The sequence below is a fragment of the Coregonus clupeaformis genome, chromosome 16 (assembly GCF_020615455.1).
Source record: "Coregonus clupeaformis isolate EN_2021a chromosome 16, ASM2061545v1, whole genome shotgun sequence".
Classification (NCBI taxonomy): domain Eukaryota; kingdom Metazoa; phylum Chordata; class Actinopteri; order Salmoniformes; family Salmonidae; genus Coregonus; species Coregonus clupeaformis.
Window position 1 is genome coordinate 48,850,883 of NC_059207.1, and position 231,350 is coordinate 49,082,232.

The 231,350-nt window shown below is 42.5% G+C and overlaps 2 protein-coding genes and 1 long non-coding RNA gene across 3 annotated transcripts; all 3 read right to left on the reverse strand.

Moving 5' to 3' along the window:
• Nucleotides 1-278: 278 nt before the first annotated feature.
• LOC121585045 (zinc finger matrin-type protein 4-like) lies at nt 279-136,079 on the reverse strand. The gene is made up of 7 exons (XM_041901384.2): nt 135,905-136,079; nt 113,059-113,160; nt 86,470-86,559; nt 71,382-71,538; nt 44,567-44,788; nt 25,477-25,573; nt 279-1,592 (listed from the first exon to the last, which is right to left on the reverse strand). Exons 1-7 carry the CDS (start codon nt 135,989-135,991, stop codon nt 1,565-1,567), a joined length of 783 nt encoding a protein of 260 aa, XP_041757318.1. The 5' UTR covers nt 135,992-136,079; the 3' UTR covers nt 279-1,564.
• Nucleotides 136,080-146,004: 9,925 nt separating this feature from the next.
• LOC121584212 lies at nt 146,005-148,846 on the reverse strand. Its single transcript, XR_006003682.1, has 3 exons — nt 148,343-148,846; nt 147,748-147,818; nt 146,005-146,193 (listed from the first exon to the last, which is right to left on the reverse strand). It is a non-coding gene; the product is annotated as an uncharacterized LOC121584212 (long non-coding RNA).
• Nucleotides 148,847-187,821: 38,975 nt separating this feature from the next.
• Nucleotides 187,822-212,626, reverse strand: sfrp1a (secreted frizzled-related protein 1a). Its single transcript, XM_041901385.1, has 3 exons — nt 211,847-212,626; nt 208,016-208,096; nt 187,822-189,267 (listed from the first exon to the last, which is right to left on the reverse strand). The coding sequence occupies exons 1-3, from the start codon at nt 212,370-212,372 to the stop codon at nt 188,942-188,944; spliced, it is 933 nt and encodes a 310-aa protein (XP_041757319.1). The 5' UTR covers nt 212,373-212,626; the 3' UTR covers nt 187,822-188,941.
• Between the last annotated feature and the right edge of the window lie 18,724 nt (nt 212,627-231,350).

Sequence of the window (231,350 nt, forward strand, 5' to 3'; positions counted from 1 at the left end):
AGTGAACATGAACGTAGTACATTTTCAAAAGAGTTTTGTTGAATCATGAATCTGAATCATGAATCTGGACAATAGTATTCAATGGGACCTCCCTGAGACGAAGACCACATTTTAACCTCAAAACCACATGGAGGAACAGAGAACACATGTTTACACCTGGAATACAAGACAACATACAGATAACTGCCAAAATAAAGGAAACACCAACATAGTGTCTTACTAGGCTTTGGACCACCATGAGCTGCCAGAACAGCTTTAATGTGCCTTGGCATAGATTCTACAAGTGTCTAGAACTCCATGAGAAATTCCATCATTTGGTGTTTTGTTGATGGTGGTGAAAACACTGTCTCAGGTGCCGCTCCATAATCTCCCATACATGTTCAATTGGGTTGAGATCTGGTGACTGACACACACACACACGCACGCACACACACACACACACACACACACACCTTTAAATACCCTATGCTCCTTTGAGACCCCTCTTTCAAAGTCACTGTGGTTCCTGGGTTAATTAACCAAAATAACGGGCAACTGTGCATTTTATACATGACCCTATGCATGATGGGATTTTAATTGCTTAATTAACCCAGGAACCACACCTGTTTGGAAGCACCTGCTTTGAATATACTTTATATCCCTCATTTACTCAAGTGCTTCCTTTATTTTGGCAGTTACCTGTAGATCCCCTGTCTACGGTCTCCTTCCAGGACTGCTAGAGCCGCAGATAAATCAGTTCAGGTTCAAATTGTAAACATTATGAAAACCGTTTACTGTATTATACATAAAGCAACTTGTGCACCATGCCATTATGTTCAATGACATTGTTCAAACTGTCATTATTATTGCCAACTTGTCCACCAGGGATATTATGTTACTGTAAGATTGGATGGGAATATATAGCATAGACCCAAACATTATACCATTATTATATTATTATACATTATTCTAAAGGAAAAAAACTGTCTAAGGGCAAAATACATTAAAAAAATAGAATAAATTACTCATAGATAAGATCAAAAACAATACATTACTTATATATCAGTTCTCTTATACATATTATATTTCAGGTAAATAAATTACTAAAAACCCTTTATTACTTTAATACCATTGAGAGTCTTCCTCTCTCTAACCACTTACAACTAAAGCAAAAGCATAGTTTGCATGAAGTTGCAGGTCGTTCATTTCATCATGCATTGAGGGGACTGTCGCTTTGCCAGATCCACTTTTATGCTCTTCGACCATTGTCTTTAAAAGTACTGAGAATCTGTTGGTGTGGAATGCAGAATCTGTGGAATGTTGATGATCACATGGCCAAAATGACAAGAGTTCTGCAGAAGCTTTAAGTTGACAGGTGAGACAGATGCTGTGGAGCTGAAGCATAAAAACATGTTCTCCTACTGTACGCTAGCAGGGCAACGGAGAGAGACAGAGATAGAGAGTGTGTCTGTGTGTGTATGTGCGTGTGGTAGAGAGAGAAAGCAGGGCAGAGGCAGAAACATTGGGGCAAGCTGAACACAGCTTGTCTGACATCAATCAAATGGTTTGTTTCGTTCTTCAAGATTCACTGGACACATATCTGATTCTTCAGGCTGCAAGAGAAAGAAAGAGAGAGAGAGCGAGATAGAAAGAGAGAGGGAAAGAGAGATAGAGGGGGGATAAGAGAGAGGGGAGAGAAAGAGAGGGGGAGGGAGAGAGAGAGAGGAGGGAGAGAGATGTTATTGTTATGCAAAGGTCAAAAGTCAAATATATCTCAACCAATAAAATAAACCAGCGGTGAAGATGAAATGATCCTGATAAGATCAGTAATAAAGTATCAACAATAAGGTGACCATCTACAACCATCAGAAAAGGGCAGTTAAAGTATAATGAGGTCTAAACAGCCTTGTGTTCTCTGGACTGAATATAAAACCCTCCTCGGTACGCTTTCTCATCTCTGTCTCCTATACTTCACGTACCGCTTGACTTTATGCTCTCGTTTGTCATGTGCTCAACAAAGCACCCGGAGCTCGATTATGACACTTAGAGTGGCCAACATCTAATGCGGAAAGCCAGGTTTTATAGCATGTCCAGGACATCGCCACATCGATTGAAGGCATTATCTAATGGCTTATCATCACAAAATCACTGTCGGAGACTTCTCTCCCGGTCTTGGATAAATTATACTGACGGGCCCCTCACTTAATACAGGGATGACTGTTCTCAAAACATGACAACCAATTCACATCTAATAGTTGGACATGCTATAGATAGTCTTACAGCAGAAAAAAATGAGGATTGTGTGTGTTGCAGAATGGCTGCGAGTGTGCCAAAACATGGCTATTTACTAACATAACGTAAGTGTAACCCATTGCTTATTCTGAGGCAATAGATTACTAAAGCAGTTTCTAAAACAGTTTTCTTAACCCTCATTGGCTCTTGCACTGTAAGTTAGACTGTAGTTAATGTGCAAGCATTATTTGTTCAATTAATCGATTCCCTGACTTGCATTTAGGGGTTTCTATGTTGACTGCTGAGCGATTCTCTAGAGGACGTGGCTAGAGCAGCAGCAGTAGAGCAGGCCCCATCCAGTTACATTAGTTCTGAATAATTCCACCATAAAAGGCTAATGTATCAGACCTGCATAGGCCTTAGTCCACACACGCACACAAAGAAGCACGCACACACATCTGCACACACACAAGTGCATGTACACAAACACCGGCATGCACGCAATGTAGACACAGGCACGCACACACACACACACACACACACACACACACACACACACACACACACACACACACACACACACACACACACACACACACACACACACACACACACACACAATACAAGCAGAGGGGAGGTGGGGGATTGAAAAGGATGAGTAAGATTAATGCAGCATTCACTGTGCTAAGGTGAGAAATAAAACAACATTGAAAGGTCTCTCTTTGGAGACAGCAAGCAGTTCCATCAAACAGAGGAAAATGAACACATTCTGAGCACGCCAGCAGATCGGAATTTATTCTACTCAAAAGCCAGGCGTATTTAGCATTTTGTTTTCATTAGAGGGGCTTTCTTGATCGACAGAGCCTTTCACTCGTATGAATGCGGCTCATCCACCTATTTTACATCACTATAACACCTGACTAACTACAACACATTCAGGATCAGTATTCATAATTCCTAAGTGAAAACATGCAGCTGTGATTTTGTAGGCTAAATGATGTCACATGAGAAATGTGAATTTACTGTTCAGTTCAAATGCAGTGTACACACATCAAGAGAGTTAAATGTGTTAGTTTTTGGTATAAAAACCAACCTTGCACTCAATAAACAATGTGTGCATCAAACACCATGCAGGTATGTATTTCTTTTTCAACCAATGTTCAGACATGATAGTTTCTCCCTGCTTTGGACTCAGTATTATTGTAATCTGATCACAGGTGGTTTAACACTGACTGGTATAACACACATTATCTTGTTCCAAAGGTCTGAGGAGCATAGTTCAATTGGTCTAATTAACTAAATAATTACAGAGTACAATAATGAGACAACTGATAGCCTACTGATAGCATGCATTTAAACCAGAGGGGTTGCAGAGATAGAGGTAAACAGTAGCCAGCTGAGTAAATCAAGAGAACACAATCCAACCAAGTCTCAATGTCAAACTATATAGTCCCCGCAGGTGAAAATCTTATAATATAATAATATGCCATTTAGCAGACGCTTTTATCCAAAGCGACTTACAGTCATGTGTGCATACATTTTTACGTATGGGTGGTCCTGGGGATCAAATCCACTACCCTGGCGTTACAAGCTCTACCAATTGAGCTACAGAGGACCACAGACCATTCTCACATTTTAGATTAAACATCTATTTCAGCTGATTTGATAATTTCCTCTCGAGCACAGCATGATTTTCAAAATGTCTGTAAGTCGTTGACAGAAGCTCAGCCAAGAAAGGCCACTCTGTGATGAGTCTGAAAAGGGTCCTATGTTGTTAGTGGCAACACCTACTATAGAGTCACCTGCCGCCCTCCAAAAAACACAGTGTGTCTTAGCCTCCTGCTGATGCAGCTGCTGCTGACTGCTGTCCTCTCCATCAAAATGACAGCTTTTAAAGACGCATCCTCCCAAAACTGACAGCAGGAAAAGCTTTTAGAACCGTTTTGAGACTGTCTGCACAGCTTCCAGCCCTCCATTCTCTCTCCCCTCACCCTACCGTCTCCTTCACCCTCTTCCCCCACCCTACCCTCTCCTTAACCCCCTCTCCACTACCACATCCTTCAAGTCAGTCAGAGACAGGAAAGTTACATTTTCCAGCAGCAATATCAAGCCTCCCCTATTTTCCCTCTCAAGGCAAACTGCCTCATAATTAATTTACTGTGAAGCGAGTGCAAGTTACATAGTTTCGCTTGGTGCAATGGCAAACAGAAACCACACCATCTGAGTGCAGTGACCTTAACCGCGTGATGATGTACATACAACTTATGTATTCATATAGTGTGTGACAAATTCTGTCAGCACATTACTCTGGTGGAGGCATTAACCATGCATTATTCATCTTCATGCCTGTATTTCACATGGACATTCTCAGTCCCTTTGAAGTTAATTCCCCCTCCGTGATAAAATGCCTCCCTTCTTCTTACTATGTTGCAGCTTATGATACTCCTGGTTTTGGTGCTATATAAGAACAATTTGCCTGTCCAAGACCATTTCAGTCTACAAAACTGCAGCAGTCCTCCAGATTTGCACAGTACACTGGCAAGTTAACATACTAAATGCTGTAAAATAAATATTCCATATCCTATCTTTTAGATGGTAGACCCATAAGATGTCTGCATAGGACATCACAGACAGGTTCTTAATGTGTTCCTGGTCATGTTTCCCCTCTGGTCTATTTATGGTAAAGCGTTGAGAGAAAGAATGTCCGCTTGGATTAGCAGGTGAGCTGGTACAGACCCATCTCATTTGGAATAGACCATGTGTCTATTCTGCAGCAATACTGTGCCCCTAGCTATCTCCTTCCCAGTGTACATTAATTAGGAAGTCAATGAGGAAAGGAGGCTGAATCATAAGAGTCGAGTGGCCGCCGTTTGGACTGTTGAATGTCTCGGTGGCTTTGCCTCTTTCATGCTTTGTGCTTCAATCTCTCCTGTTTGATGGTTTGCCCTCAAGTTGCCCCCGCCTGCTCGTTGATACCTAACTTTTACAGAGCTGTAAAGCGGTTTCTAAACCTCCCTCCACTGAGCTTCTAATCGGTGTATCTCACCAACGCCGGGCGGTGCCAAGCGAGAGGGCCTCAGCGGAGCCCCCAGTGAGCATGATTATAAATCATGAAGCCATCACACAGGGGATGATCACTGGAGAAAGATGGGCTCGGAAATAACCCCCCCCCTCCTCCTCCTCTTCCCACTGGCGCTCAAGCTGTTTTCTGCTCTGGCACACAATGCATTGTAGTCGGTCAATATTTTAGCATTCCAACACCTTCATAAAAAACAAGCCCAAAGTCACTACTCTACTTTCCAGTGCTGGAAGCAGCCAGCAGCCTCATTCTCAGACGGCCATCAATTGTCTCTGCCACCCCTCCAGGCATTTCTGCAGCCGCTAAGCAGCAGCTCGATACAGTTGCCACATTTATGTTGGTAAAGTGCTCTCTCCAGGACTGTCCATATGGTCGTTTATGCTGCCATTGAGACAGGGTCTGTTGTCTGCCCCGGTCCAAACAAATAGCCTACTGCTCACATTTTCTCCCACCCTATTTTATCAGTGCTGCAACTACACTGCAGTGGCACTGTCAGTCTAAAAATATTGCTGCAATGATACCTGATGCCTGTAACCAGCAGATTCATAATCCTAGCCTATAAACCTTTGAACAGACTGAAATGCTGTTGCATTTTAATGAGATGGCATGTCAAGCCCGATTAAGGAGCGTTTCTGCTTTGAAGACACATGCAAGCTTACACAGTGCCTTCAGAAAGTATTCATACCCCTTCACTCATTCCACCTGTTGTTGTGTTACAGCCTGCATTAAAAATACAAATTGTGTCATCTACACAAAATACCCTGTAACGACAAAGTTAAAACGTGTTTTTAGAAATGTTAGCAAATTTATTGAAAATTAAATACAGAAATATCTCATTTAGATAAGTATTCACACCCCTTTGCTATGACACTCCAAATTGAGCTCAGGTGCATCCAATTTCCATTGATCATGCTTGAGATGTCACTACAACTTGATTGGAGTCCACCTGTGGCCAATTCAATTGTTTGGACATGATTTATAAAGAAACACACCTGTCTATATAAGGACCCACAGTTGACAGTGTATGTCAGAGCAGAAACTATACCATGAAGTCCAAGGAACTGTCCGTAGATCTCAGAGATTGTGATGAACCATATATCTGGGGAAGGGTATAAACCAATTGTTTAAAGTTTCCAAGAACACAGTTGTCTCCATCATTGGGAAATTGAAGAAATATGGAACTACCCAGACTGGGCCTGGAGTTTTCAAAAAGGCACCTGAACGACTCTGAGAGCATAAGGCAAAATATTCTGTGGTTTGATGAGACAAACATTGAAACCTATGTCTGGAGAAAAAAACTGGCACAGCTCATTACCCATCTAACACCATCCCTACCGTGAAGCATGGTGGTGGCAGCATCATGCTATGGGGATGCTTTTCAGCGGCAAGGACTGGGAGACTGGTAAGAATAGAGGGAACAATGAATGGAGCCAAATACAGGCAAATAATTGATGAGAACCTGCTTCAGAGTGCAAATGAACTTAGAAAGGGGCAAATACTTACGTTCCAACAGGACAATGACCCCAAGCATACAGCCAAAGTAACGCTGGAATGGATTCAGAACAAGAATGTGAAAGTCCTTAAGTGGCCTAGCCAAAGCCCAGATTTGAATCCCATTGAAAATCTGTGGAAAGACTTGAAGATTGCTGTTCACCGCCGCTCCCCATCTAACTTAACAGAGCTTGAGAAAATCTGCAAGGAAATCCAGATGTGCAAAGCTGATACAGGTGTATACCCAAAACGACTCAAAGCTTTAATCGCCGCCAAAGGTGCTTCTACAAAGTATTGACTCAGGGGTGTGAATTGTTATGTAAATTAGATATTTCTGTATTTCATTTTCAATAAATTTGCAAACATTTCTAAAAACAATTTGTCATTATGGGGTATTGTGTGTAGATGGGTGAGAAAAAAATAGTAACTTAATCCATTTTGAATTCAGGCTGTAACACAACAAAATGTGGAATAAGTCAAGGGGTATGAATACTTTCTGAAGGCACTGTATGTATGCATGTGCTGCTGCTATACCTCTTTTGAATGGGGTTGTGTGCGTGAAGGATTTGAGGAGCAGGTCTCAGTCTGACAATGTGACTCTCTAAGTGTTCAGGGATTTGTGGCACGCAGCATTGTGTCTCATGGCGACGTGTTCCTCTCTGGGCAATCCTCTACTGACTGACTGTCATACAGGAGAGAGCGAGGGAGTAGAGAGAGAGAGAGAGGGAGAAGGGGTCGGGGTCGGCAGTAAGAGAGGGGGTAGAGAGAGAGACAGAATAAGGGTGCCTCTCAATCCATCAAGGGTGCCTCTTGATCCATCAGTCTATGATACTGTATTTTCATGTCGCCCCATCAATAGAAGGGGATGGAACGGTCAAAGCACCAGAGTGAAATTGAAGTTTCCTAGAGAAAAAATGTGACCTTTCATGTACAAACATACACTACTACATTTCACACAACATATACTTCTATTTGTCTGTGTGGCATTACCTTTATATTGAGAATGACTTGACTGATGTTAATAATGCCAAGCTGAGACTATAAAGAAGACAAATATTAGTATGTTTGTTCTCAGCGAAAGCAATTTTTCCCGTCATAGATCGGATTTAGGAAAAAATGCTAATATTCTGCCAAAGAGAATATAAGACCTCTATTGTTTGACTTGTGATATACAATTTTTTTTTAAGCATTTTCTTTTTTACACTGTTCTTGGGCGTGAATGAATCCTATTTATTTTCTAAGAAAAGGGAATAAAGGTTTCCTTTGGGAACAGAGGATCAGAAACGACAAAACAGTGATGATTGTGTTTGTGTGGAGAGAAGTGGGACATGATATTGGTGGTAAATTGGTTGTCACAGTGTAAAGAAAGAGGAGGAATGGAGGAGAGGTAGAATTCAAAGAGATGTCAGACAGGGTGGCCTGTCTCCAGGGGAGTGTGGGGTGTGTGAGTACGCTGAGTAGCAAGTGTGCTGGGGGGGCTGGATAAAAGCATACCTACCTACCCACCACCTCTATCTTTGTGACCATGGGGGACAAGGGAAATGGGGAAAGAGAGAGAGAGAAGGCAGCAGTATCAGTATGTGTGACTAGGGAGAAGCAGGTGGGAGAGGACACCCAAACACTGCCACTCTCATACTGTTCCATTCTGTTTCATGTCCCAGGCTCAGCACAAGGCACCAGGATAAACAGAATAAATAAATCAAGCTGCCTTTGTCTGACAGTTTTAACGGCTGGATTTGAGCTGTTGAATGAATTAGGTTTTATGGTCACGGTGCATAGCAGAGGACACACAGACTACACACAGTAAAGCCCTTTCCCCTGTCACGCAAACATACAGTTGCTTCAGTGAAATACCAACCCCAGCATAAAATCTACACCCAGTGAGTCTGCTATACTGTGTCAATAATCATCTCAAAGACATCTACATAGATCAAATGGAACTACGGCCGCAAAAGTCTAATCTAGTCTGTTTTATGCATGACATTACAAGCACAGGATGAAATCCCTAATGAAAACAAAAAAAGGTTAATAATATTTCAACCTCAATCTAAAAGGAGGTATATCTCATGAATTATTGAAACGTCATTATTTCCACAATCTGAATTCCCATTGTAAAAACACCATGCAGTGAGCATGGCTGCCACGGCTACAGTAGCAGGAAAACCAATTGTCTTGAATCTCAGAGATATACAGTAGGGTAAGTCCCAAAGGGCACCCTATTCCCTATATAGTGCACTACTTTTGACAAGAGCCCTGCGGGCCCTGGTCAAAAGTAGTGTACTACATAGGGAGTCAGGTGCCATTTGGGATGCACCTATAAAGTTAGATTCATGGATTATCGTTAGGCTGAATAATTGTTTTACTTCACATAATTGTCCGACTGGTGCCACATGTTGGAATGGCTGGTGTGTCAAACCTGAGAGGTGAGCCTCCATCACATCATATATTAATCAGCTTTCTTTCTTTCTGTGGATGGTCGGTTGAGTCCGCACGGGAAACGAGAGCAGCAATAACAAATCACTGCGCCAAAGTTCAAACTGCCAGACTCATCCTCCCACCCTCCCCAGACTCATTCATGAGTACTAGGTGTGAGAGAGCACAGCGGCTAATGCCTTTCTGCATACCATTAGTATGTGAGTGTGGGGGGGGTGGAGGTGGGTGGAGGGGGGGGAGAGACGATGGACGGTGGAGAGAGATGGGGGAGAGAACGGGGAAGAGTGCAAGTGAGCAGCGGGGAATGGGGATGGTTGGGCGTTGATGGATTATGTGCCATGGAATCGGTGATGGCATGGTAATGAGGCCGTCTGCTTGACATGACCTATTGATAGTGGAGCAGCGAAGGAGCACAGGAGCTGAGGGTCGGGTCTCGCTCCCACAACGTCCCCCCGCCTCGCCTCGTAACGCTCCCACCGCCATGTTGTGTTCCGGACTCGCGTTTCCCAGACTGGCCCCTCTGTGCCTCTATCTCTGGTGGTGGATGATAACATTACATAGCAAAGACCATTTCAGGCTCTGTTAACCCACAACTACAGGCTCTGACTGTGGCCCTAAGAAACAGCTACACAGCTCCCACAATCACAGGCGGCTGGTGGCACCTTAATTGGGGAGGACGGGCTCATAGTAATGGTTGGAACGGAATCAATGGAATGGTATCAAACACATCAAACACATGGTTTCCATGTGTTTGATACCATTCCATTCACTCCATTCCAGTCATTATTATGAGCCGTCCTCCACTAAGCAGCCTCCTGTGCCCACAATCTATAATGACATTCATATGTTGATATTGTTGTGACGGTGAACACAGCAACACATAAAAGCCTGTTTACAGCTTGTCTCCACATGGTCTAGGTTGGAACAATGTTAATGGTGGGTCATCGTCAAAGAGGCCTGTATCTTACTTAGCAGGAAATGTAACAATAAACTTAAGTCATGTGTAAGTATGAGAGCGGTTACTGTACTGTCCCATGGAACTTGGGCTCCAGTGATAGAAAAGAGAAAGAGAGAGCTGCAGTGCCTCCTCCTCCTCTTCTCCTGTCCTGTACTAGAGGTCAAATGGGTTCCTTCACAGTTTCCCCTTAGTTCACACTGACCAGCCAGCCAACAGCCACATGTACTGTAGTCAGCCATACCCTGGCTGGTCTGGGGAGGAGAGGGGACATCAGTCAGCTCATACAACCAGGCTGTCAGTAGGTTTTTTCTGTCTCAGCAGACCGGACCAGACTAAAATACTCCTTCTTATGCAATCACAAGGAAGGACAGATTATGTGAATAAACTACTTCTTCCACACAGGATGTCTGCTTCCCATATGGCACCCAATTCCTTATATGGTGCAATACTTTTGACTAGGGCCCATAGGGATCTGGTAAAAAGTAGTGCACTAGGGAATAGGGTGCCATTTGGGACAACCAGGTACAGTGCTGCTGCTTGGCTCAAATGAAGCGCAGGACAACTGAGGAAATACTTGGACAGAGAAAAGAGAAACATGTCAGACAGCCAAATTGAGTTAGTGAATCAAAGGAAGGAATTTGTGGCATACTTTCCGCTTTGGATGCCAGCAGGGGCTGTTGTCCTGTTGTAGCAGGCTTGTTAGTCTAGTATTGATCACACATCTCATGAGTAAGCACATCGTGAATGGGTCATGGCTTCAGCCAAAATGGAATATCCTCACTGAAGTTCTTGGATTTGGTTCAAGTCAGCTACGCTGAGTTCAGTCATCTTTGCTTGCTGGTATCAATCTGTGATGAGAGTGGGGAGGTCAATATGACCCTTACAGTGAGGGAAAAAAGTATTTGATCCCCTGCTAATTTTGTACGTTTGCCCACTGACAAAGAAATGATCAGTCTATAATTTTAATGGTAGGTGTATTTGAACAGTGAGAGACAGAATAACAACAAAAACATCCTGAAAAACGCATGTCAAAAATTTTATAAATTGATTTGAATTTTAATGAGGGAAATAAGTATTTGACCCCCTCTCAATCAGAAAGATTTCTGGCTCCCAGGTGTCTTTTATACAAGTAACGAGCTGAGTGTCACGCCCTGACCTTAGAGATCCTTTTTATTCTCTATTTGGTTAGGTCAGGGTGTGATTTGGGTGGCATTCTAGTTTTTCTATTTCTTTGTTGGCCAGGTATGGTTCCCAATCAGAGGCAGCTGTCTATCGTTGTCTCTGATTGGGGATCATACTTAGGCAGCCTTTTTCCCACCTTAGTTTGTGGGATCATGTTTTTGTATAGGTGCTGTGTAGCCTACAGAACTTTACGTTCGTTTGTATTTTGTTGTTTTGTCGGTGTTCATTTAATAAATTAATATGTTCACCTACCACGCTGCACCTTGGTCCGATCCTTCAATCAACGAGCGTGACACTGAGATTAGGAGCACACTCTTAAAGGGAGTGCTCCTAATCTCAGCTTGTTACCTGTATAAAAGACACCTGTCCACAGAAGCAATCAATCAATCAGATTCCAAACTTTCCACCATGGCCAAGACCAAAGAGCTCTCCAAGGATGTCAGGGACAAGATTGTAGACCTACACAAGGCTGGAATGGGCTACAAGACCATCGCCAAGCAGCTTGGTGAGAAGGTGACAACAGTTGGTGCGATTATTCGCAAATGGAAGAAACACAAAAGAACTGTCAATCTCCTTCGGCCTGGGGCTCCATGCAAGATCTCACCTCGTGGAGTTGCAATGATCATGAGAACGGTGAGGAATCAGCCCAGAACTACACAGGAGGATCTTGTCAATGATCTCAAGGCAGCTGGGACCATAGTCACCAAGAAAACAATTGGTAACACACTACGCCGTGAAGGACTGAAATCCTGCAGCGCCCGCATGAGTCCCCCTGCTCAAGAAAGCACATATACATGCCCGTCTGAAGTTTGCCAATGAACATCTGAATGATTCAGAGGAGAACTGGGTGAAAGTGTTGTGTCAGATGAGACCAAAATGGAGCTCTTTGGCATCAACTCAACTCGCCGTGTTTGGAGGAGGAGGAATGCTGCCTATGACCCCAAGAACACCATCCCCACCGTCAAACATGGAGGTGGAAACATTATGCTTTGGGGGTGTTTTTCTCCTAAGGGGACAGGACAACTTCACTGCATCAAAGGGACGATGGACGGGGCCATTTACCGTCAAATCTTGGGTGAGAACCTCCTTCCCTCAGCCAGGGCATTGAAAATGGGTCGTGGATGGGTATTCCAGCATGACAATGATCCAAAACACACGGCCAAGGCAAAGGAGTGGCTCAAGAAGAAGCACATTAAGGTCCTGGAGTGGCCTAGCCAGTCTCCAGACCTTAATCCCATAGAAAATCTGTGGAGGGAGCTGAAGGTTCGATTTGTCAAACGTAAGCCTCGAAACCTTAATGACTTGGAGAAGATCTGCAAAGAGGAGTGGGACAAAATCCCTCCTGAGATGTGTGCAAACCTGGTGGCCAACTACAAGAAACGTCTGACCTCTGTGATTGCCAACAAGGGTTTTGCCACCAAGTACTAAGTCATGTTTTGCAGAGGGGTCAAATACTTATTTCCCTCATTAAAATGCAAATCAATTTATAACATTTTTGACATGCGTTTTTCTGGATTTTTTGTTTTGTTATTCTGTCTCTCACTGTTCAAATAAACCTACCATTAAATAGACTGATCATTTCTTTGTCAGTGGGCAAACGTACAAAATCAGCAGGGGATCAAATACTTTTTTCCCTCACTGTACGTAACCTAACCTTACCCAATCTGACCTGACCCGACTTCATGCAATTCACTAGGAATTGCCGGGAACCTCACGATACCATATTATCACGATACTTACAGTAGGTGTCGATATGATATGTATTGTGATTCGATTTTGTGATTTTGTTGCGATTCGATGTTCCAAAAATATTGCTCAACACATGTCTGCTGCAGAGGGACAAGAGAGAGCCATAACAAAACAAGTTTTGATCAGTCATGGAAATAAAAGTGCTGAAAACAAATTTAAAAAGAAGATGGAGAACAAATAAATGGAAATGGTATTTAGATAAATGACTGTACAACTGTTGATGAGAGCGTTTACTGTACTCCCTTCTCTGTAAAGTCATACCATCAAAGGACAATTAAGTAACTATACCATCAAAATCATCAAATGCACCACTGCTTTCATATTAACTTCTTTTTTGTCGAGCTATGATGTAGGACACAAGAGATACACAACAATAACATCTCTGCCCTCTGGGCACAGAGAGAGAGAGAGAGAGAGAGAGAGAGAGAGAGAGAGAGAGAGAGAGAGAGAGAGAATTTCTAAGGAGATATGTCGTTATTCTATCTGGGTAAACTGGCATAAAGCAATGACCTAAATACACCCATCACACTGTTGGCAGTGTGAAGCCACCCGGGCTGACTGGAGGGTGTTGAAGTCTGGAGAGAGAGAGCGAGAGAGAGAGAGAGAGAGAGAGAGAGAGAGGAAAGAGAGAGAGGGAGAGAGAGAGAGAGAGAGAGAGAGAGAGAGAGAGAGAGAGAGAGAGAGAGAGAGAGAGAGAGAGAGAGAGAGAGAGAGAGAGAGAGAGAGAGAGAGAGAGAGAGAGAGAGAGAGAGAGAGAGAGAGAGAGAGAGAAAGAGAGAGGAAAGAGGTTGCTCTGGGCTGCTGGGGGTGGGTGGTTGGATCTGCCTGTGTGGAAAGCCACTAGCTAGCTCCAATGAGGCAGTGTGGTGAAGCATGACTAAAGTGCAGGGTTGTTAAACGGCATGTCACGTCTCCTGATGTCTGCATCCCTAAGGAGTGTGGACGTGTGCGGGCAGAGGGGCCAACAGGGGGAATTAATTCCAGGACACGCACCACAGAAAGCTCATCAATTCACACCTACGGGCCCACAACCAGCCCATCTTCTGACCTACCTAACTACCTACCTACTACTGTTTCAGGACAAAAACTGTGTGTTTAACTCTGAAAAACAGATGTTGGTTGTGTTTCAGCATGGCCTGCTTGAGTTAGAAGACTTGGGGTGTTTCTCAATATGCATACTACCGTGCTCAACACTCTCATGCTCCAAGTGCATTCTCAGAGGACGTTCTCTTGAGTACGTTCTTGTGAGGACGAGAGTGTGGAGAACGCATAAAACATTACATTTGAGAAGCACTTGCCCTCCCCCGACCGTATTACCTCACGCTGCATCTCCCTATTCACTGAACCTTCTTCCAGCCAGGACAATGGCAACAATAGACGAAACAAGATATACACAAAGCAAACTTTTTACTTCATGACTATCAGCTAGCTACAGTTGAAGTCGGAAGTTTACATACACCTTAGCCAAATACATTTAAACTCTGTTTTTCACAATTCCTGACATTTAATCCTAGTACAAATTCCCAGTATATATATATATATATATACAGTGGGGAAAAAAAGTATTTAGTCAGCCACCAATTGTGCAAGTTCTCCCACTTAAAAAGGTGAGAGAGGCCTGTAATTTTCATCATAGGTACACGTCAACTATGACAGACAAATTGAGGAAAAAAAATCCAGAAAATCACATTGTAGGATTTTTAATGAATTTATTTGCAAATTATGGTGGAAAATAAGTATTTGGTCACCTACAAACAAGCAAAATTTCTGGCTCTCACAGACCTGTAACTTCTTCTTTAAGAGGCTCCTCTGTCCTCCACTCGTTACCTGTATTAATGGCACCTGTTTGAACTTGTTATCAGCATAAAAGACACCTGTCCACAACCTCAAACAGTCACACTCCAAACTCCACTATGGCCAAGACCAAAGAGCTGTCAAAGGACACCAGAAACTAAATTGTAGACCTGCACCAGGCTGGGAAGACTGAATCTGCAATAGGTAAGCAGCTTGGTTTGAAGAAATCAACTGTGGGAGCAATTATTAGGAAATGGAAGACATACAAGACCACTGATAATCTCCCTCGATCTGGGGCTCCACGCAAGATCTCACCCCGTGGGGTCAAAATGATCACAAGAACGGTGAGCAAAAATCCAAGAACCACACGGGGGACCTAGTGAATGACCTGCAGAGAGCTGGGACCAAAGTAACAAAGCCTACCATCAGTAACACACCACGCCGCCAGGGACTCAAATCCTGCAGTGCCAGACGTGTCCCCCTGCTTAAGCCAGTACATGTCCAGGCCCGTCTGAAGTTTGCTAGAGTGCATTTGGATGATCCAGAAGAGGATTGGGAGAATGTCATATGGTCAGATGAAACCAAAATAGAACTTTTTGGTAAAAACTCAACTCGTCGTGTTTGGAGGACAAAGAATGCTGAGTTGCATCCAAAGAACACCATATCTACTGTGAAGCATGGGGGTGGAAACATCATGCTTTGGGGCTGTTTTTCTACAAAGGGACTAGGACGACTGATCCGTGTAAAGGAAAGAATGAATGGGGCCATGTATCGTGAGATTTTGAGTGAAAACCTCCTTCCATCAGCAAGGGCATTGAAGATGAAACGTGGCTGGGTCTTTCAGCATTACAATGATCCCAAACACACCGCCCAGGCAATGAAGGAGTGGCTTCGTAAGAAGCATTTCAAGGTCCTGGAGTGGCCTAGCCAGTCTCCAGATCTCAACCCCATAGAAAATCTTTGGAGGGAGTTGAAAGTCTGTGTTGCCCAGCGACAGCCCCAAAACATCACTGCTCTAGAGGAGATCTGCATGGAGGAATGGGCCAAAATACCAGCAACAGTGTGTGAAAACCTTGTGAAGACTTACAGAAAACGTTTGACCTGTGTCATTGCCAACAAAGGGTATATTACAAAGTATTGAGAAACTTTTGTTATTGACCAAATACTTATTTTCCACCATAATTTGCAAATAAATTCATTAAAAATCCTACAATGTGATTTTCTGGATTTTTTTTTCTCATTTTGTCTGTCATAGTTGACATGTACCTATGATGAAAATTACAGGCCTCTCTCATCTTTTTAAGTGGGAGAACTTGCAGAATTGGTGGCTGACTAAATACTTTTTTTCCCCACTGTATATATATATTTTTAAGGGGGTAGATCAGCTTAATATTGCAGATAGATTGTAACTTCCATCAATGTAATTGTCTGCATCACTTCCAATCCCCCATGTTGTACTCCTGAGTGGCGCAGTGGTCTAAGGCACTGCATCGCAGTGCTAACTGTGCCACTATAGATCCTGGTTTGAATCCAGGCTCTGTCGCAGCCGGCCACGACCAGGAGACTCATGGGCGGCGCACAATTGGCCCAGCGTCGTCCAGGGTAGGGGAGGGAATGGCCGGCAGGGATGTAGTTCAGTTGATAGAGCATGGCGTTTGCAATGCCAGGGTTGTGGGTTCGTTTCCCACGGGGGGCCAGTATAATAAAAAAAAATGTATTCACTAACTGTAAGTCGCTCTGGATAAGAGCGTCTGCTAAATGACTAAAATGTTAAATATATACATATATATACACACATACATATCCTTTAAAAATATATATATTCCCCTTTATTACTTTCCAACCCCGCCACCCTTTCCCTACTTAGAGTAAACTAGTGAACAACAATGCTTAGGCCTCTACTTCCAGCTTATACTTACTATCTATATTTTATGGACACAGTCAATATTACAATAATTAAATTTTGTTTGTTTTTTCTCCTGAACTTCTTCTACTCTCAACCTCTCCGATCATTTTCATGATGTCCATCCGGTTTGCTTCTATATGCCATATCTTTCTAACTGTGCTCTTTCACAAAAGCTCCCAACCTACAACCTATATACGTATTATGGACACAGTATACTTACATTATTAGTTATCTTGTTATTATTTGTTGTTAGTTGTTATTAGTCCCATCCTTCTGTCATGCCCTGACTCAGGGGACGTTTATTTGTAGAGTCAGGGTGTGTATATTCCTTGTTATGTTAAGTTTTCTATGTTAGTGTCTAGATCGTGTAGATCTATGTTGGCCAGGGTGGTTCCCAATCAGAGGCAGCTGTAGCTCGTTGTCTCTGATTGGGTACCATACTTAGGCAGCCGTTTGGCACCAGTCGGTGTGGGATCTTGTTCCGTATAAGTATGTTATTAGTCTACCTTGGACTTCACGTATCGTTTGTTTGTTGTTTTGTTCGTGTTCAGTACGTTAATAAATATGTACGCTTATCACGCTGCGCCTTGGTCCGTCTCATCCGTTAACGATCGTGACACCTTCAACTCCATTCAACACCACCCATCTATCTCTTAACACCTGTCACGGATTCTGCCGAGGCTGCTCCTCCTCCTTGCTCGGGCAGGCTTCGGCGTTCGTCGTCCCCGGAGTACTAGCTACTGCCGTTCGATGTTATCGGTGTTTGTTTAGTTTTGTCTGTATTGTTTACACCTGTTCGTCATTATGTTAATTGTTTCCCTTATAATTACCCCAGTCTCTCATCTGTACTTTGTGTGTGATTGTTTTCCCTTTCACGGTTGTCTATTTTGTGAGCGGGTTATTTCCTCCCTGCATGGAGTTATTTTCTGTGTCCTTTTGGATCCTTTTCGTATTAAAAGTACTTATCCGAGAGTTCTGTGTCCTGCGCCTGACTTCGTTTACCGCATCTCACAGACAGTCGTGACAGAATCACACACCTTACCATGGAGTCAGCAGGAGCGACGGCACCGACTGGATCACTCGAGGAGCGCGTCCTACAACAGGCAGCGATGCTCCAAAATCTTGGTGCCGCTATGGATAACGTTATGAACACTTTGGGACGATGGGAGAGAGGAGGTTTGCCCACACCTCCTCCAACGATACCACCACCATCGCCTACTCCTATCGTCTCACATCCGGAGTCCAGTGTCTTTGGGACGTTCGTCGAGAGCTGGCCTGCAGGGACACCAACCTAAGCTTCGATCAGCTAGTGGACATGTCGATTCGCTTGGATACCCTGTTGGCTACCCGCGGACGTCCAGCGCTGGGGCCGTCCATTCCATCCCCCAGCACCTCCGAGCCGAGCCCTATGGAGCTCGGGGGTGCTGGTAGTAGGGAGGCCAGGAAGGAGGCTGTCCCCTGCACCAACTGTGGCCGCCGAGGACACACAGCGGTTCGGTGCTGGGGAGGGTCTCCTCGGATTCGAGGCAGCAGGCAGCGCACTGATGAGTCATTCCCGGTGAGTAAGGTCCCAACTCACCCAGAGCTCTCTGCTGTTCATATGTGTATCCAAGTGATGTTTCCAGAAGTTTCTTCTTACTCCCAGCATAAGGCGCTAGTCGATTCAGGCGCAGCTGGGAATTTTATCGATCGCCATTTCTCATATGAGTTAGGGATCCCTTTATTACCAGTCGATGTGCCCTTCCCTATCCATGCCCTAGATAGCCGGCCTTTGGGGTCGGGATTGATTAGGGAGGTCACAGCGCCACTGAAGATGAAAACGCAGAAGGGTCATGAGGAGACTATACAGTTGTATTTAATTGACTCTCCTGCGTTTCCAGTGGTGTTGGGACTTCCCTGGTTAATATCTCATGACCCCAACATTTCATGGCAACAGAGGGCTCTCAAGGGATGGTCTGATCAGTGTGTGGGGCAGTGTGTAGGTGTTTCCGTAGGGGCAACGACGGTGGAGAGTCCGAACCAAATGCCCACAATGCACATTCCTCCTGAGTATGCCGATTTGGCAAGCGCCTTCTGTAAGAAGAAGGCGACTCAATTACCACCTCATCGACAGGGGATTGTGCGATAGACCTCCAGGTTGGCGCGCGGCGCTCCCTCGCAGCCATGTGTATCCTCTGTCTCAGGAGGAGACGGCTGCTATGGAGACATACGTCGCCGAATACTTGAGACAGGGATACATACGGCCTTCCACTTCTCCTGCGTCCTCAAGTTTCTTTTTTGTGAAGAAGAAGGATGGGGGTTTACGCCCGTGTATTGATTACCATGGTCTCAATCAGATCACTATTAAAATACAGCTATCCTCTCCCTCTGATTGCTAGTATGACGGAGTCATTACACGGGGCGCGCTTCTTCACAAAATTAGATCTCAGGAGCGCTTACAACCTGGTGCGCATTCGGGAGGGAGATGAGAGGAAAACAGCCTTCAGTACCACCTCGGGTCACTATGAGTACCTCGTCATGCCATACGGTCTAATGAATGTTCCTTCAGTCTTCCAATCATTTGTAGACGAGATTTTCCGGGATTTGCATGGACAGGGGGTAGTGGTGTATATTGATGACATTCTGATATACTCCGCTACACGTACCGAGCATGTGTCCCTGGTACGTCGGGTGCTGGGTAGACTGTTGGAGCATGATCTGTATGTGAAGGCAGAGAAATGTCTGTTTTTCCAGGAGTCCATCTCCTTCCTGGGACACCGGTTGTCTGCGTCAGGGGTGGAGATGGAGATTGACCGCGTTTCAGCCGTGCGTAATTGGCAGACTCCAACTACAGTAAAGGAGGTGCAGCGGTTTTTGGGTTTTGCCAATTACTACCGGAGGTTTATCCTGGGTTTTGGACAGGTAGCAGCTCCCATTACCTCCCTGCTAAAGGGGGGCCCAGTGCGTTTGCAGTGGTCGGCTGAGGCGGACAGGGCGTTTAGTCATTTGAAGGACCTGTTCACCTCAGCTCCGGTGCTGGCACATCCGGATCCCTCTTTGGCGTTCCAAGTCGAGGTGGATGCGTCCGAGGCGGGGATCGGTGCTATACTGTCTCAGCGCTCGGGCACGCCTCCAAAACTCCGCCCCTGTGCTTTCTATTCTAAGAAGCTCAGTCCGGCGGAGCGCAATTATGACGTGGGGGACAGGGAGCTGCTAGCTGTGGTCCAGGCCCTGAAGGTGTGGAGACATTGGCTTGAGGGGGCTAACCACCCTTTTCTCATTCTGACTGACCATCGTAACCTGGAGTACATCCGGGCAGCGAAGAGACTGAACCCTCGTCAGGCTAGGTGGGCCATGTTTCTGTCCCAGTTTGTCTTTAAGATCACGTATATCCCCGGGTCACAGAACGTTAAGGCAGACGCCCTGTCCCGACGATATGACACAGAGGAGAGGTCCATTGAGCCCACTCCCATACTACCGGAGTCTTGTCTCGTGGCACCGGTGGTGTGGGAGGTCGACACGGAAATCGAGCGGGCGTTACGTACCGACCCTTCTCCCCCAGAGTGTCCAGAGGGACGGAGGTACGTGCCGCTCGAGGTCCGTGACCGACTGATTTATTGGGCTCACACGTCACCCTCCTCTGGTCATCCTGGTATTGGTCGGACGGTGCACTGTCTTAGCGGGAAGTACTGGTGGCCCACCTTAGCTAAGGACGTGAGAGTTTACATTTCTTCCTGCTCGGTGTGCGCCCAGTGTAAGGCGCCTAGACACCTGCCCAGGGGGAAGTTACAACCTCTCCCCGTTCCACAACGGCCGTGGTCTCACCTGTCGGTGGATTTTGTCACGGACCTTCCCCCCTCCCAGGGGAATACCACGATCTTGGTCGTTGTGGATCGGTTTTCTAAGGCCTGCCGTCTCATCCCTATGCCAGGTCTTCCTACAGCACTACAAACGGCCGAAGCCCTGTTTACTCACGTTTTCCGGCACTACGGGGTGCCTGAGGATATAGTGTCTGATCGGGGTCCCCAGTTCACCTCTAGAGTGTGGAGGGCGTTTATGGAACGTTTGGGGGTCTCGATCAGCCTTACCTCGGGTTTTCACCCTGAGAGTAATGGGCAGGTGGAGAGAGTAAACCAAGATGTGGGTAGGTTTCTGAGGTCCTACTGCCAGGACCGGCAGGAGGAGTGGTCGGGGTATATTCCCTGGGCAGAGAGCCCAAAACTCACTCCGCCACTCCTCCACTAATCTCACTCCTTTCCAGTGTGTGTTGGGCTATCAGCCGGTTCTGGCACCCTGGCATCAGAGCCAGATCGAGGCTCCTGCGGTGGATGAATGGTTTCGGCGCTCGGAGGAGACATGGAACGCTGCGCACGTCCACCTGCAGCGGGCCATCAGACGGCAAAAGGGCGGCGCCGATCGCCACCGCAGTGAGGGTCCGGTTTATGCACCGGGAGATCGGGTCTGGCTCTCGACCAGAAACCTGCCCCTTCACCTGCCCTGCCGGAAGCTGGGCCGGCGGTTTGTGGGGCCATTTAAAGTCCTGAGGAGATTGAATGAGGTATGTTATAGGTTACAGCTGCCTGTTAATTATCGCATTAACCCCTCGTTCCATATGTCTCTCCTCAGGCCGGTGGTAGCTGGTCCACTCCAGGAGAATGAGGTACGAGAGGCCCCTCCGCCCCCACTAGACATCGAAGGGGCTCCGGCGTACTCAGTCCGTTCCATCGTGGATTCGAGGCGTCGGATGGGGGGTCTGCAGTATCTCGTGGAGTGGGAGGGGTACGGTCCGGAGGAACGGTGCTGGGTCCCTAGGAGGGACATCCTAGATTCCTCCCTGTTGACAGAGTTCCACCGGAGTCACCCAACTTGCCCTGCTCCGCGTCCTCCTGGCCGTCCCCGAGGCCAGGGTCGGCGCACGGCTCAAGGGGGGGGTACTGTCACGGATTCTGCCGAGGCTGCTCCTCCTCCTTGCTCGGGCAGGCTTCGGCGTTCGTCGTCCCCGGAGTACTAGCTACTGCCGTTCGATGTTATCGGTGTTTGTTTAGTTTTGTCTGTATTGTTTACACCTGTTCGTCATTATGTTAATTGTTTCCCTTATAATTACCCCTGTCTCTCATCTGTACTTTGTGTGTGATTGTTTTCCCCTTCACGGTTGTCTATTTTGTGAGTGGGTTATTTCCTCCCTGCGTGGAGTTATTTTCTGTGTCCTTTGGGATCCTTTTCATATTAAAAGTACGTATCCGAGAGTTCTGTGTCCTGCGCCTGACTTCGTTTACCGCATCTCACAGACAGTCGTGACAACACCATCCATATAGGATTTCTATTTGCCATATATTTTTCAACTGTACTGTGATGTTTTACAAAAGTTCTGAACCTTTCTATTCTCATTGTTTCTACAGATTGTGAATTGAAAATAAACATTTTTGCTAAAAGTATCATTATATTATTGATCGATTGACTATTACTTTTCAGATCACCCAGTAATGCTATCTGCAAGGTTAGCTCCAGGTAAATATTGCAATCCTTTAGCCATTCCTGGACCTGTGTCCAAAAACAAGCTACAAATGGACAGTACCAAAACAAATGATCTAATGATTCTGTCTCTTCGCAGCAGAATCTGCAGAGCTGGGAAGATTGTATCCCCCAAATAAATAACATTCTATTGGTAGCAATAATTTTATATAATAATTTCAATTGAAAGATTCTAAGTTTTGAATCCGGTGTCGTTTTGCGTATCAGTTCATAAACACTATGCCATGGGATCGGTACGTCAAAAATCTCTTCCCAACTATTTTGCAATCTATATGGCACGGCTGTCAATCCTTTGGTCCTTAAATGAAACTGGTATACTTTTTTATTTATCACAGTTTTCCTTAAACAATTATGTTCTTTAATGCAAATTAATGAAAATTCCCTGTCTTAGGTCAGTTAGGATCCCACATTATTTTAAGAATGTGAAATGTCAGAATAATAGTAGAGAGAATGATTTATTTCAGCTTTTATTTATTTCATCATATTCCCAGTGGGTCAGAAGTTTACATACACTACTCAATTTGTATTTGGTAGCATTGCCTTTAAATTGTTTAACTTGGGTCAAACGTTTCGGGTAGCCTTCCACAAGCTTCCCACAATAAGTTGGGTGAATTTTGGCCCATTCCTCCTGAAAGAGCTGGTATAACTGAGTCAGGTTTGTAGGCCTCCTTGCTCACACACGCCTTTTCAGTTCTGCCCACAAATGTTCTATAGGATTGAGGTCAGGGCTTTGTGATGGCCACTCCAAAACCTTGACTTTGTTGTCCTTAAGCCATTCTGCCACAACTTTGGAAGTATGCTTGGGGTCATTGTCCATTTGGAAGACCCATTTGCAACCAAGCTTTAACTTCCTGACTGATGTCTTGAGATGCTGCTTCAATATATCCACATAATATTCCTTCCTCATGATGCCATCTATTTTGTGAAGTGTACCAGTCCCTCCTGCAGCAAAGCACCCCCACAGCATGATGCTGCCACCCCCGTGCTTCACGGTTGGGATGGTGGTCTTCGGCTTGCAAGCAGACCCCTTTTTCCTCCAAACATAACAATGGTCATTATGGCCAAACAGTTCTATTTTTGTTTCATCAGACCAGAGGACATTTCTCCAAAAAGTACGATCTTTGTCCCCATATGCAGTTGCAAACCGTAGTCTGGCTTTTTTATGGCGGTTTTGGAGCAGTGGCTTCTTCCTTGCTGAGCGGCCTTTCAGGTTATGTCGATATAGGACTCGTTTTACTGTGGATATAGATACTTTTGTACCTGTTTCCTCTAGCATCTTCACAATGTCCTTTGCTGTAGTTCTGGGATTGATTTGCACTTTTTGCACCAAAGTACGTTCATCTATAGGAGACAGAACGCGTCTCCTTCCTGAGCGGTATGACGGCTGCGTGGTCCCATGGTGTTTATACTTGCGTACTATTGTTTGTACAGATGAACGTGGTACCTTCATGTGTTTGGAAATTGCTCCCAAGGATGAACCAGACTTGTGGAGGTCTACACATTTTTTTCTGGGGTCTTGGCTGATTTCTTTTGATTTTCCCATGATGTCAAGCAAAGAGGCACTGAGTTTGAAGGTAGGCCTTGAAATACATCCACAGGTACACCTCCAATTGACTCAAATGATGTCAATTAGCCTATCAGAAGCTTCTAAAGCCATGACATAATTTTTCTGGAATTTTTCAAGCTGTTTAAAGGCACAGTCAACTTAGTGTATGTAAACTTCTGACCCACTGGAATTGTGATACAGTGAATTATAAGTGAAATAATCTGTCTGTAAACAATTGTTGGAAAAATGACTTGTGTCATGCACTAAGTAGATGTCCTAACCGACTTGCCAAAACTATTGTTTTTTAACAATATATTTGTGGAGTGGTTGAAAAACTAGTTTTATTGACTCCAACCTAAGTGTATGTAAACTTCCGACTTCAACTGTATATGTGAATTGTAATAATGTAGCTAACCAAATAGTACAACAGGCAGAAATGAACTAAAACCAATGTTATCCAAGGTAGATGTCAATTCTTCGTGGGTAGCTAGCTAACAATTCTTCGTGGCTATCTGGCTAGCTAACAGTAGTAGCTAGCCTGTTAGCTCTATTGACTTACTATGGGCTTGCGACCTATGCACACTACAGTGGGTATTGTAGGCAGGTAACCATGCAAAAATTTACATATCAAGATAAAATATTGTAGTCAGGCAACATATGAGATGTGAATAGCCAACATTTCATTCTGAAGTCGGAGTGTATTTTCTCTCGCTTCAGCTCAAATAATGGCCGCCATTGATTTCAAGACATGTTTCGTCATTTCTTACGTGGTTGCGTCATATTTCTTTGCATACTTTTCATTGAAGCTTGCATCGATGCATGCTTCAAAATATGTACAAACGGAGAACTCATTCGAGAAGTGCCCTCCGTGCTCCGTTTCGCATACTTTGATTTGGACTAATACTCCGACCCTCCCATGCTCCAATTTGCGTGCTCGGAGCACGGTAGCATTGAGAAACACCCTTGGTGTTAGTTATGTGTGTTGGTTGTGTATAAGCACTAGTTGTCTGAGTTAGATGGTTGTTTGTGTGTGTATGTGTGTGTGTATGTGTGTGTGTGTGTGTGTGTGTGTGTGTGCGTGTGTGTGCATTTTAGTTGTTATTAGCGCTAGTTGTTTATTCTCTCTGATGATCACAGCCTGATGGAGCTAGCCTGGGCTGTGGGTGTTTGTTGTGTCTACAGTACAACAAGCGCTTGTTGAATCTGGGTGCCACTCCTGCAGGCACTGCAGCACGGCCACCACTTAGCAGCAGCAATGTGAAAGAAGTGAAAAAATGGCTCAATTAGACTAATTTTTCCTACTCAAAAACGAATTGCTTTCAATAAGACTGAACTTAAGTGGAAAAAGATCCAAAGATGCCTGAAGCCAGCAGAGGGACTCCCTCTCCCCCTCTCGCTAATATTCATCTATAGCTGCATACATTCTATCTATTCTATCTATGGCTGATGCAGAATGTAAAAAGCCTCCTTGAAAGTGCCAATTGATTTTCAATGTCATAACATGTATTCCTAAACCAAACACAGTCCCATTTACATTGCTGGCCACTTACCATCAGACAAGAACACACAGTGTGAAATTGTCTGTTTAGCTGCAGAACACAGAGTAGAAAACTCACTTGTTTTGGTGCTTTGAGCCCTGCAGATGTGCATGGTACTGTGCCACAGAGTTGAGTGTGACACTGCAGACTTCACAGGTATAGCTACGTTTCAGACCTGGAATTAAAAACACACAAACACAGACACACTGGATTAATAAACATTTATAAACATATTTCCCAAATGCTCTTCTGTTTTAGCAGGATTAGACAGGTGTCATGTATTAGCAAACGACTTGTTTCAATTACAATTATTGTACTTGGTAACGATGAAACTATGTATGTACAGTGCCTTGCAAAAAAATACCTTATTTCAAAAAAATTCTAAAGAATAAATAACGGAAAAGTGGGGCGTATTTATTCTTTAGAATTTTTTGAAATAAGTAATTTTTTTTCAAACTCAACAGTTTCTCGTGTGTATCAATAATGGTCCACCATCCAAATGACATCCAGCCAACTTGACACAACTGTGGGAAACATTGGAGTCAACATGGGCCAGCATCCCTGTGGAACACTTTTGACAACTTGTAGAGTCTATGCCCCGTCGAATTGAGGCTGTTCTGAGGGCAAAAGGGGGGGTGGGGGTGCAACTCAATATTAGGAAGGTGTTCATAATGTGTTGTACACTCAGTGAATACTTACAGTGGTAGCCTAAGCACTTCCATGCAAAAGGTACATTTTCTATTCACCTGTTAAATTCTACTGAATGTTTTAAACCTGTGCTCCCTTTCGGATGCATAGAGCAAAAACTTGAAATTATAATAGCCTATCTAATAGGCACAATTCAATTAAAGATGTGCATGGTTGTTGTATGGCTACTTGGGGAATATGAACTCATCATGGCCAGAAAAGGTGAGGAATTTATTCTGCAATGGTTATGACATTTGTATTATGTTCATGAACTCAATATTGTCTACTCGAGAAATTTGACATTACAGTATTCAGACGTAGCCTACAAACGTCAATGGAAAAGGTAAACCATCTGTTCTACCGTTAAACTGCACTTCGGATCGGATTGCATGGAGCAAAATACTTGAAATAGCTTATCTATTTACTAATGTGAAGTGGGCCCAATAAAATTAGAGATGGGACGAATGTTAGCCTATCCTAATTTGTTGAAGGCCTACAGGCTATTTTGCCAATATGAAACCATCACGGTCAGAAAAGGTGAGGAATTTATTCTGCAATGATCATGGAAATGAAATAAATAACAAGAAATAGATGCCTATTTCTAATTATTTTAGAATGCAAAGATAAAATGAATAGATTTTCACTCTTCTCACTACCGGCAAATGATTGCATCTTGTTATTATATTTAGCTACCAGTTATTTTGTTATGAATAAGAGTGTCATCATATATTCCCCTTTTGCAATACCTCACCCACTCAAAACTGAGCTTACACATGGTCTAAAGTTTGCGGGAGGATAAGCACTTTATCACGTCAAGTTCCATTTGTATAAATGGCAACTTTTGCGTGAAAACTGGCGCACGCATGTTTTGGGGGATATTTTGTGCGTACGCAACGTTTATAAATGAGAACCCTGGTCAGCATTCTTTCTCAGTGCTGTGAATAAAAATATTAGAGAGCTAGAAGGGATGAGATAACACTAACTAACAGCAGCTTCTATCTCCTCTATTCCAGGGGTTCCAAAACCTTTTCACTCTGGCCCCCCTTCCAGCATTGGGGAACATCCCACGAAATTGCACCTATTGCATTCTACTATTACAACTTTCAAGAGTAAGTTTGAAGCCGGACTGAGGGGGACCCCCGCGCCCACCCTGCCGACCCCTCGGGGGATGCGCCTCACAGTTTGGGAACCACTGCTCTATACAACTGCCTGTTGGAGACACTAGGAATGCGTCCCAAATGCCACCCTATTCATTACATACTGCCCTATGGTCAAAAGTAGTGCACTAAATAGGGAATAGGGTGCCATTTGAGACGCAGCCTAGGGTCAGTGCTCAGTGCTTGTCAAGCTACGCATGATCAACTTCACTGATGACTGTTCCTGGCGGGGGGAAGTGGAGAGAATCAATTAAAGACATGCCCACACTGAAATGTCACACATTCAGTATTGATCACAATTAAATTACATTGAAATTATAACATCCATTACTGAGGCTGGAGGTTTTTGAGGGATGGACACACCTTGGGTCTTATTAGACAGAGCTCTGATTTGAGTGAAATGTAAGCTGTTGATTGTATTTTGTTATTACATACCATTGCTTTGGGTATAAAACACGAAGCTAACTAGCTCACTCCAAGATTCAACTAAGATCTGAACGAGACGATCACTTTATTTCTCGCCCCTTTTGATGTCTTCGGCATCTGTGGATCACCAAATCAGCAACTAACAGAGTGACAAACGATTTCTCTGTGGATTCGTCATAAATGGTACGCTATTCTCTACATAGTTCTCTACTTTTGACCAGGGCCCATCAAAAGTAGTGCACTATAAAGGGAATCGGGTGCCATTTGGGACAAATTCTCTGTCTGTCTGTCTGTCTGTTCAAATCAAATCAAATTGTATTGGTCACATGCGCCGAATACAACAGGTGCAGACATTACAGTGAAATGCTTACTTACAGCCCTTAACCAACAGTGCATTTAGTTTTAACAAAAAAAGTAAAATTAAAACAACAACAAAAAAAGTGTTGAGAAAAAAAGAGCAGAAGTAAAATAAAATAACAGTAGGGAGGCTATATATACAGGGGGGTACCGGTGCAGAGTCAATGTGCGGGGGCACCGGCTAGTTGAGATAGTTGAAGTAATATGTACATGTGGGTAGAGTTAAAGTGACTATGCATAAATAATTAACAGAGTAGCAGCAGCGTAAAAAGGATGGGGTGGGGGGGCAGTGCAAATAGTCCGGGTAGCCATGATTAGCTGTTCAGGAGTCTTATGGCTTGGGGGTAGAAGCTGTTGAGAAGTCTTTTGGACCTAGACTTGGCACTCCGGTACCGCTTGCCGTGCGGTAGCAGGGAGAACAGTCTATGACTAGGGTGGCTGGAGTCTTTGACAATTTTGAGGGCCTTCCTCTGACACCGCCTGGTATAGAGGTCCTGGATGGCAGGAAGCTTGGCCCCAGTGATGTACTGGGCACGTACGCACTACCCTTTGTAGTGCCTTGCGGTCGGAGGCCAAGCAGTTGCCATACCAGGCGGTGATGCAACCAGTCAGGATGCTCTCGATGGTGCAGCTGTATAATTTTTTGAGGATCTGAGGACCCATGCCAAATCTTTTCAGTCTCCTGAGGGGGAATAGGCTTTGTCGTGCCCTCTTCACGACTGTCTTGGTGTGTTTGGACCATGATAGTTCGTTGGTGATGTGGACATCAAGGAACTTGAAGCTCTCAACCTGTTCCACTACAGCCCCGTCGATGAGAATGGGGGCGTGCTCAGTCCTCTTTTTTTCCCTGTAGTCCACAATCATCTCCTTTGTCTTGGTCACGTTGAGGGAGAGGTTGTTGTCCTGGCACCACACGGCCAGGTCTCTGACCTCCTCCCTATAGGCTGTCTCATCGTTGTCGGTGATCAGGCCTACCACTGTTGTGTCGTCGGCAAACTTAATGATGGTGTTGGAGTCGTGCCTGGACATGCAGTCATGGGTGAACAGAGAGTACAGGAGGGGACTGAGCATGCACCCCTGAGCGGCCCCCGTGTTGAGGATCAGTGTGGCAGATGTGTTGTTACCTACCCTTACCACCTGGGGGCGGCCTGTCAGGAAGTCCAGGATCCAGTTGCAGAGGGATGTGTTTAGTCCCAGGATCCTTAGCTTAGTGATGAGCTTAGAGGGCACTATGGTGTTGAATGCTGAGCTGTAGTCAATGAATAGCATTCTCACGTAGGTGTTCCTCTTGTCCAGGTGGGGAAAGGGCAGTGTGGAGTGCAATAGATATTGCATCATCTGTGGATCTGTTGGGGGCGGTATGCAAATTGGAGTGGGTCTAGGGTTTCTGGGATAATGCTGTTGATGTGAGCCATGACCAGCCTTTCAAAGCACTTCATGGCTACAGACGTCAGTTCTACGGGTCGGTAGTCATTTAGGCAGGTTATCTTAGAGTCCTTGGGCACGGGGACTATGGTGGTCTGCTTGAAACATGTTGGTATTACAGACTCAGTCAGGGACATGTTAAAAATGTCAGTGAAGACACTTGCCAGTTGGTCAGCACATGCTCGGAGTACACGTCCTGGTAATCCGTCTGGCCCTGCGGATTACCAATCCGTCTGGCCCCTTGTGAATGTTGACCTGCTTAAAAGTCTTACTCACATCGACTACGGAGAGCGTGATCACATAGTCATCCGGAACAGCTGGTGCTCTCATGCATGCTTCAGTGTTGCTTGCCTCGAAGCGAGTATAGAAGTGGTTTAGCTTGTCTGGTAGGCTTGTGTCACTGGGCAGCTCGCGGCTGTGCTTCCCTTTGTAGTCTGTAATAGTTTTCAAGCCCTGCCACATCCGACGAGCGTCAGAGCCAGTGTAGTACGATTCAATCTTAGCCCTGTATTGACTCTTTGATGGTTCGTTGGAGGGCATAGCGGGATTTCTTATAAGCGTCCGGGTTAGAGTCCCGTTCCTTGAAAGCGGCAGCTCTACCCTTTAGCTCAGTGCGGATGTTTCCTGTAATCCATGGCTTCTGGTTGGGGTATGTACGTACGGTCACTGTGGGGACGACATCATCGATGCACTTATTGATGAAGCCAGTGACTGATGTGGTGTACTCCTCAATGCTGTCTGAAGAATCCCGAACATGTTCCAGTCTGTGCTAGCAAAACAGTCCTGTAGCTTAGCATCTGTGTCATCTGACCACTTTTTTTATTAACCGAGTCACTGGTGCTTCCTGCTTTAGTTTTTGCTTATAAGCAGGAATCAGGAGGATAGAGTTATGGTCAGATTTGCCAAATGGAGGGCGCAGGGAGAGCTTTTGTATGCGTCTCTGTGTGTGGAGTAAAGGTGGTCTAGAGTTTTTTTCCTCTGGTTGCACATTTAACATGCTGGTAGAAATTAGGTAGAATGGATTTAAGTTTCCCTGCATTAAAGTCCCCGGCCACTAGGAGCGCTGCATCTGGATGAGCATTTTCCTGTTGATTTATGGCCTTGTACAACTCATTCAGTGCAATCTTAATGCCAGCATTGGTTTGTGGTGGTAAATAGACAGCTATGAAAAATATAGATGAAAACTCTCTTGGTAAATAGTGTGGTCTACAGCTTATCAAAAGATACTCTACCTCAGGCGAGCAAAACCTCGAGACTTCCTTGGTATTTGATTTTGTGCACCAGCTGTTGTTTACAAATATACACAGACCACCACCCCTTGTCTTACCGGAGTCAGCCGTTCTATCCTGCCGATGTAGCGTATAGGCCGCTAGCTGTATGTTATTATTGTCGTCGTTCAGCCACGACTTGGTGAAACATAGGATATTACAGTTTTTAATGTCCCGTTGGTAGGATAACCGTAATCTTAGGTCATCCAATTTGTTATCCAATGATTGAAGATTGGCTAATAGGATTGATGGAAGAGGCAGTTTACTCGCTCGCCGTCGGATCCTTACAAGGCACCCCGATCTACGTCCACGATATCTCCGTCTCTTCCTCACGCGAATTACGGGGATTTGGGCCTTGTCGGGTGTCTGTATGATATCCTTTCGCGTCGCCTCGTTGAAGAAAAAATCTTCGTCCAATACGAGGTGAGTAATCGCTGTCCTGATATCCAGAAGCTCTTTTTGGTTATAAGAGACGATGGCAGAAACATTATGTACAAAATAAATTACAAATAACGCGGAAAAACACACATAATAGTACAAATGGTTAGAGGGCTGTAAAACGGCAGCCATCTTCTCCGGCGCTGTTCAGTCTGTCTGTCTGTCTGTCTGTCTGTGATACAGTTGTTCAGCTGGCTCCCTGCTGTGACAGAGTGAGTGCTCAGTGTAATGGCTGTCATGTTAAAACTAATGAAACAGTGGCATGACAAATAGCCCAATCGCTTGCTTCCTCTTTCTAAATTGAGTTAAAGGGTTTGGAGGGTAAGAAAGGCCAAGGTAAGGATAAATGTCCCCACTTCTGTCCCATCATTGAATCTAATTATCCAGTCTCTCCTCCGTCTTAAGGTCATATCCCCCATGTTGATGAGCTTTACCTTTCTCTTTAGCTATGTCACAGCATTAAAACCTCACCTGCATGAGAGAGAGAGAGAGAGAGAGAGAGAAGAGAGAGAGAGAGAGAGAGAGAAGAGAGAGAAGAGAGAGAGAGAGAGAGAGAGAGAGAAGAGAGAGAGAGAGAGAGAGAGAGAGAGAGAGAGAGAGAGAGAGAGAGAGAGGCTCCCAGATTGTCTCATTATGAGGTTATGTCAGACTGAACAAAGATCAGCAACAGAAACAAAGTACCCAGATTATTTGTAACATCATCCAGTACTGTACCTAGATGGCACTGATGTTAAGTGCTTGTTGACTGTTAGCCCTGTCATAGCTAGATAGAAAAACTGCTGATCTGATCCATTTTAATGAAGTTCAGACAGACTGAGATGGGAGACAAGAATCTCTCTCTCTTTCTCTCTCTTTCCCTCTCTCTCTCTACAATTTCTCCATCTGTTGTCAGCCCCTCAGTAACCATGTGTCAGAGCGACGACTGCCTTGCCTAAAGCTCTGAGATTAAAATTTTGCGAGAGAGAGAGAGAGGCTCCCCTGAAACTCTCATGAGTCTGACATTAAAGCGCTGCAGTGATCGGCAGGGGTAGCACTCGGGCTCGGCGCCGCGTGGCCTTTTGACAGGCCGCATCTCAAACTATTTTTGAAAAGGTGAAAGAAATGTGCTTCCAGCCCCGGCCTCCATCAAGGCACTACAACCTGCAGCACCTCCCATGGCACCCGCCCTGCATGAGCAATGGGGTACCAGTCTACCGCTGCTGGAGCGCTGTGTCTCTTGCTGCTGATGCATTCACTCTCATCACTCTCATCCTTCCTGCATTCAGGGGCCTCTGCTCTGTGATGAGTCATGAGAGAGACATTTATTTCTGTTAAACTTGAAATTGACATTCCTAAAATGACAAGAGAGTAACAGGTAGAAGAGCCAATTGAAAATGTTGCGCTATCTTCATCTAAATCTCACCCATAGATCTTGGTTTAACATCTAGGACACTTATGGAAGAGGATTCGTCCAGAGCCCAACTAGGGATACAGTCAGATAACAACATGTCAGACACCTAGAAGTTGTCACCATATCCATACAGTATACTGTATCACAGTTAGTTTACAGTAAATTCAATTCAGTGTCGTGATCACATCTGCCATGTTGTCCAGTTCATCTCTCCCCTTCCCTAGTGCATTTCTAATGGGAATATTTTATGTAAATGCTCAATTGAGTCACTCTACTTCCTATTCCAGCCACAGCTTACGTTGTCTTAATTGTTAATTGAGAAATATTGTCCCGGCAAAAAGAGAGTGTGATTGATCAACAGTGTGATCGTCTGCGTGGATTGTTTATGAACATAGAAAGGTGGTGAAGGTCCTCGGTTCATGCTAAATTAACCACGAGCCATCTGCCCCACTCAGATGGTGTATCTCGTGCTCAGTGACAGCTACAGTACAGCTCTGACTGCAGCAAAGCACCCGAGAGCTGAAAAAGCATATGCTTCCTCTGAAATATAAAAAAGGCAAGGGACACCGCTTAGATCATGCCAAATGGTCCAATAGTCCAGAACTACAGCCAGTTTCTTGGCTGTATTACATTTTTGGGGTTTATAAAACAGAACTCGTAATGAAAAACATCCCTCACTTGGGTGATCGCAAGAAACCTTACCCTCCCGTTGTCCTAGGGTCAAAATGACCCGCCACTGTGTTGAACCAACTTTATTTAATTTTTATATTTTGGGGGATCATTTGTGAGAAGGAGGCAGTGAGACTTTAAAGAAAAATTTAATAAAGTTGGTTTAACACAGTGGCGGGTCATTTTGACCCTAGGACAACGGGAGGGTTAAGAAACCTCAAACTAGTTGGCAAGGATTATATTAATGGATACGGAAATGCTGAGAACAAAATACGTTCTGGGTTATATATAAAACTAAAACTGAAAGCCTGCAACAAAAGAATGCCTTTATTGGATTTGCATACCACCGACTTGTTTCAACAAACATGTCTTCAACAGGGAAATTCTAAATAATGTGTATAAAGTCTGCAGTGTAAACACACATCCCCCTGTAGCTCTAAAATCCCCATCTATCTATTTCACCCATCTTCAAGCAACACAAAGTGCTGAAATAAAACCCTTGTTAAAAGCAATCTTGTTCAGTGAATCATGTGGCAGATAAGATTGCAATCTCTCAAAAAACAGTACACCAAAACGATGGGAAATAAATTGAGTGTAAATGGGTGACATTGTTATACTGATGGCTTTGTGTAATCTCCCACTCTCCCGGTTCTCTGCATATTGAATTGCCTCTCTTCCTCTGATGAAATATACGACAACTAGAACAAAAAACAGAGCCTTCCTTCCCCCTGTGCCCTATTGGAAAGGAGCTTGACCATCTCTGTGTAATTTGCCAGTCTCTGAGCCTGCCATTAAGGCAGTAAATGGCAGTAATATATCTATTTTAGGGTCAGGAGGGAGTGGGGATGGAAGCACACAGACAAGAAGAATTGCTTGTGAATTGTGATTGTAGGGCCCCGGGAGGAAGCTGCTGAAGCTGGTTGAGAGGACGTGCCAATTTACATCTCCCGGATACATCCCTCCAATTAACGATGCTGGGATGGAGTCCAGAGAAACACAATTTGTCTTCTACCCTTGGCCTGATTGACAGGGCTGGCTAGGGTGTAAATTAAACACTTTGGAGGGATATAGTCATATTCACTGATGCAATCATATCTAGGGCTTAGGCGGTCATGACATTTTGTCAGCCCGTCTCACATAAACATAAAACATTTTAGCATCTCCTGGTTTCCACACATAGCCTACAAGCCACTGATGCAGACATTTGGAACATCTACATTAAAAAAAGTAAAATCAATAAATGTAATATAGCCTACACCATCACAATAAATCCATTATTTATTTTAGCCTATTTCAGAAGAACAGAATAGCATACTCTGACATTATGTTAGGCCCTGATCTGGCTATGCCATATGACTGTGGGATACACTAGTTAATTTAGCAGACAAGATTTGCTTAGAATTCCGTGGCATTATTTTATATTATTTTATAATATGAAGAATACAATTGAACATAGCTGAATAAAATAGAAAGGATATTTTCTCCAACTGATTTCCGAGGGAGGGCGCACATGCGGCTATTCTGTGTTGAGCGGTTCACAAAGAAACAGGTCGTTCCTATATGTTTAATTTACAGTTATTTATGCAACTTTAGTTGTGATACAAATGTTGGGCTATATGTTTAGATTTTTAATACATTCTAAGGCTGCATGATGCGACTCTCATGATGATTTGAAAAAAGTTGTATGAAAGGCATGAGATCTGCTTTGTTTCTTGCACAGCCTGTACACACTTCATCAGTCTCTCATTCACTATTTGACAATCACTTGATAATATTCTCACCAGGCCTTGAATTTCCCGGCGGTATCCCCCTTGTGTGGCTGTAGTGCCCTTGGGCTGAATATAATCATTATAATTCCCTTCTCCCGGCTGCCAATCGCCGTACTCCGAAGCACCTCTCACTCACATGGCTCTCTCAGATATCTCAATTCTTATTAGCCAATGCCCGTTACGTGATCGTGTCCTTCTCACAGGCATCTCAGCTCCGAAGTAGGATACAAGTGAAGACAGACACATCGGGGACACAACTGCGCGTGTCCTTCTTATTGAATTCTGAGGCACATATTGAAGATGTTAGAAGAAGTGTCCACATTTACTTTTCGTCAGCCAACAAGATGAGTAGGCCTAATGAACAGCAAAAGCACTAGCCTACGTCAATCCACTATCCCCCATTGTACAAAAGTTACACCTATTTTAAATAAATATTCCGAACATACTCTGGGACAGTTGTTGGATGCGATAGATCCCAAATGAATACAACCACTCAAAAATAATAATATCAGAACGTTTGGCTTAAAATGTTGATAAACTATTAGGCTATTTCTTCACATTTTAAGCGCAACAATGCGAACATGGCAGTAGGCTATCAGCACGGATGTTCCAAAATGCAATCAATTAGCAGGAAAACACTGTTATCAAAATTGACCGCAAATGCAATGATGCATGTAATGCTTTATTATAAAGGTGCATTTTTATGGTGAAAATTATCTTCCCCAAACGTGAAACTCACTCGCCACCTATGTATGTCAGTTAGGCTCTACACCGGTTGTAAAGCGGATTAATATGCTTAATTGTAAGACGTTATTTGGCTACATTAGTTGTGATACAAACCTTATTAAACCATATAGGCCTCTGGCCTAGGCTACATGAGGTGTGCGACTATGATTTGAAAAAGTCAAGAGAGAAAAAAGGCATGTGCTGTTTCTCGCCTTACTGCACAAGCTGGGCATCATTCACAAGTGATATTCCATCATTCACAAGTGATAATAGTGTCACCCATTAGACTATTCTTAATTTAATCTTGTCTTTACATATAGTAACTAATATATGTGTTTAATTCGTTTTGATTTAGAATGGACCATTATAATGCACCTGTCTCAGAATAGGGGAAAAATACATGTAATCTATGCACTTAAATAGCAAAAGGAGGACGCTTTTCCCGTGGTTCATTTTCATGCCAGCCAGGTAGGCTATACTCCTTTTGTAAAGCGAAGCAATGTGCTTAATATTAGGAAAGTAGAGAAATAAATATATTAGGCCTAGCCTATAGAAAGCTGATGGGATCCTCTCTTTTGAATAGAGCCCATCAAAACTCTTGTTTTCTCACGCAATTGCATAGCCTATAGAAATGTTGCGCAACATGAGCTCATGGGCTCTCATGAAGTGTTTGATTTGATTTTTGATTACATTTGCATTGATTAGAGAGACAATATAGTGCTGAGTACCAGGCAGTTAGCAAGTTTAGTAGGCTACTAATGACCATCAGCAGCATCAGATCTCGGAGAAGCCTAGTTACCATGACGTGGAATTTGGCAGTCATGACTCGTGACCGCCGGTGTGGCGGTAATATGGTCACCGTAACAGCCCTAATCATATCAGATTGCATTAGATCTGCATGCAGCTGCTTAGACATGGGATCAGGAGGGACTGATTGATAAGCATGATGATGAGAGGAAGAAAGATGGCAGTTGTTCTATCAGGATGATGGGAGAGAATGTGCTTTAGTCTTTATTCTTCATTTGGATCGCCATTAGCTGATGCCATGACGACAGCTAGTCTTCCTGGGGTCCAACTTGTTCTTACCTTAACGTGCTCAATGAAAGTTTGCTAGAAGCCATTTGCAGTGTGTGCTCTGTTAGGATATGTTGCGTGTTAAAGAACATTCAAAAAGGCACTCGCACATCTGAGCTATCTTTGTTCCAGGTGCATAATAACTATTGAATAACAAGAAATAAAAGAGAAACCTGCACACTGCTCTTGCTAGTTTCACTGTTCTTTATTAAGCTTTACGTATCGGCCTCAAGGCCTTCGTCAGAGCTTTGGTGTGAGTGTTTGTAATTTCTATACATATGTAGACATTGCTCCACCCACATCCATTCAGTGCATCGAATGGCGTTGGAGTCAAGGAAAATAAAAATGTGTTTCCAAATTTAACAATGTGCATTTCATAAATATTCAAATAAAGTATGTACATAAAACGTAAAACCACAATGAGGACATCAACCTAGCAAGTACATTTTCATAATTCATAGTTTGGTACAGTGCAGGATAAAAACGCCATAGAGTAGGCTGAAGTGGTAAACGACAAGACTTCAGTTCATGTTCACATTTACAACATAACATGCATGGGAATAATGTCTGGAGGGTGAAAATCCCAAAACATTCTCTTTTATTCAGAGTATTATGTATATGACCTCCCTTGTCTGATATCTAGACCTCTATGTCACAGAATCTAAAAGGTAGAAATGTCATGTTTCTGGTCGTTAAAATGTAATGCTACAGAATAATCCCTGTTGTTTCTCGTGATTAAACTTCTATGTTCACTAATTCTCATGGACATTTAATCATGTTGATAACATGGGTGGAGGAGCACGTAATAATGTCGTTTATTTGGAACCGTTTTCCTGTATGTGGGTGGCACACAGATTTTAATGATGAAATGCCCATGCATGTTATGCTGTAAATGTGAACATGAACTTAAGTCTTGTCGTTAACCACTTCAGCCTACTCTATGACGTTTTTATCCTGCACTGTACCAAACAATTTATGAAACTGTACTTGCTAGGTTGATGTCCTCATTGTGGTTTAACAGACGTGTTTAATACGTTTTATGTATACACTTAATTTGAATATTTATGAAATGCACATTGATATATTTGGTAACACATTTTTATTTTCCTTCAATGCACTAAATGGATGTGGGTAGAGCAATGTCAACATATGGGTGCAAATTACAAACACTCACACCAAAGCTCTGACGAAGGCCTTGAGGCCGATACGTAAAGCTTAATAAAGAACAGTGATACTAGCAAGAGCAGTGTGCAGGTTTCTATTTTCTTTCTTTTTAAAGAACATTAAAAACATAAAAAACTTCAAGTACAACTGAATCAAGTGAGTGCTGGCCCCTATTTTTATATTTTGATGAGGATTGGTTCTATGACAGACAAAGCTAAGGCTCACCATGATAAACCAGTCCAGTCCTCCTTTCTGCTCAGTAAGCAGTTCTGTTATAGACTAAGCAAACGAGACATAGAGAAGATTAAATCTCCTTACATAGTGTTAGTTACAACAAAATGGTCTGGGTTGCACTGCAGTCTGCAGTCTCAGGATGCGTCCGAAATAGTACCCCTATTCCCTATATAGGGCACTACTTTCATGGGCCCTGTTCAAAAGTAGTGCACTAAATAGGGAATAGGGTGCCATTTGGGCGCATACAGACTCAGTGACATGATGAGTGTGGATGGAGGGAGAAAAAAAAGATAGAAGATAAAAGCAAGAGCAATTGTATGTGTGTCATCAGTCCACAGCGCTAGCGAGCTTACAGTGAGGAAGCCCCCAGGAGAACTGCCATTATCTGCCTGTGCACTGGAAACAAGAAAATGGTACACTCTCCTCTTCTCGCTTTCTCTTGTTATAAATGACTGCAGTGCTCCAGTCTAGATAGAACAATGTCTCTTAGACTCAGTCAGTGGTCCAACACTTTGGCACAGAATCTCACAGCAACAGACAGTATTATATTCAAATTGAATGTAGCTAATGGACCTCCTCCATAACCCAAAGCTATATAAACATTTTAGATGATAATAGTAAGAATAATAAGAAATAAGTAATTATTTCTTAGAAGGAAAAGAAGAACTTAGAAGTAGAATCTATATTTATATTTTAGATTATAATAATAAGAATAAGAAAAGTTGTTGCTCTTTTACAAGGGACACTCGCACCATTTATCATCTTCTGTAACTTCCAAAAAAACGACTTCGTAAGAAAAAGAGCATCAATAGCATTCCCTGAAACAGACTGCAGCAATTCAGGGGGAAAGTTGCCTACTGTACATCATGAACTAACTGAGATAGGTTGGACTGTCTTGGATCTTGTTTACATGTTCCCTACATTACATTAATTGATGTATGGAGGTGAGGTGGACTTTGTCCCAAATGGCACCCTGTTCCTTATATAGTGCAATACTTTTGACCAGAGCCCTATGGGCCTTGGTCAAAAGTATTGCATTATATAAGAAATAGGGTGTCATTTGGGACTCAGCCCGTGGTGATGTGTTAAAGGGATTAACTATCCAATAAAATGTCCCTAATCCACATACCACTCTATCAGCTCCTCTGTTGTGACAGGATGTCTGCGTCTCAAATGACACCCTATTCCTAATATAGTGGACTACTTTTTACAATGGCCCATAGGTCTCTGGTCAAAAGTAGTACCCTATAGGGAATAGGGTGCCATTTGGGACGCACTCGATGAGTCAATAGGTTCTACCTTATCAAGTCCTCTAAAGGTAAAATCGTTGACGTTATACAATCAATACGCTGATGTACTATACAGTCTTAGTTTACACTCCATACTGTACAGCACCATCAGATTACATAAGCCCCTATGGTATAGACCACTTTGAGGTACTTTATGCAGGTATAGTTATTCCTTTCAGCTCCTAGTGGAGCAGAGTGCCTCATATGCAGGTATAGCTAGCTATGAAACATACAGATTACACAAACTCCTATGTTATAGCCTAGACCACTTTAAGGTGCTGTATAGTGTTTACAGGTAGCTAGCTATGAAACATTTACACACGTCCTTTAGAGCAGGGGTGGGCAACATTGATGGGTAAAACAATCAGTGACTTACATAAAAAGAGAATAACTGCTGATGCACAACCAATTTCTGAAATTGCACCTTGTTTATTCTACTATTCTAACTCACACCAGTATTTTTTTTTTGGGGGGATTGATCCGAGGGCATGCGGCCAGTTGCCCATCCCTGCTTTAGAGGCAGGCTCCATGAAGAGGCAGTACATTAGGTAGCCTAGCTCTACAAAGCTCCATGAAGTCTCAGCTCTGTGGGGAAATCTGAAACCCAGAGCACATGGCTGAACCCAGATGATCATAGAGTGAGGTTAGTAGGGTTTAGGATGGGTAACAAACAGAGGGTGAAATGGGAGCACAGATGGAGGAGTGTGGGGGGATGGTGGTGATAAAGCAAAACAATAAACAAAAGGTTGTATTGGCTGTTGGTAAATCAGAGCTGAGAGAGAGAGAGAGAGAGAGAGAGAGAGAGAGAGAGAGAGAGAGAGAGAGAGAGAGAGAGAGAGAGAGAGAGAGAGAGAGAGAGAGAGAGAGAGAGAGAGAGAGAGAGAGACAGAGAGAGAGAGAGAGAGAGAGAGAGAGAGAGAGAGAGAGAGACAGAGACAGAGAGACAGAGAGAGAGAGAGAGAGAGAGAGAGATAGAGACAGAGAGACAGAGACAGAGAGAGAAAGTGTGAGAGAGAGAGTGTGTGAGAGAGAGAGAGACAGAGAGAGAGAGAGAGAGAGAGAGAGAGAGAGAGAGAGAGAGAGAGAGAGAGAGAGAGAGAGAGAGAGAGAGAGAGAGAGAGAGAGAGAAGTGGGCAGGTCCTCCCCTGGAGGGTCTTCCTCTATAGTACACAGCGCAGATTACTAATGGGTTGGTCAAAAGTAGTGCACTATAGGGAATAAGGTGCCATTTGGGACACAGAATATACACGGCAGAGTGCTCTCACAAACTCCATTCTCAGAAACAACACCACTACCGTGCTGTATAACCACCGACCAATGTACAGGAATCTCTCAAAATTTTAAATCACCTCCCAATAGGTATTCAATGAATATTTCATCACCTGCTTGAAAACCTTCAGTCAGAACCACCAGATATCCATCTACAGCTGTTTGTTTAATAGCCATCCAACATCAGACAACACAGTGCGCAAGAACAGGACAAAAACAAAGAAAGACCAAGAAAAAAGACAACAACAAAAAATAGTGCTATTTCATTCGGCGGAGGGCCGTGGTCACAGAGAAGGAGAGAAAAGAGGAAATAGTAGAAGTGCTCTAGGTAGTAGCTCTTTGTGTGAAAGATGGGCCTGCCAGCATGGCTCTGCAGTCCTATGAATTAAGCAGCTCAGCCCATCCCTACCTGCTGTGCCCTGGCTGCCCCTGCTCCCCCTTCCCTCTCCATCCCCATCCACACAATGCTACTTCTGCCTGTTAGGATGATTTGCATCTTCATTACTAATTGATAATCGCCTGAGAAAAACGCTCATTAGGCTGTGAGTGCTGAATACTGCATCTCCATGCTGACATTTCCAGCCTCCTATAATGACTATAGTTATGTTGGCGAAACACTCTGGCTTTGAGTTATGGCTCATCTATTTCACAGAGAATAGGCAAGTCCTCAGTCCGTAAGCGGAGCCTGTATGGGAGGAAGCATTCAAGAGATATTCAGGGACCGTCTGAAAAAAGAGCACTGCTTTAGGAGAAGTACGAGGCATTACACTTAACTTGAAACGATCACGCAGTTCAAAGTGTCGAGTGGGCAAGGACTCAAGTTAATATCAATCGTGAATATTCATGAATCCCGATCAATAACTCCAAATAACCCCACACAGGGCATACTACATGATGACAAAGTACTATATTGGTGCTTTTCAATTGAGACTTACCCCGACACCAGTGGGCCGCCAGTGTTTTATGTTCATGTAAGCTCTAGTGTTATTGTGTTTCCATCAGGAGTGTGACACTAAAGACTTGTGGCGAGCAGAATCAACAACCTCTGCATCATTCAAGACTGTTGGTTTGTGAGAAGGTGTTCAAGTTCACACTTAGCCATTGTTATGTAAATGCTAGCTGATAAGTACCCAGAGCGTTGCCTTGGCTTCCAGTTAGAGCAGGTGCGCCGAAGCCATGGCCCAGTGAGACACGGGTGCCAGCCCACATAGATAGAAACGAAAAGTCTGAGCTTTTGGGTAAAACACTGGGGTAAATCCTCAATGGAAATGCGACATCTGTGACACATGGACAAAATAAGAAGAAGTGTGTACATTCCTCCTCATACTCATGCATCTCAGTGATTGGACAACACAGTGCATTTTACATTTAGGTCAGTTAGTCAGTGCATTCAACTAAGGTAGCTAAGACAACAACATATCACAGTCATTGCAAGTAAAACCTTCCTAAAAAAACACAGCTATCCCTGAGAACGTGCAGGTGAAGCCTCCCAATTCATCCCTGGCAATGCAGAGCCCATCAACCAGTCCTAAGTAGAAATAACCAGCCTTGGAGTTAGGAGTAGGACTTGGACTAGGCTATATCTTCAATCAGATGTGACTGGGCAGCACGGTGCCTCCCCGTTCGTCCCTTATAAAGCAGAGCCAACCAATCAGCCGTAAGTATCAATCAGGCCTAGAGTACATCTCCAATCAGATGTGACTGAATAGAGATACAGTACATCTCACTGATTGGATGGCACAGTGCAGGTCCCCGACAACGCAGAGCCAACCTAAATAAGACCAGAGCCAATCTAAATAAGACCAGAGCCAATCTAAATAAGACCAGAGCCAATCTAAATAAGACCAGAGCCAATCTAAATAAGACCAGGAGTTAAGGAGGCTAAGCTACATCTCCAATCGGACATGACTGAAGAGACATCCGACATTATGTCTGCTCATTCACTACTTAACTTTACAACCCTCTGTGTACCACAGCACTGCAGCAGCCTGCTGCTGTAATCATATTCTGTCATTGTTATTGAAATATTGTGGGTAGGAGACAATAAGAGAGAAAGAGAGCACCATTTCCCCTCCCCACTCCAAAATTAACAGCCCGAAACAGGCTTGTCATGTCCAGGTACTTAAGAGACGCTGAGCCTCTCCACTGTAGCTCTCTTTGGTTGGCATAGAAGCAGACACTAGCCAAGTCAAGAGGGATGCATGCAACACAGCCAGAGAAATAGGAGTCTCACATTAACATCAGAGGATAGTGGACCTCCTTAGCCCCCCATTTAATAACTGATAATGCCATACTAAAGAGCGTAACAAATGCCATAAAGTGTACAAATGAATGTAATATATTGACCCCATCTTGACATTTGCTGTGCTATCTCAAGATGTAGGTATCACAAATGGTGAGTCAGTCCTTCCAAAAGTGGTTTTGCATTGAATTCAGCTGATACTGATATATTATCTATTACATGAGGAATACAGAACTGAAAAGTTAATTTGTGTTTTGTATTTTCCCCTAGACCTACTTCCAAGGCTTCAAACATCACATACTGCACATACAGTACTGTACATGCATATTTCTTCATACTGGATGTACTATAGATTTGAGATACACTCTAGTAGACATTAGGGCTGGGAATCGCCAGGGACCTCATGATACGATATTATCACGATACTTAGGTGCTGATACGATATGTATTGCAATTCTCATGATTCTATCTGCATTGCGATTCGATAATGTGATTTTGTTGCACTTCAATGTTTCAAACATATTGCTCACCAGATGTCTGCTGCAGAGGGACAAGAGAGAGCCATGAGAAAACGAGTTTTGATCAGTCATGGAAATAAAAGTGCTGAAAACAAATTGGCAAATTATTTTTTTGTGTAATTTTTACCCCCCTTTTTTCTTCCCAATTTCGTGACCACGATCTTGTCTCATCACTGCAACTCCCCAACGGACTCGGGAGAGGTGAAGGTCGAGTCACGCGTCCTCCGAAACATGACCCGCCAAGCCACGCTTCTTAACACCCGCTCGCTTAACCCGGAAGCCAGCTGCACCAATGTGTCGGATGAAACACTGTTCAACTGACGACCGAAGTCAGCCTGCAGGCGCCCGGCCCGCCACAAGGAGTCGCTAGAGCACGATGAGTCAAGTAAAGCCCCCCCCCGGCCAAACCCTACCCTAACCCGGACGACACTGGGCCAATTGTGCGCCGCCCTATGGGACTCCCGGTCACGGCCGGTTGTGACACAGCCTGGGATCGAACTCCAGGTTGTAGTGACGCTGCAACACTGCGATGCAGTGCCTTAGACCGCTGCACCTCACGGGAGGCCCGGCTCCCTATTTTAAAAGAAGATGGAGAACAAGCTATGAAGGAAAAATACTGGAGTTTTGGTGCAGATACAGCCAACTAGCGCAAAAACAATACTGCAAAATTGTCAAAACGATATGATACAATATATCGTCAAAAATAATATCCCCGATATGTAACTGTCTCGATTTTTTCCTCCATCACTAGCAGACAGTGTCCTATTTTCTTACCTAACACCTTGTCATGGCTTTTTCCTGTGTTATTCCATATAACAATGTTACTACACATACACTTATATAATGTTACTACACACAAGAGGCAACAGTAACTAACAATCCTGGCTGTTATGGAGTGGGGTTGAGGGGAGGAGGCAGTGAGCTGCATGGTTATCTGTGCTACGTGTGTGTGTGCGCATGTGAGTGACAGAGAGAGAGAGAGAGAGAGAGAGAGAGAGAAAGAGAGAAAGAGAGAGACTGCCAGGTTATCTGGTCTGCCTCAGGCGTTCCCTGTTCTGTGTTGTACCTTTCATTTCTCCCATGTCCAGGGTCTTGCCCAGCTGTTCTAGGAGGTCGGCGCGAGCCGCGTTTTTCTTGTGCTTCTTGCCGTCATAGTGCTGCTGCGCCATGCCCGGGTTGTTGAACCAGGCATTGCATAGCTGGCAGTAGCGGTCTGAGTCCCTGCGCTGCCGAGGAGAGGTCACCGGGGTCGTTTCCGGGGAGCTTTTCACAGGACTGGGCGGAGCCTCTGATTGGACAGAAAAACAGGAAACACAGACAGGGGAGTTCACATCAACATTGCTCTGCTGTTTGACAACACTCTTTAGACCAAAATATAGATTGATGTGTTTATTTTTTTGTTGATCCGTCAGCTAAAAAAAGGCTTAGGAACAAAACTTAAGGAAGAAAACAAAGGTTGGTAAAGGAACAAGCTTTCTTGCCGAGAGGCAAAAATAGCAGAATGTGAGGCATGAAATGAGCGCTGATCAGAGGCATTGCATCACTTTGGCTCTGGCTATTCCTATTCCACCCCCACCAATAACAAGTTGTTAACTCCATCACAAGCATGAAGAAGAAATTCTAAATCAAACTTGGCAATTGGAAAAAAAGACCCTGCTCTACTTAATGTTGACTACTTGTGTGCAATGTGCCTTCATGCATGAATGCCACCATTAACCCTGAACAAACATTTTTCAATATGGGATTTCGCTATCAAGTTAATCAGTTTTAACACTTGGCCCACCCTTCATAAGTCAACATTTACAAAAGTCCCGTTAGAAGGCATCAGATCACATTACGGACCACTGTGAGGCAGTCAGCATCTCCAAGTGGCATCTCTCATGGCCAGTCAGGACAGAATTGCAGTGCAGAAACACAAATGTCAGCACCATGTTCTTTAGTCATGTTGTTAATAATGATAGGCTACAGTATAGCAATTCATGCTCATCTTCAAGTCAGAACTTTTACAGTGAAGACTGGCAGGTCATGGATATGTACACTGCAGTATAGACCAGGTAGCATTCATATAGATTATTAGCTTAAAAAAGTAGCACTCAAAGAACCCTTTGATACTGTAAACTACCAGCTGTTTAAATATAGTATCAGGAAGTTAAAAACTGGGGCACTGAAAACAATAGAAAAGGTGGTGTAGGAAAAAGCTTTTGATCTGGAGCGTCTAGAAGCTCACTGTTATATTTCTCACTGTTTTGTCACCACTTATAGGCCTTAAAGGCACATATGAGTTGATAACAAAGCCCTTGGTTTAGACAGCATATCATTCAGGCAATTAACTGCTGTAGCAGAAAAGAGGATGACAGCATGGAATTAAGTGGCTGTAGGAGTTGAAAATCAAAGAGTGTGAAATGTATATCATTTGTGGGGAATGATAATGATGATGATGTCAATAGAGCCAGGGAACAAAGGAGAACCAAAAAAATATTCATTTCAAGAAGAGATATCATTTTCATAAACATGGCAAAGCATTTTCCCTCTTTTCTTTTAATGTTATTCGAACAGACATGCTGATTCCAAACTTCTCTTGTCTCTAATTGTGTCTTTCAGCTTCCTTCCACATAATCTAAGAGAAGTAGTCCTGTGGTCCTCTGTAGCTCAGCTGGTAGAGCACGGCGCTTGTAACGCCAAGGTAGTGGGTTCGATCCCCGGGAACACCCATACGTAAAAATGTATGCACGCATGACTGTAAGTCGCTTTGGATAAAAGCGTCTGCTAAATGGCATATTATTATTATTATAAGTACGTCCCTCGTGTATTGATATTCTAGTTTGTCCCTTTGGGCAACTGTAACGCCCCCCTGCTTATGTACATTGGAATTCTTGGAATGTTTTGTTCTGTAAAATGCATTAAACAATGCCCAGGTTAGTTTCTACTCCCGTTTCATGTCCTGTCCTTATATTAGTTGTATAAGTAAAACAATGTGCTATACAACAAAACTGGCGACGAGGAAGAAACGTTCTCACGTTTGGGTTCATTATTTTCAGTAGAAAGTCTGAGTTTCATTTGGGGTATTTTCACTGTAGAAAGACACAAAGAAAACGTGGAGCTAGCCAGTCAAGAGTGATGCTAGCTAGCCTGGAGGGAGAAGAAGAGCTTGTCTGTGGGCGGAAGTGAAATCGCTGTGAGTGAAAAGAAGAGAAAAAAGGGCAGGGAGTAAGGGACCATATAAAAAGTGTGAGAAACAAAAATAATAAACTGAAAATGTCTGCACTCATTGGAAATATAGGAACATTTGATGAATCTGTGGAACAATGGAGTTCTTACACAGAATGTTTTGACTGAAGAGAAATTAAAGAAGGAATATTTTGGCAAATGGAATTAATGCAGAAGTAGTTGTGCCAACATTTTTGACTGTTATGGGAGGAAAAACATTAAATCTACTACGCAGCCTAGTAACGCCTGAAAAACCTGGTGATAAATCATATGATGAAATTGTGGCTACCTTAAAAGGACATTATTCTTCCAAACCACTGGTCCTCACAGAGATATTCATGTTTCATAAGAGAAATCAAGACGAGGGGGAGTCAATTTCATAGTTTGTGGCTGTATTGAAACAATTATATGAACACTGTGAATTTGGGCAATCACTGTGTGACACTATACGTGATAGGTTAGTGTATGGCATGCACAGCGAGGCAATTCAGAAACACCTTCTGACTGAGAGCAACTTAACATTGCAGAGAGCAATAGAAATGAGTATGTCAATGGAAATGGCAATTAAAGACACACAGCAGCCAAGTGCAGAAGGTGTCTACGGATTTTTTTTAAACAAGGCAGTAGGTGGCAAGCCATGCTATCGCTGTGGGAAAGCAGGTCACCAAGCAGAGTGTTGGTGCATGTAAAAACGTGCATTTAAAAACAAAAAGACACAATCAAACTTTTTGTACTTCAAAAAGAAAGTGCATAAAAATCCCACAGAAAATGAACAAAGTGATACCCTGTATGAAGGGGAAGAATATTTGCATGTTTTGTCCATTTCAGACCATGGACATGAATACCCGGTGATTCAGCTACTGGATGGAAAAGCAGTAGGGATGCAAATGGACAGTGGAGCAGACGTATCTTTGCTCTCTGAGGCTGCATACAAGGAGAAACTACATCACCTCACACCACAGCCCATGAAGATGACGCTGAAAACATACACTGGTGAGACTATTCCAGTGAGAAGAAGCGTGATTGTTACAGTGGAGCTCAACAAACAGAAGGTAAAGCTACCACTCTACATCGTGAAAGGCAACCATCCAGCTTTGCTAGGACACACATGGTTGCAAAAGAGGACACAAACCTACAAGGGATATTGAGGAAACATGCAGCTGTGTTCAATGGAGAACTTGGCAGTATGAAGGACATAACAGTTAAATGACTGTGAAACCAGACAGCAAGCCAAAATTCTTCAAAGCAAGACCTGTCCCATATGCCATAAAACCAAAAGTTGAAACTGAGCTAAACAGACTAGTCGAGAGTGGAGTATTGGAATGTTAGTGAATGGGCTACACCTGTCGTTCCAGTCATGAAAAAAGATGGATCGCTCAGACTCTGTGGCGATTTTAAAGTCCCTGTTAACCCAATCTTGACTGCTGAAAAATATCCACTACCCCTCATTGACGACCTCTTTTCTGGTTTAGCTGGAGGACAGAAATGCAGTAAGATAGACTTATGTCAGGCCTATCTATAGATGCATGTTGACCAAGAGTCACAATAATTGTTGACCATAGTGACTCACAAAGGACTGTACAGGTACCGGAGGCTTCCTTTTGGAATCACCTCAGCTCCGGCCTTTGTTTCAGAGAGCTATGGACCAGATACTGAGCGGGCTCACCGGGGTCCAATGTTACCTCGATTATCTAATAATCACCGGCAAAGACGAGCAGGAGCACCTGAGAAACCTGGACGCTACACTACAGAGACTGGAGGAGTACGGTCTCAGGGTTCAGAAGGACAAATTAGAGTTTTTCCGGCCTTCTGTTGAGTACCTGGGCCACGTCATCGACAGTTCAGGGTTCCACAAGGCGCCATCAAAGGTGAAAGCCGTCGCAAAAGCTCCATCCCCATAAAACATGAGTCAGCGGAGATCATTCTTAAGACTACTGACGTACTATGCAAAGTTTATGCCGAACCTAGCTAACACACTTTTGTAACAAAAGCTCAGTCAGAAGCCCTAACCCACTTCAACCCCAACTTGCCATTACAGTTGGCATGTGACGCATCGCCTTATGGTGCTGGTGCTGTTGTCTCACACATCATGCCATCAGGTGCAGAAAGGCTAATTGCTTTCGCATCACAGACCTTAAGTAAAGCCGAGAGCAATTATGCACAGATAGAGCGTGAAGCACTCGCCATCATGTTTGGCATTAAGAAATTCCATCAATTTCTGTTTGGACGACGATGCTGACGGACCATAGACCACTCACCTCCATCTTTGGTCCCCACACCAGCATTCTATTGCTCGCAGCCAGCCACATGCAGCGATGGGCCTTACTGTTATCTGCTCACCAGTACGACATCAAGTACAGAAGGTCTGAGCAGCACTGCAATGCAGATGGCCTCTCAAGGCTTCCCTTACCTGTCGCAGACACTGAGCACTCCCAGGCTGAAATCTTCTACTTCAAGGAATATATATATATATATATACAGTGGGGGAAAAAAGTATTTAGTCAGCCACGAATTGTGCAAGTTCTCCCACTTAAAAAGATGAGAGAGGCCTGTAATTTTCAACATAGGTACACGTCAACTATGACAGACAAATTGAGGGAAAAAAATCCACAAAATCACATTGTAGGATTTTTTATGAATTTATTTGCAAATTATGGTGGAAAATAAGTATTTGGTCACCTACAAACAAGCAAGATTTCTGGCTCTCACAGACCTGTAACTTCTTCTTTAAGAGGCTCCTCTGTCCTCCACTCGTTACCTGTATTAATGGCACCTGTTTGAACTTGTTATCAGTATAAAAGACACCTGTCCACAACCTCAAACAGTCACACTCCAAACTCCACTATGGCCAAGACCAAAGAGCTGTCAAAGGACACCAGAAACAAAATTGTAGACCTGCACCAGGCTGGGAGGACTGAATCTGCAATAGGTAAGCAGCTTGGTTTGAAGAAATCAACTGTGGGAGCAATTATTAGGAAATGGAAGACATACAAGACCACTGATAATCTCCCTCGATCTGGGGCTCCACGCAAGATCTCACCCCGTGGGGTCAAAATGATCACAAGAACGGTGAGCAAAAATCCCAGAACCACACGGGGGGACCTAGTGAATGACCTGCAGAGAGCTGGGACCAAAGTAACAAAGCCTACCATCAGTAACACACTACGCCGCCAGGGACTCAAATCCTGCAGTGCCAGACGTGTCCCCCTGCTTAAGCCAGTACATGTCCAGGCCCGTCTGAAGTTTGCTAGAGTGCATTTGGATGATCCAGAAGAGGATTGGGAGAATGTCATATGGTCAGATGAAACCAAAATATAACTTTTTGGTAAAAACTCAACTCGTTGTGTTTGGAGGACAAAGAATGCTGAGTTGCATCCAAAGAACACCATACCTACTGTGAAGCATAGGGGTGGAAACATCATGCTTTGGGGCTGTTTTTCTGCAAAGGGACCAGGACGACTGATCCGTGTAAAGGAAAGAATGAATGGGGCCATGTATCGTGAGATTTTGAGTGAAAACCTCCTTCCATCAGCAAGGGCATTGAAGATGAAATGTGGCTGGGTCTTTCAGCATGACAATGATCCCAAACACACCGCCCGGGCAACGAAGGAGTGGCTTCGTAAGAAGCATTTCAAGGTCCTGGAGTGGCCTAACCAGTCTCCAGATCTCAACCCCATAGAAAATCTTTGGAGGGAGTTGAAAGTCCATGTTGCCCAGCGACAGCCCCAAAACATCACTGCTCTAGAGGAGATCTGCATGGAGGAATGGGCCAAAATACCAGCAACAGTGTGTGAAAACCTTGTGAAGACTTACAGAAAACGTTTGACCTGTGCCATTGCCAACAAAGGGTATATAACAAAGTATTGTGTAACGATCCCGGCAGTCTGAGTCGGGTCCTGTCTGGTGACCAGTGTTTTGGGTTCGTAGTCTCCAGTTTCCCGAGGGTTCGGGAACGCTCCGGGGAGCTCTCTGGTTTTCCGCACCTGCATCCCGTCAGCAATCTGCACACCTGGCCCTCATCATCACCCTTTTTAGGCTCTGGCCCAACATCCAGTTCCTGCCGGATCGTTAGCCATGAACAGTAGGTGTTCTGTGTATCAGTTTAGAGTTTCTAGCGTGAGTTTTGTTGTTTTGTACTTTGTTGAGTTTTTTGTGTCCTTACCTCCGTTTTTTGTTCCACCTGCAGTCACACGTCCGGAACCTTCACCCCACCTCTGCCTGATGGTCGGCGGCTGCCGAGCCATCACTGGACCTAGTGCTGCACCCCCAACTACTCATCCACGCCGCCCGCTCTGTCCCTGGATTATTCTGCACCTTTTGTTGTATCTAAATAAACCCTCACCTTCGTTCAACTCTCCTTGTCCTGGTCTGCTTCTGGGTTCTGGGCTGAGGGAACTGTGACAGAACGATCCGGCCAAATATGAACCCAGCGGACCTGGACTCTGTTCGCCATGCCATTACCCAGCAGGAGAAGATGTTGGGCCATCATAGCATGGTACTACAGGAGATCGCGTTGTCAGTTCGGAACCTTTCTACCGCCTGACGGAGGTCCAGAACCAACGCCAGTGTCCGGTGGAGGACCCACTACCGGTTTCACCATCTCGCCTGCCGCTTCTGAAGTTGTGTCCCTCCGTGAGCCCAAGGTTCCGACGCCGGATAAATATGAGGGGGAGCTGGGAAGATGCCGTTCCTTCCTTATGCAGTGTGGATTAGTGTTCGATCTACAGCCCTACTCTTATGCCACTGACAAGGCTAGGATAGCCTTTTTGATTGAGTTGCTGCGTGGTCGAGCGCTGGAGTGGGCTTCAGCCGTTTGGGAACGACAGGATCCCTGCATGGCTTCATACCAGGGGTTCACGGCCGAGATGAGGAAGCTCTTCGACCATTCCGTCCGAGGGAGGGACGCAGCTAGGCGTCTGTTTTCTCTTCACCAAGGAACTCGCAGCGTGGCCGACTTCGTGATCGAGTTCAAGACGTTGGCTGTGGAGAGTGGATGGAACGAGGAGTCTTTGCAAGCGGCCTTTTACCAGGGCCTGTCGGAGCAGCTCAAGGATGAGTTGATCTCCTATCCGAGCCTAGTGACCTGGACAGCTTGGTAGCCTTGTCTATTCGGGTGGATAATCGAGTCCGAGAGCGAAGGAGGGAGAAGCAATGGGGTCCGTCCAATCGATCAGCTTCTCAGTTCCCAGTCGGGTCGGGTGGTGGACCAGAACACGCCGATCATTCTCCACCACTAAGGATTAGTGGAGAGGACCTCTCTCCCGATTCTGAACCCATGCAAGTGGGGCGGCACGGGTTAACCAAGGAGGAGCGTCAACATAGACGTAAGACCAACTGCTGCCTCTACTGTGGTCGCTCGGGACATTACATCTCCACTTGTTCCCGGCGGTCGTCAAACTGCCCGGCTCGCTAAAGTTGGGAGGACTTTTAGCGAGCCAGTTTCAACCTCTCAGTACCTCTGTCAGACCCCGCTTCCCGGCTACCCTTGTGAACAGGAATCAGAGCTTAGCGCTTAACGCTTTTATCGATTCAGGTGCCGATGGAAGCTTTCTTGATGTCGAGTTGGTGGAACAGCTGGGGCTTTCCAAGGAGCAATTGCCGGAAGCCATTAGGCGACCACTCTGAACGGCAGTAGTCTGGCACGTATCACGATGAGGACTGAACCGGGTTAAGATGCGGTTGTCGGGGAATCATTCTGAGATGATTTCATTTTTCATTCTGCCGTCTTCCCATGTTCCTCTGGTCCTTGGATACCCCTGGCTGAAGGAACACAATCCCACGTTCGATTGGGTGACGGGCAAGGTAACGAGTTGGAGCCTTGATTGTCATGCTAACTGTCTCAAGACTGCCTGCCCCCATTCGGTTCCCAGTCAGGTGATTGAGGCTAAACCCCCAGATTTGTCCCTGGTTCCCGAGACATATCACGATTTGGGGAAGTTTTCAGTAAGCAGAAGGCTCTGTCACTTCCTCCCCACCGACCATATGATTGTGCCATCAACCTGGTTCCTGGAGCTGTCTACCCAAGGGAAGGTTATACAGTATCTCCCGACCTGAACGTAGAGGCGTTGGAGACCTACATCAAGGAGTCCCTAGCTGCTGGTCTCGTTCGTCCTCGTCATCACCCCCTGGGGGGCAGGATTCTTCTTTGTGGGAAAGAAGGATGGCTCTCTTCGACCGTGTATTGATTATCGGGGTTGAATGACATCACGGTCAAGAACAAGTATCCCCTGCCCTTGATGAGTTCTGCCTTCGACTCCTTACAGGGTGCTACGGTGTTCACCAAGCTAGACCTACGCAATGCGTATCACCTGGTCCGGATCAGAGAGGGGGACGCAGTGGTTGACGGGTTTCAATACACCGATGGGTCACCTGGTATCAGGTGATGCCGTTTGGACTGACCAATGCTCCAGCGGTATTCCAGAGTATGGTGAACGACGTCCTGAGAGATATGATCGGTCTCTTCGTGTTTGTTTACCTGGATGACATTCTGATCTTCTCGAAGGAACCTTCCGACCACGTCCAGCATGTCCGGCAGGTTCTGCAGCGATTGTTGGAGAATCGCCTGTTCGTGAAGGCCGAGAAGTGCGAGTTTCACGCCCACACTACATCCTTTCTCGGGTACATCATCTCCAGGGGTGAGATTAGGATGGATCAGGAGAAGGTTAGAGCGGTTCTGGAATGGGCCCAGCCCGCACGAGATTGCAACTCCAGAGATTTTTGGGGTTTGCGAATTTCTACCGCAGATTCATCCGGGATTACAGCCGTGTGGCCGCTCCATTAACTGCCTTGACTTCCAGTATCAGGACCTTCAAGTGGAATCCGGAGGCGGATCGAAGCGTTTCTGGATTTGAAGAGGCGATTCACCAACGCACCGATTCTCTCTCAACCGGACACGGCCCGTCAGTTCGCTGCTGAAGTGGACGCGTCTGATGTGGGAGTTGGCGCCATCCTGTCGCAGCGATGCTCCACGGACAGTAAACTCCATCCCTGCGCCTACTACTCGTCGCCTTCGCCTGCAGAGAGGAATTACGATGTGGGTAACCGGGAGCTTCTCGTGGTGAAACTTGCCTTGGAGGAGTGGCGCCACTGGTTGGAGGGGGCGGAGCAACCGTTTATTGTCTGGACTGACCACAAGAATCTTGCTTACGTGCAATCGGCTAAACGTCTCAACTCCCGTCAGGCCAGGTGGGCGTTGTTTTTCGGACGATTCAAGTTTGCCCTGACGTTCCGACCTGGATCTAAGAACGGCAAGGCGGACGCCTTGTCCCGGATGTTCTCAAGACGGAGGAGAGTGGGTCCAAGACCGAGACTATTCTCCCCGGAACTGCGTCGTGGGGAGCAGTTATGTGAAGATTGAGAGGAGGTGCTGTCGGCCCTTCGGACTCAGCCCGTCCCGGTAACGGTCCCACCCGGTCGGTTGTTTGTGCCTGAGCCGGTTCGCCCCTGCTGTCCTCAAATGGTCCCACGCCAGCAAGATGGCTTGTCACCCTGGCGTGGCTCGGACTATGGCGTTTCTTCGCAGACGTTTTGGTGGCCTGCCATGGCCGAGGATACTCGGGGTTTTGTTGCTGCCTGTCCAGTGTGTGCGCAGAATAAGAGTACCAATCGGCCCAGCGCTGGACTACTTCACCCCTTCCTATTCCCCGCGATCCATGGTCGCATCTGGCCCTGACTTCGCCACGGGGTTGCCCGCTTCTGAGGGGAACACGGTCGTTCGACTATCGTGGACAGATTCAGCAAGTTCGCCCACTTTGTGCCTATTGCCAAGCTTCCTCTGCTTCGAGACGTCCGAGATCCTGGTTAGGGAGGTTTCAGGGTCCACGGTTTGCCCAGTGATATCGTTTCCGACCGTGGCCCTCAGTTTACCTCTGCTGTCTGGAAGTCCTTCTGTTTGGCCATTGGAGCTACAGTCAGTCTCACATCTGGTTTTCACCCCCAATCCAATGGTCAGGCGGAGAGAGCCAACCAGAAGATGGAATCCACGCTACGCTGTCTGGTCTCTTCCAACCCCACCTCCTGGGCCTCTCAGTTGCCTTGGGTTGAGTATGCCCACAATACTCTCCCCTACATCTGCCACTGGGATGTCTCCCTTCCAGTGCCTGTATGGCTACCAACCTCCCCTGTTCCCTTCTCAGGAGAGGGGAGCTATCAGTGCCTTCTGTTCAGGCTCATATTCGCCGTTGCCACCGGACCTGGCATCGGGCCAGAAAGGCACCCTTAGAGGTTCGGATCGGTATCAGCTCCAGGCGACCGTCGCGGATCCCCGCTCCCACCTATACCATCGGAGATAGGGTTTGGTTGGCCACACGGGATCTTCCGTCACGGACTGAGTCTAGGAAGTTGTTACAAGTTCATTGGTCCGTTTGTGGTGGAGAAGGTGATCAATCCGGTGGCAGTTCGACTCAAACTACCGAGGACGCTCAGAGTCCATCCCACCTTTCATGTCTCCTGCCTCAAGCCTGTCTTCCTCAGTCCTCTGTTGCCTCCTCCGCCTCCCTCCTCCTCCTCCTCGGATGATCGGAGGTGGTCCTGCCTACACGGTGCGTCGCATCATGGATTCCAGACGGCGGGGCCGGGGTTTCCAGTATCTCGTGGACTGGGAGGGGTATGGTCCTGAAGAGAGGAGTTGGATTCCGCGGCGACAGGTCCTAGATGCTGACCTCATCAGGGGATTTCTACCGCCCCATCCTGGCGCTCCGGAGGTCCGCCCGTGGCGTTTCGCCGGAGGGGGGTACTGTAACGATCCCGGCAGTCTGAGTCGGGTCCTGTCTGGTGACCAGTGTTTTGGGTTCGTAGTCTCCAGTTTCCCGAGGGTTCGGGGAACGCCTCCGGGGAGCTCTCTGGTTTTCCGCACCTGCATCCCGTCAGCAATCTGCACACCTGGCCCTCATCATCACCCCTTTTAGGCTCTGGCCAAACATCCAGTTCCTGCCGGATCGTTAGCCATGAACAGTAGGTGTTCTGTGTATCAGTTTAGAGTTTCTAGCGTGAGTTTTGTTGTTTTGTACTTTGTTGAGTTTTTGTGTCCTTACCTCGTTTTTGTTCCACCTGCAGTCACACGTCCGGGAACCTTCACCCCACCTCTGCCTGATGGTCGGCGCGGCTGCCGAGCCATCACTGGACCTAGTGCTGCACCCCCAACTACTCATCCACGCCGCCCGCTCTGTCCCTGGATTATTCTGCACCTTTGTTGTATCTAAATAAACCCTCACCTTCGTTCAACTCTCCTTGTCCTGGTCTGCTTCTGGGTTCTGGCTGAGGGAACTGTGACATATTGAGAAACTTTTGTTATTGACCAAATACTTATTTTCCACCATAATTTGCAAATAAATTCATAAAAAATCCTACAATGTTATTTTCTGGATTTTTTCTCATTTTGTCTGTCATAGTTGACGTGTACCTATGATGAAAATTACAGGCCTCTCTCATCTTTTTAAGTGGGAGAACTTGCACAATTGGTGGCTGACTAAATACTTTTTTTCCCCACTGTATATATATATATATATATATACACACACACTATGGGTCAAAAGTTTTAGAACACCTACTCATTCAAGGCTTTTTCTTTATTTTTACTATTTTTTACATTGTAGAATAATAATGAAGACATCAAAACTATGAAATAATACATATGGAATCATGTAGTAACCAAAAAAGTGTTAAACAAATCAAAATATATTTTATATTTGAGATTGTTCAAATAGCCACCCTTTGCTGGGCCCTTACTAAGGTCAACAGCATCATGAACTCTACCAAGTACCAGGACATTTTAGCTCAAAACCTGGTTGCCTCTGCCAGGAGGCTGAAACTTGGCTGCAAGTGGATCTTCCAGCAAGACAATGACCCCAACCACACGTCAAAATCCACAAAGAAATGGTTAATTGGCAACAATTAACTTGAACCCCATTGAAAACCTGTGGTTTGAATTGAAGAGGGCAGTCCATAAGCGCAGACCAAAGGATATCAAGGTTCTGGAAAGGTTCTGTATGGAGGAATGGTCGAAGATCCCTCCCAATGTGTTCTCCAATCTCATTAAACATGATAGAAAAAGACTCAGTGCCATTATCCTTCAAGAGGAGGGTGCACAAAGTATTGAAAACAGGGGTAATTTTGACCCCCATCTTTTTAAGAATTATTTAAAAAAACGTGTTAAATAAAATGTATTTCTCTGAGCAGTTGTATTAGTGTAAAATAATACAATTTCCCATTTGTTTGAGCATACAATATAGCTCAGTGTTTATATTATTTGTGTTATACAGTCTTTTTTGCTAATCTTTATCAATCATTTTGGAGCTACTCTCCTGAGTGGCGCAGTGGTCTAAGGCACTGCACTAGAGATCCTGGTTCAAATCCAGGCTCTGTCGCAGCCGGCCGCGACCGGGAGACTCATGGGCGGCGCACAATTGGCCCAGCGTCGTCCAGGGTAGGGGAGGGAATGGCCGGCAGGGATGTAGCTCAGTTGATAGAGCATGGCGTTTGCAACGCCAGGGTTGTGGGTTCAATTCCCACGGGGGGCCAGTATAAAAAAATATGTATTCACTAACTGTAAGTCGCTCTGGATAAGAGCGTCTGCTAAATGACTAAAAATGTAAATGTAAAAAAAAAAAATGAGGTGGCTGTAGCTAAGAATCTACAATCAAACTCTGTTTGCTACTATGGTATCATCATCATGCTGATATTTATAGCTTGTGAAGTTATCAGCATTTTCCTGTCAACCATTTCCTGAATAATTTAGAAAGGGCAGCTCTTTATGTCATTAATAATTGTGGCTGTGACATTTACAGTACCCACTAGGCTACCAAACGAAAACACTCAGATCCCCAAGGCACATTTCATAAATGCTAATTACTGTCATTAGACTCTTCACGTCAGTTTAAAGTTTAAGTAGCAAGTGTAAAAGAGATATGAATTGCATGACACTTTGGGTCAACAAGGCCGGCCTTTCCTCTTGACAACCCAAATAACTTCTGAGATTGGCATTTTGGTGAAATGCCATTTCGGAAGGAAAGAATATCTGCCAAACTGTGTCAGTTATTATTTTTGTGACAGGAGCCTAATGTGCTAATCAGTTGAACCATAAAATGTACAGCCTGGGCAGAGGCGCCTGAGTGGTTTTGACTGTGTCTGCTTGTTGTTACACCACGTATATCAACCTCCCCCAGCAGCAGTGGCATGTTACAGTATTGATTGGGCTGCTCTGAGGTTTAGGGAAAACATCCATCAAATTCAGGGAAAAGGTTGTAGTTTTTGGACGTAATTTGTATTTTGTGTCAAATCTAGGGCAGTGGTTCTATTTATAGCCTCTGATCATTTTACATTTTAGTCATTTAGCAGACGCTCTTATCCAGAGCGACTTACAGGAGCAATTAGGGTTAAGTGCCTTGCTCAAGGGCACATCGACAGATTTTTCACCTAGTCGGCTCGGGGATTAGAACCAGCGACCTTTCGGTTACTGGCACAACGGTCTTAACCACTAAGCTACCTACCGCCATGCATTTTGAAGGTAGATGCATGCTCCTGCATTAAAAGGAAATATATGAGGAAGTATTGTATTGAAAACGTACTAAGTGTAACTCAATCATGAAGGGAAAAACATTTACAAGAGATATTAGACAATGAGTGAATAATTTACAGAATCCATTTACTATTGTGATCTTAGTTAGTAGTGATGTATAGAGACTGTATGTTGATTCCACTCCTGGTTAGACTAAGAAGAAGCAGGAAATAAAACACTGAATGCTAATAAACCTTTGATAGGAATATTTATCCTACATTTTCATAAATAACTAGAACAACTTCATCATTCATGCTTACTGGATGCAAATAAGCAATGGGGGAAATTAAGCTATCCACCGTGGCAACAGGACCCCATCAAAGGATGCAACCAAAATGGCACCCTATTCCCTGTATAGTGCACTTATTTTGACCATGGCCCATGGGGCAAACAAAGCCTCCACCATTAGCCATCATCACAGTCATTTCACTTTAGGTTGCTCTCTGTAGCCCACTGTAATCACAGCAATGAGAATGCAGTCCTAATGACCCCAGCCCGCTGTGTTCCTCAAAATGCATATCTGAGCCTTATAGCTTACTCTTAATAATGTCCACCAGTCCTGCGCCATCCAGCCAACCCATTAATTACAATAGCAGCCGCCTATTTATACCTGAAGTCTTTATCCTCCCTGGGGGTGGACCCAGTCCCATTCATCATTCACCCTTTTTTGGGGTAGGATAACTGTTCTGCACTGTTCTGTGTGAGAGATCCCAGTCTCTTTAGATAACTGCACAGCCATCAATTATCCAGAGCAGAGAGATATGTATAGGTCCTTGGGATTAAAAAACAACAAATGGAGAGGAGAAAACAGCAGGCTGAGGAGGGTATATCACCGTTAAGAAGATGGACTCGTGACCTTTGCAGCGAAGTACAGCTACTTTGTTGATTGGCAAAGGGAATACGCTATGGGCCCTGGTTAAAAGTAGTGCACTATATAGGGAATCAAGTGCCATTTGGTACACACTCTGACTTTGTTGCTGCAAGGTAACAAAGAAAGCATATAATGAGAGTGGGAAGTAACAGGGGATACATTTGGAGCATGTAGGGGGCAAGTAGAAGAACTAATATAAAATTGTCAAAATTCTCTTGAAAATACTGCCGTCCTTCATTTTTCCCCCTTCATCACTTTGCTTGCTTTCCATGTTTCAGACATTCAAATTAGTATTTTCTGCAGAATCTACAGTACATTGTTTACTTGTGGGAACAAAGGAAGTGTCAGTCATATCTTTCCTCAAATTCTTTCTGCAGTAAACAAAGCTCATTTAGACTGACACTCACTGTCATAAAATTTGAGACGTAAAGTTTTTATATATTTAGTTATCACCTCTGAAAAGGTAGTGGCTGTGGAAAAGATTTTCATTTTTGGAAATCTGTAAAATACTGTTTTTTGTTGTTGTAATCAGACAGCAGTTGAGCAGCACTGATGGACATCATTCATCATCAAGTCAAGGAGACATCATAAGGAAGCTAGAGCCCTTCCAAATGGCAGCACAGCAGTTATTTAATAGACCTCGAACATAAATGTCTGTTACACTGATAATCTTTTTGTTGTTTGATGAGATGTGAAGTTTAATTAATTAAGCTTATCATGCATGTTAGAGTGGCACACCATGGGTTAAGTCTAATAATTAAAAGGGTTAGTTAAATAAATGTAACGAAATGGCAAACTTTATCATAGCTCATTTAGATATCTGGAATTTCAGCTGTGAAGAGAACATTCATTCTCAAACCAATTTGCATGGAATAAAATGTAGTATATCAGGAGAGAGAGAGAGAGAAGTGTGGCATTTATTTTTCAGGTACAGTATGCAAATAACCCAAACGGCTCAGGATGCTAAACTCATGCTGCATTTCATCTGAAGCAAAGGCCAACTAATATCTTCATCCTCTTTATGGTATAGCTTTAGTGTCCAATAGGAAAATAACCATATTTTGCTTCATATAAAAGCAGGACATTGAACTGCATTCAGAGCACACATGCAGTCTTAATCAGAACGAATAGAGTTAGAAATCTGTTGAGATTCAGAATCTGTTAGATCAAAAAGAGAAAGATCAAAGCGTTCTGAATTCCGTGTAGTTATCTGTTCCTACAAAACCTTCCCTTCGGGGCTTTCTATCCCCCTCTGCCTTATCCCCCCCTGTACAGAAGAAAACTAAATATTTTCTCAATACACACTTCCAAGCGGGCGAGACCATGAAAAACAAACCAAACAAACACAACAGCGCCCCCCCACCCGTTTCTCAACCTGGTGATATAAATGTTAAGCTGTAGATTAGACAGAGCAGGTTTTCACTCTTCCCTTGTACTTGATTGATGAATTAAGGTCACTAATTAGTAAGGAACTCTCCTCACCTGGTTGTCTAGGGGTAAAAACAGCAGACACTAGGCCCTCCATGGAATGAGTTTGACAGCCCTGCTATAGAGTTTTTAATCTATTATGCGTAAACCATACAGTGCTGCATCCAGGGTCAGATGATACATTTACTGGAATCATATACCGTAATGGATCCTTAAGTGTGCAGCAGCTAGCCTCTCCATTAGATGTTGTTACGAATACAGGTATCCTGTGTGTGTTTTGTGTTTTTCCTCTCCTTCTGCCCTAATCACAGGTGTCCTTTGTGTTCCTGATTTGTGGTTGTTGGGGGTGTCCCACCTGTCCGACATCCGTTTGTCTGCTGATTGCTGAGGTGGACCAATCAGTGGACATTCCTCTGTATTGCACCACCTGTTTCTGGTTTTTCACTTACACCTCCCATTGTTTTAAAAGCCAGTCAGTTGTGTTTGTTGGAAGAGACTATTTTCGTATGTGAGCATGGATACTGTGGTGTCCTGTTTTTTTGTGTACTCACTCACTCATTTGCTGGTTACTCTGTTTGGTAACTATGTTGTGTGTTTCTGGGAAAAGAGGGATTTAGCAAGTTGCCCTTGGGCCTACATTACCCATAGAAAGAACATTGTCTAAAAACATTAGTTAGACCTGAGCAGACCACCCACTGTAATTTTTGTATGGTTAGCAGTAGCTTAGCGGTTCTTGAGGCAGGCAAGATCAGTTTAGTTTTTTTTAAACATTATTGTTTCATTCCTTGGGTCCTGCTCAGCCCTTTTTCCCAAACCTTTACCGTGTGTTCAAAATAAACATATTGTGTTTGACGGTAACTTATGGTTGTCGGTGTATTTTTTGTTCTCACTGTTTTCCATGTCACGATTCTAATTTGCATGAATTATGTTACGGGTCTCTTTTCCCTCTCCCCTAGACTTTTAAATCCACGGGGTTCGTAACATAACATGAGGGCTCATCTGGGATCTATCTCATTGATACCCATGCTACTCATTCAAATTGGTTAGTGTCTGGTTCAGTGTTGAGCTTGGCAGCTGTGACTAACTGGTTTTGTGTTCAGTATTCGTCGGCTCGTGTTGCTAGTTTAAGATGGCTACTTTTGAGTTGGATGCCTTTTTGGAAAACCCTACGTGGGAGGTTTTTGATAATTGCCCTAGAGTGGATCTACAGGCTTTGGCTGACCACTTTTCTGTACCCATATCAAGGGTTTTAGTGAAAGCAGAAGTTAGGAAAGCAGTGTTAGAGATATTATTGAACGAGCGAGTGCTTGAGTTACCGCCGCCTGAGCCTGCTGCTCCTGTAGGGGATGTGGCTGCTGCTCCTGTAAGCCCATCGGTGTCTGAGGACGAGGCTAAGGCTCCAGCCACATTGCCCCGTTTTGACCCACTCTCCCCACTGTCCGACAGTGATGCCAGGATGGATGTCCGCTCGACACGGCTCCAAATGGAGGCGGAAGAGCGGGCACAAATCAGGCAAGACAAGCTGGAGACGCGTAAGCTAGAGGCAGAACAGGAGACGCGCAGGCTTGATCAAGAACTGGAGACACGTAGACTTGATCAGGAACTGGAAATGCGTAAACTGGAACTGGAGGCAGAAACAGCGAGGTTAGTCTCTGCTCATACTATGCCTGCTAGTGAACCGTCCTCAACAGTTGTGTCATCTGCTACTTTTGATATTAGTAGACAGATCACCTTGGTACCTGTGTTTAGGGAGTCAGAGGTTGATTCCTATTTCAGTGTTTTTGAGCGTATAGCAGTAGCATTGAAATGGCCCAAAGAGGTATGGTGCCTATTACTTCAGTGTAAATTAACAGGTAAAGCCCAAGAGGTTCTGTCAGCGCTACCTCTTGAAGACAGCTTGAATTATGACATGGTCAAAGCTACTGTTCTTCGTGCCTATGAGCTGGTTCCTGAGGCATATCGACAGAGATTTAGGTCTGATAAAAAGTATTCTACTCAGACTTATGTGGAGTTTGCTAGAGACAAAGGAAATCTGTTTGACAAATGGCACACTGCTAGTAAGGTAACTGATTTTAACTCTCTACGGGAGTTAATCTTGTTAGAAGAGTTTAAAATTGCTTACCCGAACGCATTGTAGTTTATCTGAATGAACAGAAAGTATCCTCACTGTCAGAAGCGTCTGTATTGGCAGACGAGTTTGTGTTGACGCATAAGAGCGTCTTTTCGGCTCGTACGGAGAGCAGGGCCGCAGAGTTGCTAACTCTTAGCCCTAGTCGACCAGCAGTACATCCAGCACGCCCAAAAGATGTGTGTCACTGTTTCTATTGTCATAAGGTGGGACATATGGTTAATGATTGCTTTCTGCTAAAACGCAAACAGGGGATGCCTCAGCACGCCCGGCCGCCAACGGGTGTTGGGCTGATTCGTACGGTTGTAAGGCCGGAATCAAAACAGAGGCCTCATAGTGAATGTGGTTTGAAAGTCCCAGTCCCAGATCACAGTTATGAAACGTTCATTTTTGAGGGGTTTGATTCCATATCAGATGATGAAGCGTCTAAGCGTCCGGTTAGAATCCTCAGAGATACTGGTGTGGCGCAGTCGTTCATACTATCTGATGTGTTGCCCTTGTCCAATAATACATATTGTGGTTCCAGTGTGTTAGTACAAGGAATTGAAATGGGATTCGTCCCAGTGCCATTGCACTTCGTGAACGTACACTCTGCGTTAGTCAGTGGATTGTTCAGAGTTGGAGTACGTCCTATGTTGCCAGTAAATGGTGTGACATTTATAATGGGCAACGATATTGCCGGAGGAAAGGTGATACCCTTATTGGAGGTATTGGATAAAAGTGACCAGATGTGTTCCCCGCTTGTGCTGTCACACGTGCTCATGCACGACAAGTGGGTGACGTGATAGATTTGTTGAACACGATTCTATTCAGAGAGTGTGACCCAGAGGATAGCTTGGGTGCTACCTCTGGTAAGCTGGTGCGGTCTGATCAACAGCCCAGGGAAAGGAAGAAGTATGTGGAACTTGTTGCTGAGGCAATACAGTTACCAGTCACTCGTGAGCAACTGATCGCTAACGAGAAGGTTGACATTAGCCTGGCTAAATGTTTTTCTAGTGTTGTCTCAGTTGAGGAGCTAAAGAAGAAAAACATGGCATACTTCATTGATGGTAATCTCCTCATGCGTAAATGGACATCCCATGTTGATCCTGGCGGAGATTGGAATGCTGTTTACCAAATAGTGATTCCTACAGCCTTTCGACAAAATGTTTTATCCCTCGCTCATGATCACCAGTGGTCCGGACATCTGGGAGTCACCAAGACTTATGATCGGGTTTTGCGACATTTCTTTTGGCCTGGTTAAAAGCAAGATGTGGCTCAGTTCTGTCGGACTTGCCACACCTGTCAAGTAACTGGGAAACCGAACCAGGTTATTCCCCCCACGCCTCTTTGTCCCATACCTTCCATAGGTGAACCATTCGAACATGTGATGGTTGATTGTGTTGGACCATTACCAAAGACAAAATCTGGTAACCAGTTTCTGTTGACGATTATGTGTGTGGCCACCAGGTACCCAGAGGCCATTCCTCTGCGAAGGATTACTGCACCGGTGGTGAGTAAAGCTTTGATCAAATTCTTCTCAACTTTTGGGTTACCTACGGTGGTACAAACTGATCAGGGTATGAATTTCCTTTCTAAGCTTTTCAAACAAGTGTTAAAATCCTTGTCAGTTACACACCGTGTGTCAAGCGCATATCACACAGAGTCTCAGGGTGCGCTTGAACTTTGGCATCAGACACTGAAGTCTATGCTCCGTAAATATTGCTTGGAATCTGAGAAGGATTGGGATGAGGGAGTTCCTCTAGTTTTGTTTACTGTCCGTGAGACATTACAGGAATCCCTAGGGTTCAGCCCAGCTGAACTGGTGTTTGGACACACCATGAGAGGACATATGAAAGTCCTTAAGGATCAGTTTTTATCACAAGAGTTGTGTGTGAAAGAAAATGTGTTGGACTACGTTAGTTGCTTTCGTGAGCGCCTACATGGTGCCTGTGCTCTAGCAAAGGAAGCGCTGTCTTCCTCACAGAGACGGATGAAACGGCACTATGACAACCAGGCTGTTTCTCGTTCACTGCAGCCAGGTGACCAAGTTATTGTATTGTTGCCTGTGCCAGGAGCGTCATTGTCAGCACGTTTCTCTGGTCCTTATGTAATTGAAAATAAACTAAGTGAAACTGACTACGTGATACAGACTCCTGATAGAAAACGCCAATCTCGTGTGTGCCACGTTAACATGTTGAAGACATAACACACCAGACCCATCACTCAGATACAGTCCAGAGAAACTGGCAAAGTCGGCTGTCTCTATTGCTGCTGCGGCTGTAGTGGGAGGTCATGTTAATGATGTGGACGGAGATGGTTTGGAGTTGCGCAATACTCAGCAGCAGTGTGCTAGATTGCCCAATTCAGAGATGCTGCTGTCTCTCCCGTCAAGCCTGATTCATTTAACAGACGGACAGTCAGATGATATTGTGAGGCTATTACACAGCTTTCCATGTCTTTTTAATGATGTGCCTACACACACAAAAGTGTTAGAACATGACATTAATGTTGGAAACGCTGCACCTATCAAGCAACATGCTTATCGTGTCAACGTCTCTAAAAGAAAGATAATGAGGGTTGAGGTCGGTTATTTGCTGGAGAATAACCTGGCTATGCCAAGTTAAAGTCCTTGGAGTTCTCTGTGCATTCTGGTTCCTAAACCTGATGGGACATCCAGGTTATGTACGGACTATCGAAAGGTCAATGCTGTCACAGTGCCCTACTCGTTCCCGTTACCCAGACTGGATGACTGTATTGACACTGTTGGTGCTGCTACTTATGTAACCAAACTAGATCTTCTAAAAGGTTACTGGCAGGTGCCGTTAACCTCACGTGCCTCCGACATCTCTGCCTTTGTGACCCCAGACCACTTCCTACAATATGCTGTCATGGCATTTGGGATGCGGAACGCACCAGCCACTTTCCAACGCCTGGTTAACACAGTATTGGCTGGAGTTCCTAATTGTAGTGCTTACCTTGATGATCTGGTAATTTATTCAACTGAGTGGTCAGATCATATTAACACTCTAAGGGTAGTGTGTGAACGTCTAGCAGCCGCTTCTCTAACCCTGAACTTAGCAAAGTGCGAGTTTGGGAAGGCCACTGTTACTTATCTCGGTAAACAGGTCGGCCATGGTCAGGTGCACCCTGTAGATGCCAAGGTTTCAGCTATAAATGCATTTCCCGCACCTACCACCAGAAGAGAGCTACGCCGCTTTTTAGGGATGGTTGGCTACTACCGTAGTTTCTGTAAAAATGTCTCTGCGGTAGTTGCTCCATTAACGGATTTGCTCAGTCCGGTGAGAAAATGTGTATGGTCTGAAGATTGTCGTACTGCTTTCAACACTGCTAAAGCACTCTTATGTAGTACCCCTGTTCTTGCTGCGCCAGATTTTGAAGGACTGTTTAAACTGGAGGTAGATGCAAGTGCCAGAGGTGCTGGTGCTGTTCTACTGCTCCCAGACCACAGTGGAGTGGACCATCCTGTCTGTTATTTTTCGCGGAAATTTAACAAATGTCAGACAAACTATTCCACCATTGAACAAGAAGCTCTAGCTTTGTTGTTAGCTCTGCAGTACTTTGAAGTTTATGTTGGTTCCAGTGCATTACCAGTGATAGTGTATACCGACCATAACCCCTTAGTTTTTCTCCACTGGATGTACAACCAGAACCAACGCCTTATGCTTTGGGCACTTGTAGTGCAAAATTATAATCAGCCACAAAAAGGGGTCGGATAATGTGTTGGCAGATATGCTTTGTCTCGTGTTTAAAGATCTAGGTTTTTTTTGTTATCCCGTCAGGATGCTGTTGATCTTTGAATTTTGGGTGTTTTGATGGTACGTGTGTCGCAAACCATTGTGGTTTGCTCTTTTAAGGGTGGGAGTGTTACGAATACAGGTATCCTGTGTGTGTTTTGTGTTTTTCCTCTCCTTCTGCGCTAATCACAGGTGTCCTTTGTGTTCCCGATTGGTGGTCGTTGGGGGTGTCCCACCTGTCCGACATCCGTTTGTCTGCTGATTGCTGAGGTGGACCAATCAGTGGACATTCCTTTGTATTGCACCACCCTTTTCTGGTTTTTCACTTACACCTCCCATTGTTTTAAAAGCCAGTCAGTTGTGTTTGTTGGAAGAGACATTATTGTTTAATTCCTTGGGTCCTGCTCAGCCCTTTTTCCCAAACCTTTACCGTGTGTTCAAAATAAACATCTTGTGTTTGACGGTAGCTTAAGGTTGTTGGTGTATTTTTTGTTCTCACTGTTTTCCATGTCACAATTCTAATTTGCATGAATTATGTTACGGGTCTCTTTTCCCTCTCCCCTAGACATTTAAAGCCACAGGGTTCGTAACAGATGTAATGACGCTAAAACCCAAGGTTATAAACTTCAGAATGTGCTTTCTCAAAATGATTTCACAGTTAACTCGAATTAATGAAGTACTTCACCAAACCCAGCATTATGCTGTGGTGGTTATAGAGAAATGACATTCAAACTATTCTGCTCGCTCAAAGCCTGCTGGAGCTTGGAGACCGGACAGAAATGTTCAAAATAAGCTGGAGACAGTGCTCGGAGAAAGTGATTAGCCATTTGGGATATTACGGGACATAAGAATACTAATGGTCAATTAACGTTTCTTCAGAGCTACCCAAGTCAAAAACAGCATTAGCAGAGGTGGAAATTGGACAGCTCATTGTGCTAACGATTAACCTTAGACTAAAGAAGCATGTGAAAGCATGTAGCAACCGTATATGATTATGCACACATATTACCATACAACTAACCATGTCTATGAGGAGTTCAACTAAAAGGGCAGAATAATTTACACAGTCATACTTTAGCTTCCACATAAATAGTCAGGAATGTATCACACACATACCATAAAAGAAGAGGGAATCTAGAGTAAAGCTATCCTGAATATAAGCAGCTCTAGCAGTGGTTGTGGTTGGATGTGTGTGCCCAGAGGGCATCAAGCACCATTTTTGTTTCTGAGGGGGCTCACTGATGTCCAAATTCAATATCTTTAAATGAATGATGTGTCCTCTACGTTTTGAGTCTGAAACTGAGGAGGCCGCCTCTAGTTGGGGTAAATGCTATTCCATATATAGTGCAGTACCACGACCAAAAGTTGGTCGAAAGTAGTGCACTCTATAGGAATAGTGTGCCATTCGGAACGCAGGCAGAGTTTTGTGGGTTTTGTGTTATTGGCTGAAGGCTGAAACAACAGTTTCCTTGGAGACGGGAGGATTAAGAGATGCACCCGGCCACTCCAGTAATGTTCATTATGTAGAAATCAATAAGCTCAGGCTTCCTGATGCCCTGGTGGATTTATCTTCCTGACATTTTCTCCCTCTACCTTCCAGATGCTACCCTATTTCCTCTATAGTGCACTACTTTTGAACAGAGCCCTATGGGTGTAGTGCACAAAAGTAGTGCACATTAAATCCATTAATTTCAACTTCAAGTGTGCAGAAGCTAGCATCTCCAACCTCTGTCTGCAGCAGACACACACTGTAGATTGTCCTGTTCTGCAGGAGAATGGAGGTGTTCTATATTCAGTCATTCATGTGTTTACTGTATGTGGCTAATCTCCATTTCTCATCATGTAATACAGGACAAGTTGTTTTTGTAAACAACATAACTAAAAGCCCCTCTGGACGTAGACTAAACATGTTGAAATGTGGATTTGGTGAATGACAGACAAAATGAAAATGCAGAGAGATCAACACATCTAGAGAATGTTCCATTTTGAGAGGCAGCCTACAGTATGGTTTAGTCCCAAATGGCACCCTATTTTCGATATAGTCCAATATAGCCTATGAGTCCTGGTCAAAAATAGTGCCCTAAATGGGGAATAGGGTGCCATTTGGGATGCAACCAATGGCTGGGTCTCTCTGGTCTTCTTTCTCTGACTGAGGCTGGGGTCTGGGGGGGTGAGAGGTCTGTCTGTCTGTCTGTCTATCTGTGGCTCTAGCTGTGTTTGTTGGGTGACAGTGCGATTGATTGCTCTGTCTGGCCTCCCTTAGTTGGGAGTGGAGCATCCTCTGTTCCGAACCATTGGCCACAGATGGCATGGTTAATGACTGAATCTGTTAGTGACAGACAGGGAGGCATGAGGGGAAATAGCAGACACAGCAGAACAGAGTTTTATCAAACCACTATTTTACAGTATCAGCAATCAGCATACGTTATACCAAATAAATCAAAAGGTTACGTAAATAACCAAGGTTTTACGAAGGAAGGAGCGAGACACAGCTCACTCTATGGAGAATAACGCTTCCGTTCCCTAGTAACCTCCTTACTAACATGACCCAGTAGGCTACTGTACTGCTGATTCCCTGCTGTCTCTAAATACCAAAGCAGAGCACTGAGCACTTCCTCAGCTTAAGGAAATCAAGCAGAAACAAAACATGATGCCACTGATTGCAAACCTTGATTGTAGTATACTCTATTTCCTGTACCAGGGTTACAATAGCTCCCTGAAGCTGCAGGCTAAGAAGGTGGTTATGTGACCAACATCATGTCAGTGGAGGAGAAGAAGGTTGAGGAGGAGGGGAGAAGGACAAAGAGGACGGAGCAAGGAGGAGGAGGAAGAGGGGGAGGAGAAGGGGGACAAGGAGGAGGAGAGGGGTTCTGTAATGGTTGATGAGGGCTGCAGAGACATGCCTGCGACCACTACTCTCCCTCCTTCTAGGTCTCCACCACCATATTATTTATGCCACTTGAACGCATACTGCCCATGCCCACCCTTGTTAAACGTCAAAGGATAATCATCATACTAACCAGGCGCAAAGGCCTTATCTTCAAGGGGATGCCCCAATGTGCATATTAAATGCATAATAATGTCTGCCACATAGTGGGATACAAGGTCTGATCATGGAAAACCAGGAATAGTAAATGGATTGTCCAATTTTGAGTAATATGTGGTCCATGTGTACAACACATCCATGCGTAAACTCTACAAAACAACACGTATCAGGGTTAAACACACTTCAAAAGCTTTTAAGGTAGTCAGCTGCTTTCTTTATCATTTTCCTTTTACCATTGTTTTTCTTTGAGACTGGGGCCATTTCAGTAGCACACACAATTTGACCTGACTTCCATACTCTTCTTTTTTTCTGGGGGTCAATTACGGCCGAGGGCCAGGCAGCATACATGCCGATGGACGATGATGTGCAATGAAAGGGTGACACAGCATGTCTCCCTGCTGCTTTGCCCTCATACCCTGTGTATGTCTCAAATTGCACCCTATTCACAATATAGTGCACTACTTTTGATCAGAGCCCAAAGGGCCCTATAGGGCTCTGGTCAAAAGTGGCACACTATACGTAAGGAATAGGGTGCCATTTGGGGTTATAGTGTCCCCTGTAGCTGGACTCACTGGGAGAAAGGGGGTCACAGTTTATTTGGATAGTCCATCTGTTGATAATCAACTGCTTGCTAAGGTTACGGTTAGGGTTAGGTTTAGAATAAGGGTAAGGGTTAAGGTTAGGGTTATGTTTAATATATAGATAGTTGAAAGGTTACTGATTGTAGATAGTCTGTAGAGCATTTACAGTTGGACTATCCAAATAAAGTGTTATAGAAAGGGGGCTGAATGGAGGATAAGAGGAGGGGAGGAGGAGGAAAGCAGAGTGTTCCCGGAACAGAAAGCCCTGAAGGAAAAACAGGCCTGAGCCTCCAGGGTGACTGACTGGGCCTAGATATGTTTCAGCTTTATGTTCTGCATTTTGTACAACTCTTTGGCTACATATAGAACTGACAAAGAAACATTTGCACACACACACACACACACACACACACACACACACACGCACAGACAGAGACTGAGGCAAGCAGTGAGTATTACTGCAGTTTCAGGCCTTGGCATCCTTCTATCTCTTTTCTATTAACACAAACCAAAGTGTATAGCAATGGTCTGACTCTCTATTAACTAACTGCACAATAGTGGGCTATTGCGCAGACTCAAACAAAAGGCACAGAGGGTAGTAAAAGTTTTGGTCAAGGATATCAGAATTAACAGACAAATCAAAAGACGTACCATCAGCATAGATATTCTCAAGATAAAGGATACCCCAAATAAACAAACAAAGTTGATGATTTTTGTATTCACCTCCAGCATCCTCTCTGGATATCCAGGTCTCAGGTGTTGCATAAGGGGGAGTGATCTGATTAAATAAAAGTGTGGTCCTTTTTTCTAATTCTAATTTCCCCCATGGCCAGCTTTCATTATTCTCTCAACTGTCAATTTGTAAACAGATTTGCGTGGCAGGGAGCAGCTGCTGTGGTTTACAATATCCTCCAGACTTTCCTCAACCCTGAGGTGCTGCGGCAGACGATGATCACATCTAATCAAAACACCCACGGACAATAAAATGATAAAATGAGATTCTTCACCAGTCCACACACACGAGCTGCAGCTCCTCTCTCTGTTTTAGCAAGCTAGGTGAGCTGTTATCCCAAAGTCTACCTGTGGTGTTCTGCCTTTCTGCCTGTCTGCTTGTCTGCTTGTCATAGCTAGCACCTTTGTGTGTGAGGACGAGCACATCTGTCGTAACACACATCTGTGTGTTAGACAACTCTGTCACATCTGTCACTGCAAATCTCATCGGATTATCTGATGTCATCACACAGGGAAGTAAAATGCAGCTGCTTAGTCTGTAAAGGAGAATGAGTTAGAGAGAGAGAGAGAGAGACAAAGAGAGAGAGAGGAGCCTACCTTTGGCTGTGATGGCAGGCTGCTCCCCCAGCAGAAGCTTTAGTCTCTTGGCGTGGATTTTGCCTTGGTAATGTGACTGTGCCACCACTGCTGAGGTGAAGGACATGTTACACAGCGTGCAACACTTGTTCTTGTCCACGTCTCCCTCTTCACTGCCCTGCAAGGAACACACACACACACAGGTTCAGTAAACAAGGCCATCAGCCAACAAATAGTAAAAACAAAGAGTCACTGTGACATCTCTCCCTGCTTGAAGGAAGACGTTTTCCATTTTTCACATGAAGCTTTGGTGCACAGAATCAAAAATGTTGGGGATAAATGGACACCTGAATATAACAACCCCGGAAGAATAAATTGTTCTATGTGACCCCAACATATTCGAGGTAATTTGGTGTCACCTTCCAGCATGACACGATTCATCACTGTGTGGTGTCTATACACTGTGTGTGGTGTACAGTATAAACCAGCACCAGCAAATACTTTCCAAACCCTGTAGGTTAGAGCCGCATGGTGCTCAGGGGCCAGCTGTACATTGAACACATCAGTAAGCTCTATACGCCACAGTTCCAGGGGACAGAAGCAATCTACAATCCTCGTGGCCTTGATCATTTGTTTCCTGGTGGGATGCAAATGGAAGCAATTCAGCAGTTGTATACAAAGTGGGGAGTGATGGGATGAGGACCGCTCCCTGAGACTCCATCTGTGCTGCCTGCCTGCTGCAGAAACACATTATCCTGACAGAGAGAGAGAAAGAGGCGGGGGGCGAGCAGAGAGGGGGAGAGAGCATGGAGGAAGACAGATACAGTAAGTAAAGACAGAGAGAGAGGTGAAGAAAGAGATAGAGAGAGAGTGAGAACGAGAGAGAGAGAGAGAGAGAGAGAGAGAGAGAGAGAGAGAGAGAGAGAGAGAGAGAGAGAGAGAGAGAGAGAGAGAGAGAGAGAGAGAGAGAGAGAGAGAGAGAGAGAGCTAAATGCACCTGGCTGCCAGACTGTGGGAGACAGATGCAGCCATTTCTACCAGGAAACTATCCCACCAGTGTGATGTAGGCAGGCTAGGCCTAAGGTCTGCTGGCTTGCAAGAGACAGTATGTGGATGTGTCCCAAATGGTAACCTATTCCTTTTGACCAGGGCTCTGGTCCAAATAAGTGCACCATAAAGGGAATAGGGTGCCATTTGGGACGTAAATATCGTCTGCACCTAGGGTCTGCTGCCTGACTTCTCAGAGACAGAGACTCAGTGTTTCTCCAGAGCTGTTAGTCTGGGCCAGATCCTTCCTTTCTGTCTGGATAATAAGGGCGAGTAAAAATGGCAGACTACTACCACTCCCACAGAGTGAGTGCTGATAGGAGAGCAGCCTGAGCGGAGAGAGAGAGGGAGGCATCCTGGATACTGCACTGTGAGTCACTCAATGATACAAACACAGATACACACCACCCCTGCCTCCTCCCGCCCTTGGCCTGTCCTTCAGTGCTTCTCTCTCTCACACATGCACACACACGTACGTACACACAGACGTGCACACACACAAGCATGCGCGCATGCACACACATACATTTCCATTACCTATCTCACCCCAACATTTAATGCAGAGCAGGCTGTCTCATCATTTCACACCTCATACCATAAAGAATGAAAATAAATGGGAAAATGAGACCAAAATATAACAGGAAATGAGATACACCTTAATAAAATCTGAGCCAATCATCATTTCATGGTTAATTAATACAAGATAAATGAGAGTGGGTAATTGCAGATAATCTAATTAACGCTGAGGTAACTGCACACTGTCTCTGTGCTGCCAGCCATGTTGCATGGTGTTAATACTTAGCCATTAGGTAGAACCGTCTGTCAAGAGGGAAGCATTACCATCAGCATTTACATATGAAACCAATAGTTATAGGAATGGTTAGGTTTAGCATTTTCATTTACCGGTCAAAAGTTTTAGAACACCTACTCATTCAATGGTTTATCTTAATTTTTTTCACTATTTTCTACATTGTAGAATAATAGTGAAGACATCAAAACGATAAAATAACACATATGGAATCATGTAGTAACCAAAAAAGTGTTAAACAAATAAAAATATATTTTATATTTGACATTCTTCAAATAGCCACCCTTTGCCTTGTTGACAGCTTTGCACACTCTTGGCATTCTCTCAACCAACTTCACCTGGAATGCTTTTCCAACAGTCTTGAAGGAGTTCCCACATCTGCTGAGCACTTGTTGGCTGCTTTTCCTTCACTCTGCGGTCTGACTCATCCCAAACCATCTCAATTTGGTTGAGGTCGGGGGTTTGTGGAGGCCAGGTCATCTGACGGAGCACTCCATCACTCTCCTTCTTGGTAAAATAGCCCTTACACAGCCTGGAGTTGTGTTGGGTCATTGTCCTTTTGAAAAACAAATGATAGTCCCACTAAGCCCAAACCAGATGGGATGGTGTATCACCGCAGAATGCTGTGGTAGCCATGCTGGTTAAGTGTGCCTTGAATTCTAAATAAATCACAGACAGTGTCACCAGCAAAGCACCCCCACACCATGAATCCTCCTCCTCAATGCTTTACGGTGGGAAATACACATGCGGAGATCATCCGTTCACCCACATGCGTCTCACAAAGACACGGCGGTTGGAACCAAAAATCCCAAATTTTTGGTCTAATGTCCATTGCTCGTGTTTCTTGGCCCAAGCAAGTCTCTTCTTCTTATTGGTGTCCTTTAGTAGTCGTTTCTTTGCAGCAATTCGACCATGAAGGCCTGATTCACACAGTCTCCTCTGAACAGTTGATTTTGAGATGTGTCTGTTACTAGCATTTATTTGGGCTGCTATTTCTGAGGCTGGTAACTCTAATGAACTTATCTTCTGCAGCAGAGGTAACTCTGGGTCTTCCATTCCTGTGGCGGTTCTCATGAGAGCCAGTTTCATCATAGCGCTTGATGGTTTTTGCGACTGCACTTAAAGAAACTTTCAAAGTTCTTGAAATGTTCCGTATTGACTGACCTTCATGTCTTAAAGTAATGATGGACTGTCGTTTCTCTTTGCTTATTTGAGCTGTTCTTGCCATAATATGGACTTGGTATTTTACCAAATAGGGCTAGTTTCTGTATACCACCCCTACCTTATCACAACACAACTGATTGGCTCAAACGCATTAAGAAGGAAAACAATTCCACAAATTAAGGCACACCTGTTAATTGAAATGCATTCCAGGTGACTACCTCATGAAGCTGGTTGAGAGAATGCCAAGAGTGTGCAAAGCTGTCATCAAAGCAAAGGGTGGCTATTTGAAGAATCTCAAATACAAAATATATTTTGATTTGTTTAACACTTTTTGGGTTACTACATGATTCCATATGTGTTACTTCATAGTTTTGATGTCTTCACTATTATTCTACAATGTAAACCCTTGAAAAATCATTGAATGAGTAGGTGTTCTAAAACTTTTGACTGGTAGTGTATAACTAATTAACGTAGCAGCACAATAAATCCTTCATATGAAACCATTACATATAGGCGGCGAGAATATGTGTAAAGCTCAGCAATGAACGGTTTTAAATTTCGGTTTCGATTTTCTTTAAACAATAAATGCATTATTTGGGTTCAATGCTGTAACACAGAATAAAACAATTGATGGTAGTGCCTGCCTATTACTATCATTTATTAGGCTCTAACCATCATTTATTCACATTACTTTACTTTGTTTTTGGTTGTATATATTACATATTTGTTTTTAGTATCATATATGATGATGACTTTATTATTTCATTAATAAACCCCAATGATGGTATTGACTGCCCATTACCGCATATCACTTATTAATAAACCATCCTTTATTCACATTACTTTACTTTAAGGAAATATTTCAGTTGTGTATATTTTTTTATTTTATTTGATGACTTATTATTTTATTCCAAGTGACTGACTGATCTACAAATCACCTTTCATCATAAATAATAACTCACTAATTGTAGGTCAGTCAGTCAGTTACAATTTACCCATGATACATTGCGGTTTTAATCCTCCCGAACACGGCCAATGAGAACAGGCAGCTATAGGCACAATGGATTCTAGTCATTGTAGTTAATTACCACGTTTTCTGCGTGTAACTATGATGAGTTGGATAACATGTCCCAGAGAGAAATCTTTCCAGAGAAATGGCACAAACGGGGCGTTGAACGCACAGAAAAACCCCCCGAACTAAAAGGAATTCAAATTATTTGACCCTTGTTGGTCAATTAGTTATTTAAAAAACGAAAATAAACAGACATTTCGGTTAATGCACAGCACTAGTTGCTGAGAAAAAGAGAGGGAGAGAAAAATAAATAGCGAGATAAAAAAAGAGAGAGATGAGGGAGAGATAAACAGAGAAAGAGAGAGAGAGAGAGAGAAAGAGAGAGAGGAGGGAGAGAGACAGAGAAAAAGAGAGAGAGAGGAGGGAGAGACAGAGAGAAAGAGAGAGAGAGGGGGAGAGAGAACGAGAGAGATAGGAAGGAGAGAGACAGAGAGAAAGAGAGAGAGAGGAGGGAGAGAGAAAGAGAGAAAGAGAGAGAGGAGGGAGAGAGAGAGAGAAAGAGAGAGAGAGGAAGGAGAGAGACAGAGAGAAAGAGAGAGAGAGGGAGAGAGAGAGAGTGGAGGGAGAGAGAGAGAGAAAGAGAGAGAGAGGAGGGAGAGCGAGAGAAAGAGGAGGGAGAGAGAGAGAAAGAGAGAGAGAGGGAGAGAGAGAGAGTGGAGGGAGAGAGAGAAAGAGAGAGAGAGAGGAGGGAGAGAGAGAGAGAAAGAGAGAGAGAGGAGGGAGAGCGAGAGAAAGAGAGAAAGAGGAGGGAGAGAGAGAGAAAGAGAGACACGTTGCATTTCAGCAGAAAGACTGTGAGGCATAATAAAATAATATTTTTGGTTTTCAGGCAGTAAATTCTCTTTGCTGTCAACGCCATAGCTGCACATTTTCATCTTAGTTTAAGAGAAGCAGCAGCATATCCTTGCCCGTCTGTGTTTGCACTACAAAAGAAGAAGAGATACCGTATTATGCATTACTGCACTGAACCATCATGCTGCTGCAATTTTGTTTATTTTCTCCAGTGCTGCTGCATCAAAGGCACAACAGCAGGTTCCATTGTCCACTGAACCAGACTGTGTCTAGGTTCCCATTGATTTCCAGCAGAGAGTTTGTGTGTGCGTGCGTGTGTGCATGCGTGCTCCTGGAGACTCCGTAGGTCTGCCTGCATAGCTGATATGATGCTGGGGATAATTCTGTAGGCCAAGGAACACTCACTATTCTGGCTGTGTCCCAAATACCACCCGATTCTCTTTATAGAGCACTACACAGCCTATATAGGGCATGGGTACTCAAGTACTATTTGAGAAGGTCCATTCACACAAATTTCCTAGGTGGCACAGGTCCGGATAGATCATGTAATTTATCGGCGTAGTAACAAACCCCCACTTCGCAACCTATGCGACCCCAAACTGTTCACACCCCTCTTGTTGGCGGAGAGAACATTTTGCAGTTTTAAAGCTAATTTCCTGCAATTCTACGCATTCTTCCATGTCTTATGTGTGTTTATATGATACCAGGGGTTGAAGCCCAACCAAGTTATGGGGTCCGGATCCGGTCTGCGGTCCGCCAGTTGCATATGGAGGATATAGGGAATATGGTGCCATTTCGGACAAAGCCACAGACTATTCTGGCGGATCTACCTCCAGGCACATAGGGGGAAGTAGGACAGCAAGTGCAAGGGTAACCGACAAAAAGTTGGTCCTAATATAGACTGGGTCAATGCATTCTATTGCTGTCAGCTGAGGCTAGGCAGGGAGGCAGGCAGGGAGGCACTGTGGTCCAGACATTGCTCTCTCTCGTCTCTCTCATACCCCAAACAAACTGACAAAACTGTGTGTGAGAGAGAGATTACACACACACACACAAACACACACACACACACACACACAAAGGACATGAACTGTACTTTATTCCACCCGAATATGTTTAAAGACCCCGATGAGAGGAATAATCAGTGAAATGTTGAGAACAAAGCACATTGTGGCCACAGAATACAGACACTGTTGCCCTATTCTATTTAAATGATATTCACATTTCATTGTTTGGTTACAAAGGACTATGCAAATGTTTTTTACATATGCAAAATGAGAGGTGACATTTATCATCTTGTGCACTTTCATTTGAAACGGGTAACCAGTAGCAGCCTTTCTCACATCGTTCATCTACTGCTTATTGCTTAATGAAGGGATTAATTAATCTTCATCCAGGCTATTCTGAGTGTAAAGCAATTATAAACAGAGCTAGCGTTGTCTTGTCTTCACATCATGGATGGCCCAGTAGACGGAATGACTTTGAGGAGATTGTGATTGGCAGCTCTGCTTTGTGAGATCTGAGCTTGCAAGCTGCTGTAGTGTACTGAGTACTGACTCTGACTGCAAAGTCAGCTAGTTTAATTAATTAGCCATAATACGCTGCATGAGTCTTAATGAAAATTACTTTTGACTGTTTTAGAAAGTTACTCATAGGCTGCATCCCAAATGTCTCCCTATTCCCAATGTAGTGCACTACGTTTGACTAGAGCCCTATTGTGCAATATATTGGGAATAGGGTGCCATTTGGGAAGCATACATCATAACACTTTCATTGGTAACGATGACGGCATTTCAGTAGCAATAGCACCCAAATGGACAATTAAAAATTCATGTGTAATTCATGTGGGAATGAGATTAGCCCTCGCAAATAAACACACCTCACCTCTCATCATCATAAAACTGTATTATATTGAGAAAGCCTTGGCTGGTGATTATTACCATACTGCTTGAGTGTAAGATGAATATTTCATTGATATTGCTTGAGCTGAGTGAAAAAATTCACTGTAATGGATTACTGTAGTTTATACAGTAAATAAGTGTATTATCAACAGTTAAATACTGTGAAAGTACCTGCTCTGACAATTTAAATAAACTACAGTAAGTGTACTGCAACCAGCTGCCTATAAGTCCCTGTAAAATTCATAGTAACCCCTTATCAGTGTACTGAGAAGAACACAAATAGATCATACTGATCGATCATGGATCCATTATCATCGTTGTAGTATCTCTTCATCATAAAGAGCACACCAAATAGTAGGGCTACACTAAATGGAATGGAAATGTTTATGTTGGTGCTTTTCTATTCTATACATTTCTATGTTCTATTCATGTTCTGTTCTAATAACCAATTTCTGTGTTCATGCAAGTGACTGATCGGACGAATCCTCACTTATCAGTATCTGCAATTTGGCAGTAAGCCCAGACCTTGTTTTGAGAACGAAAGATATCTCAGTTTCAAGGTCTCAGCTTAGAGAGAAGAAGCCTCGTGAGGTATTGGTCTGTCACATGTTATGAACCAGTATTGGTCGGTCACATGAATTGAACAAAACGGTAATGATGAATTAATTATGCTAAATCATGCAAATATAACTTGTCTGTGTATAGCCGTATATAAGACAACTGCTGGGACTGCCCCAGCAGAGCTCCTGATTGACATGTGTACTGTGGTGCATTGAGTTGTTTGGAACCTCTCCAGCGCACTGACAATAAACGATGATTGATTTAAGATTGACTTTGAGTGTCCCTGTGTAAGAATTTCCACGACAGTGTGTTTTACTCAAACAGTACACCCTAACCATTTCTCATAGTCTCATAATATTTCTGTTCTCCAAAAGAAGGATGTAAAAAGTGAACCAAACAACATGAACAATATCAAATTGATTATTCAAATTGCCATGGAACAGAAATGGGAAATGCTGTTTTGCTGTGAAGTTGACAGAAAGCAGTAGAATGCCCTATTTGTTTCAGACTCATAATAGGTGAGGAGAGAACGCACGGCACCATCTTCTCTCTCTCACACACCTTGGCATGCTGTGAAATTGAGCCATGCAGTCATTTTCAGGCTTCCTTAGCTCTGGCAGAATGTTTGAAATGGTTCATTATCCTAAGATGTACCTCTGGGGTAGCATCTATTACTCTCCACGACTCCATTGGTACTGTGAGGCGGGGTATTTGTGAATCACAACCTGGCAGTATTGGCTGCTGCCACACCATCATGGCCCAGCCATTCAAATTCAACACCTCCCAAGCAGAAGCTCAATGCACATTCAGAAGAGGAAAGCTGGAAGCATTTCAGAAAATAAGAATGAAAGAATGAGTTTCTTGTTGTTTCACCTTGTAAAGGGGATTACTATAAGCTGATGTCTGGAAGGGACCTCTATAGCCTGTCTCTATAGCCGCTCCTCCCCATCCTGCCTTCTGAAGCCAAGCCACGCCACAGATAAATAGATGTGCAATCTGTTGGATATTGCTGAAGGAGAAGTTAAGGCAACCAAGCATAAGACTGCAGTCACTTCTTGTTCAAGTCAAGGCAGTTCACTACAGTACACCTATGCCATCTCCAATCAGCAGCCTGTGTTTGGTGGTTCTGCACTCCGCTCCTCCCCTGCCCGCAATCCCACGTAAGGAAGGAAGAACTCACAGGCCCGTGCCATTGGGCCTCTGGAAACAGACCGTCTTCAACTGACACACATGTCTCTGCACCGGTACCCCCCTGTATATAGCCTCCCTACTGTTCTTTTATTTTACTTCTGCTCTTTTTTTCTCAATACTTTGTTGTTGTTGTTGTTTTATTTTACCTTTTATTTCAGGAAAAAATGCATTGTTGGTTGAGGGCTGTAAGTAAGCATTTCACGGTAATGTCTACACCTGTTGTATTCGGCGCATTTGGCAAATACATTTTTATTTTATTTTATTTTATTTGACACACACAGCCACTGGCACTGTGTTGGCGTTAAGCATTATTTTGGAGACCTACACATCAAACAAAGTATTTTTTGCCAAAACAAGTAATTAACATGGGCAAAAACTAGGTACAACTAAACCTGAAAGCAATGTATTTCCTTATTTCTTCTCTTAAAGCTGCAATATGTAACTTTTTGGGTGAACTGACCAAATTCACATAGAAATGTGGCAGAGCGATTTCTGCATATTACACCTTTAACAGCTAGCCTCTAGAGACTAGCCTCTAGAGATAATTAAGTACAAATAGGACATAAGAAGAACTTATTCAATGATATCCATCTAAGTTCATGAAAAACAGGCAGATGCTCACAGAGGGGCTTAAAAAAAGCATTTAAATAAAGCCTTTGTTGACTTGATGGTAATAATACATTCTAAGCTTAACATTTTACAAACAGGGAGACCCAAATTATATAATACAACTTTCCTTCCTCATCATTTTAATAAATGTAGCTAATATATTTATGAACTGCAGTCAAGTTTGTTTATGAGGAGCAAAGTAGTCTGAGATTTGTCTTGCATAGACATGAAGCGGTGCCCCTGCAGATGCCAACCTCTGTACAGACCAGAAGATGCCAACCTGTGTAGACGTCAGCCCTGGGCACTTCCCTGCTCCCCGGTCCCCCTGCTCTGTCTCGCTCTCTTTCAGTCTCTGTCCCTGTCTCTCTCTCTGTCCCTGTTTCTGTCCCTGTCTCAGTCTCTCTCTCTCCATCTCTGTCCCTCTCTCCGTCTCTCTCTTGCTGTCTGCTACTGGGCCTGGGTGTCCTCAACAGTGATTCTCAGCAGGCAGAGGAGCCCCAGACACACAGTTCCACATCTACTTCCTCTGCACAGGTAGAGTGGGGAGGAATGGGCCCCTGCTGCGACTGTGGCACCTGTGTCTCCTCCTATCTGTTTGTAGTAGGATGACTCCTGTCTCCTCACTGGGAGCTTCACACAGGAACAAGCAGCGGGAGGGGGAATGCAAAGTAATAATGTAACATGAAGTCAGAATGACTGTTGTCTCAATGGGGGTCCACAAACAACATGTTGCTATGATCCAATTAGAATAATACTGAGCAACTCCCGATTTAGCTAAGTAGTGTTCTTTTCTCACAAACAAAACCAATATCATTAGGAATAACTCCAGCATGCACAAAAGCCAAAATATGGAAATCTACTGTCGCAAAACTACGCATATCTAGGCAAAACTACACCATAGGTCACATGTCAAGCTCATTCCAAGGAGGGCCGAGTGTCTGCAGGTTTTCTCTCCTCCCTTGTACTTGATTACTAATTAGTGACCTTAATTCATCAAAGAACTCCCCTCAATTGAAAGGAAAAACCAAAAACACGCAGACACTAGGCCCTCCCTAGAATGAGTTTGACACCCCTGCCATAGATATGTTCAACCGTCAAAATAAATATTTATTTTGGACACCCTGAACACAAAATAAAAGTTTTGTTTACAACCTATGGAAGACGGGTCATAGCGAACATGTTGCCAAAGAGACGTGGGATTTATTTTGATGCACCATTCAATGTCTGTTCCGCCTCCGTGAGAGCAGGTTACCACGGTGAACGTACTGAGCGCGGTCAGATTAGCCAGCCACAGTTGTCAGCTGAGATCAGCTCAGCCAGGTCCAGACCACACTGACTGGCCAGGCACCACCACCACACAGCCTCCTTGCCAACCCCCAGGGGGTCTCTCTCTCTCTCTCTCTCTCTCTCTCTCTCTCTCTCTCTCTCTCTCTCTCTCTCTCTCTCTCTCTCTCTCTCTCTCTCTCTCTCTCTCTCTCTCTCTCTCTCTCTCTCTCTCTCTCTCTCTCTCTCTCTCTCTCTCTCTCTCTCTCTCTCTCTCTCTCTCTCTCTCTCTCACTTTCTGCCAACCCTCCAGGGGCTCTCTGTCCCTCTCTCTCTCTCTCTCTCTCTCTCTCTCTCTCTCTCTCTCTCTCTCTCTCTCTCTCTCTCTCCCTCCCACCCCCATCCCGTCCCCCTCTCTCCTGTGTATTTTTAGATGTCACCACCTTGAAGCCATGCAACAGCCACTGCCCAGTCACATCAAATCTGTGTTTCACAGCTCTCTACTTTCCCCAATCAAGGAAACATGTCCTTTTGGAATGTACTGGAAAGGTCAGGCTATCAACAATATTAAACAACAAAAAAATACTGAAAACATCACAACTCACACCTGCTGTTACAGTCTATATAGAATGACAGTGGATAGTGTGAGTGCATAGTGTGAGCATCGAGGGATAACATTATGGTAACCATAGCCTTAGGCAAGGTGATAAAATGCACAGAATGGAGGAACTTTTCTGCCAACTTATAATGAGATCAGCCACTGAGATGTGTTCTGTGTGGAGTAGTAGAGGAGCAGAAGACTGAAAAATGTAATACCTCAGAGAGTTACTGAGCAGATGCACTGGAGAGAGAGAGAGCGAGAGATACTCCTGTACACAGGTTATTTTGGGGTTCTCTGGCTCTCTGGGATACTTCAATCTCTCCCACCGCTGAAACTGGATCCCTCTCCACCCCTGGAACTATATCCTGCTACTGCCCATGAAGGGTTGATTTAAACACCACTAATTAAATAGGAGTGAGGCTCTGAGGAGATATTCAATCAGCCCAAAAGTCTTCCCCAGTCGCTAATTGTATCCTCTTTAAAGGCTTCTTCATTGAGTTACAGGACCAGGAGTTAAGGAGGAGATTTTAACTGTCCTTCGGGGGTCACGTATCTATTAGTAACCAATGCCGCTAGGCTGATCCAGTACAAAACAGATGGATATGGCCATGGCAGTCTTCTCTTTTTCTCTTGTGATTTGCTGCCGTTTATTGTCTGTGACTGGATTGGCTGCAGACTGAGCATGTCAGCAGTTATGGGCTTGCATCCCAAATGGCACCCTATTCGGGCCAACGGGGGTCTTGTCAAAAAGTAGTGCACTAGGGAATATGGTGCCATTCGGGATGCATCCATAGTGTCTGTGGACTCCAGTTGAGGTTGAGTGAAAGGGATTGCTGCTTAGGAGACAATGCAAACTAACAGACTAATGACACTGACTAATTGGAAAGAGTAGGTGGGGTGAACGGACCACAGTGCCAACATGCCCTTCTAGTCTCCCACTAATGCTATTCCCATTTTTTAGGCTTTGCATCATCTTCAACCTCGGCTGAATTAGCAGTTTAATAAAAACCATTATGTATGCACTCCCTGAACCAATAAATGAGCATGACTGCTCACACACCGCATCCTTTCTAAGAAAGTAAATGACAACAATGAAGAACTATTTTCAGAAACAATCTTATCATTCCTTCATTCACTCTCTTCATACTCCCATTGCTAAGCAACTGCTCACACTTTATTCCCAGGTAGTAATATACTGTATGAAATATGCATGTATTCCCGTCTCGTTTGCTGTCAAAGCTGCTTTGCTTTTCACCCAAACGATCTCATCTCCACCAAGTGAAAGAGCATTCAATTATTTGTCTCATCTATTTTTGACTGGAGTATGCTGATATCAGTAGGCTGTGACGTTATCAGACATTAGAAAACTCGCTCTGTCGTGGGATGTTCAAGGCTGAGAGAAACTGATTGATGCTCCATCTCCGAGACTCATTATCTGTAGTTTGAGTCATAGGCCAATGCCACTCCATATCTGGTTGCTTAGAGACAATGGATATAGTGATTGTAAATACTCAGGCTTGGTTCCAAATGGCAACCTATTTCCTATAAGGTGCACTTCTTTTGACCAGGGCCCATAGGACTCTGGTGAAAAGTAGTGCACTAAATAGGGAATAGGGTGCCATCCATTTGGGAAACAGCCCCAGACATTTCTCACTGATAAAACACTTACCATCAACGTAAACACATCCCTCCTTCATGGTTCTGATTTCATTCAATTTTTGATTCAAGTGATTATACGATTAACCATCTATTATACATTTCAGACAACACACTACAAACCCAGCCCAAAGCTTAGCTTGAACTAAACACAGACCATCAACCTCTCTTCCCATGAAATTAGCTATGAAAGGCGGACCAGTGCAGTTTTCCGGTCTGGTGTGTTGCTCAGTGATGCTGCTGTATCCAGCACCATGGACACTGAGCATGAGAGCACAGCAGAACACAACATCTGTTGGGAAGTGACCAATTATATAGCTTTCCCTGCTAACACAGAGAGCACAGAGAATACACTTATTCTAGAGGACGGCAGTATTGGAGCTTTGATCTTAAAAGCAGATGAAAAGGTAAAATAGGGCCGTAGAGAAAATAAATAATTGCCTCAGCTACCTCCAGCAGCCTATTCCCTAGTTGCCATTTTTGGAAGCTGTTTATTTTGTGCAGTCTGTTCATGTAGGGAAATGAATAAATACTAATCCCCCTATTGAGGACTGCATGCACGCTGCAGTGGGTAATACAGTAATACATTTTACTGGTCTGGCAGTTATATTTTCAAATATAAGTCGGGTGTTATGATATTTATGTAAACGCCTAGTCATCAATGAGAACTGGCCATGTGAGAAATCCAAGGGCAACGTTATTGCTATTTTTTACGGAATATAGGACATGTTTTTACCTTGAGCATTGGAGCTGGACCATCAAGGAAGGCATCTCAAAAGTTGAATTTCCATGAAATGGTCAATAAAGTTATCGTATCGTACAGTATAGTATCATCGATATCTAAGACTCAAAGTCAAAGTGGGATAACTAATAGAACGTCTGCCATCAGGTTACAAATACAAATGGTTTCAAAAATCATCTGTAAGGAATGGTAGTGATAGCTCTCTGTGAAAGGTGGAAAACACATGAAACCAACAGCACAATGTCCAGATCAAACAATCCCAAGCGGTTTCTAATTTGGCCTCTAGCCCCAGGTTTCCAGGCTGGCTTCTGTACAGTGTCTTCCTGTGATGAGGACTAATCAACAGCTCTAGAAGGGCAGACTGAGGTAAGAGGGGGAGAAGAGAGGAGCAGGGCAGACAGAGGGAGAGGAGGGGGGGATAGAGAGAGAGGGGGAAGACAGAGAGAGAGAAAGAGAGAGAGGGAGAGAGGACGAGGTGAGACAGGCAGAGAGACAGAGGGAGAGGAGGGGGGAGAGAGGGTCCCGTGTGGCTCACTTGGTAAAGCATCGCACTTGCAATGGCAGGGTTGTGGGTTTGATTCCCACAGGGGTATGTATGCACTCATCACTGTAAATTGCTCTGGATAAGAGCGTCTGCTAAATGACTAAAATGTAGAGAGAGGAGGGATAGAGCTCTCTCCCCAGACAAGTCCTTATCAGATCCAGAGGAGGAGATCTTCTTGACTGATAGCTGGCAGACTGAGACTAATCACAGCTGAGACCTGAGTCTGCGGCTCCTCTCCTGACTGATATACACACTCACTCTAACTGAGACATGCAATATGGCTCTGTTCCTTACTGATCTACACAAACCCAATCTGACACTACTGCGACAGCTCTACTTTCACCGCCGCTGTCTCCCCACACCAATGAATCTCAACTCCAAAAGCCAAGAATACACGCATTGATATGATAATATTACATAAACCCTGTAACTGTGATTGTGCAGAATGCTGATAAAACACATATGCTGCAGGTTTTGTCCTAATGCAGAACAGAAAGTCCACCTGCAAATAGCTTAACAACTGTTTGTCTATGTCTTTTTCTTGGCTCAGTGTATGCTTTGATTCAGCATAGATAGGCGGAGAGACGCTAGCTAGCACAAACCCACCACTACCACCACCACCACCACCACCACCCATTTCCCTTGTAGTTTCTCTCAGGCAAGAAGGAAGAGCTTAATCACAAGCATTACAACCCAAACACGTATCGACCGGGGGCTGACAGCAGAACATAATTGCAGCTGTCAAAAATGGCATGTACTCTGATTTACATGGGAGAAATGTGATGTACCTCCCTTTCTCTCAATGTGCTCTTTTCACTTGACGGAAAGCTACTCTGCTTCCTCTGGCATCCCGGACCTTCGGCTTTCAGTTCATTGTCACTTCCTACTTATCTATTCACCATTCTGACAGGAGGCAAGAGGGTCAAGACGTAGTGGTAGGAATCAATAACAGGAGGGTCCATTAATAGAGAAAGTTGACCACTCCTGTGACTGTGAGTGAGTGCAGCCAGAGATGAGACGAGATGAGTTTGTATCTATAGGGCCATGCAATTTGCAACAAATGTTGCGCACAAAAAAATCTTAGGGTACCATTGTAGAAGTGTGAACACACATATAGTGAGATGTATCATTTATAGTAGTAGTTGCTGCTGTACTCACATTGTCTGTTCTGAGTTTCTTAGCTGGGCAGCCTCCATCCACGGGATGTAGCATGTAATACAGTCGTACTTTATTGGCATGTTTCCGACTCTAGAAGGGAAAAGGGGGGAAGAAAAAACAAATATTAGAAACAACATGAAAATACCAATATTTCCTATTTGTCTTGATATGGCCCCCCAAAGGTTTTAATTATGGAATGAATTGCATATCTACATTCTGATACATTTTCTCATTATTGTAATGCCATTGAACGTCTCCCACAGTGCCATATTGGGCATCAGGGAACTGAATGGTGAGATTGTATTATGAAGAACAAGAAAACTGGTGAATTCTACTGCAGATGGCTGCTTGCTGTCTGACACTGAGGCTGCGTCCCAAATGGCACCCAATTCCCTACATAGTGGACTACTTTTGACGAGACTGGTAAAAAAAATACATAGGGAATAGGGTGCCATTCGGGACACAGCCCCTGTCGGACACTGGATCCAGTTAATAATTACTTCAGCTTCCATTAAAGGTGCAAGAGGCCCTCACCACAGACTCATCTATCCTTCGGCTTGGACAGCAGACAGACAGAGCTGCCTTTGGGCTGGGGTGGGGATGGAGGGATAGAAGGAGGACAGAAGAGGGAGAGGGAGGACAGGAGAGAGAGGGCAGTCGATTCCCCCATCAGTTTACAGGCTGCCAGTTCCAAAAAAATTAAAGAAGGGGTCAAAGATGGGGGTGAGGAGCACCAGTGAAGTGTTCAATGAAGGAATTCCTTTAAAAACCTTTCATTCATCTCGAAAAGAGAGGAATAGATTTGCCATTCTTCTCTGACGAGGCGTGATGCCAAATGGACGAGCACTCATGCAGTGCGACAGACAGACAGACAGACAGACGGCTCCCAGGTTGTCCTCACAGAGACACAGGATGCATCCCAAATGACACCCTATTCCCTATATAGTGCAATACTTTCGACCAGGGCCCAAGGCTCTTGTCAAAAGTTGTGCAATATAGGGATTAGGGCGCCATTTGAGGACAGAGTCAGAGACCCATATTGCCAGCTCAGATGGGGGAGATTGATCCTGAGAAATCTATTTGTTTTTTTGCCTTTCTTATTTCCGGCTGGGCTATTGCACCATGAGCCTATTGCACTGTGAAAAGGGCTCTAGCTGAGAAATAAACTATCAGGTATTATATTAGTGGCAGGAGGAAGGTTATTGCAGCTCAAACAGACAACAATAAGGGAATGAAACAATCATGCAGGAGCTCTCTCTCATCCAATCTCTCAGTAAGTGTGCTCTGAAAGCATTCCTTTGATAGTATTTTTATTTATATAATGAGGGTGACACCAGGGGAATTGCTACAGAGGGGGAACCTTAGTAGGGGGGTATCACCCGGATGAAATAAATAAATAAATCCAACAGCTAAATGCATCAATCAGGTGCACTTTGAGATGAACATTGAGAGATTACATCTACTAAGAATGTTACAACAACAAAAACCACAAATAATTAACTTATGTCCATTTTACTCAAAAGCCAATACAATATAAATACATTATAAGACATTCAGGTAACTTGCATCTTCCCACCTGCCACAGCAGACACTGCCAGTTTATAATTACAGCAGCTACTGTGAGTCTCTCTACCCTGGAACACATACATCTACAGTGTATTGCCAAAAAACTCCATACTACTCAACAACTTCAAACATAGACTCTGACCTGTCCAATGAGCCAAACGTCTTAAAGAATTCCACAGTTAACAAAGCATCCTCACAATCTTACCAAAGGTGGTTTAGTATGAAGATATGTAGAAACTGCTTCTTCAATAGAAATCCCTGATCACGCTTGTAGGAGATGTCATTGCGACGTTAGCTAGCTAAGCTCATTCGCAGGAACACGCATGTGCAGGCCGTCAAATCAAAGGCAACGAAAATGAAAACTTGTCAGTTTACACACACACACACACACACACATTTCAGTAAAAGAAAATAACATGCTTACAATTGTTGTCAATCTCACAGCATAAGATGATGGGGCTTGGTGTTGAAATTATTATTGAAAATGATATCATCATAATCCAATGACTCAGATAGTTATCTTTCAAAGGAGAGATGTGGCAGAGCTTTACAATACCGAAGTACAGTGCATTCCACTGAATACATGCATTTTCTGTACTATATTTACTGCCCTATTCACACATATTTGTTTTAAAAATATGATAACATGGACCATCACACTATTTAATTTGATATTTTAGGTCCATGGGCATATCTGAAACAAATCTGTAAAAATTATATGATGAAGCTTTTAAATCTGGCCTTATAAATAACACAAAGATGTGTCAAATCAGGTAATGCCAAATTTAAGTCTGCATTAAGTATGCTTTCAAGTGATTGGCATTGGAAAATTCAGGAAAGCAGAAAGAAAATCATCAGGCAATCATTGTGTATTTCATCTTTCTTAGAGCAGAAGATATGTTCCTGAGAGTCAGCTTTCAGGAATGGGGTCATAATTGCTAATAGCCCAAACCGTTCCAAGGCTGGAGCCAAATTCATAGGAAGAAAATAAGTAAGCATTTCACTGTTAGTCTACACCTGTTGTTTACGAAGCATGTGACAAATACAATTTGATTTGATTTGATTTTCATTAAAATTTAGAAAATCATAATTGGTCCTAAAGCACACCAGTGCCTTTTTTTACAGCCTGCAATTTCACAATTCTTCGACCATCAAAAGGTTTGGGGCTGGACCAAATATATTCAGGGATTCAGCCCCAGAAGCCACCATTAACGACACAGATAGGTGCCACTCTCCTATGTTGCATCCATCTGAATGCACTATGAGTTTATCTGCTCTGAGGCAATACACACACTGTGCTGCTGGCAATGTGAACTTCTACTAACTACAGCATTGGAACACAGCCTACATACAGCCAACCCAATGGCAACAGAGGACCTAAAGGCACTGAAAGAAACCAACACCCCTAGGGAACCTGAAAGACCTCAGTGTGTCAGTTGGTTTATTATGACTGTATCCCAAATGGTACCCTATTTACTATTTAGTGCACCACTATTAGTGCACTATACACTATTACACCACTAGTAGTGCACTTTATAGGGAAAAGGGTGCCATTTGGGACACAACCTTTAACTGGGGATAGGGGAAACTTAGAAGAAAGTACAGTTGTGAAGGATGAGCGAGAAGCAACCAACCACCAGTGTAAGAGAGTAAAACCTGCTCATGGAGAATCATCTCCACCACTGATGGCATTGGTGATGATGTCTCCATGGGGAGACTTATGTCTGCCCACTATAGGCAGTCTCTGTCCCAAATTGTTTATAGTGCACTACTCGTGCTCTGGTCAAAAGTAGTGCACTATATAGGGAATAGGGTGGCAGTTGGGATGCAAACACAAAGACCACGGGGTGAGACTGCGTGAAATTCTCAAGAAAATACAAGGAAAATAAAACAAAGTGTATCATGATGCTAAAGGATAGTTGTGATTCTGTTGATATCCGTTGTGCCTGAAGTGTTTAGAGTAGTGGTAAACTACGCAGTTCCTTTGCATTCTCTTTATCTATTGTAGAAAAGTGTCAAAACCAATTGAGAAAATGTAAATCCCACAACATTCATTTTTAAACTGTTTGCGCAGGTTGACGTTGTCCTGGAGGCAGAACTGAGCGATTTCCGCTAGATTGGCCAGCTGCAAAGTCAAAATGGGCTTTTTGGTCTTAATTTAAGCTTAGGGTTCGGCATTAGAGTTAGCAGTGTGGTTAAGGTTTGGGTTAAGGTTAGGGTTAGGTTTAAAATCTGATTTTATGACTTTGTGGCTGTGCCAGCTAGTGACCACTCTGCAAAGCTGCCTCCAGAACAAGATTGATGAGAAAAACATTAACCTGCACTTTTTGCATGACTGACCGTTGCATTCCTGTAGTTTCAGGATGCTACAAGTTAATACTGCTTGCTCACTCACAGACAGAATGTCCTATTAGCAACATCTGCAGTCATCATACTGAACTGCTTGCTAATATGACTGTTAGTGTTACGTAACATCATGTTGTGGCAGACTGGTTGGTCTGCCTCTTGGGAACTAATTGGAGCCATTTAAATGAGACAACCCTTAAGTGTGTTCTTATTTGGACTGGACAAGTTGGCCTGCTGGGTAATGGAGCAGGCTAGCAACCCTTGAGGAGGCCTCATTACGTAAAGAATTCAGTCAGACAAACCAGGCCTGACACAGATTAGGTCAGGTAAACTCCAGAGAGAGACACTCTAGGATGGGGAAGGGGGATGGGGCTGTGTGGCTGTCTCATCGCTAGATCCCCTTCCTGTCTGAGTGTGTTTGTGTGTCTGTGTCTGTGTGTGTATCAGCAGGCAGGGCTAACACTGGGCTCTTGGTGTTCTTCACTGTATAATGCAACTGTGTCTGGTTTACATTGAACGGACGACTAACATCCTTGACTGTATTTAGCATGTAGTTTAATCTGTACCCTATTGATTACCATTAACTTGGTGTTTCAGGACATATCATAGATCACTGCATGGAAACACATCACCATTCACGCTGCAAATTGTATGTAAGGGCAGAGAAAAATACAGTTTTCCACAGCTCTACATTCTTACTTAGTAGTTTATTCATAGTCCAGCACCCAAAACGTACTGTGTTCCTACCAAGAAGGACACCTTTTTGGAATGTTAAAGATATCCTACCAACAACCCTACCACCATGTCATTTCTATACTATGCTATCCCATCCTCCCCGTTCAGTCTTGTCTAGTGGTGAATAATCTCTGCACTTAGAACCCAATCAGCTACGAGAGACTGTGGTGAAGTGCTGCTCACTTCTTGTGTTTTCTGCACATAGCTGTGGGCAATGGATTCTTCAGACACCATATAAACCCAGCTGTTGCCTGAATGGATGAGTGCAGAGTTTATCAGGGCTGTGTCCTAAATGGCACCCTACTCCCTATAGTGTGCACTACTTTTGTGCAGGGCCCACAAGGCTCTGGTCTAAAGTACTGCATTATATAGGGAATAGTGTGCCATTTGGGACACAACTAAGAGCAGAGCAGAGAAGCACGCCGTCAGTGCACTCCGTCAGTGAATGCCGTCAGGCTGCGTACAGTTAAATGGGAAACAGTGGAGGACTAATTGATGTGACTGTATATGTGAACACCCATGCTGGGTTCCATTTGGAGGAGCTGAGAAGTTGCTATACCCACCAGCACAACCTGCAGTGTTCCCTATTAGTGTTCTGAATGTCCTTTTGTCAAACTCTCTCTCTCCAGTTCACATCCACTTTCTGTCTGTGTCAGTTTGTGTTCATCATATTTACTATCTAACAATCAAATTCGATCCTTTCTTGCTTGGCTATACATTCATAACAGTAACCACAGCACTTCACTGAAGCGCATGTTGAATTAGAGCCAATTCGTTTTTTGAAAAATGTATTGACATAGTTGTTTTCAGTAAACACCCATCTTTCCAATTCATCAAAATGTTTTCTTGATTTGGACCCCAGATACCTATCTTATCTGTTGATTTGAAGTCCTCCTCACATAATCTTTCTTTTATAGTTCAAACACACCCAGACTCTGACAGCATGGCGACAATGGGGGAGGCAGCACTACCCTAGACACTTGACAGAATGCTGTCACGAAACTAGGCCAGACAGACAAGAATATCAATATTCAACTCCCACCAAAAAACACACTGAACAAATGCGGTAGATAGTACCTGCCATGACCAAAACCCACTGACATAAAAGGCCACGGCTTCTATCGAACAAAACATTCCACATTAGAAATAATCAAAACGATCCCCTTGGCTGTCATGTCAACTATGCTACTGAATCAAATGGAACATGGATCATGTTCCCAAACTAGGGGTTGCGACTTGTTGTGGGGTCGCCTGATATGAAAATGGGGTCACGGGAGAATTTCCAAAATCCTAAAAGATATATATATATATATATATATATATATATATATATATATATATATATATTTTACAAAAAAATAATATATATATATTATAATATTGTCTTTGTATCTCAAAATCATTGTATGTGGTTAACCTTAAACATCTAAATGAAAATTATTCAAATCTAAAAGATAAAATTCAACCAGAGCGCGCCCTTAGATCATGGGAAAAGGCCGCACTTGACCGTTGCACTTGAATCATTCCCACGGTGAATGGCTAGGCCGACTGCGCTATGAAACCACACACTATTGCAGAGACGTTGATATTACCGTCCGCAATTGATATTGTGAAAACAATGTGTGGGGAGGCAGAGGCACAGAAACTCACATCAATACCTTTGTCAGATAACAGTGTGAAACAAATAATTCATGCTATTGCTAGCAATCAAGAGGAAACTGACTGAACGACTCAAAAACTCCCCACCTATGCTCTCCAAATGAATGTTAGCTGTGAGGGCCGAGATGCCCATGCATTGACATTTGTTTGCTATACATGTCGGGGATGCTATTCACAAGGACATATTGTTCTGTCTCACGATTGCATGAAACGGCATAGGGGATGTTCAGTGTGCTGCGTGCCTATATTGACAAAAAACAGAATCCATATGGGATCGAATGGTGGGCTTTTGCACAGATGGTGCTCCATCTATGGCGGGACGGAGGGCAGGCCTCTGCACTCTAGTTATGAATGTGTCTCCCTCTACCATATGGAGGCATTGTATGATACACCGAGAGCAACTGGCATCAAAAGAGCTGAGCACAGAACTCTGAGATATACTGCAGCAGGTAACTTCGATTGTAAACTACATCAAACCACATCCACTGTGCTCACGCCTGTTAGCAAAAGTATCTGGAGATATGGGATCAGAGCATGACAATGTTCTATTTTACACCAAGGCTTGGTGGTTATCGAGGGGGAGTGTTGGAAAGATTTTTCGCATTGAGAGAGGAACTGTTGTCATTCACATGTAAAAAACAAAAACAAAAAAACAGACTTGGTTGACACAAGTGATGACTGCTCACCTCCAACGCTTGGAAGAGCACTTTGGGACCTACTTCCCAATCCATTTGACTGTGATCCTGGCACAGTTGAAATGCCGGTAAGTGAAATCGGAAAGCTGATCGAGCTGTCATGTGACCGAATGTATTCAAGGGTCACTACGGAGGAGTTTTGGTTCCTGACTCAAAGAAAATACCCTGCCGTCTCCCTCTGCGCATTAATGCCGCATTCAAAACAACTGAGATCTCAGAATTGGGAACTCTAAATCTCTGACTTCCGACATCAGTGTGTTCAAGACAGCTGGGAACTCTGGGAAAAAACTGTCAAAAACTGACTGGGAAAAATACCAACTCCAAATTCCAACTTTCTGACCCGAAGATCACTGACGTCATGACTTGACCTCCTATTTTTCCAAATTCCCAGTTATCTTGAAAGCACTATAAAACTCATGGCAGGCTAACCTTCGCCAGCTCATATCTGTGTGAATCTGGATTCAGTGCTCTCGTCTGCATTCAAATCAAATACTGATCCAAATTGGATGTGACAGCAGAGATGAGGTGCGCACTGTCGACTATGCCCTCTGACTTTGAGAAGCTCTGACGTGACATGAATCAAGCACACCCATCTCATTAGTGGTGGTGAGATATGAGACATTATGTCAGACTAATTTGCAATTGACTGCCATAGCCCCAAATAAAAAAGCAAACATTGGCTGTTAATGACATAATTTTTTTCTCATGGTTGGGGTCGCGAGAATGTTCAGATATCAAAATGGGGTCATGAACCCCTGGTATACAGTGTATGTTGTGTATGACTCATCGGAATAGATTACTATTATCCATGTGAAAAATGTAATGGATATAACAGCACTCAGCTCCCTTCTGCTGTGTACATTGCCAGGTGCTTGAGGCAAAACAAGTAGTTGTTGGTTGGGAGGGCGAGTGACTACCTTTTAAATTCTTCAACTCGTAAGTGCAGCAGTTCATGGAGAAACTACATTTTAAAATGTCCTGCATGATATTGTGAATATCGAGAGATAATTGCCAATGAGAGACATGAGGACCGGGAACAGAATCACAAGCTACGACCTCACTGACAGACTAATGGCTATAAGTACCACTTTAGTCAGAAAAGGTATCAGACTCCATTTCAAATTGATTATGAGCTGAGGTAATGGTAACATTACGTGTGTGTGTGTGTGTGTATGATCAACAGTATCGAGAAAAAAACTAATCAATTTCCAAAACCAGTGACCATGTCATGAAAAGGCAGGCCTGGGAAATAATAGGTTGGTAGCCTGGGACATTCAAAGGGAACACTGGTGTAGGATCAAACCTCTATGGGATATGGATCGAAAAGGAAATAGTGCATAAAGGATCGGACCCTTTTTTTCAATTTCCGCCTAAAATGACATACCCAAATCTAACTGCCTGTAGCTCAGGACCTGAAGCAAGGATATGCATATTTTTGATACCATTTGAAAGGAAACACTTTGAAGTTTGAGGAAATGTGAAATTAATGTAGGAGAATATAACACATTAGATCTGGTAAAAGATAATACAAACAAAAAAACATGCGTTTTCTATTATTCTTTGAAATGCAAGAGAAAGGCCACAATATAATATTGCAGTTTAGGCGCAATTTAGATTTTGGGCAATAGATGGCAGCAGTGTGTGTGCAAAGTTTCAGATTGATCCAGTGAAGCATTGCAATACTGGACTATTTTGTATCAAGTCTGTCCAAATGTGCCGAATTGGTAAATTGATACATTTTCAAGTACATAACTATAGAGAACATACAAAAATGATATGGTAATACAAAATGTAAGTTTACACACTCCCAGGAATGTCATACATGATGGATCATTAGCTTATACACTAACATCTACACATCTAGATGGCCGGGCGGGGTGGGTATGGATCCAGAGACAGCAGGGGTTCAAACTGTAGAACCCAGTTCCTACATTTGAATATAAAAATTTATTTTATCAAACAAAACTATGCTACATTCTATCTCTGGGACTCTTAGGATGACAAATCAGAGCAAGATTACTGAATGTAAGTACATTATTTACCTTCAGAGGTGAATGTATCAAACCAGTTGCCGTGATAAGTTTGTTGTTGTTGTGCACTCTCCTCAAACAATAGCATGGTATTTATTCACTGTAATAGCTACTGTAGATTGGACAGTGCAGTTAGATTAACAGGAATTTAAGCTTTCTGCCCATATAAGACATGTCTATGTCCTGGAAAGTTTGCTGTTACTTACAACAGTCATGCTAATCACATTAGCGCATGTTAGCTCAACCGTCCCGTATACGGGACACCGATCCCGTAGAGGTTAAAATTCAGTTGGCAACTCAGAGGACAGACTCCCTACTATGCCCTGGGACTCCTCAAATGTTTTGTTTTCCCTCTCTGACAGCCCCTCACATTATACTTCATTCCTATTCCCCATCGCTTCAAAAGCCTTTGTTCTTACCATTAGCAGTTGCAGTATGCGATGTATTTAGAAATGATTGCATTTGGGGGCTTACTGAAGTTTTATCAGCAAAGAAATGAACAAGAATTATGGCACAAATTGGGAGGCTGCTTTCTTCTTTTTCCCCTCTATAAAAGTACAGATTTCCCCTCCAAACGAAGCCAAAAATATTACATGATTAAAGGCAAGAAAGTACACTATATATATAAAAATATGTAGACACCCCTTCAAATGAGTGGATTCGGCTATTTCAGCCACACCCATTGCTGACAGGTGTATAAAATCGAGCACACAGCCATGCAATCTCCATAGACAAACATTGGCAGTAGAATGGCCTTACTGAAGAGATCAGTGACTTTCAACGTGGCACCGTCATAGGATGCCACTTTTCCAACAAGTCAGTTCGTAAAATGTCTGCCCTTCTAGAGCTGCCCCGGTCAACTGTAAGTGCTGTTATTGTGAAGTGGAAACATCTAGGAGCAGCAATGGCTGAGCGCTGATCGTCTGACCTCGGTTTCAACACTCACTACCGAGTTCCAAACTGCCTCTGGAAGCGACGTCAGCACAATAACTGTTCATCGGGAGCTTCATGAAATGGGTTTCCATGGCTGAGCAGCCGCACACAAGCCTAAGATCATCATGTGCAATGCCAAGCGTCTTCTGGAGTGGTGTAAAGCATGACAATGCCCCTGTGCACAAAGCGAGGTCCATACAGAAATGGTTTTTCGAGATCGGTGTGGAAGAACTTGACTGACCTGCACAGAGCCCTGACCTCAGCCCCATCAAACACCTTTGGAATGAATTGGAATGCCGATTGCGAGCCAGGCCTAATTGTCCAAAATTAGTGCCCGACCTCACTAATGCTCTTGTGGCTGAATGGAAGCAAATCCCCAACATCTAGTGGAAAGCCTTCCCAGAAGAGCGAGGGCTGTTATAGCAGCAAAGGGGGGACCAACTCCATATTAATGCCCATGATTTTGGAATGAGATGTTCGACGAGCAGGTGTCCACATACTTTTGGTCATGTAGTGTATGTTACTGTATTTTTTAAATGCCTTTTGGGATCCATTATATCTCACATACGAAGGGTTTTAGTTCATTATATATTTTAAATTAAAACCTGCCAAAGTCCTCAGCTTAGGAGTTTAGTCATGCCAAAATCATGAAAGAATTCTATCTCGGTGGAGAAAAGGATCTGCATCTCATGCTATTCCAGTTTAATTCGCCTCACCAGCCTGTCTCTCCCTTGTCAGAATAATTTCAGACTGTAACTAACTTGTTTAATCTTCATTAAAGAAAAATAAGGATGTCTACCATATAGTACGACAGCGTCCCAAATGTCACCCTTTTGGGTCTGGTCAAAAGTAGTGCACTATGTAAAGAATAGGGTGCCATTTGGGACGCAACCTACCTCTGTCTCAGCTCAGCAGTGCCATTTAAAAGGCTCTGAGTCACAATTGATCTTGCAGAAAATATTTCTAATAATAAACGCTCCCCAAGCCTTGCCTGAGAATACTAATAAAGCCTTGCCTGAGGATACTAATACAGAATACAACTCCAATTAAATATTGTGTAAAGGCTGTAGTCTCAGAACTAACAAATTAAAATACATACAGAAATATATTGGGGACCCTCAACAACACTCTCCAGTCAAACATCTTGAAGTATCATAATTAGAGAGTTAGGAGTTTATGTTTTGACATTAGGTCAACAGCTTTGAGTTTAAAACCGTTTAAGTTTCATGCAGGTCTTGTTTTGATTAAAGGATTACATTTATTTTTATCATCAATTGCACACAAGGTCCAACCGACACTTAACTTTCGCTTTTAACCCAACCCCTCTGGATCGGGTGGTGCGGGGGGCTGCCACATTGGCCACCCGGGGAGCTGTTGTTGTGGGGGGGTTAACTGCCTTGCTCAAGGGCAGAACAACAGATTTTTCACCTTGTTGGCTCTGGGATTCGACCTGGCAACCTTTCAGTTACTGCCACAACACTAACCACTAGGCCACCTGCCGTTTTGATAGACCTCCAGAGCATTTGCCTGGCGGCAGGTTTGGAAGAGGTGCGTAGCTAGCAAGTGCATGCAAGGTTGGTGATTATCTTGCTTGTATGGCCTGGTTAATGTATTGACATACAGCTTCCCAATGGTGGGAACCCTGCAATCCACTACCTTAGTAGTAGTTGAGCAATGAGTAAAGGACTACAGCTGAATTGACCAATTGATAATGATGTTACTGTAACCCAAACATTGGCCAGTGTGTGTCCCTTGTGACAACAGGGTTAAAAAGCAATGCAGTTGTCTGATGTATGTTCATCTCTAGCATGCATCAAAGAGGAAGAGAAATCTCTGGAGAAATACATACATTTTCATGTTAATGTTGAAAAAGCCTTCAAACTGAAAGGCCTTCCAAAGTGGGCGGGAGAACAACAGTATTTTCATCTCACAGATTACATTGAAACGAACACTACTAAAGACCCTAACTATTCAAGCTTCTTAATTATCAATTACTGACACAATGATGATCCTGAATCTAATTTTCATTTATTACTTTTTGTCAGCAATAGAAATTACTAATATTTCCATCCCATTAACTCCCCAAGCCAATTTTAAATACACAGCGAATAATAGATGGGAAAAGAGTACTCATTACTCACATGCAGACCTACACTGTACGTATCTCAAATTTCAGTAACTGAATTTGACAGCATGATCTAGTGTAACAATTAGGCATTGCTGGTTTAATGATACATGAGGAGCAATTAAACTAGCTCTCAAAATCAATTTTTTCTTAATCTGACAAATACATTTGAGACATAACAGATTGTGACAAATTAGGCTGTGTGATATACACAACTAAAATATTGTATTAAAGCATAGTAATGTGAATAAATTATGGTTAATAAGTGTTAAGCAATAATGGGTAGTCACTACCACCATGGGGCTTTTATTAAATGTTTTATTTTGTGTTAATACAGCATTCCACCTACATAATGCATTTATTGTTAAGAAATTATAATAATCAAAACCAAAATTGAAAACCTGGACTATTTTTCAAAAACCGAAACGAAACCGAACCAACCTTAAAAAGCACTAATCGCTCAGCACTAGTTGCTAGTTCCAAATACAAGACAGTCTTACTCTACTACTAAAGTATGTAAATAACAGTATTCCACCATGGTGCTTCCCTTATCCTCCTCTAATAAAATCCATATCGGGGATGCAGATTCGCTTGTCAATATACTCCTATGCCTATGAGCTATGAGTTGATGAGGCGCAGTTGAAAAGCTTAGTTCAAAGGGGCAGGAAAGGGCCAAAGTTGTGTATAGTAGAGGGAGTTGCCTTAAGGACATCCCTCAGTATTACCATAGCTGATCCTGTCAGCGCAGTCCATAAACAAAGACTACATGCAGCTTCACATTCTCAAAACATATTTCCACATGAATTTGTATATCTCACCCAAGATTTGAATGAAAATCCAAGATCCTATAAGACTGGCAATGCAACGGAACTGGCACTGAATAGTATAGGACATACCATAGAATGACCCACATGTACATTAAACGGCTCCTTGGATAAGAATAGGATGAGACATGTAACATCAAATTGACTCTATTGGCATTAGTACACATTCACCCTCAGTGGCACACAGGGGTCTTATAGGACAACAACGATCACAGAGACAGCCAGGGAGTGTTGGACACTGGAGGAGAGAACTGGGCCATGATAATTATAATCATGCCTGTTGAACATGTCTATAGGAAGAGGGTATCCTTGAAGGCTGACGTTATCGCTATATGACCAGGTGTAGACATTAAGGTCACCCCTATTCTCTATCTTGCTCTTCATACATATTCACGAGCCAGGAATGCTGAATCCGGGAATCCAGGGAACAAAACATATAGGCAGAGTGCAAGGAAGCAACACACACACACACTGAGAAAGAGAGAGAGAGAGAGAGAGAGAGAGACAGAGACAGAGACAGAGACAGAGACAGAGACAGAGACAGAGACAGAGACAGAGAGACAGACAGACAGACAGATGAATGGTACTAAACAAACAGGGATGAAAGAAATCTATCTATGTGTGTAGGATGTGTGTAGGATGTGTGTAGGATGTGTGTAGGATGTAAGCAGTATGTGCAGAAAAACATCAAAATAACTCACTACATGGACACAAATGGTGAACGAGACTATTAGTCAATGCGGTTTGATCGTTGTTGGCAAACAGTGCCATCTTCCACATACAGTAGGGGGAAAAATGTAATCAATTGGTGTTCATTACATCATGTGGGACCTGAAGATCTGAAGTACTGGGTTTCAAAGCTACCAACTATCCTTTGGCTCAATGAGAAAAAGCTGTACTTCTTGGGTTGGGTATATGCATACTTCTGTGCTGACAGCTTTGAATCAGTCCTCACAAACACAAGTATATCAGTCGACTGCAGCCCTGCTGTGATCCACACTGTAAGCTTAGCTGACTGACCAGTCCCTCTAGACTAGACCCTCGAACACACGCTGTCTGTCACACAATAGAGTACCACAGTATCAGTTATAATACCCATAAAACATAGCGGTCAAACAGAAAATGGTTCCAATCATTTTTCCACAATTCATTTTTCCTATATGGGATTTTAGGGCTGTGTTTCGTGTAGGCTTACCCTGGCGTGACGTTTTGATAACCGTGTAAATCTCTCTAGGACAAGGTGACTTTTATCAATATATTCACCTGTATTCAGCCCCCCCAAAAAATGAGATGCTAATTAACTGCTAATGTGGCTATCATAAAGAACTACAAATGCCAGGATGATCTGGATGAGACTGCCGAATCGAGGCAAGGGTAAGAATCTCTGGATTAACTATCTAATGTTAGCTAAATTTAGTAATGAATAAATTGGCTACATTTCTTTAAATTGACAATTCTGTAAACTGTCTTGTGCAAGTTTAAAATTTACACAATACCTGTTACCAACAGTGTCAGCTAGAGATGACGTGCAGGAGCTTGCAGGGATTTGTAGTCTTGCATGATGTCTACTTTGATGCTAATTAGCGTTTTCGAATCTGAGATTAAATAGAGCCGAATATATTGATAAGTCACCTTGTCCGAGAGATATTTACATGGTTATCAAAACGTCACGCCAGAGTAAGCCTACACAAAACACAGCCCTTATTTTAAGTGTTTCTAAAATTCCCTTTGGGAAAAATAAATTGTGGAAAAATGATTGAATTCATTTCCTTGTTTGACCGCTAGGTTCTATGGGCATTATGACACCTCCACTGTGGGGCTCTATAGCCTACAGAGTATAGACATTTTTAGACATCTTCCACCACCACACTTTCTTCCAAAAACACGGAAGTAAGGCATTAGAGAGGCACGATGTGGAAACCCTGGAGAGCAGATGAAGTGTGTCTTAGCACACTGATGGGTCAACAGAATGAACAATAATAAGTAAGCAGTACGGTAGCATTGATGTGTGAAGTCATTTGCACGACTCCAGAGATAATGGGAACCAATTATGTGAGTGAAAAAGGGGACAAAAGAGCAGAGTTAATATAAAGTCCCACAGACACATATTCAGAGACATGTACTTCCCAAATGACACCCTATACCTTACAGTGCCTTCAGAAAGTATTCATACCCCTTGACTTATTCCACATTTTGTTGTCTTACAGCCTGAATTCAAAATAGATGTTGTGGAATATTTTTTATTCTGTACAGGCTTCCTTTTTACTCTGTCAATTAGGTGAGTATTGTGGAGTAACTACAATGTTATTGATCCATCTCAGTTTTTTTCCTATCACAGCCATTAAACTCTGTAACTGTTTTAAAGTCACCATTGGCCTCATTGTGAAATCCCTGAGTGGTTTCCTTCCTCTCAGTCAACTGAGTTAGGAAGGACGCCTGTATTTTTGTAGTGACTGGGTGTATTGATACACCATCCAAAGTGTAATTAATAACTTCAGAATGCTCAAAGGGATATTCAATGTCTGCTTTACACATTTGTTTTACCCATCTACCAATAGGTGCCCTCCTTTGCGAGGTATTGGAAAACCTCCCTGGTCTTTGTGGTTGAATCTGTGTTTGAAATTCACTGCTCGACTGAGGGGACCTTACCGATAATTGTATGTGTGGGGTACAGAGATGAGGTAGTCATTCAAAAAATAACTTATTATGTGACTTGTTAAGCACATTTTTACTCTTGAACTTATTTAGGCCTGCCATAACAAAGGGGTTGAATGTTGTACATGTACATATTACCTCAACTACCTCAACTAGCCGGTGCCCCCGCACATTGACTCTGCAACGGTACCCCCCTGTATATATAGCCTCCCTACTGTCACTTTATTTTACTGTATATATAGCCTCCCTACTGTCACTTTATTTTACTTCTGCTCTTTTTTTCTCAACACTTTTTTTGTTGTTGTTTTATTCTTACTTTTTTTGTTTAAAATAAATGCACTGTTGGTTAAGGGCTGTAAGTAAGCATTTCACTGTAATGTCTGCACCTGTTGTATTCGGCGCATGTGACCAATAAAATTTGATTTGATTTGATTTGAATACTTATTGACTCAAGACATTCAGCTTTATTCGTAAAACATTCTAAAAACATAATTCCACTTTGATATTATGGGGTATTGTGTGTAGGCCAGTGACACAAAATCTCAATTTAATTAATTTTAAATTCAGGCTGTAACACAACAAAATGTGGAAAAAGTCAACGGTGTGAATACTTTCTGAAGGCACTGTATATAGTGCACTACTTTTGACCTATAAAGGGAATAGGGTGCCCTTTGGGACACAACCAGGGTATCCAGATTGGCTATCAAATTCCACTGAATACCACTGCTGCTGGTAATTCAATAAAAAAACAATTGTGTGCTATTGTCATTGTAAAGAACCAGGTGCTATTCTGCACTGGAAACAAAAAGTCTAAATCAGGAGGTGCATGCCCTGCAAAATCTCATGTACAATACAGCTGCTGTGTGATACAGCCTGTTTGCTGCCTGGCACTAAACAAAGAAAAAAAAAAAGTCTAATAAGTGCTGACAAATTGCAGCTGACAGGCGATGGAGAATTAGATTATTCTAACCAAAGCAAAGTAAAATAAACAGATGGGATGGTACAGTAATCTGTGGAAAATATACAGGGTGGGCAGGTAATTGTCCTGAAAATGAAATGACTAAAGAATATTTATCTTTAAAGCACTGGATCCTATCATGTACAGTAGATGTGCTGGGATTTCTCACTGGGGTCTAGTTCTAATTGTAAGGGTTGGTGTGAGGTGTGACCCAGGTGCAATGCAGGATAAACAGTTGGCAGTAGGCAGAGATGGCAAAACAAGGATCTTTACTGATGGTCCCGAAGCCAGGATACAAAATAACGGACTTTACACAAAAAAGAAAGCAGGCTGACAGACAAAATACGAAATACTGACTGTGACTGAAATAATAACTAAACAGGGAGAACACTTCTCACGTATCTGTCCATACGTCCCGAGATCAGACACTAATTAGTACTGCTTGGCATAGTGAAACTAGCAGAGACAACTGAGCAAGGGAACACAGGGAAGTGAGGGCATAAATACACAGGTGAACAGGTAGACACAGGTGACACCAATAGGATCTTGATTAGTCCAGACTGTGAGTGAAGAGGTGCCTAAGGTTTTCGGAGGATGACACCTAGTGGGTCGCTCCAGCCCATAACCCTCCCAGTCCACCAAAAAATTGGAGACCCCTCCCCACCTGCCGGCAGTCCGGTCCACAGTAAAAGCCAGCTGCCCTCCGACGAGGCGCAGTGGGGGAACAGGACGAGGAGGGAGAGCGAGGGGACAGGTGGCGAAGGGCTTGAGGAGGGACACATGGAATGTGGGATGCACCCGCATGGTGGGGGGAAGTTGCAGGTGGTAGGCCACTGGGGTGACTCGCCGGACCACTCTGAATGGCCCGACGAACCGGGAGGACAGCTTCCTGGATCCACACCCTCTGTCCCGGGCGAAAGACCGGGGCCGGGCGACGCCTACGGTTGGCCTGATGTTGAGATCTGACCGAGGCCCGCTTAAGCGCCGACAGTACCTGCCTCCAGGTGCGGCGACAGCGACTGATTTGGGTCTGGACCGACGGGACCGCCGCCTACTCCTCTTGCTCTGGGAATAGGGGGGGGTTGGTGGGGTTGGTACCCGTATTGGCACTGGAAGGGGGACAGGCTGGTGGACGAGCAGAGAAGGGTGTTGTGGGCGTACTCCACCCACGCCAGTCGCTGACTCCACGTAGCTGGGTTGCTGGAGGCGTAGCACCTCAGCACCCCCTCCAGATCCTGGTTGACGTGCTCTGTCTGCCTGTTCGACTGGGGATGGAAGCTGGAAGACAAGCTGACGGAGGCGCCGAGGCAGGTGGCGAACGCCTTCCAGAACCTGGAGGCGAACTGAGGGCCCTGATCCGACACCACATCTTGGGGAAGGCCATGGACCCGGAAAATGTGCTGCACCACCAACTTAGCTGTCTCCCGGGATGACGGGAGTTTGGGAAGGGGAATGAAGTGGGCAGCCTTCGAGAACCGGGCCACAACGAGCAGGATGACTGTGTATCCATCAGATGGTGGTAGGGCGGAAATGAAATCCAGCGAGATGTGGGACCAGGGGCGCTTGGGAATAGGCTGGGGTCGGAGCAGCCCTGCCGCATGCTTATGTGAGCTCTTCGTGCGCGCGCACACCGGGCAAGCAGCCACAAAGGCACGTGTATCCCCCTCAGCAGATGGCCACCAGAACCTCCTACGCAGGAACTCCAACGTCCTGGCGCTCCCCGGATTGCTGGTGAGGTCGGACGTGTGCACCCACTGAAGCAGTCGCGAGAGTGCCGCCTTGGGTACGTACATCCTCCCCGATGGACCTTCGCCCGGATCGGGCTTACGCCGTACCGCTGCTCTGATCAGCCTATCAATTCCCCAATAAACTGCGCCAGCAATGAGGGTGTTGGGGACAATAGGGTCGTCCCTCTCCACCAGGTCCATGGGTTCGAACTGCCGGGAGAGCGCGTCAGGCTTGGTGTTCTTCGACCCTGGACAGTATGAGATGGTGAACCGGAACCTGGTGAAGAACAACGCCCACCTGGCCTGGTACGAGTTGGCTAAGTTCTTGTGGTCAGTCGATACGATGAATGGATGGGCGGCCCCCTCTAGCCAATGTCTCTACTCCCCCAGGGCGAGCTTGACCGCTAGCAGCTCACGGTTCCCTACGTCGTAATTCCGCTCCGCCAGGCACAGCCGACGGGAAAAAAAGGCGCCGGGATGAGTCTTACCGTCCATGAGGAACCGCTGGGACAGGATTGCTCCCACTGCAACATCTGAAGCATCCACCTCCACAATGAACGGCAGGGACGGATCAGGATGCCCAAGGACCGGGGCCGATGTAAAGCGCCGCTTCAGCGCATCAAATGCGTTCGCCACTTCCGGGGTCCAGGCGAAGGAGCGTACGCTCGTATGGGTGAGGGCTGTCAGGGGAGCGGCTAGGGAGCTAAAATTGCAAATAAATCACCTATAGAAATTAGCGAACCATAAAAACCGTTGTAGTTGCTTGAGGGATGAGGGCTGGGGCCAATCCAGTACCGCGCTGACCTTGGCTGGGTCCATCCGTAGGTCCCCCTGGGTGACGATGAACCCCAGGAAGGAGACTGTCTCAGTGTGGAACACACACTTCTTCGCCTTGACGTAGAAATGGTGACGGAGAAGGCATTGGAGGACCTGCCGAACGTGCTGCTGGTGTTCACTCGTCCTTCGAAAATATGAGGATGTCATCCAAATACACGAAGACGCTGTAGTTGAGGAGGTCCCGGTGCACGTCATTGACCAACGCCTGGAACACTGCAGGCGCATTGGCTAGACCAAACGGCATGACTTGGTACTCGTAATGCCCACTGGTTGTGTTAAACGCCGTCTTCCACTCGTCCCCCTCCCGAATCCATACCAGGTTGTTGGCATTATGTAAATCCAGCTTGGTGAAGACCCGGGCTCCCTGCAACGACTGAATGTCGTCGTCATCAGGGGGAGTGGGTAGCGGTTCTTAACCGTGATGTTGTTGAGTGCCCGGCAATAAATGCAGGTAGAGGGACAGATGTGACCCTCGACGAGTGCCTCGTCGATATACTCCCTCATTGCCAGCGTCTCAGGCCGGGACAAGGAAAACAATCGCCCTCGTGTGGGCATGGCGCACGGCAGAAGATCGATCGCGCAGTCATTTGGCCTGTGAGGAGGTAGGCCCTTGGCACGCCTCTTACTAAACACCTCTCGCAGATCCCGGGGAACGCCTGCCAGGTCTGGGCCGGTGACGGCGTCTGTAGCCACCGTCCTTCCGGTGGCAACCGCCGCTAGGGCGGTAGGCGGTTCGGAGTGCGGGACCTGGGGAAGAGGTGAGGACTGGTAGGTGGTTTGGGACGGTGGTTTGGGCTGATGAGTGGTCGGTGGAGACCGGAACGGGACAGGAGCGGAGCCTCCCTCCAGGATGAGCCGCCCAGTGGACGAGTCAATCCAGGGTTTGTGGGCGACCAGCCAGGGGTGCCCGAGGATGAGAGTACACAACGAAAAACGGGATATCCTCCCATTGCCCCCCCACCACCTGGACATGCACGGGGACAGTGCGCCGGGTGATGAAGCCCAACCCCAATGGCCGGCCGTCCAGGCCCGTGACCGGAACCAGCTCGGAGAGAGAGAGTAACGGAACGCTCCACCCTTGGGCCAGCCCTGCGTCTATCAGGTTTCCCGCGGCCCCAGAATCCACTAATGCATGCGCCCAACGCGCAGCGCGGGCCCACTGAACCTTGACGGGGAGAACAGTCTGGGAGTTTCTGGAGTTGGGGTTTCGGTTCCGGCTCGCTAGCACCCCTCCCAATACTAGCGAGCCCTCCCATTTACCCGGCTTCTCTGGGCTGATAGGGGGACGTGGAGGCATGCCTTGCTTCATGCCTCTCTTGTGCGCCCTCTCACGACGCTGATTGTCTACCCGCACCTAGAGGTCGATGAGGCCGTCCAGTTGCTCAGGCAGCTCCCTGAAGGAGAGTTCGTCCTTCATCCCCTCCGATAGCCCCCGAGTGTAAAGGACGACCAGGGCGGCCTCCTCCCATCCTGCCTCTCGAGCCCGGGTCCGGAACTTCACGGAGTAGTCCGCCACCGAACAGTCACCCTTCCGACAGGCCATAAGCCGCCTCCCGGCCTCGTGCCCCGACACCACCCGAGAGGTTTCGAACACCTTGCGTAGCTCCCGGGTGAATAGGTAGGAATCGGAGCACACCGGAGTTTGGCTCTCCCACTCCGCGGTAGCCCAGGAAAGGGCCCTACCCACCAAAAAGCAGGCTGACAGAAATACTAACTGTGACTGAAATAATAACTAAACAGGGAGAACACTTCTCACGTACCTGTCCATACATCCCACGATCAGACACTGATTAGTACTGCTTGGCATAGTGAAACTATCAGAGAAAACTGAGAAAGGGAACACAGGGAAGTGAGGGCATACACACACAAGTGAACAGGTAGACACAGGTGACACCAATAGGATCATGATTAGTCCAGACTGTGAGTGAGGAGGTGCCTAAGGTTGTCGGAGGATGACACCTAGTGGGTCTCTGGAACTGCGACCCCCTCCTGTAACGTCCAATCAGCTTCAAGTCAATTTCATTACCATAAACAAGCAAAAACAGCTTGAAGCAATGCGATATTATTAGATACAATTGAAGTCGGAAGTTTACATACACTTAGGCTGGAGTCATTAAAACTTGTATTTCAACCACTCCACAAATTTCTTGTTAACATACTATAGTTTTGGCATGTCGGTTAGGACATCTACTTTGTGTATGACACAAGTAATTTTTCCAACAATTGTTTACAGACAGATTATTTCACTTATAATTCACTGTATCACAATTCCAGTGGGTCAGAAGTTTACATACACTAAGTTGACTGTGCCTTTAAACAGCTTGTAAAATTCCAAAAATGATGTCATGGCTTTAGAAGCTTCTGATAGGCTAATTGACATCATTTGAGTCAATTGGAGGTGTACCTGTGGATGTATTTCAAGGCCTACCTTCAAACTCAGTGTCTCTTTGCTTATGGGAAAATCAAAAGAAATCAGCCAAAAATTGTAGACCTCCAAATGTCTGGTTCATCCTTGGGAGCAATTTCCAAACACCTGAAGGTACCACGTTCATCTGTACAAACAATAGTACGCAAGTATAAACATCATGGGACCATGCAGCCGTCATACTGCTCAGGAAGGAGAAATGAACGTGCGAAAAGTGCAAATCAATGCCAGAACAACAGCAAAGGACCTTGTGAAGATGCTGGAGGAAACAGGTACAAAAGTATCTATATCCACAGTAAAACTAGTCCTATATCGACATAACCTGAAAGGCCGCTCAGCAAGGAAGAAGCCACTGCTCCAAAACCACCATAAGAAAGCCAGACTACGGTTTGCAACTGCACATGGGGACAAAGATCGTACTTTCGGGGGAAATGTCCTCTGGTCTGATGAAACAAAAATAGAACTGTTTGGCCATAATGACCATCGTTATGTTTGGAGGAAAAAGGGGTCTGCTTGCAAGCCGAAGACCACCATCCCAACCGTGAAGCACGGGGGTGGCAGCATCATGCTGTGGGGGTGCTTTGCTGCAGGAGGGACTGGTGCACTTCACAAAATAGATGGCATCATGAGGAAGGAAAATTATGTGGATATATTGAAGCAACATCTCAAGACATCAGTCAGGAAGTTAAAGCTTGGTCGCAAATGGGTCTTCCAAATGGACAATGACCCCAAGCATATTTCCAAAGTTGTGGCAAAATGGCTTAAGGACAACAAAGTCAAGGTTTTGGAGTGCCCTTCACAAAGCCCTGACCTCAATCCTATAGAACATTTGTGGGCAGAACTGAAAAAGTGTGTGCGAGCAAGGAGGCCTACAAACCTGACTCAGTTACACCAACTCTGTCAGGAGGAATGGGCCAAAATTCACCCAACTTATTGTGGGAAGCTTGTGGAAGGCTACCCGAAATATTTGACCCAAGTTAAAAAATGTAAAGGCAATGCTACCAAATACTAATTGAGTGTATGTAAACTTCTGATCCACTGGGAATGTGATGAAATAAATAAAAGCTGAAATAAATAATTCTCTCTACTATTATTCTGACATTTCACATTCTTAAAATAAAGTGGTGATCCTAACTGACCTAAGACAGGGAATTTTTACTAGGATTAAATATCAGGAATTGTGAAAAACTGAGTTTAAATGTATTTGGCTAAGGTGTATGGTATCTTCTGACTTCAACTGTATGTGTGAAAGCACAGCATGGAATTGCATGGAGGTTGGCGGTTGCATAAAGGTTGAACTTAACACATGCTAAACCCATTACATTTATTTGAGGATGAAAAGCATAATTAAGTCTGGATACTAAATGTCACCATATTCCCTATATAGTCCTCTACTTTTGATCAGGCCCCATAGGACTCTGGTCAAAAGTAGTGCACTATATAGGGAATAGGGTGCCATTTGGGACCCATCATAAATGTGACCCAAAGAAGGGAACAATTCTTTGAACTGTAGGACCAGACCTTTCTGATCCCCTCTACATCAGAGTTATGGCTTTGATGTGTTTGAAGTGGAGATTAACAGCTCAATGCAATGCTGAAATAATTACGTTTTCAATCTCAACTGGAAAAGGCATAGCCTGCATTTTAAACTTTGATCAATCTCAACGTTAGGATTCAAGTCAAGGGTGTATTACGTCAACCAGGTTCTTATTTCAACAATTGAAATTCTGAGTTTGCATTACACAAGGAAACCTTGTTAAGCTCAGGAAGAGTATTTTAAGGTTTTCAAATGTACAAAATTTGATTAAAGGAGAAAATACCTTACTTAGACGGAAAGTTCAAACGAAGCATAAACAGCATATCGACTAAACTAAGGTATAAGACAGTAAGGGGACAACTAAGGACACAGGAGTGTCTCTCTCTCTCTCTGAACACAGGATACATTATGTGACTGTCTGGAAGAAAGTTGTGTGACACTTGCCTGTTTTCCTCATTGAGTCTTCTTCTTGCCTTCCACTGCCTATCACTATCGTCACTATGCTGGTGTGTTTACGGACATATTCAATCTCTCCCTATCCCAGTCTGCTGTCCCCACATGCTTCAAGATGGCCACCATTGTTCCTGTACCCAAGAAAGCAAAGGTAACTGAACTAAATGACTATCGCCCCGTAGCACTCACCTCTGTCATCATGAAGTGCTTTGAGAGACTAGTCAAGGATCATATCACCTCTACCTTACCTGTCACCCTAGACCCACTTCAATTTGCTTACCGCCCCAATAGATCCACACTGCACACTGCCCTATTCCATCTGGACAAGAGGAATACCTATGTAAGAATGCTGTTAATTGACTATAGCTCAGCATTCAACACCATAGTACCCTCCAAGCTCATCATTAAGCTTGAGGCCCTGGGTCTGAACCCCGCCCTGTGCAACTGGGTCCTGGACTTCCTGACGGGCCGCCCCCAGGTGGTGAAGGTAGGAAATAACATCTCCACTTCGCTGATCCTCAACACTGGGGCCCCACAAGGGTGCGTGCTCAGCCCCCTCCTGTACTCCCTGTTCACCCATGACTGCGTGGCCAAGCACCCCTCCAACTCAATCATCAAGTTTGCAGATGACACAACAGTAGTAGGCTTGATTACCAACAATGACGAGACAGCCTACAGGGAGGAGGTGAGGGTTCTGGGAGTGTGGAACCAGGAAAATAACCTCTCACTCAATGTCAACAAAACAAAGGAGATGATCGTGGACTTCAGGAAACAGCAGAGGGTGCACCCCCCTATCCACATCGACGGGACTGCAGTGGAGAAGGTGGAACGATTCAAGTTCCTTGGCGTACACTACATTTAATCCATATAAGGCTCCTTTGGAGGAAGGATTGTTGACATATATTTGACATTTGTATCTTAAAGCATTATTGACAAATGATTAATTTATATTTGAATATTTGTGACATTTTGGCCTTACCCAGGCCTCTGTAATATTTAATCTGTATGTGATACAAAGTAAAAGTTGGTGTTATATGAAGCTTTACCGCTTGCTCTGTAATATGAGTAGTATTAGGATTTCAATAACACATTTCTAATAGAAATGTATTAATATTGAAAAATATAAATATGAATATTGAAAATATACCATTTTTGATTTGGCTAACTTTTCAATGTATTGTTGAACATAATATACTCTACGGGCATATCAAAGTTCCAGTGTGGGATCTCTGTTAGTTTTTTGAAGTTATGGCCCATTTTATACAGAGAAATTGTCATAGTAGGCAATGTAACCAATCACAGCCCTCCTTTTACTTTTATCATTGCACATCATTACCAGCAGAGGGCGACCATTTTGAAACAATTTTTACATTCACTCTGTTGGTAATGCTTACAAATTGGATCATAACTCTAAAAGTAGCAGATATTCCACTCTGAAACTTTGATATACCCATAGAGTATATTATGTTCAACAATTTATATAAACATTTGCCAAATCATTTTTTAAATATAAATTATATATATTCACATTCCTTTTTTTCTATATTCATAAATGTATGTAAGAAATGTGTTATTGAAATAAAAATAATATTCATATTACAGAGCAAGCGGTAAAGCTTCATATGACACCAACATTTGCTTTGCAGCACCTACAGATGAAACGTTAAGGAGTCTTAAAGGAGGCCTGGGTGAGGCCAAAATGTCACAAATATTCCAACTTCAATTAAATATTAATATATTATCCTTTAAGATACAAATGTCAAATATATGTCAACAACCCTTCATCCAAAGGACCCTTCTATGGATTAAATGTAGTAAAAATCCAAAACATCATGGTATTTTTCTGTTCTAGTTTCATGAGGAATCATTCAGATAGCATATTTTAGAGCTACAGAAATAGCAGTATCAAGTGTAACATTTTATCAGAGCGATCAGGAGTAGTTGCAACAGTAGCAAACTCAGTGACCACCGGTCTGTTGTGGGCAGGGCAAGCACTCTGATAAATACTTAAACCGCATGAAGGAAATCTTATATGAGTCCTTTCAGCTCCTATTATTCCTGATGTCCATACAGATGCACCATGGGCCCTGCAGTCAGACGTTGTGTTCCGGCCATCTGACTCTGTGTGACAGTGAGTGAAAGGCAGCATCTGTAGTACAGAAGAGTTCAGTTACCTCCCGATAGCCAGCTGCTGTGCTTGAAGTAGAATGAAACAGGTGCCGGAACACATTTTCATTTGAAATAATCTGAGCCCTGAGCCCTGAGCCCTTATAATAACATCTGCAAAATATGTGTATGTGACCAATAACATTTGATTTGATTTGTATAAGACGTGATGGTAGTCAAGCAGAATAAAATTCAAGGTGTCTGTACTCTAGTCTAGTGAGCACTGGCCAAACTCAAGCACTGCTGAAACACACGGATAGAGACCCTCTGCTGCAATCTCTGCTTGTCGACAAACCTGGTGGTCGTGGAGGGCAATGGGGCCAGGCAGTGTTTGCTGTTCGTCAGCACTTTAACTAAATAATTAAGAATAATTGGGTAAATCCAGGTGAGTCGTGCTTATTGACATTTTAAAACTGCAGCCCTCTGCCGTTTGGGATTGCTGCTGCTGAGCGGTGCTGACTGACAAAGAACAAGTATGACCTAAGCCTTGGTTAATAATGGTTGGATTGTCTGGTAAACTGATGGGGGATTTGCTGGAGGTTGGTTTAGCCATAGCGCTGCCACCTCCAGACCATCTATGGCCCCTGGAGACTGGGGTTCGATCGCTGCCTAATCCCCTGGTCCAGCTGTCTCCCTCGCTCATCTTTAAAAGACAAGACAGACTAATACGAACATTGTCCGTGCACAGCGGGTGGTCGTCCTATCGCCTCTCACCACAGAACATCGGCTATCATTTTCTGTTCATTTCCAGATGATTCTACATGATGAATGAATCACCACAGTTTGTTGACACCCAGCAGGTGATCAACTGCGCACAACTGATGTTCATTATGGTGTGTCTGGTCTCTAACTCTGCATACCGAGTTTAGACTGGTGTGGGATGAGAAGACCTACTGTAGAACAGTAAGTATTCCTCACCTCATAGTGGGCGACCCTCTGGGACTCGGAGATGAGCTGAGCGCTGCACACTTTGCAGTAGGTATCTGTGAAAAGCCCTTGGTCCACTTCTGTAGACTTCATCTGGTGGGAGAGAGGACAGACAAACAACAGCATGAAATATAACACTGGGTTGGAGGCATTTCAAATGAGGAACTCATGTAAGATCACATAAATGTGAAATTGCAGGATATGATATGCCTGAATGCTTCAAGTGCAATGAAGGGACATAATGGAGCAAGTAAATGAAAATGTAATTTCATACTTTGATAGTTGTTTAATCAATATTTCATTATATCAAGCACTGTGATGGCAAATGCAGAGTAGTTTTTTTCTTCCATCCAGCAGGCAGTCATAACAGACTCTTATGTTGAATCAATAAACCCATTTTCAGGTAGCAGGTCGAAACCATGTCAAGGCAATAGTAAATAAATGAATGCGACTGAGAGCCCTGATAGTATTTATCTTGTAAATTCGTAAGGGATAATCAACGAGGGGCTATGTGTTCTCTGGAAAATAATGCACAACGTGGAAGGTGTGTTGCATGACATGTTAGCAGAGTGGAACTCATCTTCCACGGAGTTGCATTATTTTCCAGATAATTCATAGAGCCCTGAGTTGATTATCCCTTTTATACCAGGGCTATAAATTAACACATTTGCCACTAGAAATGCATTAATTTGCCAGTAGAAATGTGACAACATCCACTGAAGTAGCTAGCATGTTTACTAGCTAGCTAGATCGCTACAATAGTTGCCTTGGTAACCAAACAAGACTTGCTAGCTTAGCTAACCAAACCATCATCCTAGCTTGCTATTATGAAAATCGAATTCAACAATGCCAATAATGTTTTCAATTCGACTTTTGCTTTCAAAAGCAGCTCAAAAATAGAACATGTAAGAATGAACTTCATAGCCCTTGAATTATACCGTTCATTATACTGTGCTCTTATAGGTAAATAATGCACACTCTAGAATGCCCTTCAAGCCAATCAGAAACGGGTATTCAACAATGCCGTGGTATAATTAAGCAATAAGGCACAAGGGGGTGTAGTATATGGCCAATATACCACGGCTAAAGGCTGTTCTTAAGCACAACACAACGTGGAGTGCCTGGATACAGCCCTTAGCCACTGTATATTGGCAATATACCACAAACCCCCGAAGTTACCAACGTAATCAGAGCAGTAAAAATAAATGTTTTGACATACCCGTGGTATACAGTCTGATATACCACGGCTTTCAGCCAATCCGCATTCAAGGCTCGAACCACGCAGTTTATAAATATAAATAAATGATTGAACTTCAGCTGGGGGAGATTTGGAAGGGGACGGCAAGATGCTATTTGAGGGGTCTGACTGCGCCCTTTCTGCTCTTGATCTCTCTTCTCTCTTCTCTCTACTTCTGCTCTGCTCTCTCTATTATTAATTCAGCCCTGCTTTCATTAGAGAGCTCACATTGCAGATTTGGGAGCACTCATGCTCAGCTCATCCTTATTGACTTTGTGGAGTCTTCATTAGGCATGACATCACAGAAGAGCAGAGAGGTCAAGCAGGTATAAACTATGGTAAACCTTTTAGGGCCCTTAATATCTCTCCCTATAAAGTGTAAGCACAAAGACAAGAGGGGTGAAAAATGGAACTGATTATAATACCCGGTTCCTTAAACTTAAATCAGTGAACGATACAAGTGAAATGTTTCTCTAAAACAATGAATAATTTAACTGATTGCGTAAGATACATTTGTCATAGAAAATCTAAGTGAAAAATCTGCAGTATGATTTTACAGCCAGGTTATGTGACCTGACTGTGATCTGTAATGAGTAATAATCATATGGCTCACCATCTTTTATTGACTCTGTTTCCAGAATATTGACAAAGTCTCCCTCAGAAATTCTCCTCCTCCCAGAGGCAATTTTAATGACTTGAGCAGTAGTCAGCAGGAGAGACCAGGGCTGCGTCCCAAATGCGTCCAAAATGTCACCCCAGAGTCAAAAGTAGTCCACTATATAGAGGAGAGGGTACCATTTGTGATGCAGAAACTATAATATTTTAAACTCTTAGCACCCCACAGCCACATACAGTATGTATGCCCACATACTATACTTTAAGGCCAACATTTAAAGGGAAATATCACCATATACAGTGGGGAAAAAAAGTATTTAGTCAGCCACCAATTGTGCAAGTTCTCCCACTTAAAAAGATGAGAGAGGCCTGTAATTTTCATCATAGGTACACGTCAACTATGACAGACAAATTGAGAATTTTTTTCTCCAGAAAATCACATTGTAGGATTTTTTATGAATTTATTTGCAGAGAGCTGGGACCAAAGTAACAAAGCCTACCATCAGTAACACACTACGCCGCCAGGGATTCAAATCCTGCAGTGCCAGACGTGTCCCCCTGCTTAAGCCAGTACATGTCCAGGCCCGTCTGAAGTTTGCTAGAGTGCATTTGGATGATCCAGAAGAGGATTGGGAGAATGTCATATGGTCAGATGAAACCAAAATATAACTTTTTGGTAAAAACTCAACTCGTCGTGTTTGAAGGACAAAGAATGCTGAGTTGCATCCAAAGAACACCATACCTACTGTGAAGCATGGGGGTGGAAACATCATGCTTTGGGGCTGTTTTTCTGCAAAGGGACCAGGACGACTGATCCGTGTAAAGGAAAGAATGAATGGGGCCATGTATCGTGAGATTTTGAGTGAAAACCTCCTTCCATCAGCAAGGGCATTGAAGATGAAACGTGGCTGGGTCTTTCAGCATGACAATGATCCCAAACACACCGCCCGGGCAACGAAGGAGTGGCTTCGTAAGAAGCATTTCGAGGTCCTGGAGTGGCCTAGCCAGTCTCCAGATCTCAACCCCATAGAAAATCTTTGGAGGGAGTTGAAAGTCCGTGTTGCCCAGCGACAGCCCCAAAACATCACTGCTCAAGAGGAGATCTGCATGGAGGAATGGGCCAAAATATCAGCAACAGTGTGTGAAAACCTTGTGAAGACTTACAGAAAATGTTTGACCTGTGTCATTGCCAACAAAGGGTATATAACAAAGTATTGAGAAACTTTTGTTATTGACCAAATACTTATTTTCCACCATCATTTGCAAATAAATTCATTAAAAATCCTACAATGTGGTTTTCTGGATTTATTTTTCTCATTTTGTCTGTCATAGTTGACGTGTACCTATGATGAAAATTACAGGCCTCTCTCATCTTTTTAAGTGGGAGAACTTGCACCATTGGTGGCTGACTAAATACTTTTTTTCCCCACTGTACCTAAATAATCTGAGCTCAATCAAAACATGGAAAAATATCCCTTATGTCTGTAATGTCTTTATACAAAGGTTTAGACATATTCAGTTATTTGTCTGATGTATGGTTATACAAAATTGATGCACGCATACCTTATTGCCATCTCCAAATCACTAGACTAAATTAAACATGACTGTTTTCCTAACTGCGCTACGCCATTGCCAACTTTTACACATTTTAGGATTCACATAATTAAATTCAAATTTCTTTGTCTGGTTGTCACCAGTGTGGTAAAGTGTGGAGGTAGGCACTTGCCAGCGGGCGTATTTCAGAGCTGAAGGACAGGGGTGTATTTATTACGCCAATTCTGTTGGAAAGCTTTTCGTCCGTTGCAAAACGTTTTGCATCAGAAACCGTTTACTCCAAACGGAAAATGGTTTGTAACGAAAACAAGAGTTTTTATTGAACAAATTCAGGTAGGTTCCTTCAATTTGCTCTGTTTGCTTCCGTTTGGTTCTTAAACGGTAAATGGTTTCTATTGCAAGACGTAATGAATACACCCCTGGTGGAGGAGGCAGGGTTGCAGGCAAAACAGGATATACACATAAGATCTTCAGGTAGTAACTTTAAAAGAAAAGGCCTAGCTCATTCATCAGAGCATAAATCAATGTCACGCCGATAGGTTACTTAGCATCACTTCAAAAACTTATAAAACAACCAATCAAGCGAGTCTTTGCACCATACCAAATAGAAGTTCAGTACAAGCTGTTCAAAGTTAAAGTTATCTTTAGTGCAGTGTGTTGGCTGGCCAAACAGCTCACACCCAGCCAGCGTTTGTGTCCTCTCACATGGTTATGGTGCCCTCAGGAGTTCTTCTTCTTCTGTGGGGTTTAACGGCGGTTGGCATCCAATATTAATGGTGCATTACAGACACCAACTGTTTAACTTCTTCTCTCACAGGTTGGATTGCAAGACGCACCCCAGATAAACAAAGATATATCAAAGAAACAAAAAACCACCCCCAAACTACATACAGTATACTACAATAACCAACCCTTTCCACTAACCATAGTGATCAGGTAGATTAATTCCTCCTCGGCCCACGGGAAAACGTTCAGCCACTTCCACAACAATGTACATTTTCTGTGACCTGTGTTCTACTTTAGTCGCACAATTCATGACCATCGCGATGAAGGCCAGAAACCTGGATTTTTCAATGCACAGTTGCTGTGGTCCACAAATTAAAATGGGAACAATCCCTGCGTTTATGTAACAGTCTATTCTAATATGGGTAACCCTCTGAATTCTTTCATTTGAATTATCCTATTAAACCATAGTACAAGATTAACTTGATCCAGACTGCCTTTTCACCTTTTGGCATTTTGTGTTGCTTGTTCTTGAAAATAATGTGACCTTGGCTCTGAGTTCCAGCGGGCGGCAGGCGGCACAGTGCCTGTAAGCTGTTGCATCAGCGGAGGGCCAAAGCACCAAACTGACGGGAACGGGGATGAGGAAAAAACCTGTCAGATCCCAGAGCCCCCCCCCCCACCCCTCTGATTACTCTGGTAATCGGCTGAGAGCAGCACCAGCACCATTTTGCTGGACCAAGTAGACAGTGTGCAAATTCCACAGGACAAACACCATAAATTATAGGCTTTAAGAGGCTCTATCGGCTCTCCTCAGCCCTCAGCCCCTCTCATCTGCCTGTCTCAGCTCTCTCTGTATGTCTCAGCTTAGCAAAGCAGATACTGTAGAGATGCATTATTAATCACTCTGCCTGCGTCCATAAATGGCACCCTACTCCCTATTTACTGCACTATATAGAGCCCTATGCTCTGGTCAAAAGTAGTGCACTATGTAGGGAATACAATGCCGTTTGGGACACAGCCTCTACCAACACTGTTTGGGAAGCAGAAGCATCAGCGGGCAGCAAGGTCTGAGGAGCATCTTGTCTTAGCCCTCTCCTCGACAGCATTGTTGGCCAGATACCAGTGAGCGTCTGGGCACCGACATTGTCCTTGTCCTTGTCCATCAGCATTAGCGTCATTTAATGCCAGAGCTACAAGCCTCTCTCCCTCTATGACCCTGGAATGTCTAAAAGAAAACACTATTGCTTGCGTCCCAAATTGAACCCTATTCCCAATATAGTGCACTACTTTGGTCCAAAGTATATATTAAAAAGGGAATGGGGTACCATATGAGACAGTAATTTTGTGTGAAACGGAACAAGGCTCCTAGGAGTCACGCACACACAGCACACCACTGCTCAGCGCACACAATTAGCATGTTCCAGTTCTCCCTCCTTGACAATCAATTCATTACGTCAATGGATTTTGCTGTCAGATACAGAGCTATAATTACAGTGGGTTGAATATTATAAATGAGATGCCAAAAAATATTCATTTTAAATTGATAAGAGAGGAGGCAAAGACATCTTGCCCTCCGAGAAATAGTGGGTCTATTTTGTATGCACTGCTCAGTATCTCATCACAGCAGCTACCATTGTCTGCATCATTAGGGTTACCACTCAGTCCTACATCAGGTTATTTCAGGGTATATTGGCAATTTTGACTAAAAACTATGTAGGAACTGAGGTGTGAGAATAAGCACTGTGCTGCATTTGAGCTAAATGGGTTTGAATTGCCTTGTGCTGACAATCAAATTAGCAGGAGTGCCGCTTGCCTCTCACACCCTGCTTCTCTCTCCACACTGTTTACTCCCATGCTCTGACTGACCGGGAACTGTCAGTGGCAAATCAGTCGGAGCAGGGCCTGTGTAACTGGAGAGAGAGAGAAAGACAGAGAGACAGAAAGAAAAAGAGAGCGAGAGAGAAACAAAGAGAGAGAGAAAGAGAGAAAGACAGAGAGAAACAGAAACATCTGGACAAAGAGAGAGGGTTAGTGCAGAGATTACAGAAGGGCAGTGTGGCAAGAGCGACTGGCAGATGTTGGGGTTATAAAAGGTGGGTTGTAATTCGTAATGGAAGGTGTTAAGCTGTGAAGCTGGACAAGAGTCCAAGGCGACGTCGACATGTGCTGCCGAGTCACACTTGGCTGTCGTCAAGGTGCCCCTTCTGGCAAGGAAAAGGTTTGACACTGCAGTCTGATTCATTCAGCAGCTACAGAGGCCAGGACCACATAGAGAAATAAGAAGAGACGACTAGACTGTCCTGGGCTAGGCAATCTCTCTCTTTTTTCTCTCACTCTCTCTGTCTCTATCTCTATATATCCATCTCTCTCCCTTATTCTCAAAGACGGGAAAGATCCCTCTATACATAGAGAAAAATGTTCACAAGGAATACAATGCTTGGAATAATAGGAAAACAGATGAAGCTGAAAGCAGGGAAAATGGAAAAACTAGAGAGTGGAAATAGTTTAGGAAGATAGAATGGAACTTTTGTTTAACTGAATAATTGATTGAAAACAATTAGATGTAAATCATTCTCAAGGTGTCCAGCGCTCTGCTGTAACTTGGTCATTTGTGGATTTAGGAGAGAGTGGTACCTCTATAATTCAGGGGGTAAAGTTTGGGCATTTTTTCAAATACATAATTTAATATTAAATGTGGCCAGGGAATCTCACTGTTTGAAGCGTCAGCCACGCACCACAACCAGCATTTTTAGGCTACAGCAAGGTAAGCTGCAGTGCCACGCCCTGCACCTGAAACCACTCAGCCTTGTTAGGCTGCAACACACAAGGCATGTAAGGTGCCGTTTCAGGCCGTGTCTAGACTTGACAGTTCATGCAGCAGTATTCTGATAATGGAGTTCTGATGGTGGAATTCCGAACACATCATGCATCTACATTTAAATGTGTTTACCGTGTCCACATTGTGTCCGGATTCCCTTTTCCTGCGCTATATTTAAATGCCAAAATGCATTCTGCGAACAGTGGAACAGGCTAAATCTGATAACACAACAACAACTTCATGGCAGTAGCCAACTACTGTAGCTAACTAGCCAGCTAACCTCTGTAGCTAGCCAGCAAGCTAGCAAGCAAAGCTAAAGGGATTGCAAACAGGTTAGCTTAACTCACACGCTAGGAACGTATTCCCCCCCCCCCCCAAAAAAAAAGAAAACACACGTTTTCTGGAGACTTGTGGGCAGAATGCTGATGACATCGTATGCGCTTTCGGTAGCCTGATTGCGTCCAGACTGAGGAGAAAGCCTCACACAATGCGACGTTTGTGCATCTAGACCTATCTTTTCAACGCAATCTTCGTATTCTGATAGCAGAAGTCACATGTAAGTGTCAAGTGTAGACACAGCCTCAGTTCAGCACAGGAGAAGCTCCTGGCTGGACAACGGAGGCTGAGCTCGCTGGACATTTGGTGGAATTCCATGGACATTGACTTATGTTGGCAGAAAAGGACAATCTATTTAATCTTCGAAGATAAATTCCAGCCTAAGTTAAACTTATCCGCTGTGTGTGGGAGTGTTTTGATTGACAGGTTTTTATCATCCTTTTTGTGAACCCTTTTATTCTGATAAATATGCCAGCCTAGCCTGGTTTAAGCCATGCCTCTGTATTGAACCTCTGTCATTGTTCCTCATCATTGCCATCCTACCAGCCACGCCTAGCAAGTTATTAAATATGCAACACTTTGAATGAAACTTCAGTTGTTGACTGACCAACCATACACTTCTAACATCTTTTGAAATGGTTACATTAGTATTAAAAGTTTAATTTCAAGAGCTCAAAAAGTAAACTTGCCCATTTCCAAAGGTCACTGAATAAAATGAATGTTGGACTGGCTTAGCCAGCAGCATCATCTGAAATCCACAATCATTGAGGGTTAAGCTTTTAAGCCTTGAATACAGCATTGTTTCAAAATAGCTGAACTTGAAAGACTAATGGAATCTCTCTTGCGCTCCCTCTCTCTCTCTCTAAGCAATTTAGGAGAATATACGAATTCGCAGTCACATAACTGTCACATAAATCAATCCCATCCATTCGAAGAAGCTCATCCAACAACACAGAAAAAAAAAGAAAAAAAAAACATTTCAGAGGAGGAATTTCAAATATTCAGCTGCTAATTACCTAGTTCAGAGCTGTGTATTGTAGGATAGGCAGGCTCTACACAGGCAGGCTGACCATGCTGAGGTCTCTAGTCTAGATCAGAGTTCCAGGGTATGTCCCAAATGGCACCCTATCCTCCTATTTAGTGCACTACTTTTGACCAGAGCCCATAGGTCTGGTCAAAAGTAGTGCACTATAAATAGGGAATAGGGTGCCATTTGGGACAAACATCAAAGTGTCCCCTGCACAGTGCACTCTCTCTCCAGGCCAGAGTTGTGTCCCAGCTGAGCTCATTACCATCGGCTGTGTCTAGTGATTCTATTTCTATGGTTCTAGGCAGCAGCCATTTGATGGCAGCACATCAGAGCAACACTGAGAGGAGAATCCGGGGTGAGAGGGAAGGGACTGATGAGGAAAAGACTGGACTGGAGCCTCTTACACTAATCAGAGACATTACAAAGCTGTGTACTCTGGTACAGACAACTCCCCAGCTCAAAACTTTGGTGGAGAAAACATCATTTTAAATAGTGTGATAAAACCAGTGTGGTTCTTTCAATGATGCTCAAAGGACAAATGGCAGAAGAAAGCTCACTCTTGAGAAATGTACAAAGGCAGGACGGCAAATTGCCATACTGAACACATATCTGTTCTGAGGGAGGTTTGGTTGAAGTGTTATACAAGATGACGTAGCTGTCTGAATTTACATAATGTGCCAGATCTTTTTCCTAACGCACTTCAGTCATGTAGATGATGGGTTAAAACAGATTACATCCTTTTCATCAAAAATCAATCCAATGTGTTTCACTTTTAAAAAGAAGAGCGAGCTACCACTTCAATTCAAATGAAAGAGAATATTATAGTATTTTAATGATTCCAGATCACTTGCATAGGAAAAACCCATCAGCAATAATACATAGGCCTATTTAACAGAAGATTACAACCACGCTTTGTCTAGCAGGGTTGATTATAAATGATCAGCTGCTCATCCATTCCATATGCCATAGCATAACTAATAAAACAGGCAATTCATTATAATAGCGAGCACTATACATGATGGAGGATGGATGAAAGAGATGTGGATAGAGTTACAGCTATAGTATTATGTTTGAATTTAGATACATCCAAGAGAGGATTCAGACAGCAACAGGAACATGATGACATTCTTATGTAGTGGTACAGATAACACAGTTAGCAGGTATTTTAGCATCATAGCCATGGTATGTGGCTGATATACACATGGCTGGAATGCTGTTTCAACCAATCAGCATCCAGGATCCAAACTACCCAAAACATTTTAAGGAGATTGGTTATTATCTATCTAAGGAACAGACTCCACCACACACTGTAGCTATGTTTCCATTAACTCGTCCAGTGATTTTTGATTGACATTTAGAAAGTTTGCATAGAAAATAGATGCGGCAATTGCCTGCTAGGGTGCGTTTCCATTTAACTATCCTGTGTGTCGATAAAAACAGCTGGATGTAATCAAATCAAATCAAATCAAATCAAATTTTATTGGTCACATGCGCCGAATACAACAGGTGCAGACATTACAGTGAAATACTTACTTACAGCCCTTAACCAACAGTGCATTTATTTTTAACAAAAAAAGTAAAAATAAAACAACAACAAAAAAAGTGTTGAGAAAAAAAAGAGCAGAAGTAAAATAAAATAATAGTAGGGAGGCTATATATACAGGGGGGTACCGTTGCAGAGTCAATGTGCGGGGGCACCGGCTAGTTGAGGTAGTTGAGGTAATATGTACATGTGGGTAGAGTTAAAATGACGTCACACCTAAGAAAAATAACTTTTTCGCAAAAGCCTACGGCGTTAAATAGAAATTTAGAGGTTGAAGTGTTTCCATTACCCATTTTGTCAAATTGCGCAATAATACATTGGCGACAGCTGTACTGTATAATAATAATAATATAATAATACTGTATGCCCTCCCACCTATCTGTTTCATGTCTCAGGTAGCCCACTAAAGCCAGCATGGATAGAACGCAATAATTGACTAATATTTTCCATATTCTAATAATTATCATGTGCCTAACGTATCGCCACGGATCTAGCGCCCATACACTATCGGCTGCCTAGGATAGTCCATGCCATGGTGAAACTTGCACTCCTGTGGATCTGAAAGAATTGGATGATGAAACTTGCCAGCCAAACAGAAAAGCAAGGCAAAGCATTTCAGTTATTCTTGAAAGTCAGGACAATCCTTGTCCTGAAAAGAAGACCCATTTTGGTCCCGCTTTAAATTATGTTCAGCTTATAAAGGCTTCATAAAGCCTTCATAAGCACTACATCAATATGTTATAAAGCATCTATAACCGTATGTCATGCTTTATAAAGGGTTCATAAATGTGGCATAACTGTGTGACATAATCACAAATGTCAAATGTGACGTAACCCACTATGTCGAATATGATATAAACATGTGCTTTATAAAAGGGTGACATGTTATGCTGAAGGATGGCATTTAATGTAAAGTGATGTCATTTTAGCCACATTACTCCTAATCTCGTTCCCAGACACTCCCGCCCAAATACACGGAAGATCTGGTGGACCAACGCATCAAACTTGGCCATCATTAGTTAGGGTTAGGTTTAAAATCAAATTTTAAGAAGATAAATTGTGTAAATTGTGGGCAGGATTTAACCACAATTATGACTTTTTGACTGTGTTAAGTAGTGACGATGACAAATACTTTACTCAGTAAGGTCATTCCTATAGAATTCTATGGTGACTCCCACTAAGGCCAACTTTGAGATGTTAGATCGGGTTCATGTCCAGGCTCTGGCTGGGCCACTCAAGGACATTCAGAAGCCACTGCTGCATTGTCTTGGCTGTGTGCTTACGGTCGTTGTCCTGTTGGAAGGTGAACCTTCGCCCCAGTCTGTGGACCTGAGCGGTCTGGAGGAGGTTTTCATCAAGGATCTCTCTGTACTTTGCTCCGTTCATCTTTGCCTGACTAGTCTCCCCAGTCCCTGCTGCTGAAAAACATCCCCACAACATTATGCTGCCACCACCATGCTTCACCATAGGGATGGTGCCAGGTTTCCTCCAGACGTGATGCTTGGCATTCAGGCCAAAGAGTTCAATCTTGGTTTCATCAGACCAGAGAATCTTGTTTCTAATGGTCTGAGAGTCTTTAGGTGCCTTTTGTCAAACTCCAAGCGGACTGTCATGTGCCTTTTACTGAGGAGTGGCTTCCGTCTGGCCACTACCTTAAAGGCCTGATTGGTGGAGTGCTGCAGAGATGGTTGTCCTTCTGGAAGGTTCTCCCATCTTCACAGAGGAACTCTAGAGCTCTGTCAGAGTGACCATCGGGTTCTTGGTCACCTTCCTGACCAAGGCCCTTCTCCCCCGATTGCTCAGTTTGACCGGGCGGCCAGCTCTAGGAAGAGTCTTGGTGGTTCCAAACTTCTTCCATTTAAGAATTATGGAGGCCACTGTGTTTTTGGGGATCTTCAACGCTGCAGCAATTTTTTGGTACCCTTCCCTAGATCTGTGCCTCGACACAATGCTATCTCAGAGCTCTACGGACAATTCCTTCGACCTCATGGCCTGGTTTTTGCTCTGAGATGTACTGTCAACTATGGGACCTCATATAGACAGTATGAAAAATGTATGCACTCACTAACTGTCAGTCGCTCTGGATAAGAGCGTCTGCTAAAATGACTAAAATTTACAAATGTGTGTGCCTTTCCAAATAATGTCCAATCAATTGAATTTACCACAGGTGGATTCCAATTAAGTTGTAGAAACATCTCAAGGATGCTCAATGGGAACAGGATGCACCTGAGCTCAATTTCGAATCTTATAGCAAAGGGTCTGAATACTTATGTAAATAAGGTATTTATGTTATTTATTTATTTATTTATTGAGGGGGGGGTTTAAATACTGTTTTCGCTTTGTCATTATGCGGTATTGTGTGTAGATTTGTTTTAATCAATTTTGGAATAAGGCTGTAACGTAACAAAATGTGCAAAAAGTCAAGGGGTCTGAATACTTTCTGAAGGCACTGTATTTGGAATACATATTGGCTTAGAGCAAGAACTATTCTGGGTGCCGCAGTAAAAGTATTGTATGGAATACTCAGTAGGGTCTGTAAAATGTATATATGGTGTCATTTCATGGGGCTCTGAATAATACGGAGTGTTGCTGGCCCTTTACTTCCATTGGCGGCCAAATCACTTCACATGTGTGCTTACTGCACTGCAGAAAACCTGCTCACCAAACAAGAGTGCAGGGTATGCTCACTGAATTAAAGGGCAACTACACAAAAAAATCCAAATTTCTTAGATTCCTCCCAGACCTCAAAAGTCATTCCCTGATGTGGTTTAAGCATTGTTGTGAACACAGAAAATTCAATTTTGTTGTTTTTCTATTAAAAAAGTGTGAAAAACTGGAGTAAACCAGACAAAATTGGGCAAATCCTAAACCTGCAAAAGCAAAACACAGAAAATTGAATTTGGGAGAAAAAAACAGAAGTAGGCAAAAAATAAAAACTGATTTTAAAAGGCCCTACTAATGTTTTTTGCTGCGCATGACTGCACTTCAGAATGTGTGTCATCCTGCAGCAAAGCATTTTGGGGGAAGTTGAGGTCAGGTCCAATATTGACTATGTACCAAAGAGGGAAAGAGGTTGGGCCATCCTATTAAATGTTTTAGTGAAATATAATATAGAATTTAGCAGATGCTTTTATCCAAAGCGACTTACAGTCATGTGTGAATAAATTTTTACGTATGGGTGGTCCCGGGAATCGAACCCAATATCCTGGCGTTGCAATGCTCTACCAAGATGCATGACAGGGTTATAAATGCTTTGTGAAGCCTCAATTTAATATGATTCATAAGGCCTTTAATAAGCGGTGCTTCTGCCAACCTTTATAAAGCACAGGTTTATATTTGACATAGTGGGTAAAGTCACATTTGACATTGGTGGTTATGTCCCACAGTTATGCCACATTTATGAACCCTTTATAAATCATGACAAATGGATATAGATGATTTTTAACACATTGATGTAGTGCTTATGAAGGCATTATAATGCTTTATGAAGCCTTTATAAGCTGAACATAATTTAAAGCGGGACCAAAATGGGTCTTCTTTGCAGGACAAGGATTGTCCTGACTTTCAAGAATGCCTGAAATGCCTCGCCTTGCTTTTTTTTTTTTTTGTTTATGTATTTTTTTTATATATATATATATATTTTTTTTTTTTCAATGGCGGACGGAAGACAGGGTGGTGTGGCAGGTGCCGCTTCTCATTCGAATGCTGTAATTTTATCTAAACCATCAGGTGTACGCCGACCCCAGCTAAGTAACTCATGCAAAGAGTTAAAGCGCAATTATGTGTTTTATCTCCAGTACTCTGCCATGATTGTCAGTTATGTAGCTGCTCTACTGATAATCTCAGTGCGTCCTTGCTGGGATGACACAATCAGTCTACTACCGGAGAATATTAACACCAAACACAAACACATTGGTTCACCGTTCCACGGGAGCGGACAGTACACAGCATACCATAATGTTCTGAATAATGGCCAAGTCTACCTCGCTCCTTATTCTACTGAACCGCTTAGGCGCAACAAACACAAGTCCAACATTTATCGGAAACTGTTAAACTACCTGTTCACTACCCTCCTGCTCTCCGGGGATGTGCAACTCAATCCTGGGCCCAACATCACCGAGCCAGCGATACGCACCGGAGTGGAGGGCGGTGGATGGCCTCGTCCACTGATCGTCGCCGCTGTGGAGGTGGGTGAGTGCTATGGTCCTGTGGTTTCTCTCGACTCACCCGGCTCCAGGATGGATTTTGACTCTTCAAACATACCAAAGTCGCTATATGCGATCCCTGACTCTGCTTCTGGTATGCAAGCTGTTTTAATTAGTTTCCCGCATCCAGTGCAGGCGGGAGGGATTGTTAATTGCGCTACCGAACTGCCCCTAATCAAAACGAAACAAAACGGCCTAAACCCAGCCGTCAGAAAACACAGAACATTTTTTTTTTTCAATGTGTCAATCACTCTCGAGTCATCTGGGACCCACGAGCTAAGCCCAAGGGACTACTAGGGGGGCACTTGAACATTCGTAGTGTCATTCCAAAAAGTGATCAAATTCAACATCTACTCACAGACTCCAACCTTGACTTTCTCTGCCTCTCAGAGACATGGCTCCATAGAAACTCTCCATCTGCTGCTTTGATTGTGCCTGGCTACAATGTTTTCAGGAGAGACAGGACTGAAGGAAGAGGAGGGGTGTGATGATTTATATTAAAGAACATATCCGATGTAAACAAATTGAGTGGTCATGTGATAATGAACTAGAATGTATTGGCCTGAACATTACACTGTCTCCCCAAATGTCTTTTACCCTCATTGGAATGTATAGGCCACCTTCCACCAAAAGTGTGTTTTTTGATCAGTTTAATAACATGCTTAGGGAATGTGATTTTGGGAAAGAGGTCATCTTAATGGGAGATTTTAACATTAATTATGAAGACAAGTGTTGTAGGAAAACCCTCAAACGGATCACTAATACCTTTGACCTTACACAGCTAGTTAAAGGGCCAACCAGGGTGACTTGTTGCTCTAAAACACAGATTGATTTGGTGTTCAGTAATAAACCAGAGAGAGTGACTAAATCATTCAATATGGTTACTGGGCTATCTGATCATAATCTGACACTTATAGCCAGAAAGCTGTCTAAGAGCAGGTTTAACCTCTCTACTGTTAGAAAGCCTGATCAACTAAGAATACCTAAGAGTGAATTAAGCTATTTTGAAAATGCAATTAAGGGAATTAACTGGAATGATCTCTTGTCCTATGCAGACGTGGAAGCTGATAGTCAAGTTTTTCTATCCACAATCCAGACTACATTAAATGGTTTCCTAAAGAAAATCAAATCCAAACCTGGCCAAAAGAGCACTCTTCCTTGGCTAAATGGAGAAATCTGGAAATTGATGAAAGAACGAGATTATTATCAAAAAATAGCCTTAAGATCCAAATTAGAGCATGACAGACGTAGGTTTACCATGTTGAGAAATAAGGTGATGAAAGAAATCAGACAGGCCAAGGCAAACTTTTTTATTAACATAATTGGTGAAGCAAAGGGAAATTCTAAATTGATCTGGGAGAATCTAAAAAAGTTAACAGGGAAAGACCATAGTAACACTGCAAAAAGACTAGAAATCATGGTGAATAACAATCTAACACAGGATGCAGTCGAAATAGCAATAGCCTTCAATTCCTACTTTATTGACTCTGTCAGGGTACTGACACAGAACCCCTCCACTGGTTTCTTGGGCTCAGTGCTAGTAAATGATGCTCAACCTGTCTTCATCATAAGGGAGGTTTCTGAGTCAAAGGTAGACAAGGTGATTAGCTCACTAAAGAACTCTAAAGCCAAAGATGTGTTTGGGATGGACTCTACCTTTCTTAAAAACTACAAAGAGTCACTCATTGGCCCCATTACTAAGGTCACCAACACATCTATTGGTCTCGGGGTGTTTCCAAGGGTATGGAAGTCGGCCATAATAACGGCCATCTTTAAATCAGGCGACCCTGCTGATGTGAGTAACTACAGGCCCATTAGTATACTACCTGTGGTGTCAAAGATTGTTGAAAAGTGTGTAGCAGAACAACTGATTGCCCACCTCAACAACAGCCCCCTTCACATACATTCCATGCAGTTTGGCTTCAGAGCGAAACACTCCACAGAAATGGCCAACTGCTTTTTTCTGAAAAATGTGAAGTCCAAGATGGACAAAGGGGCGTTGTTGGGGCTGTGTTTCTGGACCTAAGGAAGGCTTTTGATACTGTTAACCATGAGATTCTCATCACAAAATTGTCCAAGTTCAACTTTTCCCCCGATGCCTTGAGATGGATGAAATCATACCTTGAAGGCAGAACTCAGTGTGTCAGAGTGAGCAATGAGCTGTCGCCCACTCTTAGCTATGATGTGGGTGTGCCCCAAGGTTCAATACTGGGGCCCCTCCTGTTCAGCCTGTACATTAATGATCTGCCTTCTGTCTGTACTGGGTCTGAAGTTCAAATGTATGCAGATGATACAGTGATATATGTGCATGCAAAGAGCAAACAACAAGCTGCACAAGAACTCACTACTGTAATGGTCCAGGTTACAAAGTGGCTCAGTGACTCGTGTTTGCATCTCAATGTGAAAAAAACTGTTTGCATGTTCTTCACAAAGGGGGCAACAGATGCTACTGAGCCAGAAGTCTATGTGTCAGGGGAGAAGCTCCAGGGGGTATCTGATTTTAAGTACCTTGGCATCATACTTGATTCCAACCTCTCTTTTAAAAAGCATGTGAAAAAGGTAATTCAAATAACCAAATTCAACCTAGCTAATTTCCGATTTATACGAAATTGTTTGACTACAGAGGTAGCAAAACTGTACTTCAAATCTATGATACTCCCCCACTTAACATACTGCTTGACTAGTTGGGCCCAAGCTTGCTGTACAACAGTAAGACCTATTCAGTCTGTCTACAAACAGGCTCTCAAAGTGCTTGATAGGAAGCCCAATAGCCATCATCACTGTCACATCCTTAGAAAGCATGAGTTGGGAAAATCTTGTGCAATACACCGATGCATGTCTTGTATTCAAGATCCTAAATGGCTTGGCTCCCCCTCCACTCAGTATTTTTGTTAAACAGAAAACCCAAACATATGGCAGCAGATCCACAAGGTCTGCCATGAAAGGTGACTGTGTAGTTCCCCTAAGGAAAAGCACCTTTAGTAAATCCGCTTTTTCTGTGAGAGCTTCCCATGTCTGGAATACACTGCCATCAGACACACATAACTGCACCACATATCACACTTTCACAAAATGCTTGAAGACATGGCTAAAGGTCAATCAGATTTGTGAACATGGTCCCTAGCTGTGTGTTGCCGCTTTCCATGTCTGTTGTCTGTAACTTGTGAGGTGTGGAAACACTTTGTTGCTTTTATGAATTTTGTCTTGCTGCTTTTTGTTCTATGTTGCTCGGTCTGTATGCTACGTCTTGTTTGTCCTATGTTGCTATGTCTGTATGCTATGTCTTGTTCTATGTTGTTATTGTCTATATTGTAATTGTTTTTAATAACCTGCCCAGGGACTGCGGTTGAAAATTAGCCGGCTGGCTAAAACCGGCACTTTTACTGAAACGTTGATTAATGTGCACTGTCCCTGTAAAAATAAACTCAAACTCAAACTCAAACTCAAACTCAAAGCATGGGGAATTGCCAGACAGTTTAAATGAAGCTGCAGCTGCTTAGCCTCTACCTACCCGGGTTGACCTGTGAGGATCTTGAGGCCGTTTGTCCAGTACCATCATCAGCATTGTTATTAACCTCCTTAGCAGCAGACAGCTGTCCAGCTGATGCTCCAGGCCAGGACCACTGAGTGGCTTAGGCTGCGTTCTAACTGGCACCCTATTTCATAAATCAGGGTTCCCCAGCTGGGGGGATCACATATATCTCTTTATTATGCGTGGGAATACTTTGGAACAGATTTCCAAAATTAAAATCAATTGGAGTTGATTTGCGGGTGTTTTTACAGTATTTTATGTCCAACAATAAAAAAAATTGCTCAGACAACTTGGGGGACCAAATAAATTCACCCGCGGGCCGAAGTTCCAAAGTATTCCCACGCATAATAGAGAGATATATGTGATCATATACAAATGTAAGCAAGGTTTGAAATGATTATGTTTTAGTCTAATATTATATCTGTTTGGGTTTCTTGCGGTCAATTTGAGGTCTACAAATTATTTGAAAATATGTTCCAGTCCCCTGACCATCCACTCAAGAAAAGGTTGGCCTGTGGCTGAATGTAGTTGATGATCCCTGCCCTAAATAGTGCACTAGTTTTGACCAGAGCCCTATGGCCCCTGGTCAAAAGTAGGGCACTATGGCTGCATTTAAACAGGTTCTGATATGTTTGGTCTTTTGACCAATCAGATCAGCTCTGAATAATATCTGATGTGAAAAGATCTGATGTGAAAAGATCTGATGTGATTGGTCAACACACCAATTAGTGGAAAAAGTATCAGAATTGGGCTGCCTGTCTAAACGCAGTCTATGTAGGGCATAAGGTGCCATGTGGGATGCATACTTAGACATCTCTACCAGTTTTCAGTGGATCTCCCAAGGGAATGAACTAACCAGGCCACATTATATACTGAGGCAGCAGCACACTCAGATACTGGGCATTAAATGGGGTATCTCAGGCCGCTGAGCATTGAATACAGGAATACAATGAATACATAGAATACCAAACACTCATAGACATCACTACCATTGCAGCACTAGGCTGGTGCAGTACTGTCAATCTACATCCAATATTCGAAAGCATTTGCCTTAAGGACAAAGCAGACTGAGTTGACGAACGGTTAAAAGCAGCGGGTGGCCGTTCTATCGCCTCTGACCACAGAACATCTGCTGTCCTTTTCTGTTCATTTCCCGACGATTCTACATGTTGAACACCCAGCAGGTAATCTACAGCACAGGGCTGACGTTCATTATGATTTGTCTTTGTCTTTCATTTAGGTGTAACCCCAGAGCACTATTTATCTCAATATAAGACTCTGGTGTGGCCTGCCTACTGACAACAGAGCAGTTGGGTGAAAACATGACAGTACAGTCTGGGCAGAGTGCCTACAGTAGACTACACCTCAGCACAATCATCAGACTGGTGTCGGGCCAGTGACAGAGACATTTATGTCAATTGTTTAGTCACTTGAGTGTGTGTGCGTGCCTGTGTGTGTGTGTGTGTGTGTGACACGTTCAATTATGACTCTATTTAATCACTTATATTTTCTCCAGTTACTGTAGATTACTTTTAGATTAAGGTCCATGCGTACAGGGGTGTGTGCTTGGGTTCCGGAAGTCTGATGCTTTTATAGATTTCAAAGTACATCAAGCCTAAATGGATCTCTTCCTACAAAACGCTTGCCTGCTCTTACCCTGATCACAAAGGAGCACTAATTAGATTAGGCATGCAACAAGCCAAGCTAATCCATATATTGAGCAAGATTTTTAAAACTCTCTCATCCCAGTAACAGCTCATCAATGGGGGCAAAGGGATGCCGTTGTTCATTTACATTTGGAGTGAAATTTCTGAGTATGCAGCTGTAACACCTGGATGGATTATTTATCTCTGGGATCTTTAGCTGGGGGTACCATCAAAGGGCAGAGGACAGGGTGATGTGGAGGTGTTGACATGGGAGCTCTCTCTGTCTCTCTGTCTCTCTCTCTCGTAATACAGTATAATTAGCCTGCTGACAATATCACTTATTTTTTTGTTACATAAGGTGTTCATAAAATATTTAGGATTTATTTTGTTCTCTCTGTGTACAGGCTGTGACTGAAGGGAGGATTTTGAATAACCAACTAAAAATTAGGGACATTTTTACGTAACAAAAGCAAACATTTATTGATGACACTGAAGCACAGAGCTTCAAAGCGCTTTATTTTTAACCCTCACAAATTACTGATGGTAGAGAGGGATCATAAGCTTTTTACCACTTCAAGCTTTTTCCAAAACAGAAACTATATGAAATTGAGAGTCTGAACAAATATATCTGGGGTAGTTAAAGTGAGAGGTCCATCACTTGCAAAAAGTTGTGGGAAGTTGGAGAGCTTGCGTGTGCATAGTATGTGTATTGCATGAGTATTAAGTGGGCCTTCACAGACATATAAAACACCCCAAATACACGTAATATTCTGGAAGAGTCACATAAAGACAACTTTTGAAAAAAACTAGTTCATGTCACTGACAGCAGGCATGCTGCGACAGACAGCACTGTCTTAAGATAATGAAAAACAAAGGACTTGATAGTGCTCTGATGGAGCCACCTTGTGGTTTAGTACAGTGAGCCTCTCCTCAGAGAGTGAGAGCAGCAACATATTACAACTCTGGCAACCGACTGATCAAACTTTGAATCAAGCAGACTGGAGAAAGAAAGAGCCCAGAGAGCGTTTTATTGAAAAACAGCAGTAATGGGAACTGTCAGGCAAGTATGATTAAAACTCCAGATCCTCCATAACAAGTAAATCGACAAGTGGAGGAGTTTTAACTGTAAATGATGTTACAGGGTGCGTCCCAAATGACACACTATTCAATATAGTCCACTACTTTTGACCAGGGCCCATTTTCATGAATTTGAAGCCAGCTTACTGGCTTGTAAATATCCTTTGCTATTGTGATGTTATTTTTTTTAAATATGTGATTTAGTCTGTACTCTGATTTCTGCTAAATTCATTGCCTCTTTAGGACATTAAAGTTGTCTGAATCTGAGGGAATCAGTTTTCCACGTTTATTCAACGTCATCACATTTAATTTGCTTGATGAAATTATGAGGAAACAACGTTGATTCAACCAGTTTTTGCCCAGTGGGATAGGTTAATTGAGGTTTGAATCACACATTGACTCTTGAGGGTGCCCATAAACTGTGGGCTGGAGCAACGCATATTTTAATTTAAAAAAATAGTTAAATGATTGTAAGGCTAATGGGGATGCCATGATTTGTTATGGGTTTTAGGGTTTGCCCAGGACCCCAATAATTCGAACCTTGGCACATAATAAAGACCACTATAATGTCAGAATTGTTGAGAGAGGATGCTTGGACGATATGGGGGCTGTTGCATGCCCCTCAGTTAAAGTGTAGAAACTTCCCTGCAAAAAGAGAAGGACATTTGCTATAATAACATGCCATTTAGCAGACACTTTTATCCAAAGCGACTTACAGTCATGCGTGCATACATTTTTGTGTATGGGTGGTCTCGGGGATCGAACCCACTACCTTGGCGTTACAAGCGACGTGCTCTACCAGCTGAGCTACAGAGGACCACAATGATATACCCAAAGTTACTGTATCAGTCTCAAAATTATGGGCTCTGTATCTCAGATCCCTTTAGAAACCCAAATAAAAGATCAACTTTGATACACAAATTGAAAACCTGCAGCAGAGTCACAGAAGTAAAAAACCATGCAACAAAAGGAGAGGAAAGCTTTCTCTCTAAAGCAAAGATAATATTAATGTAGTAAAGATAAAGATAATCTAGACACCACCTGGTGAACACACTTCAAAGGCTTGCACTAGGATTTAATATGCAACAATTCCAGATTAACAATTGAAGCCTTGGCGTTGAACTTCTATAAATAAACACTTTAGGATTTCCATAGCATATCTAATTAAAATGCTATTTCAAAGCCCTTCCTAGGGTTATTTTTATTTTATTTTTTTCCTTTATTTAACCAGGTAGTCCAGTTGAGAACAAGTTCTCATTTACAACTGCGACCTGGCCAAGATAAACCAAAGCAGTGCGATAAAAACAACAACAACACAGACATAATAAAACACCTCACTGGAGGGAAGTCAGGATTGTTCAGTAAAGGAAATACGTGTTTTTTTTAATGAAAACTATTAAATAGGACTCTATAGCAAGTACAAGTTGTTGAGGTGAATTTGGCGCGCCAAAATCAGAGGCAGAGGGCGCATTGCGCGCATCCATCCATGCATGGTTGCCTGTCAAATTGGGCACAGATAGCTACGAGGTAAACACAGATAGCTATGAGGTAAATACCATTCCGGTTTTGGTTTGGTGTAGCTTTTTGAGAGTTTATGAGGATAATGTCATGGGAAAATACATGACAAATGCCAAAGCTAATCTTCAATTGCTGTAGTCACAATCCAATGGCTGGATACACAACAATAATCAAGAAAGCCACACGCCAACTTCTCAAATCCCATCCATTGTGCTGAACAGTGTGCAAATTTAAAACCAAACAAATGCACACAAATGCCTACTAGATTGCCTATATTACAGTAGCCTATGACAGGTGAGTTCAACTCACTCCAACTGGATGAACTATTGGAATCCCATAAATGGCATTTATGAAGGCTCATCTTGACTAAATTATCATAAATATAATGTAGCAAAAAACATAGTCTATGTAAAAGGTCAGTGTGAATAAAATAGCCATGTGAATAAGATAGCCTAATAAATTAGATGAGGAATTGTTTTGCCTCGGATGCCTTCCCATCCCACTTTCTAAGCACATTGAGACGCAAAATGATCATCGCGAAAAGTCTGAACCATCGATTTAAATTTCAAACTCAAATAAGTCTGCATCATATCACACGGAGTGTTTATGAAACCGCTGAATGAGATTCGCGATTTAAGCGCGCAATTCAGCATGATGACCTCCGCATCAGGCTACCCGGTACTTCCAAACACAGTGTCATGAATTCATCATCACATAGCCTAGATGGAGGAGAGGAGGACACTGTTTCTCGTTACGCTGGCTCATGTGCACATCGAAAATCTTCAGGCATTGTCAAAAAGGATGCTGATATTGCACGCAGCGCAGCGGGCATGCAAAACTGATCACGAAAGAGCTAAAAACATTAAAGACAGTCCTAGTTTTACAGTCTCTTTCTCTGTCTATTGAGATTGAAAGCGATCTTAGTTTGGTAACCGATGTAAGTAAAACGGAAATCAAATCACACATAGGCTAAGTAGCCTAATGCATGTCTGAGATGTACCTGTAACTCCAAACTGTAACCCTGGTACAAGTGTGTCGGGAACACCGTCAGTTGATGTTGCACTTGTAGGGAAACTGTGTAATCCATTGACCAGATCAGCGAAACGTGTGTACAAAGCAGAAGACGCTTCCACAGCTGTTTGCAGTACTATGCTGTAGTACAACCGTCAACTGTTCTCCGCCCCGCTTCTTCCTCATTGGTCGTTTGGCAGTAGTAGTCCAGCCAGAAGCCTACTTGTGCAGAGACAGGGCCGGCCTACAGAACGGGCAGGCAGGGCACGTGCCCCGGGGTCCCCTTTACATTTTTACATTTTAGTCATTTTAGCAGAAGCTCTTATCCAGAGCGACTTACAGTTAGGGCATACATTTTCATACTTTATAATAAGCATTGCATGCGTCTGTAATCGCATTTGCCTAGTGGCATACAGTTGAGCAGACACGTTTTTAGGATTTCCAGTTGCACCCAGACCCCTGTTGCAGGGTTTCATGTCATTTACATGATAGAACACATTAGCAGAATATTTTTTTATTCCACACAAATGGCCAAATGCAGGCTTCTACTGTGCAACTCGCTATTCAGGTAGGATGCAATTTCTGAACTTCATTAATTTTTTCGTATTAATAATAATTAGTTTTATCATTATTATTAATGTATATCATTGTTATTATTGTAGGCCTATTTATTCATCTAAACCAGTTCTTTACATTTGCAAAATGTGTTTTGTTTCATTCTGTTGAGACATTTACATTGGATAAATTAAGTTTGATCTGTATTTTTAACATTTTTACTTTTTAGTCATTTAGCAGACGCTCTTATCCAGAGCGACTTACAGGAGCAATTAGGGTTAAGTGCCTTGCTCAAGGGCACATCGACAGATTTTTTACCTAGTCGGCTCGGGGATTAGAACCAGCGACCTTTCGGTTACTGGCACAACGCTCTTAACCACTAAGCTACCTGCTGTGTGGTCCATCTTTAGTTTAAGATAGGTTATAAGTGGGCCTTTTGTAAAATAAATATCATTAGCCTATACTGTCATTTGTTGGGTACGGTAGGCACTAGCCATTATTGGTAATTGCGCAATATAGCCTAATCAAAACTTTTGTGAAGGTTTAAACCAGTTCGCAAGTGTTTTGTTTCCTTCTGTTGAACTATTTTCTTTGGCCAAATTCAGTTCCAACAGTAATGTGTTTGCTGCAATTTAATATCATGCTCTTATTTTCACTATAAACAAAGGCTTGACTTACTTTTGTATATTACCCTAAGAAAGTTTAGAAACTTTTGTGAACATTTGGTTTGGTGTGACTATTAGCCTATTATACTGCAGGCCTATGATATGAAGTCAGTGCGCACTTGCGCTCCAACTGATTCCGACAGTTGAACTTGAGGTGAGGAAGAATGTTTTAGGCCTGCCAGAGTTACTCCTTTAATCTAACAGTATAATGCTTATCTTTATAAAAATATTTTGATAGAAAAATAACGAATTAGCCTCTTTCCGTATGGCTATATCTGTATAGCAGATGCAGTAGTCTATCTGACAATGATAAAGAAATGCATGTTGGTGTTGTAGCATGCCGCCGGCATATCTTTATCTCTCTCACTCTCTCTGGGGATAAGCCTAAGCTTCTCTTTCTTTATATATATATTTTTAATATTAATATCATACAGTGGATGCCTAAGCCTATAGGCCTATGCATGCAATGCCCTGATGCATTTAGTGCTAAAATCTCTGATAGCTGAACCGTCAGGTGGAACATTTGAGTTTTAGAAAAGTAAAAACTATTAAAACAATAGGCTGTAAAGTTTTGCATATGCTACACATCGAAACACAAGGAATAGTGTTTTTGTAATTTGTTAAAAGCTGTTTTTAAGGACATGTAAATGTGGCTCATTTGGCCAATATCCCTCATTTATTGATGGCGCTGGCTGCGTGGGTGGACACCTTAATGTGTTATGCACCTAATGCATATGGATGATAGGTACATTTCTCAAATGTCCGCTAAATTAAAATCTTCCCAGTCACTTGTCCGGCGCCAAATTTTCCTGTCAGAGTGGGATGTCCTTCAATCTGGAAAAAGCAGAGACAAGGGGGGGAGAAATTAACCTCACTGCTCACAGCTACTTTTATTAATGTGCATAAATAAATGTTATACTTACATTTCGCTAAGTTATTTCTTATTCTTCTGGAAAATGTTACCCAAGCGGGGACTTCTGTGCGCCATTAATTCCGATTGTTTTTATGGGATAGCCTCCCCGGGCGAAGGACACATGGGATTGGGACATGCCAATTTTGACATCCATCCTAGACATTCCGCCAGCTCATGTCTCGTTAAACCATCAATACGCACTAAATTCACCCGCACAGCTGATCTCAATTGCAACCATTATTGGTCACCTCATTACCGCTCACTAAAAGATGCTTGCAACCAAGGTCTTTCAAGATATGTTTGCCCTCAGGTTGGTATTTTCATCGCATCAATTTAGTCCTTTTTGAACAGACTAATGGTGATTTATCCATTTGACAACCATTCCATACAATCAAAATTAAGTATTTCCTTTTTTACCAATGGCAAATCAAGTGTGAACATTTAGCTGACACTTTGTATGAATGGAAACTAATGTTGGTGTAGCCTAAAAACTGTTATTATTTTATTAGTTTTATATTAATGTTATCCAAAACAGTCTGATGTGGTCATTTCTTATTATGATCAGGGGTTAAATAACCCTGGACTGTCCATATTTGAAATTTGTAACTACTCAAGTCAATCTGGCCAATGCCAGAAGGGCATGGGCCAGAATCGAACCCACGCCAACACGGTAGACCTATATGTGGGTGCTGCAGGCAGCGGCACTAACTGCCAGGCCACGATTGAACGCAATTTTGAGTTTATTCGTAACCTTAGGATAAACTAGACACTTGTATGTTGTAGTCTATTGGAGACCAATATCAATCTTGTGCTATTGAGCTATATAAAACTTGTTGATGATTATGGCTCAATTTCGGATACATTTCTGTATATTTGAATGTTGCATTAATAGGACCTAGGCCTAGCATTTGAGCGAGCAAGTGAGAACATAATTTTGATAGCAAACCCTAATCCCAATAACTCGACTGCCCCCGCATGGAGAGAAAAAGAACTGCTCATGTTCAGCCACTCACAAGGCTCATTTGAATTTCCTGATGCATCAGGAAAATTCTCTGCAACATAAGGGTGATCAAGTTAAGATCCGACATCTCTAGGTGCAAAGATTACCAACACATTCACATCCAGACATCGCAATGTTACATTTCATTAAATAAAACCATTATGGGGTTCCTTGAGGAAACTACTATACAAAATACACAAAAGGCTTCCCTGAATCCATGTACAGTTGAAGTCGGAAGTTTACATACACCTTAGCCAAATACATTTCAACTCAGTTTTTCACAAATCCTGACATTTAATTCCACTAAAAATTTTAATTGTTTAACTTGGGTCAAACGTTTCGGGTAGCCTTCCACAAGCTTCCCACAATAAGTTGGGTGAATTTTGGCACATTCCTCCTGACAGAGCTGGTGTAACTGAGTCAGGTTTGTAGGCCTCCTTGCTCGCACACGCTTTTTCAGTTCTGCCCACAAATGTTCTATAGGATTGAGGTCAGGGTTTTGTGATGGCCACTCCAATACCTTGACTTTGTTGTCCTTAAGCCATTTTGCCACGACTTTGGAAGGATGCTTGGGGTCATTGTCCATTTGGAAGACCCATTTGTGACCAAGCTTTAACTTCCTGACTGATGTCTTGAGATGTTGCTTCAATATATCCACATAATTTTCCTTCCTCATGATGCCATCTATTTTGTGAAGTGCACCAGTCCCTCCTGCAGCAAAGCACCCCCACAGCATGATGCTGCCACCCCCGTGCTTCACAGTTGGGATGGTGTTCTTCGGCTTGCAAGCCACGCCCTTTTTCCTCCAAACATAATGCTGGTCATTATGGCCAAACAGTTCTATTTTTGTTTCATCAGACCAGAGGACATTTCTCCAAAAAGTACGATCTTTGTCCCCATGTGCAGTTGCAAACCGTAGTCTGGCTTTTTTGTGGCGGTTTTGGAGCAGTGGCTTATAATAATAATATGCCATTTAGCAGATGCTTTTATCCAAAGCGACTTACAGTCATGCGTGTATACATTTTTTTTGTGTATGGGTGGTCCCGGGGATCGAACCCACTACCTTGGCGTTACAAGCGCCGTGCTCTACCAGCTGAGCTACAGAGGACCACGGCTTCTTCCTTGCTGAGCGGCCTTTCAGGTTATGTCGATATAGGACTTGTTTTACTGTGGATTTAGATACTTTTGTACCTGTTTCCTCCAGCATCTTCACAAGGTCCTTTGCTGTTGTTCTAGGATTGATTTGCACTTTTCACACCAAACTACGTTCATCTCTAGGAGACAGAACGTGGTCCCATGGTGTTTATACTTGCGTACTATTGTTTGTACAGATGAACGTGGTACCTTCAGGCGTTTGGAAATTGCTCCCAAGAATGAACCAGACTTGTGGAGGTCTACAATTGTTTTTCTGAGGTATTGGCTGATTTCTTTTGATTTTCCCATGATGTCAAGCAAAGAGGCACTGAGTTTGAAGGTAGGCCTTGAAACACATCCACAGTTACACCTCCAATTGACTCAAATGATGTCAATTAGCCTATCAGAAGCTTCTAAAGCCATGACATCATTTTCTGGAAATTTCCAAGCTGTTTATAGGCACAGTCAACTTAGTGTATGTAAACTTCTGGAATTGTGATACAGTCAATTATAAGTGAAATAATATGTCTGTAAACAATTGTTGGAAAAATGACTTGTGTCATGCACAAAGTAGATGTCCTAACCGAATTGCCAAAACTATAGTTTGTTAACAAGACATTTGTGTAGTGGGAGAAAAAATAGTTTTAATGACTCCAACCTAAGTGTATGTAAACTTCCGACTTCAAATGTATACATCCCAAATGGCACCTTATTCCCTTTATAGTGCACTACTTTTGACCAGGGCTCTGGTCAAAAGTAGTGCACTATGGGAAATAGAGTGCCATTTAGGATACAAGCCCTGTTACAGTGGAGATTTTCACTCGGTCATCATTAGGGAGCACTTAACTACACAGAGAAAGAAGCAGATGGGTCTATGGCAGGCTGATGTCAGTAAACATAAAAGAAACACACAACAACAAGAACATGGGGCACTTTGTTGTCACAGGCTGCCATGTCACTCCGCATTCAGAGTTGCTCTGTGTGGCTGAGTCTGACACACTGTTTTGGTTTATGCCATTTTTGCATGAATGGCCACAAGAAAGGAGTGAATGTCACCATCACTCAATCCCTGCCTAGTAGCCCGTGGCAACCACTGCCACCCAACTCACTGTAACCCTGAGAGGAAGGGGAGAATCCCAGCTGTAAGACTCTGCCTGGACAGAAATTCTGTCTTCCAACACTGTGTGTTTTACATGAAAAAGGAAAATCATCTGTACTTCTCTCGGATAGTAATAGTAGTTCATAAGATAAGATGTTTATCGGTTTCCAGGCATTTTTGGATGGTCTATATCCTACAAGTTTAGCCTCCATTTTTTCATGAATACTGTTTGTTTTACATTGAGGAGAGACTGCAAGAGGAGGACCTAGGTATTTTGTGTCAATTTGGGTGCAGGAATCAAACACTGTGGAGCACAGCAATATTATGTGTGCGGGCATCTCATTCCTTTATCTCAGTATTATATATTTTTTGCCCAGCACCAATATTCTAAATTTTAGGATGTGGAAATCACCCTCTTTCTCTTCCTTTACCCATAATATTGTAGCCCAGTGGAGCCCCAACGCTCATTATATCAAAATCAGAGCAACCTCCATATTTGTTTGTGACATTCTCTTTAGCACCAGCAGCCCTGAGTTCTCAGGAGGGGGTACATATCATGCAAAATATTCAGCTCCCTACCAACGAATAGTGTTAGATTTTTATTGGAAAACATTGTTCCATTTGCCTTGGTAAATTGTGTTATGTCTGTTTGATATATTTCCCTCAGAAATATATCAAGAATGGACAAAACAAACTGTGCTGACCGAACCATAACAAAGTGACATTATAATTCAAATATAGGAGGCACTTGTATTCCCTCCCCCACCTTCGCTAAAAGAGAGAGAATGAAGAGAGACAGAGAGAGCCTGAGCGCGAGAGAGAGGGGGAGGCAGGACTTTGGGAATAGCTTGACAGTGAGAGAAGTGACAGTGCATGACAGATGAAATATGAGTTCTACTGATGCAGTAACAGGGGAATATGGGCAGTAGGTTTTAGAAACATCAACTTTTGCCCTTATTCCTTCAACAACAGGTCTGCCTGGATACAGTCAAAATCATTTCACCTCTCATACATCAGTGAATGGCTCACTTTGCATTCGACCTCGAAGCGTTTAAAAAAAAAAAAATCCACCCCTTTTTCTAGTTACAGTCTTGTCCCATCGCTGCAACTCCCGAAGGTCGAGAGCCATGCGTCCTCTGAAACACGACCCCGCCAAGCCGTACTGCACGCTTAACCCGGACGCCAGCCGCACCAATGTCTCGGAGGAAACACAGTACAACTAGCGACCGTGTCCACCTGCATGCGCCCGGCCCGCCACAGGAGTCACTAGAGCGCGATGGGACAAGGACATCCCGGCCGGCCAAACCCTCCCCTAACCCGGTCGCCTCATGGGTCTCCCGGTAGCGGCCGGCTGCAACACAGCCTGGGATCGAACCTGGATCTGTAGTGACGTCTCAAGCACTGCAGTGCCTTAGACCGCTGCGCCACTCTTGAAGCGTTTACCTCCGCTATGTAGAAAAGGCCTCTCTTCTCGGTATGTTTTAAGGTAGTGTTTCCTTGTTTATGTGAAACGCAGGATGCAGCCATCAATCATATTGTATGTAATTTAATTTCTCAACACACCAACATTATAAAAAGTTTGAGAGACCATGAAAGTCAATGGTTCCTTCATTTAAAAATTCAGATCCAGAAAAGGGGGTTCTAGATTCTAGAAGTGCATCCCAAATGGCACACTACTCCCTTCATAGTGCACTACTTACAAAAGCAGTGCACTAGGAAGGGAGTAGGGTGCCATTTGGGACGCACACTAGTATGGGAATAGAGTACCATTTGAGATGCATCCTCATTCCCCTAGATGCCAGGAGAATGAGGGGATCTGAGGTCTGATAGTGAAGTGTGTCATGTCTCCTTCACTCTTAGAGAAAAGAGCTCCAAAAGGGTTCTTCGGCTGTCCCCATAGGAAAACCCTTTTTGGTTTCAGGTAAATGCCTTTTTGGTTCCAGGTAGAACCATTTTGGGTTCCATGTAGAACCCTCTGTGGAAAGGGTTCTACGTGGAACCAAAAACGGTTTTACTTGGAACCAAAAGGGTTGTACCTGGAACCAACAACGGTTTTTCAAATGGTTCTCCTATTGGGACAGCCAAAGAACCTTTTTAGGTTCTAGATAGCACCTTTTTTTCTAAGAGTTTTTAGACCAGTGACTCTCAGATACGGATAGCTTTCACCCAGAGCACAATAAGTCACCAGTGTTGACCAGTGAGGCGGATCACATCCCAATCCCAGCCTCAGTTCCCAGCACAGTTCCTCCCTTTCGGTCTTTTCCATTAGATTACTAAATCAATGTAGTAAAGCTAATTTATATTCTACACAGAGCTCCTTGGTCAATGGACAGAAATACTTAGTGGGGGAAGAATAAAGATGGCTGGACACGCTCACTCTCTTGCGCCCGCCTGCTTGGTTTATTATTAAGCCCTTTCTTGAGAGTTCTCTTGATTTAAATTGTATGGATTATCAAAGTAGTATATTTTGCAATTACTCTTCACTTTGCAATTATATGACAATGTGTTGTTGCACATAATATAATCATTTTCTGTACCGTATTATTTCATGAACCTTTCATTGAGGTCCATGTCAATATTTAATCTCATCCTACAGAATAGTTTTGAACAGGCATAAACGCCCTGGGAATTTAATACATGCTGTATTAGCTTTATTTGATTGATATGAAGCACAATATTTCTCTGAAGAGGGGAAACAGAGGCATGAGATTAGAGTTTCAGGGACCAGAAATCGGCATGGGCATTTCTAACACACTGGCCCATTTCTTTCCTTGAGGCCCCCATTATTAGTAAATAATGATAATTCTGCGCAAAAACTATTTTTATGGCAAAACCTCCCAATTTAGACCAGCCCACTAGGTTAAAAATGGACCAGACCATCTGGCATTTGCCCAAACTGCCCTATGGCCAGTCCGTTTCTGGATGAAATGGAGAGAGCTGTAGCATATCATTCCCTATACAGTCTACAGCTATGACGTCCCCAGACCACTGTCTTTGTGTAGTCACTGGTGATGCGGGAGCCTCTGCTTCCTCTGCCCACCGGTAGATAAGCCAGTCTGGCCTAACCCATCTCTGGCTCTGCTGTCTCAGATGCCTCAGCAATGCCCTGCTTCTCTCGTCTATCCTCTCTCCCGCTCCCAGGGGATCTGTTTAGTCATTGGGGGTAGGTAGCTCACTGTATAGTATGAAGCTCCAAGCCCCTTTGTTACTAGGGCTTTGTGAATGTGTGCTGCTGCCAGCCCTGTGTAGGCTACAGTACAGCCCAAGGTTATGTACTCAAGACCACTATTGCAACCTCTGTCTGCTTTACTTTCCATTTCTCCCCATGCTGGGTCAGACAAAAGCCATGCGTTTTATTAGGTCACCGTGGTGCACTCAGCTTCGATTAGTCGAGGGACGTGTGAGAACATTACAGGCCAGTTTCCCGGACTCAAATTAAGCCTAGTACTGGACTAAAAAGCACTTTCAATGGAGAATCTCCACTGAGCATGCTTTTAGTACAGGACTAGGCTTAATCTATGTCCTCAAAAACCGCCCTTACAAGTTTAGCAAATTCCACAGATATACTGTAGAAACAGAATGCATTGACTAAGGCAGTTTTAATGGTGCATATTAGCATTAGCATGGTGTACTTTGCTAAGGAACCAATGGTGCTGCCTAGAGCCATATATTAAGAGAGTTGGGCCAGGTTTTAGAACGGACGTCATGTTTACGCCTTTATTCATGAAATGTTGGTGCTGTAACAATACGAGAGTGCCTACAACAGTTCCCTATGAAATGACCTGCTGTAAACAAGCAAAACAGAATAGTGAATTTAACAGACGTTTTTATTGATTAGCTAGATAATGTGTATCCAAGTCTGTACTGTGTTGTGGTGTCAACAAATTGCATATCTGCTTAGACTGTGCATCTTCATTGGTTTAGAAAAATATCAGAAATAAACAGCACAATGCGGAAGCGTCAATTATCCCTTAGCAACGGTTATGGAGGTAGAAAGTCGCGCTCTCGGAATGTTTGGATAGAAAGCGCATTTACCCAACTCTCGATTTATATTACTCTGGTGCTGCCTGTCATTTAATACATTGAATTACAACAACCTCAAAGCACCATTCAGCACCTTACATGAGAGAAAGTTAAGGCTAAAAATAGGTACTCATACATAAATATGCTTAAATACTTTCATGCACATAAGCACACTTGGGACAGTTTCCGTCCTTTCCACTGCTTTAGGATACTTCTGAGTTAAGCTGTACATTGACTGAACAGCTGCCAGCATGAGCAAACAAACGCACGCATATAGTCACACACAGAGATATGTAGACGCACACACACACGCACACACACACACACACACACACTATAACGACACAGGATGAGACCCAGATGCAGACACAGGAGGCAGATGGTTTGAGTTACTGATATTTATTAATAGACAAGGGGCAGGCAAGAGGCAGGTTGAGGACAGGCAGAAGTTCGTAAACCAGGTCAGAGTCAAATAGGTACAGGACGGCAGGCAGGCTCGAGGTCAGGGCAGGCAGAATGGTATGGCAGGCGGGCTCAGGGTCAGAGTCAGGTCAGGCAGAAATGGTCGGAACCGGGAGGACTAGAAAACAGGAGCACGGAAAAAACACTGGTAGGCTTGACGAGACAAGACGAACTGGCAACAGACAAACAGAAAACACTGGTATAAATACACAGGGGATAATGGGGATAATTAGGAGACACCTGGTGGGGGGTGGAGACAAGCACAAGACAGGTGAAACAGATCAGGGTGTGACACACACACACACTTCTACCAGCCCCCAACTCTTACTGTAAGCAGCAACAGCAGCAGCTGAGAGACAACACAAGGTCATACTTATCATTGTGACAGGTCTTCAGGTATTTGGTGGCACAGTCCCTTCAAAGACACCTAGGAGGAGAAGGAAAACAAGATAACTTGGCATTCATTCACTGCGAAATCAAACGCATGCTGAAATTATTTCTTACAATGCGATCTGGGAAAGCAGTACTCTATTTTATACCCCTCTCCCTGTTCTCCATATTCTGGGAGGCCTCTCTGAATAGGCAATAAAGAATTGTGGGTGATAAAATGTGACAGCTTGTAAAGACACGAAAAGAGAATATGTGGCTCTGCCACCTTTCAATCCCATTTTATGTATGTCACCAGAACATCACGTTCTGCCTGGAAGTCATACATGCTATTGGTGGAGTTATGGCTTGAATTGTTATCAAATGTTGTAGATGATTTGTATCTATTGATTAGTTGATAAATGGAATGTTTCATTGTGAATAAACCTATACTAACTCAATGAATGCATCTCAAATTGCACCCTATTCCTTATATAGTGCACTACTTTTGACCAGAAAGTACCACTGGTCAAAAGTGCTGCACTATAAAGAGAATTAGGGTGCCATTTGGGCTGCAGTTAATTTTACCATTGCCTTTGTGCTCTACCAGCAGAAGGGTTTTTATTCATTGTGCACTCTGTGATTCAATACTTTAGAGAATTGCATGTGTTTGTAGGGAATAATCAGCATATTTATGAGAACCAAAGACTGACATGAAGGCACACTGCAATTGATGGTAAACTGATTGATGGTAACCTATTCTCTATATATAGGGAATAGAGTGCCATTTGGGCCTCAAACAGAGTAGAAGCAGATGGACTACACTTCAACATCTTGATTTATTAGGAAAGACACGCTAGTTCAGCTCCACCCTGCACAACATGGACCTGTTTAACTGGACTGTGGCTCTGTCTGTGGAGACTCATTCATCACGCTAGAGTATAAGCCCCAGTGTTACACCACAACACATGAGGGAGAAACAGAACAGTGGTCTACCATTATAATCAGGCCTGCAGGATTCTAACTCTGGTCGACCATGATATATGCTGTTGCTGTCCTGCCTTGCATGGGTGTGTGTGTGTGTGTGTGTGTGTGTGCACACGCGCGCATGAGTGTGCGTGTGTACACCCATCGCATGCTACTGTAGTTATTTAGTGCACTGAAGGTTAACTGAAATTCACGGTCCAAAGCTTAGACACCCACAGACATCTTCCATGTCAGGCACAGCATCAGTGGAAACACGTATCATGCTAAAAGCTGTGTGGGGTCTACGTGATCTACATTGTTTGATAAGCATGGCATGGTGGGTTAAGGAAACAATCAGTGGGAAGTCACACAAGTTTGTCCTTGACTCCCTGTTAACTTAAACTATATTTTAAACAATATTGGTAAATGGCACCTTTACAGTATGTGGGAAAACAATTTCCACATACTGTAAAAGTAAGCATTTCACTGTTAGTCTACACCTGTTGTTTACGAAGCATGTGACAAATACATTTGGATGTGCTCTACTATAGGTCATGTAAAAGGCTTGATTAGTGATACAAGTTGGATAACTTTACTCACGGCAGTTCGGCCATAATTTGTTTCCATCAGCATGTTTCCATCAACTTACCCCAGTGCCTTTTCTCAGCGGCTGTCTGTCTGTCAGCTGGACATTCCCCAGGGTGGGAAGTGGGCAGGCCCCTGTGAAATTGGGAGCAGAAAATATAGTTATACCCTGTGCTGAAGGGTTGAAGAGCAGAGGAGACCCAAAGTGTATTTAAGCAATAAGGCCCTAGGGGGTATGGTATATGGCCAATATACCACAAACCCCCGATGTGCCTTGTTGCTATTATAAACTGGCGAGTGGCGCAGTGGTCTAAGGCACTGCATCGCTGTGCCACTAGAGATCTTGGTTCGAATCCAGGCTCTGTCGTAGCTGGCCGGTTGTGGGTTCGATTCCCACAGGGGGCCAGTATGAAGAAAATAGAAAAATAATGTATGCACTCACTAACTGTAAGTCGCTCTGGATAAGAGTGTCTGCTAAATGACTTAAATGTAATTAGAGCAGTAAAAATTAATGTTTTGTCATACCCATGGTGTATGGTCTGATATACCACGGATGTCAGCCAATCAGCATTCAGGGTTCGAACCACCCAGTTTATAATAGTATATAAGCCCTCTGGCCTTGTTAGATCATGTAGTACACAGTGTCACTCTGAACTCACCTGCTGGCTGCCTACAGTCAGTGCTCTTGCTCTGTTTTACGTGAATTAAAAGAAGACAAATCACCCACTGGACACAGATGTCAGTTCAATGACCTGAAGCAGACCGTGAAATCCCCGGCTCTTGAGCGTGACAGAGGGTGCTCTTTCCCAATCAGCAGTGTGTCCCTTGAAATACAGATTAAAGGTCAGGCAGAGCTAAAGCCACAACACACAGGAGCATCTTACTGCAAGAATAACTGATACCAGAAAGATTCAATGTAAAATGCTATGCAATTAATATATTTTATTTGTTTAACTCAGATGATAATCAATTGTTAAACCCCTCTCGTGTCAATCCCTGTGATTTTAGGTGCTAAGTGAATTCCGTTTTCAAATTCCAATGACAGCCTTCAATGTTGAATTTATTTATTAAATGAATCACCATTCTGAGATCAATTTTGGACCTAATTTACCCTGTGAACCCTGACAAAGTGCAGGCCAGGAAGTGTGACTAAATGCCCATTAATGAATGGCTATTCTTATAGGCCCCATATAGAACAGCTACAGCTAGCTGAAACACAGTAGAGAACACACAGGACATAAGGAAACCACAATATCTATACAGGCATCAACAGATCAATGAGGTTCAGTTAAACATACCACCCATCAAAGGAACACTTGGGACTGTAGGAAACTAGGCACACATCCGTCTACACATGCTGATTCATGGATGAATAAACAATGAAGTTAAAGCACCATTTGGCCCTGACTATACATTTTCACAAGCACTCCCCTCTCTTTTGACCATCTCTTAAAAGGCTATAGTATTTATTAACAGTGTATGATTCCTCTGGGAGATGTCTTCGAACTATACTCACTGGCGGACTTACCATTAAGCAGAAGAGGCAATTGCCTCAGGCCTCACATCATCAAGGGGCCTCGTGAGCTGGGCAAAAAAAATTACAAATAAATATGTCTCCACTTGAGGCCCCCCCATGCTCCGCTCGAGGCATAATCAATAAGTAATAAAAAAATCCCCATAAAAATATGTCTGTTTAAGCTAGAGAGATCTGTTTTTAAACATGGGCTGCGTCTCAATCCACCGCATCCGCCGATGTCGGCCTTGGAAAGGGGTCGCCACTAGTTACCACAGCCACAAAGTCATAATTATGGCTAAACCCTGCCTATTTCTATAATGTATCTTCTTAAAATCTGATTTTAAACCTAATCCTTACCTTAACCACGCTGATAAGCTTATGCCTAACCTTCCATTTTTGTTTTCATGACAACCAGTGGAAGGGGGCAGAGCTACAGCGGTGTTTGTCAGACCAGGAGACATCATGAAAACCAGTCGTCTTACAAAAACGTCTGTAGAGTCTGAACGGTTGTTCTACACACTAATATGACCCCTCAGACTGGCCTCTGCCTGGGGCCTCCAACTCACTAAGTCTGCCCCTGGTTATATTCTTTCTAACTGATCCTCTGTAGCTCAATTGGTAGAGCATGGCGCTTGTAATGCCAGGGTAGTGGGTTCGATCCCCGGGACCACCCATAGGTAAAAATGTATGCACACATGACTGTAAGGCGCTTTGGATAAAAGCATCTGCTAAATGGCATATTATTACAGTATCCTGTGAAAGGTTTCATTTGACATTTGCCATAGAGTTGCATGATGGCTCCCTCTTGTGGAGAGTGACGACTACCATTTGCTTGATTGAGCGTATCTTTTTATAAAGGGACATAACTACTGTAGTGCTACTGTAGTCGTCACGGTTGTTACATTATTAATTTACCTTTATTAACACCAATCAGAGAGACATTTTTAAATATCACAACAACTATATTTTTTATTATTTTTATTATTATTATTATTTATTTTTTTGGGGGGGGGGTTGATCAGCTTTAATATTGCAGATAGATTGTAGCTTCCATCAATGTAATTGTCTGCATCACTTCCAATCCCCCATATATGTTTTTGCAAATATATATATATATATACATATATATACATACATACATACATACATACATATATTTTTTATATATTTTTTATATATTTTCCTTTATTACTTTCTGACCCTACCACCCCTCCCCTAATTGGAGTAAACTAGTGAACAACAACGCTTAGGCCTCTACTTCCAGCTTATGCATACTATATAGGTCTATTTTACAATAGTTCTATTTTGTTTGTTTTTACTCCTGTCCTTCCTCTATCCTCAACCTCTCCCATCTATTTCTGATGTCCATCCGGTTTGATTTCTATTTGCCATGTCTTTCAAACTGTGCTCTTTCACAAAAGTTCTTAACCTATAACCTATATACGTTTTACTGACACAGTATGTTTTACATTAGTTATCTTGTTGTTATTAGTTGTTATTAGTCCCAACTTTCAACTCCATTCAACCCCTCCCATCTATCTCTTAACACCATCCATATTGGATTTCTATTTGCCATATATTTTTCAATTGTGCTGTGATGTTTTACAAAATTTCTGAACCTTTCTATTCTCATTGTTTCTACAGATTGTAAATTGAAAATAAACATTTTGGCTAAAAGTATTATTATATTATTGATCGATTGACTATGACTTTTCAGATCACCCAGTAGTGTTATCTGCAGGGTTAGCTCCAGGTAAATATTGCAATTCTTCAGCCAGTCCTGGACCTGTGACCAAAAACAAGCTACATATGGACAGTACCAAAACAAATGATCTAATGATTCTGTCTCTTTGCAGCAAAATCTGCAGAGCTGGGAAGGTTGTATCCCCCATATAAATAACATTCTATTGGTTGCAAGAATTTTGTATAATAATTTAAGTTTTGAATCCGGCGTCGTTTTGCGTATCAGTTCATAAACCCTGTACCATGGAATTGGTATATCAAAAATCTCTTCCCAACTATTTTGCAATCTACAGTGGGGAAAAAAAAGTATTTAGTCAGCCACCAATTGTGCAAGTTCTCCCACTTAAAAAGATGAGAGAGGCCTGTAATGTTCATCATAGGTACACATCAACTATGACAGACAAATCGAGAAAAGAAATCCAGAAAATCACATTGTAGGATTTTTAATGAATTTATTTGCAAATTATGGTGGAAAATAAGTAATTGGTCACCTACAAACAAGCAAGATTTCTGGTTCTCACAGACCTGTAACTTCTTCTTTAAGAGGCTCCTCTGTCCTCCACTCATTACCTGTATTAATGGCACCTGTTTGAACTTGTTATCAGTATAAAAGACACCTGTCCACAACCTCATACAGTCACACTCCAAACTCCACTATGGCCAAGACCAAAGAGCTGTCAAAGGACACCAGAAACAAAATTGTAGACCTGCACCAGGCTGGGAAGACTGAATCTGCAATAGGTAAGCAGCTTGGTTTGAAGAAATCAACTGTGGGAGCAATTATTAGGAAATGGAAGACATACAAGACCACTGATAATCTCCCTCGATCTGGGGCTCCACGCAAGATCTCACCCCGTGGGGTCAAAATGATCACAAGAACGGTGAGCAAAAATCCCAGAACCACACGGGGGGACCTAGTGAATGACCTGCAGAGAGCTGGGACCAAAGTAACAAAGCCTACCATCAGTAACACACTACGCCGCCAGGGACTCAAATCCTGCAGTGGCAGACATGTCCCCCTTCTTAAGCCAGTACATGTCCAGGCCCGTCTGAAGTTTGCTAGAGTGCATTTGGATGATCCAGAAGAGGATTGGGAGAATGTCATATGGTCAGATGAAACCAAAATATAACTTTTTGGTAAAAACTCAACTCGTCGTGTTTGGAGGACAAAGAATGCTGAGTTGCACCCAAAGAACACCATACCTACTGTGAAGCATGGGGGTGGAAACATCATGCTTTGGGGCTGTTTTTCTGCAAAGGGACCAGGACGACTGATCCGTGTAAAGGAAAGAATGAATGGGGCCATGTATTGTGAGATTTTGAGTGAAAACCTCCTTCCATCAGCAAGGGCATTGAAGATGAAATGTGGCTGGGTCTTTCAGCATGACAATGATCCCAAACACACCGCTCCGGGCAACGAAGGAGTGGCTTCGTAAGAAGCATTTCAAGGTCCTGGAGTGGCCTAGCCAGTCTCCAGATCTCAACCCCATAGAAAATCTTTGGAGGGAGTTGAAAGTCCGTGTTGCACAGCGACAGCCCCAAAACATCACTGCTCTAGAGGAGATCTGCATGGAGGAATGGGCCAAAATACCAGCAACAGTGTGTGAAAACCTTGTGAAGACTTACAGAAAACATTTGACCTGTGTCATTGCCAACAAAGGGTATATAACAAAGTATTGAGAAACTTTTGTTATTGACCAAATACTTATTTTCCACCATAATTTGCAAATAAATTCATTAAAAATCCTACAATGTGATTTTCTGCATTTTATTTTCTCATTTTGTTTGTCATAGTTGACGTGTACCTATGATGAAAATTACAGGCCTCTCTCATCTTTTTAAGTGGGAGAACTTGCACAATTGGTGGCTGACTAAATACTTTTTTCCCCCACTGTATATGGCACGGCTGTCCATTTTTTGGTCCTTAAATGAAACTGGTATACTTTTTTATTTATCACAATTTTCTTTAACCAATTATGGTCTTTAATGCAGGGCCAACAGACAAGTTCCTTACTTTTCCCCCCTTCCACTTTCCTCTTCCATTTTTGCAGTAATGCTGCAATTTGTTGGTTGTAATTTTGGGTAGAGCAGACATTTCCATATGAATTAATATATTTGAGTTTAACCACAATATTTGTTGCATTGTTTGTTCTGTCCTTTCAGGTGGATTAATTGAAATTGCAACCAACTTTCTATGGCTTGTTTTAAAAATAGCAATAATTGGGAGATTATTTCCTTTTCAAATAACTGAAAGTGAGAGGTTGTAATCTGAATAAAGGGGAAAAAGGCCATTCTTGAACATAGGGTGAGACATTCTTACTAATTTGCTAGAGAACCAGTTTGGATTTAAGTGTATATTTTGTATGACTAAAGCCTTTAGTGAGAGGTCTAATGCTTTAATATTTAATAATTTCTGCCCTCCGAATTCATATTCATTATATAAATAGGCCCGTTTAATTTTGTCTGGTTTGCTGTTCCAAATAAAATTGAATATTTTTTTCTCATATCATTTAAAAAACTGTTCGCTAGGTGTAGGCAAGACCATAAGCAAATAGGTAAACTGGGATATTACTAAAGAGTTAATCAGTGTGATTTTTCCACAAATAGACAGGTATTTACCTTTCCATGGTAGCAAGATCTTATCTATTTTTTCTAACTTTCTATTAAAATGCATTGGAGTGAGATCATTTATTTATTTCGGGATATGTATACCGAGTATATCCACATCACCATCAGACCATTTTATTGGTAAACTACACGGTAATGTAAAAGTTGTATTTTTTAGTGATACAATACATAATGTAGTACACTTATCATAATTTGGTTGTAATCCAGAGAGGTTCGAAAAATTATCTATATCCTCTATGAGGCTGTGTAGGGATCCAAGTTGTGAATTTAAAAGAAAACATGAATCATCAGCGTACAATGACACCTTTGTTTTTAAACTCAGGATTTCTAATCCCTTGATATTATTGTTGGATCTGATTTTAATAGCTAACATTTCGATGGCCATAATAAATAGATATGCCGATAGTGGACAACCTTGTTTTACTCCTCTTGACAGTTTAAAACTTTCTGAGAAGTAGCCATTATTTACTATTTTACAACTAAGGTTACTATACATGATTTTAACCCATGTTATAAGCGATTCTCCAAAATGGAAATGTTCCAGGCATTTATATATAAACTCCACTCATACTTTATCAATGTCAGCTATGAATAGCAGGCCTGGTTTCCCAGATTTTTCATAGTGTTCTATTGTTTCCGGTACTTGCCTCTAATGTATCGTCCATGTAAAAAACCTGTCCGATTAGAATGAATAATGTCCGACAATACCTTTTTTAAATTCTGTGTAAGGGGCCTTTTTTAAATGAGTATATCAAAAAAGGTTTGGTATACCTCAACTGGTATGCCATCCAGCCCTGGAGTTTTCCCGGATTTAAAGGCTTTCTGTACGGCTGTTAATTTCACATTATTAATAGAAAAAAATCCATACAATTAGCTTTGGTTAGAGGAGATGGAGGAGACTGAAACGAAAACATATGCTTAAAGTACTTTGCTTCCCCTTTCAAAATATAATTAGGTGAATCATGGGTGACTCCGTCATTTGTAACCAGTTTCAGTAAATTCTTTTTGGTAGCATTTCTATGTTGAAGATTAAAACAGAATTTTGTGCATTTTTCCCCATATTCCATCCAGTTTGCTTTATTTTGATAATATATAACACTTGATCTTTCTTGAATAAATTCCTCAATTTCTTTTAGTTTTTCCTCTAACTTATTCTGAGCCTCTATGTTACAGTTCTTACTGCTATCTATCTGTTCTGTTAGACCTTCTATTTCCTTTGTTAGTATGGACTCTTTCGACATAAATTGCTTTTGTTTTAGAGATGAGTACTGAATTGCATGGCCTCTAAAGGCACATTTAAAAGTGTCCCATACAATAAGGGGATTTGCTGTACCTATGTTGTGTCAGAAAAATGCAGTTATAAATTCCTCTGTCCTAGTTAAAAACAAGTTATCATCCAATAGGCTGGTAGCTTAGTGGTTAAGAGCATTGTGCCAGTAACTGAAAGGTCGCTGGTTCAAATCGCCGACTAGGTGAAAAATTTGTCGATGTGCTCTTGAGCAAGACACTTAACCCTAATTGCTCCTGTAAGTCGCTCTGGATAAGAGTGTCTGCTAAAATGTAAATTATTGAATTTCCAATATCCTCGCCCACCTGGAAATTCAGTAATGTATATGCTGATGGTCCGACCGCATTCTGTCCCCTATCAACACTTTTTAAACTTTTGGTGCCAACGAGAATGGAATTAGAAAGAAGTCAAGACGACTAGCTTGATTGAGCCTCCAACATGTATATTTCACTAGGTCAGGATATTTAAGCCTCCATATATCCACTAGTTCCAATATATCCATGACATTCATGATTTCCTTAAGAGCATGAGGGTGATAGTTTGTAGTGTGATTTCCTTTACGGTCCATTGAGGTATTTTAAACAGTATTATAATCTCCCACTATAACAATAGTCTTCTATTGCTTGCAGGGTTGATCATTTATTATATATATTTTCAAAGAAGCGTGGATCATCATTATTTGGTCCGTAAATGTTAATGAGCCTTATCTGTTTATGGTCCAATAACACCCCCCTTTTCCTATTTTGTTGCCTTACAACCTGGAATTAAAATTGATTTTTGGGGTGTTTGTATCATTTGATTTACACAACACGCCTACCACTTTGAAGATGCAAAATATTTTTGGGGGTGAAACAAACAAGAAATACGACAAAAAAACTGAAAACTTGAGCGTGCATAACTATTCACCTCCCCAAAGTCAATACTTTGTAGAGCCACCTTTTGCAGCAATTACAGCTGCGCATCTCATCGGGTATATCACTATAAGCTTGGCACATCTAGCCACTGGGATTTTTGCCCATTCTTCAAGGCAAAACTGCTCCAGCTCCTTCAAGTAGGATGGGTTCCGCTGGTGTACAGCAATCTTTAAGTCATACCACAGATTCTCAATTGGATTGAGGTCTGGACTTTGACTAGGCCATTCCAAGACATTTAAATGTTTCCCCTTAAACTACTTGAGTGTTGCTTTAGCAGTATGCTTAGGGTCATTGTCCTGCTGGAAGGTGAACCTCCGTCCCAGTCTCAGATCTCTGGAAGACTGAAACAGGTTTCCCTCAATAATTTCCCTGTATTTAGCGCCTTCCATCATTCCTTCAATTCTGACCAGTTTCCCAGTCCCTGCCGATAAAAAACATCCCCACAGCATGATGCTGCCACCACCATGCACCATGATGGTGTTCTCAGGGTGATGAGAGGTGTTGGGTTTGCGCCAGACATAGTGTTTTCCTTGATGGCCAAAAAGCAAAGTTTTAGTCTCATCTGACCAGAGTACCTTCTTCCATATGTTTGGGGAGTCTCCCACATGCCTTTTGGCGAACACAAAACGTGTTTGCTTATTATTTTCTTTAAACAATGGCTTTTTTTCTGGCCACTCTTCCATAAAGCACAGCTCTGTGGAGTGTACGGCTTAAAGTGGTCCTATGGACAGATACTCCAATCTCCGCTGTGGAGCTCCTTCAGGGTTATCTTTGGTCTCTTTGTTGTTCTCTGATTAATGCCCTCCTTGCCTGTTCCGTGAGTTTTGGTGGCCGGCCCTCTCTTGGCAGATTTGTTGTGGTGCCATATTCTTTCATTTTTTTAATAATGGATTTAATGGTGCTCCGTGGGATGTTCAAAGTTTCGGATATTGTTTTATAACCCAACCCTAATCTGTACTTCTCCACAACTTTGTCGCTGACCTGTTTGGAGAGCTCCTTGGTCTTCATGGTGCCGCTTGCTTGGTGGTGCCCCTTGCTTAGTGGTGTTGCAGACTCTGGGGCCTTTCAGAACAGGTGTATATATACTGAGATCATGTGACAGATCATGTGACACTTAGATTGCACACAGGTGTACTTTATTTAACTAATTATGTGACTTCTGAAGGTAATTGGTTGCACCAGATCTTATTTAGGGGCTTCATAGGAAAGGGGGTGAATACATATACACGCACCACTTTTCTGTTATTTATTACATTACATGAAATCCAAATAAAAATCAATTTAAATTACAAGTTGCAATGCAACAAAATAGGAAAAATGCCAAAGGGGATGAATACTTTTGCAAGGCACTGTACCTCATAAAGCTGGTTGAGGGAATGCCAAGAGTGTGCAAAGTTGTCATCAAGGCTATTTGAAGAATCTCAAATATAAAATATATTTTGATTTGTTTAACACTTTTTTGGTTACTACATGATTCAATATGTGTTATTTCATAGTTTTGATGTCTTCACTATTTTTGTACAATGTAGAAAATAGTACAAATCAAGAAAAACCCTTGAATGAGTAGCTGTTCTAAAACTTTTGACCAGTAGTGTATGTTTGTAAATTTACCATTAAAAAGTACCATAGTGATTGAGTGTCCATATAGCTGTACCATGATATTTGCATTGCTACTAAGTAACCCTCCAATTCTTCTCCACTATTCCACCCGCTAAAGCCCCTCCCCATCCCATGTTGGGTTGTCATCCCAGTGACTAGCTTATTGTATTTTTGTATTCCTTGCCGTGCAAAGCAAAAACTTGCTGTAGGATTTCTGCATTTGATAGACTTTTAATCTGTAAATTTGTCAATAAGTTTACCAAAATGACACAACATGTAACTGAGTTAATAGCATCTGCCTATTGTAACACTAACACAAATGGCACTTCAATGAAAAAGGTAGTTATTCTCTGCTACAGACCCACTGTAGAATACCTTATAGTGCTGTAGGAAAATGTCACTAGTAAAGCAATTCTCAAAGGGGTTGAAATCTCTGAGGAAGAAAGTACTTAAGGGGAATATATATATATCAGGGTCACCCCTCCACACCTCATTTGAGAGGATTTCAATCCTGACCAAAGCCAACCATCTCCAAAACCACACTCAACTCAGGAGGACTGTTTCTATTTAAGCACTTGGGGTTTTCAGACAAATCTGGGCTAGAATACAAAATGAAGCATTCAGTGAATATGCCTGGCTCTCCCCTCTAAAAGAGAGAGAGAGAGAGAGAGAGAGAGAGAGAGAGAGAGAGAGAGAGAGAGAGAGAGAGAGAGAGAGAAATAGCTGGGGCAGCCGGATGAGTGTTGGCAGAGGAGTGCCATGCGAGTGCCAAGCTTGCCCACAGGGATGGAGGGGCGCCAGAGAGCAGTGGCAGACTGTTTGTCTTGGAATCCCACACCCACCCTGGAGTCCAGGAGAAAACGAGAAGCCACTCGATCTGCTTCCAATTGGAGGATCAAATGTTGGTGTAAATGTCCGACAGCATCTCACCTCTCCTGACTCCTGCCCTGGCCTGGATGGAGGAGCAACGGCCTGAGAGATGACACTGCTGGCTGCATTTCAATGGTACCATATTCCCTATATAGAGCACTACTTATGACCAGGGCCCATAAGTAGTGCACTATATAAGGAATAGGGTGTCTATGGGACACATAAACTGTCTTATTCTGTTCTTTCCCTCCCCAAACTAAAATTGGTTTTTGGGAAGGTTTAATTACCATTCAACCCCTGCAGGCATAGTGTTAAAAGTCATAAAACTTGGAGGCCTATTACATTTGGCAGATTGCATCTTTTGCCCCAGGTTTCATTCTCTGTGGATATCACCTTCTTAGCTTTAGATGAGGTTACTCATACTGCCGCCATGATGTAGTGATCCTGTGTGGCTCAGTTGGTTAAGAGCTCAGCTCAGTTGGATAGCATTGCCATGATTGTGGGTTCAATTCATGCAGGGATCACATACTAAAACTACAACATACTAATACTACAATGTATGCATTCACTGTACTGTATGTCGCTTTTGGTAAAAGCATTTTCTAACCAGTATAGGCCTGTACAGTAAAGATAATTAAACTGTCCCAGTAATAATGTCCTACAGCTACCAGCAGAGGGAGATCTGAAGTCACACATTAGCCCCATATAAGGCCCTCAAGAACTAACTGTATCGTGTTGACTGCTTGGAAATCTACAACTGAATGACCATCAGTTCAGTGTCCCTCTTCGTCCATTTTATTTATACAGTTTACAACATTATTTTACTGGCAGTGAGTTTCCATGAACACAATCCACAGGTTTCTTCAAGATAGTGTTACCTAATTATTCTGCTGACCAATACAATGAGGCATTATCCCTCAGAGAGAGAGAGAAAGGGAGGGATAGAGAGAGGGGGAGAGAGAGAGAGAGAGAGAGAGAGAGAGAGAGAGAGAGAGAGAGAGAGAGAGAGAGAAAGAGAAAGAGGGTGAGAGAGAGAAAGAGGGAAAGAGAGGGGGAGAGAGAGAAAAGAGAGAGAAAGAGGGGGGCAGGGAGGGAGAGATGGGGGAGAGATGAAAGACATATTTTATTTAGTGATTATTTGGCATTATCCACTGGGCAAAAACTGGTTGAATCAACGTTGTTTCCACGTCATTTCAACTAGCAAATCAATGGTGATGACGTTGAATCAACGTAGAAAACTGATTGGATTTGCAAAAAGTAATCAATGCCAGGGCATTTCATCTTTTTTGACCCAACTTTTAACCTAAATCCAATGACATGGTGAAATGTATTGTTGATTTCACATTGAATTCACGTTTGTTAACAACTCAACCAAATGTAAATCAAAACTAGACGTTGAACTGACATCTGTGCCCAGGGAATATACTTGCCCCGTCTATTCATTCGTGGGAGGGAACTCATGATTACCTGAAGGTGGCAAGTTATTCCTCAGCTGTCAGGTCAAATATTCCTCCTGTCCCTTTCTGCTACAGAGAGGTTTTGTACTCTGCTCCGATGGGACACAAGATCCATACGCACACATATCAGGATCACAGCAGTTTTGTTCCCACTCTACCTCCTACTCTCCCCTCCAAATGTCTCTAATGTTTTGCTGACACAGCTGATCTATTACCTGATACTGCTGGCCTAACAGAAACATGATGTAGTTCATTATGCACCCTGCAGGCTTGGACAAATAAGAGTTCAATCTTCCATTCAGCAAGCTGAAATATGAGCAGACTTTTTTCCAGTCTCACTCATGGGATTATCCCTCTGTCCACAGCGACCCCCCTGGGAGTGGGGTACCTACAAAGGTTCAGGCAGACATTCCTCTATTTTTATTGTAACCAAGATAATAATGGGCATGCAGCACGAGGTTAACATTATGGGACAGGTTATATACTGTATGTAGCAAAATAGGGCTATTTCTGAGAAAGTGTTCCACAAAGGTTCATGCTGATATTTAAAATGGGTGTCCTGAAACATGGCAAAGAACATGTAAAACACTAGGCCTACATAGTACTGGACATGTATTCCACTGAAACAGTTTTTGTAAGTCAGAGGAGCAGGAAATTACAAGATAATTTGACACAATCTATTGTGTAGGTAATTTGACACAAACTATGCTACTCACTCATGAATGAGGGGGTCGGCAACTTTTTTTCGGAACTTGTATGAATTAAACGAACTAAATGGATTCTGGGTCAGAATAACAAGCAATGTGAGTCTAATTGCTTTGTAGGTGAGAGCTCTTGGCAGATCTTCAGCGCATTGTAAATCACCACGAATCACAGCCAGGTGCTACACCAATGGCTGATGGAGACCTTGATTGTGTCCTAAATGGCACCCTATTCCCTATATAGCCCTATGGGCCCTGGTTAAAAGTAGTGCACTGTGTAGGGAATAGGGTGCCATTTGGGATGCATTCCTTGTGCTTAGCAACATCCCTCCATAGGCCTATACATAGGAGCAGTATGCAGTGAACACACACACTGTAAAACATATTGTTATGACCATGGGACTGATCTGTCACTTCATTAGTTTGCTTATTGGCAGAGAGAGCGGCACACACAGCCATATTTATAAAGCAGGACCACTATAAAAGCTGACGAATGTTAAACAGCTCTTAACAACTCCAATTGTGCTTCTCATTGAGCGTGTGTGTGCTTGAAAAAGGCCCCAAGGGATAAAAAATAAAAAAGTGTGCCGTATTAACAGTAATTGCTGGAAACTTAAAGGGATACTTTGGGATTTTGGCAATGAGGCCATTTATCTACTTCCCCAGAGTCGGATGAACTTGTGGGTATCTACAAGCATGTTAGCAGATAACCATAGACTTCCAGTGATTGCGCTAACGCTAGTTAGCATTAGCTTGCAAAACTACCTCTAACTTCCTTCATACTGGACACAGATACATAAAGTGGTATCCAAGAGTTCATCTGACTCCGGGGAAGTAGATAAAGGGCCTCATTGCCAAAATCCCAAAGTATCCCTTTAAGGTTACCTAACACAACCCCGGTTCGATGATATTAGGAGTCTAGAAAGATCCAATCACACAACGTCGGCAAACCCGGTTCTATGATATTAGGAGTCTAGGAAAATCCAATCACACAACGTCAGTCGTAGACAGACAGGAGCAACGGCCAATAGTAGACCACTCCACTTCCCATATAAGGGGTCGTAGTCCTATCTTCACTTCTAAGTACATGTTCGTCTTTCTTACATGCTGACCATACCGCTCGCGCCATCGCGCACATTTTTTCCACCCACACCAGACGCGATTAGGACACACAGGTTGAAATATCAAAACGAACTCTGAACCAACTATATTAATTTGGGGACAGGACGAAAAGCACTAAACATGTATGGCAATTTAGCTAGCTAGCTTACTGTTGCTAGCTAATTTGTCCTGGGATATAAATATTGGGTTGTTATTTTACCTGAAATGCACAAGGTACTCTGACAATTAATCCACAGATAAAAGGATAAACCGAGTTCGTTTCTAGTAACCACTCCTCCTTCAGGCTTTTTCTTCTTCTTTGGACTTTATATGGCGGTTGGCAACCAACTTTAAGGTGCATTACCACCACCAACTGGACTGGAGTGTGTACCTCAGTTCGTCTTTCAATCACCCACGTGGGTACAGTGGCTTGCGAAAGTATTCACCCCCCTTTTCCTATTTTGTTGCCTTACAACCTGGAGTTAAAATAGATTTGTGATTTGTGTTATTTGATTTACACAACACGCCTACCACTTTGAAGATGCAAAATATGTTTTCTTGTGAAACAAACAAGAAATAAGACAAAAAAAACTGAAAACTTGAGCGTGCATAACTATTCACCCCCCCAAAGTCAATACTTTGTAGAGCCACCTTTTGCAGCAATTACAGCTGCAAGTCTCATCGGGTATATATCTATAAGCTTGGCACATCTAGCCACTGGGATTTTTGCCCATTCATCAAGGCAAAAAAGCTCCAGCTCCTTCAAGTAGGATGGGTTCCGCTGGTGTACAGCAATCTTTAAGTCATACCACAGATTCTCAATTGGATTGAGGTCTGGACTTTGACTAGGCCATTCCAAGACATTTAAATGTTTCCCCTTAAACCACTTGAGTGTTGCTTTAGCAGTATGCTTAGGGTCATTGTCCTGCTGGAAGGTGAACCTCCGTCCCAGTCTCAAATCTCTGGAAGACTGAAACAGGTTTCCCTCAAGAATATCCCTGTATTTAGCGCCATCCATAATTCCTTCAATTCTGACCAGTTTCTCAGTCCCTGCCGATGAAAAACATCCCCACAGCATGGTGCTGCCATCACCATGCTTCACTGTGGGGATGATGTTCTCGGGGTGATGAGAGGTGTTGGGTTTGCGCCAGACAGCTTTTTCCATGATGGACAAAAACCTCAATTTTAGTCTCATCTGACCAGAGTACCTTCTTCCATATGTTTGGGGAGTCTCCCACATGCCTTTTGGCGAACACCAAACGTGTTTGCTTATTATTTACTTTAAACAATGGCTTTTTTCTGGCCACTCTTCCGTAAAGCCCAGTTCTGTGGAGTGTACGGCTTAAAGTGGTCCTATGGACAGATACTCCAATCTCCGCTGTGGAGCTTTGTAGCTCCTTCAGAGTTATCTTTGTTCTCTTTGTTGCCTCTCTGATTAATGCCCTCCTTGCCTGTTCCGTGAGTTTTGGTTGGCGGCCCTCTCTTGGCAGGTTTGTTGTTGTGCCATATTCTTTCCATTTTTTAATAATGGATTTAATGGTGCTCCGTGGGATGTTCAAAGTTTCAGATATTTTTTTATAACCCAACCCTGATCTGTACCTCTCCACAACTTTGTCGCTGACCTGTTTGGAGAGCTCCTTGGTCTTCATGGTGCCGCTTGCTTGGTGTTACCCCTTGCTTAGTGGTGTTGCAGAATCTAGGGCCTTTCAGAACAGGTTTATATATACTGAGTTCATGTGACAGATCATGTGACACTTAGATTGCACACAGGTGGACTTTATTTAACTAATTATGTGACTTCTGAAGGTAATTGGTTGCACCAGATCTTATTTAGGGGCTTCATAGCAAAGGGGTGAATACATATGCAAGCACCACTTTTCCGTTATTTATTTTTTAGAATTTTTTGAAACAAGTTATTTTTTTCATTTCACTTCACCAATTTGGACTATTTTGTGTATGTCAATCACATGAAATCCAAATAAAAATCAATTTAAATTACAGGTTGTAATGCAACAAAATAGGAAAAACGCCAAAGGGGATGAATACTTTTGCAAGGCACTGTAGTGCCTAGTGGTGGTTATCGCTAACATTTTAGTGGTATCGAGGGGAGAGCTTTAGCTTGGGGTGCGCTTTTGCCCAGTGATAACATGGGTCAGCTAGCCTGTCTTATGCCGTCTCGTGGACCGGACGATAGAACAGGGACCAGCTCAAACAGTCAGTACAAAGCAACTGGGTGCTTACATACACCTCAGCCAAATACATTTAAACTCAGTTTTTCACAATTCCTGACATTTAATCCTAGTAAGAATTCCCTGTTTTAGGTCAGGTAGGATCACCACTTTATTTTAAGAATGTGAAATGTCAGAATAATAGTAGAAAGAATGATTTATTTCAGCTTTTATTTCTTTCATCACATTCCCAGTGGGTCAGAAGTTTACATACATTCAATTAGTATTTGGTAGTATTGCCTTTAAATTGTTTAACTTGGGTCAAATGTTTCGGGTAGCCTTCCACAAGCTTCCCACAATAAGTTCGGTGAATTTTGGCCCATTCCTCCTGACAGAGCTGGTGTAACTGAGTCAGATTTGTAGGCCTCCTTGCTCGCACATGCTTTTTCAGTTCTGCCCACTACATTTCTAGATTGAGGTCAGGGCTTTGTGATGGCCACTCCAATACCTTGACTTTGTTGTCCTTAAGCCATTTTGCCACAACTTTGGAAGTATGCTTGGGATCATTGTCCATTTGGAAGACCAATAACCCCCAGACTTCAACTGTAGGTAGTGCTGTCTAGCTATAGGAAGCACACTGCCTGGGTGCCTGGCTTGGGTCACCTTTGCAAAAGGAGGTGGTAGCCATGACTCCATAGATTTGGCTACAAGCCTGTTGTAAATGGCACGCAGTAACCCGGAGAGCTCCGCAAGGTGGAGTTGCTCTACAGGCTAGAAGGTTCTCCTGACCGCAGTACCCGGAAGGAAGGATCGGTCAGCCTAGCCAGCGAGGGCGCTGGTAAGCTAGGTGGAGAAAATACTACTGTGCCGGTAGAGAGAACTAGCGAAGTAGCTAGTTCTAGTCGTGTGCTTTGCGGAAGCATAGCTGTGTAGCCAACTAGTCCTGGCATTTAGCTAGATAACGTTCACCTCGAGGGTAAGTAGCCTAGCTATAGGAAGCACACTGCTAGCTGAGGAGAATGTGCACTCCTCGTTAGCTAGCTAGGTTAGCTTAGTGTGTGGCTAACCAAATCTCAAAAGTATATTTCCTTTCTTCCACCTTGGTGGGAATAAGCAGCACGAAGCAGGTAGCTAAGCGGGCTGGTAGGGTGAGAGCTAGCCGTAAGGCGTTAGCTGAGAAGTAGCTGTCGTGTGAGCTCAATCCTCTAGATGAGAAGCTGCTGTCCAACCGGCGGTGGCGGAGTCCCTAATGGTTCACTTGTGAACAGGTAAGCAGGAGAGCAGAGGTCCAAGTCAATAGCTGAGGAGAGTATAGAATCCATAAGGAAGACGAAAAAGTGAAGACAGGAGCGGACTATGGCCCATTATATCGGAAGTGGAGTGGTCCACTATTGGCCGTTGCTTCTGTCTGTCTACGACAGATGTTGTGTGATTGGATCTTCCTAGACTCCACCCCCTAAAATGGGACGCTACCCATAAATGAGAATCCGGACGAGTAATTCTAACATTAAATGTATGTGTGTTTTGGTAATTATTAGTGATTTCTTGTTTACTTAATCAGAAGAAACAAGAAGTGAATAATCAACTAACATATTGCTAACAAAGCAGCTGGATGTCGGAGTGCTATGCTCACGCTTGATGTTTCCATCGCAGATTGCAGTCTGGGAGAAAATTGTTATATCAGCTTTCCCTGAGAAATAAATCTAGAGTAAATTATGAAGTAAACACAAGTACGTTAAACAACAGAACAGTTTAATACTAATGTTATATCTGTCGACAAATACTCATAGTTCAAACTATATGGCAGAAACCCATCACATTGAGTCACACTATTTTGTTGCCGGCCGACCGGACATCCATGTGTTAGCGCATTCTTTTTGTTTTCACAGACATTCACTCAAACTATGAGTGACCCATTAAAAACAGAACATAATTTATCCAACATGCTAGGTTATTCAACCAACCAGTGATGTAAAGTACTTAAGTAAAATACTTTAAAATACTACTTAAGTAGTTTTATGGGGGTAACTTTTACTTTTAATTCACTACATTCCTAAAGAAAATAATGTACTTTTTACTCCATACATTTCCATGACACCTGAAAGTACTCGTTACATTTTGAATGCTTAGCAGGACAGGAAAATTGTCTAATTCACACACTTATCAAGAGAACATCCCTGGTCATCCCTACTGCCTCTGATCTGGCGGACTCACTAAACACACATGTTTCGTTTGTAAATGATGTCTGAGTGTTGGAGTATGCCCCTGGCTATCCGTAAAAAAAAAACTAAAAAAATATTTGGTGCCATTTGTTTTGCTTAATATAAGGAATTTAAAACGATTTACTTTTGATACTTAAAGCTGCTATATGTAACTTTTTGGGCGACCTGACCAAATTCACATAGAAATGTGATTTATAGATCTATCATTCTCATTGAAAGCAAGTCTAAGAAGCGGTAGATTTGTTCTATGTGCCCAAGTTCTATGCTTCCCGTTCTTAAGTTTCGTTTTTATGTCTTTTACTTTCGGCTATGTACACCAGTTTCAAACAAATGAAAATACAATATGTTTTGTAATTAAAAATATATTTCACAGCGGTTTAGATGGTACAATGATTTTCTACACTCATGAGTGCTTGTTTTGTCACATAAACTGAAATTAGGCAAACTATTAGAATTTTTGCAACCAGGAAATGCCGGAGTGATTTCTGCATAGTGCACCTTTACAGTGTCTTCAGAAAGTATTCACACCCTTTGACTTTTCCACATTTTGTTGTGTTACAGCCTGAATTTAAAATGGATTACATTTATATTTTGTTTCACTGGCCTGCACACAATACCCCATAATGTCAAAGTGGAATTCTATTTGTAGACATTTTTAGAAATTAATATAAAATTAATAGCTGAGTCAATAAATATTCAACCCCTTTGTTATGGCAAGCCTAAATAAGTTCAGGAGTAAAAATGTGCTTAACAAGTCACATAATAAGTTGCATGGACTCATTATGTGTGCTGTGTGCAATAATAGTGTTTAACATGATTTTTGAATGACTAGTTAATTTCTGTACCCCACACGTACAATTATCTCAGTCAAGCAGTGAATTTCAGAGTCAACCACAGACCAGGGAGGTTTTCCAATGCCTCGCAAAGAAGGGCACCTATTGGTAGATGAGTAGAAAGAAGAAAAAAGCAGACACTGAATATCCCTTTGAGCATGATGAAGTTATTAATTACACTATGGGTGGTGTATCAATACACCCAGTCACTACAAAGATACAGGCGTCTTTCCTAACTCAGTTGCCGGAGAGGAAGGAAACCGCTCAGGGATTTCACCATGAGGCCAATGGTGACTTTAAAACAGTTACAGAGTTTAATGGCTGTGATAGGAGAAAACTGAGGATGGATCAACAACATTGTAGTTACTCCACAACACTGACCTAAATGACAGAGTGAAAAGAAGGAAGCCTGTGCATAATAAAAATATTCCAAAACATGTAATGTAATACTGCAAAAAAATTGGCTAAGAAATTAATTTTATATCCTGAATACAAAGCATTATGTTTGGGTCAAATCCAACATAACCCATCACTGAGTACCATTCTTCATATTTTCATGCATGGTGGTGGCTGCATCATGTTATTGGTATGCTTGTCATCGGCAAGGACAGAATAGAGCTAAGCACAGGCAAAATCGTAGAGGAAACCTGGTTCAGTCTGCTTTCCAACAGACACTGGGAGACAAATTCACCTTTCAGCAGGACAATAACCTAAAACAAGGCCAAATATACACTGGAGTTGCTTACCAAGGCAACATTGAATGTTCCTGAGTGACCTAGTTACAGCTTTGACTTAAATCGGCTTGAAAATATATGGCAAGACAACCAACTTTTTAAAGAATAATGTGCAAATATTGTACAATCCAGTTGTGCAAAGCTGTTAGAGAATTACCCAGAAAGACTCACAGCTGTAATCGCTGCCAAAGGTGATTCTAACTTATTGACTCAGGGGTTTGAATATACAGTGGGGCAAAAAAGTATTTAGTCAGCCACCAATTGTGCAAGTTCTCCCACTTAAAAAGATGAGAGAGGCCTGTAATTTTCATCATAGGTACACGTCAACTATGACAGACAAATTGAGGAAAAAAAATCCAGAAAATCCCATTGTAGGATTTTTAATGAATTTATTTGCAAATTATGGTGGAAAATAAGTATTTGGTCACCTACAAAAAAGCAAGATTTCTGGCTCTCACAGACCTGTAACTTCTTCTTTAAGAGGCTCCTCTGTCCTCCACTCGTTACCTGTATTAATGGCACCTGTTTGAACTTGTTATCAGTATAAAAGACACCTGTCCACAACCTCAAACAGTCACACTCCAAACTTCACAATGGCCAAGACCAAAGAGCTGTCAAAGGACACCAAAAACAAAATTGTAGACCTGCACCAGGCTGGGAAGACTGAAACTGCAACAGGTAAGCAGCTTGGTTTGAAGAAATCAACTGTGGGAGCAATTATTAGGAAATGGAAGACATACAAGACCACTGATAATCTCCCTCGATCTGGGGCTCCATGCAAGATCTCACCCCGTGGGGTCAAAATGATCACAAGAACGGTGAGCAAAAATCCCAGAACCACACGGGGGGACCTAGTGAATGACCTGCTGAGAGCTGGGACCAAAGTAACAAAGCCAACCATCAGTAACACACTACGCCGCCAGGGACTCAAATCCTGCAGTGCGAGACGTGTCCCCCTGCTTAAGCCAGTACATGTCCAGGCCCGTCTGAAGTGCATTTGGATGATCCAGAAGAGGATTGGGAGAATGTCATATGGTCAGATGAAACCAAAATATAACTTTTTGGTAAAAACTCAACTCGTCATGTTTGGAGGACAAAGAATGCTGAGTTGCATCCAAAGAACACCATACCTACTGTGAAGCATGGGGTTGGAAACATCATGCTTTGGGGCTGTTTTTCTGCAAAGGGACCAGGACGACTGATCCGTGTAAAGGAAAGAATGAATGGGGCCATGTATCGTGAGATTTTGAGTGAAACCCTCCTTCCATCAGCAAGGGCATTGAAGATGAAACGTGGCTGGGTCTTTCAGCATGACAATGATCCCAAACACACCGCCCGGGCAACGAAGGAGTGGCTTCGTAAGAAGCATTTCAAGGTCCTGGAGTGGCCTAGCCAGTCTCCAGATCTCAACCCCATAGAAAATATTTGGAGGGAGTTGAAAGTCTTTGTTGCCCAGCGACAGCCCCAAAACATCACTGCTCTAGAGGAGATCTGCATGGAGGAATGGGCCAAAATACCAGCAACAGTGTGTGAAAACCTTGTGAAGACTTACAGAAAACGTTTGACCTGTGTCATTGCCAACAAAGGGTATATAACAAAGTATTGAGAAACTTTTGTTATTGACCAAATACTTATTTTCCACCATCATATGCCAATAAATTCATAAAAAATCCTACAATGTGATTTTCTGGATTTTTTTTTCTAATTTTGTCTGTCATAGTTGACGTGTACCTATGATGAAAATTACAGGCCTCTCTCATCTTATTAAGTGGGAGAACTTGCACAATTGGTGGCTGACTAAATACTTTTTTTCCCCACTGTATTTCTTTATTTTATTTTCAATACATTTGCAAACATTTATAGAAGCATGTTTTCACTTTGTCATTACGGGGTATTGTGTGTAGATGGGTGAGAGAAAAAAATATATTTAATCCATGTTGAATTCAGGCTGTAACACAACAAAATGTGGAATAAGTCAAGGGGTATGAATACTCTCCGAAGGAACTGCAATTATTTTAGCAATTACATTTACTTTTGATACTTGAGTATATTTAAAACCAAATACTTTTACTCATGTAGTATTTTACTGGGTGACTTTCACTTTTACTTGAGTCATTTTCTATTAAGGTATCTTTACTTTTACTCATGGCAATTGGGTACTTTTCCCACCACTGCAACCAACCAAGCCATGCAGACAGTCAAGCAATGTTAGAGCATCTACAGATTTACGGAGTCAACTAAAATAAGAGTTTAGGGCTAAGCTACCGTTCTAATTTCCTCTCACACACTAAACACACCATTACCATATGTAACGTTTATGGCGTATTTCTAGTAAGGTAACTCTTTCACCTCCCTGCTCCATCTGGCATGGAGAAAAGTGTCACGTTGTAAATTATCAGAACATGTTCCTCTTAAGGGCTTTCAATACACAGAGGGACCATACAAAAGCTATGTATTCTCAGCACCACCCCTCAGGCTGAGAATACAACAGTACAGAGAAAATGTATTTTGTATTATTTACTCATAAATTGAACTAGATAGTATAATAACACACAAAACATACTAGTGAATGTTTTATTAAATAATCTATCATCATACATCTCATGTATCATCATAATTGACACTGAAACCAATACACATTTGTGTGCATAACAAACAGCAAGATTCTCCAGAATAACATGAATAAGTCAATGAACAATTTGTCCATAGGCTACTCTACATTATGTATGTCACAGGGCAACATATAAAGTTGAAGAATCCATTTGTGATGAATTTGTGAACTGTGATGAATTGAACTTCAGTTTATGAGTGGGCTATGGTATAGCCTACATACAGTAAAGTCACATTTCAGTTGGGGTACCTCCTAATCATCTCTGTGTAGTGTGCACCCTTCACTGCTGCCTATGGAAATTCTACATCATGCCCCTTCATGATTACAGCTACTGATTCAGATCACCTATAACTTTGTCTTTTTCCAAAGGGAGCCCTACCAGGATGGAAAAGTACATATGTAATGTGCTGAACGTTCATTTCAGATGGAAAAAACTATAAAGCTGTCTTTTTGCGTAAATACATCAAGATAACATAACAACCAGGTGGCTGGAGTTCAAAGCTGTTTTGGAAGGCGAAGGTAGAGTAGACATGGAGACTAATCACTGTGTAGAGCAGCCCTGCAGACGTGAGTTGAGTAGTAGTATAGTAGAGCTCTTAGTGTAGTTACCTCTTACCGATAGAAAACTGAAACAAGAGAAAACATGGTATGCATCCCAAATGGCACCCTTTAGTGCATTACCTCCCTGGTCAAAAGTAGTGCACTAAAAAGTGAATAGGGTGCTATTGGAGACGTATCCATGGATCTAAATTAGCACTGTTTCTGGAAAATGGAAATAAGCTAAGTAACACTAAAGTTACGGATGAATGAATGACTTCCCATGGCACTGCCCTAAATGAATAAATACTATAGTACACTTTAGTCCACAAAAACACTACAGTGAATACTGTAGTATTTACTGTAGTATTTGTGGTAGTATACTGTAGAATTTACAGTTAACTATAGTATAAATGCTGTCGTAAAGGCAACTGTAGTATATACTATAGTAGTTAATATAGTGTCTTTGTTCTATTGTCTTTGACATAGAAGAGGAGGCTTTCTCCTTCATGAAACCTACTGGAGAAATACTAAAATAGCAAATATTGCGAACATTACTGTAGTATTTATTATACAGTATACTAAAACATTCTATAGGAAGTACTACACATGAGCGAAGGATGCTACAGTGTGTAGTATAGTATTCTACAGTATATTATATTTTATTATAGAATTCTACAGTAAGGACTGTAGTATTCTATAGTAAACTGTAGTCTTTTTTTATGTGGGTGTGCCCATAAAAATTCCCTTTTTTATCTTCACTTTTAGTATCAGTATTTGGTTAAGTATCAATAAAAATGTAGGAGTCAGACCCACACAGCTCCTCTCACCCCATAATGCAACAGCTGTTGGTGGTTTCTATGTTGGAGGATGGTTTAGGAAATTCACTTAAAATTGTTGGCATGCGAAGCTGCGGAACACAATTGAGCAATAACTGAACTTTTAATATGATGTCAGATTGGGGTTGGCTGCTTGAAAGTAATGAATCTGTCCTCATGAGGCTAGTGTGCTCTCTGGACAAAACATAGAAGACTTATATTAGAGCATAAACATGTCTTCTACATGTAGCTGCATTCATAAATATAATGTGGCTGCATGGTCTAATGTCATCTCTCATAATTATGGTCTAGCACTTCCAGTAAGCCAATGGAATGGTTTGGCCAAAGTGTCTGCTGTGTCCTTGAATACAAAAAGTATTATTGCAAAATGTGAAATAATTGATTTATGTAGTGTGTAAAATGAATATGCCTACTCGGAATAGAGAAATTCTTGAAAAAGAAAAAATGTCAGATCAAATCAAATTGTATTTGCCACATGGGCCGAATACAACCTTACATTGAAATGCTTACTTACAAGCCCTTAACCAACAATGCAGTTTTAAGACAAAAATAGATAAGTAAAAAATAGATAAGTAAAAAATTAAAATAACAGATAATTAAAGAGCAGCATTAAAATAAAATAACAGTAGGGAGGCTATATACAGGGGGTACCGGTACAGAGTCAATGTGCGGGGGCACCGGTTAGATTCCAGAATAGAAAAGAGATGCTCTGTTCCATCACCTGCTATGTCATATGTTACAGTTATCTGGGTTGTGTTTTGCCTACATTGATTCAACCTACCCAGTCCTTATCAGATCAGTGGTCACTGAGGACAACACAGCAATGTGTGCTATACAGGGAGGGCCGGTCCTTGCCGTTCTGCCACCATAGGCGAGACCAAAAAATGTGCCCCCTGCAAAACTAGATGTTGAAGTTAGGTTAAATTTAGGTTCTGAATGAAAGGTGAAAAAGTATTTTCCGTGTTTAAAATACATATTTTCCAGGACGTTGAAAAGGCATCTTTTCCAGACTTTAAAACTGACATTGTTTTTGGGCAGAATTATGTGGGGTTTTATGTGTTGTTGGAGGTGAGTCTTGGTCAATTTAGCTCAGAAAATGCTGCCCTCGTCAATCTGCCGCCATTGGCGGCGGCCTAATCCTGCCTAATGAGCGGGCCGGCCATGTATATAGGACATTTTAACAGACAGTCTAGGTCTTGAGTCACTTATGCTGCAGCAATGTTTACATTTGAAGCCTTGGTGCCAGTCTGTTTCTGCTCTCTTGCCAACTCCTAATGGAATTGTCATGCCAAACATGTTTGGCGTGACAATGAGTGACAATGAGTTGGCAAGAGAGCAGAAACAGATCTGGGATCAGAATATTAAATTTGCACACAATTAGAGAAATAGAATCTCCCACCAACACCATACTAGCTGACACTGCAGCTACGAAGGAATTATTCAGTTTTTCATTGCGGTAATTTTGACAGGTTTAATGCATTTTCACTGACAAATTATCCAGTCTCATATTTTTACCCAAATATTTGAACAAGTTAGTTTGGAATGTTGGGGGTGGTTGGTCACGCTGGTGACAGATATAGAACAGCTTCCAAAAATGACATTACTGGGTTGACGTTGGCATCACCACACTTTACTCAGAGGTGCTTATTTGAATTTGTCTTGCTCAGTGACGATGAGGAAAATAATCAGTGAGAGATTGTTACAGGTAATTGCTTTAACTGCATGTTGAAAGCTGACAAATAGGAGGTCTATAAATTCATCAAACTTTACAGTGTTGGAATGAGGTGATAATGTTTCCCTACAAGAGGATACAGATTCTGAAGAGCAACCTTTTTTTAAACTTCAACTGGAGGGGAGGAGTGTGTAGTGTACACTGACCTATTGTTTTATATGTTTATTGCAAATATTTCCTTCCCTGTAAATGACATTGCAAAATAACAATCTTTCACGTATTTTTGGGAATCCCATGATGTGAGAGAGCAGGAACTGGATGGTATGAAGGAATATAGTTACTGGAACAGCAAATCTACCATGACATCATACTCTTAAACTTAATGGCTATTATTCAAAAACACATGGCAGTTGGTGCAGTGAGTTTGATTCAACACCCTTCTTATCCCTGTGAACCATCTCAAATGCTAGCCCCATGTTTGAGAGAAAATACCTCCTGTGTTTTAACAGAGCGACATTCGTTGCTGTCATTTATTTAATTTTCTTGCATTATTTTGTTTATATATATATATATAGTCATTTAGCAGATGCTCTTATCCAGAGCGACTTACATGAGCAATTAGGGTTAAGTGCCTTGCTCAAGGGCACATCGACAGATGTTTCACCTAGTTGGCTCAGGGATTAGAACCAGCGACCTTTTGGTTACTGGCACAATGCTTTTAACCACTAAGCCACCTGCATTTGACCAACTCTGGCCTCCAAGGCAAATGCAGAAGTTTTAAAGGCAATTAGATGCTGCTGAGAACAACAAGGAAACACTGCAAACCGTTAAATACGAGACAATAAAGGGCCTTGGAGGCCAGAGTTGGTCAAAAGTAGTGAAATTGATATGAATGATCTGCCAAATCGACTCCAATCCAAGAACTCTATGCCTGGCCCCAAATGTAGCCTGCATTAACCAATTCCTTTCCTTTATGAACGCTGTAGACCAGTGTTTCCCAACCCTGGTCCTCCAGTACCCCCAACAGTACACATTTTCATTGTAGCCCTTGACAAACACACCTCATTCAACTCATTTGAAGGCTTGATGATTAGTTGACAAGTTGTATCAGGTGTGCTTGTCCAGGGTTACAATACAAATGTGTACTGTTGTGGGTACTCATTTAGCAGACGCTCTTATCCAGAGCGACTTACAGTTAGTGAGTGCATCACTTTTTTCATACTGGCCCCCCGTGGGAATCGAACCCACAACCATGGTGTTGCAAGCGCCATGCTCTACCAACTGACCTACTGGAGGACCAGATTTGGGACACATTGGTGTAGACAATCCCAGGAAAACAACACCAGAATAGCTGTTTGAAACTAGCATACAGATACTATACACTGGGCACACCACGTCATTTCAACGTGGCTAATTGGGTAATATTTGGTTGAGATGTTGATCAATACGATTACAACCTACGTTCACCCACTGAAAAAGACAACCAAAAGTTAGTTGAATTTCCAATGTGTTATCACTATGTTTTCAACAATCTAAAAGCACAACCAAATTCCAATGGAAAAACAATGTCTGATTTTTGGTTTAGTTGGCACCCAAATGCTTATCACTGTCACACCCTGATCTGTTTCACCTGTCTTGTGCTTGTCTCCACCCCACTCCACGTGTCACCCATTTCCCCCCCATTATCCCCTGTGCATTTATACCTGTGTTTTCGGTTTGTCTGTTGCCAGTTCGTCTTGTCTCGTCAAGCCTACCAGTGTGTTTTTCCAGTACTCCTGTTTCTCTGACCACTCTGCCTGCCCTGACCCTGAGCCTGCCTGCCGTTCCTTACCTTACTGACTCTGCCCTGGATTACCAACCTCTGCCTGCCCTTGACTTGTCGTCTGCCTTCCCCCTGTTTTGTTAATAAAGATCTGTGAATCGAACTGTCTGCATCTGGGTCTTATCCGGAGATCTGATAATCACTGCGCTTTCAACTATTTAAAAGTACAGCAGTGTTCAAATAGTCATACAATGTCAGATATTGTTTATTTATAAAACAGATTGTTATCACTGTGCACCATCTAATAGCAGAACCAAATGACCTTTATTGCAGTTGATATTACATTAAAAGTAGGCCTACATGGTGCAAGTGATCAATGCCATTTGAGATTCTGCACAGATTATTTAAATCTCCACAGACCTGCGACGACCTATGCATGGTATCTTGAACATGCAGTTTTATATGATTACATAAGAAGAAATGTATAGTTACAGTAACCTCAAAATGTGGCCATGGATGTGTAACTCATTTTAAGGTTGAATATTTGATTAGTTTGTAAGATAGCTTTAACTTTAGGCTATTTACTGTATTACAAAAGTAATATTGAATTGTGTTTGGTTGACAATGCAACCAAATGTTAACATTTAAAGGATATGTACAGTGCCTTCGGAAAGTACTCAGAACCCTTGACTTTTTCCACATTTTGTTGGGTTACAGCCTTATTCTAAAATGGATTATATATATATATATATACAGTGGGGAAAACAAGTATTTGATACAGTGCCGATTTTGCAGGTTTTCCTACTTACAAAGCATGTAGAGGTCTGTAATTTTTATCATAGGTACACTTCAACTGTAAGAGACGGGATCTAAAACAAAAATCCAGAAAATCACGTTGTATGATTTTTAAGTAATTAATTTGCATTTTATTGCATGACATAAGTATTTGATCACCTACCAACCAGTAAGAATTATGGCTCTCACAGACCTGTTAGTTTTTCTTTAAGAAGCCCTCCTGTTCTCCACTCATTACCTTTATTAACTGCACATGTTTGAACTCGTTACCTGTATAAAAGACACCTGTCCACACACTCAATCAAACAGACTCCAACCTCTCCACAATGGCCAAGACCAAAGAGCTGTGTAAGGACATCAGGGATAAAATTGTAGACCTGCACAAGGCTGGGATGGGCTACAGGACAATAGGCAAGCAGCTTGGTGAGAAGGCAACAACTGTTGGCACAATTATTTGAAAATGGAAGAAGTTCAAGATGACGGTCAGTCACCCTCGGTCTGGGGCTCCATGCAAGATCTCACCTCGTGGGGCATCAATGATCATGAGGAAGGTGAGGGATCAGCCCAGAACTACACGGCAGGACCTGGTCAATGACCTGAAGAGAGCTGGGACCACAGTCTCAAAAAAACCATTAGTAACACACTACGCCGTCATGGATTAAAATCCTGCAGCGCACGCAAGGTCCCCCTGCTCAAGCCATCGCATGTCCAGGCCCGTCTGAAGTTTGCCAATGACCATCTGGATGATCCAGAGGAGGAATGGGAGAAGGTCATGTGGTCTGATGAGACAAAAATATAGCTTTTTGGTCTAAACTCCACTCGCCGTGTTTGGAGGAAGAAGAAGGATGAGTACAACCCCAAGAACACCATCCCAACCGTGAAGCATGGAGGTGGAAACATCATTATTTGGGGATGCATTTCTGCAAAGGGGACAGGACGACTGCACCGTATTGAGGGGAGGATGGATGGGGCCATGTATCGCGAGATCTTGGCCAACAACCTCCTTCCCTCAGTAAGAGCATTGAAGATGGGTTGTGGCTGGGTCTTCCAGCATGACAACGACCCGAAACACACAGCCAGGGCAACTAAGGAGTGGCTCCGTAAGAAGCATCTCAAGGTCCTGGAGTGGCCTAGCCAGTCTCCAGACCTGAACCCAATAGAACATCTTTGGAGGGAGCTGAAAGTCTGTATTGCCCAGCGACAGCCCCGAAACCTGAAGGATCTGGAGAAGGTCTGTATGGAGGAGTGGGCCAAAATCCCTGTTGCAGTGTGTGCAAACCTGGTCAAGACCTACAGGAAACGTATGATCTCTGTAATTGCAAACAAAGGTTTCTGTACCAAATATTAAGTTCTGCTTTTCTGATGTATCAAATACTTATGTCATGCAATAAAATGCAAATGAATTACTTAAAAATCATACAATGTGATTTTCTGGATTTTTGTTTTAGATCCCGTCTCTCACAGTTGAAGTGTACCTATGATAAAAAATTACAGACCTCTACATGCTTTGTAAGTAGGAAAACCTGCAAAATCGGCAGTGTATCAAATACTTGTTCTCCCCACTGTATATATATATATATATATATTAGGGGTGTAACGATTCGTTTTAACAACGATTCGATTTGTATCACGATTCGTGGTTGTCGATACGATTCAAGGACTTTTAGATATTCATTTAGAACGATACGATCCGAAACGATTCAGTGACTTGAAATCGATTCAGTAACCTTTTAGCCAAAAATTCAACCAGTGTGACTGAAATAAATACCTGGATACTGGACAGTGCAGGTGAAGTTTCCTAGATTCCTGTTTCTTGTAAGGACCGCAATGGTGGCTTGATAATTTCTCGCTCGTCGGCTTCTCCTCTGTCGTCCGCCATGCTATGTTTTGTTGTCTTTGCGCCTTTGCGCTGCTGCTGGCGCGGGGCGATGACGTCACGGATAGGCAGACTGAATCGAGTAATGTTTAAAGCCTTTATCATTAAAAGTGCTAAGAAAAAACATCCATATTAAGTCTGACGTGCTTAAATCCAATGGGTTATTTCCTAGTATCGATACAATCGATTTATTACATTTTAAAACGATGTTAGATTGATATATGTTGTCCAAAAGGCCAACTCGCCGAGCACAGATCGATGTAGTTGGATCATAGGAATATAAATCGATACATCGATGTAGTAGATGGATCGTTACACCCCTAATATATATATATAGTCTCATCAATCTACACACAATACCCCATAATGACAAAGCAAAAACAGGTTTTTAGAAATGCTAATTTATAAAAAATAAACAGAAACATTACATTTACATAAGTATTCAGACCATTTACTTAGTACTTTGTTTAATCATCTTTGGCAGCAATTACAACCTTGAGTCTTCTTGGGTATGACGCTACAAGCTTAGCACACCTGTATTTGGGGAGTTTCTCCCATTCTTCTCTGCAGATCCTCTCAAGCTCTGTCAGGTTGGATGGGTAGCGTCGCTGCACAGGTATTTTCAGGTCTCTCCAGAGATGTTCGATCGGGTTCAAGTCCAGGCTCTGTCTGGGCCACTCAAGGACATTCAGAGACCTGTCCCGAAGCCACTCCTGCGTTGTCTTGGCTGTGTGCTTAGGGTTGTTGTCCTGTTGGAAGGTGAATCTTCACCCCAGTCTGAGGTCCTGAGTGCTCTGGAGCAGGTTTCCATCAAGGATCTCTCTGTATGTTGCTCTGTTCATCTTTGTCTCGATCCTGACTAGTCTCCCAGTCCCTGCCACTTGGTGGTTCCAAACTTCTTCCATTTAAGAATGATGTTCTTGGGGACCTTCAATGCTGCTGAAATTTTTTGGTACCCTTCCCCAAATCTGTGCCTCGACACAATACTGTCTCGGAGCTCTACGGACAATTCCTTCGACCTCATGGCTTGGTTTTTGCTCTGACATGCACTGTCAACTGTGGGACCTCATATAGACAGGTGTGTGCCTTTCCAAATCATGTCCAATCAATTGAATTTACCACAGGTGGACTCCAATCAAGTTGTAGAAACATCTCAAGGATGATCAATGGAAACAGGATGCACCTGAGCTCAATTTCGAGTCTCATAGCGAAGGGTCTGAATACTTATGTAATAATAATAATAATAATAATATGCCATTTAGCAGACGCTTTTATCCAAAGCGACTTACAGTCATGCGTGCATACATTTTTGTTTATATAAGGTATGTCTGTTTTTTTTAAATACATTTGAAAAATTTCCAAAAACCTGTTTTTGCTTTGTCATTATTGGGTATTGTGTGTAGATTGCTGAAGATTTTCATTTATTTAATCAATTTTAGAATAAGGCTGTAACGTACCAAAATGTGGAAAAAGTCAAGGGGTCTGAATACTTTCCGAAGGCACTGTATCTACTGCTTGGATAGTTCCATCTGAGCCACTGACTTAATACCATTCTTTAACTTTTCTTTTTGGTTGAGTTGGAGACGTGAATCCAACATATAATTTGTTAACTTGTCGACAACTTAGTAGGCTATTTCTTGTATTTCAAAAGTGATGTTGAATTGTGTTTGGTTTTCAACACAACTAAATATCAACATTTGAATGAGACTTTGCTTGGATAGTTCCATCTGGGCCATTGACTTATTCTGGCTTTATTCTCAGTTTGTCTATTAAAAATTGATATATTGGATTCACGTCTTCATCTCAACCAAAAACCTAAACTAAATCTATGGGATTAAGCCAGTGGCTCAGATGGAACTATTCAAGCAGTGCCTTCAGGAAGTATTTATACCCCTTGACTTATTCCACATTTTTGTGTCACAGCCTGGATTATTATTTTATTTATTCTCACCCATACCCCGTAATGACAAAGTCAAAACATGTTTTTAGAAAATTGATTACATTTTGTTTTTAAATACATTGGGGTATGGCAGCAATTACAGCTGTGAGTCGTTTTGGGTACGTCTCTAACAGCTTTGCACACCTGGATTGTACAATATTTGCCTATTATTCTTTTTTTAATTCTTCAAGCTCTGTCAAGTTGGTTGTTGATCATTGCTAGACAGCCATTTTCAGGTCTTGCCACAGATTTTCAAGCCGATTTAAATCAAAACTGTTTCGTCTCGCTTTGATCTATGGTGCTTAAATAAATTCAGTAGTTCCAACCTGCGATTGCCTACTCCTCTCTACACCAGTGACACCCATAACATGATGCAGCCACCACCATGTTTGAAAATATGAAGAGTGGTACTCAGTAATGTGTTGTGTTGTATTTGCCCCCAAAATAATGCTTTCTACTCAGGAGAAAAAGTTCATTTCTTTGACACATATTTTGCAGTATTACTTAAGTGCCTTGTTGTTGCATGTTTTGGAATATTTTTTATTCTGTACAGGCTTCCATCTTTTCACTCTGTCATTTAGGTTAGTATTGTGGAGTAACTAAAATGATGTTGCTCCATCCTCAGTTTTCTCATATCACAACCATTAAACTCTGTAACTGTTCATCATTGGCCTCATGGGGAAATCTCTGAGCAGTTTCTTTCCTCTCCGGCAACTGAGTTAGGAAGGACACCTGTATCTTTGTAGTGACTGAGTGTATTGATACACCATCCAAAGTGTAATCAATAACTTCACCATGCTCAAAGGGAGCATGTTGAGCATCTGCTTTTTTTTTTTACACATCTACCAATCGGTGCCCTTCTTTGTGAGGTATTAAAAAACCTTCTTGGTCTTTGTGGTTAAATCTGTGCTTGAAATTCATTACTCGATTGAGGGACCTTACAGATAATTGTACAGTGGGGGGAAAAAACTTATTTAGTCAGCCACCAATTGTGCAAGTTGTCCCACTTAAAAAGATGAGAGAGGCCTGTAAATTTCATCATAGGTACATGTCAACTATGACAGACAAATTGAGGAAAAAAAATCCAGAAAATCACATTGTAGGATTTTTTATTTACATTTACATTTACGTCATTTAGCAGACGCTCTTATCCAGAGCGACTTACAAATAGGTGCATTCACCTTATAGCCAGTGGGATAACAACTTTACAATGTTTTTTTTGTTTTATTTTATTTATTTATTTATTTTTTTGGGGGGGGGGTTGGAGTAAAGGGGGGGTAGAAGGATTACTTTATCCTATCCCAGGTATTCCTTAAAGAGGTGGGGTTTCAAATGTCTCCGGAAGGTGGTGAGTGACTCCGCTGTCCTGGCGTCGTGAGGGAGCTTGTTCCACCATTGGGGTGCCAGAGCAGCGAACAGTTTTGACTGGGCTGAGCGGGAACTATGCTTCCGCAGAGATAGGGAGCCAGCAGGCCAGAGGTGGATGAACGCAGTGCCCTCGTTTGGGTGTAGGGACTGATCAGAGCCTGAAGGTACGGAGGTGCCGTTCCCCTCACAGCTCCGTAGGCAAGCACCATGGTCTTGTAGCAGATGCGAGCTTCAACTGGAAGCCAGTGGAGTGTGCGGAGGAGCGGGGTGACGTGAGAGAACTTGGGAAGGTTGAACACCAGACGGGCTGCGGCATTCTGGATGAGTTGTAGGGGTTTAATGGCACAGGCAGGGAGCCCAGCCAACAGCGAGTTGCAGTAATCCAGACGGGAGATGACAAGTGCCTGGATTAGGACCTGTGCCGCTTCCTGTGTAAGGCAGGGTCGTACTCTCCGAATGTTGTAGAGCATGAACCTACAGGATCGGGTCACCGCCTTGATGTTAGCGGAGAACGACAGGGTGTTGTCCAGGGTCACGCCAAGGCTCTTCGCACTCTGGGAGGAGGACACAACGGAGTTGTCAACCGTGATGGCGAGATCATGGAACGGGCAGTCCTTCCCCGGGAGGAAGAGCAGCTCCGTCTTGCCGAGGTTCAGCTTGAGGTGGTGATCCGTCATCCATACTGATATGTCTGCCAGACATGCAGAGATGCGATTCGCCACCTGGTTATCAGAAGGGGGAAAGGAGAAGATTAGTTGTGTGTCGTCAGCGTAGCAATGATAGGAGAGGCCATGTGAGGATATGACAGAGCCAAGTGACTTGGTGTATAGCGAGAATAGGAGAGGGCCTAGAACTGAGCCCTGGGGGACACCAGTGGTGAGAGCACGTGGTGCGGAGACAGCATCTCGCCACGCCACTTGGTAGGAGCGACCGGTCAGGTAGGACGCAATCCAAGAGTGAGCCGCGCCGGAGATGCCCAGCTCGGAGAGGGTGGAGAGGAGGATCTGATGGTTCACAGTATCAAAGGCAGCAGACAGGTCTAGAAGGACAAGAGCAGAGGAGAGAGAGTTAGCTTTAGCAGTGCGGAGAGCCTCTGTGACACAGAGAAGAGCAGTCTCAGTTGAATGACCAGTCTTGAAACCTGACTGGTTTGGATCAAGAAGGTCATTCTGAGAGAGAATTTATGAATTTATGAATTTATTTGCAAATTATGGTGGAAAATAAGTATTTGGTCACCTACAAACAAGCAAGATTTCTGGCTCTCACAGACCTGTAACTTCTTCTTTAAGAGGCTCCTCTGTCCTCCACTCGTTACCTGTATTAATGGCACCTGTTTGTATACCTGCATCAGTATAAAAGACACCTGTCCACAACCTCAAACAGTCACACTCCAAACTCCACTATGGCCAAGACCAAAGAGCTGTCAAAGGACACCAGAAACAAAATTGTATACCTGCACCAGGCTGGGAAGACTGAATCTGCAATAGGTAAGCAGCTTGGTTTGAAGAAATCAACTGTGGGAGCAATTATTAGGAAATGGAAGACATACAAGACCACTGATAATCTCCCTCGATCTGGGGCTCCACGCAAGATCTCACCCCGTGGGGTCAAAATGATCACAAGAACGGTGAGCAAAAATCCCAGAACCACACGGGGGGGACCTAGTGAATGACCTGCAGAGAGCTGGGTCCAAAGTAACAAAGCCTACCATCAGTAACACACTACGCCGCCAGGGACTCAAATCCTGCAGTGCCAGACGTGTCCCCCTGCTTAAGCCAGTACATGTCCAGGCCCGTCTGAAGTTTGCTAGAGTGCATTTGGATGATCCAGAAGAGGATTGGGAGAATGTCATATGGTCAGATGGTAAAAACTCAACTCGTCGTGTTTGGAGGACAAAGAATGCTGAGTTGCATCCAAAGAACACCATACCTACTGTGAAGCATGGGGGTGGAAACATCATGCTTTGGGGCTGTTTTTCTGCAAAGGGACCAGGACGACTGATCCGTGTAAAGGAAAGAATGAATGGGGCCATGTATCGTGAGATTTTGAGTGAAAACCTCCTTCCATCAGCAAGGGCATTGAAAACGAAACGTGGCTGGGTCTTTCAGCATGACAATGATTCCAAACACACCGCCTGGGCAACGAAGGAGTGGCTTCGTAAGAAGCATTTCAAGGTCCTGGAGTGGCCTAGCCAGTCTCCAGATCTCAACCCCATAGAAAATCTTTGGAGGGAGTTGAAAGTCCGTGTTGTCCAGCGACAGCCCCAAAACATCACTGCTCTAGAGGAGATCTGCATGGAGGAATGGACCAAAATACCAGCAACAGTGTGTGAAAACCTTGTGAAGACTTACAGAAAACGTTTGACCTGTGTCATTGCCAACAAAGGGTATATAACAAAGTATTGAGAAACTTTTGTTATTGACCAAATACTTATTTTTTCCACCATAATTTGCAAATAAATTCATAAAAAATCCTACAATGTGATTTTCTGGATTTAATTTCTCATTTTGTCTGTCATAGTTGACGTGTACCTATGATGAAAATTACAGGCCTCTCTCATCTTTTTAAGTGGGAGAACTTGCACAATTGGTGGCTGACTAAATACTTTTTTCCCCCACTGTATATGTGGGGTACAGCGATGGGGTAATCATTCAAAAATTATGTTTACCACTATTATTGAACACGGAATGAGTCCACGCAACTTATTATGTGATTTGTTAAACACATTTTTACTCCTGAACTTATCTAGGCTTGCCATAACAAAGGGGTTGAATAATTATTAACTCAAGACATTTCAGCTTTTAATGTTTTATTAATTTCAAAAATGTTCTACAAACAAAATTCCACGTTGACATTATGGGGTATTGTGTGTAGATCAGTGACACAAAATCTCAATTTTATAAATTTTTATATCAGGCTGTAACCACAACAAAATGTGAGAAAAGTGCAGGGGTGTGAATACTTTCTAAAGGTAAATCCCCTTTAAAAGTTTGATATTTGGTTGTGTTGTCAACCAAACAATTCAATATTACTTTTTTAATATAAAAAAATATATAAAAAATAAATGTAATTCACTTTAAATACATTTTTAGATTGAGATGTGAATCCAACATATCAATTATTAATTTATAGACAAACTGGAATAAAGCCAGACTAAGTCAGAGGTACAGATTAAACTATTGAAGCAAAAGATACTGCACATCTCCATCAAATGTAAAAATGTGGTTGCGTTGCCAACCGAACACAATTCATTATTTCTAAATATCATTACATTTGAAATCAACCACAGCTTTTGTATCAATAGGCCTTTTGTATTGTCTATTTTGAATTCTGGGTTAAATTGAAACAATAGCTGGTGTTGACTTTGCAAATGCTATATAAGCCTAAATAGCATCATTGATGATATATGAGTGATGAAGTATGGTCACATTTCATTTGCTCTGTTAAACCTATCCTTTGAAAAGATTTCGATAGCAACAGTGAATCTGTTTAGTTTTTAAGTGGAGATCTCTCAACAATCATTTTCATGATAGCACATTGGTCAGTTACAAATACCACAAATAAGCAGAGCTGGGCTTGGTTATAACTCTGTATAGGAGACCAAAGGGTAGCTGTAGATAGATCAATTCTCTAGTAGGAGGTGCTGCCCAGCCTATTGTTTTTTTTTCTGATAGTGGAAATAACGTTGAAGATCTGATGTTGTTTTAAAGGTACAAATTCAACATATTTTATAAAAAATTTGTCTATGTTGAATTTGGTTACCATGATAACATAATCCTGTGGTTAAAATGTCACCCTCAAAACAACAATTTACGTTGACGACTTTTTATAAATCCAATGTATTTTCCATGTAGGTTCACAATATGTTGACAAGTGGGTAGCTATTACATTACATTACATCAAATCAAATCAAATTGTATTTGCCACGTGCGCCGAATACAACAGTGAAATGTTTACTTACAAGCCCTCAACCAACAATGCAGTTTAAGAAAAATAAGTGTTAAGTAAAAAATAGATAAGTAAAAAATTAAAGAGCAGCAGTAAAATAAAATAACAGTAGGGAGGCTATATACAGGGGGTACCGGTACAGAGTCAATGTGCTGGGGCACAGGTTAGTCGAGGTAATTGAGGTAATATGTACATGTGGGTAGAGTTAAAGTGACTATGCATGTAGCACAATGTTTTGGATTGTGCAACATGGTTCTCGTGAGATGTTTGCATGCCAGTTGGGCCAAGCAGTGGACACGGCAGACCACATCTATTGAAGCTTCATTGTTCATTGGAACATGTACAGTATATTGTGTATGTTCCATGGCTGTAAAAAGGTGTTGTTCAACTGCAAGAATATAACAACAAAAGTTACAGAAATATCAGGAGACTACTACTAACCAACAGGCTATAATTCATATTTATTGGAAATGTAAGTACTATGGAAAACATTTGGATGATTTACCGTTTAGCATAAATCCCTCTCTTGACTCACATGTCTTGGTGTAGTTTGTTTTATGGGTGCTTTTATCATGGATGGGTGCCTACTCCAAACACCTAAAATGACCCTTTTATGTTGCTGTCTACTGATGGGGCTCCATAAAACAAGAGAATACAGCTATACCATTAAACACAAAGGATGTTTTTTTTACTGGAGTTAGAGGAATGGTTTTGATGCCTTTGAAGGCCCATACATGGATTAAGATCAGAGAACTGCCTCATTTTTTAAAACCTCCAGGCTTAGCCTTGGTTCAAAGATCCATAAAACACATTTCAACCGTTACAACGACCCATTTGCTGCCAATTTTTTGCAGTGTTAGTCTAAATAACACTTTATGGTTTCCTCCATTTAACGTTAGGGCGTGGAGTTGCATCCTGAAATCGACAGATAGTAATGTCCAAAAGGGTACAGATGTGGCGAGGAGGGCAAATTGTTTCCCAAATGTGCAGCCTGGACACCTCTCCAAACGGGACAATTCTATACCATGAAAAGGAAGTTCCCCCCTTCTTATTTTGTTTCTTATAATATTTTACAGTGAATTAATATCAGTATGACTCATCTAACCCAGGTCATATGTCTAAGCGTGAAGATAAGCAGTAGATAACCATGAAGGGCATCAACACTGACCCATGATAGTGAGCCAGTCTATAGTCACATACACACAGTCAGTTGCAGATCTTTTATCCAAATTTCCCATTCACTGAACGCAGTGTTTAAATTATTTGACTTTCTAACAATTCTACCCTTGTGAGAGTTCTATTGTGCATGGGATCATGGAGGAAGTTCTTATACAGATCATCCCTTAATAAAGTAAAGCTGTATCCTGTTCAGCGCTTTTGGGGGGGCTTTTGAAGACAGCTGAAGTAATGATTAGAAAGTTGAGTCCACATCTGAGACGTATTTTGCAATACCAAACTATTACTCAAACCAGATGGGTGCAGGGCAGGCCCATGTCTGTTTAATATTCCCAGGATTTTCTTAACAAGCCTTTTTATTGATATGAACAACAAAATGGTTTATTGTTTTGTTGTTTATTCACGTTAATATGACATTATCAATTTGATGGTAGTGAGATATTTAAAACATTATAACATGATCTATTCAAATCTCTAGTATTGTAGCATGAAATTATGAAGACAGGCTTACTTCGATATCGACAGTGTAGGCCTATTGTGAATATGTTAAGATTTTATGTTATTGTTCCAGTGTTGAGTGGAATGATCTTGCCCATTTTAAAACCATGTGCGCCATGGGAAACATGCAAAATAAGCCAAATATTCTGCAAACAAATGATTTCGACAATTGATTAGACATTGCTGCCTTATTCCCTCTGCTTAAGATAGCATTTCCCTGTCAACATAAGTTGTTAATGATGTATATCTCAATTAATTTATCATAATACACACGGCATACCAGGCTACCAACAGCCTGTGAAACCACACTGAATGTTAGTGGAATGGTAAGACGTCAAGACAAGAATCTGTGTTGTCTGTAGGACATGGTCTGAAGAAAAGTAATAAAAACAGCATGCATGAGAGATCCATTTATTCCATAAATTTGAAGATGTCAAATTGGCTTCAACAAGAACTACTCCAATCTGTTTGACAGCCATGTCCTGCATTCCATGATGAGGACTGTCTTTGAACTCCCACAAGCTATTCCGTCTGGCACAGGATCTCCTGTTTCTGTTTTTACAGCGTCAGACAACGTGCATCACATCATCAGCAAAGCGGAAAATTAAAGTTTACTGAATGTTAAGACTTCCTCACTTATTGTACTTTTAAGAGCAGCGTCAATGCCAAAAGTCTGAGGTCTTCCTCGTGAAGTGTAACTAATTTTACCTGAAGAAGCTGTAAATCCCTGACAATTAGGTTTAACTAGCATTAAAACTAAAGTACAGTATGTTAACCCATTGTGTACATGATGCGTACAGTATGTGTTGGAGGAGTTGAGGGCACAGGTTTGTGTTAGTGTGTCAGTTCTTTAAGATAAGACAATGACTATCATCCCCGTGGGGAAATTTTGTTTGCCGCTCTGTGCATACATGAACAAAACGCCAAACACAACACACAAGCTGCGGGTAGCCACGGAGCAGCGCCCTTTGGAAGTTTTAGATCGTACCATGGTCTACATGTAGGCCTAAGGTATCAGAACAACTAAAATGTAAATGTAAATGCAAAGCCAAGAATTCACAACATGTGCAAATAGTATGGAGGTTTAAAAATCATTATGGACATTACACGCAGGAAGCTGACATTCCATACAATTAACTGTATAGTACCATGCCCTGAATGTGGTTTCCCATTTTATTTCTGTGGTGTGTGAGTATAAGCCATGGGTATCGTTGTAATTCAAGCCACACTTGGTACTTCATTCCACCTTCAACTGCATGAGCGCAAACAAGACTGGGAGTAATATCTCTACAAAAATGTTATAGGTCACACAATGTGAAATGGAAAAAGGATTCCAGACAACATTTCATTGTTTTCTATATTTATGTAAAATGTGTATGTACATAACAAGGGGCAGAAATGCACTGCAGACATTCACATTTTCAGTCATTTAACGCGATAGTGCTAAGATGGACCAGCAATACTGAACAAAACAATTAAAATACAGATTTGTCAATCCACTATTAGCACTTACAAAATGTGAGGCTACACAAAGTTGTCACAAACTTAATGAACGTCAATCTAGAGGGATAGCAATTTAAGACTGCATTAACAAAAAAGAAAGGAAACTTTGGTCAAATATTATCTGACATCATATACAAATGCAAGGGATTTCATTATTCTATACTGGAGCAACCACTCAAGAAACTGATGTGCATTTGAATTGAAATACTGAACAATGCGTTCTGTATCATACAGAGTTTGAGTACATTTCATATACTGTACCATTAGGCAAAAGTTATATTGACTCAGATGATGCAGTTGATGCACTGGAATTGATTGGATTGACATTTGTATATATTTTTTCAAGTCAAAGAAAATGTGAAACAAATGAGGCAACTGAAGAGAGTACGAGATTCTTAAAATCAACTGTAGTGCAGTCATTATTTTGATGAGACAATCCGGTGAGAACACACTATCATACTATTGTCAATAAGTTATTCAATGACCCTATCCGTGCCTTCTCTATGATATGGCTTTTAAAGCTAAAATACAAGTAATTGTTGATTCTGTATGATCTATTCAATATGATCTAATTGTAAATTCTATGATCTACTAATATATGTTCGATAGGAGCAAATCCATCCATTTCAGCAGAACTCACTGAATTGTGGTCTTTTTACTGCACATTCGGGGAGTGTGTAACACAAGTATCTACATACAAAAGTGGAAATGGTTTCAGTACAGGAGGAAGGGGGTGCAGTGGCACTTTTTCAGATAACTGGAAACCCACCAGGTCTCAATGATCACACTGCTCAACTGGAAAATGGACGACAGGAAATTCAAAGCAGGTCTGTAAATATACAAAGATATATATAGATATATAAACAAAAACAATAAAAAGCTAAACAAATGTGGGTTGTTTGGTTGTGCAAGTTCTTATGCAGCATGATGATGAGATGCTTCTAGAAAGGCTGGGTCTGATTATTTGAAGACATTCTCGAAAGCTGGACACTTGTGGGTCTTGAGTTTCTTGATGGCCTTTTTGAACTCTTTGCTGGACTTGTCCCACTTGTGGATGCCTGTCAGGAGGAACTGCTTGTCCACCTTGCGGCCCATGATCAGGTAGGTGTTGCCCAGGTTGTCCAGCTGCTGGCAGGGGCAGTCGGCTCCATTCTTTAGGTACAGAACCAGATTCTTTAGGTCTTTCTTCTTCAGGTGGCCCAGTTTCAACGGCTTCTTCCTTTTCTGCAGAATCACCTTGCGGTCCATGCCTTCCCGTCTCACCTCCTTGATCTTGGTCTTGATAGCTACAATCAAATAGACATCAAAAGAAAGAAGGCGGTTGTTAAAAACAGTAACGTGTATTCTTATATATGTTACGATAAATGTTTAGCTTGTGGGCTAGCTCAGCATGTTGAATCATATCTATGGTTAGCTTGAGGCACTTTTCCTTTTATATTTAATGTCAGAGCAGTATGACAGTCATATAATCCCTGTGTATGCATTGTGCTAGGGCCAGGGGCTCTGTGGCAAGACAACAGGCCCGAAAGGTTAGGTTGCAGAAAAGAGGGTATCAGTGGTTAGTTAGCTAGGCCCCAGACACCAAGGACCATTAAGGAAAGCAGCCTGGTCTCATAGACTAGACATAACATAGTAAAGTAAATCTGGGACACTCAAATTATTATGATATGTTACATTTGGTATGGGTGCATACGACAAATGTTTACTTAAGGCAAGAACGAAAGTAGAGTGGTTGGTTGTGGTGGATGGGTAGGCATATAACGCAAATGTTATATGTTATATAACGCAAACGTCTAGAAACCCAAAGGTTGCGAGTTCAGATCTCATCACGGACAATTTTAGCAACTTTTTAACTACTTACTACGTTTTAGCTACTTTGCAACTACTTAGCATGTTAGCTAACCCTTCCCCTAATCCTATAATGTGAACGTCTATTAACCCAAAGGTTGCGAGTTCGAATCTCATCATGGACAACTTTAGCATTTTAGCTAATTAGCAACTTTTCAACTAACTACTACTTTTTAGCTACTTTGCAACTACGTAGTATGTTAGCTAACCCTTCCCCTTCCCCTAACGCTATAACGCGACCGTCTAGCAACCCAAAGGTTGCGAGTTCGAATCTCATCATGGACAACTTTAGCATTTTAGACTAATTAGCAACTTTTCAACTACTTACTACTTTTTTGCTACTTTTCAACTACTTAGCATGTAAGCAAACCCTTCCCCTAACCTTAACCTATTAGCTAACCCTTCCCCTAATCATAACCCTTTTTGCTAACCTTTCCCTAACCCTAACTCCTAACCTCAACCCTAACCTTAACCCATAGCCTAGCTAACGTTAGCCAGCTAGCTAATGTTAGCCACCTAGCTAGAATTCGTAACATATCACAGGATTTGAAAATTCGTAAGATATTGTACGTTCAGCAAATTCGTAACATATAACATGAATTGTAATTCGTTACATATCATACGAAATGGGTAATAGACATCCACAAATGAATACATACCGTACGAAACGGAACATATCATACTAAATGGAATGTCTCAGATTTACATACAGAATAATATGAAATGCTCTGAGACCAGGTTGAGGAAAGATAAGAGTGTTAACATACTGCTGAGAGAATGGAGGGGATTATACAGGGCCCTGGTCAAAAGTAGTGCCCTGTAAAGGGAATAGAGTGCCATTTGGGATGTAGCCAAAGATATGGGTATTCTATATCAACCTCACACTGTAAGGTATTCGTGCTAGTTATGATAAGTAAAGTATTTCTGTGTTTCATGGACATGATGACTAAGAGACAGCATCCAGATGAATTAATCTCTATGGGAAACTGATCTGTCTACATTTGCTGTTCCTTTCACTGGACAGGAATGTTCAAATTACCGCTCTGTTTGCCCTGTTATCCTCCAGATGTAACAGGACCTGGGGTTTTGTTCCTCTAAGTACCCTCTATCTATCTCATTGTTTTTATTGAAGGATCCCTACTCCCTGAGCTAGACTTCAGATATATTGAGGGAGATGAATGATCTACAGATATTTGTGAAATGCAACACATAGGGTTGAAAAATTATTCTAGCTTTACCTTTTTTTTTTTTTTATCCTGGTTGGAAGATTCCGGATTTCCTGCTTATTTCTTCTGATTCCAGGAATCTTCCAACCAGGTTTTCTGGAAGACCTGGATATTTTGGGAAAGTTCTGTAGATCATTCATCTCCCTCAATATATCTGAAGTCTAGCTCAGGGAGTAGGGATCCTTCAATAAAACCACTTCAATACCACCACAGTTTGTCACTGAAAGAAAGTGAAACATTTGATGCTACAGTACATTGTAACCCTGCCTTTCACCGTCTCTTGATATGTGGCCAAGTATTGCCACAATTTTACACCCACCAAATGTCTGAATATTAATATTTTTTTTTGTTTTTACTTTTATCTCTCCAAATCCCACACCGGGCCTCTGATTTCTCTTAATCTGTCTGATCTTTCACTAAACTCTATTTAACCTCATAATCTCTTTGTTTCCTCCACCTCCCCTTCTGAAATGGTGCACGAGTCAACCCCATGGTGGTCCAAATCTCAGCCTCTATTCAAATGGCACCCTATTTCCTATATAGTGCACTACTTTTGACCAGGGCACATAGGGCTCTGGTCAAAAGTAGTATACTATATTGGGAATAGGGTGCCATTTGGGATGTAGACTCAGCCTATATGGGTATAGGCCTACCTCTTCATCTCCTCACACAGTAAAGCAGGCTACTGCATGAGTGCAGGTGACTTCAGTACATGGTAATATAAGGGAAAAGTATGGCATGTTGCTGTGATTCCACTCCATTGATCTACGGACCAGATTAGTGACCATCTTGTGATCTTTTAATACAGGGATTTGCACCTGCACTTGGTAAACTGACTGCTGCTCAAGATTTGGTGCTGGCTGATCTGTCTTTGAAAATCGGATTAAAAAATAAGAATACTTAACTAAAACAACATACATTATTATCAGTGTAGCTTACAGGTAGGGGTAAAGACTGGTATAGAAAATATAGACTACTACTATATATCTGAACTCTAAATAGTCCCCTACTTAAAATGCACCATGGTCCTCTTCTATAAAGACTTGAATAGCTAATATAGACTACTATATCTGAACTCTTAATAGGCTTCTACATGAACTATAGGTACCACGTTTTAGGGTTCATCTATTGCCCCTCTATCTTCCCATTGCCAATTAAAGTGTTAGACAAATAACAGTCTCTGTGGTTTTCCAGGTATTAACAGTGCACATGGTCGGGATTAGGACCTTTATCCTCCATCTCTGGTCCATGAAAAGTCTCTGTGACGAGGGCTTAGTGTTCAATTAAATCAAAATGGGCAGCTTTCATAATTAGCGAGTCATAAAACATAAGGTCTAGCCCACCCCTGAAACCACTTTATCAGGATAAATCCAGCTTAAACTCTGTGCTGAACTTTCTTTGCACCTTGTGTTGTTTGTGTACATATCTCCCTGGCCTGGCAAAGTGTACAGTACAGTGACTGACCAGGTAGGCTACGGTTTTAACTGTTCAGGGGAAAAGGTTCAGCCACTGATCAGAAGTGCCTTCGGGGCAGTTAAACTAGAATGTATGTTACTATTTATTTTGGGCCCCTGTTTCGGAAAACTATTCACCTCAAACTATCATCTGACACGAGCGTTACAATCATTTAGCAAATTTTCCTTTCAACGTTACCAGGGTGAAAATAGAAAACACTGCATAAACACTGCGCTTCAACTCTCATTCTATCTTCAACGTTATCTCCATCTGTCGTTGGTCTCAGGTCTGGACAAATGCAAAGCACTCAATCTGCAATGCTATAAAGTTTGTGGGCATCTAGGCTGTAACCTTTGTCCCCGACCCTTGACCTGATTTCCTCTTCTGGTTTAGAGGGTGAGACAGGCTTTCAGACAGCTCAGATGGTGTCATAAACCCAGCAGGAGGTGGTGAGCTGGGCCTGGACCCATTCACAACCATGGAATAACACAGCCCTCAGCCATTCACAACCATGGAACCTGTCTGCCCCGTGAGCCAATATCTACGTCCCAAATGACACTCTATTCCCTACATAGTTCATTACTTTTCACCTGGCTTGTATGGGCCCTGGTCAAAAGTAGTGCACTATATAGGGAATAGGGTGCCATTTGGGACATATCCTATGTGATCAGTCTAGATCAGGTCCAGGGTTGCTACACTTTCATTTACTGCATTAGCATGGGGAGGGATGGATGGTGCAATTACCCATACCACTAGAGAGAAAGCCAGCTGTCAGAAGAAGGGCATGGTGGGTTTGAATTCAAGTGTTCTGGAGATGTGAAACAAAAAGCTGTGGTAATGAAAGTTTAAGTATGGAGATAAATCATGGTGGGAACAAAGTGTTGAGTGGGATGTACCATAAAACCATCAGCAGAGTAGACAGCACTGATGTTTAGAAATAGATTCATCAGGATCTCTGAGGAACAAGGGACTGGGAGGAGTTTAGCTAGCTACAGTGGGGAAAAAAAGTATTTAGTCAGCCACCAATTGTGCAAGTTCTCCCACTTAAAAAGATGAGAGAGGCCTGTAATTTTCATCATAGGTACACGTCAACTATGACAGACAAATTGAGGAAAAAAAATCCAGAAAATCACATTGTACGATTTTTAATGAATTTATTTGCAAATTATGGTGGAAAATAAGTATTTGGTCACCTACAAACAAACAAGATTTCTGGCTCTCACAGACCTGTAACTTCTTCTTTAAGAGGCTCCGCTGTCCTCCACTCGTTACCTGTATGAACTTGTTATCAGTATAAAAGACACCTGTCCACAACCTCAAACAGTCACACTCCAAACTCCACTATTGCCAAGACCAAAGAGCTGTCAAAGGACACCAGAAACAAAATTGTAGACCTGCACCAGGCTGGGAAGACTGAATCTGCAATAGGTAAGCAGCTTGGTTTGAAGAAATCAACTGTGGGAGCAATTATTTGGAAATGACATACAAGACCACTGATAATCTCCCTCGATCTGGGGCTCCACGCAAGATCTCACCCCATGGGGTCAAAATGATCACAAGAACGGTGAGCAAAAATCCCAGAACCACATGGGGGGACCTAGTGAATGACCTGCAGAGAGCTGGGACCAAAGTAACAAAGCCTACCATCAGTAACACACTACGCCACCAGGGACTCAAATCCTGCAGTGCGAGACGTGTCCCCCTGCTTAAGCCAGTACATGTCCAGGCCCGTCTTAAGTTTGCTAGAGTGCATTTGGATGATCCAGAAGAGGATTGGGAGAATGTCATATGGTCAGATGAAACCAAAATAGAACTTTTTGGTAAAAACTCAACTCGTCGTGTTTGGAGGACAAAGAATGCTGAGTTGCATCCAAAGAACACCATACCTACTGTGAAGCATGGGGGATGGAAACATCATGCTTTGGGGCTGTTTTTCTGCAAAGGGACCAGGACGACTGATCCGTGTAAAGGAAAGAATGAATGGGGCCATGTATCGTGAGATTTTGAGTGAAAACCTCCTTCCATCAGCAAGGGCATTGAAGATGAAACGTGGCTGGGTCTTTCAGCATGACAATGATCCCAAACACACCGCCCGGGCAACGAAGGAGTGGCTTCGTAAGAAGCATTTCAAGGTCCTGGAGTGGCCTAGCCAGTCTCCAGATCTCAACCCCATAGAAAATCTTTGGAGGGGAGTTGAAAGTCCGTGTTGCCCAGCGACAGCCCCAAAACATCACTGCTATAGAGGAGATCTGCATGGAGGAATGGGCCAAAATACCAGCAACAGTGTGTGAAAACCTTGTGAAGACTTACAGAAAACGTTTGACCTGTGTCATTGCCAACAAAGGGTATATAACAAAGTATTGAGAAACTTTTGTTATTGACCAAATACTTATTTTCCACCATAATTTGCAAATAAATTCATTAAAAGTCCTACAATGTGATTTTCTGGATTTTTTTTCCTCATTTTGTCTGTCATAGTTGACGTGTACCTATGATGAAAATTACAGGCCTCTCTCATCTTTTTAAGTGGGAGAACTTGCACAATTGGTGGCTGACTAAATACTTTTTTTCCCCACTGTATATAGCCATCTCCAATTGTATTTTAAATATGTTATTTTCCTCATGGTTGATCATGATCACCCAACACATAACGTTTGGTTAACAGAACTTTGGATTTTGTTGAAGCTGAAATTGCAGTTCAGTTACTCAGAGACAAACACAAACTCGGGTCACTGTACAGTACATATGGTCAAGCAGACCTTCAAGAAACAACCCTTCTACTTAAAACCAACACATTTCTATGCCTCCATGTCTTTTACAAACACATGTATTCTTCCTCTGCCAGATTGTCCTGTATCCAACCAAAAAGCATGAAAAGCTTTCGCTTCTCTTCTCAAAATAATCAAATTTTATTTAGATAAACTCGCCTGAGAATGTCAAAATGTGATTGTGAGATTGGAAGGAAGCAATTATTCCTGACTTCAAACAATGGCACACAATTATACTAGCCTTTCTTCCCATTAGAAAAAAAAACACAAATACATTTCAATATATTTAACGTCACGTGATACATTTGCATCTTTGCTCAAATGCATGTAGTGCCTGACATCTATTCCAGAAATGCATGGCTATGACATCTAGTCTACACGGTGGCCAAGGTGGTTCCAAATTCGGCTTCTTAAATTACTCTTTACCTATTAATCAATGGAGATCGTTTTTTGGGGTCACCGAGCCAGAACTTTGGCAGTGATATCATTTAAATTGTGATGGTGAGTAAAAACAAATACTTTTGATTTCACCAAATGTTACATTCTGTCAGAAAGAGCACATGTTCAACTTAATAAAAAACATGTTTTCCCATCTCAAGATGTTAAAAAAATGACTATAGGAAATGCCTCTCTTCAGCTTTGCGCCCAAGATTTTTGTATTTTCGTTTTTAGCGATTTAAACAAAAACTATACATCGTACAATGCTCAAAGTGTAGGTCTAGGTCTTGTGCTTCCAATGAGTAGTATTATACGGCTCTACAGTGAATTGTTAGCAGTGTTATGGAGCGTTCGTAACGGCCCTCCAGCTGGTAATTACTAGTTAAATCAGCCATCAATACCCTTGTGACAGGGGGAAAGGAAGCTTGTTGTGTGCAACAGGGAGGGGCAATTGAATGCAAGATTCATTCAAAAAATATATAATTGTTCAAACATTTCTAGCCTGTCTATCTACGGGTAACAGGGTTGACGTGTTATGCTCCACCCGCACAGTTTTTCACCACAAAACACCAGAAAATGGCCAAAAAGAGTAGAACCAGCTCACCTGCTTTTACACTACACTATGTTTCTTTTGAAATAAATATTTAACAAGGAATAGTTTTACCATATTAAAATGAGAATTCAGTTCACGTAACAGCATAGCTCCGAGAAGTAGGGGTGCTGAGGGTGCTGCAGCACCTCCTGAAAAATCATAATATTTATTAATACAAATACACAAAAAAAAAAATTCTCACAAAAGTTGTGCACTGGGCCTTTACTAGTCCTTTATTAGTGGACCGATATAGCCGTCTGTAGTGCGGGCAAAAAACATCGTCTTTTTTACAAATTAATTTAAAGTGAAAAGCTGAAATTGTAATGTCTTGAGTCAATAAGTATTCAACCCCTTTGTTATGGAAAGGCTAAATAAGTTCAGGTGTCCTTCCTAACTCAGTTGCCGGAGAGGAAGAAAACCAATGGTGACTTTAAAACAGTTACAGAGTTTAATGGCTTGATAGAAGAAAACTGAGGATGAATCAACTACACCGCTCCCGAGTGGCGCAGCGGTCTAAGGCACTGCATCTCAGTGCTAGAGGCATCACTACAGACCCTGGTTCGATTCCAGGCTGTATCACAATCCGGCCGTGATTGGGAGTCACATAGGGCGGCGCACAATTGGCCCAGTTTTGGCCGGGGTAGGCCGTCATTGTAAATACGAATTTGTTCTTAACTGACTTGCCTAGTTAAATAAACATTGTAGTTACTAACTTAATTAACAGAGTGAAAAGAAGGAAGCCTGTACAGAATAAAAATATTCTAAAACATGCATCCTGTGTTTGTACTAAAATAATACTGCAAAACATTTGGCGAAGCAATTCACTTTTTGTCCTGAATACAAAAGTGTTATGTTTAGGGCAAATCCAATACAACACATTACTGAGTTCCACTCTCCATATTTTCAAGCATAGTGGTGGCTGCATCATGTTATGGGTATGCTTGTGATCGTTAAGGGCTAAGCACAGGCAAAATCCTAGAGCAAAACCTGTTTAGTCTGCTTTCCACCAGACACTAGGAGATGAATTCACCTTTCAGCAGGACAATAACCTAAAACACCAGGCCAAATCTACACTGGAGTTGCTTACCAAGAAGACAGTGAATGTTCCTGAGTTGCCGAGTTACAGTTTTGACTTAAATCTACTTGAAAATCTATGGCAAGACCTGAAAATGGTTGTCTAGCAATGATCAACAACCAATTTGACAGAGCTTGAAGAATTGTGAAAATAATAATGGGCAAATGTTGCACAATCCAGGTGTGGAAAGCTCTTAGAGATTTACCCAGTGTAACGAAGACGCTGTGAGTCGAGAAGCAGGTGCAGGTGAAACGTTTAATAAAACAACAAACATGGAACGAGCCAACATAGCAGTAGCGTCTACGCATAACCACAGGATCAAGCTAGGAAGGCCAAGGGAGTGCTTGAGCCCCTGATTCAGGAGCTGACATCGTCGTGACAGTACCCCCTCCCTGATGCGCGGCTCCAGCCGGAGGAACGGTCCCGGGGACCAGGAGCCGGCCAATCGCTTCTGCTGCGGGAACCTGTCGAGCCAGCTAAGGCATGGGAGCCTGACGAGCCGGCTGAGGCATGGGAGCCTGACGAGCCGGCTGAGGCATGGGAGCCTGACGAGCCGGCTGAGGCATGGGAGCCTGACGAGCCGGCTGAGGCATGGGAGACTGACAAGCCGGCTGAGTCATGGGAGCCCGACGAGCCAGCTGAGGCATGGGAGCCTGCTGAGCCAACTGAGGCTTGTGAACCTCTCGAGCCAGCTGAGGCATCCCCGGTAGTGTCGGCAACGGACGCTTGACGAGACAACCGAGGCCTGAGAACCTGTCGAGCCAGCTGAGGCATGGAAGCCTGATGAGCCAGCTGGTTGCTTCGGCAGCGGCACCCGGACCAGACGTCACCACCAAAAACAAATAAACAAAAAAAACTCCCTGATGCTTCCCTTTGGTGAGGCGTTAATCTGTAACGTGTACTTGCTTCCCGACTCCCAGCGTACACGTTACACCCAGAAAGACTCACAGCTGTAATCTCTGCCAAAGGTGCTTCTACAAAGTATTGACTCAGGTGTGAATACTTATATAAATGAGATATTTCTGTATTTCATTTTCAATACATTTTCTAAAATTTCTAAAAACATGTTTTCACTTACGGGGTATTGTGTGTAGATAGGTAAGCAAAATAAATAAATTTGATCTGTTTTGAATTCAAGCTGTAACACAACAAAATGTGGAATAGTTCAAGGGGTATGAATACTTTCTGAAAGCACTGTATATGTATTTTTTTCCGTATGGGTTTCACACTGGGTTCTGTTAACATGGGTTCTGTTAAATGAGAACAGACCTTTCGCAATGAGATCTTTCCAGGAACTGAGCATTTTAGCGAGCAAAAATGCTCATTCTGTGCCAGCGGAGGCATATTTCTGGCATGATTAGTCTACACAGATTAATAAAACTGACTTCTATGTAAGTCACAGATTCTTCCAGCTAGCTGCCTTGACTGAGGTAACCTATCAACTACACAGTCTGAAGTTAGGCCTGGTATAGGTGAATTTTGACTACAGTTATGCCATTGTCTCTACAGTTATAATGTACATGTAAATATATGGCCATATGCCCATGTGAATATTAGTGATAAAAAGTACATTCAGCATCTCTTACTTGCAAAGTAGGCAGGCTATTGCATAGTGAAAGTCTAGAGTAGTGCACTTAACTTATCAATCTACATCTATTATAAGCTATCCCTCTGACCCATTTTGGTCTGACCAAAAGTGCTGTGATGAAAGCATAATAATAGATTGGCTCACGAGTCACGTGACCAGATGCTTTGTAGAGGTAGAAACTGATCTTTATCAAATCATGTCATAATTGCTTTCACATTTCAACCATTTCTCTCTCCTCTCACAAAATTTATGACAGATCTTTCACACCATATAATAGTTGTTTTCGAGTCAAGCCCATCCTTGCATGAGTTGTAGGACAAAATAAGAAGAGATCATGCCGGTTCAGAGGAACATCACGTCAGACAAATATTGACTCACATTTTTGCACTGCTACAATCTAAAATAATAACATCTGCTCAACGGTACTGCTTCATAAAAAAACATGACCAAATGTTAGTCCCCCAGTAAAGAGTCAAGCTAAAAGCATAGGTTATGCTTCAGTTATTGATTAACCTAATCGAGAATTTCAATAAGCATTTTGCTTCGGCTTGCCATGCTTTCCACCCCTGCCACCAGCTCTGCACCCTCCGCTGCAACTCCCCCCCCAAGTCATTAGGTTTCGCTGACGTTTGGCAACTCGAACCTTCAGCTCCCTCCACAGATTTTCTATGGGATTAAGGTCTGGAGACTGGCTAGGCCACTCCAGGACCTTAATGTGCTTCTTCTTGAGCCACTCCTTTGTTGCCTTGGCCGTGTGTTTTGGGTTATTGTCATGCTGGAATACCCATCCACGACCCATTTTCAATGCCCTGGCTGCGGGAAGGAGGTTCTCACCCAAGATTTGACGGTACATGGCGCCGTCCATCGTCCCTTTGATGCGGTTGTCCTGTCCCCTTAGCAGAAAAACACTCCCAAAGCATAATGTTTCCACCTCCATGTTTGACGGTGGGGATGGTGTTCTTGGGGTCATAGGCAGCATTCCTCCTCCTCCAAACACGGCGAGTTGAGTTGATGCCAAAGAGCTCGATTTTGGTCTCATCTGACCACAACACTTTCACCCAGTTCTCCTCTGAATCATTCAGATGTTCATTGGCAAACTTCAGACGGGCCTGTATATGTGCTTTCTTGAGCAGGGGGACCTTGCGGGCGCTGCAGGATTTCAGTCCTTCACGGCGTAGTGTGTTACCAATTGTTTTCTTGGTGACTATGGTCCCAGCTGCCTTGAGATCATTGACAAGATCCTCCCGTGTAGTTCTGGGCTGATTCCTCACCGTTCTCATGATCATTGCAACTCCACGAGGTGAGATCTTGCATGGAGCCCCAGGCCGAGGGAGATTGACAGTCTTTTGTGTTTCTTCCATTTGCGAATAATCGCACCAACTGTTGTCACCTTCTCACCAAGCTGCTTGGCGATGGTCTTGTAGCCCATTCCAGCCTTGTGTAGGTCTACAATCTTGTCCCTGACATCCCTGGAGAGCTTTTTCGTCTTGGCCATGGTGGAGAGTTTGGAATCTGATTGATTGATTGCTTCTGTGGACAGGTGTCTTTTATACATGTAACAAGCTGAGATTAGGAGCACTCCCTTTAAGTGTGCTCCTAATCTCAGCTCGTTACCTGTATAAAATACACATTTCTGATTGAGAGGGGGTCAAATACTTATTTCCCTCATTAAAATGCAAATCAATTTATAAAATTTTTGACATGCGTTTTTCTGGATTTTTTTGTTGTTATTCTGTCTCTCACTGTTCAAATAAACCTACCATTAAAATTATAGACTTATCATTTCTTTGTCAGTGGGCAAACGTACAAAATCAGCAGGGGATCAAATACTTTTTTCCCTCACTGTAGCTGATGTCCTGAAAGAGCTGCAAAATCTGGACCCCTACAAATCAGCTGGGCTTGACAATCTGGACCCTTTCTTTCTAAAATTAGCCGCCGAAATTGTCGCAACCCCTATTACTAGCCTGTTCAACCTCTCTTTCGTATCGTCTGAGATCCCCGGAGATTGGAAAGCTGCCGCGGTCATCCCCCTCTTCAAAGGGTGTGACACTCTAGATCCAAACTGTTACAGACCTATATCCATCCTGCCCTGCCTTTCGAAAGTATTTGAAAGCCAAGTTAACAAACAGATCACCGAACATTTCGAATCCCAATGTACCTTCTCCGCTATGCAATCTGGTTTCCGAGCTGGTCATGGGTGCACCTCAGCCACGCTCAAGGTCCTAAACGATATTATAACCGCGATCGATAAAAGACAGTACTGTGCAGCCGTCTTTATCGACCTGGCCAAGGCTTTTGACTCTGTCAATCACCGCATTCTTATTGGCAGACTAAATAGCCTTGGTTTCTCAAATGACTGCCTCGCCTGGTTCACCAACTACTTCTCAGATAGAGTTCAATGTGTCAAATCGGAGGGCCTGTTGTCTGGACCTCTGGCAGTCTCTATGGGGGTGCCACAGGGTTCAATTCTCGGGCCGACTCTATTCTCTGTGTATATCAATGATGTCGCTCTTGCTGCTGATAACTCTCAGATCCACCTCTACGCAGACGACACCATTTTGTATACATCTGGCCCTTCATTGGACACTGTGTTAACAAACCTCCAAACGAGCTTCAATGCCATACAACACTCCTTCCGTGGCCTCCAACTGCTCTTAAACTGTAGTAAAACTAAATGCATGCTCTTCAATCGAACGCTGCTTGCACCCGCCCGCCCGACTAGAATCACTACTCTCGGCGGGTCTGACTTAGAATATGTGGACAACTACAAATACCTAGGTGTCTGGTTAGACCGTAAACTCTCCTTCCAGACTCACATTAAGCATCTCCAATCCAAAGTTAAATCTAGAATCGGCTTCCTATTTCACAACAAAGCCTCCTTCACTCATGCTGCTAAACATGCCCTCGTAAAACTGACTATCCTACCGATCCTTGACTTCGGTGATGTCATTTACAAAATAGCTTCCAACACTCTACTCAGCAAATTGGATGTAGTCTATCACAGTGCCATCCGTTTTGTCACCAAAGCCCCATAAAATATAATATAATATAATATAATATAATATAATATAATATAATATATAATATAATATAATATACTACCCACCATTGTGACCTGTACGCTCTCGTTGGCTGGCCCTCACTACATATTCGTCGCCAAACCCACTGGCTCCAGGTCATCTATAAATCACTTCTAGGCAAATCCCCACCTTATCTTAGCTCATTGGTCACCATAGCAACACCCACCCGTAGTATGCGTTCCAGCAGGTATATCTCACTGGTCATCCCCAAAGCCAACACCTCCTTTGGCCGCCATTCCTTCCAGTTCTCTGCTGCAAATGACTGGAACGAACTGCAAAAATCTCTGAAGCTGGAGACTCTTATCTCCCTCACTATCTTTAAGCATCAGTTGTCAGAGCAGCTTACCGATCACTGCACCTGTACACAGCCCATCTGTAATTAGCCCACCCAACTACCTCATCCCCATATTGTTATTTACATTGTTACATTGTTATTTATTTTGCTCATTTGCACCCCAGTATCTCTATTTGCACATCATCTTCTGCACATCTGTCAATCCAGTGTCAATACTAAATTGTAACTATTTTGCACTATGGCCTATTTATTGCCTTACCTCCATAACTTACTACATTTGCACACACTGTATATAGATTTTCTATTGTGTTATTGACTGTACGTTTTGTTTATTCCATATGTAACTCTGTGTTGTTGTTGTTTTTATCGCACTGCTTTGCTTTATCTTGGCCAGGTCGCAGTTGTAAATGAGAACTTGTTCTCAACTGGCCTACCTGGTTAAATAAAGGTGAAATAAAATAAAATAAAATAAAAACCTGTGGCAGCCATGTTAGAAACCTCTTCTCTCATTTCTTTAGACAATTAGAACATCTAGCATAAAAATGTCTTGTTTACATGTTGCCCAACTGGTACAGCAAAGCAAACCCACCACTATTGCCCATGGCATTGCCACACTGCAAGCAGAGCAGCCCCTGGCTGCATACCAAATGGCACTCTATTCCCTACATAGTGCACTATTTTTGACCAGAGCCATATGAGCCCTGGTCAAAAATAGTTCACTATATAGGGAATATGGAGTCATTTAGGACATTTCCCTGTTTTTTTCTCATGGGAGTTGGGACTCTCTCTTTGTGGGACACTCCTGCTGTGATTGGGTCTAATGGTTGCAATAAAAGTCTAATTTAACTAACATTATCAGAGGCCATAATCAGCCTGCTTGGATAAGCTCAGATGTCAAGCGTTAAATATATTATGTCAAGGAATCAAAACAACATTTGTCTTAATCAGAGATGAAACAGACCAAAGATTCTGAGGACAGAAAAGTGAGGCCCATCATTACCGTGTAAAAATGGGGACAATTTATTTAAAATACTGCACATAACTTTGTGTATTAGCTTTCCCTGAGAACAACTCTGAAAGAAGAAGTGCACAAAGTCCGTCTTCCCAAGGTCTGGCGCTTGGAATTGATTTGGAAACCACCAAAAACCTGGAGGCCAGCTTATAGCAATTTAAAATATGGCACAGCATCATGTAAACTTGTGCACATTCTCTCTGCATACAATCACTGCCTCAAGGTGTGTTGAATTCACAGTGTCCCTGCATGCGAGAAACTATCAATGCATTTAAAAATTGCATAGAAAAACGAAACATTCTAACAGCTGTTGCTACACTGCATTGACACACTGTGGATGGGATGGGATGTCAAGCCACCAAACAAGCTGAAAGACATTACCATACGTGACATCAGAGACTGTGATTTGGACCAATAGGAATTAAGCTTTAACGTGCAACCCTCCTGACACCTCCAGAAGGCCAGACAGCAGAATAAACATCCTCATTTACAACTTTAAATACCTGCCAAATAAAGACTTTAGAGCTGCAATTCATTAGTTACAGAATATTAGCATTTAAAAGGGTAATAGTATAAAAAAGTATGAATTTTTTTTTAATGAATAATGTATGCACTCACTAACTGTAAGTCGCTCTGTTTAAGAGCGTCTGCTAAATGACTAAAATGTAAAAAATGTAAAAGTAATACAAACCGTGACATTAATTCACAGTGGTAAAAAAATCCCGAGCTCTGTTTTTCTAGCGGATCAAGGCAGTAACTTGTTCCTAAATTGCCGAGTTACAATTTTGCCTTAAATCTACTTGAAAATCTATGGCAAGACCTGATGGTTGTCTAGCAATTCATTGTGGTCCTCTGTAGCTCAGCTGGTAGAGCACGGCGCTTGTAACGCCAAGGTAGTGGGTTCGATCCCCGGGGCCACCCATACACAAAAATGTATACACGCACGACTGTAAGTTGCTTTGGATAAAAGCGTCTGCTAAATGGCTTATTATAATTTATTTTTCTAGCGGAATAAGGCAGTAACTTTTTCCAGTCTATATGTAAAGTTGTGAGAATTAAGCATATGGCCAAGAAAACAAGGTAAATTGATGTTAGTAACCCCCAAGAGGAGATCTTTCTCAAGATTGTTCACATTAGTTTAATAATATGCCATTTAGCAGACACCTTTATCCAAAGCGTGCATACATTTTTGTGCATGGGTGGTCCCGGGGATCGAACCCACTAACCTGGCGTTACACGCGCTGTGCTCTACCAGCTGAGCTACAGAGGACCACAATTTACTTGGTGGTCAGTTGTTGCATCAATCCATTACGTCTGAAAGAATGATCCCCAGGAGTATACAAATTGTAAATCTTTGCAATTTCACATACTAATCCCAGCATTCTTATACTCAGAAAGAACAATTACCCTGAGTACTGTCAGATAATAGACATGGTGAAATGTTGGTCAAAGCTATATAAATTCTCTGATAATGAAAGACAGATCTCTTTTTTCGACCATTATGTGTGACTGACCAAAGAGTTTATTTAAAATAATGTATCAACGAACAAGCATGAAATTGTGCAAATCTATGTAACATGAAACATTACTTTACTGAAAATATGCTTGAACCTTTGACATGTACAGTATGTTTATGGTCAAATATACACAATATACCCAAAGGCCATAGGGGGCACAGATTTGCCCTTTAAAACAAATTATAACATACAGTGCCTTCGGAAAGTATTCAGACCCCTTGACTTTTCCCACATTTTGTTACGTTACAGCCTTATTCTAAAATTGATTCAATTGTTTTTCCCCATAATGACAAAGCAAAAACTGAAATATCACATTTACTTAAGTATTCAGGCCCTTTACTCCTTTGGCAGCATTGCAGCCTTGAGTCTTCTTGGCACACCTGTATTTAGGGAGTTTCTCCCATTCTTCTCTGCAGATCCTCTCAAGCTCTGTCAGGTTGGATGGGGAGCGTTGCTGCTCAGCTATTTTCAGGTCATTCCAGAAATGTTCGATCGGGTTCAAGTCCGGGCTCTGTCTGGGCCACTCAAGGACATTCAGAGACTTTTCCCGAAGCCACTCCTGCGTTGTCTTGGCTGTGTGCTTAGGGTCGTTGTCCTGTTGGAAGGTGAACCTTCACCCCAGTCTGAGGTCCTGAGCACTCTGGAGCAGGTTTTCATCAAGGATCTCTCTGTACTTTCCTCTGTTCATCTTTGCCTCGATCCGACTAGTCTCCCAGTCCCTGCCACTGAAAAACATCCACACAGCATGATGCTGCCACCACCATGCTTCACCGTAGGGATGGTGCCAGGTTTCCTCCAGATGTGACGCTTGGCATTTAGGCCAAAGAGTTCAACCTTGGTTTAATCAGAACAGAGAATCTTGTTTCTCATGGTCTGAGAGTCTTTAGATGCCTTTTGGCAAACTCCAAGCAGACTGTCATGTGCCTTTTACTGAGGAGTTGCTTCCGTCTCTCCAATAAAGGCCTGATTGGTGGAGTGCTGCAGAGATGGTTGTCCGTCTGGATGGTTCTCCCATCTCCACAGAGGAACTCTAGAGCTCTGTCAGAGTGACCATCAGGTTCTTGGTCACCTACCTGACCAAGGCCCTTCTCCCCCGATTGGTCAGTTTGGTCAGGCGGCCAGCTCTAGGAAGAGTCTTGGTGGTTCCAAACTTCTTCAATTTAAGAATGATGGAGACCGCTGTGTTCTTGGGGACCTTCAATGCTGCAGAAATGTTTTGGTACCCTTCCCCAGATCTGTGCCTCGACACAATCCTGTCTCGGAGCTCTACGGACAATTCCTTCGGCTTGGTTTTTGCTCTAACATGCACTGTCAACTGTGGGACCTTTAGATAGAACGGTATGTCCCTTTCCAAATAATGTCCAATCAGAGCAGGTGGTCTCCAATCAAGTTGTAGAAACATCTCAAGGATGATCAATGGAAACAGGATGCACCTGAGCTCAATTTCGATTCTCATAGCAAAGGGTCTGAATACTTATGTAAATAATGTATTTCTGTTTTTTATTTTAACACATTTGCAAAAATTTCTAAAAACCTGATTTCACTTTGTCATGATGGGCTTGTGTGTAGATTGCTGAGGATTTGTTTTCATTTAATCAATTTTAGAATAAGGCTGTAACGTAACAAAATGTGGAAAAAGTCAAGGGGTCTGTAATACTACTAGTCACCTAGCAATTTCATGAAGTTGGTTTTACCCAGCTAACAAAATTACGTTCCAGGACGTGACCACAAAGTTATTTTAGTCCCCACATAAGTCATGATAACGTTATTGTGAAACTTACAGACGATGTTCCAAAATGTTTTTCTATCATTCCGATTGTAACGTTATATGAAGACAAACCATTGCTCTAAATGTAACGTTATGAAATGTTTCTAGGATATCTCCAAAATAACATGATATTCAGAACTTTTCATGGACTACTAAGGAACGTCTGTATTGCGACCTGATATTTATAACCTCTATAATACTTATTAGAAATGTTATGAATGTGCCTATAATGTCCCAAACGGGCTATGACATTCAGTACCTCTGGAAGACTTAAGGGGAATGTTACAAATGTCTCAGTTACGTTCCTTGTTAGCTGGGTAGCTAGCCCAGATAGGTTCCCAATCTCCCAATCTCATAATTAGCTACCAAGAAGCCATTTCAGACTATCAAGTTAGAGTAGCTAGCTTGTCTGACTATCTTAGCTGTTATGCCTGCTGGCAAGGTTGGTAGACATTAGAAAAGTAAGCAATAACTAAATATACTGAATAAGATTCACATTCCTTTCGATCTTTTACCCAGATTTTAGCAGATATGCAGAGAACAATATTTAGTTTATTATTTTTAAATAACCACCAGTCAGGAAGATACAGACAGCTCAAGAGGTATGCTTAGATATGCAGAAAAAATAACATATTTTTTACATAGAATTAAGCATAAAAATTATGGCTCTAGATTGCACTTTGTAAAATACAGTCAGTTGGAACTAAATCCATGAGCCTCTAAACTAACCAATTATTGTGGGACTGTTCTCTTTTTCTTCTTGTATAACTGTTCATCTGCAGTAACTTGCTTTTCTTTTCAGAGGCTTTTTGTTTCCAATAGACTTATTAACCTCACTAAAGACCACACTTTTAATATCATACAAAGGGATGACTGTGTGGTGCTATGGTCTCTATAGAACATGATCTATAGCTGGGATAAAGCACCAAGCTCATTAATGTAACCAGAATGGCAAGAGTCAGGGATTGCATGTAAGTAATAAATCCTATTGGCAAGAGTGTCACTTTAACTTCTCGAAGCTTGCTTTTGTAAAGATCTTACAATGTACTTTGAGGGGCTGCAGACCAAAGGTGGGAGGGCTCATTAGATCTGGGGCATATTCCAGAGCTACAGGTATAAACATACTGTAGTGCTCCACTGTATGTGGTTCCATTTGTATAGGCTTCTATGCCATGGAGAGTGCAACCTCTGGTGTCGGCTAACACGATCCATACTGTAGGTATAGTAGCCCATAGGAAAACTTTACATGACAAAACATGTTGTGTGTGAGTGTGTGTGTGCATGCGTGTGTGTATGTCTCTTCTTCGGTATGTTTAGGAGATGCTTAACAAACTGAATGAAAATGGTAGTGTTAGGGTTAGGAGATGCTTACCAAACTCGCTGGCACACATGTGCTCTAGAATTATGTCTGTTTTCATTTCGTTGTCACATGGGGGACAGATGGGGGAGTAACCTGTGGAAGGGAGGGAGGGAGGAGAGAGTCTTTTTAGAGGGCAGGACATGTAGCACTGTCACAATAATCAACCAGGTAACATAGCCATGAACAAATGGAACAAATGAAAAATTGGGTGGTTAGTTTTGATCTCTTTGGAGTCTATGCTAACTTGACGCAATCACAATCAATCTGTCCTGGAGGCCTGTTTTACTGTAAGTTATCTGAAAGCACACGGAAATGCATGTGCGCACACGCATGCACACACTAACTGTTACGTGTTCTTTAGACTTACATTACTGATTGTGAAGACAGAGAGATGACTGACTGAAACTGGAAACTCTTCCACTCAGGCTTTCATATACATTTATTTTCAGTTACAGGAGCCAAGTTCCATATGAACATTTTAGAATGTTTTGACATTATGATTAAAAACAATGAACGATTCTGACTGCGTAATGTCCAACAATGGACAGAAATGCCTTTTTTGTTTTTTTGCTATATTCATGAATATTTAATGAAAACACATTTATTCAATAATTAAATAACTGTTCTGTTCTTTCTCAAACAGTTTAGCAAAGCTTGGCTTTAAAAGCCAAAACAACATTTGGAGTACTGCAAGGTTCAACATCTAAACTCTAAACAACTGTACAGATGGTAAAATATAAATACACATTTACAAACACTTATCCTGTTTTTTTGTGATTGCCAGTTGTCCATTACGTGTGTTTGACAAACGCTTGTGAAAGTTACACCCAGGTGGAAAGCGCTTGTGAAAATAAGCACTGTTTACAGAGTCAAAGAGGCTATATTTTCAATTTCACCTTGTTCCTACTCTAAATATATTATCACTAGCTTCAAACTTGTTTAGCAGTCAGCAGTGGAGAGGCTCCTTAAATAACTTATATCAAAATGCATGACCTTCTAACCTTATTTTGCTTTGATGTTTTATTCATTCAAATGCATTTCCTTCTTTTTCCCATTTTTTCCCATTAAACTGAACAGTGATTTGTACATCACTAACTAGCACATATTTTTCCGGGGGTTTTAGGTTCCTGTCAGTAAACAGTGATGAAGATGCAGAACAACAAATACATTAACGGCCCTGTAATGAGAAGAGTGGGGTTAAAACAAGACCGACCCTGTGGCCTGCTGGGCTTCTGACTGGGCAAATGTTTTCTGATTTATTTATCGCAAGTGCTGACACATATGATAAGAGGTGACCTCTGGAGACTGTCTGTGTTCCAAATGGCACTCTATTCCCTATGTAGTGCACTACTTCTGACTAGAGCCCTATGGGCCCTGGTCAAAAGTAGTACACTATATAGGGAATAGGGTGCCATTTGGGATACAGCCTGTGGATCTCTGTGTGGTCCCCGAGCTCCAAGAGGAGCCTTTTCTCAGGCTGCTGGGCTCCTGCCCACACACACCACCATGTTGGCCCCCTCAGACCAACACGTCCCAGTTAAAGAGGGACTACCTCAGATATACAGTAAGTGCTGTGTAACTGCAGCACCACGGAGCGAGAAAGACCTCTTCTTAGGTGCTGGACTGGAAAGTCACCAGTCACCATATCAGTTCGCTGTAAGACTGAGCTATTCATGTTCTGAATATAGCAAATGTTTTAGCACTAAGCTAACACTGTTTTGCAGCATGCATGTGCAACGCAGATCAAAATGTAATGAGGTTGATGATGGAAAGTAATTTTTTATTTATGAGCAATCTGCATGAGGTGGTTGTAATTCCCCTTCTGGGACACCTCTCGAAAAGAGCAGAGCAGCCTTTCCAACTCGCTCCAAGAGAGATTCTACTAGTTCCTGCCAGGGACACTGACATGGCGATAAAATATTACAACCCATGACAGGAACAAGAATTTTAGACAAAACTTGTCCTTTGATTGTGAAAGGCCTTCTGCAGCATTTACACTGAATGAAAATATAAACGCAACATGTAATGTGTTAGTCCCATGTTTCATGATGTTGTGCACAAAACATGTCTGACTTACTGTTAGCGCCAAGCTGTAACAGATGTAGGATCTTAATTTGAGCCAGTTTGCTACAGCAGGAAAATAATCCTGAAGCAACGGGTAATGTAAATTATAATGTGGATTATAATGACTGGACATTTTTTGTAGGGGTTGATACGTTTTTTGTTAGGGCAAATCAAGCCGGAAATGTTAAAGTGGAAATTATAATTTTTAAAACCTTGAATATACTACAAGTTTGCATTTTCTGTGCAGGAAAATTCTCAGCAACAACATAGTGATCAAATTAAGATCCTACATCTGTAGGTAGTTCTAGTCCTTCTGAACATAACTCAGTCCAGAAACTGTGGTTGCATCCCAAATGGCGCCATATTCCCTATATAGTGCACTACTTTTGACCAGAGCCATATAGGTCTTGCTGAAAAGTAGTGCACTAGGAAATAGGGTTGGGCCGCAATCCCAGTGAGGTTGTGGTAGTCTCGAGCCAAGTATCCCAGCAGGCAGATAGGCAAACAGGCAGCAAGGACCTGATGTCTGTGGGAGTTCACTGTAGCCTTGAAACACAGTTTATTACATTAGCAGAATTGATAGTCTGTTTGTTTTTTATCTCTCCTCATCGTTGTCCCTCTGGTATTCATTATTTCATCATTCGTATACTTCTGTATCTGCTATTCAAATTAAACTTTACATGTTGTTTCTGTCTGTTGAGTTAACGTTTTGGGGGGGTTCAAAGGAAGAGGCCAGTAGTTAAGAGGTTAATATAAAATGGTAATTAATGGATGTATTAGTTCTGTGGCTGGACTGCCTCCCAGTTCATAAATTGCACCTTGAAATAAATTGCTACCATCTGTTAAAGGAGTATTAGGCTAAAATATTAATTATAACATCACTTCTCTTTGTCAGTAGCGAGCAACTTAACATTTGCTCCAAAGAGAGGTTCTCTCTTGGTAAAGACAGTGTAGTCTAGTTATTGCTCTGAAATAACTAAATAAAGGTTATGCTATCTCGCTCTTATATTTTTTTGAGATAATCTAATCTAGAGGTAATCTAAGCAGTCATGGGAAAAATGACCCCAAAGGGTTGGGAATGGTTCATTTGCATCAGGTTTGACATCAACAAACAGACTTTAACCCCTGAAACAACATTCTGCCACCTGAAGCACTGCATGGGTGTCGATTCTCACACTATGTCAAAGTAGTGACTGTTTGTTATCTCAGTCAAGTACTGCAGCTCTGTTGAGCCTGCCCTATAGGATACTATGTTGAGCTTCCCTATAGGATACTATGCTGTGGTTCACATTGCTTTTTGTATTCCACAATACAAGGGGGAAAATCCAGATATTTGATAATGATTATTACAGATTATCATGCTTCATCCACAAAATGCATTAAGATGTGTATCAGATTTTAAATAAATTGTAATAAAAACTGCTTCCAAGTGAAGAACATAATGTACATTCAACAATACAGATTACAAACTCCTAGCCAACACCTCAGCTATTTACACATTGTGCCAACCAATTGCTCAGTTTCAGATCTGGTACCAGACTAGGACTTAGAAACAAGACTGGCACTTGGTGACATGGGATTCTATATGTAATTCTATATCTAGATATGATGACAGGCATGGTGCCTGCTGGTAGGTAGGTAGGTAGGTAGGTAGGTAGGTAGGTAGGTAGGTAGATGGGTGGTAGGGTGGGTGGTAGGTGGGTGGGTGGTGGGTGGTGGGTGGGTGGGTGGGTAGGTAGGTAGGTAGGTAGGTAGGTAGGTAGGTAGGTATAGCATTACCTGTGGGTTTTGTGGCTTCAGTGGCGTTGGGTGCAGTCATGGCAATGCACACGTCGTCCTGAGGAAACTTGTCGCAGGTGAGCATCTCAGGCCAGGGGAAGCCAAACGACTCCATGATAGGGGTGCAGCCGTCCCGTACAGCCTCACACAGCCAGCGGCAGGGGTATATGGGGCGCTCCAGGCACACTGGGGCAAACAGGGAGCAGAGGAACACCTGGGTGCCCGGGTGGCAGCTCTTATGCACCAGGGGCACCCAGCTGCCTGCCTGCTGCTTCACCTCAGCCATAGTCTCATGCTCCAGTAGGTTAGGCAGCAGCATCTGGTTGTAGCCCACATTGTGGCACAGCCTCAGGTCCTCTGGGATATCCACACACTGAGGAGGCTTGCCATAGCTGCGGCCACCATTGTACATGTCCGATTTCCAGCTCATGTATTCATACTCAGAGGCTCTGCTCATAGACACCAGTGCCATGGTCAAAGCAAGAGGGATGATTCTCCAACGGCACAAAGGTTCAATGGACCTCATTGTTCACAACAGAGGAGAGTCTGCAGAATAAAAGTAAAATGCAGCTCACAATGGAGCTTTCACTATAGAATAGAACAGACCTGCTTCAAGAGAAAAATAAAATGGAGAAAAGCTCCAAGAGTCCAGTTGATAAATGCTCTCTGAGTAGAAAGTTTCAGGTTTCAGTATAACTCCACTCCTGCCTCCTCTTGTTGCAGCCCCGCTGTTCCGTTCCCTTCTGCTGCTACTGACTCACACAAGCGCCAGTAAAGATAACTGCCTGTAGTAGCGCAGCTTGGAAACAAGAGGAGATTGTGAAGTGCGCGTCGGCCAATCGGAATGCGTCTGCGCCTTTTGGCACTCACATGTCAATCAAAGTGCTCAATTACACACTGCGTAAAACACGGCTTAACGTTCCCTACCCCCTTCATTAGCCTTTCTCTTCCTTTCTCAAAACAAACAACTTGCCTTCACACCAAACAAAAAAATAATTTAATGGTTGAAATAATTTAATGGTTGGTCAAACGGCAGCTCGCAGTCACATGACAGCTATTATGCACAGTACAGTATTATGGACAGTTATTTGGATAATTGTAGATCATTTAAATTTGACAACAAACACTATTTAGTTACAACGTCAATATGCAGAAATACAGTATATGCGCAGCTCAATAAATATATTAAATAAGTCGAAAAACTTTCACAAGTTTTAAGTCAAGGTTTTAACTAGGTGAAATATAGCATATCTGACAACAAAATTAATTCAGACCAATAGTGTTAAATATTGATTTAAACCTATATAACGTCACACATTCTATATGTAAATTAATATGATGTGAAGAGGGGACAATTGTTCAATTAAATATTCATTCAGTCTACTTAGATCTAATTAAAGTACATTTGTTTATCTGCATGTTAGTCCACTTTTTTACAGCTTTCCAGGTTTGATATGACTAAGACAAGAACTGTGAAATCTACCAATTTCAAATGCATTAATGTTGCATGCCATTGTCTTGTTAATGACAAAAGCCAATTAAACACTCATGATTAGAAAACAAAGTAGCACTTCACACATAACAATGACACTCTGAGAACGTGATCCCAGTAAACAAGACCTAGTCTAGATCTTTCCATTGAGCAGGGACACTGGGAGCTTTAAAAAATAACAATCACCTAAAATAAATGCAACTAGATTTTAAATCACAGAGGCCGTGGTCTTCGTTGCCACATAATAGGTTGCATTATAAAATAAGAGGAGTGATGTTGTAGGCTATACCATTTTGCTAAATATAAATTTTGAGAACTTGATTTAATATACATTGTTTTACAGTCATACTATGTAAGCAGGCCTAAAAAATAATTCCTGGAGAATTGTTTAGTTTTTTTGCAATATGAACAACATATTGTTTAGCTAACCTACTCCATGTAGCCTATCACTCAGTAAGGCTGAATGGTTTGTAATTAGAATTGAACTACAATTACAGCCACATTTAGTTACTTTTAGGTCACGTTTTAAGTTTTTCATTGATAATAAAATAAAAAATTCCAGGAACATCATAGAACTGTCAATGCCATTGCACATGATCTCATATGATGAGAAGGTTTACCAAAGTATTTTAGATATTGTTAATTTCCAATAAACTGTGATGTCTTAATAAGTCTAGCAGTGGTGCTTTATAAGGTGAAAGGACCTAACTACAGTTTACACATAGTAGGGGTTGCTAAAACAAACTCCAGGTATTTAAGACTGGGGTGGAGGGGAGGGATTTTTTTTCCTTCTCTCCTCTCCAGACATGGCTTCACTCAGAAGAATGAGAGAACTGAACTCCCTGGCTGCAATCCCAAATTGCACCTTCTTCCCTAGTCCATCACTTTTGACCAGTGCCCATAGGGCTCTGGTCAAAATAAGTGCACTATGTAGGTAATAGGGTGCCATTTGGGATGTCTCCCGTCTGTCAGGAGTGATGTGCCTGACTGTATCGACAGAAGCTGAAAACAGTCTGAGACTGGTATGTTCCACATAGATGGAGCCAGGCAGCAGCAACCTAAAACCAGCTCAGAGTAGAGCCAAGACTAAACATGCAAAAATGACTACAGACCAATCAATATAAGCTTATGTGACGTTAGATGAGTTTGGACATTTTCTAATGATACCATGTTGAGACTAAACATACATCCATCAAATTAAAGTACAGGCAGGTTTGATGTTATGTAACTTTACTGTAGTTTACATGAATTTATCATGTGTGATAAGGTTGGCTTCATATTTCCTTTTGATTATAGAATTAGGCAATACATCTGGGAAGCGGCTTGCAAGGTGTATGAGAAAGCAAGTCTTACCGAACACCACAATCAGTCATTTACAATGTAAATATGCTGGTTTTAACAGAAAATAAAATAATAAAATATATTCGATATAGACAATAGGCCTAGTTCTCCAGTGGTAGCAATTGTTATCAACACATTGCTAAGCTAGATAGATACAGACTGACTCATGTTCATGTTCCATGAACTTCAAAACAAGGAGCACTTTGATTGGGGTTGCGCATGTTTTAACAATAGAGAGACTAAATATTTTGACTTTCAGGGCCCAAGAAAATGAGTTTTCCATGGTTCTTTAAAAACCATCAATCTCAATTCAACAGTGTTTAAATACATAATCTCACATACATGTACATGTATCCCCATGAAAGGGCATTTGGTAGAGCAGAGCTAACATGTATGTCGCTAAACATCTGTCATCAGTGACTGTTAGCTAAACACTGGATCTCCTCTAGGCCATAACATCTTAGTAAGTGTATATACATGAAACATTAGGTTGAAAAACCTCTGCTATGTTCAAGGGGGAAAGAAAAAGCCTATCTTTAAGAAATATATAAATATTTTTAAAATAACAACCATAGCTGCTTTTTGTCAGGTAGCACTTAACGCTGGGGGAGTGTAGCCCGCTAGTCATGTTCTACTTTAGAGAGTCAAGCGGTGCCTTTGTCACAGTTGACAGCTTTGTGGGTTCTGGCCATGGGCATTGAGAAGAGTTTGAGATAGTTAAGGTAATGTTACTGCATAATAGCTGCATCGTGGGTGATTGACTTATCACAAGTGGGGGAACAACCCCTCAATAAGACTCTTTGCATGACATTAGAATAAACAAACTTCAACTGCTGGAGGTCCATACTGATGGTCCATTAGTTTTAAAGTAAGGCTATTGTAGGAGTAATGATGAAGATCCTTATCAAATTATGCGCATCTTCTCGCTAAGAGCACAAAACAATTTATTCTTACGGCAAACATGATTGGCACATGCTGTCAATAGGAAGTTGGCCCATTGTGAAAGGTCAATTAGGGGGTAAAATGCAGATTTCCCACCCCCCTTCCAAGCTTCATTGGATGAGGGAGAAAGATAAATATAACATTTTGCTTGATAAAAGTAAGTGGAACTGATACAGTTATCAGAACCCTATTAAAATATGCATTGCAGAGAAACTGCAGTAATAGAGGAATACTGAAAACCCCATAAAAGGCCTTTGTATTTCCATTCTGCAGCTACTAAAAGTGTTGTGATCTCCAAATCAAAGCAAATGCAAGACAGTAAGCCATGGTGCAGCAGGCAGCATGGTAGCGTGGCCTGTGATGGCTTGTCTGGATGCACTGCCCTCCCCATGACTATTGCAGGTAATTTGTGAAATTTGGAGAGGAAAAAAGGCAGATGCTGTTACTCAAGGTTACCGATGCTACTGAAGATTGGGGCCAAAATACCTCTCACATAACTCATACCTCGTGGTCGGGCTCCAGGATTACTGCTCAGCAGGGTAGAGCACACCGCTTATCTGGCTCACATTGGGCAGAGAGGTGCTCAGAGAGCCTGGCCACACTCACATACAGTATCAGGGATTTAAAAGGGACAGTTTGCTGCCTGTTGGTGTAGACTGACTCACCAATAAGGCCCTATGATATTACTTCCTTATTTCTGTGGAAATGAGTCAAGTTAGTGTGCATGTGTATGTCGTAAATGTGAAAGGAACGACTCAAATTTGTCCAAATTAATTGGAAAAAATCAAATCACACTGATAGACTGATATGATATCTTAAACAGAAACCATAAAGTGGATGTATTGAGTAAAAAAATCCTTCTGGAACCTACTCTTTTACTCACACTAAATAGTCCAACTGACTTCACTGCCAAGTCAGCTTATGACCTCTTCTGAAGTGAACTGCTATCATAATTGATTTGGGATGTACTCTTGATCTGCACAAAAACATTTAAAGTAACCACATTTTATTTAATTAGGCACACACATTTCAAGCTATTAGTGGCAACACCCTGATTCCAGGAATTGCATATAATACAGAGAATATATCAATTGAGCACAATGCACAGCAGGCTATCTGGGGTTGCCAAAACCAGACACTGGTTATCTAACCCTCTCCACATACCCTCACACAGTGCGTTTTCTATCCCCCAGCTAGAAATGACTGATTGATTTGTGTAGAGGAAAAAAACAGCAAAACAAACAAGTATTTGCTTTTCTTTCTTAGAGCCAGGCCAAGGAAAGCACAGCAAATCCTGCTGTAGCACACACACCGGTATAATCTGTTAGCATCGCCTGTCCGTCAATACCGCTCAATTGAGAAAACAGAAATGGACCAGCTCATCTTTTCAAACACTTACTGGATGCTTCTTCTAGCTTTTTCAATGGACGTTTTAGGTCCCTTCTTGAAACGTTTTAAACAAATGGCTCTCTTCTGTTACACATATGTTAAACGGTGGGGGGTTTATTTTAAAATGCATGTCGAAGCAAAATTGTATAGATGTACACTCTTAGAAAAAAGGGTTCCAAAAGGGTTCTTCGGCTGTCCCCATAGGAGAACCCCTTTTGGTTCCAGGTAGAACCCTTTTTGGGTTCCATGTAGAACTCTCTGTGTAAAGGGTTCTACATGGAACTCAAATGGGTTCTAGCTGGAACCAAAACATTTCTCCCTCACATTCCTCTTAAACCTTACAAGTGAAGTTTGTTGTTGAATAGGTAAGCAGACTTAAAATGTGGTGACTATCAATCTGCTGAATATAATTATGCTATTAACGATGATGACTTAGAAATAACATATTAGATAGTTTATCTGACTACATTATGCTGTTCTGGGTATTATCATTCACACGCAACAACACAGTCCTCGCTAAATGGACTCAAAGTAAAACAAATTCAGAAGATATCATAGTGAAGAGGGAGAAGTGTGTGTGTGTGTGTGTGTGTGTGTGTGTGTGTGTGTGTGTGTGTGTGTGTGTGTGTGTGTGTGTGTGTGTGTGTGTGCGTGTGTATGTGTGCGTTTGTGGTAGTGGTTTGGGGGGTGACTATAGCTAAGTCATTTTGACATCCATCTGTATGTAATTACTTTGACTTTATACCACCACCACAGCAACACGCTCTTCATCACCATATTTGGATGTATATATTTTCATCTGATATCTGTCTTCACCTTGTTTATAGTTGTTTTTAGATATATGAATCTTGCTACATTCCTTCGATCAGAAATCAGTCAATAAATAAGGTTGGCTGCTTGTCACTTGTACCTTTCCTTACTACTGAATTCAGTGTAAATAAGTTGTTGCATTCAGGCTCAGCTCACTATTATAATGACACAGATTATGACATTTAAGAGTTTGAGGTAGTTTTATCAGAACTTTGGGAATCCTCACTCACTGTCAAAGTCCCATGTGAGAGTAAAAAGCACTTAAACAGTTGTAAAATGCACTGGGCATAATCGTGATGTGAGTGACTATGGACAGAGTCAGAGAGATGTGTGACGTGGCTCATTCTGCAAAGACATTAGACCACAGCTTTGACCTCTGGGCTCCCCCCACTCTCACATGCATGCTGTCTGTTTAACACAAAGCAGTGCTCGCAGGGCGCTCTGGTTTACATTAACATACATAAACATTCACATTAATGGGGCTTTTGCGACAAAGTAAAGGTTAACACAACTCTCCCCCTCAAACAAATTAAGTGCCATTTTTCATGCAATCGATTATGCCCTGTCCATCACCATGAGGTTAATACTACTACAGCCCTGCAAATTATAAACAAACCCAGCCCACACCCCAAACCAAGCTACCTTTCCTCTACCCCCCAGCTCCAGGTTATTTGGGCTCTGGTCTCGTCCCACAGAGTGATTGTATGGAGCCTTTACTAGTTCTCCTACACAGAGGATGAGGAAACTGGCCACAGTGAGATCAGTGTGAATGGCCTTGCCAGCTTGAGAACAGTAAAACTGCAGATAAATCCTGCAGGTTGGTCAACCAGCCCTTTCTTCAACCTACTAACACAATCCTGCTAATCTTGTTAACTTTCAAGCTTTTGGGAGAGTTTTATCACATGTCATCTCATTTTTACATTTACATTTTAGTCATTTAGCAGACGCTCTTATCCAGAGCGACTTACAGTTAGTGAGTGCATACATTTTTTTTTTTTTTTTTCATACTGCCCCCCCGTGGGAATCGAACCCACAACCCTGGCGTTGCAAACGCCATGCTCTACCAACTGAGCTACATCCCTGCCAGCCATTCCCTCCCCTACCCTGGACGACGCTTGGCCAATTGTGCGCCGCCCCATGGGTCTCCCGGTCGCGGCCGGCTACGACAGAGCCTGGATTCGAACAAGGATCTCTAGTGGCACAGCTAGCACTGCGATGCAGTGCCTTAGACCACTGCGCCACTCGGGAGATCTCGTGGCCTTATTGGGTACTTCAGATTATCACAGGTGTCTGTAATTATCTCTGGCCCTGTGTGGCCTTATCAAATGTTAAATACATAAAATTGTTGAGTAGATGCTTTTTTCATTAATTAGGATAATTTCTCTTGAACCATATGGTCTATCCACTAGAAGCTTGTGGACAATATGGACACAGATATAAAAATGTATACTATATATAAATGTTATTTTTTTGTTATTCAAATATAAATGACTAAATTTACCATAGATTGCCATATATTACCTGTTAATTACCAAAATTACTGAACATTCCAGTAACTTTGGTAAATTACCGGTAGTTTTGCAACCCTACTGCAAATGTTTTCTGACTTATATTGATGGCTGTACTGATTGCACTGCTGGTAGGGTGTAGAATTAGTACTGTTGTGATTCCAAAGAATCAATCCTATTTGCCCAAAACTGTACACAGTATATGGGATATATAGTACTGTAGCTTTATATTGAAAATATTAGATTTCAGTACTATACCAAGCAATGTCTTCAAGGCTGCATCCCAAATGGCACCCTATTCCCTACATAGTGCACTATGTTTTGGCCCTGCTCATAAATAGTGCACTATGTAGGAAATAGGGTGCCATTTGGGACATAAAACAAGTGTCTCCATCAGGACTGCAGACTGGGATCAGTAATTGTTGACATGAAGCAAATAATGATGGTACAGGCCAGATTGGTAACAGCATCATTCCCCTCATTGTCCTACAGCAACATCACATATGAGCCCAATGAAGACAGCATTCAAGAGTCATTTTTTACTGGACATTTTGTCACACGCTGGTAAGTAATAGCAAAGGGGAAGTGAGGCGAATGTCTCATTCTTGTCCTTGCACCACAAAAATGGGCATCCTTCCAACTTTTTCTTTACATAGTAATCAGGAACACATTACAGTTAACAAGGAAAGCATGTTGCATCCCATCCCCACCACTGGATGTTTCTACCTCCCCCACCCTTCCTTTTCTCTCCCGACCCTATACTTGATAGAAAACATGTCACAGTGTTGTAAGTGTGTAACACTCAAATATGTTCTTTTTGTGTGTCAATTTTGTAGGTCAGAGATTAATCCACTGATACATACTGTACCTGTAACTATGTTATCAGCAAGTGCTATGTGTGCGTCTGTGTAATGTCTCTCATAAAATGGTCATACACAGTCAAACTGCTCAACATGGGAGCTATAGCGAGATGGTTAAAAGAACAGCGCTGGCTCCATGTCACTCTGCAGTGTCTCTCAAACACAAGAGGCTTCCACCCTACAAGCAGCAGTGACTGACTGGCTTAGCTATGGTGACAGCACCAGGGTAGTCATTCCCAGCCCTTGAGCACCATGGGAAAGCCAGCCAATTGAGTATGGGTCAGGTCAACCTTGTCTCCTCGCCTGACTGTCAAAATAAAAGTACCTCTCCCTCAGGCAGCCAACACTGTCCCTTAGACCCAGCTGCTGAGAGCTATGGCACAGAGGGCTGGAAAAGCAATTAAATCAAACATGGGTGAATGACTGCAGGACAACTGCCTCGTCAGCGTTTTTCACCTATACCAGAGAAAAGTCTGTGTTTTTTTTAAGGAAGGCTATTGAAAGCAAAACGAGTATTGAAAGTGAGAAAGACAACCCTTGAAAAAAAAAGACCAAGACATTTTGTGTCACCAAGCGACCAGTATAGGCTAAACCATAGTAGCGAAGGGGTAAGAGAGACGTTGGCCCAATTCAGCCCCTCTCTTTCTTTCCTCTGGATGGCCTAAAACTTGGGGTCAGACACATTGTCTGACCTTTGGCCCCCTGGTTCACATCTCCTCGTAATTACCTTTGCGCATCAACCCTCCTGCCACCCCCATTCAAAGACAATGTAACAATTTGTCTTTTCAATTGTCTGTCACTCACTCTCTTACGGATCTTTTCAGTGGGTGTATGTGTTTTTTTCCCCATTTGTATTTATTTATTTATCTTGCTTGGAGAAGTGGGGGTTGTCTGGTCCCAGAAACAGGGAGTCTTTGTTTGGGCTGGTTTCACATGAATATAAGCCCCCTCCTCTGCTACCCATGCCTTCACTCTAGCTCTCCTTATTCAGGTTTTTTCCCTTAGTTTGTTTGGGAGACAGCCTAAGACAGGCTGATCTCAGGGTCATTGTACATGGGATTTCCATGACCATACACAAATCAATTAGGCTTTTCTATTTATTTGCCCCCAACTCATGGGGCGGCATGAATTTGTAAGCCGTTTTCTACTCCTTATATTATGCAAGGTTGGTAGCTATTCATTTTGTGAACAACGATGTCCTTCTCCTCTCCAACTCACTGTCAAATTATGAGTCAGCATAGGGGTTCTATTGTTAGCATGCATAGAAGGCCTATAACAAAATATACACCTAAAAGTTTGACCTGAAAAAGCTGTAGGACTAACTAACATAATAACAAACTGAGGTTATACACACGCTCCTCCTTTTCTCCCAGATATTTTTTGAGTTGAACAAGGAACACAAAAATGACAGTCAGTTTTAGTAGGCCAAGCCTTTCTAGCTCCAAATGCGTGATCACAGGCTTGATACTGTTAATCTATAATACGGCTTACGGACAGTCTCAATCCAAGTACAAGTCTTTAATGCAGGATTCATGGGGTTCTCTTGCGTATACGGATCTTAGCCCTGCAAACAATCCTGCCAGACAGAGCCATTTAGCAGCTCTCGTTATGTAGCCTATCTAATACAGTACAACAAACAGAACACACAACACACAGTGATTCATTTTGGGCTCCATTTTCCATGAATGTCTCATGGTGGATGAGCCTCCACTCAGGTTCACTAAGTTGCTATATTCTTGTACAGATCAGTCAATGTGCAGCCTCAGCCTCTGACAGCCAAGCTCCCACACCAACTATTATAGTTAAAAAGATGTGTGTTGTGGATGTTTCTAATAGAAAATAGTGGGTATCGACACGGGTTGCCTGTCATACTGTTTATCAGGTACTAATGTGAAATACTGTGATTTGGCAAGATGTTGGTTACTTGCTTATGGCCGGATGATGGCATGCCATAGCTCTCTGTTGTTCATGATAGCTGGTAGAACCTTTGTACTGAGACCAGTGTCTCGGCAGATTTTGTCCACGTACACTACATGACCAAATGTATGGGGATACCTGCTCGTCGAACATCTCATTCCAAAATCATTGGCATTACTATGGAATTGGTATAACAGCCTCCACTCTTCTGGGAAAGCTTTCCACTAGATGTTGGAACATTGCTGCGGGGACTTGCTTCAATTCAGCCACAAGACCATTAGTGAGGTCGGGCACTGATGTTGGCCGATTAGGCCTGGCTCGCAGTTGGCATTCCAATTCATCCCAAAGATGTTCGATGGGGTTGAGGTCAGGGCTTTGTGCAGGCCAGTCAAGTTATTCCACACCAATCTCAACAAACCATTTCTGTATGGACCTCGCTTTGTGCACGGGGGCATTGTCATGCTGAAACAGGAAATGGCCTTCCCCAAACTGCCAGATGGTAAAGCGTGATCTATAACTCCAGAGAACGCGTTTCCACTGCTCCAGAGTCCAATGGCGGCAAGCTTTACACCACTTCAGCCGATGCTTGGCATTGCGCATGGTGAACTTAGGCTTGTGTGTGGCTGCTCGGCCATGGAAACCCAATTTCATGAAGCTCCTGACGAACAGTTATTGTGCTGACGTTGCTTCCAGAGGCAGTTTGGAACTTGGTAGTGAGTGTTGCAACCGAGGACTGACGATTTTTACGCGCTATGCGCTTTTAGCACTCGGTGGTCCCGTTCTGTGAGCTTGTAAGGCCTACCACTTTGCGGCTGAGTTGTTGTTGCTCCTAGACGTTTCCACTTCACAATAACAGCAGCTCTAGCAGGTGAGAAATTTAACGAACTGACTTGTTGGAAAGGTGGCATCCTATGGCAGTGCCACGTTGAAAGTCACTGAGCTCTTCAGTAAGGCCATTCTACTGCCAATGTGTGTCCACTAATTTGAAGGGGTGTTCACATACTTTTGTATATATAGTGTATGTTTCATGTGGTCTTCCAGAAGGTCTTTGGCCATGAGACATTATCCACATTATGAGTCTCTAGACTGCTACTGGCCAGCTCAGGATGCCTGAAACGGTAACCATAGAATATCAGCCTCACATAAATGATTTAATGGACACTCATTCTCAGTAGAGAAGCTCAATCTGTTGGAGTAGTTAAAGGAGTACCAACAAACTACTGCATGATATACGGTGTGTCCCAAATGGCACCCTATTTCCTACAGTATATAGTGCACTACTTTTGACCAGAGCCATATGGGCCATGGTAAAAAATAGAGGACTATACAGTGGGGAAAAAAAGTATTTAGTCAGCCACCAATTGTGCAAGTTCTCCCACTTAAAAAGATGAGAGAGGCCTGTCATTTTCATCATAGGTACACGTCAACTATGACAGACAAATTGAGAAAAAAAAATCCAGAAAATCACATTGTAGGATTTTTAATGAATTTATTTGCAAATTATGGTGGAAAATAAGTATTTGGTCACCTACAAACAAGCAAGATTTCTGGCTCTCACAGACCTGTAAGAGGCTCCTCTGTCCTCCACTCGTTACCTGTATTAATGGCACCTGTTTGAACTTGTTATCGTTGTAAAAGACACCTGTCCACAACCTCAAACAGTCACACTCCAAACTCCACTATGGCCAATACCAAAGAGCTGTCAATGGACACCAGAAACAAAATTGTAGACCTGCACCAGGCTGGGGAAGACTGAATCTGCAATAGGTAAGCAGCTTGGTTTGAAGAAATTAACTGTGGGAGCAATTATTAGGAAATGGAAGACATACAAGACCACTGATAATCTCCCTCGATCTGGGGCTCCACGCAGATCTCACCCCGTGGGGTCAAAATGATCACAAGAACGGTGAGCAAAAATCCCAGAACCACACGGGGGGGACCTAGTGAATGACCTGCAGAGAGCTGGGACCAAAGTTACAAAGCCTACCATCAGTAACACACTACGCCGCCAGGGACTCAAATCCTGCAGTGCAAGACGAGTCCCCCTGCTTAAGCCAGTACATGTCCAGGCCCGTCTGAAGTTTGCTAGAGTGCATTTGGATGATCCAGAAGAGGATTGGGGAGAATGTCATATGGTCAGATGAAACCAAAATAGAACTTTTGGTAAAAACTCAACTCGTCGTGTTTGGAGGACAAAGAATGCTGAGTTGCATCCAAAGAACACCATACCTACTGTGAAGCATGGGGGTGGAAACATCATGCTTTGGGGCTGTTTTTCTGCAAAGGGACCAGGACAACTGATCCGTGTAAAGGAAAGAATGAATGGGGCCATGTATCGTGAGATTTTGAGTGAAAACCTCCTTCCATCAGCAAGGGCATTGAAGATGAAACGTGGCTGGGTCTTTCAGCATGACAATGATCCCAAACACACCGCCCGGGCAACGAAGGAGTGGCTTCGTAAGAAGCATTTCAAGGTCCTGGAGTGGCCTAGCCAGTCTCCAGATCTCAACCCCATAGAAAATCTTTGGAGGGGAGTTGAAAGTCCGTGTTGCCAGCGACAGCCCTAAAACATCACTGCTCTAGAGGAGATCTGCACGGAGGAATGGGCCAAAATACCAGCAACAGTGTGTGAAAACCTTGTGAAGACTTACAGAAAACGTTTGACCTGTGTCATTGCCAACAAAGGGTATATAACAAAGTATTGAGAAATTTTTATTATTGACCAAATACTTATTTTCCACCATAATTTGCAAATAAATTCTTTAAAATCCTACAATGTGATTTTCTGGATTTTTTTCCCTCATTTTGTCTGTCATAGTTTTCTAACATGAGCTTCCAGTGGTACCATTTGAGAAACCATGATCTGCTGTCAGCATGTTCATTTGGACTTGATTGTCTCAAGGTGATGGTCTTCTCACCTTTTAGAAAGCTCAAAGAACAATGGCATACCTCAGGGAGGGTGAACAAAGCAGAGGAAATGTTGGCATGTAAAGGTAACATGGCCCATGTATGGTCATTGTTGTAAATATCTCAGAGCACTGCCTTTGAGGCCACGGATGATTACTCTGCCTGAAGAGTGGTCACACTGTTACAATAGTCACTATGTGAGCCTTTGACCATCGGCTCCTTGGGCCTCTTTTATTGTTTGGTAATCATTGCAGGAAATCAGATGGAATGGAATACTTCTAACCACAGAGAACACAGCATTCCAATGGTTCCAACAGTGCTGTATGGTAATGAAAGCCAGAGGAGGAAAGAGTAGATATTTCAATTTTAGACCATGTAATCTCAAGTGGTTTTGGAGGGATAAACACAATCATTATTCCACCCCTTTTGGTTTGCGCAAGCCATTCATTTTCATTATTGTCTATCATGTTCCTTATGAACCACAAATTTATGACAATTGTTGAGAGAAAATTGAGCGAATACCGTGGTTTGCTTTGATGAATCTAATTCGCACTGAGAAAGAGTAAGTGGATAGTTTAATTGAAAACGATGCAGCTAAGAGCTAAGTTAAAAAACAAAGCAATTTAACCATTCTATCCTTCAGAACTGAGCTGCGGGACAGGAAGGAAACTGCTCAGGGATGTCACCATGAGGCCATTGGGGATTTTAAGACAGCTACAGAGTTCAATGGCTGTGATGGGAGAACATTGAAAATGGATCAACAACATTGTAGTGACTCTACAATAATTACCTAAATGACAGAGTGAAAAGATGAATCAAATTATACAGAATATAAATATTCTAAAACATGCAACAAGGCACTAAACTAATACTGAAAAAAAAAAACACGGCAAAGGAATACACTTTTTGGCCTAAATGCAAAGCCTTATGTTTGGGATAAATCCAACATAACACATCACTGAGTAACTGCCTCTTTATTTTCAAGCATAGTAGTGGCTGCATCGTGGTATGGAAATGCTTGACATCGGCAAAGAGTGGGGAGTTTTTCAGGATAAAAGAAACAGGATGGAGCCAAGCACAGGCAAAATCCTAGAGGAAAGCCTGCTTAGTTCTGCTTTACACCAGACACTGCGAGAGGAATTCACCTTTCAGCAGGACAATAACTTACAACACAAGGCCAAATCTACACTGAAGTTGCTTACCAAGAAGACGGTGAATGTTCCTGAGTGGCCAAGTTAGAGTTTTTACTTAAATCTGCTTGGAAATCTATGACAAGACTTGAAAATTGTTGTCTAGCCATGATCCTCAATATCTTGACAGAGTTTGAAGAATTTTGAAAATAATAATGGGCAAATATTGCACAATCCAGGTGTACAAGCTCTTTGAGATTTACCCAAGAAGACTCACAGCTGTAATTGCTGCCAAAGGTGTTTCTAGCATGTACTGACTCAGGGGGGTGAATACTTATCAAAGGTATTAGTGTTTTATTTTTCATTAATCTTTCAAAAATGTTAGAATATTTCTTCCACTTTGACAGAGTATTTTATATAGATCGCTGACAAACAAATGACAATTAAATCAATTTTAATCCCACACAAACATTGTTTATAGCTATTTATTTTATCTTGTGAACCCTAAAACAATGTCCTCAATTGTATTAGGGTTCATACGATAAAACAGTAGAATGTCTGACTGTTCATGAAGATCTAGCCTATGTACTATAAATCAATGAATTATGCCAGACCAAAACTAGTGTAGAGATATTGTGTATTGAGGCAACCCACTTGGCACACCACGTCATTTAAACATGGATAATTGGGTAGTATTTGGTTGAGACGTTGATCAATAAGATTACAACCTATATTTCACCCACTCAAAAAGAAAAGTTTGTTGAATTTCCAATGTGTTATCACTATACAACCATCTAAAAGCACAATCAAATTCCAATGGTTTAATTGTCATCCAATTGTATACCACTGCACTTTCAACCATTTAAAAGTGCAGCAAAGTTAAAATGTCAATACAATGTCAGATATTTTGTTTAGTTATGCAAGATATTGTGTAATCACTGTGCTTCATCTAATAGCAGAACCAAATAACCTGGATTGCAGTTGAGATTACATTATTAAAAATACATGGTGCAAGTGATCAATGCCGTTCGAGATTCTACCCAGATTATTACAGACCCGCAATGACCTATGCATGCTATCTTGAACATGCACACTTTATATGATTACATAAGAAGAAATGTATGGTTACAGTAACCTCAAATGTGGCCATGGAGGTGTTACTAGTTATAAGGTTGAATGTTACATTATTTTGTAAAATATCCTTCAGGCTATTTACTGTATTACAAAAGGAATATTGAATAGTATTTGTTTGACAACACAACCAAATATCAACATTTAAAGGAGATGTATCTACTGCTTGGATAGATCCATCTGAGCCACTGGCAAAAATCTCATTATTTTTGGTTGAGTTGTAGACATGAATCAAATATATGATTTGTTAACTTGTGGACCAAATATCAACTTTTCACGTCTCCATCTCAACCAAAAATCAAAGTTAAAGAATAGGACTAAATCAAATCAAACTTGAAATGCACTTTAAATAAAGTTTGATTTGATTTAGTCCTATTCTTTAACTTCAATTTTCGCTTCAGACGTGAATCCAACATATCATTGATTAATTTGTAGACAAACTGGAATTAAAGCCAGACTAAGTCACTGGCACAGAAGGTTGTTGATATTTGGTTGCGTTGACAACCAAACACAATAAATATCATTACATTTTAAATCAACCAGCGCTTGAAACCCTAGGCCTATTGTATTGTCTATTTTTAGTTGAATGATGGTTTGAATTGAAACAATAGCTGTTGATGACTTTGCAAATGCTTTATAGGCCTAAATACACTACATATACAAAAGTATGTGGACACCCCTTCAAAATAGTGGATTCGGCTATTTCAGCCACACCTGTTGCTGACAGGCGTATTAAATCGAGCACACAGCCATCTCCATAGACAAACATTGGCAGTAGAATGGCCTTACTGAAGAGCTCAGTGACTTTCAACGTGGCACCGTCATAAGATGCCCCCTTTCCAACAAGTCAGTTCGTCAAATTTCTGCCCTGCTAGAGCTGCCTCGGTCAACTGTACGTCCTGTTATTGTGAAGTTTACATGTCTAGGAGCAGCAACGGCTCAGCCGCGAAGTGGTAGGCCACACAAGCTCACAAAACAGGACCGCCGAGTGCTGAAGCTTCTATCGCGTAAAAATAATCTGTCCTCGATTGCAACACTCACTACCGAGTTCCAAACTGCCTCTGGAAGCAACGTCAGCACAAGAACTGTTCGTCAGGAGCTTCATGAAATGGGTTTCCATGGCCGAGCAGCCACACACAAGCCTAAGTTCACCATGCGCAATGCCAAGCATCGGCTGAAGTGGTGTAAAGCTTGCCGCCATTGGACTCTGGAGCAGTGGAAACGCGTTCTCTGGAGTTATAAATCACGCTTTACCATCTGGCAGTTTGCCCCCGCGTGCACGAAGTGAGGTCCATACAGAAATGGTTTGTCGAGATCGGTGTAGAAGATCTTGACTGGCCTGCACAGAGCCCTGACCTCAGCCCCATCGAACACCTTTGGGATGAATTGGAATGCCGACTGCGAGCCAGGCCTAATCGCCCAACATCAGTGCCCGACCTCACTAATGCTCTTGTGGCTGAATGGAAGTAAGTCCCCGTAGCAATGTTCCAACATCTAGTGGAAAGCCTTCCCAGAAGAATAGAGGCAGTTATAGCAGCAAAAGGGGGACCAACTCCATATTAATGCCCATGATTTTGGAATGAGATGTTAGACGAGCAGGTGTCCACCTACTCATCATTGATGATATATGAGTAAAGTTTGGTCACATTTCATTTGCTCTGCTAAACCTACCCTTTGAAATTACTTCGATAGCAACAGTAAATCTATTTAGTTTTTAAGTGGAGATCTCTCAACAATAATTCTCAAGATAGCGCATTGGTAATAGTCAGTGACAAATATCATAGTTAAGTCGGGCTGGTCATGGTTAAAACCATCGATGGAGACCAAAGGTTAGCTGTAGATAGATCAATACTCCAGTAGGAGGTGCTGGCCAGCCTATTCTTTTTTCTGAAAGTGGATATGACGTTGAAGATTTGACGTTGTTTTAAAGGTACAAATAGAACATATTTCATGTAAGGTTTGTCTATGTAGAAATGTGTTTACCACGATGACATAATCCTGCAATTGAAATTTTTCCCTCATGTGACGATTTTTTTTTCAAATCCAATTTGTCAACGTATTATGACGTGGAATCTACGTGGAAAATACATTGGATTTGAAAAAAAGTCATCAACTGAGGGTGCAATTTCAATCACAGGATTATGTCATTGTGGTAACCAAATAATGTTGAAACAACGTTGAATCAACCAGTTTGTGCCAAGGGGGAACTGTCATCTTTGTCTTTGCAAAATGTCTGCCGTTAGCGGCACAGTTTAGACACAGAAATATCTGAGTGTGTCTAAAAAGGAGGGGAGAGAGCGGGATGGGGGAAGGAATTAGTACTTACGGGAAAAAGTGACTTAACCAAGGGACTGAAATGCACCAAACTGATAAAAGACACTCTAAACAGGATATTAAACAGCTAATAAACATTTAGAGCTATATAATGTTTCTCCTTAAATGCCTACGAGGCAGGTTGAAGAGAGTGATTGTTTAAATTTTCATAGGGTGTTGAATGAAAACTGCCGACCACATATGATGCAGTAAATCATGAGGAGTCGAGATAATAATTACACCACGCCATTATGTCGGTAATTTGGGGTAGGCCAGGGGATTCCTGGGGTGGCACGCTTCAGTTTCAATAAACCTCCTGCATCTGTGATTACATGAGTGGGAAATAATGATTTGAAGTTCAAAGGTCTCAAAAATACAAATAATTAATTTATAAATTCCACAAGGCTTATGGATGCTGTTGAATTTCATGGACTTTTACAACACAAATACTGGTAGGAACTCTTCTCATTATAAAAGCCCCTTGCTTTATAAAGGTTTTCCACTTTGCCTCAAACAAACGAATGAAATAAGAACGATAAAGCAAACAAAGAAACACTATTGCCACGTGCTCCAATTTGGCATAAAACACACTGCTATTGCATCATGGCTTCCACAGGGAGTGCACAGGAAAGTTGTTGGTGGCAGAGAGGACATTAAGGGATATTAACTAAGCACAAGGATCTCAGCTTAGCAACGTATGTTACAGGTTTTAAATTTACTCTAGGAAATAAATGGAAATCTGTTCCAGTTGGGTGTTTTCACTTATTAGTTTCATGGCTGTAAATCTGATTTTAAAAGGAACCAGCTTGCATCCCTCCTCATGGGTTGCAGGATCTCAAGCCAAAGCCAAAGGGTGGCCTCTGCCTTACGAAAAGATCTGCATGCCTTCAAAATTATAATAACTCCAAGCAGTCCAAGTGGGCGTTGGGGCCCATTTCACACTTGTCTCCTGGAGAATCATGCTGGTACAGTGCACACAAAATGACTGACAGTATGCACAGACTGAATATGTGCCCCCAAATGGCACCCTATTTCCTATTTAGGGCACGACTTTGGACCAGAGCCTATCTATACAGTATAGGGAATAGGGTACCATTTGGGATACACAATTGATGGAGCGGATGGATAACTGGGGCCCTCAAGACAACCTCCGTTTATACCCCATTCAGCATTAGTCTTGTTTCTTCATGCATCAATTGTAATTGTATAATTGTAATTATTTTGTACTATGGCCTATTTATTGCCTTACCTCCATAACTTACTACATTTGCACACACTGTATATAGATTTTCTATTGTGTTATTGACTGTACGTTTTGTTTATTCCATATCTCCACCCGGCACAGCCAGAAGAGGACTGGCCACCCCTCATAGCCTGGTTCCTCTCTAGGTTTCTTCCTAGGTTTTGGCCTTTCTAGGGAGTTTTTCCTAGCCACCGTGCTTCTACACCTGCATTACTAGCTGTTTGGGGTTTTAGGCTGGGTTTCTGTAAAGCACTTCGAGATATTAGCTGATGTAAGAAGGGCTATATAAAATAATATTGATTGAAATTGATTGATGTAACTCTGTGTTGTTGTTTTTTCCGCACTGCTTTGCTTTATCTTGGCCAGGTCGCAGTTGTAAATGAGAACTTGTTCTCAACTGGCTTACCTGGTTAAATAAAGGTGAAATAAAATAAATAAAATAAAATGCATCACATCAATCAACACTTTTTTTTGAGTTTTTTGTTCATTTGAGCATGTAATGATGGAATAGGTATGTGGGT

Excerpts from the sequence above, each read along its gene's own strand:
- LOC121585045 (XM_041901384.2), bottom strand. The coding sequence starts at position 135,991 with ATGGATTACACAGTTTCCCTACAAGTGCAACATCAACTGACGGTGTTC. Across the intron at positions 86,560-113,058 it reads AGAGGGTCGCCCACTATGAG|AGTCGGAAACATGCCAATAA; the intron begins GTGAGGAATACT and ends TTTCCCTTCTAG. Across the intron at positions 71,539-86,469 it reads AGAAACTCAGAACAGACAAT|GGCAGTGAAGAGGGAGACGT; the intron begins GTGAGTACAGCA and ends TGTTCCTTGCAG.
- sfrp1a (XM_041901385.1), bottom strand. The coding sequence starts at position 212,372 with ATGAGGTCCATTGAACCTTTGTGCCGTTGGAGAATCATCCCTCTTGCT. Across the intron at positions 208,097-211,846 it reads TGAAGCCACAAAACCCACAG|GTTACTCCCCCATCTGTCCC; the intron begins GTAATGCTATAC and ends TCCCTTCCACAG. Across the intron at positions 189,268-208,015 it reads CATGTGTGCCAGCGAGTTTG|CTATCAAGACCAAGATCAAG; the intron begins GTAAGCATCTCC and ends ATTTGATTGTAG.